Source organism: Elephas maximus, chromosome 17, assembly GCF_024166365.1.
Source record: "Elephas maximus indicus isolate mEleMax1 chromosome 17, mEleMax1 primary haplotype, whole genome shotgun sequence".
NCBI classification, from domain to species: Eukaryota; Metazoa; Chordata; class Mammalia; order Proboscidea; family Elephantidae; genus Elephas; species Elephas maximus.
In genome coordinates this window covers 74,595,968-74,814,393 of record NC_064835.1, presented here as the reverse complement: position 1 = coordinate 74,814,393, position 218,426 = coordinate 74,595,968, and the positions used below count along the sequence as shown (strand labels likewise).

General features: G+C 41.9%; 3 protein-coding genes across 3 annotated transcripts; 1 reads left to right on the top strand and 2 right to left on the bottom strand.

Annotated features, from left to right (window-relative positions):
• Positions 1 to 29,057: 29,057 nt before the first annotated feature.
• Positions 29,058 to 52,992, bottom strand: GRK1 (G protein-coupled receptor kinase 1). The gene is made up of 7 exons (XM_049856238.1): positions 52,294 to 52,992; positions 49,811 to 49,938; positions 47,267 to 47,424; positions 45,968 to 46,051; positions 38,493 to 38,617; positions 34,430 to 34,631; positions 29,058 to 32,602 (listed from the first exon to the last, which is right to left on the bottom strand). Exons 1-7 carry the CDS (start codon positions 52,990 to 52,992, stop codon positions 32,304 to 32,306), a joined length of 1,695 nt encoding a protein of 564 aa, XP_049712195.1. The 3' UTR covers positions 29,058 to 32,303.
• A 14,487-nt stretch (positions 52,993 to 67,479) lies between these two features.
• Positions 67,480 to 84,138, top strand: ATP4B (ATPase H+/K+ transporting subunit beta). Its single transcript, XM_049856253.1, has 8 exons — positions 67,480 to 67,636; positions 74,399 to 74,527; positions 78,391 to 78,504; positions 78,729 to 78,928; positions 81,168 to 81,224; positions 82,417 to 82,515; positions 83,574 to 83,765; positions 83,989 to 84,138. The coding sequence occupies exons 1-7, from the start codon at positions 67,525 to 67,527 to the stop codon at positions 83,733 to 83,735; spliced, it is 873 nt and encodes a 290-aa protein (XP_049712210.1). The 5' UTR covers positions 67,480 to 67,524; the 3' UTR covers positions 83,736 to 83,765; positions 83,989 to 84,138.
• A 6,330-nt stretch (positions 84,139 to 90,468) lies between these two features.
• TFDP1 (transcription factor Dp-1) lies at positions 90,469 to 213,645 on the bottom strand. The gene is made up of 12 exons (XM_049856239.1): positions 213,506 to 213,645; positions 211,278 to 211,353; positions 155,917 to 155,983; positions 114,858 to 114,964; positions 106,304 to 106,425; positions 104,855 to 105,020; positions 102,762 to 102,905; positions 101,438 to 101,506; positions 98,709 to 98,860; positions 97,721 to 97,887; positions 96,113 to 96,191; positions 90,469 to 91,898 (listed from the first exon to the last, which is right to left on the bottom strand). Exons 2-12 carry the CDS (start codon positions 211,287 to 211,289, stop codon positions 91,751 to 91,753), a joined length of 1,233 nt encoding a protein of 410 aa, XP_049712196.1. The 5' UTR covers positions 211,290 to 211,353; positions 213,506 to 213,645; the 3' UTR covers positions 90,469 to 91,750.
• Between the last annotated feature and the right edge of the window lie 4,781 nt (positions 213,646 to 218,426).

Genomic DNA, 218,426 nt, shown 5'->3' with positions numbered 1-218,426 from the left:
AAAGATTACCATGGGGATTATGACATTTCATTTAGAGCTCCCAGAGAGAAAATAGGAATTGCTGTGAAAAGGATGCAGGAAAAAGTGGAAGAAAATCCAGAATCTTCAGAGAGTAGAAAAGAATAATGTATTTTCAATTGTTTGAATTTTCTAAATATACTGCCATGGATATTCATTTGTAAGAAGAAAAAACAGTAGTTTTTAAAGATATGATTTACTGGGGATATAGAAAGAAAAAGAAAGGGAAAAGGGACATCCTTCACTTAGCAAGACAACAAGAGTGCCTCTTGGAACCTGAGATGCGTGTTTCCCTTCCACACGCCTCTGGATGTGGACATTTATCCACATCAGGAGCTCTGCTCCTCCCTGGCACTGGGCTGGCTCACCCAGCATATTCAGTTACTGAAGAAAAACTCAGAACTGAAATTCCAAGGATGTCTGTCTCAGTTCCCACCTGCTGTGAGTGTGGGCATACTCGCCCCTGTGCACGTAGGATAGTTCTGCTCAGGTGCTTTGCAAAATTGGCTGCAATCGGATTCCTACGAGTCTAGAGGATCAAATATACATTGTCAGCAACACTGTCAGGTCTCTGAGAGAGAGCTCTCTCCAGGCATGCACCTCAGCTTCCCTATTTGGGAAGAGTATCTTCTCTGCAATAACAGTCCTTAGGTAGAGGTGGACGAGTTCGCTCAGTCTCTGGAATTGCCAGTTAGTACAAACTCACTAATATCACATGCAAGTAAAATGTTGCTGAAGATAATTCAAAAACAGTTGCAGCAGTACATCGACAGGGAGATGCCAGAAGTTCAGGCTGGATTCAGAACAGGATGTGGGACACGAGATATCGTTGCTGATGACAGATGGACTTTGGCTGAAAGCAGAGAATACCAAAAAGATGTTTACCAGTGCTTTATTGACTATGCAAAGGTATTCAACTATGTGGATCACAAAAAAGTATGGATAACATTGCAAAGGATGGAAATTCCAGAACACTTAATTGTGCTCATGCAGAGCAAGAGGCAGTCATTTGAATAGAACAAGGGGATACTGCATGGTTTAAAATCAGGAAAGGTGTGCGTCAGGGTTGTATCCTTTCACCGCACTTATGTACCATACTTATTCAATCTGTATGCTGAGCAAATACTTCAAGAAGTTGGACTCCATGAAGAAGAATGGGGCATCAGGATTGGTGGAAGACTCATTAACAACCTGCAATATGTAGATGACACAACCTTCCTTGCTGAAAGCAAAGAGGACTTGAAGCACTTACTGATGAAAATCAAAGACTACAGCTTTCCATAAGGATCACCGTTCAACATAAAGAGAACAAAACTCTGCACGACTGGACCAATAAGCAACGTCATGACAAACGGAGAAAAGATTGAAGTTGTCGAGGATTTCATTTTACTTGGATCCGCAATCAATGCCACAGAAGCAGCAGTCAAGAAATCAAATGACATGTTGCATTGGGAAGATCTGTTACAAAAGACCTCTTTAAAGTGTTGAAAAGCAAAGATATAACTTTGAGGACTAAGGAGCACCTTAACCAAGCCATGATATTTTCAATAACCTCATATGCGTGAAAAAGCTGGACAATGAATAAGGAAGGCCAAAGAAGAATTGAAGCATTTGAATTATGGTGTTGGCAAAGAGTATTGAATATACCATGGACTGACAGCAGAACCAATAAATCTGTCTTGGAAGAAGTACAGCCAGAATGTTCCTTAGAAGCGAGGAGGGCAAGACTTCCTCTTACTTGCTTTGGACATGCTATCGGGAGGGACCAGTCCCTGGAGAAGGACATCATGCTAGGTAAAGCAGAGGGTCAGCACAAAAGAGGGAAAACCCTCAACCAGATCATTGACACAGTGGCTGCAACAACGGGCTCAAACATAGCAACAATTGTGAGGATGATGCAGGACCGGGCAGTGTTTCATTCTCTTGTACATAGGGTTGCTATGAGCCGGAAAAAACTCGACGGCCCTAACAACAACACCTCCTGCCACTGACACCATCTTCATAGCCAAGACATAAGGGTTGTAACAAATAAAAATTCTCCTAAATAAACTTCTTTTAAAAAAATGTAAATATAGTGAATTATAAGCATGTTCGGGCTGACTGGTTCTAATTAGTAGCTAAATTACTTCTTATGTCTCAGAAATCCTTTGCTTTCAAACTCCGATGAAATATTTGCTGCTTTAGCCAGAAGCACATATGAGAATTTGTTTCATAAAGTCCTTTGACTGAATAGCAGTCAGCATTAAATCACTACAGAACACTTTAAATGGGTGAATTGTATAGTATGTGAATTACATCTCTACAAACCTAAAATGATCCCTTAAAGAGTCCCCTGTTTCTTCAGTAACTAGCACACCCTGGCACATCAGATCTTGGAGCTGAAAAGCAATGAATTCCCAAAGAATGGGAAGACGAAACAAAACCCCAGCATTATAGACTTTTTTTTCACACTATATCCTGGCAGAGACAGGAAGGAGTGAATGGGGGTTGCATGCAAAGAATCTACAAGATGCACCCAAGGAATCCAGCCAAGCAGATGGGTCGGTATCATCACAATGCGCCACAGTCACTTCCACCCTGCACCTGCCTCTCCCTGAAACACTGCCCCTCTGAAGGCCGGGGACGGAAAGCCTCCCCCATGAAGAGAAAACACTTCCCCCTTTGAGCACAGAAGATAATCTCCATAGAGTGAGGGCAGCATAATTGTGGAAATAGGTAGCAGGGAAACCTGCGGCAGGATGAAGGGAATTTCAGATCTAGACCCAGAGATCTCATGCATATCTCTAAAGTTCACCGTTTGGGGCTAAGCAATATGATGCCTTTATAATGCAAAGGTTATAAATCACTCTGTGCTTGTCCATAAGGACCCTCTTCTCATAGAAGAGCACCCCCTTCTGCATCAGAGAGGAGGCACCACACACACACACACACACACACACACAGAAATTCTTTAGTTTTCTAGTCATAAGCGCTCTCTAACCCGAGGGCTCTGTAAAGAGCAAAATGTAAAATGCTTCTTTCTGGCAATTAGCCCTCAAGAGAAGGCATCTAGACAGTGAAAGATGACTTGGAAAATGGTTTCTGGAAAGAATTTAGTGCCACCAAAAAGCTTCAAACGACAGCCGGGGGCGGGGGGGTGGGGGTAGAATATTGCAAAGAAAAAAAATAGCTCATCCCCAGACTTTGTTCCTTGCCAGTAGTGTGCCACACCTGGTGTTAACGGGCGGGTTATAACATGGTACGGTATGCTTATCATGCTCCCTTCACTGTCCTACCTGCCTGTGACTCTCACTGGACCATAGCCAAAAATAACACAGTTGCCATCAAGTTGATTCCGACTCATGGCCACCCCATGTGTTGCAGAGTAGAACCACACTCCATAGGGTTTTCAAGGCTGTGACCTTTCAGAAGCAAATCTCCAGGCCTTTCTTCTGAGGTCCCTCCAAGCTTTCAGTTAATAGTCAAGCATTTAACTGTTGCACCACCCAAGGACTCCCATTGGATTACAGAACCTTGAAAAAGAGACTGTTTTTATTTAACTTTGTTTTCCAAGTGCCTAATACAGACATGAAGCCCTGGTGGCACAGTGGTTAAGAGCTATGGCTGCAAATCAAAAGGTTGGCAGTTTGAATCCACTAGCTGCTTCTTGGAAACCCTATGGAGGCAGTTCCACTCTGTCCTATAGGGTTGCTAATGAGTCGGAATCAACTCGATAGCAACGGGTTTGGTTTTTTCAATATAGGAAAACACGGCACAAGTCAGAATTTACTTTTGAGAAAATAAAGAGATCCAAAATCAGAAATAGAATCTCTGATTTGTGTTCTTTTAATATTGGAGAAAAGGAAATAGGATGTCTTAATCCTTCAAATCTTCTAAAGCTTCCAAATGGGGGAAAAAAGTATGGATTAAATTTATGGAAGTAGAAAAAAAAGGAAATGGAAAAATTTCCCCATATTAATACTAACATTTGACAAACATTAAGTGCATAATATTCATATGTATAACCTATATACATAAATACATGATTTATTGAGCACTGACATGTATATGAGATATATTGACTACATACACTGTGCCATTGCAAGAATCAGCATCATCTCCAAATAGAATACCAGGCTCTGATTATCCAATACCACTAAACTCAACTGGAGTCTCTTAATAGTTCTCTCATCCACTCCTTTCCATGAAGCAGGAATCCTATTTACATCACCTAGTTTAGATGACAATGTTTTCATCTAGGCTGGTGGTCTCCAAACTCTTTTGCTTATCTCTATATTTATTTATAAGTTATGTATGTATCATAATTCAAACATGTACATTTTAATGCACACACAAAGATGAATTAAAATTTAAAGTTCCAACATTTTTCTTCGTGCGCCTCAGCGGATTGTCTTGTGTGATCTACTTGGGAGATAATTGTCAAAGAAAGGAAGTTACTATAGACATTATCCCTTAGTGCAGATGAAATAGCAGTGCCTTAACCACACCCTGGTGGCATAGTGATTAAGAGTCCGGCTGCTAACCGAAAGGTTGGCAGTTCGAATCTACTAGGTGCTCCTTGGAAACCCCATGGGGCAGTTCTACTCTGTCTTATAGGACCGCTATGAATCGGAATCGACTCGACGGCAGTGGGTTTAGGTTAACCATTCTCTAAGATGGTTAAAAGACAATATAGGAAAAAATCTATATGAGCTCAGAATAGAAAATGATGTTTTAAATAAGACACTAAAAATTAGTTGGTAAATGAAAATTTTCTGCTCATTAGAAGATATCAAAAAGAAAATGAAAATGCCAGCCACAAACTGAGAAAAAAACATATGCAATCCAGATAAATGCAAAAAAAAAAAAAAATGTGTCCAGAACACATTAAAAACAATAAGAATGAATGACCCAATAGAAAAATGGCTAAGAGGCTTGCCAAAGAAGTTTTCCAACTGGCCATTCCCAGTAAGGAATCAGGGAAATTCAAATTAAAACTGTAACGAGATACCACTCCTTATCCACCAAAATGGCCAAAATTAAAACAATGATGACACTGACTGCTGGTGAAGCTACGGAACACTAGAAGGTCTCATATGTTGGTGGAAGGAGCAAAAGTGGTGCAACTACCTTGGAAAACACTACCTACTAAAGGTGAATATATTCACAGTATCTAGCAATTCCTTTTCTAGGTAATTAGCAATTCCATTGAAAATTGCAATTCCATTTCAACAGAAATGCACACACATGCACACCAAGATACCTGCACAAGAATGTTTGTAGCAGAATTATTCACAATCTCCCGAAACAAGAAACTACCAATTGCGACGTAATTCTACAATGTAAATCTACACATTAATTAAAAAAAAAATGAATTATATCTACACACAGCAACATGGATGAATCTCACAAGTATACTACTGAGTAAAAGAAGCCAAGGAAAGTAAAACCTACTGGGCATGATTTATTAATAAAAAGGCAAAACAAAACTATGGCATTTAGGGATGTATGCTTAAGTGGAAAAACTATATTAAAAAAAAAAAGATTGCCTTAAAAGTCTGGCTATAGAAACCTTTGGACAGCAGTAGGGTGACCAGCTGTCCTAGTTTGCCCAGGACTCACAGGGATCCTGGGAAATTGGACTTTGGGTTTTAAACCAGAATAGTCCAGGGCAAATTGGGACAAGATGATTACTCTAGAGGACAGAGAGGGGGCTAGTGTGCAGGAGGGGTTGCAATGCGGGCTTCTGGGGTGCTGGTGGTGTTTTATTTTTTCCTGGGTGTTTGTGTCTTGATCAATCATTGAGATGCACCATTTTTGTTGCACTTTTCCTCCTGAGTGTTTATTTCACATTAAAAATACTTAACCATGTGCTTAAGGAATGGTTGGGCTTGGTCTTTAGTTGAAGGTATACGCAAGTCCATTTGGAAAATGAGCACACTTGAGATATCCCCCTACCACCCAGGTTCTTACCTCCTTGTCCTAGAAAGGCTTAAATAATGTAGCAAGCCCTTGATTTAGTGCCTCTGCTAGATAAAGGGACAGAGATAGAGACAAGAGATAGACACAAGACAAAGGACAGAGGGCAAGACAAGGAGATGTGCCTGCATTATTATTCTAGGGATAAGTAAGAGCAAGTGTGTGGAGAATAATTGCTGGAAGGCTCCAGACAGTTCCAAACTGCTTAATATTTCATGCATTTGTTTTACTCATTGAGCAACAGGTTATGCAAATAAGCATTTGCTGCTGAGACTGTGGGCCAATGGCTAAGGAAAGAGGTTGTGGGTGTCTGACTCCAACAGTTTCTGCATATACCACCCGCCAAGGGTTCTCTCTCTCCAACCTAGAGAAAACGCTCAAGCTCATGGTGGCAGATAAGTTTTCCAAAATTCTTACTGTCACTTGAAAACTCAAATTTTATCATCGGCAACAAATGCTACCAGTTGGTTCCTTGAAGTAACAGGCTCACTTGTTTCATTTTTGAGAAAATGTTTGCCAAGCGCTCAAATCTGAATGACCATAGTTTGTCTGCCCATCGTTTGTTCAAGTTAAATTGGCATTCCATGAAAAAAAGAGGCTAGTTCAACATGAAGTCAAACAATCACACAAGTGCTTTTCCTGAGACAAACATCCTACAACCACATGCCACAGAAGTACTTTATGCCTACGTCCCATTCTGTCTCGATGAACGTGAACAACATGTCTTCTCAAAGGTTGTTGTTCTTGTTTGTTGCAGTCAAGCCATTCCGACTCATGGAGATAGGTTTAATAAAGTCAAGAATTTTTACTGCTTCATCAAGGACATTCTTAAGCAAAACTGACCTTTTCTTTTTTTTTTTTAACTGTGAGTACCTGGCAGTAAAGAATACAACGAGTAATAGTACATCTGGGTGTCATGGCCTTGATTTGTGTTACGGCACTAGCAGTCTTATCCACCACTGCTTTTGCACCACCAGCGAAGTTGTCAACACTGTGAAAAAGGCAAAGAGCATCTTAGTACTACTATGACTCTTTGCTTTGCCCTTGGAATGCCCCTGAAAATATCTCAAGAACCCTCAGATGTCCACACTGACAACCACTGTTTTATAGGACAAAGAACATGGTTAGTTCAATTAAGAAATGGCACGAAAAAAGAGGCATGGGGGGATTATTATAAGCATGCAAATAAAATGTAACACGTGGTCTTATCTGGATCCTATTTCAAACAAGCCAACTTTAAGAAGACATTTGGAGATAATCAGGGAAGTACAAATGTGGAGTGGATTATTAGAAATGACAGCAGACGAGTCTGATCTCTCCTGGGGCTACTGGTCTCCCCACCTCCACTCTGCTGCCCCTCCGTCCATCTCAGAGTTCATGGGAGCCTCTAGAGGGCACTTCTAAGCCCCTGCCTCAGGCAAAGAGAGGTTTTGTTTTGGCTTGGTTTTTTAGTGCTTTAGGTGATTTTTTTTTTTTTTAGGTGAAAGTTTACAGCTCAAGTTAATTTCTCATTCAAAAATTTATGCACGTATTTTTTTGTGACATTGGTTGCAATCCCCACAATGTGACAGCATGCTCCTCCTTTCCGCCCAGGTTCCCTGTGTCCATACATCCAGTTTCTTTTCCTTTTGACTTTTAGGGTTATCTCACGAGGCCAAGCCCAGAGGAGTACAGCCATATTGTACCTCTTTGTGTGTTTGTGTGTCCTCTTGGCACCCATGTTATGCCATGAAGCTGGAGTGGCCCCAGGTGAACAGGGGTGAGGAGTTAGTGCCCAGACTTGGGCTTGAACAACCTGCTTCAAGGGAGGGAGGCACACTCCGGTACACAGGCCCAGCTCCAGTCCCTGAGCTACCTTTGGTTTTATTGTCTAGAGACCCTCAGCCTTTTCCCCCTACAGTTCTGAGTGTCGGAGTGAAGGTCTGTCTTCCCCCGCCAGGAGCTGTATAGCCAATGGGTGGAAGCTCTCTGTGGTGAACAGAATGCTCAACTCCTCGGCATACATTCTACCTATCCCCCATCAAGTAGGAGTAAATTACAGGTAGTCCTGATTTATGACGTGTTTGAGTTACGAGAAAGAGCACTTCCAACCATCTTTTTTTTGTTTTCATATCTTATCGTTTGTAATATGTACCACATACAACGCTGCAGCACATAATTTGCTGATGTTGTTCTCGGACGTTCACTCACAGGTGTTCAATGTTACAATTTATAAAGATACTGATAATAAAGGCAATAATAATGAAAACTAAAAAAAAAAAAAAAATGAGGTATTCCACTTACGTCAGACCCGACTTACCACGGAGCATTCAGAAGGGAACCCCCATACTGTCTGCACCAAAGAGCTCCCTTGACATTTGGCTCCCTCTTGAGTTAGCCCAATGGACGTCACCAATAGGACATTAAAGGGCAGGAGGAGAGTGAGCACCCTTTAACTCCCCAATCCCACTGCAGAAATCTATCCTATAGCCTAGCACCAGTGCAAAAAACAAACAGAACAAAAAGTTCATTGTGGTATTATTGTTTGTAATGGTTAAAAACTAGTAACAACCTGGATGCTTATCAATGCTTATTAATAAATTATGGTAACCAGTGGATCAGTTGCCATCAAACTGATTCCAGTTCACGGCGACCCCATGTGTGTTCGAGCAGAACTGTGCTCCACAGGGATTTCAATGGCTGATTTTTTGGAACTAGATTGCCAGGCCTTTCTTCTGAGGTACCTCTGGGTAGACTCAAACTGTCAACCTTTTCATTAGCAGTCAATCGCATTAAGTATTTGCACCACCCAGGGACTCCTGTAGATTGTGGTACTACCACACTAAATAGCCGTTAAAATGAACGATGTGGAGGCAATTAAAAGAACTCTGAATGGCAGGCAGAGGGCGTGAAGCAGGGGTAAAGGCAGGCTTTTGAATTTTCATTTCAATACCTCTGCACTGTTGGGCTCTTTTAAAACGATCAGGTATTTACATATTACCTTATGTAATAAAAAAGAGAGAAGGGGAGAGGAAAAAAAAAACACATCGAAGTTAAATATATTTCTCCCCTTCAGGACTTTTCATAGTCTTTAATTTGTTCTGAAAACACTAATAGTTTCAGGGAACCCAACTTGATAAACTCCAATTCAGGAAACTGAGAGGAGGTTAAGGTATTGGTTCTGAGTGAGAAACAGCAGATTTGGTGGAGGCTCTGTTTTTTTCTGAGCAGGCCCCAGGAAGAGGGAGCCTGGAGGAAGGGAATGACAACCTGTAAGAACCCTGCGGGCCTCCTCTGCACACACAGGCTCAAGGCAGTACTGCAGATCACAGAGTAAGACTTACGCCAAAGCTGAGCAATAGAGTGCAGTCCCCAGTTTACAGAGATTTGCACTGAAATGGTAGGGGCAAGAGTATTGCAAAGGAAGGCCACCTTCTTGGCAAATCTGTAAACTCAAGCCTGCCACTAAAGGCAGTTATGTAGCTGTTATACACTGGACCTTTTGGGGTTCAAGGGCCCCAAATACAGAGACCTTCAAGCTGGGGGTAGATGAAGACTTCCCAGAGAGTTTCCTGGACTAGCAAGTTTTCAAGGAATCATTTCCAAATGCAGTCTTTCCTGAAGTCCATCAGCCTAAGAAAGGACCTAGGGGCTGATGCACCCCCGTCCCCCTCCCCTGACTTTCACACAAACGCTTCTCCCACTTTACCAGAGAAAGGCCACCTTCTCCCCCAAGTCTCATTATGGTGCAGAGCTCACTATGTGTAAACATTTCTAGGGCTCCAAACACAGAAGCAATGACAGAACACACGGAGCAATGGAAGAGCACCCTAGAAAGAAATGCTGACGGAGACAGCGCAGTATTTCATGCTCCTGCCAATTTGTGGCAAGACTTGATCCCTTTACCATTTTTCATCCAATGTGGATAGAATTAAAATTCAGAAGTGAGGTGATTGTTATGGAGATGCCTACTAACCCATTTATTTGAATCGAAAAATAAAGCAAAACTTATTCTGACAGAAAGCAAGTCTGAACTGGTTGATTGCTTTGAAAATAAAGACTGGCTTTGCCGATTAGGTTACATTCATTTATTTAATAAACTATGTACCAAGTACTGTTCTGAGGGCCTCATTCAAACTCCTTACTCATGTTATCTTCCCAATAACCCTACAACAGGTGCGGTAATTGTTGCCATTTTAGAGATGAGGGAACTAAAGCTCAGGGAGGTTAAGTAGTCCAAGGCCACACAGCTAGTAAGCCATATAGAGTCGGGACAAACTCAGGCAGGCCGGCCCAAGCTTATCTTCACCACCCTGTGTTGCAGGAATGTTCCAGAAACTGAATGAGCTTGCTTAATCTGCAGATCCAAAGTTTTGCTGAAAAAAAAAAAATATGTTATATATATAGTGTATATAAATGTATACTATGAGTCAAAATCAACTCCACGGCAATGGGTCTGGTCAGGTCTGGATATATAACATATATCTATGATTCATATATAATATATATACACATATACATATTTACGTTGTTGTTGTGTGCTATCAAGTCGATTCCAACTCATGGCGACCCTATAAGACAGAACAGAACAGCCTTAGGGTTTCCAAGGCGTTGATCTTTACAGAAGCAGACTGCCACGTTCTAGTACCAGGGAGAGGCTGTGGGTTCAAACCACCAATCTTATGGTTAGCAACTGAGCATTTTAACCACTGTACCACCAAGGCTGCTTTATACATAATATATACACATGTATATATAAAAAATATGTGTATGCATATGCGTGTGTGTGTGTGTGTATAGTCATGCTCCACGTAACATCCATTTGGGCAACATCTGACCACATATGCATCTGTGGTCCAGTAGGGTTACCATAACCAAAACATCAAACCTGTTGCCCTTGAATCGATTCTGACTCCTAGTGACAAGAAGCAGCTGGTGGGTACAAACTGCCAACCTTTTGATTAGCAGCTATAGCTCTTAACCATTGTGCCACCAGGGCTCCTACGCTTATCATAGAGTTCAGAAATTTCGATTGGAGAACTGGACATATTGGATGTAACAGAATGTAGCGAACATGACAGCTTCCCACATGCTACACATATATCTCATGTCTCTTGTATACAAAGCGATTGTACCGCCAGGGGTATAATGGTACAGTACATATATAACCCATAACACATATGTCTTGATAGTCATAATAAACTCCCATGTTACTGGCTTATGTATGTACTGTACTTTTCTACCATTATTTTAATGTGAACTTTCCCTGCTAACAAATAAAAAGTTTACCGTATAGAAATGTGTGCTTTGACTCATAGCAGCAGCATCCAACCTCCTGTATCTGACGTCTCTTGAGCGTTGTAACATTATCTCTGTTTCATTTTCATTCGGAAATATTACCATGGAGTGCATTGTGGCTCCCAAACACAGCAGAGCTGGTGCTGGTGATAGCAGCAGCAAGAGGCAAAGGAAAAGGGTAACAAAAGGTTATTAAATAACACAGAAGTGGAAAATCACTGAACGCTATTGCTCAAGATTTAGGCACGTTGCACTCCATGATCGTGATAATCCTCAAAAACAAAGAAACGATTCTCCACGCTGTGAAAGGATTGGCTCCACTGAAAGCTACAAGGCTCACGAAAATGCGAGAGGGACCTATACCAGAGATGGAGAAACTGCTAATGACCTGGATTGAGGACCAAACACAAAAGCAAATCCGTCTCAGCACGGCGATGATCACTGCTAAGGCATGAAGCTTGTTGGTGATGCTCAAAGAAGAAGCAGGACCAGACTACAATGTCAAGTTCAGTGGTAGCTCTGGATGGTTCAAGTGCTTCAAACAATGTTTCTCGCTGCATGAAGTGAAAGTGAGCAGTGAATCTGCGAGTGCTGATGTGAAGGCAGCAGAAGAATTTGTTGAAACCTTAGATAAACCAAGTGTAGAGGGAGGTTATTTGCCTCAGCAAATTTTTAACATGGAGGAAACCTCCTCGTTCTGGAAGTGAATGCCTGCAAGGACCTTCATCCACAGGAGGCCAAGTCAATGCCAGGCTTAAAGGCTTTTAAAGACAGAGTGGCAGTGTTGTTAGGAAGCAACGTTATATATAATACAGTGTTTGCGCAACGCCCAAATCAGGTAACATCCTGTCTCACAGAACATGTCATGGACGCTAAGCTACGTACGACTGTATATACATACATCGTTGTTGTTGGGTGCCATCATGTCGATTCTGACTCACGGTGGCTCCATGTGACAGAGTAAAACTGCCCCATAGGGTTTCCTAGGCTGTAATCTTTACGGGAGCAGATCACCAGGTCTTTTCTCCCATGGAGCTGCTGGTGGGTTCGAACCAGCAACCTTTCGGTTAGCAGTTGAGCTCTTAACTGTTCGCACTACCCGAGCTCCTTTCTAGCAGAAAGGAGATCTTAACTTTTAACCTTTCCAACTCAGACATTTACCACAAAAAATTTTAGATGCGAACTTGAAATAGACAAGTTTTTGAATATTCTTTCAGGGGTACGTGGAAAAAAAAATGTTGAAGACCACCATTGTAAAGGATCGTGGCAGGCTTTAAGTGGGCCTCAGGAACCGAAAAGGCTACCCTTCATATACATAAACTCATGTAGTCCTCATAACAATCTTAGCATTATGCCTGTTTTTACAGAAGAGGAAACTGAGGTTCCAGGAGGCTCACTGATGTGCCCAATATCGCACAGCTATTAAATGGCAGGTTCAGAATTCCTCCAAAGCCTGTGTCCTTATGTACAGCAAAAAGACCTGTAAAACCTGTTGCGGTCGAGTCGATTCTGACTCACAGCGAGCCTATAGGACAGGGTGGAACTGCCCTATAGGGTTTCCCAGGAGCGCCTGGCGGATTGCAACTGCAGGCCCTTTGGTTATCAGCCATAGCACTTAATCACTGCACCACCAGGGTTTCCAGTGAAAGGACAGTGGTTGGAAACCATTCATTAGAATCCCCTTTCCTACTTCTGGGAGTCTAAGCTAGTTTAACCTCCAAGTTGTGTGCATAACGTGCCCTTGATTCTTCCCTTAGACTCCTTGGCAACTGGTGCTTCTCTTTCGTTCACAGCACAGGAAGCCTATAGCAAGCCACCTATTAAACCAAACTCTACCGGGAGCAATAGTCTGGGATCAAGGGTATTTTTAAAGTGTAATTTAATTTAGTTCTTCCAAAAGGTAATTATGAGACAATAAGGAGATCTGTCTACTACAGGTCTGAAAGATAATGGGGTGGGGGAGAACTAGACAAATTATTATTGACATTAAAAAGTATTTATTAAAACTGCTCTGATAAATGCATACTGTCCTCTCTAACGCCACATTCCTTCCTGCTTAGAGTCTAATGTTTGCAATATCATAAGATTTCTCTACCTTAACTCCCTTTACATGAACCTAGACCCCAACATTGCTCCAGAAACAAGTGAGTTTCCTAAAAGTTTCTTACACCCACAAGTCCCAGAGTCAATCTGTAGTCATACCTCCAGATGCTGTTTGATGAGCCAACAGGGTGGGGTGGGAAGCCTAATATTACTTGAACACCTACTATGTGCTTCGCGTTGTGATGCGTAAGTCTCGCCTTATTTAATCCTTACACAGTTATACTCATTTTACAAATGTAGAAACTGAGGCATAAAGAATTCAAATAATTTAAAAGGGCTTCCAAAATCAAATAGCTCGTTAATGGCAGAAACAAGATAGAAACCAGAGGGTTAGTCTGATTCAAAACATAACTACATCTTCTAAATGGTAAAGCATGCATTTACCTAATTGCAGAAATTCCATTTGATCTTTTATTTATGCAATCAACAAATATTCATTAAATCTTTTCTATGAGCTGCAGAGATGAATCAAACATAAGACCTGCCTTTATGAATTTTACAGTTAAAAGTGAGAAGAGAGGCATGCTATTATAACATAAAAAATTATAACATAAAGCTGAAGGTAATAATAATAAAAAAAAAAAAACCCATTGTCATTGAGTCAATTCTGACTGCTAGCAATCCTATAAGACAAAGTAGAACTACCCCTTAGGGTTTCCAAGGAGTGGTTGGTGGATTCAAACTGCCGACATTTTGGTTAGCAGCCAAGCTCTTAACCACTGTGCCACCAGGACTCCGAAACCAAATCCATTGTTGTCAAGTTGACTCTGATTCATAGCAACCCTATAGGACAGAGTAGAACTGCCCCATAGGGTTTCCAAGGAGCAGCTGGTGCATTCGAACTGCTCATTAATCCAATTACTGTAGGAGTATTAACATTGAACCCAACAGACATGGCGTTGGCCCTTGAGAAGATAAAGATCTAGCTGACTGATCAGCACTTTAAGCCCAGAGTTTTTAACATTAGAATCACCCGGGAGGTTTTTATTTTGTGTGTGTCTCAACCCACCTGGAGCAAACAAAAATGAAGAACACCAAAGACACTAGGTAATTATGAGCCCAAGAGACAGAAAGGGCCACATGAACCAGAGACTACATCAGCCTGAGACCAGAAGAGTTAGATGGTGCCGGCTACAACTGATGACTGTCCTGACAGGGAACACAACAGAGAATCCCTGATGGAGCAGGGGAGAAGTAGAATGCATACCTCAAATTCTCATAAAAAGACCAGACTTAATGGTCTGACTGAGACTAGAAGGACCCCAGAGGTCATGGTCCCCAGACCTTCTGTTAGCCCAAGCCTGGAACCATTCATTCTGTTAGCCCAAGACTGGAACTCTTCACACAGGGATTGGACTGGAATATAAGACAGAAAATGATACTGGTGAGGAGTGAGCTTCTTGGCTCAAGCAGACACATGAGACTACGTGGGCAGCTCCTGTCTAGAAGGGACATGAGAAGGCAGAGCGAGACAGAAGCTGGTTGAATGGACATGGGGAATACAGGGTGGAGAGAAAGAGTGTGGTGTCTCGTTAGAGAGAGAGCAGCTAGGAGTACATAGCAAGGTGTGTATAAATTTTTGTATGAGAGCCTGACTTGATTTGTAAGCTTTCACCTAAAGCACAATAAAAATAAATACAAAAAAAAAAAAAAAATTCTATTGCCCAGGCCACAACCCAGACCAATTAAGTCAGAATCTCTGAAGGTGGAACCCTATGTTTAAATGAGCAGCCGAAAGACTTAGAACCATTGTTTTAAGAGAAATACAGTTAAGGTCCTAAGGGAGAGAAGCAGAAGGATAAATTAATTCCAGCTGGGGGATCAGGAGAGGGTTCATGGAGACAGTTTTGTTTCTGTTAGGTCTTAAAAGATGGAGTGGAGACAGAGTTCTAGAGAGGCACCATTATGTTGTTGTTGTTGTTGTTGTGTGCCGTCAAGTTGGCTCCAACTCGTAAACAACCCTATAGGACAGAATAGAACTGCTTCATAGGGTTTCCTAGGCTATAATCTTTACGAGAGCAGATTACCAGGTCTTTTCTCTCATGGAGCCACTGATGGGTTCGAACTGCCAACCTTTCGGTCAGTACCCGAGCCCTTAACCATCACGCCACCATGGCTCAGAGGGACACCATAGCGTAGCTAACTTATGGAGGTAGAAAATCATAAGCCTTTAGAGAGTTTCCTGTGCTGCACTGTGGCAATCACTTCCCAGCATTCTTGCTGCCCTGCGGTAGACTATTCCAAACAACAAGGGCCAGAGTGAACCTAGTCAAGAGTTCTGGAGACCTGTCGAATATAGTGGTGCTGACAGAAGGGGGGTGGCTTACGGGTGCAGGAAATATTCTTTCCACTATCACCTTTAAGACGCTAATTTCTGACTCTGAGTTCCTAGGAAATCTGTCATTTTTGTGGGTTATACATGTGCAACACACATATCCTGAGTTTGCTCTGTAGTTGCAGGACTTATGCCATGGTAACAGGTGAGGAAAACGGGTGCAGCGGGGGGATACATCTGTTCATCGGGTATTAGTCCACATAGATGACCACAATGATGTCTACCACCTGGGCTCACATGGTCTTTTGTGGCCAGTGTCCCCCTGCTTCCTTCATGCCATGGTTAAGAGGATGGGAACTCTTGTGGTGGTGACTGATTGTGGTCCCCTCTGCCAAGGGATCCCACCTCACCAGTCCTCCCTGGGTCTTGCTTCACTGGCATTATAGCTGGGAAGCAGGGCAATGTTCCCTCTGTTCCAGGCACTGACAGCCCTCTGTTTCTCCCTCCTCTTTCCCCCGCCCAGGGGAAGCCCTTTCTTATCTGGAGAGAGCCCTTCTGGTTTTTGAAAATACTCTGTCTTTGCCTGTTAGCCCCCTTCTTCCTTCTTTTTACTATCTCTCAGTTCTCCTAGGAGTTTAGGCTTTGGAGAAACGAAAGATAGAAAGACTTGATGGAAATTCCTGTCTGTCAACTCTGCCACACGCTTCCCTCTCTGAAGCCATAAATTTCACAGGCTACCTCCTTGAGCAGGGGTAGGGGAAAATAGAGGACGATTTTAAAATTTAGTATCTTAAATTATGATCAGGCTGATTGAAAAAAAATATATGACTGGGTCATCCAAGTATGGAATTAATCTTTGATTTCTATATCATTAAAGAGGGAAATCCTCTCCTAGTTGAACCCAGTCATTGGTGATACAGAATATGGCTGGAACAGTTTGTGATGGGAAAGACAGTGGTTCACAGCCTCACTAATGGAACAGACATTCCCTGTGGAGTTCTAATAATTAAAACTTTTACCATTTTGGATAAAAGTATGGTATGAGGGAGTGGTGGGAAGGGATTATCACAACACATATTCAATTTCATTACTAAAATTCATTGAAGGCAGGAATTTTTGCCATACTTGTTCCCTGCTTAGAAAGATACCTAGCTTATGGTAAAATAAATAAATAAATAAATAAATAAATAAATGTTAACTAGATTTAATTGAGTAAACATTTATTTAGCACCTATTATTTGCCAGGTCATCATATCTCTTCTTCTTTCATGGCTACATTTTTAAGTATTCCAATTGACATGAAAACTTGTTGGATGACTCATCGCATCGGCCTGACAAGATGAGGATACCAGTTTATTTGACCAAATAGGTATTAGTAAGGCTCTGAAAGATATAGGTCTACTGGTTCTAAAAAGATACTAGTTAAAGGAACCATAAAATGTGGAAAGGGGGTCAACTTTTTCAACCACATGCATAGTTTGATTCCCCCTATTACAGAACCATGGGCCTTTTAGTCATTACGCAGGTAAGAGAATCATTGTAGACATAGATGTGTACCCTGCCTGGCTCCCAGCTCGCAAGGATTAGTGGAGTGTTGTTGATAAAACATGACTCCCATCCTGTAACCAAATAGCCCATGAAATAAAGAACAGAAAATAAATTATGTAAATCAGGGCAATTAAGGAAATGGATGGTGGCCACTCTGCCTGTCTGTGTATATGAGCATGAGCAGGTGAGGAAGCAGGGGGGATACAAGAGATACTCTCAGATACATTAATTTTTTAAAATTAAAAACACTTTCAGAGCTTTGCTAGAAGGCCTTGTAATCATGATCTACCATATCTCTCTAAGTGGAAAGGTACGATTATGTCCCGGACATCTCGCATTTCAAGATTCTTTTGATCGCATACCCCAGGTGATGTGTGAAACCAAAAATGAGTCTTCCCCAGCCCATCCACTCCTAAGAGCAAGAACACCATTCCTGGCCTTAAATTTGGCAACTACATTCTTGTCAAATGTTTCCTGTTTCGGCCAAATAATCTACATATATAGTAACACATCACAACAGCCTCACCATTGCCTAGTTGAAAGGAGGGAGTTATGGCTCTTTACAGGCTAGGAAATGAGACCTAACTTACCATTCTGACTCAGGGTCCACGGTGCGTATTAAATATTGACGTGCCAGAGAAAGGCCAGCTTCGATGCTTCCCTGGAACCACAATGACAGAGACAAAGAACTACAACAATGGAGCCACCCCCACCTCCAAAACCCGAGCAGGCAGAATGTCAAGTGGTATTCTCTATACATGCTAGTTTTAATTAACCCCTATCATAACTCACTGGCCCTTGTTAACATTTATTCCATTGGCCCATTTATCTTGGAAATTAAGGTTAAACTTAAAGAAAAAATTATTTTTTCTGTAATTGGGAGATTGAGGTTTAATGTTTAAAAATCGAATCAAGCCTCTTTATATTCATTTTAAATTGTCTACACAGCATATGAGAGCCTATCTTATATTTGTTTTTAATTTCATGTTTTTAATTGAGGTTTTCCTTTAGAAAATGTTCTTCCATCAATTGGCATATGCCTGTAATCTATATGTTTTATTTTTATTTAAGGCCTACTTACATGTTTAAATGCTCACAGGAAGGGATAGCCTCATCCATTATAAAATAAAATGAAGTTGGCAACAGCCAAAGATAATGTACAATATTTCTAAAATTCATTTTTACTAAGCTGAAATAAAGGTAATTATCTATCTAGAAAATCTAAAAAAAAACCACAGACAAGGAAAAAAAAAAACACAAAAACCCAGTGGGCTATGACAATATAAGGACTAAAGTAATAAATGCTGAGTTAATAACTCAAGTTTGAGCTATCATACTAGACCCCATATCTCCTGTGACTATAGTCTCATGAACACCAACAATCTCTCTTAACCCTGGCAAGTGGGCCCTTTGAGTAGTACATTGGCTGGCCCCCACATGGGTGCTGTGCCATTACCCAGGCATCCCTTCTTCCCCACAGCCTCTCCCTGGGGGAAGGCCTGGGTTTCTTCTGACCAGCCAACACGAGAAAAGCTCCTTTAAGACTTTGCCACTCATTTTTCTCCTAATTATTTTAGTCTAAACAATCCCTTTTATCCCAGCCACTCTATTTAACTGGTTCTGGAGAAACTATGGGCAGATATTGTAAACAGCCTCCCCAGGTCTTATAGCCCCATCACCACCCCAGGGTCTTTTGTTCAAGGTGTGGCTAGTTGGGGGGTAAAGGGTTGAGGGGTAGGAAAAAGGCTGGGATATGACAATTGCAGCTTCATACTGTAACCCCGAACCTCTAACTTCCTGTATACCTAATAATTCTGTATATGTGCAGCTGATGTGCACTTTTAATAGCACTCAAGCCAGCTGCAGGTTAACTTCCCCAACATTATGTACATCTTCTGTAACTTAAAGCATTATTACAGTATTGAAATACCTGCAAAGAAAAATTGCACCTTGCTTCCATTATTATAAGACATTTTAACTCCAAGAGGGATAAGTTCAAAGACATCTACACCTAGATTCATTATAGCTGAACTGTTTAACAACAAAGACAAAGAGAAAAACAACTCATCAAGTACAGGGAAACAATAATAAGATTAATGGTCAACTTTTCATCAGGAACAATGAATACTAGAAAGCAGTGGAATGACATCTTCAAAGTGCTGAAATTGAAAAAGCTGTCAAGCAAGAGTTCTAAACCCAGCAAATCTAGAGTCTTAGGCTGGGTTCTCTACAGAAGCAAAATCAGTGAAATGTGTATATCCCAGAAGAGATTTATCTCAAGGAAATGCCTCACATGATTGTGGAGGCTGACAAGCCCCAAATGCATGAGTCAGGCATCAGGCTGGAGGCTTCTCCCGACTTATGCAGTTAAAGGGGCTGATGAACCCAGATCGGCAGGGCAGATGACAAGCTGCTGGCCTACAGGGCTGCGGAAGCTAGCAAATCAGGTCAGATGGGAGGCTGCTGGTTCAAGTCCCAAGAACCAAAAGTCAGGTGATGACAAGCCAGATGCAGGATCCAGAGCAAGCAAAAGCTTTGCCAGAGCATTCATATATATTAGACGCAGGTCACACTCTCAGGGAACCTCCCCTGACTTAAGCCAGGTAGTGACTTGAGTAAGGACGTAACTTAAGTAAGGGTGTGACCTGAGTCAGGCTGGGACTCAAGATATAACCTACACTAATCCTTCCTCATTAACATATAGGGGTGTAAGATTTACAACATTTAATCACATAATACCACAAAATAGAGGACAATTACATCAGATCACAAAATGGAGGACAATTATACAATACGGGATTCATGGCCTTAAGGCAGAGGTCCCCAGGCTGTGGAAAATTCCACTGCCTTAAGCAGCTTGCTCGGCCTGCCCCATAACTTTACATTAGAATCCTAGTTCCTTTGCTTGGCTGGCCCATAGAAATCCTGGCAATGCATGAAGTTACATGTAAACCCCATTGCACCTGTGTAGTATGATTAAAAATGTTGCTGACGTAACTTGTATAAACTCCCTATTTATAAACCCCTTAAAAATAACCTTTTGTCTCACTCTCACGGAACAGTCTTGGTGGTAGCAGCCCCGACTGTTTGTTTTCTTGTGCAACAAAGTAAAGGTACTTTTTCACTCTCCCACCTCAGTCTCTGGTTTATTAGCCGATGCGAGTCACACTGAGCAGAACCTGGGGTTTCCACCCAGTAAGAGCATAACCAAGTTGACACATAACATTAACCATCCCAACTACCCTTAAGAAAAAAAAGAAGACAAACTAAAGAAACTCCCAAAATGAATAAAAACTGAGAGGATTGATTGCTAGAAGACCTGCCTTATAAGAAATACTAAAGGAAATTCTTCCGGTGGAAAGTTTTCAGGCTAGGATGAGACAAGAAAGACACGTTGGGTGCAGAGTTGAAGGACACAGTCACCCTCAGGCTCATGTAAGTGCAGTGTTCACTTTCATAAACCTAAGGGTAAGTGTCTCCTTAAATGTTGTGCCTTTCACACCTTGCTTGTCTCACTCTAGTCCCAGCCTTGCCAGATGGTAACTTGGATTCACAGAAAGAAATGAAGAACATTGAAAATGGTAAATTTGTGGGTAAATATAAAATAATGTATATATAATTGCTTCTTTTTTCTTTCTTCTCTTAACTTATTTATAAGACAGAAGATTGCATAAATCAATAATGTCAGCACTGAATTTAAGGCACATATAGAAGTAACATGTAAGACAATAATAGCACAATAGAGGGAAAAGGGAATAGAGAGTTATAATGAAGCAAACTTTCTGTATTTTACTAGGATTAAGTTAGAATTGATCTAACGTGGATTGTGATGTAGTGCCTGGAGTAACACTAAGAAATAACTCAAAAAACAAAGGAATTAAACAATGCATTAAATGCTAATTGCCTCCCATCCTTTTTACTTCCTGGTGGAACATGCAGTCAGGCCCTTCTCTCAAGGTGTTTCCAAAGAACTGAAGCTGTTGGAGGCCAGAAACGACAGCCCTGGTGGCTTCAGCCGCCTCAGGCCCCACCAGATGCCATGAACTGAAAGAATGAATGTCTCAAACGCATCCAACTCATGTATGGAGCCAGGTTGGGAAATTCAGCTCTACCTAATACAGTGCTTTTCAAAGTGTGCTGCACCTTGGAATCATCTGCAGATTCTTCTAAAATTATTGGTGCCCAACCCCTATCCAAGACTAATTAAATCAGAGTTTCTGGGATCAAGACCCACCTACCAGTATTTTTAAAACTACACGGGAGATTCAAATGCGCAGTTAATTTGAGATCCCATACTTTAATCAACCTCACCTCTTTCAGGTCTTGGCTCAAATTTCACTTTCTCAACAAGAGTCTTCTACCCTGACCACCCTATTACAATTGTGATCCTATCCTCCACCCCAGCACCCAGCACTCCAAACCTTCCTTGCTTGCTCTATTTTCTCCATAGCACTTATAACCAGCTGATAGGCTATAGAATGTATTTATTTACTTGCTTAATGTCTCTCTCCATACTACAAAAATGTAAGCTACATGAAGACACAAATTTTTGTCTCTTTTGTTCGTGCTATACCCCCAGGACCTATAACATTGCCTGACATCTAGGAAGATATTCAATAAACATCTGTTGAGTGAAGGAATAGTGATTCACTACAGGCAGCCCCCCGGTTACAAATAAGTCCCATTCCCAAGTCTGTCTTTAAGTCAAATTTGTATGTAAGTCAGAACAGCTAGGTATGGTTCATATCTAACATCCGTTAGTCAAATGTTTGTCTTAGTATATAGTATATAGTGTACCTTTCTATGCATAAAAACATTAAAAGAAATACTTCCAGATACCCTAGAACATCTTTAACATAATAATACAATAATAATAATAATATGTCGATGCATATTGCAAAGTAGTGCCCATTTGTGACTACACGCCATTGTATGTACCTTCTCCACAGTTAAAGAGATACCTATAGGTCAAGCGTTACCCAAAATACTCGGAAGACTCAGTTTTAGAAAATCTTTGAGACCAATTAAGTAGCTTTATTGTAGACTCTGAACTAAAAAGTCTATCTTGTACCACCGGGCCACATTTCTGCTGGATTTTGTACCTGCCTCAAAAGAAAAAAAAAAAAATGTTTTTTTTCGGCAGAGCCAGGGAGGGTTGGGGGTGTGGGTAGGATGGTGCTGGGGCCAGATGGATCATTCCCCCATCACCTCCTCACCAGACCTGTCAACCCCAAGCACCATCTATGAGGCCCCTGCCTTGGGATGCAAGGGAGAAAGTGTCACTCAGGATGTGCTAAGAGCAAGCCCAGGCCTCAAGGTTTGGGAAGAGGATGCTCAGGAAAACTCAAATCCAGAGTTCTCCGTGACCCCTGGAAACCATACGGACATACGGAGGTCAGGAATCTAAGACTGCCCCCCCTCCCACCTTCCAGTCACCAAGAGGCCAACAGTGAAATCCCACATGCGTAAGGTAGGAGAAACAAGCTCAGAGAGGCGCTGTGATAGCCCTTGGGCTGCACAGCAGGTAGGGCCAACTGAGGTGGGTGGGGTGGAGCTGGATAAGGAGCCCCCACGGAGGCCCAGCTTTGTGCCCAGCACAGCACACTGACTGGCTGTACTCCTGGTTGTACTCCAAGAACATGTAGATTACAGCACGTATCTGGTCGCAGGTGCCACCACTTCTGGGCTCCAAGGGAGGTGGGTGCATGTGGGCTCTCCGCTGGCTGCGGCAGGCCGGCTGGGTGCACCATGTTACAGGAGACCACCAACTGCCAGTGGCCACCCAAGGGCCCGCTGCTGCACCTGTGCACACGCAGGAGAAGCACAGCCCGTTGTGGCAGCTTGGAGGTGGGGACAGAACACCGACTCAGTTTTTTCCTGACACGTTTTAGGGTGGTTGGTTGGTAACTTTGGGTTGGACTCCCTGTACTCATATTTACTTTAACCAGATGAAATTACCCCAAGTACAATGAGTTAAGCAAAATCTGTTTTTCTGCTTTGTCCCTCATCCATGTATACACCCCAGTTTCTGAACTTCTCTCATGATCTTCCTCGGATACATTCTATAATTCCCTGTCTTTAACACTGTTCTGGATGAGCAACTAATTCTGCTAAATGCATAAATTCCAACAGTAGCTTGTAAACCAGTGTTTCTATGCTTTGGCTCCAAGAAGCTGATAGAAGAAATGATGATCACCCACAGACTCCAGATACAGCAGTCTACTTGAGGGCCAAGCAATAAAAAGACAATGCAGACATCTGGGAAGAGAATTAAATACGTTCACCTAACATTTCTTGCCAATGTCATTCCAGACAGCCTTGGACCCTGGACTTTTATATGACCTGTGATGACATAGTGCACACATTCATATTGTTTTATTTCTTTGGTGAAACTTCCTGTTTCTTTGCTCAGATTTTCTGTTTTAATTTGTTTCAAGTGTATTTACAATTGCTTGTTGAAGCATTTTTATGATGACCATTTTAAAATCCTTGTCAGATAATTCTAACATCTCTGTCATCTTGGTGTTGACACCTGTTGACTGTATTTTATCATTCAAGTTGAGATTTTTCTGGTTCTTTGGATGACAAGTAATTTTCAGTTGTATCCTGGACATTTTGGATATTATATTATGGGACTCTGAATCTTAGTTAAGTCATCTGTTTTAGCAGGCCTCCTCTGACAGTGTGGTGGGGAAGGGGGAATTGCCTCATTACTGTCAGATGGGGGTAGAAGTCTAGATTTCCCACTTTGCCTCTGTTGACATCTGGTGGGAAGGGAATTCTCATTACTGCTGTATGGGGCTGGGAGTTCAAGTTCCCTCTTAGACCTCTGCTGATACCACCTTGACTGGGGAGGGGTAGGACATCTCATTACTGTTCCTTACATGGCCTCCACTGACATCAAGGGGAGTGGAAACATGGAGAGAACTTGTTACAGCTGGGTGCTGGTGAAAGTCCCAGCTTCCCACTTAGCCTCCTCTGAGACCGCCCCACAGGAAAGGGGAGGGGTGTCTCTCTATTGCTGGATGGAAGTGAAAATCCAGGTTCCGCATGGCCTCCGTTGACACCCTTGGGGTGGAGACTCTTCATTACCACTGGGCAGTGGTGAAAGTCTTGAATTTCCACTAAGTCCTCTCTGATACCATCCCAGTAAAGGGGATGGAGCGCCTTGTTGCAGCCAGGCAAGGGTGGAAGTCTAGGCTCCCCACTCAGCTTTGCTGGTGGGGGGTGGGGGTGAGGTCATCTTTTTTCCACAGTGTTTGATTAAAACCAAAACCAAACCTTTCGTTGTTGATTCCAATTCATAGTGACCCCTACAGGACAGAGTAGAACTGCCCCCTAGGGTTTCCAAGGAGTGGCTGGTGGATTCAAATTGCTGACCTCTTGGTTAGCTCTTTAACCACTTTTCTACCAGGGCTCCATTGTTTGATTAGAGTAAGGCAATTATTGTCCAGGACTTTCTGTCTTGCTAAGCTGATCCTTTCCTGTTCTTTTGGCCACAGAGAGCTGGCTTTTCTGTGTGCACCCACTGGTGGCTTCTACAGCACCAGACCAGGATATAGGAGGCAGAAAGAAAACCCAGGAAAGTCATTGCGATATTATTCCTTGGATCCTGAGGTCCCTAGCTTTCTTCTATCCATCTTTCAGAATCTTCTTATGTTGTTTTTTTTTTATATATATAATATCCAGTGTTTTTAGCTGTACATAGTGGGCGGAATTTAGAGAAGTATGTCTATTCCATCTTGTATGGAACTGGGAATCTACTTCACATTGTTTTAAAATAAAAAAGGAGACAAGTTCTTAGCCTCCCAGACAAAATATGATACTGATTTGTGCTGAGCTTCCTCATAATAATGTTTCATGGGGTTTGGAAAGAATTACAAGGCTCGTCAGAGAATATCATTACATTTGTAATTACAGGAATAAAGACCAAAACCAATCTGAGCACGGTGCTGCAAGGAATCCAGCATAATGGCCCATAATTCTTTATCCTGCATTGATGTTCCTTATGCTAGAGATTGTCGTCAACACCAACTGGCCTTCTTATCTAATCTAAAAAACCAAAAACCAAACCCGTTGCCGTCGAGTTGATGCTGACTCATAGCAACCCTATAGGACACAGTAGAGCTGCCCCATAGTGTTTCCAAGGAGTGCCTGATGGATTTGAACCACCGACCTTTCGGTTAGCAGCCATAGTTCTTAGCCACTATGCCACCAGAGTTTCCTATCTAAAGACCTACTTATTCGAGGATCTATACAGGTCTTAATAGGTCTTAGCACTTGTATAAATGGGTGGGCTTGGGCAGGGGAATTTAAAAGTGTCAATTATGATAAAGGCTAGGTCACTCAAGACTTAAGCCTTTGAGGGAATATTTACTCCCTCAATAGGGCAAGCATTTATTGATCACCTAGCATAGAGCTAGGCACCATGGAGGATATGAGAGAAATGTGAGAGATGATTTTCTCACCTCAAGTTGCTTGTAGTCTAATTGAGAAGGTGAGAAACAAATAGGAAACAGTCAAACATCACGTGGGGCAATACTTTTTCTTTTTTCCCTTGTGTTTCATCACAGCATCTGGTATAACGCTTTGTATGCAAAAGATTTTCAATTGTTGTACATTAACTAAATAACATTTCGTGTGTTTATGTGTGTGTGTTCTGTTTGTTGCTAGTTATTGTGTCAATCAGTATTGCCACACATTGTGCTTGGTTCACCTCAGTAAATCCCCTGTGTTCTGCCAAGTGGAGGTGTGCTAACCTCCTGCTGCCTCTATCTAATGGGGTTCTGGTCTTCCCACAGGTCGTAATGCCATTCAAATAAGCAAAAAATCTGAAACAAGCATATGACATAGGTTTGGAATAAAGGGGACCCTAGGTGCCACAAGCGGTTTGCACTTGACTGCTCACCTAATAGTTAGCAGTTCGAACCCACCCAGCGGTACCACAAAAGGAAAGGCCTGGCAATCTCCTTCCATTAAGATTAACTCTGTTGCTGTCGAGTTGATTCTGACTGATAGCAACCCTGTAGGACAGAGTAGAACTGGCCCATAGAGTTGCCAAGGAGTGGCGGGTGGATTCGAACTGCCAAATCTGCTTAGCAGCCAAATGCTTAACCACTGTGCTACAGGGTAGAATGCTGTTCCACTCTGTAACACAGGGGTCGCCATGAGTCAGAATCGACTCAACAGCAACCAACAACACCACGGCATAAATATAATAAAGTAGAGATTTACTAGCCAATTCGAATAGCTGCACAAAGCTACATAAAACAATTTCTAGGGCAGGAAATAAAGTAGAAGTGTGCCAGCGAGGGTGTCCAGGGCCATGTGCGACCCAGGGTAGATTAAAATGGATTTAGAATGATCAGGAATGGGACGTTCCTTTCAGCAGAATGTAAAAAAAAGTAAAATTTATAGCCCTAATGTAATCAATATATACAGTTCTAGAAGATATAAAGGGAAGGGCTAGGAAACGGGCACAGCACTTCGTCCTGTCAACAGCGCTCATCAACCACTAGAATCTCTCATCCTGGGCCAGTCTTAGGCCTGACTCAGGTAAGATGTGCCAGGATGGGTAGATCATGTTGACCCCCAACTCATAAACTTTCCAGGCCTCTCCATTATCTCCAGGACAAAGTTTTAAACTCCTTGTTAATCAAGCAATGATTAGATAGATAGATAGGTAGGTAGGTAGGTAGGCAGACAGACAGACAGACAGGTAGACAGGTAGATAGATAGCAAGAGAGAGCTGCCCTTGAGTTGGCTCTGATTCATGGTGGCCTTATGTATAAAAGAATAAAACACTGCCCAGTCCATCATCCTCACAATCGCCATCATTTTCGAGCCCATTGTTGCAGTTATTGTGCCAATCCATCTCATCAAGGGTCTCCTTCATCCTTACTATCCCTCCTTTTCACCAAATGTAATGCTGTCCCCCAGCAATTGATTCTTCCTGATGACATGTCCAAAGCAAGCGAGTCGAACAATGTCCTGCTGTGATCCATAGGGTTTTCACTGGCTAATTTTCAGAAGTAGAAAGGCCTTTCTTTCTAGTCTGCCTTAGTCTGGAAGCTCAACTGAAACCTGCCCTCCAAGGGTGACCCTGCTGGTATTGAAATACTGGTGGCATAGCTTCCAACGTCACAGCAACACACATCACCACAGTATAAAAAAAGTCCTCCTTAAATCCACATCCACGTTGTCATCATCATGAGTAGAGACCTGGGCTCAGGCTTGTCTCTACTGTTCAACTTGGCCATAATGGCATGGCTGGAGGTTATGCATGGGCTCATCAGCATGGACTTCCCCCCATCAAGGCTGATCAGGCTACCAGCACTGCTAAGGGCACCAGTACTCACTAATCCCCTGCCTGGTATCCCCCAGGGGTACCAGCTGACCCATAGAGGCAGATCGATTGCATTGGATCTCTTCTGTCATGAAAGGCACTGCCTTCAAGGTATGGATTTGCTTTCTTTGCCCACTACCCTTTTGCCAAAATCACCACTTATAAACTTAAAGAATACCTTGTCCATCACCATGGTTTCCCACACAACATTGCCTCCAAACAGGGGTATGTTTTAATGCAAAAAAAAAAAAAAACAAACAATGAGTCCATGTTCGTGAATTTACTAGTCTTATTACATGCTCTAATACCCCAAAAAAGTTGATTTGATAGAACAATGAAATGGTCTTCCAGAGTTTCAGTTGGAATGCTAGAAGACTCCCTGTGAGGTTAGGACTCTGTCCAATAGGATGCTGTAAATGTCTTAAACTATGAGTTAAAGATATGGTTCCCAGACCTGTGCCAAGTTATACTCACACACATATACATACATACATACACACGCTTACATACATACATGGGTTTCAGGAACCAAGGGGGTGGGACATCAGTGGCCCCTCTCATTATTATACCAAATAACTTATTGGAATTTTTTTTTTCTAATCGCCACTAACTTAGGCTTGGTGGGCATGGGAATTCTAGCACCCAAGGAAAGAATGCTTCTGCCAGGGGAGGCAGTCGTATTTCCATTATGTTGGAAGAAGAAACTACCCCTGGACTTTTGGGGCTCCTACCAGACAAGAAAGGGGTTACTTTACTGATCTTGATTAGACAAAGATTTCTCAGATACAATACCAAAAGCACAGCCCATGAAAGGAAATAATGATAAATTGTACTTCATCAAAATTAAGAACTTCAGCTTTTTGAAAGGCACTGTTAAAAGAATGAAAAGGCAAGCCACAGATTGGGAGAAAATATTTGCAAATCACATATTGGATTAAAAAAAAAATTTGTATCCAGAGCATATGAACAACACTCAAGACTCAATAATAAGAAAATAAACAACTCAGTTTTTAAAAATGGGCAAAAAGATTTGACGAGATACTTTACCACATGGAAGTTCCTCAACATCGTTAGTTATTAGGAAAATGCTCATTAAAACACAGTAGATATATACCTATTAACCCAACGCATTTCCCATTTCCCATTGCCCAACCCATTTCCCATTACCCATTTCCCACTGCCGTTAGAATATAGAATAATATACCTATTAGAATGTCTAAAATTAAAAAGGCTGACCATACCAAGCGCTGGCGAGGATTTGGGGTGACCAGAATGCTCATAAACTGCTAACGTTAATGTAAGGTAGTACAACTACTTCGGCAAACAGTTTGGCAGTTTCCTAAAAAGCTAAACATTACACCTGACATATGATCTAGCTATCCTAATCCTAGCTATCTACCCAAGAGAAAAGAAAACGTATCTATATACAAAGACTTTTACGTGAATGTTCATAACAGTTTTATTTGTAATAGTCAAAAACTGGGGGAAACAAACAATTGTCCATTAACTTGTGAATGTATTAAAACATCGTCGTATAGCCATACAGTGAAATACTACTCAGCAATAAAAAGGAATGAACTATTGACACACACACAAAAAAAAAAACTAGTGCCACATTGACACACAAGACATGGATAAATCTCCAAACAATTACACTAAGTGAAAGACACCAGCCCCTCCCTCCAAAAGAGCCCTACAGTATGATTCCATTTATACGAAATTCTAGAAACTAGAGAAATTCTAGAAACTAATCTATAGCAAGAGAAATCGGATCAGTAGTTGCCTGGGGGTGGAGGAGGGGCAAGGAGGAGCAGGAGGAAGGAATTACAAAGGGGCATGAAGAAACTTTTGGGGTGAGTATCTATTGGCTTGATTATGGTGATGCTTTCACAGATGTAAAAATACGTTAAAATCTAACAAATTGTACACCTCAAATATGTGCAGTATTTGTATATCAATTATACTTCAATAAAGCTGTTTAAATATTCAGTGAAGTAAAATCCTACATGAAACTCCAACATATAAAGATGAAATCATAGCTGCTCTGGTTAGAGTAGGGATGGGGTCTCCTCATCCACCTGGCTGCCTACCCCACCAAAGCATCCCCTGAGACATCATAGTCCAAAAACCACTGGGCACCCTACCTCTCTGAGGTCCTTCTAGAGCTAGCATTCTATGATTCTACAGTATCAGACAAACAGAGTCAGAATAGAAAGATAATTCTGGTAAGGTTTATTTCAGCAGCCTGAGGTTGTTTTCCAAGTAAAGTCTTTAAGGCTACTTCAATAGAAGACATTTGAAATGTCTCCACAAAAATTAGTTGACTTGGGGTTTTTATTAAAATACATACTCCTAATAATTTTGTGCCAAGTGACAGCTGCTTAAACGATTGGGTAAACTTTCCTTCACAGGCTTTACAACAAAACAGGAGTTAGTTAGATCCCTGAGAAATAAGTTAGGCCGGAGCCAGAAATCCTCAAAAATTCTCAATGGCCAAGGTTCTCTTCTCTCCTCTTGGGTGGTGAAGGCGCAGATGTCGTGGTGACTGTGCTGTGGGCATGAGTGTTTTCTATAGTCTTTGACTCTTATGAAGCAGCTGCTTATCTGCCAGTGGTTGGCAGTGACCCCCAGCACATGTGCTAAGATCACAGAGGACTCCTATGGAATTCCTCTTTTAGTCCCTGGCCAACATCAGCCCCACCAGATACGGAACTGCCACTTTCTCCTGAAATCACTGGAGTGAGACCATCCTACCTGACTACTGATGCTCAATTACCAAACAGAAGAACGTAGGTCTTGTTTCTACTGCTAGGTCCTCTTTGAGGCTCATGAGGACTTCGCATCTTCCTCTCTCTCTCCCGTGACCAGCAGATGATGCTTCTCATAGCTCCTTCTCTCAGTCGTACACAAGTTGCAGGGACTCATAAGAAGTTCTTCCCTAAGTTCGGAGACTCTTCTGGAAAAGAGCCCGCAGCCTCCCCAAGTCACCACTCCTCCCCTGGGGCTTGGGGCTGCTCCATTTGGGCCCATTTTCCAGCCCTTACTACTACCACCATCTCAATTTAGGAATGAATGTTTTCAGAGGCAGATGCAAAAAAAACCCAGTTCTTCACATCAAAATGCATAAAGCACTTGGGGGAGCCCTTGAGGTTAAAAGTGTAATTAGACATACCAGACACAGAAAACGGTGGTACTCTGGGCTTTATCAGGTAAGAGAGGCTAACATTATGTTATTTCTTAGGTTAGGGTTTAAATGTTTAGTGCTGTTGCTGCTGGAAATATAGAGAGGGAATAGCAGTGAGAACCTGTGCCTCCCCAAACCAAAAAAAATTGAACCCATTGCCGCCGAGTCAGTTCCAAGTCATAGTGATCCTACAGGACAGAGTAGAATAGAGTTTCCAAGAAGCACCTGGTGGATTCAAACTGTAGACCTTTTGGTTAGCGGCAGTAACACTTAACCACTACACCACCAGGGTTTCCAGCCTGTCAGTCAGCAAACCTGCATGTAGCAAGTCCAGGTACTCATGGGAAGATGAGCTCAACCAACCCAGGGGTGTGCAAATATCTTCTGGAAAGGACCAGATAGAAAACAGTGGCCAGGTGGCAGAATAGAGGGTATTACGTAGGTACGCATATGGCAAGAGAGAAAACTCCAGGCCAACACACCTCAATTGGTGGGGGTGGGTCTTCTGGCATGGAGGCCACTTTGCACCCAGTTGTGATCAGCTGGAGACATTTTCGAGATGAAGAGGAGGACCAGAGGGGCATAGGCTTGGCGGGACGGCAGAGGAGGGAGGAGGCGCCGTGATCAGGTTTACTCTGCGCTCTAGAAACAGCCCTTCCCTTCCTTCCTACTGGTGAGAGCCGGCTCAACTTGAGCTGGAGGCGATGTGACCCCAACTGAGATTAGTCCACCCAGTACTCAGCAGTTGCCAACAACAGAGTCCCCAGCACAGACCTTGCCCGGAGGCCAGGTAGTCAGGAGGCAGGAGCTGAGCATGAAGCAGGTAACAGGGGCAGAGTGCTCACAATGCTAGCGATGCCTGTGAGCCTGCAGGCTGTAGTTTGCCAAAGCCTGAACAAACCAAAAGGACAAATCCCACTGAGGATTCAGGCTCCGAGAAATTAACAATACACCAGGAAACCCCAAATAAACTTTAATCTCCTCTGATTAAAACATCCTCCTCCCCATGCCCCATGGCTGTCATCTTTCAGAAGTAGATCACCAGGACTTTTCTTTAGGTGCCTCTGAGTGGATTCAAACAGCCAACCTTTCAGTTAGTAGCCAACTACTTAACCATTTGCACCACCCAGGTCTCCACCAAACCATTCTCCTTTGCCCAAAAATGTTAGGTTGTACATCTGTGCCAAAGGCCCTTTGAGAGTTTATATTATTATTCGTGTATTCCATCCAGAGAACGCTTTCTGTGTCTTTTTTGTAGTGAAATGGGGGCAAAATAAACGAACTATTTATGGTTTGGAAGCTCAGTACCCCAGGTGAAAAATCTAGCTGTTCTGCCACACACACCTCTTTTCTTTTCATTGTGCTAATGAGGAAACTCAGCCACATGAGAAGTGACCTGGGACAGAAGAATCCTACTTGGTCACTAGCTGATTGCATCTACAACTGAAGACGCGAAGGCATTTTGTCTTTCGATAGATTAACTCATAGCCACACTGAAGTTTCCAGAATTTTTCTTTTCCTCTACACAGACTGGTCGCTAGCCTCTTTTCTCCTTGGCTTCCCTCAGTGAATGCCTCTAGCTTCAGGGAGCTTTCTTAGGAAACCAGACACATTCCTGACTTGGACGAGGGTGCTGGCTCCTGGACACTGATTCCCTTCATGTCGTCTGGCATCTGCCCATCAGAACGCCACACATTCAGCTCCCCAAAAATGCCTGTCTCAATCATCTCCTCCTGCCAGGGGATGGGGCAGTTGCCAGTTGCAAATTCCTGAAAGAATTCTGTATCTGTTTTGTCAAAGACCACGCCTTTGACTGTGGAAAAGGCACCTACGTCCTGAATATTCTTTGCATAGACAGTTCTGGAGTCTGGGATGAAAGGAGGTATCAGCATTCCTGTTAGAAGAAGAAAACAGGAGAGGTGAAACAACATATAATGTAAAGGCAACATCCATTTAACCTAAGAATTCTTTCCTCTGTGGCTCGCATGAAAATGCTGCTCTCATTTAAGAAAGTGTACTAGCAGGTAATAAAGAAAACAAAGCATACTAAAAGGTGCAGACTCCTTGAGGACCGGGATTCCATCTTAGGTTCTCTGGTATCCTCCCACACTGCACATACCAAAAAAAAAAAAAAAACCCATTGCCATCGAGTCAATTCCAACTCATAGCAACCCTATAGGATAGAGTAGAACTGCCCCATACGATCTCCAAGGAGCACCTGGTGGATTTGAACTGCCAACCTTTTGGTTAGCTTTGAACCACTACACCACCAGGGTTCCCACAGTGCACACAGTCTAATTCAGAAGATTATTTTGAAGGAATTTTGGCCCTTGTCTTTGCACCTTCCCAAATCCTCACCATAAAGAACAACGTGTTCTTCCCCGTCCCCTTTGTTGTTGCACTGCTTTTTCCCCGCACATTCGTGCTGTTAGAGATCTCATACCCACATGTTGCTTCACCTACAGCCTCTCTGCAAACTCCCAGATCCCGAGGTCTCATGCCAGTCTTCCAGATGGGCATCTTCATCTGGAGGTCTAAGACCTCGAACTCAACATGTTCAAAATTGAATTCATCATCTTTCTTTCCAAAGCCGGCTTCTCTGTCGAATTTATATTAGTAAACCACAATTCTCCCAGTAACCAGATATAGAATGTTAGTCATTGGTGGTTTCCTCCCCCACAGCTCCCCACCCCACCATGAACACCCCCTGCCCAATCAATCACCTAGTTGTACTGATTCTTTCTTCCTCATGCCTATTGTATTTGTCCCGCCCCACCCCCCCCTTTCAGCTCGCATTGGCACTGTTCTAATTTATCCCAGTATTGGCTTGCAAATACATTATTGTAGTGGCCTCAGGACTTATGTTCAGGGCTCCAGCTTCCCCTTGTTCTAATCTACATTCACCTGGCCACCAGATTATTCCTTCTCAAACACCACTTTGATCTCCACACTTTTAGACTTTACACACTTCAGTAGTCCAACCTTCTATACAGTACTTGGTAGTTAAGACCCTCCTAAACTTGCTTGTAAGCGCTTTCCCACTCACACGTCCCTGAGCTGATACCCTTGGGCTTGCCGTGGACATTCACACCTTCCAGGAGGGGGACTGCCTCCTGGAGCTTTTGTTTTCTAACTTATTGTAGTGATATTTATACATATCCTAACTTTTCTACCTCACTGTAGATGCCTAGAGGGTATATATGCCTTAAACATCTTCTCTCTCTCAGACTCACACATGCACAGCATCTTGCACATGAAACTTGTTAACAAAAACTGGTTGAATGAACAAATTTCTCAAATTCTCCTTTCAGTTTGGATTATGGGCTCCTTTAAATTACAAGAGGGATGGGAATGTAAAACAGTAGGTTTAAACCATTAAAACTCAATGTTAAACCAGCACATATCTCGTACATTCCATCCTCCCTGAAGAATTTCCAAACTTTACAGGACTCAGGTGGGTTTTCCCAGAGAGCCTGGTCAGTTAGGTAACAATCATGAGGCATGTTGGGGAACGAAGAGGTAACTGGCAGAGGCGGGTGCCATTATTTGGGGGGGCAGGAGGATAGCTATAGGAAAGGCCAGCACCAAGTCCTTTCTGCTCTACTGACATATTTCTAAACTTTAGAAAGAGGCCAACTAGATGGGCCAGGCTATGAGTTAAAACATAAGACACACCCTCCCGCAGACACTGGGCCCAAACCTAAAACACAGGTAACAGTACCAGCCTCAAGCTGTCTCCAGTTAATGTCTTTAAAGAGGGCGTTGGCCCGCAGCTCATCACAAGTCCCATTTCTGAACCCGAGACGTTTCTCTGGGTCCTTCTCGAGCAGCGCCTCACAGAAGTCCTTGCTGGTCTTGCTGAACTTCTCCGGGTACTTCACAGCCTCTGAAAGGATCCTCTGCTTGAGCTCCTTGTTCTCCACCTGCACACCAGGGGACACACCACATCAAGTTAAACGTACCACAAACCTGCCAAAGCATTAAAGTTGGTCAAAGGCAAGGTTAAACCAAAAACCAAACCCATTGCTGTTGAGTTGATTCCAACTCATAGCTACTCTATAGGATGGAGTAGAACTGCCCAATAGCGTTTCTAAGGAGCAGCTGGTGGATTTGAACTGCTGACCTTTTGGTTAGCAGCCAAGTTCTTAACCACTGCACCACCAGGGAGGAAGCAGGTAAAGATGATTCAGCTCCAATCAGTGACCTTAGTTTGGCTAGTTGTCCTCTCACAAAACACATCTCAGGAAAAAGTATGAAATTCACTCACCCTGGGGTATAAGTGACTAATAACAATTCCGTGTGCACTCACCCCCAGGTATATTAGCATTTTAAAGACCTCAACATCTCAAGCTAAAGGAATGAGATTCTAAAGGTGAAATTCCCAGGTGCCAGTGAAAGTGGAGATGAAGTGTATTTTTAGGGAAGCCTGGTTGACTTGTTGACATACTGACATAACCGTTACATATACACTTGGGAAAAAAGTAAATAAAAAGAAATTAGAAGTTAACTTTATAGACCCTAGCTGTTGTAGAGGTCTTCTCATTTTTACACTGTCAATATTTAACTGGATAGAAACCTAAGGGTGACTCTCTAGTACCTTATTTTCAATCAACTTTACTGAGGTATAATTTACATATCACAAGGACACCCATTTTAAGTATACAGTTTGTTTGACAATTTTGATAGATCACCCATGTAACCACAGTCAACCACCACAGTCAAGCTACAGACATTTCCATCACTTCCAGAAGTTCCCTTGTGCCCTTTGCAGTCTAATCTCCTCACCCCATGCCTTAGACAAATACTGATGTGTTTTCTGTCCCAATAGATTAGATGTGCCTTTTGTAAGATTTCATATAAATGGAATTGGACAGTATTGCTCTCTGCGTCTGACTTCTTTTATTCAGTGTAATGAGTTTGAGATGCATCCAGGTTGTTATGTGTATCCATGGTTCACTCCCTTTTGTTGCTGAGTAGTATTTCATTGAATGGATGGACCACCATTTGCTTAGTATGGTTCTTTTGGCTGAACTCCTAGAAGGACATCACATAAAACTCATCGTGTTCATTTTATACATGGAAAAACTGGAATTTTGGCTGGGGCTGTGGAATCAGAGTCAACACCGATGTGAGAGCTGAGCAGCCTCAAAATGGGAGTTTCTATTATGAGCCTTGAGGCTGGCCACCTGCAAGAGAATCACATACTGTTTTTTTTTTGTTTTAATATAGATAACACACACACACAAAAACTAAAAACCCTTTGCTGTCAAGTTGATTCCGACTCATAGCAACCCTATAGGACAGGGTAGAACTGCCCCATAAAGTTTCTGGTGGATTCAAACAGCTGATCTTTTGGTTAGCAGCCATAGCTCTTAACCACTGTACCACTCGGGCTCCATAGATAACACACTAAAAACCACAACACAATATATGCTAATTCAACATTTTTTGCATGTACAATTCGGTGAGACAAATTACATTAATCATGTTATGCAACCATCACCAATATCTCTTGCCAAATTGTCCATCACCATAAACAGAAACTCACTGCTTCCCAAGCAATTATTAACCTCTTTTTCCCTCCCTGTTTTGTTCTATTTTGTTTTTCTGAGCTGCTGGAAGTTAGGATCCGGCCTTGTGTTATCAGTAATTCTGCCTAAAGCTTTCGTGGCTACATGAGTTCTTTCCTTGGTCCTTCAGAGGGTAAGAGACCAATCTAGAATCACACTGAGTTGGCTAACCTTCTGCCAGGACTACTGTGAAGGACTGCCTGCACAGGGAGAGGCTGGACATGCCAATTGGAAGGTCCCTTTCCAAGGCTGAGGTAGTGGTGACAGCAGTCCTTAACGCTGTCACCCCCCAGGAGATGCTGCTTCCTCTGCTTCCTGAAAAGCCTCCCTTTTTTCTGCAGACAGGCTCTTTCCCTTCTGGGTCTCACCACATGGTGTAGAGAAAACATGGGTCTTTCAGTCATAGGCCCTGAGACTCAGAATCAACAAATATTCCTAAGGCAAAGGGCCTGAAGCTGCACCCAGTGTTGCCTCAAGCAATCACATGGTTCTTTTGTGAATGGCCTACCCCAACAACAGGGGAAAACAAGTCATAAGACCAGGACCAGCTTAAGCAGCAATCCGATCAATCTATTGGTCTCTGTTTCAAGGTTGGTGATAGCAACTGTACTGCGGGAACTTCCTCCTCCTCTTTCCACTCTTCCTGCTCCAACTCTGTCATCAAAGCCCAGATCATCTTCTCTCACCGGTGAAGCCTTCCCCAGACAAGTTAGGCACTATATAAAACTTGGGGGAAGGGTTTAATATGGTCACAATATCATTTGATGGTTTGAGATGTAATAAAGTTGAGTAGCTAAATGCAATCTTGATATCAAAGTAGCAGGAAATATTCGATGTGGCTGGAGCATTGTTGATTTCAAGTTTGGGGGAGAGAATTAATTATTAGAGTTCAAGGTAAAGTTATAGAGACATTGAGTGTCTATAGATATGTTATAATCATCTGAAGTCTCTTTCGCTATTGGAAGATTTCGGATGTAATTGGTTCCAAAATGTATTCTATGGGAGGGCAAGTGTGGAAGCCTGATAGGGGTGGGCACAGACCGGTAGATCCAGGAAGAAGGAAATGATGGGCTTGACCTCCAGACATAGTCAAGAAAGTGGTTAGCTTGGGCAAGAAATGTGGTTGCATCTAAAGACGCAACAACTGTGTGAAAGCGCTGCACGTCAGGCTCATGAATGGACAGAGACTTGGCCTTCTCGTTTCTGGTTGACAATCACTTTCTTGATCATATAATAGACAGTCATATTCCTGAGCTGTCTGAGACAACACCTGCTCAAAGGGAAGAAGCCAGTTTTGCTCCATTTGTTCTGAAGAGGTGTTTGGGCATCTCCAATTATTATCTTTATCTGTGGCCTTTTGGCCTAGAGAGCCAGGGACCATTCCTAGGGCCTAGGAGATGATCAGGAGAAGAATGAACCACAAAAGAAACAACAAAAAAGTATGTAACCAGAGAGTCAGGGACACAGCTATATTAAATGTCCATTTTCCTCCAGGACATTCAGTGGTTTTACTTCAGAAAAGTTGTGTGCCTAGGAGTATGGCACGTGTTACCACAGTCAGACTTTGAGAGAAGAAGAGCTTATTGATCTGAAATAATGAGCAATAAAGCCATTCAAAGAAGGTAAGTCAATACATTCATATTCTCCCAGAGAGCACTAGCCTAGACTGCACCACAGGAAGCTAAGAATTTGCTCCTGTGTGCAAGTTTGAGCCAATCCAGGCAGCTCTTGTACTGAAATGCTCCTTATTGTCCTGGAGTTACAACGAGATGAAGTCATCACATCTCCTCTCCCTCTGCCAGGGAAGGGTCTACCGTAAGGAAACCAATGCTCAAGAGTTGAATGGCATGTTGATGGAGACATCTGCTCTGCCACCTGCCTGCGTTAGGACAAAAGAATGGATTTCAAATCCCTCAGCAACTCTACTGGCAGGTCTTAGGATCCCCATCCCCTTCAGTCTCTTTGCATAGGTTCTTTGGCACTCCTGGACACTAGCCCCAGCTGGACCTGGAGAAGTCACCCCACTGACAGAAAACTACACTCAAAAGCAAGACCCCTGAATTTGAGTCTGTGTACCTAACATGGTCCTGTAGAACAACACCCAAGGCTCAGTTCTGCCTCAGTAATAGGCTCTATAATTACTCCCAACCCCAAACAAAGAAAATTCAATACCAGGGAAGCTATAGATTTCTGCTAGGGGAAAAGATTTCCTACCTTTTCTCCTCTGGCTCGAAAGGGTCCTCTGGCTGCAATCATCTCATACAATGTAACCCCCAAGGCAAAGTAATCCACAGAAAAATCATACTCCTCACTCCGCAATAGCTCGGGAGCCATGAAACCTGTCAAGGCACAAGAACAAGCACAATGCCAAATTCTTTGTTGTGGGGGCTGACCTGCGCGTTGTAGGATGTTTAGCAGCATCCTTGGCCTCTACGCACTAGATGCCAGTAGCAATCCCTTCTCCCCCAGTTGTGACAACCAAAAATGCCTCCAGACATTGTCAAATGTCCCCTTGAGGGCAAAATCACCCACAGTTGAGAACCACTGATCTACACATGTGGTGTGAATTCTCATTTCCCCTTCTGGTACCTCAACCTCAGAGATGATGGCAATATTACCCTATGACCAAACTGAAGAGCAATTGTCCTTCCTTGCCTCTCAAGCTACAAAAGTGTGAGTGTGACTTGTGGGTTTAATAGGTATGTTTGGTCTATGACTGGTTGCAGACACAGGCACTACAAATTGCTTCTTGATCCACCTTCTTCCTGAATTGTCCACAAAAGAACACTTTCAAGCCAAGACATATCAAAGATACAAAGAGTTGGAGTAATGTCCCAGGTGCCACACTTTGGTGCTAAAGCTTAAGAAAAGCTTGCCAAGGTCAGAACTTTGTGGCATTCACCTCACAACCTTATTCTAGACTGACATAGATCCATTATCAGCGCCCTTTAATAATACTTATTATAGCCAACATGTATGTATTTAGTACTTGCTATTTGCTAATTCACATGTGATTTTTTTCTTATTTAATCCTCACACTACCAAGAAGTAAGTGTTATTATTCTTCCCATATTCCAGATAGGGAAGTAGAGGCTTAGCAAGCTTAAGTAACTTGCTCAAGATAACACAGACAGTAGGTGTAACAGCGTAGGGATTCAAATCCAGGACTACAGCACTAACATCTGAACTCCCAGCCACTACATTGTTCTTTAGACATGATAGTCAAACCCATTACTTATCTACCTAATTGTGCTTTTATAACTTAGTTTTTATTTTTATCAAAGTTATTCATGTGCATAAAGAATCAGATAGTTCTAAAAGGCTTGTTTCTAAAAGACAGTAGTCCCCTAACCCCTTCTCCTCTACTTCATTCTCATTTTTCAGAACATTTTTGGCTGATTGTTTTGCAATTTGTATCCACATCTCTAATTAACATGTTTATATTGCTACTTTTGAATCTTTCTGTTTGGGGCCCCACCAGTTGACTTCCCATTCTGGAAGTTGAGGATCTAGCTCTCATCCATTCACCACTCATGCCTCGTCCATACTTCTCACCTCTCCCACTCTCCTAATGCATCATTGTGGTTGATCAGCATTCAACTCGTTGATCAACTATTCCCAGCTGAGTCAAAAATTAAACCTCAATTATGTTACTTTTCTTCTGCTCTTTGGTTTTCACAGATTATATTGTCTTGTTTTTCATTTGCTTAGTTTTCTGTGTATTTATCACCAGTTTAACCCAAAATTGTCTAACAATTCTTTAATTCCCTATCATGTTTTGATACATCAAATATTTTACTGATTTCTTCTTCATGAGAGTCTTGTGGAAACTTCTTACTTCCTAAAACCTGAGTTCTGGTGTGCAACTAGCAGCCTAGAATCTCCCTGTCATCCTGACGCCCTTTCTCACTCTCTCTCCTAACTTGCAGATATTCCATTTTTTTGTTTGTTTGTTTGTTTTTTTACTCCTTTGTTTTGGTCAAGTAGCTTCCTAAGGAAGAGTGCTGAGGAAGTAAATATTTAAGAACTTCCACATCTAAAAATGCCTTTATTTCACCAATATTTAATTGATAATTTGGCAGGGTATAAAATTCTAGGCATTTTTCCCTCTGAATTTTTTTAAACTTTTTTCCATTGTCTACTCACATATAGTATTACTTTTATGAAAATCCCTGATGCTTTGTATGAGACTTATTTTTTACTCCCTAGAAGCTTGCAGTGTCCTATTTGTCCTAAAATTTCACAATAGTGTGCTTTTGTGAAGGTCTATTTTCATCCATTGTGCCGGGCATTTTCAGTTTTGAAACTCATGTCCTTCAATTCTGGAAAGTTTTACTGAAATATTTCATTGATACCTCTTCCCCTTCAAGTATTCTGTTCCCTTTTTGGAATGCCTATTATTCACTCTCACTTCCAGAGGTACATGATGCTTCCAATTTCTGTGCTGTTTGGGGGTTCTCTTACTACTTTAGGATTTAATTGTCTCAAGTCTGTAAGTTAGTTACCATTCATCCATCTATTTTTTAGTTTCAAAGTGTTGCTGTCGTATCCTCTTCTGTTCTCCTTTGTCCATGTGCGTGTTAGTAAAATCCCTTTACTACCAGTATTCTGGGATTTCAGTAGGAAAAACAAACAAATCTGTTTATGCAGGTGTTAACTTTCTCCATGAGAATACCCTGAGAGATCACTTCCAAATACTTTACTTAATTCAAAATATACTTTCCACTTCATTTCCTTGATATATTGGTCATGTCAGCCTGACAAAGGAATAATTGAGTCTGGTTATGTCTTGTTTATATGTCTGTAGTTGTTTGTGTCTTGTTAACATCAATGCTGAGTTCTGTGATCACCATGACTTCTCCAATAATCAGAAAATCCCTTTGATAACTTATTCTTGATTGTTGCCTGGAAGCAAAGTCAAGGTCACACTTATCTAATTTGTTGAAATTAATTTCTCCGAAATTCAGAAAACTATCTATATTGTCTTTACCCCACTCCCGATTCCCACTATTTCTCAACAACCACTAGCAGTGGTTCTGTAATCTCACCTGCAAGTTCTCTGCACCCCGACATGGGAATTGACCCTCCCCTGGTGGCATGAACCATTTTAAAGCAGTTAAATGCCTCCTGAAATCCTTTTGCCCGTAGTAGATTCACATCCTGTCTTTCTTACTATTACTTACTCCTTCTCTAAGACAGAATTAAAAACAGGAGCTGCTTTCTCTAGATCATCCATCAATATTGAACAGGGGTAAAAGCAGCAGACCTCTCTTTATTCCTTGACCACGTTCTTGCATTCAAATTGTCCGCATTGTTGTTTACCAGTCACAATTACCTGTTGCACCTAAAAAGCTTCCTATGTTCAGCCCCTGCTCCCAGTCATCACAGACATTAAGACTTAGTTGTTTACTCGCAAGCACATCTGTCTGTGCCATCTACTTCCACAAACTCCTACCTATAAATCCACACACATTTCTCTGGGGTTCACCAGTAGCAACAGCAGCACACTCTTACACATCTGGCCTGTGTTCCAGGCCTGTCCTTAGTGCTCAATGTACATTAATCCATTTAAAGCTACATGCCCAGCCAATGATGTAATTATGACTGTTTACAAATGAAGAACTGTAAGTAACTTGCCCAAGGTCACTCAGATGTAGAAAGTCATGGGGCTGGAAACAAACCCAAGCAGTCTGGTGTCAGAGTCCATTTTCTTAACTGTTATGCTATCCTGACTCCTGTATGCTTGTAACCACTGTGCTTTATTCCTTCTACCTTCTAGATAAAAAACTTTGAGGGTACATATCAGATGTCTGTTTCTAGTCAAGTAAGACTTCCATGAGAAGTTCAGACACCCATCATTGCTCTATCTTGCCTCATGCCAGTTCTGTGTATATATCAGGGGTCAGGACAATATGCCTTACTCCACATATTGAAAGTTAACATACCCCTGGAGTAAACTTCCAGACCCCTCATTCCCTAGTTGCCACCTGTGTAAGGCCTCAGTCCAGTGCATGGGAAGGATGAAAAGGCTGGCTTCTTCTTTACCATCAAATATGATCCATGACTCCTACTTCCCTGGGACTAAAAACAGGTGTTATAGACTGGGGCATGGAAACTGGCTTCTGGTGATCAGATAGTTTAGAAATTCTGAGTTAAGCACAGCTAATTGTCTCTATTTATTTTAGGTTCTCTCTGATCCGTTAACGTGATAACTGTATGATAACTTATCCAAGAAAGAGATGTACCTTGCCACATTTGCCAAAATGATTTGACCACTGAATCGTTTTTCCCCAAAATGGTTACAGAAATCAAATTCCACAGAACCTCAGGGAACATGGCCCTAAATATATCTTTCTATAGTCTGCTTGTTCAGAGAATTACATCATTATCCAGACTTTTGGTCAGACTATGTGAGAAAGAACGAGCCCTGGTGGTGCAGTGGTTAAAGCGCTCAGCCGCTAACCAAAAGTCAGTAGTTCAAACCCACCAGCTACGCTGTGAGAAAAAGATGTGGCAGTCTGCATCCATAAAAATTTACAGCTTTAGAAACCTTATGGGGCAGTTCTACTCTGTCCTGTAGGGTCTCTACGAGTCGGAATCGACTCACCAGCAACGGGTTTTATGTGAGAAAGAATGTTCGAGTGACCACAATGTCTAGATTAAACTAAGAGTCCAAGAGAAAGGCCCAACCAAATCATGGGTAACTTGAAGCCCAGCCATAAATCTTCCTGGAGCAAATTATTCAGGGTACTTCTAGTCTTTTCCATACAATTCACCCCAAATTATATATATATATATTTGTGTCCCCAGGGGCTTGCAGAGTGCCTGGAACAAAGTCAGTGACCATAAGGATTTGATGAATGAATGAATGAATGAATACTATCTTAATCTACTTACTAATTCTTTTGCATATTAACTCATCTTCCCCATCTGACTGAAAACCTTTTGAGGACAGAGAATGTGTCCTGTATTTCTGTTGTGTGTCCCACCATGCTAACACGGGACTAGCAAAATGAGTTGCCTGATAGGTTCCTGTTTATCGGTTGACTGTTATCGGTTGACTGATTCACTGATTGACTGAGGAGACAACCACCTGTGAAAGCTGCAGGGTGCCAACTACAGGTGGAGCTGCTGTTTGCGAAATTCCTATCACAGGCTTCAGCTGGAAGGGTACACTCGAGGAACCCGGATCCAGAGGGGGGCTCCTTTGGCTTTGCTTGGTGCCCCTGCCTTTTAACTTGCACTCTAATATCAGCATCTATTAACTGTTTTAGGGTCACACCCTGAGCCTAATAGTAAATGTAAAGGGTGATTTTTGCACATGCCACACACCCCTGCTAATAGAGAAATGCCTTCTAGAAAGTTTTATATCCACCTAGCGTTCAGTGGGAAAACAAAGTGATTCTCCCCATAGCAATGACAATGGAGCCCTCTGGTGGCCACTTGGACCCTCGCACTAAGCATGTAAAGCAACAATCTTAACCAAAAAAAAAAAAAAAAACAGTTTATATAAACACAACTACTGTACATCCAATCCTGACTTTGTTAGGAAACCTGGACACATTTGGGTGTAGAGAAGTTCTTTGTAGTTTTCTCCCAACGATCTGAATCTCCCTGAAAGGTGCACGTAAAGAGCTTCTGGGGAGGAAAAATGCCCTGGAGTAGAACTTTGTGGGTTCAGGTTGAGGATTAGGAAAACTCAGGTAACACAGAAGACGGCACGGTGTCCTCCCCGTCCATTTCGGCCACAGACACAGAATGGGGCTTCTTTATTACATGGAAAGCAAAGGTCAGCCCCAAGGCTTTGCTCTGCCGTAGGACCGCTTTACGGACAGGCTGCTTTCCAAAAAGATCTCTCCGCAACTGGGGATGCCTCAAATGGAGCTCAAAGCCTTTTAGCACCTCCTACATTCTGCTCCAGACAAACATGACACAGACGCAAGGTGTGTTGGGGTAGAAAGTCTCTTGCCAGCATTGTCCTTCCTCACCAATAAGGGAGAAAAGCAGGTCTTATCCTTCTTCCAGGTATAACTTTTCCCCTTAATATTACTGCAGATGTGGAAATCTGCAGTACCTGGTGACAGGTACAAACACAAAAGGTGCTCAAAGCAGGAGGGTCCAGTGATATAAAACAGGATCTGAATTGTCACTCTGTACAACACCGCTATTTCAGGTGACAGTGCTTTCTCCCTAAGGCCATGACAAACCAGGAAGAAAAAAAAAAAGATATTTGCTAAGAAATTTTATCCAAAATAAGCCTGGAAACATTGAACCATCAAGAATGTGAAAGAAAAATAAGAATTACAATTGGTTGACTACTACGTATAAGGTGCTTTTGACAATATCATTATATTTAATTCTCACAAGCCTTGTGTGGTAAATATTATCACCTCCATTTTGCAGATGAAGAGCCGAAGGCTCAGAGAGGGTAAGTAAATTATCCAGGGTCACACAGCTAAGAGGGAATGTACCTAGAATATGAAGCCAGCTCTACCTGACTCTGAAGCCTCTCCTCTCTCCTCTGCTCTGTTCTGCTCCCCCTTCTTGCCTGGAAGGAAGGCTGAGGGAAGATAGAGATTTGATGGAGGAGGCAGCAGGGCCTCAGGGAGCACTCCTGACGCACACACACAGGTCTATTCTGACTTTGTTGTTTGCACAAGAGCAGCAACTTCTTCAGGGTCTCTATCTCTCATCTGCACATAGTCTACACTTTTTTTTTTTTTTTCAGTTGCAGACAAGTGGACTCTGACTCATGGCGACTCCACGTGTGTCAGAATAGAACTGTGCTCCATAGGGTTTTCAATAGCTGATTTGTCCAGAGGTAGATCCCCAGGCCTTTCTTCTGAGAAACTTCTGGGTGGACTCAAACCTCCATCCTTTCAATTAGCAGCCAAACATGTTAGCCATTACCCATCTAGGGACTCCATACTGTATGCTAGACTTTCCTTAGGCAGCAAAGGCCTTGACCGTGCTGAGGTCTAGGGCAAGTTAACCTCTCTTGACTTTCATTCTAGTCTGATCACGCTGTATGTGGGTATATGCCCACGAAGTGCTCACACAGGTTTTATTAAAGCTAGCAAGTGTTAAAGACTGTAAACAAAGGGCTAACGAAAGTTGAGTTCCTGAACCTATCACTCTGTGATGTGATCCATCTAGAGCAGGCCCACGGAGCTTCAGCCTGCTTCACGGTCGGAGCCTCTGGACAAACACATGATGCTGATGCCAAGAAAGCCCTCAATGTCCATTCTGGGGTCCTGTCTGCTCTCTGGAATCTCCTGGGGGGCGTGGCCCATCAAGACACCAAAAGGAGAAAGTTTTTATCATAGAGGCCACTGTGTGTCAAAATCAATTGTTTTTTTTTAAGGTGGTGGGCGGGGGGTCGGATTATTTCTGCAGTGAATGACAAACTTTTGGGACAGCTCCAGGTTAAGACATCTGTGCATGTCCGTTGGCAAACTCCCATAGTTTTTTTTTTGATATTTGCTCCGAGGGATGAGAAAATCTCTCTCCCCACACCAGCCTGAACCTGCTGCCTGTCCCACCCTTCACCATGCCTCACACCCCACCCCCAGTGCTTGGAGACCCAAAGGTCCTCGTTTCTTGCTCCCTCCTCGTGGACAGGGGCTCACCTGCTTACTCTTCCCCAGGCAGCAGGAGAAGCTGCCCCCCGTCCCTTTTGCCCGTTTTACCTGGAGTCCCTGCATAGCCTTTGGTCTTGGTCTGCCCGTCCTTCAGTTCCACTGCCAGCCCAAGGTCAGAGATTCGGATATTGCCTGAAAAGCAAACAACTAAGGTCACACGTGGCTCCACAGAACAAAGAGTCTGGCGTGCCCAGAGCCTCGCGGGAGCCAAGCACCACCCTCTGCACACACCTGGGCAGCCACGTGGGCAGCAAGGTCACAGCAGCCCAGGTACTTGTGGGAACTGTCCCCCCTCCTTCCCTGGCCAGACTGCAGAGAGGCACAGAGGGGGTTGGGGGCTGAGTGCCATCAGTACCTCCACCGGGAATTCAGGGCATAATCAACCCAAAATTCAGTTTCTTCATCTGCTTTCTCATCCCCAATCTTGGCTGCAACAGCTTTGGTGAATACCTACATATTTCCTTGACTTACTGATATGAATGGAGGACAATCTAAAGACTGTTTTGGATGTCTACATCTCTATGTTTATTTTCTGATAAGAATCCCAATTTGATTTCACATATAAGTGAGAGAGAAAAAAAAAGACACAATACGGATCTGGCCATAAATCGTTAGCTGTTTACTAATAGATCTAATAACAATCGATATCTTTGGATGAACCAAATTTCACCAAAGTCCATTAAAAATCATGATGCCCATTTGAAGATTCTGCCAGCTACCTTCCTGCTTCAGGACCGTTGAATGAGAAATAATGGAATTAAAATGTGCCCTTTAAAGCTATAGTGCTTGCTTAGCTATTTTGTTATCACTTTGCTTGCCATCCAGTTGATTCCAACTCATAGCAACTCCATGTGACAGCAGACAACTGTCCCATAGGGATTCCCAGGCTGTAATCTTGACAGGAGCAGTTTCCCAGGTCCTCCTCCCACGGGGCCACTTGGTGGGTTCGAACTACCAACCTTTCGGTTAGCAGCCAGACTCTTAACCATTTGCACCACCAGGCCTCCTATTTATAGCTATATATGATGCTTTTAAATGAACCTTGAAGCATTTGGCTGCCATCCAAACGGTCAGCAGTTCGAATCCACCAGCCACTCCTTGGAAACCCCATGGGGCAGTTCCACTCTGTCTTATAGGATTGCTGTCAGTTAGAATCAACTGGATGACAATGGGTCTGGTTTGATTTTTTAAATGTATAGCAAAATGTATCAAAATCTGTTCACTCCTCTTAAAGGTAACCGCCTGGACCATAGAGACAAGCTGGGAGAGAGCAGCCTGGCTGGACTGATTCCCATAATCCCCCCAAGATCAGGAGGGAACCCCATGTGGGGAGAGGCTGCCCCTCACCATCGTTGTCCAAGAGGACATTCTCGGGCTTGAGGTCCCGGTAGACGATCCTCCTTTGGTGCAGGTGCTCCAGCCCACTGATGATCTGGGCTGTGTAGAAGACGGCGCGTGGCTCCTCGAAGCCAGGGTTGTCCTCACTGACATTATAGATGTGATACCTGGGGGCAGACCACCGTGAGAGAGGCGGGTACTTGTCTAGGCCCAGCTCCAAGCAGTGTGCCCACAGTGTTAATGGGAAGAAAAATCACTGAAAAACAGAACGAAAGCTTCAGAGGCATATGTTGTTTTAGAGGAATATCTGGCCGCAGGGACGTTTGTCTTGCCTCAGCATCATGTCAAAAGAAGGAACCAGAGGCAGTAGCAAGACTTGTTTTAGCTGGTGGTTTTAACGTCCTCGCGAACACTTAACCACAGCTGTTAAAGAGGAGGAACGGAGATGACTCACATTCATCTTGTCTCCCTTTCCTTTCCCCATTCTGGCCGCGGACTCTAGAAAACAGGCCTCAAAGCCATTGCACTCTTGTGAACGGAATGAATAAAGGGGCAGAGGAAGGGGACAGCAATCTGGATAAGGAATCCAGGTTATTTCAAAATATAAATAATTCATTTAGAGTCTACATAAACACATAAGCTATTACATTCAACCTTAAGAATCAGAGTCCTTGATGGATTGTGGAGTGGTATATATATCTCTTCTTATTTTTTCCACTATTATATTTTACAGAAAAATGAAACCTAATGAATTAAAAGGGAGCCCTGGTGGTAGCACTGTGGCTAAGTGCTCGGCTGCTAACCTAAAAGTTGTCGGTTCAAACCCACCAGCCGCTCTGTGGGAGAAAAGACCTGGCAATCTGCTTCTGTAAAGATTACAGCCTTGGAAACCATATGGGGCAGTTCTACTCTCCTTTAGGGTTGCTATGAGTCAGAACTGACTCAGCGGCAACAGGTTTGGGTTTGGGTTGTGGTTAATGAATAAAATGAAATAAACTATTTAAAACTAGATAAACAACCAGGGAGAGTAGAGATGAAACAGGATTCCTAAGGAAATCCTTCAGATGAGAGCTGGACACAAGACAGCTAGAATAATAAAAATTAATAATAATAATAATAGAAAATACATTTATAAGTAAACATAAATAATATAATTTAAAAGGCCATTATCATTTCCACTGTCTTGAAGGTATTTTATCTGTACTTCCTAACACACTGTTCCTCCTCTTTCTTGTGACCTTGAATGGGTTATTTAAATTACACCTCAGATTCTTCATCTGTAAAATGGGGTAATCAAACTTACCTCATGAAGTTTCAATGGAGATAAAGCCAGATGAGAGAATGGAAGTGCAGGGCCTTGCAAATAACAATAGCAGCATCCCACTTTTATTTAACCCTTATATGCCAGCCACTCTTCCAAGTGTTCCACATGTATTACTCCACTTTATCCTCACAACAACCTTTGAACATAACCTGTTCCTGTTGAGTTGATTCCAACTCGTAGCCACCCTATAGGACTGAGTAGAAATGCCCAATAGGTTTCCAAGAAGTGGCTGCTGGATTTGAACTGCTGACCTTTTGGTTAGCAGTTGAGCTCTTAACCACTGTGCCACCAGGGCTCTCGACATAGGTATTATTACTTATCCCCCATTTTATAGATCAGGACACTGAGGCAAAGAGAGATTAGGTCGGCCAGCTAGAAAATCAGTTAATTTTCCTTCTCTTCACCCAAAAATAAAATTCAGATGACTGAGCTCAAACCCAATCAGGGTTTTATATGATCCAAGTCTCCCAAAGAGTCTAGTGGCCCTTTCCCCTGAGAGTCAATGATCTGGCTTGACCTCAGGAGCCCAGGGCCTGGCTCTCAGATCTAGGGCAAATCAAGGCACAGGGCAAACACTGAGACACAGCCTCATCCTCTCTGCAGGTGATGGGAAAACCATGGTATCCTCAACTGGCTACATTCTGTTCCTAGCTCTACTGATATTCCCTAAGAGCAGCCCTTCACAAAATGGGGCCCTTCACAAAATGGGGAAGTTGATGACGTCTGTCCTCATTTACTATCCCTCTTAATGGAGAGCCCTCAACTCCTCTCTAGGACCCCCACCTCCACCCCATTATTCATCCATCCAAATAGCACATACTGGTTGATCACTCTACCTGTAGTACCATATGCCTGCTGTCTACACCCCTCAGCCCCACCTCCCCAATGTCCAACCAAACCCAGCTTAGGAAAGGAAGTGACATCCTGATTCACAGAGATGTTTGAATGGCCTACTTCCCTCAGGGGTGCCTGCCTTTCATAGGAGACTGAGGGCGTGGCATTTCAGGTGTCAGCAGTGAAAACTAGGAAGAAGAGGATTTTGATCGGGGCACAGGGCTTTCCCACTGCCCCTTAAACAGCATTCATGAGTAGCCGCAGGTTCTGCCCACATGGGAAGCATCCTTGATCAGGTCCCAGAGATCCTCTCACTAAGCTCGGACCATCAGGCCATCTCTATCCCAGATCACAGCCAGGTCACCCTCTCCCACATTTGAAGAAGATTCATTTACCTTATGTCACCTCCATTCATGATGGTCATCACCAGACAGAGGTCGGCTTTGGTTTCAAACGCGTAGGCCAGAGAGACTATAAACCTGCTATGTACTTTTGCTAGAATCTTCTTCTCTACCATAGCACCCTGAAAAGCAAGATGTTGAGTAAGTACCCAGGTTTGGTCAGGAAAGCACCGTCACCATAAAATTCCAAGTTCCACAAGAAGGAAAACCTCATTAAGATCATCAGCTACAGTGTTGCCTACTGTTTAAGGTACACACGGAAAAATAGAAACATAGTTGCCACTATCTTTTTAAAATAGTACGTGAAAAGCAATTGCAATTAACTTATAAACAGGTGTCACTCTACCCATTTCATAGAGAGAAAACCTGATGTGGCAAATTCATTAATGCACAGAGGACTAGGCAGGCTGCTGGATCAGCCTCCAGGCATGTGATGCTCAAACCAACCAGTGTTTTAAAAATATCAGAATAAGATTCCACCTTCTCCTGACAACCTGTTTAGTGTTTACTTTCCCTTAGTGCTTTCCTTTATGTCTAACCAACTCATCTTTCCCCTTTTCTCTGGTTCAGGCTTCTGAAAGACAGAGAACATTCGGTCAGCACCCTCCCAAACCACCTCACACCTCTATTTCATTTTTTTATCTCTGTTTTAAAACCTCGTGCTGTTCCATTTAAACATGTTGTTAAAAGCTGTGTTTCGATAGGCAAAGATGAACCCTTTTTTGAGGAAGGAATTCTTGGTGGTGGAGAAGGCCCTTTCTATCCATACCTGGATGGAAATATTTTAAGTTGATTTTAAGCGGAGAAGAGACTATCGTACTCTAACAGCAGAATTAAAGTTACAGTTATACAACCATAAGGGGTAATTACTTCCACCCCAAAGTCTCACAGTGAGATCGCTGTGAATTTTCCTGGATCCCTTCACTCAACTGGTTGCTATAAGCGTCTGATATTTAACCTTTCAGTGAGATAGATTTGCACAATAGCTGCAATGATGGACTTGAACGTGTTGGCAGTCACCAGGATGATACAGGCCCAGGCAACGTTTCGTTCTGTTGTACATACGGTCACCATGAGCCTGCGCCAACTCAACAGCAGCTAGCTATCTACCTATCTAACCTTTAGCTAATGGACCTAAATGACACGTATGCCTGGCCCGTTGTCAAGGAAACGCCCAGCTGGGAGATGCTTTGTGGTGGTTGCTGTTTAACCCCAAACACTTTGTCTGCTCTTAACACTATCTGTGCTGTGCCACTTGAGGGCAAAAGAGAACCGTATGTGGCAGAACGTGCAGCTGGAGAGGCTGCTTTAAATGTGTTCCTAAGACATTTTAAGCAGCTTTCACTGATCCTGTCCTAAAAGGGCAATCTGGTGCCAGTTAGGTGGAGAGGATGAAACTTAGAGCAACCTTTATATGCCTTCCATTCACTCACATTCCCTGGAAAATAGCTCCGTTCAGGGGCAAAAACATTCAGCATCCCAGCATTACAGAGGGTTTCTGTCTCATATAAACATGTCAATCAAAGTGATATTTGACTGCAGGTAGGAAACCATTGTAAGGATGGCTCAGGACCAGGCAGTGTTTTGTTCTGTTGTGCATAGGGTCACTATGAGTCAGAACTGACTTGACGGCACCTAACAACAATGACAACAACAACAGGAAAGAAGGGGTATATGAGAACTCACTGTAGTTTCTGTACAATTTCTCTATAAGCCTAAAACTGTTCTAAAAAAATAGCCTATTTTTTTAAAAAAGTGATATTTGAATGAACACAAGTCCTGCCACAATTTTTTGTGCATTTTCCGTCATAATATAATCTAAGGGTTTGGGAAAAGGCTTTCAGAAGGAGTAAGAATCTAGAAGAATAAGCAGCTTTCCCCTATAAGGCACTCTTCCCCTTAAACTTGCTCCAGCATTTCAGTGGTGTTAGCAAAAAAAGAAAGATGACCAAACGTGGACTATCACCCACATCAAGAAGCAAACACTAAGGTGGGTCTCTGAGGAGGGAAGTCTGCAAACCTCCTGTCCATAGGAACAGCAGCAGGACAAACTGAACTACAGACCTGAAGAGGAATTTAGAGGTCATACACCTCATCCTGCTAGCTCCGCACTGTGGTCAGAAAACAGCAAGAGCTGAGATACAGTGCCACAAAAATAAGAAAGAAAAAAAAGGGCTAATTTTGATGTGCGATTTTAAACATGATGCACAAGAAAATGCTCTAGAAAAAAGAGCCAATAATTGCACACATGAAGTAGGTTTGGGTGGCCAAGGGCAAGGTTAACATCTTATCCAAGGCAATGCTGTCTTCTACGTCCAGTACGCAAACCAGCTAAGGGGGCCCATTGGGACGCTGACTAATCCTCTATGTTCTAATTTACATTCTCTGATACTCACCCACCCACCCCGCCCCACCTCACCCTGGGAATCTAAAAACTATTTACTTTGCACTTGCTGTGAACTACTGCAGCTGCTTACTTGGTACCCCTTCCTTTTCTTCAGCCTCTTCTTGTTCAGTTTTTTACAGGCATACATCTTGCCAGTTGCCTTCATCTGGCAGGCTGACACCTCCCCAAAGCCCCCTTTCCCCAGGATCCTGAAGTCCAGAAACCAGTCTTCCCCCATGGGCTGGGCCTCCAGCCACTTCCACTGGAGGAATCTCAGGAAGTAGAGGCTCGTCAGGTACTCCTGGAAGGGGGCCTGGCTCAGGTGTGCCATGGTGGCCTGCAGGATGGGTTGGAAGAGTCCGTCCTCAACAGCGGCATGCACCTCCTTCACCTTTGCCATCACCCCCTCGTCCAGAAAGCCGCAGAAGAGCTTGGCTTGGGGGTCCAAGTACTCAGCCACGATGGCCTGGGCCTTCTGCAACCGGAAATTGGTATCTGCTGTGTCATAGTCCTCGATGTCCTTCCAGAGCTCAAGGGCCGGCACATACCTCTCGTCTGTTTTCAGGAACTGCTGGAAGAGGCGCTTGCCGATGGGCTGTTCTGAACATACACTTTCAAACTCGAGGTTGAGACTCTCGCGAAGGGACTCGCATTTGGAGAGGGGGGGCAGCTTGAGCTTTGCAAGGTACTTCTTGTCCCGGGAACACTGGGTGCTGCTCGCATCAAAACTGGCCCGGGCGGCGATGAAGGCAGAATTGGCCACCACTGTCTCCAAGGCCCCAAAATCCATTCTGGTGCTGGTCCCTGGTCTGCTTCAGGCATGAAAAGCCATAGGTCAACGCTGGGTCCACAGAGGCTTCGTCTAGATGAGGGTTGACCTGTTGCCCTTGGCCGGTGCCACCTGTCCTGCCTTCACAGGGACACGGAAGATGTCCTGGACAGTGCAACGGACTGGGACTGGGAAAGTCCCAGGAACCTCAGGGGCTGAAGATACATCAAGTTAAATCCCAGGCTCCTGAGGGTTAGAAAGGGTGAGTTAGAGGTGACTAACAAGTGCCAGAAAAAGACAATCCCCTAAGCCATCTCCTAAATGGATTAGACAGATAATTCAACCCCAGCTCTCTTCTTTCTGGGCGACGGTGTTTATTTTCCTGTCAGAAAGAACAAACACCAGTATTCCCTGGGTGTGCAGCACTGAAGCGTTCAGCTACAAATTCGTTCTAAGTTGCCCTTCAATTCGATCCTCTGGCTTAACGCAGTGTGCTGGAATGCCTTTTTGTTTCCTGGTCAGAGGAATGTTGGACTGGAAGGTCTCTGCGTGGAGACTTGAACCCTGCAGAGGAGAGGTGCCAAGAGAGCCCAAATACGAAAGGCGGGGAGGGGGGTCAAGGAGAAACCTTAATTTATTAAAGATGCCTGGGTGTTTTTTCCCTGATTCACTTCATTTTTATCTTTAAAAACAATGTGAAGAAAATAAGCTGCTAGTAGTTTAGAAAGACAAACTAATAATAACAATAAAACAATGAAAAGCTTCCTAGGTTTATTCTTGGGTGAAACCACCGACTTGATTAATCTACACTTTGTTCTCTACAAGGGCAGGCACCTTGTCTGTCTGTTTCACCACTGTATCCGTAGCACCTAGCACATTAAAAAAAAAAAAAAAAAAACCTGTTGCCGTGAAGTTGATTCCAACCCCTAGTGACCCTATACGACAGAGCAGACCTGCCCCATGGGGTTTTTAAGAAGCACCTGATGGACTCAAACTGCCAACCTTTTTGTTAGCAGCCATAGCTCTTAACCACAACGCCACCGGGGTTCCAAAAAACAAACAAACAAAAAAGCTAGTTGCCATCCAGTCAATCCCGACTCATGGAGACCCCATGGGTGTCAGGGTAGAACTGTGCTCCGTAGGGTTTCGGTGGCTAATTGTTTAAGAAGTAGACCTTTCTTCTGAGGCACCTCTGGGGGGACTTGAATTGCTAACCTTTCAGTTAATAGCCGAGTGTTTAACCATTTGTACCACCCTGGGACTCCTTAGTACATAGTAGGTTCTCAACAATGTTTGTGGAAGAATGACAAGGACATGACTAGCTGAAAGAGGAGAGGTAGTTGGAGAGTCACAGAAACAAGGAATGTCTGAGCTAGAAGAGGTCCTGGAGACAATCCAGCCCACCCCACCTCACATCACAGTCAGAGTGGAGGAGTAACAAGGTGGGCAATGAGCTCTGCAAGCAGGTCCGGGGAAGAGGGGTGGGGTCCTCTCTAGCCATCGAGAAAATGGACCTGAGAACATGCTGTGCTGAGAAGTCATGGTCTTCACAGTCTCCTAACAAGCAAAGCTTAAGGCAGGTTGGCTGAGTAAGTATTTGAGGTGAATATTACAAGAAAAATTAAAGTAGCTAATATTACATTATCCTCCCAGGAGAACTTCGCTAGTCCCAGCCCTGGCACTTAATAGCAGGTGACCTTGAGCCGATCACTTTAACCTCCAAGCCTCTGGTTCCCCCTAAAACAACTTCTTGCCTGTCCCTCAGAATTCCATATAACAATGGTTTTCATGTTGCTGCGTAAAATACACCTTATTCCAGTGTTTCTTGAAGTGTGTCCTGAGTCAGGGCTTCTCAAACTTCAATATGCAAATGAATCTCCTGGAGATCTTGTTAAAATGAAAATTCTGCTTTAGTGGGTCTGGGGTGTCTAAGGTGTCTAACAAGTCCCAGGTGATGCTGAAGCTCCTGGTGCAAGACCACACTGTGAGGAACAGGGGTGTAAGGAATACAAACCCCTGTTGGATTAACATCAAGCTGTATCCTGGGGGATGGGGGCAGTTCCGTGCTCAAATACAATGGGAAACATTAAGCTCAACAAAGTTAAATACGTTTCCTTATTTAAAGTGCCCGACTGCTAACCCAAGGGTGGGTGGTTCGAAACCACCAGCCACTCCGAGGGAGAAAGATGTGGCAGTGTGCTTCCGTAAAGATTGATAGCCTTGGAAACCATATGGGGTCACTATGAGTCAGAATCGACTCAATGGCAGTGGGTTTGTTGGGGTTTTCTTGTTTGTTTGTTTCCTTATTGCAAGATTTATTCAGAGATTTTAGAATGAACTTGTCTTCCTGCGGGGGGAGGAGGGTAAAGAATGCAGTGTTTCCCAAACCCTTTTGGCTCTGGAACCCCTTTGTTTAAGTTAAACTTTTTATTTTGAAATGGCTGTAGCTTCACCTGCAGTTGTAAGGAATAATTCGGAGAGACGACCTGTACCCTTTCCCTAGTTTCTCCTGATACTGACATCTTGCCAACTGTAATACAATATTACTCCCAAGATACTGATATGGACACAGTAACAATACAGAACATTTCATCACCGTAAGGAGCCCTCAGGTTGCCCTTTTACAATCACACCTACTTCTCTTCTACCAGATCTGTTCTCCATTTCCATAACTCTGTCATTGTAAGAATTATTATGCAACTGGAATCTACAGTACTTAGCCTTCTGGAGTGGGCTTTTTCCACTCAGCATAATTCCCTGCTGAGTCGTCCAGGTTGTTACAAGTATCAATAGTTCGTTCTTTTTTATGGGTAAGTGCTATAGGGTCGCTATGAGTCGGAATCGACTCGACGACACTAGGTGTAGTATTGCATGGTATAGGTATACATGCCATAGTATTTTTTTTTTTTTTTTTCGGTTTGGTTGTTTGTTTTGTTTTGTTTTGTTTTAACCATTCACTCATTCAAACATCTGGGTTGTTTTCGGTTTGGGGCTGTTATAAAGAAAGCTGCTATAAACTTTCATGGACAGGTTTCTGTGTGAAAAGCGGCAAGGTTGCTGGGTAGTGTGATAGTTGCATGTTTAGGTGTCTTTTTTATTATTGTGGTAAAAAAGTATATAACAAAATTTTAATCATTCTTAAGTGTACAAGTCAGTGGCATTACTTATATTCACAGTGTTGTGCAACCATCACAAAACCCTTTCATCACCCCAGGAGCCCTCGTGGCACAGTGGGTAAGCGCTCAGCCTCTAACAGAAAGGTTGGCAGTTGAAACCCACCAGCCACTCCAAGGGAGAAAGATGTGGCAGTCTACCTCCATAAAGATTTACAGCGTTGGAAACCCTATGGAGCAGTTCTACTCTGTTCTGTAAGGCCACTGAGTCGGAATTGACATGTTGGCAATTGGTTTCATCACCAAGCACACCAAGCAGAAACTCTGTCCCCATTAAGCAATAACTCCCCATTTTCACTTCCTCCCTTGCCCCTGGGAAGAAATGATGACATAAAAGAACTGAACAGAAGAAGCAGAGAATACCAGAAGGATGTTTACCTGCCTTTTATTGACTGTGCAAAGGCATTCAACTCTGTGGATCATAACAAATTATGGATAACATTGCAAAGAACGGGAATTCCAGAACACTTAATTGTGCTCTTGAGGAACCTATACATAGATCAAGAGGCAGTTGGTTGGACAGAACAAGGCGATACGGCAGGGTTTAAAGTGCAGGAAAGAGGTGCGTTAGGGTTGTATCCTTTCACCATACCTATTCTATCTGTGGAAACCCTGGTGGCATAGTGGTTAAGTGCTATGGCTGCTAAAAAAAGGTTGACAGTTCAAATCCATCAGGCGCTCCTTGGAAACCCTATGGGGCAGCTCTACTCTGTCCTGTAGGGTCACTATGAGTCAGACTTGACTTGGTAACAATGGTTTTTGTTTTTTTTTTTTTAATTCGATCTGTATGCTGAGGAAATAATCTGAGAAGCTGGGACTGTATGAAGAATAACAAGGCACCAGGATTGGAGAAAGACTCATTTACAACCTGGGTTATCCAGATGACATAACCTTACTTGCCAAAAGTGAAGAGGATGTGAACCACTTACTAATGAAGATCAAAGACCACAACTTTCAGTATGGATTATACCTCAACAAAAAGAAAACAAAAATTCTCACAACTGGACATATAAGCAACATCAGGATAAAAGGAAAAAAGATTGAAGTTGTCAAGGATTTCATTTTACTTGGATTGCCAATCAACACCCATGAAAGCAGCATTCGAAAGTTTAAAAGACTCATTTCATTGGGCAAATCTGCTGCAAAGGGCCTCTTTAAAGTGTTAAAAAGCAACGATGTCACCTTGAGGGCTAAGGTGCACCTGACCCAAGTCATGGTATTTTCAATTGCCTCATTTGTATGTGATAGCTGGACGATGAATAAGGAAGACCAAAGAATAATTGACGCCTTTGAATTGTGGTGTTGGAGAAGAATATTGAATACACATTGCACTGCCAAAAGAATGAACAAATCTGTCTTGGAAGAAGTACAACCAGAATGCTCCTTAGAGGCAAGGATGGCGAGACTACATCTTACAACATACTTTGGACATGTTGTCAGGAGGGATCATTCTCTGGAGAAGGACATCATGCTTGGTAAAGTACAGGGTCAGCGGAAAAGAGGAAGACCCTCAGCAAGATGGACTGACACAGTGACTGCAACAATGGGCTCAAGCATAACAATGATTGTGAGCATGGCACAGGACCAAGCAATGTTTCATTCTGTGGTACATAAGGTCGCTATGAGTCAGAACCAACCCCACAGTACCTAACAGCAACAACGACCCCAGCCCCTGGTAGCCTCTATTCTACTGTCTCCAGGCGTTTGCCTAGTCTAAATATTTCATATAAATTGAATCATACAATATTTGTCCTTTTGTGTCTGGCTTATTTCACTTAGCATGTTTTCAAAGTTCATCCATGTCGTAACATGTATTCTTCATTCCTTTTTATAGCTGAATACGTATATAACGAATGGGCACTACTTGACGGTGTGCATCAAAACATTGTTGTTATTAGTACTATATTATGTTAAAGGTATTTTAGGGTATCTGGAAGTGTTTAATTTTGTTATGCATAGAAAGGCACACTATATACTATACACTAAGACAACATTTGGAAACCCTGGTGGCATAGTGGTTAAGTGCTATGGCTGCTAACCAAAAGGTTGGCTGGCAGTTCGAATCCGCCAGGTGCTCCTTGGAAACCCTATGGGGCAGTTCTACTCTGTCCTATAGGGTCACTATGAGTCAGAATTGACTCAACAGCAATCGGTTTAAGACAAACATTTAGTTAACTCACCTTAGATACAAACAGTACCTAACGTTCCGATTTATGTACAAATTTGACTTAAAGACAGGCTTAGGAACGGAACTTGTTTGTGATCTGGGACTGCCTGTATATACCTAGGAGTGGAGTTGCTGGGTCATACTGTAATTCTGTGTGACTTTTTGAGGACCTGCCAAATTATTTTCCACAGTGGCTGCACTGTTCTATATTCCCACAAGCAGTAAACAAGGGTTCTTTTTTCTCCACATTCTCACCAATATGTGTTATTTTTTCTTTTTATTTTTTTATAATAGTCACCCCATGTTTAGTTTTTTTATGAAGCTGCCAAACTGGTTTCTAGAGGAGCTAAACCATTTTACGTTCTCACCAGCAATGCATGAGTGATCCAGATTCTCTTTGTCTTCCCCAGGGTTTGATGTTGTCACTATTTGTTATTTTAGCTATTCTGACAGGTCTGTAGTGATATCTGGTTGTGGTTCTAATTTGCACTTCCTTTTTTTTTTTTTTTTTAAGTGTAGTGAACATCTTTCCACGTGTTTATTTGCCATCTGAGTATTATCTTTGATTAAATTTTTTTTCATGTCTTTTGCCCATGTCCTAACTGGATTGTAAGTTTTTTTTTTTTTTTACTGTTTTGAGAGTTCTTTATATATTCGAGATACTACTCCTTTGTTGGTTATGAGGCTTGTAAATATTTTCTCCCACTCTGTAGCTTGTCCTTTTATCCTCTTTATATGGGCTTTCACAGAGCAAACACTTTGATTTTGTTGAAAGTCCAATTTATCAATTTTTTGCACTTATGAATCATGCTTTTGGTGTCAAGATGAACTCTTTGCCTAGCCCCAGATCCCAAAATCTTCTATTTTTTTCCTACAAGTTTTATAGTTTTACAATTTACATTTAAGTCTGTGACCCATTTTGAGTTAATTTTTGTATAAGGCGTGATACTTAGACTGAGTTGTTTTTTTGTTTTGTTTTGTTTTTTGCCCTTTGGATGTCCAGTCCCTCCAGCACCATTTGTTGAAAAGGTTATTTTTCCTTTATTGAATTCCTTTTGTACTTTTGTCAAAAATCAGTGTGGGTATATTTCTGAGTTCTTTGTTCTATTTCACTATTTGTCTACCCCTCTATCAATAACACACAGTCTTGATTACCATAACCATACAATAAGTCTTGAAATTGGGTAGACTAACTCATCTTACTTTCAAAAATATTTTTAGAAACAACCTAGGTGCCCATCAACAGATGAATGGATAAACAAACTATGGTACACACACAATGGAATACTGTGCAACGATAAAGAACAGAGGTCAATCTATGAAGCATCTCACAACATGGATGAATCTGGAGGGCATTATGCTAAGTGAAATAAGGAAACCACAAAAGGACAAATATTGTATAAGACCACTACTATAAAAAATCATGAAAAAGTTTAGACACAAAAAGAAACAATCTTAAATGATTACGAAGGAGGAAAAGAGCAGGGAGCGAAAAACACTAGACAATAGATAAGTGGTAACGTTAGTGCAGGGTAAGAGAGTACACCATACTGGGGAAACCAGCAAAACTTGTCCAAGGCAAGGTCATGGAAACTCCATAGACACAGCCAAACTCCCTGAGGGACTGAATTACTGGGCTCAGGGCTGTAGGGACCACGGTCTTGGGGAACATCTAGCTCAACCAGCATAACATAGTTTTTTAAAGAAAATGTTCTACATTCTACTTTGGTGAGTAGCGTCTGGGGTCTTAAAAAGCTTGTGAGTGACTATCCACTGGTCTTACCCCATCTGGAACAAGGGAGAATGAAGAAAACCAAAGATGCAAGGGAAAGATTAGTCCAGAGGATTAATGGACCACAACTACCACAGCCTCCACCAGAATGACTCTAGCACAACTAGATGGTGCCTGGCTACCACCACTGACTGCTCTGACAGGGATCACAATAGAGGGTTCCAGACAGAGTTGGAGAAAAATGAAGAATAAAATTGTAACTCACACATACACACACACAGAAAAAGACCAGAACTACAGGTTTGACAGAGACTGGAGAAACCGGGAGAGTATGGCACGCAGACACACTTATAGCTCAGTAACGAAGTCACTCCTGAGGTTAACCCTTCAGCCAAAGATTAGACAGGCCCATAAAACAAAACTAAATGGGCACACCAGCCCAGGGGCAGGGACAAGAAGGCAGGAGGAACAGGAAAGCCGGTAAAGGGGAACTCAAGGTTGAGAAGGAGTATTGACATGTTGTGGGGTTGGCAACCAATGTCACAAAACAGTATGTGTATTAATTGTTTAAAGAGAAATGAGTTTGTTCTGTAAACCTTCATCTAAAGTACAAAATTTTTTTTAATATTTAAAAAAAGTTCAAAAATACATATTCAAAATATAGAAGAAAATATTTACCTATTCTAGCTCCTTTTTATCTCTCTCCATTTATTCTTCTCTTCTTTCTTCAGCATAGTATAGTTTTCAGTGTACAATCCTGTACCTAACATGTAATTCTCTCTCTCTCACTCTCTCTCTCTTTTTTTAAGTATCCACAGGTTCATTGCTAGTAATAGAAATATAATTGATTTCTGGATATTTATCTTGTATCCTGCAGACTTTCTAAGCTCATTACTAATTGTAGGAGTTTCTTTTCTAGATTCCTTAGGATTTTCTACATATACAATCATGTCATCTGCAAATAAGGACAAATTTTACTTCTTTCTTTCTGATCTGTATGCATTTTTGTTTCCTCTTCTTACTTATTGCACTGGCTAGATCTTCCAAAGTTATGTTGAATAAGAATGGTGAGAGGAGACACCCTTGCCTGTTTTTGATCTGATGGGAGGAGAGTTGTCTTTCACCATTGGATATAATGTTAGCTGCAGGATTTTGTAAATCAATGTTTTTAGTTCAGCTGAGGAAGTTGCACCTCTATTCCTATTGTTTTTGAACATTTTGATCATGAGTGGGTGTTGAACTTTGTCAAATGCTTCTTCCGCACTGATTGACATGATCATATGATTTTTTGTCTTTAGCCTGCATTACATTGATTGATTTTAAAATATTGAATTAGTCTTATATCCCTGGAATAAATTGCAATTGGTCATGGTGTGTAATTATTTTTTATACATTGTTGGATTTAATCGACCCATATTTTGTTAAATTTTATTTTGCATCTATATTCATGAGAGATGTTGGTTGATAGTTCTCTCTTTTTTATACACTCGGTATAAGGATATCAGGATAAGACTACCTTTATAAAATGAATTGAGAATTGTTCCTTCTATTTTTTTGGAAGAGATTGGGTCAAATCAATGTTAATTCCTCAATAAACATTTGGTAGAATTCTCCAGTGAAACTATCTGGGCCTGGAGGCTCCTTTGGGGGAGTTTTTAAAATTCCTTAATAGCTTTGGAAACCTTGGTGGCGTAGTGGTTAAGAGCTACAGCTGCTAACCAAAATGTCAACAGTTTGGATCCACCAGGCACCCCTTGGAAACCATATGGGGCAGTTCTACTCTGTCCTATAGGGTCGCTATGAGTCGGAATCGACTTGATGGCGACGGGGTTTTTTTTTTTTTTAATAGGTATAACCCGTTGCCATCAAGTTGATTCCGACTCTTAGTGACCCTATGGGACAGAGTAGAACTGCCCCATAGTTTCCAAGGAGCACCTGATGGATTCAAACTGCCGACTCTTTGGTTAGTGGACATAGCTCTTAACCACTATGCCACCAGGGTTTCCTTAATAGCTATCCACCCCCAGTGCCGTTGAGTCGATTCCGACTCATAGCCACCCTATAGGACAGAGTAGAACTGCCCCATAGCGTTTCCAAGGAGCGCCTGGCAGATTTGAACTGCTGACCCTTGAGTTAGCAGACTTAGCACTTAACCACTACACCACCAGGGTTTCCTTAGTAGCTATAATAAAAAAAATAGGGCCCTTCAAATTATCTATTTCAAATTGAGCGAGTTTTGGTAGTTCGTGTTTTTTGAGGAAATGGTCCGTTTTGTCTAAGTTGTCAAATTTATGCATGTACAGTTGTTTGTAGTATTCCTTTATTTCTTTTTGAGGTCTATAGCCTCTGTAGTGATTCTCCCTCCTTCACTCTTGATGTTGGTAATTTTTGTCTTCTCTCTTTTTTGATTTTGTCTTATTGATCTTTTCAATGAATCAAGCTTTTTGTTTCATTAGTTTTTTCCTATTCTTTTACTGTTTTTAATTTCATTGATTTATGCTCTTTATAATTTCCTTCATTTCACTTGCTTTGATTTTATTTTGCTTTTTCTAGGTTCTTGAGATGAGAGCTTTATTGATTTGACACTCTTTTTTAATGTATGCGTTTAGTTCTATAAATTTCCCCTTAGCACTGTGTCCCACAAATTTTGATATATTTTCATTTTCCTTCAGTTCCATGTATTTTTTTTTAATTCCCTTGAGTCTTCCTGTTTGCCCCATGAATTATTTAGATGTATATTGTTTAGTTCTCAAGTATCTAGAGATTTTCCTGTTATCTTTCTGATACTAATTTCTAGTTTGATTCCATTGTGGTTGGAAAGCACATTTTGTACCATTTGAATTCTTTTAAATTTCTTAAAGTTTATTTATTTTATAGCCCAGGATATGGTCTCTCTTGGTGTATGTGCCAAGGACACTTGAACAGAATGTGTATTCTTTGTTGTCAAATGGATTGTTTTATGGATGTCAACTAGATCCTACTGGTTGATGATGTTGTTGAGTTTTTCTATACCCATACTGATTTTCTATTTAGCTGTTCTATCAATTGCTGAGAGAGGAGTTTTGAAGTCTCCATCTATAATTGTGGCTTTATCTACTTCTCCTTTCAGTTCTATCAGTTTTGCTTCACATATTTGGTAGCTCTATTATTTGCTGCATTCACATTTAGAATTACTATAATTTCTTGGTGAATTGACCCTCTTATCATTATATAATGTCCCTCTCTGCTCTGAAGTCTATTTTATCTGCATTAACATAGCCACTTCCGATTCATTTGGTTAATGTTTGCATCTTTTTCCATTCAACCTGCCTTTATTTGAAGTGAGTTTTTTAAAGACTTTTAATTGGTATATTTAAATAATTTGCATTTAATGCAATTGTTAATATGTTAGGGTTTATGTCTGCCATTTTATTTTGTTTTCTGTTTGTTCTCTGTTTTTCATTCCTTTGTATCTTTTTCCTGTTTCCTGTGTGTTACTTGAACATTTTTAAAAATTCCACTTTGATTTACCTATGGTGTTTCTGAATGTAATCTTTTTGTATAGCTTTTAGTGGTTTCTCTAGGCATACTATTATACATATATAACTCACCATAGTCTACTGGTGGTGTCATTTTACCATTTCGAGTGAAGTATAGAAACATCACCTCCTTTTACAATCCCACCTTTATAATACAAATACAGTATTATTTCCTCTGCATACACTTAGAACCACATCAGGCAGTGTTATAATTTTTACTGCAACCATCAAACATAATTTAGAAAGTTCAAGAGGCCAAATAAAGCCTATTGTACTTACCCATATATATATATATATATATATATATATATATATATATATATATATATATATATATATATTTAACCATATTCTCCTTTCCTGATGTTCCACAATTCTTTCATTTCTTATTTTCCATTTAGAGAAATTTAGCTATTGTTTTAGGGTAGGTCTGCTGGTAACAAATTCTTCATTTTTCTCCATTTGAGGATTTCTGGGTTTCCCCTTCATTCTGGAAGGATATTTTTGCTAGATATAGAATTAGGTCAACAAGTCTTTTCTTTCAACACTTGAAAAATATTGTGTCATTTTCTTCTAGCCTCCATGGTTTTTGATGATATATCTGTTGTTATTCTACTTGTTTTTTCCATATAGATAAAGGGTTGTTTTTCTTCAGTTACTTTCAAGACTTTTTTCTTTGTCTTTAGTTTTCAGAAATTTAATTATGATGCATTTTGGTGTGGATTTTTTTTGAGGGGCCTATCTCATTTAGGTTTTGCTCATCTTCTTGAATCTGAATTTACTTTCTTGCCAAATTTGGGAAGATTTCAGCCCTGAGTACTTTCTCAGCCTGCTCTCCTTCTTCTCTCCTTCCAGGGCTCCAATAACACAAATGTTAACTTTTTTTGTTATGGTTCCATGCGTGCCTGAGGCCCTGCTCATTTTTTTTTTTTTAGTCTTTTTTCTTTCTGTTGTTCCGATTGGGTGATTTCTATTGTTTTATCTTCAAGTTCTGTGATTCTTTCCTCTGTTAACCTCCATTCTGATGTTGAGACTATCTATTGAACTTTTTATTTCAGTTATTGTATTTTTCAGTTCTAACATTTCCAGTTGGTTCTTCCTTACATTTTTTATCTCTATGCTGAGACTTTCTGTATCTTTGGTGAGGCTTTCTATCTTTTCATTTCTTTCAAGCATGTTCATTATTGCTCATTGAGACATTTTATCATGGTTTTATCATTTTAAAATCTTTCTCAGATTACTCTAAGATTTATGTCATCTGTTGATTGTCTCTTTTTTTATGAACTTTGAGATCTTCTTGGTTCTTGGTATGAGTGATTATCAATTGACTCCTGAACATTATTGTATCCTGTTACGTGACTCTGAGTCTTATTTAACCCTTCTGTTTTAGCTACTTTCTTTTTTTACACCAACTCTTTATTGCCAGGTAGAAGTACAAGTCTAGGTTCTCTACTTAGCCTCCATTGACATGTATTGGAGGGAGGGGCTTCTCATAATTGCCGTGTGGGGGTAGGAGTTTTGGCTTTCCATGTGGTCTCCACTTAAACTACAGCGGGGGTGTCTTGTGACTGCTGGGTAATTGTGAAAGTCCTTGCTCTCCCTTAGGCCTCCTTGGACACTACCCAGGCGGTGATGGGAAGGTAATATTGTTACTGCCAGGTGTGTATGAAAGTCCAGGCTTCCCATATTATCTGAAGCCCATTTTTTTTATTGTGCTTTAAGTGAAAGTTTACAAATCTAGTCAGTCTCTCATACAAAAATTTACGTATACCTTGCTTTGCAGCCCTAATTGCTCTCCCTCTGATGAGATAGCACAGTACTTCCCTCCCCCCTCTCTCCTTGTGTACATTTGGGTAGTTTCTGGACACCTCTGCTCTCTTATCTCGTCTCCTGACAGGAGATGCCAACATAGTCTTATGTGTCAACTTGATCCAAGAAGCTTGTTCTTCACCAGTCTCATTTTTCTGGAACCTATTTTTTATGAAGCACCCAATCCTACCTTTCAAAGCATGCTTTGAGGGAAACTGTTCTCTACCAATGTCACTCTCCCTGCCTTTCCATCCCACAAGCACCTGCCTGGCAGCAGGTCATTTTGATAACGTGTGTACAATTCAATACATATTGTGCACGCTTCTGGGAATTCAGAAACAAAGTTAGGAAGACTAAATTCAAAGACTTTCAGAAGGAATTCTTATTTTCTTAATTTCAAGAGCATCTCGGTACTTTACAAAATAGAGTAAGGCATTTATTCTGCAGACAATGCTTGCTGCACAAAGGTTTACTGCACTCTGGTGTCCCAGGCCCACATGCTGTGAACAGCTAAGCTCTATGCTACCACCAAACTCTATGTTTTTATTGTCCTAAAATTCCAGAGTTGTGAATGGGAACATTGTTAAGGAGAAATGGGTAGGATTGGTCCATTAAGAAATTATAACAGTCTAAGTTAAACCATTAAAAAAAAAAAAAAAAAAACAGCCTGTTGCTGTTCGGTTGATTTCAACTCAAAGCAACCTTAGAGGATAGAGTAGAACTGCCCCATAGGGCTTCCAAGGAGCAGCTGGTAGATTCAAACTGTTGACATTTTGGTTAGCACCAAGATCTTAACCACTGCGCCACCAGGCTCCATCACTGGCCCAGACCTCTACTATTCAGTTGTGATCCTCCAACTACCAAGCATGGGCACTACCTGAGAGCTTGTTGGAAATGCAGTCTCAGGCCCCATCCAGACTCAGTGGATCAGAACCTGCATTTTAATAAGGTCCCCAGGTGATTTAAGTGCACACTAAATTTTGAGAAACACCTCTAGATTTTCTGGCTGTGAATTCCACCAGAGAAACAAAAAGGTCCTAAAGGGGCTTCATCTCCCTCCACCCTAACAATGAATCTAAGAAGACATTATCATCACAGTGAAATTGAGCATCTAAAGAGCAGGGAGGTGAAGAAAAACCCTCTGGGAACTCAGAATGCTGTCATCTCGGAATAGCATTTTCTAGCTGTCATTGATATAGTGTTTAAATATCTACTGCAGGCTGCACCTGTTTTCACACCTTGACTTTGCTGTGATTCAGCTCTACCTGCTGTCAGAGATTACCCTTTCCAGTGAGTTATCACTGGAATAATATGAATGACAATAACTGTGAGGCTCATTTATGGAGTACCATTAAGTATATGCATTATCTTATTTAACCTTCTTAACAACTCTGTGGAGCCCTGGTGATGCAGTGGTTAAGAGCTGGGTGCTAACCAAAAGTTTGGGGGTTCGAATCTACCAGCTGCTCCTTGGAAACCCTATAGGGCAGTTCTACTCTGACCTATAGGGTCACTATGAGTCATAATCGACTCAACAGCAAGAGGTTTTTTTTTTTTTTTTTTTGGTTTGAACAACTATGTGAGGTAGATATTGCTACAACTGAAGGAAGTAAGTCTCATGTCAATAGCTAGCTCAAGGTTGCAAACCTAGTGGGTGGCAGTACAAGACTCAAATTTAAGTCTGTTCTATCTCTGGTGTGCTTTTTATATTTTCTTCCAGAACGAAGAAATTGAATGGGGTAAAACTTGATGAGTGGCTGTACATTTCAGCTAAGAAAGTGTTTCTCCTTAGTCATTATCAGAACAGATAGTTACCAGTCAAGGGCACCCCAAGAGGTAGGGGAGTGGTAAGAAATGTGCGGTCACTGGCCCGGGTTTGCCCTGGGAGAGAAAGTGGAAGGGCACCTGATAACAAGAGAACCTTCCAGTGCTCACCAGGGCCTGCACACGATCCCTGATGTTTGGAAAGGGTGATAGCTGAGGGCTGGATGATAACACCTCCTAGGTACTTTCCTTGGACTAATTACCCACAATTCCTTTGACCTCTAAAAGAGACTATAAAAATCCAAAGAAAGGGATTTTCTTTTCTCAATCTGAGTTACAAGTAGACTCTCCCATTCTTCAGGAGGAGAGAAGCTTCTGAAATAAGGGATAATGGCAGCTTTACAAGAAAAAAAGACTTGCAGCCAGAGGATGGAAGAATTCCGGCACTACTGCTGGAACCCGGACACCGGGCAGATGCTAGGACGGACTCTATCTAGGTGGGGTACGTGCTGATGGCCGGGATGGTGTTGGTGGGGGTGGTGCTAAACTGTCAAGTCAGTGAGCTCCAGGCCTGAGCACTGTGGGTGTGATGGCTAGAAAGGGAGGAGGGATAGGGACTGTGCTGAGACTGAGTCCGATGAAGGCTTGTAACAAAGGAAAGCAGGAGTGAGAGGACTATTAGGCAAAGTTTGGAGCCTGGGTGTGTACAGGGCACACCAGCCCCAGGGCTCGGCCACCAGCTGTGTGTGACTTCAGGCAAGAGACTTTCCCTCCTGGCCTTCACTTTCCTCAAGAGAGGGAAAACGAGGGGTTTAATCAGAGGATCTCAAAGGTCCATTTCAGCCCTGAGATTCTCTCATTCTACAATGCCCACAATGTGTGAAAATTCTGAGAATTGGCCTCTGCCCTTAAATTTTCATTAGCATTTCTAAAGCTACATTCCAAACTGATAATAATTTTTAAACAGAATTTTAAAAGGGGTGGTGGTGGTTCTTTGGTTAAATAGATTTGGGAAACAGGGATTTATTTAATTAAGTTAAAAAAGTTGCTTTCTTTCCAGACTTCTCCAAGCCCTTGACATGCGAATGAGTAGTGGAAGGCATTGCATGTGAATTTCCAAAACTTACTTGGCATGGGATCCCTTTCTTTCAAGGATTATTGTTGGGTGCCAGTGAGTTGATTTTGGCTCATAGTGACCCATGTGACAGAACAGAGCTGTCCCCATAGGGTTTTCTAGGCTGTAATCTTTATGGAAGCAGATTGCCAGGTCTTTCTCCTGCAGAGCCTCTGAGTGGGTTCAAACCACCAACCTTTCACTTAGCAACCAAGCGCTTAAACATTCCACCACCAGGGCTCCTTCTTTCAAGGGCGTACTTCTTAAATATGTCCTAGAACTAGTGTTCTGCCGGCCACTTAGAAGGTAAAGGCCCTTGCTGACTGGCAGGAGCTGGCCTCGCTCCCTTATCCTTGTACAAAGAGGTGTAAAGTCACTTAGGTCCCTTCTTTCCCTGGTTGAAAGCAAAAGCAAAGACCTGTCTGACTGAAGATTTTGTGAGAAGGGATGGGCATGGCTTTTTCTGTTACTGTGGGGGTGGAAATTTCCTTATTAAGGCAAGTCTCTAAAGGACAAAAAGTACCTCTGAACCCCAATACAACCATATTTCACCCCCCCCAAAAAAAAAATCCCTCATACAAGTCCATTCCAAGTCCTAACAAAGGGATGTAATGTCTATCACAATTGGCCTTAGGAATGGTGTTTCTAAGACAAAATTCCCCCAGACACTCTTTGGCTTAGGTCTGGAAACTCAGGAAGACTATAATTTCTGCTCCTCTTAGCTGGGAAGGAGTTTCCCCTTAAGGAAAGATGATTTAAAGATGACTTCCTTCTCCCTCACATCCTAGAGAAGTCCCTGGGAGGCGCAAACGGTTCGTGCTTGGCTGCTAACCTAAACATCAGCGGTTCGAATCTACCCAGTGTCACCACAAAATAAAGCCCTGGTGATCTGCTTCAGTAAAGATTACAGCCAAGAAAACCCCATGGCGCAGTTCTACTCTGTAACACATGGGGTCGCCATGAGTCAGAACGGACTTGATGGCAAGTATTTGGTTTTTTGCGGAGGAGGTTCGCCTCTTAGAACATGCCAGGTTCCCCTGGCCCGGCGTTCTCCTTTGATCCCTGCCCTTTCTCCCTTCCTGTGAGTCCTTGCTACTCACAGTGCGGGTCTGGAGTAGCAACATGGGCCTCACGTGGGCAAATGTTGGAAATACAGAATCTCAGGCCTCACCTCAGACCTTCTGAGGCATAATCTACATTTCACAAGCTGCCCTGGCTATTCTTGTGCACATCATAGTTTGAGAAGCACTGCTCCAGGGCACCATTCCTGTCTACCTAGTTTGAAGAGAGAAAGGAAGAAAAGCATCTTTATTTCAATGAGACCACATTTTAGACAAAATTGCATTGATTTCATAGAGCTTGCTGCCATTTGAAGAATACCTCCTGGGGCAATTTAACTGATTCCATTGCCACAGCCATTTATTGAATATTTATTGTGTACAAAGAGTCCCTAGGTGGTGCAGTTAAGTGCTTGGCTGCTAACCAAAAGTTTGGCGGTTCGAGTCCACCCAGAGGCACCTCCAAAGAAAGGCCTGGTGATCTGATTCTGAAAAAAATCAACCACTAAAATATCCTACAGAGCACAGTTCTACTCTGGCACACGTGGACTCAACATGAGTCGGAATCAACTCCATGGCAATTAGTCTTTTGTGTGTGCGTGTGTGTACAAAGCACAAAATATTTGTGCTAAAAGAGATATAATGATAGAGTTTATATAGCCCCCTCCTTAAGGCTATATGATCTGGTAAGAGACACAAAGCATACACCTGAACAACTAGTGCAACTTAAAATATAATAAATACTATATGAAAAAAAAAATGCTAAAGATAGGAGAGATTACTTACGGGGGAGGCAGCTGGTAAAACCGCCAGGACAACTTGCTGGAGTAAATGGCATTGAGCCCAGGCCTGAAGGAGGGGAAAGCATTTCCGCAGGCAGAGGGAGATAGGAAGGGAAGACCGCCCGTGCAAGGACACTGGGACAGCAGGGCCTGGGGGAAACCCAGGGGACACAGCAGCTTCCCTGGTGTGTGGGTCAGCTTGGTAAGGGACAGTGGATAGGGCATCTGAGGGATAAGCTGGGCTCAGGGGTGGCCCCTCAGCCCCCTGCCCTTCCCTCGGTAGCCCAGTCCTCTGAGCTATTCTGGCTGAGCAGCCGCAGCCTCACAGAACATGCTGGCCCCAGTGTTTGGTGGTGAAAGGGTCTCAGGAGCCATGGAAAGCACAAGTCAATAAAAACGATAAACACCAAAGGAAAAGGATGCCATATTCTTCTTTAGAAAGGGTGGGGTGGAGAAGGACCTTTTTAGTAAAGCAGTAGAAACAGTATGTGGCGGTGCTTTAAATATTGCAGTTAATTATTGTTAAAGTCATTATGATTTGGGGGCACAGTTCCTTGCCATCTGGAGTTTATTTAACCTTTTATACAATTTGATTTTTTTTTTCTTTTTTGGCAACAAAGAGCTGTATGATAATAGTTATAATCGCTGATACACACATGTGCTTAGTACATGCCAACCCCCGTTCTAATGGCTTTACCTATAGTAGCTCATTTAACTCCTCATAATAACCCTACGAGTTAGGAACTATTTTCATCCCCATTTTTCAAATGGGGAAGCTGAGGTGCAGAAGCATTAAGTAACTTGCCTAAGGTCACACAAGGGGCCAAACTAGGACAGGAGCCCAGGCAGCCTGGCTTCAAAGCCACCCTCCAAGCTGCTGTATTGTACAGCCGCCACACCAATATTGATTCCGATTCTTACTTCTTTTCACAACTTCCATTTACATGCTAACTAAAACATGCCCAGGCTACCACTGGGTACTCACCAAGTGGAAACCTGCAGAAAAGATGGTCAGTTGACAAGTGCTGTGCACAGCAATTCGGGAGATAAACTGCCTGGGCAAGTTTTAACGGAAGCCTTTTTAACCTGTTTCTTAATCTGTAAAATGGGGTGAAGAGCCTATCTCGCGCAGAGCTATAAGGATTAAACGCGATGACCTGTGTAAAGCACAGGGTGAAAGTTGTTACACATCCTCTCTGCCTCCTTTGTTATTATGAGCTGGTGAAGCTTACCATGCTCATACCTTCTTTCAATAATTATTAAGCATCTACTATATGCCAGGCATTGTTTTCAATATTAAGGATAAAGCAGTAAACAGGACACACAACAATGCCTGCCTTCACAAAGCAGACATTCTAGTTGGGAAAAAGAGACAAGTTAAATAAGACATGTCAGATGGGGAAAACCAAAGCAGAGGGTAAGAGAAGAATCAATAGTCTGGGAAGGCCCTGGTGACAAGAGGACCTTTAGCAGAGAGCTGAGGAGGCAGAGAGAGTCATACAGATCTGGGGTAAGAACATTTCCAGTGGAGGAAACAGGGGCCAAGCCCTGCAGTGAGACTGTGCCTGGTGCAGTCAGCTTCTCCTCTTGCTGGTTCCTGGTTGCTGCAAAACTAAAGCAAGTCTAAAACCAAGTTAATGAATGAATATCATCATAATCTAGCTTATAAATAAACACATGCTTGAGCATAGCAACCCCACCCAAACATCAGCAACACAGATTCCCAGATCGGGGAGAAAGAGCAAAGACAGGAAATGTTGTCACTTGGCTTTTCTACAGCAAGATGATTTAGTAAAGGATTTACTGATGGGTGACCTTAATAAGTTATCTTCATCGGCCTCCACCTGACTGAGTCCAGTACAACGAGATGGTGCCCAGCTACCACCACTGACTGCTCTGACAGGGATCACAATAGAAGGTCCCAGACAGAGCTGGAGAAAAATGTTGAACAAAATTCTAACTCAAAAAGAAAGACCAGACTTGCTGGCCTGACAGAGACTGGAGAAACCCTGAGAGAATGGCCCCTGGACACCCTTTCAGCTCAGCAGTAGTGAGGTCACCTCTGAGGTTCACCTTCTAGGCAAAGATTGAACAGGCCCATGGAACAAGACAAGACTAAATGGGTGTACCAGTCCTGGGGCAGGGACTGGAAGGCAGGAGGGAACAGGAAAGCTGCTAATAGGGAACCCAGGGTTGAGAAGGGAGAGTGTTGACATGTCGTGGGGTTGTTAACCAATGTCATAGAACAATGTATGTACTAACTGATGAGAAACTAGTTTGTTCTGTAAACCTTCATCTAAAGTACAATTAAAAAAAAAATTAACATTGCGACTTTTGAGACAGGTCAGCATTTGGCAAGGCCCAGAGAGACACACTAGTATTACCAAGTTAGTCAGGGAAGCCCCACAGGAATGAGAGAATACGACATCCATTAAACATGGTATTTCAGATCATTACTCATTGCCTCAAGCCACATGGCCTCCCATTCCCACTGTTTCTTACTGATTTGGCTCCTGTCCTTTAATTATATTCAGGGTCATTGGAGAATGAGTCATTAAAAAGAACCTACACCCAAATCATGAGGAAAGAAAAGAACGGGCCCACTTTATTACAGACTTTTCCAGAAAGACCAAAGCCATAAGAAGCATAAAAGCATCCTCTACCTGGTATTTTGTTCCTTTAAAACATCTGCTTTGATCAACGCGAGTTAATTTAAAAATGGAAAGATCAAATCTATCCAGCTAACTCAATGTCCAGGAGTCACACATTACAAAAGGGGACGTTTTCTCCATTTGGTTCTGACTGTGAACGGAGAAAAATATCGGTGTGTTTTAGAATCAAACAAAATCGAGTCCCCTTTGTATTTATCTGAACAGTTAGCATTCCTAGGGAAAATGTCTATTTCTGGGAAGAGTGTTCATTTTTTTTTTTTTAATTTTTATTGTGCTTTAAGTGAAAGTTTACAAATCAAGTCCATCTCTCACACAAAAACTTATATACACCTTACTACATACTCCCAATTGCCCTCCCCCTAATGAGACAGCCGGCTCCCTCCCTCCACTCTCTCTTTTTGTGTCCATTCCGCCAGTTTCTAACCCCCTCTACCCTCTCATTTCCCCTCCAGGCAGGAGATGCCAACATAGTCTCAAGTGTCCGCCTGATCCAAGAAGCTCACTCCTTGCCAGCGTCCCTCTCCAACCCATTGTCCAGTCCAATCCCTGTCTGAGTAGTTGGCTTTGGGAATGGTTCCTGTCCTGGGCCAACGGAAGGTCTGGGGGCCATGACCACCGGGGTCCTTCTAGTCTCAGTCAGACCATTAAGTCTGGTCTTTTTATGAGAATTTGGGGTCTGGATCGCACTGAAAAGCGTTAATTTTTAAGTGTCTCCATTTCTCTCCTCTTTCTTACATTAATACTTTAAGCAAGGTTGATCGCGTGCCTCAAGCTCAATAGGAATTCCTGATCATGTCTGCTAAAAAGCACCTGCTAAACCAGCATCTCATTGCTGCTCCTTTTCTCTCCTGTAGAAGAGGACGGAGTTGGCCCGCTGGCCATGAGCCATAATACCTGACTGGCGTCTATAACAGAGAACCCTTGAGATATTTCTAGGAGCATTCACCATACATGGGGTTATTTTCTTTTCGGTAGGAGGTAAAAAGACAGAAACAAGGAAGCTCTGCAAAGACAGGAGCTACATGTTCAGAGCTCCAAGCTCTCAGACCCGTATTTAAATCCCAGCTCCTTCACTTACTAGCTGTGACCTTCCGCGAGCAACCTACTTTACCTCTTTGACCCCAGTTTCCTTTCCTAAATAAAATGCAGGTAACAATAACTTCTGCCTCAGAGAGTTAAGATTGGCTGGCTCAGTGTCTGTGAAGTGCCTGACACATAGGAAGAGCTCAGTTAGCGTTAGTTGTTGTTGTTACAGTTACTACTCCAACCAAATGCATCTAAGATTGCACTTAAAATGTCCGCTGAAGTGAAAGAAGCCAGACACAAAAGGTCACATGCCGTACGACTCCATTTATGTGAAATATCTAGGACAGGCAAATCCGCAGAGACAGAGAGCAGACTAGTGGTTGCCAGGGGTTTGGGGTGGAGGTTGGGCGGGTGGGAGGGTAACTGCTTAATGGGTACAGGGGTTCCTTTTGGGGTGACTGAAACGTTCTGGAATGAGATAGTAGTGATGGTTGCACAACACCGGGAAGGCACTAAATGTCACTGAATACGCTCTAAAATGGTGAATTTTATGCTATCTGATTTTACTGCAATTAAATGTTGGCAGCTTCTTATACTGCTTCCTCTTTACAGTGTGGATCAGCCTCTATTACGTGGGTTTCTACGTGGTGATGACAGGGCTCTTTGCGCTGTGCATTTATACGTTGATGCGGACCATCGACCCGTACACACCAGACTACCAGGATCAATTAAAATCACCAGGTAAATACGAGAGTTGAACTGTTTAGCCCAGTGATCAACTATGCCCAGGGAACAGACTCCCTAGACATTGACATTCATAGCAAAGCTGCAGAAGTAGTAATATGCAGTCCTGGATACACTCAGCCAGACATAGAAAATCCTCTCCCCCTGGAATGACACCCAGAGAAGCAAGCACTTGCCTGGGCTCCCAGGGCTGCTCTGGGTAACGCTGGATGGCAATAAAAGGGGCCTCTGTGCTCACGTCTGCGATGACCTCTGAAGGCAGCCACCTCAGCTGCCTAACTGGCTTTGGAAAACATCCCAAGTGCATAGATGGCCACTCAGTTTCTTTCCATGAGGAAGACGACCCCCAACTATAAAGTCTGACTTTGGCTTTAGTTTTAATTATTAAAACAGAAGGTTTTTTTTTTTTTTTTTTTATTACAGAAGGGAAAAACAGGATTTATATTCACTTACTTTATATGCTTATACATGCACAGAGAACATTTCTGGAAGGATAGACAAGAATCTTAACTGAGAGTAGGCCTAGCAGATTAGTAATGAAGGAATTGGAGGAGGGAAAGAGTTTCTGCTTTCCATTTTATGTCCTTCAGTATTGGATGCATCTCTTCTGTGGGAATATATTACTCTCATAATAATAAATCAAAACTCAGAATATTAAATTTTCTTTATGTACCAAGCACTGCCCTATACAATGACAAAGGAGCTAAAATAAGTTAAAGGCTCGAGCCAGAGGTTCAAGGTGGCGGACTGAGCATACATTCTCTTCTCATTAAGACAGTACTGGAATGATAGAATGTAATTAATAACAAAACCGTAACACATCAGAAATGCTCAGAAAAGTTTAGAAGATAACAGCAAATAGGATCAGATTGACCGAGAATACCAAAAGCAAGAAAGAAATCCAAGAACAGAGAAAAACCCCAACCAAAACATCAACAGTACAAGCTGTGTTTCCCAGTGGAGCCCAGAGAAGCCCCAGGCTGGAGTCCATAGACAAGTGGAGGGTGTGAACCATGAAGGCCACCAGCAGGACACTGCAAAAAGCTGGGTCTCTCCCCAGTCCCCAAGGATGCAAACAGCTTTCACAGCGCAGGTAACAGATTGGATGTTGGGGCTCAGGGGAGAAGCAGAGAGAGTTTGGAGTGAGTCTAGACCTCTACCTTGGAGTCAAAGAATTGAGGAGGGGTCAGAGGGAAGACAAAGAAAACGCTAAGCAGGAATTTAATAAACTGCTCTATTCTCAGATTAAAGTCTTTCTGACTTTGGCAGTTGTGGGGCTGCCCAGCCTACCTGCCAGCTCTCCCCACTCACCCAGAGCCCACAACAGACCTCCTTCAGAGCCTCTGGAGCTACAGACCCACACAACCACAGGACACGTGTGCCATCTCCCTTGACCAAATCCACCCAGTTCTTCGTTCACAAATATAAACTCATGACTAAGGATTCTCAGATAACTTGGGGTTGGGACAGAGCAAGAAAGAGAAGAGCAAAGAAGAAAAGCAGAACTGAACCTGGAAGAAGTAGCGATAAATCCAAGATCGCGTGAGAACTTAAATACATCTTTACTAGCACCCTCAGAGAGATCAGAGATATTGGCAGCCTTTGAACAAGAACAGGCTATAAGAAAGGAACAGTCAAAGAAAAAACTTCTGGAAATTAAAAATATGAGTGCCAAAACAAAAAATATCATGGAAAGAATTGATGGTAGACTGGACATGGCCCAAGCCAAGCTGGTGGTCTGGAGGCTGAAGTGAGCAGATGTTTCAGGACAGGGAGACAGAGAGCTAAAAGACAGCACATGTGAGAGAAAAGTTAAAGCCCTTGCTTAAAAATATAAAGAAGAGTGATCCCAGACAGAGCTGGAGAAAAATGGGGAACAAAATTCTAACTCACTCTATGTTGGCATCTCCTGCCTGGAGGGGAGATGAGAGGGTAGAGGGGGTTAGAAGCTGGTGAAATGGACATGAAGAGAGTGGAGGGAGGGAGCAGGTTGTCTCATTAGGGGGAGAGTAATTGGGAGTATGTAGCAAGGTATATATAAGTTTTTGTGTGAGAGACAGACTTGATTTCATAAACTTTCACTTAAAGCACAATAAAAATTATAAAAAAAAATTTTTTAACTCACAAAAACAGACCAGACTTACTGGTCAGACAGAGACTGGAGAAACCCCAAGAGTATGGCCCCGAGACACCCTTTTAACTCAGTACTGAAGTTACTCCTGAGGTTCACCCTTCCGCCAAAGATTACACAGGTCCATAAAACAAAACCAGACTAAATGGGCACACCAACCCAGGGGCAAGGATGAGAAGGCAAAAGGGGACAGGAAAACTGGACGAATGGAAATAGAGAACCCAAGGTCAAGAAGGGGAGAGTGTTGACATATCATGGGGTTGACAACCAATGTCCCAAAACAATGTGTATTAATTGTTTAATAAGAAACTAATTTACTCTGTAAACCTTCACCTAAAGCACAGTAATAAATAAATAGATAAAAACGTAAAGAGTGACTCTCGACAGCAGGAGATTGGTTAAATACAATGGTAGATGGCTCGCACAACGGAATATTAGACGCAGTTGGTCAAAACAATGTCACAAGCTGATATGAAATGACTTGGAAAGATGCTTACAACTGGCATCGGAAAATGAAAAAAAGGTATAATATGGATATCATGAGCCCATTTATGTAACAAAAAAATACATATACATATGACACACACATGCACATTTCTACATTTCTGCATTTACAGAGAAAACCGTTTTAAAACAATGCACACTCAACTGTTGAGATTGGGGGGAAAACATGACTTTTGCTCTTAATTTCCCACACTTCTGCATTTTGACTTTTTTAAAATTCACAATTAACCTGTTGCTAGGTTGCTTTTGTACGTAACCAAAACCAGTGAGGACTTTTCAAAATGTGCGTCAAAATACAATTTCATTCAGGAGCTCAAGTTTAGATTCTGGATCAGTCATCACCATTAACAGCAGTGAAAAAAGGGCCACCGCAGCAGACGTGCGTGCTTACTCAGGCAAAGCACAAAGGAAGAGAACTTCTTGGCTTGCAGCTGAAAGCTGCTCATCATGAGGTGGGTTTCAAGAACTGGTAACTGGCGTGTAGCACTGCACTGAGGGAGGGCTGTGCAAGTTCAAGTCAGAATTGAGACGGTCAAGAGTCTACTGTGCACACGAGTCAGAGAAAACACGCACATGGTGCTCCTGTGAATAACGTGTCGAATACACAGTTTCCTAAGGGTCAGCAGGACCCCCAATCTCTCTCTGGCTAGTGGACATGAAGCCCACACATCATCAGTGAATTCCCAGGAGCCTTGGATTCTTTGGTGACACAAATGTCTAATGTCCTCAGCTGCTAACCGAAAGGCTGGAGGTTTGAGTTCACCCAGAAATGCCACACAAGAAAGGCCTGGTGATCTACTTGTGAAAAAAAAAACAGCCATTGAAAACCCTATGGAGCGCCATTCTACTCTGATAAACATGGGGTCACCACGAGTCAGAGTCGGCCCGTCAGCAACTGGTTGGTTGTTGCTGGTTTTTAATTCCTTACTGGATGTGGCTTTTTCTCATCATGTTGCTGTCAAGTTTAAATCAATTCTAAATAAACCGAGAAGAATGGTTTGCAGGTTACTTTGCACATGGAGTTTCCTTCCTCAAATCCTGAAGAGCTTTAGAAGAGTTTCCACACATACTATATAACTTTGACCCAAATTATCCAAAACCTTGGCCTACAATCCTGTAAAAGTGGGGCAGTTCTGCATTCTACTCATGGATTTCATAGCTAACGACTTGGATAGGAGTGAACATTTGGACAAACGAAATAAAATCTATGATGTTCTCTTTCCAGGGGTAACCTTAAGGCCAGATGTTTATGGAGAGAAAGGTCTGCAAATTTTCTACAACGTTTCTGATAATAAAACCTGGACAGACCTAACAAATATGCTTCACAAGTTCCTGGCAGGTAAGCTAACAAAAAAAAAAAAAAAAAATTCTTAGGGTTTTGTTTTCATTTTCTAAATTTCACTCAGGAACTCGCGGCCAAGTCAACACTTTTATACAACCTAAGGTTGGTCTGGTTGGAAATCTGCTAACCACACTGTTGTGGAATGATAGCAGGCAAGGATGCTGGCAGCAGACACACCAGGTCAGCTTACTTACTCGTTTGTACCTTTGTGATCTGCACAGCCTATTCTCCAGCAGCTCAGAAGGCCAATATAAACTGCCCTTTGGAGAGGTACTATTTCCAGGAAAGTTTCGACGCTCCTAACCACACCAAGTACTCCTGCAAGTTCCCGGTAGATACACTGCAAAACTGCTCCGGCCTGATAGATCCTAACTTTGGATTTGAAGAAGGAAAGCCCTGTTTTATTATTAAAATGAACAGGGTGAGTATCAAGAATTCCAAGATCAGAGATCAAATGTGAAAACTTCTAGAGCCAGACACTGAAACCGTGGGGGTCACGTTTAACTGTCACGCACTACAACACAGAGATGGAGGAATAAACAGAATCCTAGCCAGGGCTTCCACTGAAGCGGTGGGGCTGGAATTGGAGCCTCCACCCTTTCTGTGTGCACAGGTTCAACACCTGTCCCTCCCATTTGGCACATCAGCTTACTTTCTCCAAGGTACAAATATAAAGCCCTCCATTCAGACACAGGTGTTTATTCAGCAGTATAGGGCATTTGGATCTTGTCAGGCAGAATACAGAGCTATTTAGGATTAGCCCCCACCTTCAGGGCTAACTGGAGAAAGATGTGTACACATAACTGCAAGGCCAAAAAAAACCCAAACCCGTTGCGGTTGAGCCGATTCCGACTCACAGCGACCCTATAAGACAGAGAACTGTCCCACAGGCAGCTTCTGGTTAGCAGCCAAGCACTTAACCAGGGCTCTGTAAAGAAGCCAGGGCAGTATATACGGCATAAATCTGGTTTCAGGCTGGAAGAGAATTTGGATACCACCTAGTGCAATGGTTTCCAAAGCAGATCATAGATTCATTTATGCATTTGATATTTACTAAGTTATGCATGTGATATTTACTAAGCACTTTAGGGTCAGGCACGGGCGGTGCTGGGGCGTCAACAGTGCCCAAGGCAAACCTGGTCTCCCCACGGCCATAAAAAGAACAAATAATGAGAAGGGCATAAGGGTAGCACTAATCTAGCCATGGGGGCATGGCACTGTTTATTTTCCATTTTAAAAACCCTAAAGCCATGCTCTTACCCACTGGCACAGACATAAAGTATTCTTGCTTTGAGATGGAATTTCATCAGTGCTGACTGGTTGTTAAGACTGGTTATCCTGGACTCCCCAGCAGACCTCTGGTTGGCAGGTGTGTATGTCTAATGCAGAGCCTGGGTGGTGCACATGGCTAAGTGCTCAGCTGCTAACCAAAAGGTTTGCGGTTCAAGGCTACCCAGAAGCACCTCTGAAGAAAGACCTGGCTATCTTGTTTGTGAAAAACCAGCCATTGAAAACTCTGTGGAGTACAGATCTACTCTGATACACATGGGGTTCTCATGAGTCGGAGTCGACTTGAACGGCACCTGGTTTTAACACTCCTGGAGCACAGGAAGACGGCTCCAGAGCCTTAGAGGAGGGAAAATCTATGGCTGGAGAAATTCAAATATTTACGGGAAAGGCAGGTCCTGTACTGAGTCTTTGGCACAAACAGGTGGAAACGAAGGGCTAGGGTTTCAGATGGGAGGGTGAGTAAAGGCATGGGTTTATACTGCAAGCTGGCCAGATGGGCAGAATGTTTGCCCAGAGCTCACAATGAGGTCAGAAAACTAAACTATGCAGGAAGGGAAAGAAGGGGAAGGACATTTGTTGGTGCCTATTTTTTTTTTTTTTTATTACTAACTAGGAAACCCTGGTGGTGCAGTGGTTAAGAGCTGTGGCTGCTAACCAGAAGGCCACCAGTTCAAATCCACCAGGCGCTCCTTGGAAACCATATGGGGCAGTTCCGTCCTATAGGGTTGCTATGAGTTGGAATCAACTCGATGGCAATGGGTTTGGTTTTTTGGTTTATTATTGACTAGCGGAGCCCTGGTGGAGCAGTGGTTGAGAGCTCGGCTGCTAACCAAAAGGTCGGGAGTTCAAATCCTCTATGGGGCAGTTCTACCCTGTGCAATAGGGCTGCTATGAGTCAACTCAACAGCAACTGTTTTACTACTGACTAGACACTACGCTGTTTTTTAGTACATGGAGGGCCAAGCTTGGAAGCCAAGTTAAGAAATCTATAGAGTGATGGTAAAGACCACGCTGTATGGACCAGGCAGACCTAGGTTCTGTTCCAGCTCTGCCGCTCAGCAGCTGGGTGAGCCAGGGCAAAGACCCTTATATCCCAGGCCAAGAGGAGCTCCGGAGGGGTTGGTTGTCTCAAAACATGAGTCACTTAGATTCATTAGGGGTTTATTAGAATAGGAACCACCAGTCAGATCAAAGGTGATGTTCTCATTCCCCAACTGGACAGGTCCTTTGAATGTCCCACCCGAGGCCCTGATAGGGAGCTAGCTTGGCTTTCTGTCCCATTCACAGACAGGGACCACTGCAGAACATCCACATTAGTAAGGGCTCCGGGTCCAGTGTGATTGTGAGTACAAATGCTCTTCCCTTTCCAGATTGTCAACTTCCTCCCCAGCAACAGCACTGCTCCCAGAGTGGACTGCACGTTCCCGGTGAGTGCGAATCTTTTCTTGGCCAGTTTCTGCAATGCATTGGGGCTTTAGCTCTTTCTCTAAGGCTGTTTCGGAAAAAGAGTGGGTGAAAGTGAGTTTTGTTTACAGTTACCCTATAAAATGTATGTATGGGAACAACTTTACAAGTTTTCTCTAAGATCTCCAATTCTTAGCCTAATAAATCAGTTGTACAAATCGCATGTGCCATCACTGAAAAGGTTCGTTACAGGGGACAAAAACCCAGTAAGAAGAAACTGTTTTCTCTTGTTTTGCTTCAAAAAGCCCCTGGCATTGTTTATTACTAACATAGTTCAGAATGTTTGGTGGTGATATGGGGAAACTAAGGTACTTCTAGAACATGGTTTTGTTCTTTTATTTGCAAAAAATATGTCCAGATTACCAATAGCTTTAGTTGTTAAACAGTGTATGGTATATGGGCTACTCAGAGTTGCCACTAATCTCAGGTTTATTCCAGTTATTTCCAAAACTAGGTTTAAAGTACAGCATTAAAAATACCAAATTTGCTTTCCTAAAATATTTTCTGAAGTTTCTTTTGTCCATTGTATTAGAAACCAAAATTTCAGTCATTATTAACAATTTAACAATATAAATTTACAATGCAATACTTGGGGATTCCATAGAAAGATCGCATCCCTTTAAAGCCTTCATTCTCTTCTGGTTACAGTTGTTTCTGTGTTTCTTTTTTAACCACACATGTGTACACTGACTTGAGATTTCCACAGACATGAAAGTATTTGTCATCCAGTCTTTAAGCTTAAACTATATAAAAAAAAAATTGGACAATTTGCTAATTCTGCTAATGAAAGGAAATAAATCTCAGAAAAACATGTTTATTAACTCCCAGAAAGTCACTCAAACTTTTAAACCAGTTTTGGCAACCAGTGCGTACCAGCTATAACGGCTTTCATTTCCATGTGCAGATAAGCTAGCGAGTGCTCAACTTTATCACATACCTGTATTTTCTGAGTAAGACCTCAAAACGGTACAAATAGAACTGTTGATAAGTTACCAGGTGCTCTGCATATTAACAAATTACCTTCCTAATAGGGCCTCAGTGCTGATTATAAAGATTAGATCATCTGCAACTACTATGCAATAAGGTGTCTGTCATCACCTGCACAGCGCACACACAGACAACACTCTAATTACACATTGGTTTCTCCTCCCTCAGGAGGACCACAAGGACACCCCACCCCTGGAGGTTGAGTACTACCCACCCAACGGCACCTTCAGCCTACACTACTTCCCTTACTATGGGAAAAAAGCTCAGGTATGTTTGCTTTGCTTTTCCCTGACCACAGCCACTTCCCCCGAATCATCTCACACTTAGCAATGCTTAACAAAAAGAAAGGAATACATGTTCTTTATTTATAAAAATGAAATAAAGGCATTACTTAATGCCAGCTCTCACCACTTAATGGTTTGATGTTCCTCAAACCCACTTTTCCTAATGACCTGAAAACATATTCCTCCCATGAAATAAATATCAAATCTAATTCTTTTACTTTCTGAGAGCCTCCCAAATCCTTTAGGACAACTGCCTATCTATTTTAAAGCACTTCTTCCATTACCTCATGCTTTTTGCTCTTCATTTTATTTTTATATTAATTTTCACCAAATATGTTATGAAGTTTAATTGGCAATTGTTATTGTCTGTCTCCTCCAGACCAATTCTAAGGGGGGAAACATTTTTATCCTAATAAATTCTAGAGGAAGTATCAAAGCTGATGCCAATCTAGTAAATAGGAAACCAAAAACCAGTTGAGTCGATTCTGACTCATAGCGACTCTACAGGACAGAATAGAACCGCCCCATAGGGTTTCAAGGAGCAGCTGGTGGATTCTAACTCCCGACCTTTTGGTTAGCAGCCAAGCTCTTAGCCACTGTGTCACTGGGGCTCCGTTAAATAGGGAAGGTGAACTGAAAGTTTAATGATCATTCTAGGTCTGATTCAGAGATCGGACATACATAAGAAACACCTCTTTGTTAAATTTTCTGCTCCTGCTACCAATATAACTAGATGTTCATACCACGCTTGTTTAAAAAGGAACCCTCAGGGCACAATGGCTAAGCGCTGGGCTGCTAACTGAAAGGTTGGTGATTCGAACCCAGCATCAGCTCATCAGAATAAAAACCTGGTCATCTTCTCCCATAAAGATGACAGCCTAGAAAACGCTATGGGGGCAGTTCTACTGTCATATGGGGTTGATATGAGTTGGAATTGACTTGACAGGACACAACAATAACCCTTGTTTATACAATTTTTTTTCCTGAATGTCAAGAGTTTTTTTTTTTAAACATCTAAGTTTTTTTGTATTTCTATCTCAGCCCCAATATAGAAACCCTCTGGTTGCAGCAAAATTTCTCAACATCCCCAAGAACACAGAAGTTGTCATCGTGTGCAAAATCATCGCAGAATACGTTACCTTCGACAATCCCCATGACCCGTATGAAGGAAAAGTGGAATTCAAACTTAAAATTCAGAAGTAAACTAGGAAGAGTAGGCATACTATAATTCCGGTAAGACTCAAGAAGACGGGTCATACCCTGCAGCCTAACTTACAAACCATCACCTTCTTGGTTGATCTTAATGTACCTGGTTCCTTACCAAATCACCTGGAAAAAATTTTAGAATGCCAATCCTAAAGTCAATTTGGTAGCTCCAGAGAGGCTTTTAGGTGTAAAGTACTTAAACGGTTAGTATCGGCTGTTTCTCATTAAATCTTTATTCTTATTTCTTTAGATAGAATTTGCAGCTACAATAAAAATGCTGGGCTAACGTGGTGACTATAAGGCAGAAACTATCCAGTTAATGGGCTATGAAGCTGATTCATCTCTATTTAGAAGTCACTTTTCTTACTACCATTTATTTTTTTCTATATTGTACTGTGAACCACTGTCATATTCATATGAAAACTACTAATACACTATGTAAAACCTGACTTATGATCATGTATATTCTGAATCCTTGCTTTGAAGAATGCAGTTCCTAAATTGTAAAAACATTAAAATTACTCTTATTCTACACACACACAAAAAGTCATGTCTTTTCTGATATGGAGACAGAACTAACTAGAAATTAAACACTTCCCTTAAAAAGCTTCTTTTTAAAGTTTCCGTCACAGGACAGGAAAATCACCACAAAAATGTCGGCGTGGGAGTTGTCAAATAAGAACATTTACTTATACCGACAAGTACCAAAATAATAATAATAGCCCAAGCCCATTGCCATCGAGTTGATTCAGACTCACAGTGACTCTACAGCACAGGGCAGGGTTTCCAAGAAGTGGCTGGTGGATTCCAACTGCTGACCTTTTGGTCAGCAGCTGAGCTCTTAACCACTGTGCCACCAGGGCCCCACTGACAAGTACAGCGAAGAATGATTTCAGGAGAAAATTAAGTATGATATGAAGATATCATCAACTTGACAGAATTTAAAAAATCAAATATAATGAAAATTACTAGTTCATCCTTCCTTTCACTAAGCACAAGCTTAAACCCCAACTCTCTCCTCTGACATTAAAGGTGTGGAAGCCTGCAATTCCATTCTGTCCAAACAAACCTGTTCTCACCAAACATCACTTGCTTTTTACCCAAACAACTGGGTGAGGCCCACATGTTCTCCTAAATCTCATACAACTGTCAAGTTCAATGTTACTCCAACAAAGCCACATACAAACTTACATACAATTGATTGGCATATGAAAACCCATCAACCTATAATACACCAAGCAGGTGGTGGCAAACTAGCTCAGAAGCCTATTAACAGAGAAATCTGATTAAAAGCAAAGTATCTGGAGAAATGAAAAAAAAAAAAAAAACCCTCAAATATTTTGTAAGGTTAACTGAATTAATTTATTGGACAACTGTACTATGGATATGACGACTGACTCAAACGCAGGATTGTGAGGATGGCTCAGGAGGGACAGCACCTAACAACATACTATGTGAAGCATTGTAGCAAGCATTTTTCATCGCTTTCCCCTGTAAATAAAGAAATGTTGAGGCAACACAGCAACGTGCATGTTTGTTTTTATTATACAGCTACATTATTATGCTAACATATTTGGTACTTTATAAAACACACCAAAAGCATTTTTAAAAGAGATATAAATTGAAAGTCTCACATTTTTCTCCAGGCCCCAGTGGTTTGTTCTGGTGCAGCGCCTTCAGAGACCACTCCTGTATACCAAACAAAACCAAACCCACTGCTGTCGAGTCGACTCATAGCGACCTTATAGGGCAGAGTTGAACTGCCCCATAGAGTTTCCAAGCAGTGCCTGGTGGATCTGAACTGCTGACCTTTTTGGTTAGCAGCCGTAGCACTTAACCACTACGCCACCAGGGTCTACCGTATGCAGTAAAGGGAAAAAGACAATTGAGAATAGTTTCCAGCACACACAGGAATTTGGAATAAGGCAGGGAAGAACATAATAACCCTATGACTAGCTGTCTGACAATATCAGCAATAACTGACAAGCACCAAATTAGTACTATGCACAATAATTACCACGGCGATCACAACTCCTCAGAGCAGTGCACTTCACATTTCAATGTGCACGCGAAGCCCCTGGCGATCTTGTTAAATGCAGGTTCCGATTAGGCAGGCCTAAGTGGGGGCCCGATTCTGCATTTCCAATAAACTTCCAGGTAACCGCATTGCTTTGGCCAGTTAAGGTTTTAAAGGACAGGTAGCTGTTTGGAGATAGTCACTGTCGTGGATTGAATTGTTTTCCCCCAAAATACGTGTACACTTGGTTAGGCAGGATTCCCAGTATTGTGTGACTGCCCTCCATTATGTGATTTTCCTATGTGTTATAAGTCATCATCTCTGCTGTGGTTAAAGACGAAACCCTGGTGGCGTAGTGGTTAAGTGCTACGGCTGCTAACCAAGAGGTCGGCAGTTTAAATCCACCAGGTGCTCCTTGGAAACTCTATGGGGCAGTTCTACCCTGTCCTATAGGGTTGCTATAGCAGCAGGTTTGGTTTTTTGTTTCGTGGTTAAAGAGGATTAGGGTGGGACATAACACCCTTACTCAGGTCACATCCCTGACCCAATGTGAAGGGAGTTTCCCTGGGGTGTGGCTTGCACCACCTTTTATCTTACAAGAGATAAAAGAAAAAGGAAGCAAGCAGAGAGTGGGGGACCTCATACCAACAAGAAAGCAGTGCCAAGAGCAAAGCGTGTCCTTTAGACCCGAGGACCCTGTGCGGAGAAGCTCCTAGTCTGGGGGAAAATTGATGAGAAGGCCGACAGGGACAGAAAGCCTTCCCCTGGAGCTGATGCCCTGAATTTGGACTTTCAGCCTACTTTACTGTGAAAGAAATTTCTCTTTGTTAAAGCCATCCACTTGTGGTATTTCTGTTATAGCAGCACTAGATGACTAAGACAGTCACTGAAGACTCTCCTTTTGGCAAGCCCAGAAACAGAATAAAAGTTATTTTCAAATTCGTCTGAAAGTGGTGTGCAAGATGAAATGAAAGGAAATTGTTACCAGAAACCAGGAGGAAAGAGGTTCAGGCTGACCCAGGGTAGTGGCTCCATGAGCAAGGAGCGACCGTCTGAATTTGCTGGCTCGGTGAAGTTGGAGAATAAGGACAGGAGAGAAACTAAACAAGGAAAGAAAGTTTTGACTCAGAAGAAGAAGAAAAGAGTTGCATTGTAAACAGGAATAAGAAACTCAGTTATAAAAACTGAGAGGACAACAGAACGCTCAAATGGATGCATCCTCCAACAGGATGAAATGTGGGACTGGAAGCAGTAGAGCGAATAGGGCTGGACATGTCACCTCAGAAATGATAGCCCAAGCCATGAGGATTAATGGGAGCTCCAGGGAGAACTCAGAGATGGGGGCTGGGTGGGTGGGGGGTAGGACAATAATAGCTAACCTGGTACTAAGCACCTTGCATAGATTGTCCCCTTTAGTCCTCACTACCCTAGGACGTAGGTACTATTATACTCATTTCACAGATAAGGAAACTGAGACTCAGAAAGGCTAAAAACTCAGGCTCTTTAACAGACTGTCCTTTCTTGGAAAAGAAAGATTAAATGAAATTATGTTAACAGTGGATGGTAGCTGATCTCTTTAAAAAAACAAAAAAAATCTTAGTTACAACAAAGTTTGTAAGGCTGTTGGTTCCACCTTTGCCCATCCCTTCCCTCCCCACATGCCTGAGGGCACTGCAACACAAAATCATTAAACTTGCCCTGAAAGAAATTCTGCAACTACAAATTCTTGAAAATCTGGGGTAATTTGAGAATACATCTTAGAAAGGGATCAATCCAAACCTCTTTGGGAGGTGGTACAAGAGCACGATTTTTCAAGTCCGAGTCCTGGGTTCAAGTCTTGCTCTTCTTCCCAGCTAAGTGATTTATCTCTGAGCCTCTGCTTCTTCGCTTGTACCTAATTTTTAGGGTGCTGTAAGATTAAATTATGCATATATATATATATATATATATATATATATATATATATATAAATTACTAAGCACAGTGCCAGGCACAAAGCAGGTACTCAAATAAATGTCATCTATTAATTGTTGGAAACCTTGGTGGCATAGAGGATAAGAGCTACAGCTGCTATGCTAACCAAAAAGTTGGCAGTTCACATTCACCAGGCCCTCCTTGGAAACTCTATGGAGGAATTCTACTCTGTCCTATAGGGTCGCTATGAGTCAGAATCGACTCGACCGCAACGGGTTTGTTTTATTATTGTTATTGTAGTATTAACGCAACACAAAATCAACACTCTGATCCAAATATATCCAAAAGCTTTCATGTTTTTAGAAGTATTCACTTATCTTTAATACTTTAACCCTTATAAAGCTAAGCCTTTCAAAACATACATCTCACCCTTAGGTTACAGACTACTCAGACCGGTTTTTCAAAAGATCGCCATTAGATGAGCACTAATAAGGACAGGGACCAGGGAATAGGTGTGGATGCCGGCCCAGAAGGGCAGTCTTGCTGAGGAGAGCGGTCGGGCCCGCTCTTAGCCCCCAGTCTCCTGGGATGCCCAGGCTTCACCCGCCACACTGTGAAGGCTTTTCAAGTGCATGTGAGGAGGTGGTGGTGGGGTACAGAGGCACACCGATGTTCCAAAGTCCTCCCCCACCACACGACATTTCAAAACCAAATAAATGAAATTGTCACATTTTCTTTTTTCCCATTTTCCCCTTTCTCCTGCGTGTTATGTGTGTGGAAAGTTGTTTCTTAAACAGTTCCTGAACTGCTGTTACTTCTGATACGACCTCAGTATAAACCAGATTTCTGAATAGTTGGTGCCGCCATATAATTTCATTAAGCATACACACAGATGTGTGAAGCATGAAAACCCAGGAAGATATCAGTGATCAGAAGCTAGCCGCCAACAGCACCTGCAGTTATCAACTGGGAAAAGCAGGTGGGATAAGATGGACAACTCCCAAGTATTCTGCCAGTTATTAACTAGTACCAATATTAATAAACTTGAAATCTGCTTTCCTGTCTACTTCTCATTCCCGGGAGATTCCCTCCTCCTACTTCCCAGAGGAAATAAAAATGAACTCTTTCCTTTTCTTTACCCCTCCTATCTCTTGGAAGATCTGGCCCTGCAGTTGGGGATCCTCCCTCCCCGTGTCCCAGATTCTTTCCATCTCTGCCCTCCCACTGTCTCCTTCCCCAGAGCTGGAAAACGCCTCGTAAACACACAAAGTCCCCCCAGGCCTGAGTCCCTGCTTCCTCTGGACTTTCAAAGCTAAGCTTTCTCAAAGTAGTCTGTGCATTATCTCACTTTCCAGTGATTTCTCAACCCACCAAAACTGGCTTCGCCCACCACTCACCACAGAAACTGTTACGGTGGCCGACAAGGTCCTAACCTGAGGATCTCAGGAGGGGTCTACGGCCCTGTCTAAGCTCTCTGGGGGACCTGACACTCACACCCTTCCCACACAGCCTCTTCTTCCCAGGCCTTCCCTGACCCCATGGGCTTTGCTCCCCACCTCTGTCTTTGTGTTCCCGTCTCCTCCACCAGCATCCCGCCCTTCTCTCCCCACAGCAAACACATTGTCTCCCAACAACCTAACCACCACTTCTCACCCCTGAATAGGTATCTCTGCCAGGCCTCTCCTCCGGGTTCCAGACATGCAGGCCACCTCCACCAAGACCTCCCACCAGACCCACAAACTCAGCATTGCACACCCAACACTTAACACACTGCGACAAAGTGCTCCACCAAAGCCAAAATAACAATGTTTATCCCATAACCAGAGGCTAGCATGTTGCTATGGTGCCAAACAGGTTTCAGTGGCACTTCCAGACTAAGACGGGCCAGGAAGGAAGGCCTGGCAGTCTACTTCTGAAAAATCAGCCAATGAAACCTTACGGATTCTAATGGTCTGATTCCGTTGTGCAGGGGGTTGCTGTGAGTCAGGGCCCGATTCCATGGCAGCTAGCAACAGCAACCTGTAACCCAGCTGCTAACTGAAAGGTCAGCAGTTCAGACCTACCAGCAGCTCCATGGGGAGAAAGACCTGGCGATCTGCCCCTGTAAAAATTACAGCCTAGAAAACCCAATGGGGCAGCTCTACAGGGCTGCTATGAGTTGGAGTCGACTCACGGCACACACCAACCACCACCACCCTCCAGGTATTTAAAGTAACTCAAGATTAGGGGAAAAAAAAATTAAGGACTAGTTTCCACTTCCTTCTTCTAAACAACCGACTCTTTTATGAAGCCTGTGCAATCTTTCCTTTAAACATTCAGTGATTTATTTACCCAACTCAAATAAAATGCTGAATTCTCCCTCCACACTTTCCAATCCTGTTCTTTTTCTGAAAGTCAAAATACAAACTGTCTCAACTTTTAGAGTTCAGGAAAAAGTCAAGGGACAAACTTCTCCTCCCTGAAAAGGAAGCGTCCCTTTGCCCTGTACATGCCACAATCTTCTTCTCCCCTCAGCTTTCCACAGGCTGGAGAGGGTACCCTGGTTCTCCCGTCTCTGCACCAACGCTCAGGAGAACTCCAGAACAAGCAATCAGAGTCCCACTGGCCAGGAGGAGAGCACCTCTTCAAGGGGACTTGGGACAGTAGAAGAAATTATACGCCAACGAAATGAATAACCAGCACACAACTGGCCCTGACAACCTACTATTTCACTCAACTGTAAAGCAAGGCTAAAAATACAAGAATTTCTAGATAATAATCCTGAATTAGAGAAACACAGAACTTGTTTAAAATGCCCATGCGCGTTTTATTAATAAAAACTAACAGTGCCAAGTTAAACAAGTCAAACAATTAAAGTCTCTTTATATTCCATAAAATATTACAGAAAAGTTTATTTGTGTTTCAATAGAAAGACTATCGCTTGAGAACAGGCAGCTAACAGCAACTGTGCAGTTAATGGTATCGTGAATAGATTTTAAAAGAGACTACTGCCTGTTCCGAAATTCCTTTTTCTTTTTATAAAAAAAGAACTATTAAAAATGATTGACAAATTTTGAGTTAAAAAACTGTTAAAACATTCTCTATATTTAATTTCAACTTTATAATAGATTACAGGAAGATGCTTTTGAAACAAATCCAACATTTGTTTCAGTACATGTCTTTAAATGATAGACTTATAAGTATGTAAACAACTATATAATAAAAAGTTTCCAAACTCTGCCTGTAAGAAATCAGGCAAATTTCACCATCAACAATAAACCATTCCAAGCCTTCAAGATAGTTTACACAGCTGCACCAGCATGGCAGTAAACTTTTACCAAACAAAACAAAAAACAACAACAACAAAAGACTTTGTAATTTGAATGCTGCAACACAGAGCCCAAAAAAAGGGGGTCGGGGGGGAAATATACAAACTCAATGGAATCACAAGTCAATATAATTTAAGGGAAAATAAAGTCATAATAAAATTTATGGCGCTTAATATTATTTCTTTTTAAAAAGTAGAGCTTTGCTATTCTGCTTGGCTCTTCTTTGAACACTGCATGATTTAACAAAATAAAAACTCATGACGTAATCTTGCTATCCGTCAGTTAGTGGCACCATTCAAAACACACTGCAAATAAACGGCTATTCAGTGTACCATTTTCCACAAAAGGACAGCATTTTATTTTCATTGATGTGGACGAAGTACAATTTCTTCAGCAAACTCAGCAAGAATTGTCAAGGGGCCAAAAAAAGAGTAACCAAAAACAAAAAACAACTCTGAATTAAAAAAAAAAAAGAAAACAAAAACGCAAAATCCTAGGGAGTAAATAAAGATTCTCCGTCAGCACACTGGTATCGAAACACACATCCACACCACATTGAAAAAAATCCTACTAAAAACAATCCTTGCTTGCTTATTGGAGGTGCGTATCTAAATTCAATAGCTTACCAATATCTTCTTGGGGGAAGGCCAAAAAGAAACAGAAAAACCCACATTTAAAAAAAAAAACAAAAAAAAACGTTTCTCTTCCCTAAACATTTTTTTTTCCTGAAGCTGAACCTGAAGGGGAGAAGGGAAATCTACGACCCATGAAGATCAGTCTTCATCGTCATTTTCATTAAAGTCATCGTCGTCGTCGTCGTCTTCCCCAACGTAAGACACAGGCGTCTCCACCCTGGAGCCACTGTACTGAGAGCCATTGGAGCTCGTGGCCAACATCCCATCCGCTCCATTGGTCAAGTCACTGCAAGAAGAAGACGTGGTCAGTGAAGGGCCGCGGTCTACTTCTTCCTCCCTTACCTAAGGCCTCACTTCGAATGAGGTTTGTTTTTTGCCCTCCAATTACATAAATACAAATGGAAAATTTTTAAAGTACGTACAACACAGAATCTCAACACTTTATTATTAGTTTTCATTCTTTTTTTTTTTCCCTTTTCTTGAATACCTAACAACTAAAATAATGATAATGGTCACAATCCCCCCCTCCCCCATTTATTATTACATCAGAAACAAAACCCGAAAGTGCACAAGCTTAAGAAAACATGAGATCCTTCTTCCTAGACTTGCAGTTATAAGCTGTTGAATCTTTGGGACCCACTGTCGTCGAGTCGATTCCAACTCATAGTGACCCTACAGGCAGAGTAGAACTACCCCATAGGGTTTCCATGGCTGTAATCTTTCAGAAGCAGACTGTCACATCTTTCTCCCTGCAGAGTAGCTGGTGAGTTCGAACCCCCAAGCTTTCGGTTAGCAGCCGAGCGCTTAACCACTGCACCACCAGGGCTCTCTGCAGAAAAGGATGACTGACTGGCTGCGGGAGCAGTAGGGAGACTGTGACATGCCCTACAGTACTACTTCCCAGACTGTAGGGTGTGGAAAAGCTGCCCGGGGCTCTTATTTATGTGTTTGTTTAAATGCTGGTTCCCAGGCCCTGCCCTCCAAGTTCTTTTGGTGTATCTGGTGCAGAACCCAGACCCTGCAGCTTTAACAGGCCCTCGGGTGATTCTTAGATCCAAGTATTCTGTAGTCTGCACTTTGAGAAACAGCTCAAAGGACCCAAGAGCTTTGTATTTGTGAAAGTGTTTGCTGAAAATCAGTGTAGCTGGCCTTTGACAGGGAGAAAGGGGCAGGAGGTGCCCCCACAGAAGTGCTGGTGGGGGCATGCAGAAAGGCAGATGCAGAATGAACCCTGTCCACCAACCAGGCCCTCCCAGTCAACTGGTCCTTGGGTAGGGTTTCTAGAACCTACCTAAGCTTTTAATATGCTTCTGTTGAGTCTTAGCCTAAAACAGTACTTCTCAACCCCAGGGGATATCTGGCAGTGTCTGGAGACATTTTTGGTTGTCACAACTGGGGATGGTGGATGCTACTGGCATCGGAAGAAAAGGATACTGCTAAACATCCCATAAGGCATTGGATGGCTCCCAATAACAAAGATATATCCAGCCCCAATGTCAACAGTGTCAACATTGAGAAATCCTGGTAAAAGACCGTTGATTTATCCATCACAACAGCGGGGACTACCAAGGTGACTTGGGTACCTGTGAAGTTTCATTATTATCTCATAGAATCAACAAGTGATCACTGATAGTAATAATGGAAGGGGGAATGGGACAGACACCATTTCCACTATGAATTATAATTTGCTTAGGTTATCATCAAAAGCAATTCGGATTTTCTTAGCATTTGAGTCGAAGAGCAAGAAAAGGCATTCCAAGAAATGCCACGCACTGAGGGCATGTCCACTTGGAATTTAAACTTAGACACAGATCATTGAAACAGATTATTGACAGCTGAAGAAAACACATACTGAAATTAAACAAAAATGCTAAGATATTTACCCCCAAGAGAAGTCTCGAATACAGTCTACCTCATCCTCTGCAGTTCCAACTTGTGTGCCTTTAACTATTTTTCACAAAATGAGCAAGACTGGTCTCTAAACACCTAAACTCTTTCCAATCTACCAGCACAGGAAAGCATCAGCACTGTATTGGGAATGCGGCCACTAAACTATCTGAGAAAGAGTGAGTTTTAAAAGGCATGGAATGATTAAGTCAACAGAGTTGCTTTAACTAGGCAATACATCCCAGGAACCCTAAAGGGCTGACTGCACCACAAAGCTTCGCACAGGCCGGAGATTGACAATGTATTCTAACGTCAAAAATTCTTCTATGAACATAAAGCCATATGCCTATGTTTTAATACATTTTACTTGGTATTTATTCATACTGTGCAATAAAAACTATGAAATGTTACGCATTTTGACAGAGTAATTCAACATCTGGGAAATCTAGCCCAGCAAAACAAATCAAAAACGGTAAAAAAAATTTAGCCAAAAGCTACTTGTGGCGACTTTTCCTGTAACTGGAAACCACCTAAATGTCCAATGCAAACGGGAACACTTAAGTAAATTGTCGTGCCTTCATGAGATATAATCTCATGTTATTAAAACTGGTTTTTCTCTGAAGTGGTAATGGCTATCCTGTGTTCCTCATTATAAAACTGACATGTGGTCACTCTGAAAAATTGAATACGAAGAATTATATGAATATGGAAGTTTAAAAAAAAAAAAACCTAAATTCTCTCTCTTGGGATAAGCAGTGTTAAACATTTTATAGGCTAACTTCTATACATACATATATAGTTATCTATAATTAAAAACAAAGACAGCTGATGGTCATCAAAAGCTTACTATATGCAAGCCACTGTACCAGCCATGTTATTCACATACCATCTCATCGATTCTTATAACAAATCTGTGAAGCATGAGTCCCATTTTTTAGGGGTGAGAACTGTAGCTTGAAGAGCCTGGCTTCCCAACCAGAGCTGACTCCAAAACCCACATGCTCACCACTCTGCTATACTACCTGTATTTACTTTTATATGAATCACATTTCACCTGTTTGATTCACATGGTAATATCCTGCAGCCTCTGTCTATGCCAAATATAAATCCAAAGCATCGTCTTCAATGGCTGCAGAGTATGCCGTTTTAGGTATGTACATATTATAATTTATTAAATCAATCCCTATTCTGTTAGACTTATAGATTGCTCCTAATATATCTTAAGAAATTAAGTTTAATATTTTAATATTTAAGATGAACATAAAGTAACATTATACAATGTAATATAAAAGTTAATAAAGTATTGTTCTGTTAATATTTAGGAAATTAAAATTACTTTATATTTATCTTCAAAACACTAAGACAAATACCTAGCTATGACATCATTCTGCTCTTATATGAAATGTCTTCTTAGGGGGAACTGCCAAAAGTGGAATTGCTAGACCAAGCATTAAATATACTTTCATTTAAATAATAAAACCCCTTTAATTACAGAAAAATATATATGATAAAAATTTAAAATTTTTAAAAAAGTAGGCAAAAAGGTAATACACATTGTGATCTCAACTAACGTTTTAAAAAAAAACACTGGAAAGAAATATTCCATTATGTCATTTACAGCTATCCCTAAATAGTGGGATTTGGAGTAATGTTTGCCCCTACTTTAAGAGCCCTGGTGGTGCAGTGGTTAATTGCTTGGCTGCTAACCAGAAGGCTGGTGGTTTGAACCTACCAGCTGCCCCATGGGAGAAAGACGCGGCAGTCTGCTTCTGTAAAGATGTACAGCCTTGGCAACCCTATGGGGCAGTTTCACTCTGTCTTACACCGTTGTTATGAGTCAGAATCGACACAATGGCAATGGGGATTTTTTGTATGTTTTTGTTTTGCCTGTATTTTACTGTGTGCTTGTTGTTGTCACGTTGATTCCAACTCATGGCAAATCCACGTGTGCAGAGTAGAACTGCTCCACAGGGTTTTCGAGGCTGTGACGTTTAGAAGCAGATCGTCAGACCTGTCTTTCAAGGCACCTGTGGGGGGGTTCAAACTGCCTATCTTTCGGCAAGTGGTCGAGGTCTTAGCCGTTTGTGCCACCCAGAGATGGCTTACTGTGTGCTAACTCTTTAAATACACAGATATTATAATTTATAGGGGGAAGAAACTAACCGACAAAGAAAAAAAGAAAGCTACTTTGCACACAGGAAGACAAGCTACCGGTGTAATGTCTCAAATTCTGCATTTTCTGAAGTAATCTCTGAATTTGGGGGAAGAGAGGAAAATTAAGAAACCACTTACTGAAAAGTGTTGAGAATTTACAGCATGAATCAATTTCTAAATAGCTAAGAAATTTAGGCTATTATATAATTTGGGGAATTCATCAAGGGAACTTTCAGACTGTAAAGTGAGACATTCGCACTGCCTCGGTAGACACGCTAACCGCAGAGGTTAAAAACAGAATCGCTGGCAACCAACAGCCTGCCCTAACTAGCCACCCGTGTCCACCACGCCAGCCCTGCACTCCGGCCCTCGGGGTACTACTCTGAGCTGCAGCCCCAACACGCGGTAGAGCTCAGGTTCCGTTACCCACTCTTACATAAAACCATAAATTGCTGCTACCTGGCAGAAAGCCTTGTGCCATTTGAAGTTGAACCCGATGATGTGACAAATACACCGCTGATTGATCCCTGAGCCATTTCTGAAAAGAGAGACAAAATAAAGCATACTCCACACAATGTAAAAATATCACAAGGCGCGCAGGCAATCTCAGGAGGCTGAAGTTACGGATACTGAAACAACATGGCAATGGGGAAACTTAGGAAGACTCTGAACACACGAGGAACGAGTCAGAGGATTCACTCAGGCGATGTTCTCTGAACGTGTACTGTGTACCAGGCTGTGCAAAGCCAAGGAAAGCAGACCCGGTCCCTGCCCTCATGGAGCTTACAGTCCCCATCTAGTGTGGTAGTCTCCAGTCCTTTTTTTTTTTTTAATCACAATCTCCTACCAGTCTTTTTCTAAAAAGACACGGAAATCTTTAATATGTATGGCATTTATTTACACTGTATGCCTGTGCTACTGTACGAATATTACCACATACATTATAAAACAAAACACAGAAATCAAAGGATGTGGTAAAAATAATACACGTACAAGTTATCTTTCCCCCTGCTTCCCAAGAATCATCCCACATACCCTCTTAGGTACCTGTACTCTACTTTGGAGACCATGGGTCTAGCAGACTGTGGGTTAATTCCCACCAAGGACAGGACAAAAGGCAGTGGGTATAAATTGTACCATGAAGAAGTCAGATCACTGAGGGTTGCCAGATACTGAAAAATGGAGAAGGAACTAGTTTTCGTTGGATGGTATTAAAATTCAGGACAGGTTTTCATGTGTTCCAGGGAGGTTTAGAAAAGCTCCAATTACAAAGGCAAATTGTCTGACGTGTGCCAGTGCAATGATTCTCCAGGAATAATGCAAACCACAAACTTAGGGCAACAGGAGAAACGTGAGAAAAGAGACAGCACGTTTCTCATAAAGACACTCTCCTTTGAGCCTGCGGCCAGCACCTTGACAGCTCAGCTAAGGAAGCTCCCAGGATGAAAGCCCAGGACCAAAAGAAAAGCTCCTAGAAAGAAACGCCTCCCACTTTTACGTTAGCATGCGTACTCCAAAGCAGGAAATCACTTACAGGAGCAGAATATTTCATAACCTTTAAAGGCTTTTTTTTTTTGGTTGCTTTGCTATGGTGACCAACTGACTACCTGGAGGAGGGGGAATCACCATGCCTGTTACACTCCTCAAAGAACTTCAATTTTGTCCCCAGTTGAAGAAAATCTGGAAGATAAAATCTGAACTTTTCTTAACACCTTCATCATAGAAACTACATGGGGAAATCCACAAAATACTGCTTTGAACTCTCAAACCACAATAAACCCCAGCAGGTAATGCCACCAAAGAGGACTGCTGCGTATTCCACTTTAAGACCACTGACATGTCTACAGAGCCCACTGCCATCTACTCTTCCGTCACCCCCACATCCCTTTTGTCAGTCTAGCCCTTCCCTCCTTTCTCTCCTTTTTGTCATATTTGCTCTGGTACCTAAGTGTGTGGAGTCAAGCTCAGCAACGAGGAGCTATGCATTCTATAACTCTAGGAGGAAAACCCAGGAATAAGCATCCAGCCAAAAAATACACTGTAGCCATCGGGGTGGCTTTCACTGACCTGTCACATAAGGTTCCAGAGCTTTAGGTACCAAACTTCTTGCCATTTTAAGGTCTTCAGCTGAACAGCTTCCTGATTCTAGGCCACAAGCCATTCCCATTCGCTTTAATACTTCTATGTCATCATGGATTTCAAACGTGTTGTCAAAATTAAACAGATACTCAAATCTGAAAGGGAAAAGCTCACAGTTAGAACAGCACAATCGTCAAGACTTCTGAGGCTGAACAACAGCACACGCTTGGTGTAGGGGGCCTGAAGCAGAGTCTGCTCACTCACCCTGAACATACCCAGCCCTTCTGGTTCCCTTTTACCTGGTGCCTCTTTACGAAATTTCTTCAACTACAGGAAATGAATAACCACAGAAATAAAAGACATGACAGATCCCAGCAGTATCATAAGTTGCTGTCTAGCAAACTATAGGCATGAAAACTAGGAAACTACCTGGCCCCGCCGGGTATATGGAATATTCTAATGAAGGCTCTGGGGCTGCCTGTCACCACTCCATCACAGATACTAAATAACTATCTGGCTATTCATGCATTATTAAGAAAATTGTCCAACTAATAATCCTAATAAGTTTTGTTTTCCTTAAAAAAGAGATGGGTAACCGTGGAAATAAGAAATAAACCTGAAAGTTAATTATATACTAAAAAAAACCAAAACTTGTTGCCATCGAGTCAATTCCAACTCATAGCGACCCTGTAAGAGCAGAACTGCCCCACTGGGTTTTCAAGGAGCGGTGGTGGATTCCAGCTGCTGACCTTTTGGTTAGCAGCCGAGCTCTTAACCACTGCGTCACCACGGCTCCAAATTGTACTAAAAGACTGCATTTAATAATTATAAGTTAGGTATTTATAATTAAATTAACCAGAGGTGCTATTGTCTTTCTGACAAGACTGACTACGGCACTTCTTCACTTTTGACACGACACTCACAGCTGAAACGACAGGGCGGATGGAAAGCCTCTCTCTTTCCATGAACCACCTACTTGTCATTAGAAATACTGCAGTCGATCACGGTCTTCTTGCTGGTGTTCACGATGATAAACGGTAGGTGGATGACGGAGTTGGACGGAGGTGGCCGGTTGGCTTGCTGCTCTGCCTGGCGGTTTCTCTGCACCAGATTCTTGAAGGCAATTTGCTAAAACGAGATGAACCAATTTACATACTAATCATATCAGTCACCCCTGGTAGGAACAATGATATGATGCATTTATGTAGCAATATAATACCTTTTCTCCGAGGAGTTCTTTATAATCCTCCCCACAGCCCCACAAGATAGACAACAGGGAGTTATCCGAACTCTCCTTTAGAGATCCTAGTGAACATTTCGGAGGCTGCAGACACCTGGTTAATTCATGTGACCTCTTTAGTATTAGGAAGACTTAGTAGCCTGGGTAGACAAATCCATTCGGAAAAATCAAATACTCAGAGGAGAATTTAGAACGTGGGATAGGCAAGCACTCACACCGTTTAAATAAAAACATACTTCAAGAAAAGGAATTAAAAGAAAAGTTAAATTCCTTGCCTGGCTTGTCCTCCCTCGTTCCTCCTCTGTCCCCTGCCCCTCCATGAGGTTTCCCAGCTTACTGTACCTACAGACACATAGACTTGTAAACTTGCACTTATCTTGGAGGTCATTTATTTCAGACTTTTGAGAAGAGGGCAGGGAGAGTCCTACGGGCCTAAATCTAGAAAGGTAAGGCTTCAATGCCCTAAAATGGATGCTTTTACAATGAACATAACTTTCTTGCTGTTAATTTCAGGCCAGAAAATTTGCCTTCACTCACTCCCTCGCCCGCTCCTCCTGCACCTACTGTCTGTGGGCCAGGCCCCAAGAAGCTGCTGCTGATAGTCACAGGATCTGCCCCACAGGAGCTTATGGCTTGTAGGACAGAGGCATCAATTGTTCAGATTTTTTAAAAAAAAATAGCTACAATATGCTACGGAAACAAAGAAAAAGAGAAGAATTCATTTTAATGGGGAGCAACCAAGTAGAAGAAAACTGAGAGTCCCAAACCAAACCAAACCCACTGCCATCAAGTCGATTCTGACTCATCGCGACCCTACAGGACAGAGTAGAGCTGCCCCATAGAGTTTCCAAGGAGCGCCTGGTGGATGTGTACTGCTGACCTTTTTGTTAGCAGCCATAGTACTTAACTACTATGCCACCAGGTTCTCCCCCTGGGAGTCCAGGAGGTGACAACTGCCCAACCCATTCCTACCCTCCCCCCTGCTGGTCTGGAGGGCCAGGAAATCTATGCCTGTCTGCTCTTCTGCCCATCCTCTCCCCCTGTTATCAACTCCACACAACCTCCCTCCAGCCCACCAGAGCTTCCCCTTGGAAGCATCCCAGCAGGCTATGCTGACACAAAGCTGTGAGTGACTGCGCACCCAACATTTCCCAGGATATTTGAAGCCTGGGTGATCCTTCTAAATGAATCTTTAATTTGCAAATTAGAGTAATCAATGTTTTGAATAAGCCACCTCCTTATGCAAATAAGCAGACTCCTCCCTTAACTATAAGCCCCTTTGCCTGGGAGTAAAATCAAGTCAACAGTGGTTTACAGCCTGAGTGCCCTGGTCCCCACCTAAAGCAGCCATCTGCTGCAGGAGACAGCGAGAGCTGAGAGCCGGCCCAAATGTCCCACCTGTCTACACACATTCTTTTTGGCCTTTCTTCAGGTGTGCATCCAACGGCCTTCTATGCCCCCCTTCCTTGAAATCTCTTATCCCTTAGCTTTTCCGCCTGAGTATAGACCCTGGTCTTAGCTCCCTTCTCTCTGTGTGCTTCCTCCTGATTCCACTCACTCCCACGGTGGCTAATATCTCTTTTGTGTAGGTGACTCACTCAAGCAGGTACCTCAGCCTGCTGCCAGACCGCTCCCAGCAACTTCTGCCCCTTCGCTGCTCCCGTCACCAAGCCTAAAGTGCCTGCTCCTACTGACCCTCTAGTCTGCTAACTGGGCCCACCCTTCCCCCAGAAACCCAGGATCAGACCTCAGTTGCTTTTGATGCTGCCTCTCTCTAATCTCTAATTGCTATGCTCTGTTTCCACAAGGCCTCCATCACCACACCGTAGATCTCCTCTATAGGCCTAGCACACATTCACTCTCTAACGGAGCATCCTGCTTGTTTCTCAACCAGTGTTAATCAAGTCTTATTTGGTTTACTGTCCGTCTCACTCACTTGAATGTAGGCTCCGAAAGGACAAGACCCATTTCTATTATGCTCATGACTTCATCCCAAACACTTAGTCCAGTGCCTGGTACTCAGTACATACTTAATACATATCAGAGTAAATTTTTAAGAATGCTACCTTTTTCATGAAGTCATTCCTTCTACCAGTTAGACACTTTGTGGTCAGTAACATTAAGACACACACACATACTCACACTCACACACAAAATTCTCTCTCTCGCTTGCTCTCTCTGGGAACAAGGCCCATGTCTTGTGAGCCTCTGTCCCTGACAACACTTACACAGGGGCCTTGTGTCCCTGACAACACGTGCACAGGGGCCTTGTGTCCCTCACAACACCTGCGTATAAGGTGCTCCACGAATACTTACGAAATTCACACTCAAAATCTCAAAGTAGAGGTTTTATTTACCGTGTAGGAGTATAAGCTCCAACTATAAGATATTACTGCTGGAGGAGCTAGCTGTTAGTAAAAGAAAAAAAAAGGAAATTACTTGCTTCCAAAGATAAAATTTATTACCTGTAGAATAAGTTCTTGAAGTTGAGATTGTTTCTGTTTTATTCTTTCAAGTCTTCTCTGTCTCTCTACCTTCAAAAGTAAACCAATACAAGAAATCATCACAATTTGCTTAATATAGCATATTTAAAAACCCCTATATCAGGACTAATGGACACAACTACCACGGCCTCCACCAGACTGAGTTCAGCACAACTAAGATGGTACCCAGCTACCACCACTGACTGCTCTGACAGGGATCACAGTAGAGGGTCCTGGACAGAGCTGGAGGAAAGTGTAGAACATAGTTTTAACTCGAAAAAAAGGCCAGTCTTGCTGGCCTGACAGAGACTGGAAAAACCCTGAGAGTATGGTCCCTGGACACTCTTTCTGCTCAGTGGTGAAGTCACTCCTGAGGTTCACCTTTCAGCCAAGGATTAGACAGGCCCATAAAACAAAACGATACTAACAAGGCACACCAGCCCAGCAGCAAGGACTAGAAAGCAGGAGGGGACAGGAAAGCTGGTAATAGGGAACCCAAGGTTGAGAAACGAGAGTGTTGACACGTTGTGGGGTTGGTAACCAATGTCACAAAACAAAACGTGTACTAATTGTTTAATGAGAAACTAGTTTGTTCTGTAAACTTCATCTAAAGTACAATAAAAAAAAAAAAAAACCCATCTATCAACATGATATCACTTCAGTAGGTTCTTGCCAAAAAACATTTGTCCTGGATCTAACTGTGGAGAAATGGACAAATCTAGAATGTAGGTTCTACGGGAAACAGGTAAGTTTTGTTTTTTTTTAATTGTGGTAAATATATATTGACATAAAATAAAACATTCACAGGTGAGTTTTCATTCGATTTCAAAACCATCCCTTCTATTCCCTTTCTTCCTACTCCATGGATATGGCTATTAAAAAAAAAAAAAAATCCCACAAAAGAGGATGTCAACTTTGCCTACACTAGCATTTAATAATAAACCAAATCTGGGCGCCACAGCCCCCTCACCCACTACCCACAGCGGAGGGCTTGCAGAGTTAGCTCAGTCAGCCTGGGTGTGCTTTCCCAACGTTAAAGGGGAAGGAAAGAAAGTGGTAGGAATGTTTCTCACTTTTTGCCTAGGATCAGGACTGAGAAACATGGGGAAACAACTCTACAAGAGGAATCTGGATCCATCTGTTTACCCGGTCTGAGCTAGGCACAGATGGCCTGAGACCATGTAGCAAAACAGCCTTAAAAAATTTAGCAATGGTGTAGACAGCCAAAACAGCCCAGTTTTAAACGGAATTGGTTTTGGTGGGTGTTTACATGGACATGACTAAAACGGAATGGTTACAAGCATACCTCTAAATTCTGACATTCCTGAGCCGAGTTAGTAGGCAAACCAATCCATTTGATTTCTTTCTTCTCCTTAGAGATGATGTTCATGGCCATTAAGACATTTAAGGCATCGTAGACTCGTCGTCTTATGTTCTTCTGGTCATAAGCCTGGCAAAGACAGTGCATTAATCTTCTAAAAAGATCCCACACAGCTTGGAGGTTAACATTTCAAGTTTTAGACCAGGCAAACAGGCTTAGCAATTCATTTTATGTGGTATAAACCTATCACTGCAGCTTCTAACATTACAGGCTAGATGGGGCTGAGCAAGGCAGATGTCAGTCCCAGGGTGGGTGCCTGGGGGAGCCACAGAGGCCCAGAGCAGGTGTTGAACCCTGGCACATGGTGTCAGAGGCCAAGGAGACCCTAAGGAGGACACCTGTGCAGAAGGCCCTATAGCGACCCTATGGGACAGGGTAGAACTGCCCCATAGGATTTCCACAGTGGCTGGTAGATTTGAACTGCTGACCTTTAACCACTGTGCCACCGGGGCTCTGATCCATCAAATAAGTACATATATTTAAGATAACGGGAGTCAAGTTTCTCATTGCCACAGAGGGAATTATAAATAGGGAAAGGGAGAAAACTAGAAAGAGTCCTGAGGTGTTGGTTTGGAATTTTAGCCACTAGTGTGAGCTCATGGTTTTCAATGTATGTAGATAAGCCAGATTAAACGGGCTCCCACTGGCCAAATTTGTACTGGTTTTGAGCATCGAGACAAAAAATGTGAGAAACACATTCGAAGCCACTGAAAAAAATGCTGCTGTTATTAAGTGCTGTCGAGTTGATTTCGGCTCACAGCAACCACACAGGGCTTTCTTGGCTATAATCTTTACGGAAACAGATTGCCAGGTCTTTCCCCCATGGAGCCGCTGGGTGGGTTCAAACAACCGTTTCGGTTAGCAGAATATAATAGGAAGCTGTACATTCATAGTGATATAAATGAATGGGAAACCCTGGTGGCATAGTGGTTAAGTGCTACGCCTGCTAACCAAAGGGTCAGCAGTTGAAATCCGCCAGGCGCTCCTTGGAAACCCTATGGGGCAGTTCTACTCTGTCCTATAGGTTCGCTTTGAGTCGAAATCGACTCGACGGCACTGGGTACTTGGTATAAATGAATGAATGAACGCAAAGTAGGATAAGGGTCAGAATATGTAGAGTCTCAAAGTAATCCCCATACATTCTTATTAGTTACGAAGTGGAAAGGAGACACCTGACAGTGCAGAAGGCTGGCAGACACCACCTTAATCAAGACCATGCACACCTGGTGGGATGCACCGAGGACATCTGCCCCCTTCCCTGACGTTCCTGCCAAAGATGCTCAAGCTGAGTCTCACCATAAGGAGACATGAGACATACCCAAACTGAGGGACACTCTACAAAACCAACGGTCCCACGACCTTCAAAAGTGTCCCGGTCATACAAGTCAAGGCAAGACTGAGAAGTATCCCAGATCGGAGGGGACAGAAAAGACACGACAATTAATTGCAACATGTGATTCTAAACTGGAACTTTCCGCTATAGAGAAGATTTAGTGGGACCATTGGTAAAAGAAATGGAAGAGTTTAAGGATCAGACTGTAGTAATGTTTCAATAGTAATTTCCTACTTTTAGTGGTTATATTGTGGTTATGCAGGAGAATGTCCTTGTCTGAAGGAAAGACAAACCGGTTGCCACTGAGTTGATTCTAACTCATGGCGACCCCATGTGTTTCGAGCAGAGCTACACACCATAGGGTTTTCATGGTTGTGACCTTTCGGGAGCACGCTGCCCGGCTTTTCTTCCAAGGCACCTTTGGGTGGATCTGAACGGCCAACCTGTCGCTTAGCAGCCAAGCACTTAACCATTTGTACCACCCAGGTACACACTAAAACATTTGGGACTGATGGAACATCCTACCAACAATGTACTCTCAGATGGTTCAGGAAGGAAGAGCTCTATGTATTTGGAATTTTTCTGTACGTTTGAAACAAACAAACAAAAAAAGAGTGAGCTATGAAACGCGGGTGAGTTCTGCTATGCCTGGTCTCTGACATGAGCCCACCCAGCATATACTTACTGATTCATTTGGTAAAATATGGTTATCAGCAGCACTGAACTCGGCGACCAACTCATCTGCCACTTCGTTATATGAAGTGGTTCCTTTCCTCTGAACCTTCTCACAAACCTTCATTGAAAAATGCCTCAGACCCTTGCCATTCTTCTCTCCTTTTCTGTTGCGTTTCCTTCAAAAATACAAAGGAAAACATAAACAGCCATGAGCATTCTTCAGCGCCAACCTAGAATTAAGACACACTTTTACCTAAAAGATGTACTAGGCTACCCCCAAAAGGGCCCAAGTCCAACTGGAGCAACAGATCTCATAGGATCAGGCCAAGATTTCCTCATTATTCCAAGTCATAGGACAATTAGCTACCTTCAAGGAGATAGTACATTGTTAGTGTGGGTGTTTAACGTTTTGTTTTTTCCCTTCAAGGTCAGAAAAATGAGCATTTAAGAGGCCACATCTCACACCTGCATCGTCACATGTCAAAGATATGGGGATCGGTTATACTATATCTGTGATGCACAGAGATCAATACACTACACGCTACATCTTTAAGATGTCCACCGGCATCAGGAATTCTGGGAAGTTTTGGCGTAAACTCAGGAATTCGTTGTGGCAATTTCCCCAGGCTATTAGACAAGGCTGTGAAGACCCACGTGAGAATGGGTGCCAAAACTGTAAGAACATTATGAGTGTTTCGGGACTGAGAGGGTAAACCCAAATTTCTGAACTTCTTGAGTCAGCACCTCAACGAAAAACAATGCTCTCCGTTTCTAATTGGCTAAATTTCCTAAATGAGACTGGCCATTTTTTTGCTTTATAACCAACAGAGACATGGTCTGATTGTTTTGTTTCTGTTTACTTGTTTCTAAGGAAAGATATTCGGCTGACCAAGTAAAATAAAAGTGTTCACATCAGACTCTGCTTTAGAGGAAGAAACGATCTGAGTAACAATTCTGGTGGGGCCATGAGGGGTGGTATGAATGGGCTGTAACCCCTAACATCTTGAAAGTTAAATTTACAGTTATGGATGAAGATGCCCTAAGAGTGATCACGTTCATACTTATTTCCTAAACTGCTACGTTCCAGGGCAGACAAGGCAAAGTTTTAAAGTTACCACTGAGTGGATGAAGCCAGCTTCTTCCTCCTCTTCTGCCAAGAACTGATCAACCTTTCAAGTGTAACAATTGCACCGAAACGCTACTGAAGGAGAACGGTTTTCCCAGCCATCCTGACTTCTCATTTACTGAGGTGAGAGTGTAGCTGTGTCTACTCTGGACATGAATGGCACATTTGTCCAATTACAAACAGACCGATTTTATTAAGAGCTCTGAAAAATAAGTCTACACAGGGGACCTACGGCATGATCATACAACATATTTGGCCACAAGGAAGAACTTTTAGGATTAAAACTCTAAGCAATTCTGTTAATTCTAATAGTTTGAGAGGAGTATTGCTCACCCAGCAGACCAAGGTGAGGAGTCTGAAGCCTGGTTCTGTGATACAAAATGTGTGTTAGGGGTGTGTGGACTTCCTACCACGATAGTATTTGGCGCTGCAGGTCTCTGAGGTGTACCAATTACCTACAGTTAAAAAAGACAATTCAGAACACAATCAGAAATCTCCCATATTATGATGCTGCCATTTTTATTATTCGTTCATTATCTACAGCCACTTCTGAATTTTATTAACCACAAAGAATTAGAGAGAACAATGATAACATAAGTACCCAAGGGCTGACACTTTGGAAATAGTGACCGATAGGATCACGTCTGCTCTGATCACGTCTTTGATTCCCCTTCACCAACCTTTCCATCTTCTCGAATTAAGCAAAACCATCAAGAAACTCCCAATGGCCCAAACAAGCCAGGCAGAAAACAATGCACACCTCCAGTGGCAGATGGATGAGTATTAGACCGCAAGGGAGAGGCAGTAAAGTTCAAGTTTAATGATTTTCTGGGGGAGTGGGAAGGATACCATAGAAGGAAAAAAAAGTATCCCAATATAGAATTCGGTATAAGGAACGTCACCAATGTTTCCATTTTTCCTCTCACCCTCTTTTAGTTCCGTTCTATAATGAGGACACGATAAGATTGTATCCTTCAGTGGTACTAAAAACTGGCCAGCTATAAAAACGAAGAACAGCTCTCAAAACAAAGGCATACACAGAATTAGAGACACAGCCAAAGTCCATTCATCAGCTCAGGCAGTATAACCATCGACAAGTTGATAACCAATGCTTAGGTTTAAGACTATTACACTGGGGTATCTCATCCCAATGGCACCTTCTTTGGAAACCGGAGCACACCAAACACTGTCAGGGAGGGGTGGGCAATTAACACTGGGAGCCAAAACCCACTAGTTTTCATACATCTGGCGACCACTACGACGCTCAGTGGTCAAGCAAATCCTCTGAAAGCTGCACCAACTGACATTCACCAGTCAGCTTCACACACATGCAAAGCCCCAATACCATCCGTTCTGTAGTGTCTGAGGCGTTCAATAACTGTGTCTTCATTAAAGAAAGTGAGCAAGGGGTTTGTCTTTTGACAATAAGGACTTTAGTTCCACCCATGTTTAAATATTAACGTTTAGGAATAAATAGACATTGCCTAGGGCAATCAATTAAAATGTTAACCTTTCTAAGATCTTGTTGCACAATCCTTATACCTAAATCAATGCACCGATGATTCAGTAAAATTATTCAGAAACACTGTTTCTCAGTAAATGTTAAAGAGATTCAATTTACTCCAAAGCGAAATGCCTCCATAATTCAAACTGCTTGTGTGGATATTAAGTTCAGTTAAATGCATTAAAGCCAGACATCTGAATGTTAGGGGAGAGAAGAGAATCTACCTCTGAAAAGACTGGCTGTGTCTCCTGTCCCTGGGTTATTTCAGCTGGCTGCTCCCCTTCACTTCCCCTTCTTAGCGAGATAAACACATTACCTGCCCACGGCCCTGTGAACAGCTGACAGAGGGACTTTTTAAAATTATCTGTCTCTAAGCCCAGATCACCTCACTCAATGTTAATGGTCCACACACAAGTTACAGCCCATGAAGAGAAGAAGTTAACTGCATTTTCATCCTTTTTGTTTCCATTTAAATGTAAATGCTGAGTTTACATTTCTAACATAAAAGATTTACCAGAGCTGTCCTCCAAACTGTGGGTCGCCCCTCACTAGTAGGTCATGAAATCCAGTTAGTACATTTTCTGAAAAATGAAAACGAATTGAAAAGAGAACAAATCTCCCATAGGTGAGTCCTACTGTATGAAACTTTGGTCTCTTTGACACGTATGTGCGCATTCATTCACAGAGCTGTTCTGTGTTACAACACGAAATGCATTTCTTTTGTGGCCAAAACCGTTTGAAAAACACGAAGACCTGCTACTCAAAGCAATTGGTATTCCCAAGAAAGTAAATGGAAGACCCTGGTTTGCTAACCTCTCTGAACTTGTGAAGTCCTTGCCTGAACATGCAAGCACACCCAATGCAAAGAGGTAGTGAAGTCCTTTCAAATTCAATTTTTAAATGACCTTACATATGTAATTTTTCTCCCTGAGAAAAGGGCTTAATCAAATGCAATCTCATGACTCCATGAGCCACTCTACCTTGACCCTAAAACAAAAGGATCTTCTAATTGGTCTTCTCTTTAGAACTATTTTCATTAGTTCTATCTGAACCTCCAGACGGGGACATCTCATTATTCTGCAATGAGAACAGAAAGCCAGAGGACAGGTACACAGTATACGGTAGATCCTCAATAACTGCTTATTAAAATCAACTCGGTTGTAGTGGTGGGGGATGAACAGGTGAAGCACAGGGCATTTTTAGGACAGTTATGTAGTGGTGGATACATGGCGTTATGCATTTTCTAAAATCCACAGAATCGTACGACAGGAAGAATGAACCCTAATGTAAACTGTGGACTTTAATGATAACGTATCAGTAGGTTCGTCAATTTTAACACATGCACCACAGCAATGCAAGATATTAATAATAGGGAAAATAGGAGTCCTGGTGGCACTGTGGTTAAGCGCCTAGCTGCTAACCAAAAGGCTGGCAGTTCCAATCCACCAGGCGCTCCCAGGAAACTTTATGGGTCAGTTCTACTCTGTCCTAGAGTCGCTATGAGTTGGAATTGACTTGACAGCAATGGGTTTGGGTTTGGTTTTTTGGGGGCAGAGGGTGAGGCCAGTATGTAAGAATGCCGTAGTTTCTGTTCACATTTTCTGTAAACTTAAAACTGCTCTAAAAAATCATCCACTTAAGAGTGAAAGAACAAAGAAACTTTTCCTGGGCAACAGGAACTCAACTGTCAAGCGTTGGGAAAACCTTGCTGAAACGTGCTTAAGCCTGAACTCTCCTGTTACTCTCCTTTCCTCAGCTTCCACTATCAGTTTAAAAAAAAAAAAAAAAAAAAAATTTTTTTAAAAACACCTGAGTTTACTATAGTTGTAGTATACTTGGCCTTGGGAGCAAAAAGGTGAAGACACACAGACTCTCAACCATCAGTGCGTTTTAGCCAAAAGAACACAGCAGACTAGTCTTAGGACATACACACTGGCTGTGTGTTCACAAGGTGGAGGGGATAAGTCATCCGAGAAAGCCAAGTTTAGCAGGAAACTGAGCATACTCTCTTCGATTTTATACTTTAGCTATTTTACACGGATCTCTTCATTAAATGCTTTGTTCTCCCTGTGGGAAGCTTCCTTGTGCGTACCTCACCTCCCTGGAAACCCCAGGGAAGGGAGCCCATTGCGTGGACGCCGGCGCTGCTTGCTGAACAGCACTGTACCATGACACACCTTCCGTTCCAGTTACTTGGGAACCTGGGTTTCTGCTCTGCTGCAAGACTCGTCCAAACTGCTGGAGTTTTTCAGCATCCACGTCTCCTTTTTGTACCTTTTGGCCTGTGCCCTCAGCTGGGCATCTCCTGGCTCTGGGGGTGCCCTCCTGTACTGGCCTTTATACTTGTCCCTCTGTCCCTGCAATGGGCCATTCTTAATCAATTATGGACTTGAACATCAGACAGACAAGCAAGCAAGTAGGCTGCAGACAAAGAACTTGTTAGCACTGTGAGTAAGGTAAGAGTTAACCTCTCCCAAGAATACAGCACATGTGCTTCACTGTCTAGAGTTTCTGACATCTACTTGGCTCAGGTCATTTTACTTTTTCCTTCTTTCTAGATCTCGGTGACAGAAGACTAGGCTGAATACAGATATGGTGTACATATTGCAGAAGAATGTTTTCGTGGTTCTCATGCAAACACGCACCTCTATCAACACAAATACATAGGTTACTACTGAGCATTATTTCATTTCGACGGTATAAACTACAAACATTATGGGTCAACAGAAAAAGAGGATCAACTGAGAGCATGGGAGGACGTGCAGGGCAAGAACTAAGGATGGGAAAATGGGCAACAGAGGAAGGGAGAGTCCGGAGCGAGGGGAGAGAAAGTAAGAGAAGAAGTTAACTGGGGGTGGGGAGATGAGCTATATGAGAAGAGAATGGATAGAACTGAGAAAGGAGGAAAAGGGAACAAGATTTCCAAACAGCAGCCACACTATTTCGGCTGGGAGTGGCCGGGGCGTAAGACCACGCCAGGACATGAACAGAAGCTGCAGCATCTGAGCAGATGGCTGGTCCCACACTTAGCGCTGGGTTTCCATCTGCATCCAGAAACCAAAGAGCCACCTGGGGAGCAGTTATATTCCGTGAGGCTTGTAAGGTCAGTAGCTCAGGGATCTGAGAAGAAAAGAGTCTGTGTACGTCGGGAGTGTTTCAGAAACTCCCTGACAACATTTGTCTCCACTTATATAACGATTATTTCTTCAAGGGGATGGAAGTTTCATCTCCATGCCTCACAACTTCCATGAAGGAACACGAGAGTGTCCACACGAGACCTCTCTCCTGTGTTGGGCACTGTGAAGGAGGAAGAGTGAAGGGGGTGACCAGGCACTGCACCACCGGAGTTCATTTAGATGTAGTTACTTTTTAAATCACTTCAACAATCCTGGAAAACTGGTACTGTTATTACTGTTCAGGAGCCCTGGTGGTGCAATGGTTAAGAGCTTGACTGCTAACCAAAGGGTTGGCTGCTCAAATCCACCAGCTGATCCTTGGAAACCCTATGAAGCAGTTCTACTGTCCTGTAGGGTTGCTATGAGTCAGAATCGACTCGACAGCGACTGAGTTTGGTTTTGGATTACTGTTCAGATGTGAACTGAGGTTCACAGAAGGTAAATTAACGTGGCTTAAGATCACACAGTTGGTAAGTGGTAGTAGAGACTGAATTCAAACTCGGGTCTTTTGACTCCCAAGCTCCTGCAATTCCAACTACACCAACTGCGTAAAGAGAGTCAGTGAAGACCTGACACCCTAAAAAAACAGAAGTGTGTACTGTGAGCATCTGATCTCAGAGAAGCCTGGTGAAAACCAGCCTGGCCAATCTTACCTGGGATGCTCTGCTACCCGCCTCCTCCCCAGCAAGCCAGTCTTACTGCCTCCAAAGTGAACTCTTGTGTTGTAAAGTCTAGCCCTCCTGTAATCTGGTCTAGGGAAAAGAGAACCACCACCGAGACAGGGTGTGGTAGCTGCACCTTAATTTTGTGTGCTCTGAAAACTGAAAATGGAATCATCTCAGTGCATGTTCTGTAGGATTCCACTTATTTAAAGAATCCAAAAATAGACAAAACTAAGATGCATAGAGAGGTATGGTCAGGTGGTAACAATGATAAAGAAAAGGTGGTTTTTCCATAAAAATCTGGTTTGTGGTAACCTTTTGTAGGAGAAAAGAGCTGTGGTTGGAACAGGCATAAGGAGGAACCTGGGGTGTTACCCATATGCTATTTCTTAGCTGGGTGGTGGTTATAAAGGTATTTGCTTCAGTGAGTTACATGTACTGCTTTGTGCATTTTTTTTTCTTATGTTATATTTTGCAACATGAGGTTTACAAAAAAAGATCTCAGTACTTCAGAAGTAAGGCTCTTGTAAAAGATGACATAAACCCAAAAAAACCCACTGCCGTCGAGTCAATTCCGACTCATAGCGACCCTACAGGACAGAGTAGAACTGCCCCACAGAGTTTCCAAGGAGCGCCTGGTGGATTTGAAATGCAAGATGACATAGGAGGCCCAGATGGTTAAGTGGCACAAATGGTTAAATGCTCAACTACTAGCCGAAAGGCTGGCAGTTTGAACCCACCCGGAGGTGTCCCAGAAGACAAGCTTGGTAATCTGCTTCCGAAAGGTCACACAGCCTTGAAAACCCTGTGGGGCAGCTCTACTTTACACACACGGGGCCGCTGTGAGTCAGAATCGACTCGACAGTAACTAAATGACAGTAACAAGGCGATACGGATGGCAATTTCAGAATTTGATGAACATAACCGCAGTCTGGGCTGTGTACTGAAGGCACTCAGGCACACTGATTAAATGAACGCTGAAAATCTTAAGGACCATTCCTCGCCCCAGGTTACATTTTCACTCACACGAGGTTAGACCTCATCTCTGATGTCACAATCAGCCAGTCCCTCTTTTTATTAACTTTTGGTTTATAAAAAGGTTTAAGAAATATTTGTTACTTCTAAGTTTTCATTGTGTGGGGTTTTGTGAGGTATAAAAATAGCCATTTTATTCTCAACTCAAATCCACTTAATTCAAATCATTTATTTAACTTGCAGCTTGATAAATTAAACAGAACTGTTGGTATAATTAATCAGGTTTATTCCCCAAGCTAAACTCTGCTATAATATAGTACGCAGTGGCTATAAAAATCAAACTATATGCCCTCATAAAGGAAAACATAAAATGGGATTTGCAGCTTAAAGCAAAATGACACTTACTGAAAACCTGTAAGCTGCTGATTACGGTGCTAGGAATTCCACGTACTATGGCTTTTGATAACTCACAATAATTTTACAAAGCAAAATTTTATCACATTTTACTGTGGAGGGCCTGGGTCACTGGGGTCGTAGGACCATTTGTGAGTAGGAAAGCCGAGATATGAACACCATTGTCTTCTTGCTAGGCCACACTACCTCTGGCACAGCGTGTAACTATAAACTCAAACTAAGAAAAAGTCACTTTGGAGAGTAAGATGTGCTGATGATCACCAGCCGTGGATGGAAGCAGCCCAGGGGCCGAACACTAGAGATCAGGGTGCTAACTGTGTACTGGAAAGCTGATGGAAGCACAAGGAGCTTGCTCTGAAAACTAAATCAATACTAGAATCCATGAAAAGGATCTTGAAAAATTCAAGTGCACTTAAACAAAATGGAAATAGTGGAAAAGAATTTAAAATAAAGGCCCAAATTTGGAAATGACCAAAATATCGGTGGTATGCAGTAATTGTTCCCCTAAAGAAAAAAAAAAAAATTATTACGCAGAAAGGATACACCCCAAACTGAGCTTACAGAAGAACCAGTAAACTGGACAGAGTAACAAACAATCCCAGAGCATCTGGTGCAAAGCTACTGCTGCTGGGCTGCAGAGGACCCGGTTCTGCCTCTCCCTCCAAACAAAGGTTCTCTTCCCGCCAAAAGGTGACATCACACCACATGTGTTTGAGAAGAGAGCGCAGCATCCTGAGCAGGCGTGGGCGGTGTGGAGACACCACAGCAGCACCTTCCAGAGCAGAGTGGAGGGAGGCAGAAGGACGCAGCTGGGGCTGCTAGAAGAGCATTCGTTCCCACCACGAAGGCCTGGACCTGGCAGGAAGCGCCCCTCTGAAGCTAGAAACACACAGCCCAGCACAGACTAGAGCATCAGGGACCAGAGCAGCAAGAATCCACACCCAAGACTAGACACTGCACCCTTAGCCACTAGCAGAGGAAGGACTGCAAACCCCTAATATCCTTTGTTGATGTTTATGCACGTATAGCCCTCGTTAAATATTCTAGTTATACACAGGATCTGCACTGGGTAAACCCTACCTACCTATTAGGGGTCCTGATTCTGACTCCTAGAGGTGTAAACCCACCCATCCCACCCTGCTTGCAGAATTCTGTTTGGGATATTTCTTGTCTTTGATAGGCCGATGTCTAGAAGCCATCAGAGAAGAAAAAGGAGCAAAGGGTACAAAGAAAGCCAACAACATCATTAAGACAGTGTTAATAACATTCAGCAGAAACTGCAAACGTCTAAGTTTGCCGAGACATCACAGCCTGCCGTTTCCTGTGTGAGCAGACCTACAAGAGAAAAAGCTTCCCTTCTTCTATTCTGATGGCAGCCTTCCATCGCCTTCCTTAACAACCCTGGTACCAGGACCAGGATGCCCTGTGAGGGCGTGACCTGAGAAAGGTAAAAGCAGATGCCGTGCCAGTTCTCCACTGGCAGCACCATCCCTTTTTACTCCAAAGCTAACTGTTTTAACACATTAAAAAAAAAAAAATTGTTAACTAAAAGTTTAGGACTATTACATAAACAACGGATAAGAACACAGCTGAGCACAAGGAAAAGAGTACGTTATGTGTGCAGCAGGAGGGGGCGGTGTAAAAACACGGGAGAAGGAAGCAGAAGCCCTGATTCTGGTTTTCACTTGGGTACTCACTCCCTGCGTGTCTCCTCCATGGGCAGCTCTCTTGAAATTCTGGCTGTTCTCTTAGTTTTTCATGGTTTGTCTTAGGCTCCTCTCAAATACCCACCTTATCAACTGCACAGTTACGAGAAGAAGCAAACGAGATAAAATGTACATAAGCACCTCGAGAACATAGGCCTCCACAAACCTAACGCAGCATCACTACCACTGTAACAGTAACCCCTTAAATCACGGGAAAAAGTAAAGAAAAATCCAGCACTCTCAACCATCTAGCAGGAAGCAAGCACTGAAAATCCTTGTGGGAAGGGAAGACCTCCAACAGTACAACTTTTGAACCAAAACCTAAGCACCACTGTGAACATCAAGGGCAATTCACCGCACACCAACTAATCCTACTCCTGATTTACCCGTTAAGATCCCAATCCATATTCCAGAATATCCACAGCCCATCCTTGTCAAATGGCTCCTTACCACTTGCTGTGCAATGTTGACATTGGACTGTCCAAAGGTTTTTGGCAGGAGTTGTTTTCCAAGTGTATTTACTGTGGAAGGATGAACAGCTACTAAAGATACCACACCTACAACGTAAAGAAACACAAGAGGTTATTAAGCAGCACATTTCTCTTCTAAATCCAGGAAGACGATACTTCTGGTTAAAAATTCTCACTTTCCTCACTTTTGGCACGTCAGATCTATGGGTCAAGTGCAAATACCTCCCTCTACTGGGCTTAATTCTGTTTTAAAAGGAAGAGGGTTGAGTGTGGGCAGAATTGTGAATATGGTGAGATATCACCCCTGTGATTTCTGTTACATTTATGGTAAAAGAAATCCTGCAGATGTAATTAAGGTCCCTAATCAGTTGACTCTGAGTTAATCAAAAGGGAGATTATCCTGGGTGGGGCTGACTTAATCAAGTGAGCCCTTAAAAGACACAAGGACCAGCACCAGACTCTGTTTCCCTTGGTTTTGAAAAGTATACTGCCATGTTGTGGACAGGGCCACATGACAAGAACCTGAGGGCAGTCTCTAGGAGCTGAGAGTGACTACTGGTCAATGCCAGCAAGAAATTGGGGACCTCTGGGAATTGTAACCAATGTCACAGGACAATCTGCATATGAATTGTCAAATGGGAGTCTAATTTACTACGTAAATTTTCACCTAAACCACAATAAAATATTTTTAAAATCTATAAGCAAAAATAAAATGTATTTCTATATCCTAGCATCACAGAGCTAGGAAAGGTAATTTTAAAAAGATTCAGTTTACAATAGCAACAAAAATAAGGAAGGATAAGAGGCTGCCTATACCCTTTTCCAGGGTCCTGGTTTACTCCAATCTGTGAAATGGAGAGTAGGGCTTTGAAGATACCTAGGAGTTCGCCAAGACAGAGCATGGAAGGGTAGAGGGAACAGCTATGCAGAATCATCCGTGCACACACAAATACCCACATTCTGCTATACTGAGAGGCTGGCAGATAATAGAGCCCATGAGATCTCAGCTGCTGAAAATAAACCAAAACCGGCTGCTGCTGAGCTGGCTGCAACTCATGGAGAACGCCTATATGTCAGAGTAGAACTGGTTTTCAACTGCTTGTTTTCAGAAGTAGGCTGCCAGGCCTTTCTTCTAAAGAGCCTCTGGGTGGATCTGAACTTCCAACCTTTCAGTTAGCAGTTGAGCACATTAACTGCTTGCACCCCTCAGGAAGTCCATATACCTATGGTGGAATATTATTCAGCCATAAAGAGAAATAAAGTTTTAGCCCGTGCTACAACATGGATGCAACCTTGAAAACACTAAGCTGAGTAAAATAAGTCAGAGAAGGACAAATATTGTACAATTTCACTTACACGACATATCTAGAATAGGCAAATGGACAGAGCCAGAAGTTTACTAGTGGTTACCGGGGGCTAAGGGGAGAGGGGGATGGGGAGTTATTGCTTAAGGGATACCGAGTTTCTGTTTGCGATGATGAAAAACTTTTGGAAACACAGAGTGGCGATGGTTGCGCAACATGGTGACCGTAATTAATGTCACTGAACTGTACACTTAAAGATGGTTAAAATGGCGAAGTTTTTTGTTATATATATTTTACCACAATAAAAAATTTTGAACGCAAAACGGAAGGGAGGGATGGAAGAAAGGAAGGAAGGAAGAAAGAGAATGGGGACCTCAGTCTTAAAATCGCAAGGAGATGAACTGTGCCAACCACCAGTAAATTTGGAAGAGGACCCCAAGCCTCCGATGAGACTGTAACCTTAACTAACACCACGATTTCAGCTTGGGAGACTCTGAACAGAGGACCCAACTAAGCCATGCTCAGAGTCCTGACCCACAGAACTACAAGATGATAAATGGATGTTGTTTTAGCTACCAAAAATAAGGGAGGGGAATTAATACACCTGCTCTTTCCCGACGCACCGCGCTGGGCAAATCTGCTGCAAAAGGCCTCTTTAAAGTGTTGAAATGCAAAGACGTCACCTTGAAGGCTAAGGTGTGCCTGACCCAAGCCATGGTGTTTTCAATCGCCTCATATGTATGCAAAAGCTGGACAAGGAATAAGGAACACCAAAGAAGAACTGATGCCTTTGAATTTTGGTGCTGGCAAAGAATACTGAACATACCACGGACTGCCAAAAGAACGAACAGATCTGTTTTGGAAGAAGTACAGCCAGAACGCTTCTTAGAGACAAGGATGGCAAGACTACGTCTCACGTACTTTGGACATGTTATCAGGAGGGACCAGTCCCTGGAGGAGGACATCATGCTTGATAAAGTAGAGGGTCAGCAGAAAAGAGAATGACTCTCAATGAGATGGACTGACACAGTGGCTGCAACAATGGGCTCAAGCATAATAATTGTGAGGATGGTGCAGGACTGGGCAATGCTTTGTTCTGTTGTTCATAGGGTTGCTATGAATAGGCACCAACTCAACGGCACCTAACAACAACAACGATTCACCTTCTGTTCACCTTCTAACCCAGTTAGCTCTGCCCATCTCTCAGGTGCTCCTGGGCATACCATTTAACATCTCTGAGTCTCTTTGAAGCAGTCTACTCATTTATAAAAGTGTGTTGGTTGGACTAATTAGGAAACAACAGATTTTATAAGTCTATGCTTCTATAACAACCATAGAAGAAAACTGAAGATTAGAACAAACAATTTTTATTCCAACATTTCCCTATATAGTTGCAAAACTAGTTCAGAAATCTGTGAGGGCTCTCAGGTGAAGCAGGTCATTCCAAATCTAGGAAAGGAAAAACTGTTATCTACATAAATGTTTCCTTAAGAACATCCAGTTTAACTTCTTTCCATCACCTTGTCTCTTCCACAAATACCAAAACAAAACAAAAGCAAGCCCACTGCCGTCGAGTAGGTTCCAACCCACAGCAACCGTACAGGACAGGGTGTAACTGCCCCATAGGGTTTCTTAGGCTGTAAATCTTTACCAAAGCAGATGGCCAGGTCTTTTTCTCCCACAGAGCCACTGGTGGGTTCAAACTCCCAACCCTTCAATTAGTAGCTGAGCACTTAACAGTTGCGCCACCAGGGCTAACAAAGACTAGCCTCTTATAAGCATTGCCAACCAGTGTGTAATGAACTGGCCCATGACACAGCATCAGGTAATCCCCCAGGCTTCTGTTCCTCTCAGCTGGTTTTTTGTTGTTTTTGTGGGGGTTTTGTTTTAGTGGAAGAGGGAGGAAGGGTCCTCACACAAAGGTTAAAACCTGGATCAAGTTTTTCCCTTTGTTTCCAGGTTCAGCATCGTTCCAAATACCCACGGTAATCGAATGATAACCTCTGACTAGCCAGTAAGGCTTTCAAATGCAAAGCCTTAAATTTAGATGGGTCTGAAGTTTCATTTTTGAACCCTTTGCAATTCATGCACTTTAAAGAAGCAGGAGACTTCTCCATAATCCATTTTAAAAACAGGTTTGTTGTTATATATAACAATATTGAATAACTTATGTTAATAATCTAACTTGACCAAGACAGATAATTTTTGAAATTAGCTGGGATGATATTAATTCTTCAAGTGGCCAAACACTGGTATTTCTGCCAACAACACCAATGAATACTTAATTGAATTTCAATTATTTTCTGTAACTGAAATAAGTTCATCTTTCCCCCTCTTTCTGCCCTTCCCCCCAAAAAAGGTTATCTGCTTTGGGGTTTTTTCCCCTCACCAAAAATAGAGATTTGTACCTTAAAAAAGGCAAATATTTACTTTTTAGTTGTTTTAGATATGTGAGAGGCATTTGCATTTAAGAAACAAAGTTATTCTAGTTTGCAGTGAAAATTTTTAAATACATAACTAGCCAATTAGACATATGGCCTCCTCAGATTCACATACAGATGAGTAAATAGTAAATTTCCAGGAATGCTGAATTGATTCATAAAAAAGAAAGATCATATTCTGTTTCTTCCCATTTGCAAGTAATTCCTTAATTTTCAAAAATGTCTAAAGAAAGAAAATAGACTTTCTGTTTTACAGAGTCATCATAGTCACCATTCCAGATGGCAGTTCGGACAGCTATCTCTCTTGTGAACACTGTTATTTCAAAATTTAATTTGCAAATCCAACACATGAAAGTCAGAACACATCTATCAATAGAAACAAAGTAGCAATCTGCAGGTCCATTCAGAAAAACCTACCCAATACACAGTATAATACAAATACCACCCCAGCCCCACAGATAAGCACGCTCCTATAAAACAATGCTTTCGGAGTTCCAACTGTGATTCCCATTTTCTGTAGCAGTGGTGGGAACAAGGCCTCCTCTGGCAGGGGATTCAGGCTGAGGGGCGACAGGGCAGAGCAGTGACACAGAAGTGAGTGCCGGGAGCCAAGGGGCCGGGCTCCCGGGAGTCACTGTGAGCCCCCTGACCACAGCCCCCTTTCTTTCCATCTGCTTTGCCCAGAAGTGGGCCAGCTGGCCTGCCTACCACCATCTGTTGTTTCAACCAGGGTCTCACTCCCTCCTGGTCAATGGGCGCCTTTCACTACCCCTGATGCCAACACAATAAAGCCCTGGGGTGGGTTTCTAAGGCTTTTTCCACCTAGGAAAGATGGAGAAACAACCAGCTAGTGAAAAAGTTCCCTTCCTGTGCTTCGAAGGGGAATGAATACACCTACACGGACCCTCCGGGTTCCCTAAGCTTACCCACCTGCCACCAAGGTCCCCATCTAGAGCCACAGCCCATCACCAGCCAGTAGGCCAGGGGTTTCTAAGCCACTAAGTGACAGGCGCTGCACTGGCCTCTGGAAATAAAGCTGCTCTTCAGGTTTGAACAAGACCTCCAAAAACCAAACCGAGTGCCAAAAACCAGTTGAGCACATCAAGTCCTCCTTTGCTTCTCTGTGTCTATCTAGAGCTCCATCTCCCAGCCTCCAGAGTCCCATAAGACGGTGCGGTGCGAGAGGCATCAGCAGGAGGATGTCAGGATAAAGCCAGAAGCGAACGGAGGAAAAAGGTGAGATGTCAGGATAAAGCCAGAAGCGAACGGAGGAAAAAGGTGACAGAAATCCAAAACGAAAAGACACCCCAAGTGTCTCCGAGGTCCACATTTTGAAAAGCCTGTATTTCAGAAAGGCCTTCACTGAGAAGGTGGAGGCCGGAACGGGACTGCCCACCCACACAGCACGGTAACTCCTCTCCGTTCCTTTCAAGCACACTCGGTCCCTGGAGCTACCCTACCCTATTATCTTGGACTGAGAAGATGAAGACTCAGGAGCCTGGAAATAAGGGGTTGCAAGGGACTAGAAGCCCTGAAGCCTGAGGGGTTATTGGCACTCTGGGTTACTGGGGTGGGTTTTTTGCTTTGATTTAGTGAGAAACCTTTTAAATGCTTTAAAATACAAAGAATTACAGTACAAACAGCTTATTCCAATATACCTACAACGAAGTAATACCATTTTATCATGTTTGCTCTAAGTTTCTTAAAGAAAGAAAGAACAGACTTAAGCAGTAGAGATGAAATTACAGTCCCCAGGATGCTAGGCCCTAGCTCCATCCCCTTCCCTCCCACTCAGCCCCTGCCTTCAACCATCATGGGCTTGAGGTGATGCTCAGTCTATTTTACATACATACACATCCACACACCTATATGAATCTATGAATAACGTAATACTGCTTTTCTGTGCCTCTAAAATTCAGAAATGGTGTATGTCGTACACATTCTGCAGCTTTAACATTGTTTTTGAGATTTACCCATAAAGAGATCTAGCTGATTTCCTTTAATACTATGTATATACCACTCCATTATAAGACAGTGATTATACATGCACAAAATTACATGAAAACGTACCATGAACGTCCTTGACCATGCCTCCTGATGCACACGTTTGGGCGTCTCTAGGGCGTTTATTGCTAAGAGGAATGGCTGGACCACAGGTGCATTTTTCACTGGTACCTGCTATTGCCAAAGTGCCCTTCAAAGCGGTCATTTCATCCACACCCCCATCAGCAAAATGAGCGCTCTCCCTTCCCCCTTTGTTTTTGCCAACGGCTGACTCAGTAAGACTTGTCACTTTTTGTCAATATCAAGGATGGAAATGGCACTTCATTTTTTGTTTAATGTGCCAATATAAATTAAAAAAAAAATTGCTACTATCTTTTTATGGAGAGGAGGGCTAAGTCAACATTTCAGCTACAAGACGGATTATATTATGGCATGATTTGGGGGTCCTGGTGGCACAGTGGTTAAGAGCTATGGCTGCTAACCAAAAGGCTGGCGGTTCGAATCCACCCGTTGCTCCTTGGAAACCCTAAGGAGAAGTTTTACTCTGTCCTATAGGGTTGCTATGAGTTGGAATCGACTTGACGGCAATGAGTTTTTTATATGAAAAATATTTTCAAGTATGGTAAGACCTGTGGAAGTCAGAACTTGTGTAAGGCAGAAATCTGTCAGAGAAGGAAAACTCAAATATTTTCCACTAAAACAAGGGTAGGGCTGCACCCCGTCAAAGGTGGAAAACTTTCGAGACCTGGAAAAACAAGGCAGTCCTGTCGCATTCTGGCTCTCACAGGTTGTATAGCTTGTTATGAAATGGGGAATTCCTTTCCTGGCAAAAAAATGAGTCAGAAAAAAAAAAATATATATATGGTTTGAACTGTTACAACCCATTAACCAAAAAAAAAATCGTAAAAGTATTACATAAACATACTTTCATAATTATTAACTATATTCCATTAATACCTATAGGCTTTCTATAGGCTTTGTGATTTCTTAAATTATGAAAGCATAAGGCCTAGTGTTTTCCCAAAAATAATCTTAACCAAACATTTTAAAACTTTCAAAACCTAACGTTCTACGTTATTCTGCCCACCATGCTAGAAACATTTTGTTTTCTAATATGTCCAAAAGGATCATTGAAATGTAGCCACTTTTTTACTCTTGCATCTTATATGTAAGTGAAAACGTCCATAATGATCTCTAAACCCAGGGTTATGGTCCTGCAGCAGGAAGGAGACGCCTTCTCTGCAAGCAGTGCTAAAACGAAACCTGACCCGATGCCGTCGAGTCAATTCTTACTCTCAGCGACCCTCTAGGACAGAGTGGAACGCCCCATGGGGTTTCCAAGGAGTCGCTGGTGGATTCCAACTGCCAGCCTTTTGGTTAACAGTCATAGCTCTCAACCACTGAGCCACCATTGCTAGCAGTTCTTAAAAACAGCTAAAATACAATTTTCTTCTCAAGAAACAGGCTTATTTCTTAAGCACTAAAGGCGAATGCCCGTCCTAAACTATCAGAGTAAAGGACACCTCATCCTCCGTATACAAACTCCTGGACACCACACCAGATTCAAATGAGCTTTCACAGACTCCATTAACGAACCAATGCAAAACGACTTCAGGAGCAAGTCCGTATACACTTAGGAAAACATGTATTTTGTAGGTCATTCATACCTCAAGTTCAAGGTGAGGTGTATCACAACACAACAGCTGCCTCTAATAATATCAAGGATTCACTACCTGTACCTTCCTTTGTCCTGAACTACACACCCACTTGCCTGGATGCAGAGCAGAGTCTCCTTAAGCAATGACTTCTCATTTGCAGAAAGGCTACTGTACTTGCACCACCTACTGGTATCACACATTCCTGAAATTTTCCAAAGTATGCCCAAACTCTGAGAATCCACATAGGCTCTGATTTCAATTCAAAGTGGATTCCAGATCACTGTTCCCACAGAATTTCTTCCAGGTAAACTATGCAGAGCTCTGAAAAGCCGACCTTTACTTTTTCTGACCAACGTTTAATTGGAAAGCCATACTCTCATTCCTGAAAACTAAGTTTACGGGTGCAGACGTCTTCACTACAGTATTAAAAATGGACACTGAGTTTTTAAATGTTCTTTAAGTTTAAAAAGGTCACTGGGTGGCAAAAGTGGCTTGCAACCGACTACTAACCTAAAGGTCGGCAGTTCAAACCCACCCAGCAGAACTGCAGAAGGCCTGACGATCCGCTTCCGTAGAAATTACAGCCAAGAAAACACTATGGAGCAGTTCTACTCTGTAATACATGGGGTCACCATAAGTCAGAACCAACTCAATGGCAATGGGCTTGGGTTTTGGTTTTCAGTTAAAAGGTGAGGGGTAGGAATAGAGAAAATTGTGATGAATTCTGCTGAAAGTTTTGTAGAAGGTTAGCCACTTGGAGCGGCTAACCAATGATTAAAGGAGCCCCAGTAGTGCACTGGTTAAGAGCTTGACTGCTAACCGAAAGATTGACAGTTTGAACCCACCCAGCTGCTCCACAGGAGAGAGACCTGGCAGTCTACTCCCATAAAGATTACAGCCTAGAAAACCATTTGGGACAGTTCTACTTTGTCACGTGGGGTCGCTACAAGTTGAAAATCAACTCGAAGGCACCTAACGACAACCACCACCAATGATTATGCCCCTTCCTCCTAAAACAGGACTCCTATCACTCTGTTACCAGACAGACCAGTTGAACTCACGTACTATGTGTGATTATGAGTTTGTATGTGTTTGGAAGGGGGTATGGTTCATAGGGAACAGTTACCAAGTTTAAAGAATTACATAAGCAACACTAAATTTTAAACTATAAATCCTTGCTTAATTTCATTTCTCATCCCTTGGAATTCTCTTCTAAAGCTGAAAGGCACAATATTGAAGCAGAAGAGGAACCAAGACGTAACACAAGAGGATACTCTTTCATTCACTAGAAGACACAGGAAGTGATAACTCTGGGTTAAATCAATAGTGCACGGAGAAAAAGCAACCAATCAAAAATACTTAGTAGGTAACCATGTATGCAGGGTTAAAAAAGAAAAAAAAAAGTTGTCGTGGAGTCGATTTTGACTCATGGAGACCCCACGTGTGTCAGAGTAGAACTGTGCTCCACAGAGCTTTCAATGGCTGATTTTTTGGAGGTAGACTGCCAGGCCTTTCATCCAAGGACGGCCTTGAACCTCCAGCCTTTTACTTAGCAGTCGAGCGTGTTCACCCTTTGCACCACCCAGTGACTCCGAAACGCAGGGTGCTCTGCTAAAATAAGCAAAGAACCACACGACCCGGGGTCCTGCCCTCCAGGAGCTTCAAGGTAAATGTGGCAAAATATGCCCGTGAAAGGACCGTGTAACAAACACAGCGTTACATAAACAGTACATGGTTTAGGTGTCTTATATCTTTTCTGGAAAAAATACAGGATGCATATTAATAATCAAGAGATACTAGAGCCCAAAAGATAAAAAGATGTCAAATAACAAAAGGTTAACAACAGGCAGCCACTAAACTTATCACGTGAATGGCCCTAACTATTGAGAAAAACTGGAGTTACAAAACAGTATGCAAAGAATTATCCCATGTTTCAAAAGTATTATATATATATGTACACAAGGTGCTGGAAAAGCATTCGCCAAAATATTCATATAGTTATTTCTGGTAGTCAGAATTCCACGTAGCTTTTACATTTTCATTTGTACTGTTAGGTACAGTTTTTTTGTTTTTTTTTTACATTGAGCATGTATTATTTTTATAATAAATAAAGACCTGTCATTAAAAAAAAAAAAGGTAGCAAATAAGTATGATTAAGTACAGAGTAAAACGAGGTCAGAAGAAGAAAGCACTTCAAACCGTCATCACCAGGGATGGTGTCGCTGAGAATTTCGGACTGAGTCAAGGTCTATCGTAAAGGATGAACAGGACTCAGGTGAATCAGAAAAGAGTGGAAAGAATTCTTGCCCTAAGTGGGAAATATACCCTCATGTTCAGAGAACAGTAGGTATCACAGTGTAGAGGGAAGAGAGGGCAGGGCCTAGGTAGAGAAATCAGGAGAAACAAAGCCAAGAACACAGACTGGGATCATGAAGTCATGTTACGATGAGGGTACAAAGGTGAAGTTGGCAGGAACTTCTACGACAACTAAAGTCACCCGGACATAATCCTATCGGCGGTACAAGTCACAAAAGCATTACCGGCAAGATGATAAAATTAAAGCATATAAAGTTTAAAAGGAGCGCTGGTGGTGCAGTGGTTAAGAACTTGGCTGCTAACCAAAAGGTCGGCAGTTTGAATCCACCAGCTACTCCTCAGAAACCCTATGGGGCAGTTCTGCTCTGTCCTAGGGTTGCGATGAGTCAGAATCACCTCAATGGCAATGGGTTTAAATTTGAAAACACTGTTAATACCAAACATTGCTAAAAATATAGAAAGGGAACTCTCAAACGATGGCAGTAACTCGTAAAGGTAAACACATATTTACCACACAACGACCCACCAACTTTGGTATTTACCCAAAGAAATGAAAACATACGTCCACATAAAAACAGGCAAGTCGATAATTCATATCAGTATTATTCATATTAGCCAAAAAAAAAAAAAAGGCAATTCAAATGACTATCACAACTAAAATCACACATAACATTCATTTCCTAAAATTTGACAGAGGAATCAGTTAATCTTGAAAATATTTAAGTCTGAAATCTATGACCTGAGAATACGAAACTTGATAGAAATAGCCAGGCTGAAACAAACACCACAGCTGCACAGAAGGTATTATTATTCAAAACGACATTAAGAAAAATCATCTTACACACACACACACACACCAAAAATTAATAAAACCAAGAAGCTATTATTGATAATTTATGATACGAAGAAATTCATATTCTAGCTATAAAATTTATGTAGAAAATAGATCCTAATAAAAGTCCCACATCTCTACTTGTAACTGTAATGGGATCTGAAACATAAGAAACAGAAGTCCTGATCTTTCCCCCAAAATCAACACCTGCCCCACGTTTCCCCATCCCATCCAAGGACAACTCCACTCCCACTTGTCAACAAAGCCAAAAATTCCTTTCTTCTCTAATTCTTTTGCAAATCTTGTTGAGCTCTTTACCTCTTGGACATACCCGTGAGCACTTCATCACTGCCACCCCCTTCCCAGCATCATCATCTCTCAACTAGACAAGAGCTATTTAAAGACAACAGTAGGGCCAGGTCTGTCTTCCTGCCTTAAAAAAATAAAATAAAAAACAGGAGAACAACAACAAAAAAGTTTTCAAATGTTGGAAAAAAGGAATTAGAAATTATTTAGAACCAAAAATAAAAACAACTTATCAAAATATGAGGAAAACATGGCACACACAAAAAAAAGCCTATATTAGAAAAGAAGAAAAATTACAAATAATGATCCAAGCTTCCACTTTAAGAAACCAGAAAAAGCAAATTAAACTCCAAGAGAAAACTACTAAAGAGTACAAGTCAATGAAATAAAGAGAAAAATCAATGAAACCAAAAGCTGATTGTGTGAAAAATAAAGCCACAAAATAGATAAATCTCTAACCAGACAGATCAAGAAAAAAAGGAGAAAAAAGATAAATTACAAATATCAGGATGAAAGGCGGCACATAGTTAAATGACGTTGAACTTGTACATCACACCATACTGAAAATTAATTTAAAATGGATCTGAGACTTAAATGTAAAAGATTAAACTAAAATTTTTAGAAGGAAATATAGGAAAAGCCTTCATAACCTTGGATCTGGCAACACGTGACACCAAAAGCCTAAGCAACAAAACATCACAAAAAATTATAAAAGAGTATTTGTAAAAACACTCAACAAAGGAGAAACTTCTTCAAAGGGGTTCATGAAAAACCCAGAGCTTCTCGGATTATTTGCTCAGCATACAGATTGAATAGGTATGGGGAAAAGATACAACCCTGATGCACACCTTTCCTGACTTTAAACCACGCAATATCCCCTTGTTCTGTTTGAACAATTGCCTCTTGATCCATGTACAGATTCCTTATGAGCACAATTAAGTGTTCTGGAATTCCCATTCTCTGAAATGTTACCCATAATTTGTTATGACCCACACAGTCAAATGCCTTTGCATAGTTAATAAAACACAGGTAAACATCTTCCTGGTATTCTCTGCTTTCAGCCAGGATCCGTCCGACATTAGCAGTGATATCCCTGGTTCCTTTTCTAAGTTCGGCTTGAATTTCTGGCAGTGCCATGTGAAGGTACTGCTGCAGCCACTTTTGAATGATTTTCAGCAACATTTTGCTTGCGTGTGATATTAATGACATTGTTCAATAATTTCTGCATTTGGTTGGATCACTTTTCTTGGGAAGAGGCATATAGATCTCTTCCAGCCAGTTGGCCAGGAAGCTGTCTTCCATATTTCTTGGCATAGACAACTGAGCACTTCCAGCACTGCATCCATTTGTTGAAACATCTCAATTGATATTTCATCAATTCCTGGAGCTTTGTTTTATGCCAACACCTTAGGTGCAGCTTGGACTTCTTCCTTTAGTACCATTGGTTCCTGATCATAAAAATAATATACATACCTTAATTCAAAAATACTTCATTACTAAAAAATGCTAACCAACATATGAGCCTTCAGTGAGTCATAATCTTTTTGCTGATGGAGGGTCTTGCCTTGATGTTGATGGCTGCTGACTAGTCAGGGTGGTGGCCGCTGAAGGCTGGGGTAGCTGTGGCAATTTCTTAAAATACAACATTGAAGTTTGCTGTGATTGACTCTTCCTTTCACAAAAGATTTCTCAGTAGCAAGCGATGCTGTTTGATACCATTTTACCCACAGTAGAGCTTCTTTCAAAATTGGAGTCAATTCTCTCAAACCCTGCCGCTGCTCTATTAGAAACCACTTTCTTTGCTCATCCCATAAGAAGCAACTCTTCATTTGTTCAAGTTTTATCATGAGATTGCAGCAATTCAGTCAATCTTCAGACTCTACTTCTAGTTCTCTTGATATTTGTACCACATCTGCAATTACCTCCTTCACTGAAGTCTTGAACCCCTCAAAGTCACCCATGAGGGTTGGAATCGACTTCTCCCATACTCCTGTTAATGTTGATATTTTGACCTCCTCCCATGAATCACGAATGTTAACGGCATCCTGAATGGTGAATCATTTCCAGAAGGTTTTCAATTTACTTTGCCCAGATCCATCAGAGGAATCACTATCTATGGCAGCTGCAGCCTTACAATAATGAGAATTGAAAAAGTCAAAATTACTCCTTGATCCATGAGCTGCAGAATGGATGTTGTGTTAGCAAATATGAAAACGACATTAATCTCCTCATACATCTCCATCAGACTTCTTGGGTGACCAGGTGCACTGCCAATGGGCAGTAACATTTTGAAAGGAGTTTTCTGAGCAGTAGGACTCAACAGTGGGCTTAAAATATTCAGTGAACCAGGCTTTGGTGTTCCATCTATAGAGCACAGGGAGGGTAGATTTAGCGTAATTCTTAAGGGCCCCAGAATTTTCAGAATGGTAAATGAGCGCTGGCTTCAACTTAAAGTCACCAGCTGCATTAGCTTCTAACAAGAGGTCAGCCTGTTTCTCCTCCCTAGCTATGGAAGTCCTAGATGGCATCTTCTTCCAGTATAAGGCTGTTTCGTTCACACTGGAAATCTGTTGTTTAGTATATCCACCTTCGTCAATCATCTTAACAGGTCGTCTCGATAACCTGCTGTAGCCTCTCCATCAGCACTTGCGGCTTCACCTTGTACTTTATGCTATGGAGATGGCTTCTTTCCTTAAACCTCATGAACTAAACTCTGCTAGCTTCAAACTCTTCTTCTGCAGCTTCTTCACCTCTCTTGGCCTTCACAGAATTGAAGAGAGTTAGCATCTTGTTCTGGATTAGGCTTTGGTTTCAGGGAATGTTGTGGCTGGTTTGATCTTCTATGCAGAGTAGCAAAACTTCTTCATATCAGCAAAAAGGCTGTTTCACTTTCTTATCATTTGTGTGTTCACTGGAGTAGCATTTTTAATTTCCTTCAAGAACTTTTCCTTTGCATTCACAACTTGGCTAACAGTTTGGCCCAAGAGGCCTAGCCTTTGGCCTATCTCAGCTTTCTGCATGCCTTCCTCGCTGAGCTTAATCATTTCTAACTTTTGATTTAAAGTGAAAGACATGCAACTCTTCCTTTCAGTTGAATGCTTAGAGCCCACTGTAGGGTTATTAATTGGCCTAATTTCAATACTCTCATGTCTCAGGAAATAGGGAGGCCCAGGAGAGAGAGAGACGGGGGAAACGGGACAGTCAGTGGAGCAGTCAGAACACACATCTATCGATTCAGTTCGCTGTCTTATATGCGCATGGCTTGTGGTGCTACAAAACAATTACAATAGTAACATCAAAGATAGCTGATCACAGATCACCACACAGATGGAAACTTTTAAATATGGTGAGAATTACCAAAATGTGACACAGCGACGCCAAGTGAGCACACGCCGTTGGAAAAATGATAGACTTGCTCGACACAGGGCTGCCACAAACCCCCAATTTGTAAAAAATGCAGTATCTTCAAAGCACAATAAAACGAGGCATGCTTGTATATGAATGGCAAATAAGCCAGTGAAAAGACACTCAACACCATTCATTAGAGAAGTGTGAATTAAAACAATAACACGATACCACTACACACCTATTAAAATGATTAAAATCCAAAACACTGACAATGCCAAATGCTGGTGAGGTTGCAGATCAATACAAATGCTCATTCATTGCTGGTGGGAATACAAAGTGGTACAAACACTTTGAAAGATAGTTTGGCAGTTTCTTAAAAAGCTAAACATAGACTCACTATATAATCCAGCAATTGTGGTCCCAAGTATTTATCCAATTGAGTTGAAAACTTACGGCCATACAAAAACCTGCACATGAACGTTTATAGCAGCTTTGTTTATCATCATCAAAAACTGGAAACAATTAAAGTTGTCTTTCAATACGTAAAAAGATATACGAATAGGGGTACACCCGTGCAACGGAATATTATTCCAAGATGAAAAGAAATGAGCTATCAAATCACAAAAAGACATGGAGGACCTAAAATACATATTGCTAAGTAAAAAAAGCCATTCTGAAAAAGGATATATACAGTTAAGATTCCAAGTATACAACATTTTGGAACAGGCAAAACTAAAGAAACAGTAAAAGGGTAGGGAGGAGAGACATGAGTAGGTGAAGGCTAGGGAATTTTTAGGGTAGTGAAACTATTCTGTATAAAACTGTAATGGTGGATACGTGCCATTGTGCATTTGTTGAAACCCACAGAACCATAAAACACACGAACCACAAAAAAACCAAACTCACTGTTGTCCAGTCGATTCCGACTCATAGCGACCCTATAGGACAGAGTAGACCTGCCCCATAGGGTTTCCAAGGAGTGCCTGGTAGATCTGAACTGCCTACCTTTTACTCAGCAGCCAAACTCTTAATCACTAAAACACACAGAGTGACCTTTAATGTAAACTATGGACTGTAGTTAATAATAATGTATCAAAACTGGTTAACCAATTTTTTAAAAGTTAAACACAGAATTACTATATGATCCATCAATTCCACTCCTAGGTATATGCCCATGAGAACTGAAAACAAGTATTCAAACCAATATTGTACATAAATGTTCACAGTAGTACTATTTCTATAGCTAAAGGTAGAAACAACTTAAATGTCCATCAACAAATGAATGGATAAACAAAATGTGGTATATCCAAACGATGGATTATTATTTAAAAAAAAAATGAAGTAATGACACATCCATACGCCTACAAGGAAGACCAGTTAATACGACTATTATTCAAATTTACGCTCAACCACTAGGGCCAAAGATGAAGAAACAGAAGATTTTTATCAGCTGCTGCAGTCTGAAATTGAAAGAACATGCAATCAAGATGCATTGATAATTACTGGTGATTGGAATGCAAAAGTTGGAAACAAAGAAGAAGGCTCAGTAGTTGGAAAATACGGCCTTGGTGATAGAAACAATGCTGGAGATCGAATGATAGAATTTTGCAAGATCAACGACTTCTTCATTGCAAATACCTTCTTTCACCAACATAACCGGTGACTATACACATGGACCTCGTCAGATGGAACACACAGAAATCAAACTGACTACATCTGTGGAAAGAGACGATAGAAAAGCTCAATATCATCAGTCAGAACAAGGCCGGGGCCAACTACAGAATAGACCATCAATTGCTCATACGCAAGTTCAAGCTGAAACTGAAGAAAATCAGAGAAAGTCCATGACAGCCAAAATATGACCTTGAGTATATCCCACCTGAATTTAGAGACCATCTCAAAAACAGATTTGATGCATTGAACACTAGTGACCGAAGACCAGACGAGTTGTGGAATGACATCACATCATTCATGAAGAAAGCAAGAGGTCATTGAAAAGACAGGAAAGAAAGAAAAGACCAAGATGGATGTTGGAGGAGACTCTGACACTTGCTCTCGAATGTCAAGCAGCTAAAGCAAAAGGAAGAATTGATGAAGTAAAAGAAATGAACAGAATATTTCAACGGGCGGCTCGAAAAGACAAAGTAAAGTGTTATAATGACATGTGCAAATAGCTGGAGATGGAAAACCAAAAGGGAAGAACATGCTCAGCGTTTCTCAAGCTGAAAGAACTGAAGAAAAACTTCAAGCCTCGAGTTGCGATAGTGAAGGATTCCATGGGGAAAATATTAAGCGACGCAGGAAGCATCAAAAGAAGATGGAACGAATACATAGTCATTATATCAAAAAGAACTAGGCCAATACTCAGCCATTTCAAGAGGTGGCATATGATCAGGAACCGATGATACTGAAGGAAGAAGTCCAAGCTGCTCTGAAGGCATTGGCGAAAAACAAGGCTCCAGGAATTGATGGAATATCAGTTGAGATGTTTCAATAAACAGATGCAGCGCTGGAAGTGCTCAGTCGTCTATGCCAAGAAATACAGAAGACAGTTTCCTGGCCAACTGAAAAGAAAGAAGATCTCTTCTCTCTGGAAGAGATCCATATTTATGCTTACTCCCAAAAAAGGTGATCCAACCGAATGTGGAAATTATAGCGCAATATCATTAATATCACATGCAAGCAAAATTTTGCTGAAAGTCATTCAAAAACAGCTGCAGCAATATATCAACACGGAACTGCCAGAAATGCAGGCCTGTTTCAGAAGAGGATGTGAAACCAGGGATATCATTGCTGATGTCAGATGGATCCTGGCTGAAAGCAGAGAATACCAGAAGGATGTTTACCTGTGTTTTATTGACTACGCAAAGGCATTCACCTGTGTGGATCATAACAAACTATGGATAACACTGGGAAGAATGGGAATTCCAGAACACTTAATTTTGCTCATGAGGAACCTTTACACAGATCAAGAGGCAGTTGTTCTCACAGAACAAGGGGATACTGATTTGTTTAAAGTCAGGAAAGGTGTGCATCAGAGTTGTATTCTTTCACCATACCTATTTAATCTGTATGCTGAACAAATAATACGAGAAACTGGACTATGTGAAGAAGAATGGGGCATCAGGATTGGAGGAAGACTCATTAACAACCTGCGTTATGCAGATGACACAACCTTGCTTCCTGAAAGTGAAGAGGACATGAAGCACTTACTAATGAAGATCAAAGACCACAGTCTTCAGTATGGATTGCACTTCAACATAAAGAAAGCAAAAATCCTCACAACTGGACCAATGAGCAACATCATGATAAATGGAGAAAAGATTGAAGTTGTCAAGGATTTCATTTGACTTGGATCCACAATCAACAGCCATGGAAGCACCAGTCAAGAAATCAAAAGACACATTGCATTGGGCACATCTGCTGCAAAGGACCTCTTCAAAGTGTTGAAGACCAAAGATCTCACCCTGAAGACTAAGGCGCGCCTGACCCAACCCATGGTATTTTCAATCGCATCATATGCATGTGAAAGCTGGACAATGAAAAAGGAAGACCTTTGAATTGTGGTGTTGGCGAAGAATATTGAATATACCATGGACTGCCAAAAGAACGAGCAAATATGTCTTGGAAGAAGTGTGGCCAGAATGCCCCATAGAGGCAAGGATGGCGAGAATGCGTCTTACATACTTTGGACATGTTGTCAGGAGGGATCAGTCCCTGGAGAAGGACATCATGCCTGGCAGAGTACGGGGTCAGCGGAAAAGAGGAAGACCCTCAACGAGGTGGACTGACACAGTGGCTGCAACAATGAGCTCAAGCATAACAACGATTGTAAGGATGGCACAGGACCAGGCAATGTTTCGTTCTGTTTTGCATAGGGTCGCTATGAGTCAGAACCGACTCGATGGCACCTAACAACAACAACAACACAATGTGGATAGACCTTGAAAACATTATACTAAGTGAAAGAAGCCGTAAATGAAAGGTCACATATAGTAGGATTCCATTTGTATGAAATACCCAGAACAGGTAAATCCAAAGAGACACAAAGTAGATTAGTGTTTGCCAGGAACTGCAGTGGGGTAGAGGGGGGTGACTTCTTAATGGGCGTGTGTTCCTTTTGGGGTGATGAAGATACACTGGAACTCCACAGAGGTGGTGGCTGCACAACACTATGAACATACTAGATGCTAGTGAGTTTTACACTTTAAAAAATGGTTAACGGCATGTGATTTTCACCTCAATACTATTTTTTTTAAATAAAAAAAATTAAGAATATTTCAACTTTATGGCAAAAATTAAGCAACTTAAAACAAATTACTTGAGAGGCACAGAATAATGAAAGCGCATCCAAGACGACACAGGTACCTAGAAATAGATCCAGACATCTACGTCAATTGATTTTCAACACGTGAGCTAAATCCACTCAACGAGGAAGGAATGAATAGTCTGTTCAAGAAATGGCGCTGACAATACTGAATTTCCATATGCAGAAAAATGAGGCAAGATCCACACCCCACACAAAAACTAATTCAAAATGGATCAAGGATTTACATGTTAAATCTCAAGGAGCAAAGCTATGGGACCTAAATTTTTTCAATGATACATTATCGAACACAACAATGAATACATGAGCAGCAGAAAACAAAATAGGTTACTGGGACCTCATAAAAATTAAATGCTTATATTCATCAAGGCTTTATCAAATGAATAAAAAAATAATCTACAGACTGAGGAAAAATCTTTGGGAATAATACAACCGAGAAGGGCTTAATATCTAAAAGTACGTATAAAACTTCTGTAGCTTAACAACAAAAAGACAAATAGGTCAATCAAAAAATGGGCAAAGCACCTGGATCAAAGGAGAATGAAGAACATCAAGGTCACACGATAACTATGAGCCCAAGAGACAGAAAGGGCCACATGAACCAGAGACCTACATCATCCTCAGACCAGAAGAACTAGTTGGTGCCAGGCCACAACTGATGACTGCCCTGACAGGGAGCACAACAGAGAACCCCTGAGGGAGCAGGAGATCAGTGGGATGCAGACCCCAAATTCTCATAAAAAGACCATACTTAATGGTCTGGCTGAGACTAGAGGAATCCCGGCGGTCACGGTCCCCAAACCTTCTGTTGGCACAGGACAGGAACCATTCCCGAAGACAACTCATCAGACATGGAAGGGACTGGACAGTGGGTAGGAGAGAGATGCTGATGAAGAGTGAGCTATTTGTATCAGGTGGACACTTGAGACTGGGTTGGCATCTGTCTGGAGGGGGGATGGGAGGATAGAGAGAGTTGGAAGCTGGCAAAATTGTCACGAAAGGAGAGACTGGACGGGCTGACTCATTAGGGGGAGAGCAAGTGGGAGTACGGAGTAAGGTGTATACAAACTTACATTTGACAGTCTGGCTTGATTTGTAAACGTTCACTTGAAGCTCAATAAAAGTTAAAAAAAAAAAAAAAATGGGCAAAGGACATGAACAGTCACCTTACCAGTGAGGACAGACATTCGAATGATCGATGAACACATGAAAAGACGCTCAATGTCATCAGCCATCAAAGAAATGCAAATCAAAACTACAATGAGATACCATTTCACTCCCACTGAGATGGCTAAGATAAAAAAACAGAAAATAACAAATATTGACGAAGATGTGGAGAACTGGAACCCTTATCCTTTGCTGGTAGGACTGTAAAATGGTACAGCTGTTGTGGAAAACAGTCTGGCAAAAAAACTGAAAGATGGAACTACCACCCTGTTCCTGTTGCTGTCAAGTCTATTCCAACTCATAGCGACCCTACAGGACAGAGGAGAACTGCCCCATAGGGTTTCCAAGGCTGTAATGTTTACGGAAGTAGACTGCCACACCTAAGTATATACCATAGGGATTTAACAGAAGTGACACAAACAGACATGCACACCTATGTTCATTACAGCACTATTCACAGTAGCAAAAAGATGGAAACAACCTAAGTGCCCATCAGTGAATGAGTGGATAAGCAAAATGTCGTACATACAAACAATGGAATAATACTCAGCCATTTAAAAAAAAAAAAGGGTTCCCGAAACATTTCACAATGTAGGTGAACTTCAAGAACATTACATTGAGTAAAACAATTAATTGCAAAAAGACATATTGCCTGTTCTTGCTTTTATGTAACAACAAGGATAGGTAAATATACAGACACTGATGTTCATTGGTGGTTACCAGAGGTGGGCAGGAGGGCAGACGAGGGGAAAGCATTCCCTAGATAGCAGTCGCATTCTGTTTATGGTGATGGGAAAAGTGGCACCCATTGTCGGTGAAGTTGGAAAGCTTGACTAATGTAACTGATGTCAATAAACTGTATACAAGAAGAATGCATGATTGGCAAATGCTATGTTATACATAATTTTGCAACAACAACAAAGAGGGACTACAGATGCTGATACTAATTAGACATAACCAGTCACCTCACAGGATTAGTTCCCTTGGTTTGAAGGATTAGGGTCATGGTCCTGTAGGATGATCCAGTCAACTGACATTATATAGTTCTTAAAGTTTATGTTCTACCTCCCAGTATGGTGAGTAGTGTTTGGGGTCTTAAAAGCTTATAAGCAGCCATCTAAGATACAACTATTGGTTTCTATTTCTCTGGAACAAAAGAGAAAGAAGGAAACCCAAGAATCAGAGAAGGAACTGGACTTTAAGACTATCTCCATGAACCACTGCCTCCTCTATCTTGATACCAGAGGAACTAGATAGTGTCCAGCTAACACTACTGACACAATAGATGGATCCTGACAGAAAGGGAGAAAAACGTGAACAAGAACTTCAAATTCTTAAAGAATCCAGACTTACTGGACCTACTGAAGCTAGAGGAGTCCTTGAGACTATTGCCCTGAGTTACTCTTCAAAACTTAAAGCTGTCCTCTGAAGTTACCTTTAAACTAAGAGTTCAGCTCAAAAAGTAAAGACTGTCACCCTTGAACATCGTGTTCTTTTAAAAAAATTATATAAGATCAAATGGACAACAGCTATTTTAAAGCACAGGTGAGAAGGTTGCGGGGGGCAGGGAGTTCAAGTCAATGGCAGTGAAACAACTAGAACAGAAAATAATGAGAATGTTGACACAATGTGAAGAATGTAACCAATGTCACTGATGAACATGTAGTAACTGTTGAATGGGAGCAGGTTTTGCTGTGTATTTTTTCACCAGAAATAAAATAAAAATTAATAATAAAAAAAGACATAACGTCATAGATTGAATTGTGTCCTCCAAAAATGTGTGCCAACTTGGCTGGGCCATGATGCCCGTTACTGTGTGATTGTCCATTTTTTCACTGGATGTGATGTTCCAATATGTTGTAAATCCTATCTCTATGATGTTAATGAGATTGGTTTAGCAGCAGTTATGGTAATGAGGCAGGACTCAATCTATAAGATTAGGTTGTGTCTTCAGCCAATCTCTTTTAGGATATAAAGAGAGAAGAAGCAGAGTGACAGGGGGACCTCATGACACCTAGAAACAAGTGCCGGGAGAATAGTGCATCCTTTGGACCCAGGGTCCCTGCACTGAGAAGCTCCTCGACTGGGAAGATTGATGACAAGGACCTTCTTCCAAAGCCAACAGAGACAGAAAGCCTTCCCCTAGAGCTGGCACCGTGAATTTGGACCTCTAGCCTCCTAAAGTGTGAGAGAACAAACTTCTGTTTGTTAAATCCATCTACTTGTGATATTCCTGTTACAGCAGCACTAGTTGACTAAGCCACATGGATAAGTGAAGAATCCTACACCTATTAAAGAAACTGAAACTGAATTTGTTATATTCTATATCTTGATTGTGGGGACGGCTGCTTATGTGTTTGTCAAAACTCATAGAACTTTATAGCTTAAAATCGTGAATTTTATTGCATGTAAATTATAACTCAATAAACCTGACCTCAATTTAATAGGGAAAAAAGTAAGAAATTAGAGAATTGGTCCAAGAGGTTCAACTAGCTAGAGTTCTAAACCATGAGAACTTCAAAAAAATGGCGGGGTAGGGTGAGGGGGTCGGGGTGAAACAACAAAATCATTCAAGGAGATTTCCCAGAACCAAAGTACGTGAGTTTCCAGAATGAAATGGATCCACTACATTCCCAGCATAATAGACCCATACACACCAGAGCAATTTATCCAAAAAAGTCTCTTACACAGGACACAAACGGAAGATATTACAATGGATGATTTTTTTTTATAAAACAGGTCACATACAAAGGATGAGGAATGAGAATAACCATGGGTTTCTCAGTAGCCAACACTGCAAGGCAGAATTCAACATAGCAAGGCCTTTACAATTTTGAGAGAAAGTGACCTCCAACCTCGAATTCTATACCTAGCTAATTTATCAATTAGGATTGAGGGGGAAATGAAGACATTTTCAAATACACCAGGTCTCAAAATATTTTCCTTCCAAATTCTTTTTCTCAACAGGCTACTGGAAAAGCTCCTCTACCAAAATAAGGAAATAAACCAAGAAAAAAGGAAGCCATGTATACAGAAAACAAAAAAAAAAAACAACTGAAAGGAGAGCTCGAGATAACATAAAAAACATGGATAGCAACCAACACATACTGGAGCAATGTACATTAAGTGGCAATCATTGTGGCTGTGTTTCAACCTGAACACTTTCAGAGAAGAAATTTCATCAAAACAAACAAGTAACCCAAGAAAAAGGAAGATGTAAGATTCAGCAATCCAACTCAACAGAATGGCAAAAAGGACTTCCTAGGATGAAAACAATGGGAAGACCCAGGGAGACGACTGTGCAGCCATCCTAGAGAGCAACCAGTGAAAACAGAAAAATGTAATTCTCTAGGAAGAATACCTCTAGGGGAAAAAAATGAGATTGAATTTACCTGAGGTAAATGACCTTTGAAATGTTACTGAAAGTTCTGGGAATAATCAACAATAGATCAAATATTAAAAATAAATATGTGAATGAATGAATAACCCCCCCCCCCAAAAAAAAAACCAAGCTTGTTGCCATCAAGTCAATTCTGACTCATAGGGACCCTATAGGACACGGTAGAACTGTCCCATAGGGTTTCCAAAGAGCAGCTAGTGGATGTGAACTGCTACTCTTCTGGTTAGCAGCCAAGCAGCTTAACCACTATGAACAAGACCTCTTTAAAAGCACTGGAGGCTACCAAGGCAGGGAGAAGTTAAAGGGCCAAAATCCAGGGAGGAGGGAAGCCCAGAGACATGAGATTTTTGGCCACAGTTTTCCTGTCAACATATCTGCTAACTAGAAAATGGCTTCCGGGAAAAGGTGAATAGCCAGGGCAGGAGGTGTTAAGAGACAGTATTCCAGTCAAAGGCGTTTGCAAGCACGAAGCAGAGGGAAGGAAAACTGCTCAGAGGATATGGAGGAACTAACTCAAGCAATTCAGGATTGCTAGTACATCAAGGATAAGGGAGAAGTGGCTGTGGTGACCCTGAATAGAGTTTAGAATAGGGAACCCACATTAAGAGGACGTCCCTTGTTTTGGAAAACTGGACCTGAGGGTCAGCATATTTAAAAGGTAAAGTGTAGAGGCATAAATACCCAGAGATGAAAGATGTAACTGTGAGGGTAGATGAAATCTCAGAGGGCAAGGGAGGAACACAAGGGCAAGAACTGAACATTAGTGAAGGGGAAAAAAGGGAGTAGAAAAACAATCAGCAACAAAGCCACCTGGCCAACATCTGCCATGAGGAACGTCAGGCACCTAGAAATTCCGGCCACTACAGGTAGTTCCAGGGTAAGACCACACCTCCACATGCCAACCAAAAGCAGTGGCTTCCTGGATCTTTTGGTTTGGCCAATGAAACTCAGACGTATCACCTTCACTACTGACCCCCTTCTTCACAGCTGAAGGCTGATGCAGCTGCCCAGCACTGGGGGTACAATCTTATCCAGGCAGGGTGAGAGGAGAAGGGGACCACAATGCCAGGGAGCCACAGGACTGTCTGCTGTCCAGGTTTCCTTCCAGAGGCTGCTGCTACCACTCCAACAAGACCCTTTTCCTGGGAACTTGGCTAAACTATCACCTCTTTTATAACCAGTTTTCTTCTCTTTCTTTTAGTTAACATTCGTGCTTTTTTTCTTCTAAAGAATTCTCTCTTGTCCTTTTTATCTTCTTACACTTTCATCTTAACACAAGAAACAGAAAGCTAATTATTCATTATATTTTTGACATTTATGAAATTTTACATCACATGCACCTCAGCCTAAACTTCAATTCCATTTACTTCTATGCTTTTATCTGGTTAGCTTTCAGCACTTTAATTTACATTAAGTCTAATCTACTTTAACCTTTTTTTTTAACCTCTTAACCATTTCTTTACCATAATTTTACCCATCTTAAAATTTCTTAGTTTTCTTTGGTGTTGATTTCTTGGTTTTAGTTTTTCCATAGGTCTTGTTTTAAATATCATGTTTGGAATTTCCAGTCTGAGAAGATGAAGTAATTGGGACCAGATTTATTCTCTAGCCTCCAACAAACTAAAGAACAAAATATGTGAAACAAAACACTGAAGACAAGAGACATCAAGCAATGAAGTACAGTGGTCTCAATGAAGGCAAACAAATGAGGTGAGCCCTACTACTGCCCCAGCTTAGAATCTAGAGAAAGCTTCTGGGCTTCCACACAGGGAAGAGTCCCAGCTGATCTGGGAGGCCTCCCTGAGTTGAGGAAATGAAACTGAAAGTCCAGGGAAACCAAGGTGGCTAGAGTTTGCAGAGTAGAGTATAGAAGAGAATAAACAGAAGAAAACTGCACAAAGAAAAGAGCCCTGGAGATATGCAGATCTCAAAGCTTTCGGCTCAGTAATGGTTGCCACATGACGATACAATAGATACCGAAAGCTAAGGAAAGAGGCACTGAAAGGATTAGAGGGAACAGCGCCCCGAGTGTACACAGGGCCAGAAATAGTGCATGTTCCCCAGAGCCAGAGTGGAAACTCCATTTATCATGGAGCATCGACCAGAATGCTAAGAAAGGTCTTGCCTCAGTAGTGAGGAAAATCAATCACAGATTAACACCGGTACCACCAGCTAACAAAGCTTACGAAGCAAGACCCAAAAGGATAAAGCTGGAAAAGTAACTTAACTTTATCCCAGAACAAAATTCAAGAATATTTACAGTAATGCAAAATATCCATCAGCCAACAGGCAAATTCAAAATGTCTGGCGTTCCGTAAAAAATCACCAGGCATTCAAAGACACAGAAAAATATAATCAATAATGAAGAGAAAATTCAACCAAGTGAAACTGACCCAAAACTGATAGATATGTTAGAAATAGCAGAGGGCACTGAAACAATAATAATTGCACTCCATATGTTCAAAAAATAAGTAAGGACATGGAAGATTTAAGACTCAAATCAAACTTCCAAGTGAAAACTGCACCATCTGAAGGGGAAAAAACTCCATTGGATAAGATAATAGCAGATTAGATATTCCAGAAAAAAGAACCAGTGAAATTGGAAAATATAGCAATAGAAATTATCCAAAATGAAACAGATATTAAACAAAGAAAGAATAACGAACAGAGCATCAGTGGAGTGAGAGACAACTTCTAATGACCATTTGATTGGAGTCACCTGAAGAGGGGAACAAGACAGAAAAAATATCTGAAGAAATAATGGCTGGGGGTTTTCCAAATGTGATTTACAATTTACAAACCCACAGAATTCAAGAACTCAATGAAGAAAGGTACACCAAAGCACATCAAAATCAAATTGCTTAAAATTAGCCATAAAAGAGAAAATCTCAAGAATAGCCAGAGGAAAAAATAAAAGTACATTACACATAGAAGAACAAAGATAAGGAGCAGACTTCTCATTCATGACATATTTTCTTTGGCTGCTTTCATACTTCAATGCAAAGTAGAGTAGCTGCAACAAAGACCATCTGGCCCTCAGAGCGTGAAAGATCTACTACTATCTGACCCTGTACAAAAAGTGTGCCAACTCCTGGATAATGCCCCAATTAAAATATATTATCCCACTGGATAAAAAAGCGGGACCCAGCTTTATGCTGCCTATAAGAATCACATTTTCAATGTCAATGCACAAATAGGTTAAAAATAAAAGCAAAGAAAAGAAATATTCCATGCTAACACTAATCAAAAGAAAACTTTAGTGGCTATATTAATATCAAAGTAGATTTCACAGCCAACGGTATCAGAGAATCTTGATTAGAGAATCACTTTCTTAACGATAAAGGAGTAATACATCAAAATGATATGACAATCCTCAGTGTTCATGGGTCTACAGCAGAGCTTGAAAACCCATGAAGGAAAAACTGACAGGTCTGCAAGAAGAAACAGACAAATCCGCAACTCTGGCCAGAGATTTCCATACGCCTCTTTCAATAATGGGTAAAACAAGTAGGCATACAATCACTAAGCAGATAAAAGAGCCTGAACACTACTGACCAACCTAACTGACATTTACAGATGACCCAACACCAGAATACACATTCTTTTCAAGTACACGCGGAAGATTTACCAAGACGGACCATGTTCCAGGTTATAAAACAAGTCTCAATAAAGAAACTGAAGTCACACAAAGTACGTTTTCTGACTACAATAGAAGCCAGAAAAAAAAATGTTCAAGACCTGAACACTGAAAACCACAAAACACTCCTGGAGAGAAATTAAAGATGATATAAAGAAATGGAGAGACACACTGTGATCATGGATCATAAGATTCAATATTGTTAAGATGTCAATTCTTCCCCAATTGATCTATACATTCAGTGCAATCCCAATCAAAATCCCAGCAAACTTTTTTGTAGAAACTGACAAGCCAATTCAAAAATTCATATGAAAATGCCCAGAACTTAGGCTAGCCAAGCTTTGAAAAAGAACAAAGTTGTGAGATTTAAACTACCTGACTTCAAGACTGATAATAAACCTACACTAATCAAGGCCAAGACTTACCATAAATCGACATTCATCAAGGCAGTGTGGTACTGTGTTAGACAGGCAAATGGACCATAATGGAAAGTCCAGAAATGGATCCCTTTTGACAAAGGCACAAAGACAATTCAGTTAAGAAAGGACAGTCTTTTCAACAAGTGGGTCTAGAATAACTGGACACCCATATGCCAATAAAATGAACTTCATACCACACACTATATACAAAAATTAACTCAAAATGAATCATGGACCTAAATATAAAACTGAAAACGTTTCAAAAGTTCTAGAAGGAAGAATAAGAGAAAATTTTGTGATCTTAGGTTAGGCAAAGGTTTCTTAGATAAAATATCTGAAGCATGATCCATAAATGAAAAAATAAACTTCACCAAAATTAAAAGAACGAATAGACAAGCGGAAGACTGGGAGAATATTTGCAAGTCACATATCTGACAAGTATTCAAAATAAGAATTCTCCAAACTCAATGAAGAAAACAAACAATCCAATAAAATATGAGCAAAATACCTGAACAGATTTTAAAAGATAATACGGATAACAAATAAGTAATAAAATAGATACTCAACATCATTAATCATTAGAAAAGTGTAAATTAATTAATGTAGTCCCCAACCAAATTTCTTCTTGAGAGAAATGGAAAAGCCAATTTTCAAATTTATATGAAAGGGCAAGGGATCCCAAATAGCTAAAAACAATTCTAAAGAAGAAGAATAAAAGTAGCGGGACTCACACTTTCTGACTTCAAAGCATACTGCAAAGTTATAGTAATTAAAACAGTCTGGCATTTGTATAATAATAAATATAATAATATATAATAATAAATAAATAGACCAAGGGACTAGAATTGGGAGCCCAGACATAAATCTGTACCTCCATGAGCAACTGCTTTTCAACAAGGGTGCTAAGTACAGCCAGTGAAGAAGGAAGAGGCTCTTCAATACATGGTGCAGGGAAAACTGTATATCCACATGCAGAATTCAACTCTTACATCATACACAAAAATCAATTCAAAATGGATCAAGTACCTTAATCTGAAAACTAAAACCATAAAATTCATAGAAGGAAATGTAGGGAGGATGCTGTGGGATCTAGCATTTTGTGATAAACTATCTGAAACAACAACAAAAGCACGAGCAGCAAAAAACAAGAGATAAATGGGACCTCATAACAATTAAATGTGTCTGTTTATCAAAAGACTTTATTAAAAAAAAAAAACTGAAAAGACAGCCTACAGAGTGGGAGAAACTTTTTGGGAATCATATATCCAATGAATGTCTAATACTCAAAATTTTAAGAACACTTCTACAACTTAACAACAAAGAGACAAAAAACCCAATCAAAAAATGGGCAAAGGACTTGAATAGGCATTTAACCAACAATGACATTCAAATAGCCAACAAGCACATGAAACGATGCTCAAAGTCATTAGCTATTAAAAAACCAGTTACCATCGAGTCGATTCTGACTCAAAGTGACCCTATATGACAGAGTAGGGCTGCCCCATGGGGTTTCCAAAGAGCAGCTGGTGGATTCGAACTGTCAACCTTTTGGTTAGCGGCTATGCCTTTGAACCACTGAGCCATCAGGGTTCCAGAGTGAACTAAGTCAGACACAAAAGGACAAATACTGTATGTTATCACTTATATGAAATAATTATATAGAAACCATAAGTAATTGGTGGTTACCAGGGTCGGGAGGGAGGGGGAAAGTGGGGATTTGTCTGCTTAGAACGCTCCAAATGTTTGTTAACGGTGGTGGTATAATTTGGAAAATGACAGCAAGCATGGCTGCACAACTGGAAGACTGTAACCAATGTCACTGAAGTGTACATGTAGAAATTGATGAAATATTGTATGTTTTCTTATATGCATATTGCTATAATAAAAAAATGAAGTGCAAATTAAGACACAATGAGATACCCACACAAGTCTTAGAATATCTGAATTAAAAAGAATGATTAAAAAATGATCATAGCAAGGGCTGGTGAAGATGTTGAGCAACCAGAAGTATCATACGCTGGTGGTGAAAATACAAATTAGTACAAATATTTTGGAAAAAAGTTTCTCAAAAAGTTAAACATACACCTACTGTATGATCCAGCTATTTACCCAAGAAAAGTGAGAGTGTATGACCATACAAAGACTTGTAAATGAACGTCATAATAACAAAAACAAAAAGCCCACTGCCGTCAAGTCCATCTGGACTCCCAGGAACCATACTGGACAGAGTAGAAATGCCCCATAGAGTTTACGAGGCTGTAATCTTTACAGAAGCAGGCTGCCACATCTTTGTCTCACGGAACTGCTGGTGGGTTCGAAGTGTGGATCTTCCAGTTAGCAGCCGAGCACTTAACCACTGCGTTGCATTTCTTAGAAGCCAGAAGCAGAAAAGGGAACTATTAATCTGGTCAAAATCTACCCATCAAAAATTACGAACGGGTTTTTCAAAGAACAGATAGAGGTTGATCGCAAAATTTATATGGCAAAGCAAAATGCCAGGAACAGTCAGGACATTCTTGAAGAAGTGGTGGGAGGCTTGCCCTATGAGATATAAAGACTTATAACAGTAATTACGGAACTGACAGAATGCTGATTAAGATGTCTCAACAAGTGGATGCAACGCTGGAAGCGCTCACTTGTCTATGCCAAGAAATTTGGAAGACAGCTACCTGGCCAACCGCCTGGAAGAGATCCATATTGGTGCCCATTCCAAAGGTGATCCAACAGAATGAGCAAATTATCAAACAGTATCATTAATATTTTATCATTAATATCACACAAGTAAAATATTGCTGAAGATCATTCAAAAGCAGCTGCAGCAGTATATCAACAGGGAACTGCCAGAAACTCAGGCTGGATTTAGAAGGGGACGTGGAACAAGGGATATCATTACTGATGTCAGATGCATTATGGCTGAAAGCAGAGAATACCAGAAAGATGTTTACCTGTGCTTTACTGACTATGCAAAGGCATTCGACAGTGTGAATCATAACAAATTATGGATAACATTTTGAAGAATGAGAATTCCAGAACACTTAATAGGGTTCATGAGGAACCTATACATAGATTTAGAGGCAGCTGTTTGAACAGAACGAGGGTATACTGAGTGGTTTAAAATCAGGAAAGGTGTGTGTCAGGGTTGTATCCTTTCAGCACACTTAATCTGTACGCTGTGCAAATAATCCGAGAAGCTGAACTATATGAAGAAGAATGGGGTCTCAAGATTGAAGGAAGACTCATCAACAACTTGCGATATGCAGATGACACAACCTTGCTTGCTGAAAGTGAAGAGGACTTGAAGCGCTCACTAACGAAGATCAAAGACCACAGCCTTCAGTATGGATTACACCTCAACATAAAGAAAACAAAAATCCTCACAACTGAACCAATAAGCAACATCATGATAAATGAAGAAAAGACTGAAGTTGTTAAGAATTTCATTTTACTTGGATCCACAATCGACGCCCACAGAATTCAGCAATCAAGAAATCAAACGGCACACTGCACAGGGCAAACCTGCCGCAAAATACTTCTTTGAAGTGTTAAAAAGCAAACATGTCACTTTAAGGTGTGCCTGACCCAAGCCATGGTGTTTTCAACTGCTTCAGATGCATGCAAAAGCTGGACAATGAATAAGGAAGGTCAAAGAATTCTGAATTTGAATTATGGTGTTGGCAAAGAATACTTAATATACCCTGGACTGCCAGAAGAACAAGCAAATCTGTCCTGGAAGAAGTACAGCCAGAATGCTCCCCAGACACACGAATGGCGAGGCTTCATCACACATACTTTGGACATATCAGGAGAGACCAGTCACTGGAGAAGGACATCATGCTTGGTAAAGTAGGTCAGCGAAAAAGAGGAAGATCCTCAGCGGGATGGACTGACATAGTGACTGCAACAATGGGTTCAAGTGTAACAACAATAGTGAGGATGGTGCAGGACCAGTCAGTGTTTTGCTCTGTTGTACACAGGGTCACTATGAGTCAGAACTGACTCAACAGCACCTAACAACAACAACAATAACAGTATTTAAGACAGTGGGATAATACTGTTGGGACAGACTGAGAAAAGAGGAGAGAGTGAACCCAGAGCTGGTCCCGCGGACAGATGGAAGCTTGATATAGGACAGCTGGTATTGCAAATCATTGAGGGAAAGCGCTATTTAGTACGCAACCGAGGCAACCGGTTATCCGTAAGGAAAACAAAACAGATTCTACCTCTCACTGTATAAGCTATAGTAAGATCCAGAAGGACTAAAGACATAACATCAAAGCCTGCTTGGTTTTGTTCAGGAAGAATCATGAGTCATAACACAGGCCACAAGAAGGCAATTCTATTGAATCCTCTTAAAATAATGTGAAAAAATATGTAAATCAGAGAAGACAAAAAGACTACAATGAATACCCACGTGCTCTGCACCCACTGCCAAAACCGCCTTGGAAACCACTCCCCTGCTACCTCTTCTTACTCCTTCCCCGCTAAGTACCTGGAACATCTGAACTGGCATTCTAATTCCTATGCCTTTCTATCGAATGTATATTAAATCTACTTTCATTAAATATTTAAGAATCAACAAGCAATATGCAGTAGTACTGAGCATGTTTTTAAACTTCACATGGTGTCATACTATACACACGCTTCTAAAACTTGCTTTTTTTGCTGAACGCTGTATTACTGAGATTTAATCATGTGTGAAGGTAAGTCATTCGTTTTCATTGCTTTATATTACTTGCCTATATGAATATATCATAATTTATGAATACAGTCTTTTCATGGATATTTAAGTAGCTTCTAGTATGATCCTGGATAAAAAATTAAACCCTTGGCTGGAGCAAAGAAGAATAAAGAAAACCAAAGACACAAGGGAAAGATTAGTCCAAAAGACTAATGGATCACAACTACCATAACCTCCACCAGAATGAGGCCAAAACAACTTGAAGCAAAGACAAGACGGCAGGAAGGGACAGGAAAATGGGACAAGTGGAAACAGGGAACCCGGCGTGGAAAAGGGGAGAGCTGTTGACACGTCATGTGGCTGGCAAACCTATGTCACAATACAATTTGCGTATTAATTGTTTAATGAGAAACTAATTTGTTCTGTAAGATTTTACCTAAATCACAATTAAAAAAAAAAAAAAAAAAAGCCCTATCTCTACAGAGGTTAGCACTAGAAGTTATAGTATTGGTGCCTCTTTGTTTGCTATCGTCCTTAGAAGGCAAATTCTGGATCCTATACAAAGCACTTGCTTTAATCCTTTGTGAGAGATACATTTTAAATTCTATTACCAACTTGTTAGTAGATGATCATTTAAAACTCAGCCAACCCACAAACTGAACTGACTGTCATCAAGTCCATTCTGGCTCATAGTGACCCCACAGGGTTTCCAAGCCTGTAAATCTCTACAGAAGCAGACTGCCATATCTTTCTCCTGCAGAGCTGCTGGTAGTTTCGAACCGTGGACCTTTCGGTTAGCAGTCGATCGCTTTAACCACTACGCCATCATGGCTCCTTAAAACTCAGCCAAGGGTGCCTTAAATTAAACTTTCCCCTCTTATCGCTCACCTGCAGACACTCTGAAATTGGTTCTATCTGCTCTGTGTCCCTGCACGCTTATTCTCCTGGTTCCTGATTCAAGAACTTCTAGCCACTCAGTGTTCCTGGGTGGCATGAAAGGTTAAGTGCTCAACTGCTAACCTGAAGGCTGGTGATTTGAACGCACTCAGGGATACCTTGGAAGAAAGGCATGGCAATCTGCTTCGCAAAGGTCACAACCTTGAAAACTCTGTGGAGTTCTACTCTGTAACACATGGGGTCACCACGAGTAGGAATCAACTCAACGGCAACTGTTTTTTTCAGCCACTTAGCGAAAGGGCGTGTAAAAAAAAAAGGCACTAAGAAGAGGCCACTTGGGAGCTTATCAAATTTAAAACACTTGCCCTTTAAAAATTAAAAACAACTGATTCTTGTGAAAAACTCAAGTCTGGCAATCACATCCAAAACTAAGGGCAAATTCCTGGCTGCTGTTACCAGACATAAGACCTTGGGAATGAGGGAGCCAAGGTCCACATTTGGAAAGACACCTAAGTGTTTTACTTTTCCAGGCTTTATAAACTGAGGTCTAAGTGCTGTGGCTCCCGGATGTCCTCTGACTGAGTCCTGGGAATGGCCTCTAATGGTGTGAAGAAACCATGTTTACAAAGAACTATCCAAAGGATGTACAGTCTACACAGTCTTCTAGATCAGAAGTTCTTGCCCTACGGAGCTGCAGGTACAAAATGCTGTGAGTTGGGTGCATTTTTCTGGGAGGAACAGAGCATTTTGAATCTCAATGAGAAATCTGGAAAAGGACAACATGAGGAAACAAAAAAAATTGTGATACAAGTGGTCAGGAGCTAACTATGGTACGGGTTTTTTAAAAAATTATTATTGTACTTTAGATGAAGGTTTAAAGAAACTAGCTTCTATTAAACAATTGGTATATTGTTTTGTGACATTGGTTACCAAGCCCACGACATGTCAACACTCTCCCTTCTTGGCCTTGGGTTTCCAATCACCAGCAAGCTGTCCTCTCCTGCCCTCTAGTCCTTGCCGAAGGGCTGGTGTGCCCCTTTAGTCCCATTCTGTTTTACGGGTTGTCTAATCTTTGGCTGAAGGGTGAACCTCAGGAGTGACTTCATTACTGAGTGGCACTGTGATTTTGAATAGACTTAGAACCAGGATTCCAACAGGGCTAACCAGCATACCAGCAAGAATACAGCAGGCTCCCAGTTTCAGAGGAACTGAAACACAAGGCAGGAACTCCAGGAAGAGCAAAAGGGCGACAGGAACTCAATTCCTGGGTCTGGGGCTAAGTCTCAGGAGCAAAACAAAAAGCCAGGTACCAAGGACTGAGGGCAGCAGAGTTAACCTGATGACACTTTACTCAAGTACTAAACTAGTGTCCCTTGAATCCCCCTGATTGATCAGAGAACACATCTGTCCTGAGTGCTTAAGGGAACTGGTTAACTGGCCTCCAGTACAGGAGCTGAAAGGCCACTGGGTGGCACAAATCGTTGGCTCTAAACTAGTAACCAGAAGATTGGTGGTTCAAGCCCAACCAGCAGCACCAGGGAAGAAAGATCGGACAATCCACTTCCTTAAAGATTACAGCCAAAAAAAAAACTCCATGGAACTCAGTTCTACTCTGTAACACGTGGGGTCGCCATGAGTCAGAGTCAGCTTGAAGGCAATGAGAGTTACAGGGCCTGAAGGGATGGAGGAATAGAAAGGAAGGCAATTCCTTCTATTCAATGCCTACAGTCACCATCCTGAACCAGGCCTGTCCACTCTGTCCCTAAAGACTAGCAGCCTCTGGGCAGTCTTCATAACTTTTCCAATTCTTATTCTACTCTGTCTCCAGAAGAACATTTCTTACCTCAGAGCAATGCTGACCACTTCCTAGTACGAGAACACGCTTGTTTAGAGGAGGGTCTGTGTCTTACTCACTATGTGCCCCAGCATCTGGCAAAGTACGCCACAGTAAGTACTACGAGTGGGATTACATGTCAATGGTGATGGCTGACAGGAAGCTCATGGGGCTCTTCAAATCTAATGAAATACTAATAACCCAAAGTGAACAGCTCAAATTAGCTAGAACACTGTCTAAAATTAGCCTTAAAATTCACGAACGAGATAGCGAAAGGAAACTCCTAATGCAAACAGCCCCGTGTGACAGATAGACAGCAAAGAAAGAGTGTTTACACTGATAAGGTGTGCTGCCATGCTGAGTCAAGTTAGCCGAGTCATTTCAAGTCCAGTGCCCTCAGCTTCCCTACAGAAGGCAACACAGCCAGTGCGTGTTGCACATAGGGAAAAGGGGGAATCTGAGGCATGGAGAGTGTAAAGCCAAAACAACAGGTGCCATTCAGTTGACTCCAGTTCGTGGAGACCTTGTGTGTGTTGCAGTGGAACTGTGCTCCATTGGCTGATTTTTCACAAGTAGATTGCCAGGTCTTCCTTCCAAGATGCCTCCGGGAGGACTCAAACCTTTTGGTTAAGCGGTTGAGCACATTAACCATTTATACCACCCAGGGACTCCCTGGGCAGTATTCATGATTATAAAAGGAATCTCAGGAGCTAGGGTGGAGGAGTAAGGACTACAACAGTGATCCCTATACACCGGCTCTCTCTCATGTCAAAAAAAATACATGAGGAAGGCTCTAATTTCTATATTAGAAGGTACGTCCACACCTCACACCATGGCCTTGTAGGTAACAGTGACTGCCCGTGTCACTGTGGAGGGACATCTTGTGTGGACTACTGGCTACATCGACTTGGTCGTGTTCAAACAATGTCTTACATGAACACTTTATACACTGAACAACTTTAAAATGAAATGGAAAAGAAAGCAAAAGATGCTATAAAGCCAGACACCACAGAGGCCATCAGGTATACTACAGAATAAACAGGGAACAGTAGAGAACATACGCAAGAATTCAGGAAAAAAATAATTAAAAGGCAATCTGGAAGCCACAACTATGTAACAGAGACTACAATGTAAATTTGAGGTTTTAATGCAAGGGAATAAATACAATTTTACCTGCATCATCGAATATGTAGTTCAGAGTTTCATGACCTTACATATAGCACTTCTGAATTTACAAGAGTTTTTATACCCATTACATCATTTCATCTATACAACCACCCTCTGAGGTGAGCGACGAAGTTCTGAGGAAACCAGGGCTCAGGCGTTACATGAGGTCAGAAAGCTAACGAGCTAGAGCTGGGACTCCACCCAGGTTTCCTGACTCCAAGCCCAGCACTTAACCGTAAGATAAAAAGGTAATTAAGTTAGAAAAGGAAATCAGAGTAACAATTAACATGGAGAAATTCAAACTCAAGGAAAAAATTGATATTATCTCAGGGATATACAGATTATCCACCCAAACAGATGAAAATAATTCTGCAAGTGGAACTCAAATTTGCTTGGGAGATGATGATGATTTTCAACTCCTCATCTTTTCAGTTAAAAGCACAATTCAGAGCTATCTTTGGCTTACTGAAAAACTGTACCTCTTGGAAGCCAGAAGCAGAAAAGAAAGGAACTGCCATTCTGGACTGGTAGGTGTAAATGTAATCATGGCACTCTCTTATTTAAAATCCCTCCATGGGGCCCATTTGCCTTCAGAATCAAGTCTATGTTCTCTAGTTTTGCCTAAGAGGCACACCCTCCTGGCCCAGGCACAGCGAATACCCACATGCTTACCTTTTCTGCCTCCTCCTACTTCCACACAAACAGCAGAACAATGAAACCAGGTCCTGGCACAGTCCCACTACCAGGCAGGGCCCCTAAATCCTCCTCAAAAGTGCTCAAGGCAGACACCCCCAAATTATTTTAAGACACCAGAGGCAGCAGAGATAAAACATATACACCATCCCTGATCTAGCCACACTTACCTCACTCGCTTCATTTCTTACCACCACCCCCATCCTCTGCCCTGGCCATACTGACCACTTTCGAGTTCTCTATGTAGGCAATGGAGCCCTGGTGATGCAGTGGTTAAGAGCTTGGCTGCTAACCAGAAGGTCAGCAGTTCAAATCTACCAGTTGGTCTTTGGAAACCCTATGGGGCAGCTCTACGCTGTCCTATAGGGCCGCTATGAGTTGGGATTGACTCGACAGCAACAGGTATATAGACTATGGTCTATCTGCTGTCACAGCACACAGTGCTTTCCCTGCCAAAACACCTACTACTTGCCTGCCTAATTTCCCCTCACCTTCAAGAGCTCATGGGGCCTCGCCTCTAGGGAATCCCCCTGACCAGGATCTTCCACCCTCTCACACAGGTTGGGACCATCTCTAGGGTTTGCCACAGCATCCAGTACTGACATTATTACAGCATCTATCATGCTTAATGGTAATCATCTGGCTACCTGTCTGCCTCCTCCCTGGGTCTGGAGCTCCTTCAAACTGGAACCCTCTCTTTGAGGCCGAAGTCCCCACTGCCTAGAATAGCATCTGTCAGGGTAAGTAGTGAATGTGTGTTCAACCAATGAACAAGCAAGATCTATTTGTTTATTTAAAAAATTCTCTGGAGGGGAACACAAGAAACTAAATAGCAGATATCACCTGTTTTGGCAGAGGGAGACAGCTAGGGAATGGGGTCAAGAAGAGGTTTCACTATACACCTTTTTAAACTTAACAATTTTAAAGCAATATGAATGTATCACCTATTCAAAAGCCAAATTTTAAAAAATAACTGCTTGTGGGGTGGAAGTGACACAAACCTTAGGAGAGAGAATGCAACAGTGTTCATGTGGCAGAATGTAAGAAAAGCCAGGTGTGCTCAAGTAGGCCAGGACATGACTTAGACAGATGAGGGGCAACTCAAAAGTCCAATCCTGGTCATGTTAAAGCTCACAAATTAACCTGCTAGCACAATCTCCTCCCATAAAGGTTACAGCCCAGAGAACCCTATGGGACAGCTCTACTGTCATGTGGGGTCACTATGAATCAAAAATTGACTTGATGGCACCACCACCAATGGGCCTGGAATGTGGGGTACTACGCTGAGATGCAGGGAGTCCTCCAGTGTTCAAATATCACAACCAACGGCAGTAATATGACACAGGATGTGACTGAGGGCTGGGGAAATACGCTAAGGATAACAATATTTTGCTACAAACGCACTTAAGGAAAACAGTGAAGAATGTACCAGACCGTTCAAAAGAGACCAAGTATCTAAAACAAATGGTAACAAATTGTTATTTCCCCAAAAAACCGTATAGCCATATTCAATCAACACCAAAATATTTTTAAAAAGTTAAGTGTGTTAGTCATCTAGTGCTGCTATAGCAGAAATACCACAAGTAGATGGCTTTAACACAGAGAAATTTATTTTCTCACAGTAAAAGTCCAAATTCAGGGCACCAGCTCCAGGGGAAGGCTTTCTCTCTCTGTTGGCTCTAAGAGGAAGGGCCTTCTCATCAATCTTCCCCCGGACTAGGGGCTTCGCCACACAGGAACCCCGGGTCCAAAGGATGCACTCTGCTCCCGATGCTTCTTTCTTGGTGGTATGAGGTCCCCACTTTCTGCTTGCTTCCTTTTTCTTTTATCTCTTGTAAGATAAAAGGTGGTGCTGGCCACACTCCAGGGAAACTTCCTTTACACTGGATCAGGGATGTGACCTTAGTAAGGGTGTTACAATCCCACCCTAATCCTCTTTAAAATAAAATTACAATCACAAAATGGAGGACAACCACACAATACTGGGAATCATGGTCTAATCAAATTGACACATATTTTGGGGGGACACGATTCAATCCATGACATCAAGAAAATATTATTATCCAATCCTTCCAATTCAACACTTCAGCTCATAAGCAAACACTGTATAAATCAAATTTAAGTATAGGTTTTGCTAGTAAGAACGGAAGAGAAGGTAACAACCAACATGCGAAGTAAGCTTATTTGGGGGCATTCAAACAATAGAAGAATTAAAAATAAACGCCATATGAAAGACGTCAAAATTTCCAAGGAAGAAAGTTTGTAGATTTTTTAAAGTTATTATTTCTGCTTATCGTATCAGTAGAAAATGTCTTGCCCGAAATTTCTGAAATTTTTCAATGTTCAGTTAGTTTCACCGACGCAATATTTCACTCAAGCAATCTGTGAATGCAGGGAAAAACGTCTGTAAATACTTATAATCCCTAAGTGGGCTCCATAAGCTTTATTTGCATTCTTGGAAAACTATAAGAGGAAGGCTGGGCATCTGCAGAGAAAAATTCTGCATTCCCAACTTCCACATGGGAACCTGAGCTTCTCCAACGCGTGGTTAACACTTGCTCCGCACCTACGATGTACTACCAGTACAGACATAAGGTGAGCAAGAGTGGGTCCCCACGGGCTGGGAGCTCACGGTCTAGGAGGGAACCACCATCAGTGTGACAGGCGCTGTGAGACTGGCAAGAGCAAGGGGCTGTGCGAGCACACAGGAGAGAAGTTTCCATCCTGTCACTTGGAAGGGCACACCATGTGCAGCTGTGCCCTGTCTACACACAACCGGCCAAGGGGCCAGGGAGGCTACTGTCCCACCTGGGTGCCACTGGCTGTGTGTGCAAGGCTTCCCAGAGCAGGAGAACCTTTATTTACATCTTGAAGGTGACGTTCCCTATGCAACAAAGAAGGGGAAAGGAGGTAGTGAACCTAGCAGTTCCCAGGCACAAAACAGTGGGGCTTACTTAGGAAACTGGAAGTCAAGTTGCTCTCAGTCCCTGTGCCCTGTCAGATGGGGGAAGAGACCCAAGCAAGAAAGAGACAATGAGGAGCAACTTCACAGGAGCATGTGAATGTCATGTGGAAGAGTCTGGGCCTGATTCTACAGGCAATGGGATGGTGTTGGTAGGGAAGCGGAGTGGAGGACCTTAGGAGATCGGCAGGAGACGGTGAGGTTTCCATTTTAGCACCCTGCCAAAATGAATGAATATGAGGGCAGTGAGACAGGGAGAAAGGCCAGCAATGGACCTGGCCACCAGTTTCAAACATTTCCAAAGTTATCAAAGACATCAAGAGATCGTTTATTGTGGCCTTCATCATTAGACTGAAAAAAGTTAATTTCATGTATGTGAATAATTAGAAAAATCAGAAATAATCTTTCAACAGAACCTAAAAAATCAGTGCCATCAGGGTTAACTTTAAAGCAGCTTCTAGTCTGGCTGGCACAAGCATCAGTACTCACTATCGCTCAGACCATACTCTGAGTAACCGCATCTAAACTTTTGCAAACAAAATTGTTATGAAGACAAAGCAGGCTTTTCCTAAAGCTTTTCTTTTAAAAATATAGAACAAACTGTGCTAAAATTACCTCCTATAAACTATCAAAGTCCTACAATCACTGTAGCCTTACATGTAATCTGGTACTTCACATCAACATTTTAAATACACATGTACCTTTTTTTACCTAGCAAGTCTGCACCTAAGAATTTATTCTAAGGAAATAACCAGACATGTCCTCAAATATATATATGCTCAAGGATGTTCATCACTATGTCACTTTTGTGAGAACTGAATACTATGAAATACTATACCCATTGCCACTGAGTCGATTCCGACTCATAGCAACCCTACAGGACAGAGTAGAACTGCCCCATAGAGTTTCTAAGAAGCACCTGGTGGATTTGAACTGCTGAACTGCTGACCTTTTTAGTTAGCAGCCATAGCTCTTAACCACTACACCACCAGGGTTTCCACGAAATACTAGAGTTGGAATAGATCATACTATACCAACCAGTAGAACACAAAGCAATCATTAAAAAAGATGTGGCTTTAATCTCTCCATCTGTACTCCCTCTGCCTGACCATGGGGCACAAAAGCCCTGGCTCTGAGATGACATAAAAAATATAAATTACTCAAGAGTATTTAAATATAAGACATGGCTTTATTACTTGACATGGTAAGGCGTTCAGTTCATATGTGAGGTGTATAGTAACATGATCCTATTTTCAATTGGTGTTTTTTTTTTTTTTTTAATGGCATTGTAGATGTCTACATAGAAAAAAAAAAATCTGGAGGGACTCACACCAAATTTCTTAAGTGTTCATTATCTTTGGGTAGAGGGAATATAAGTAATCTTTGCTTCTTTATACTTTCCCAATGTTCTAAATTTTTGCAAATAGTTTATATTACTTATAAATCAAATACAGTCACTGAATATGTGTGTGCATGTAGTGTGTCTATGTGTGTGCGTGTGTTTAATTTTAGAATTAAAATGCTATGAAATCATAAGTTAGATTCTTAGAATAGGAAAATTTCTAAACAGTAACATTAAAGGAATTCACTAATATTAAAGGAATTCATAAATTTATAATCTTAATAAATTTCAAAATAGGCTTCCTTACCTTTTCCAGGACTAAGATTCTGGTCTATAAAGACCTTTAGTTCTCCATTGGCTTCAATTAGACCGGCCTGCAAAAAATAAATACTAGTTTATAGATACGGTATCTAAAAGAGCTACAAACTAAAGGTTGTTTATAAACCATCCTGGTCAAAGGGTTGAGGTAAAACAAGTTTTTAAAAAGGAAAAAAGGTCACCATCATGCAACTCCTTCAAAATGCAAATGTATTTCCCTTACAAAAAGGAACTTCTGAGAATCCCCTGATTTGAAGTATGAAGCCAAGGATAAATTAACGAGTACCACGAAGAGCCTGGCACGGTGTCAGCAGACTCTGTTGCTACGCTCAGTTTGGTAAATTATTTGGCTGACTATTATCAGTATGGAGCCCTGGTGGCGCAGTGGTTATGAGTTCAGCTGCTAACCAAAAAGGTCAGCAATTCAAATCCACCAGCCACTCCTCGGAAACCCTGTGGGGCAGTTCTACTCTGTTCTATAATGTGGCTATGAGTAGGAATCCACTCAACGGCAAAAATGCTTTTTCTCCCACCTCTATCACTCCTAGATGTTCGTTCTTTCTAGGGGCCAGGGGCAAGCAAAACACTACAGACCGAAGGTGCTTGACCTGGCATGAGCCCTTCAAGAACATTCCAGGAGGCAAAGTGAGCACTGCCACCTTCCATGTGTCCACAAGATCAAAGCTTTGAGAGTTAAAATGAAAGCATACCAAGCCAAATTGCTGATTACTGGAGTTTCTTCCTAAGAATGTGTGACCTAAACGTCAAACACGTTAAGAACGAATCTTTGCCAAATTTCGAAAACAGTCTCGTTTATCACAAAAATTCTGTTTCTTTTTCAAAACTTTTACTCTCTTGCTATTCTTCAGGAAAATATAAGTTCCCAGGGGACACTGATCGAAAGCCAGAGCCCGCCCACGTTCTGGGATGTAGCCTCAAATGTGTGGCCTCTGGGGGCTAAGTCCAAAGAGAACACACAGACGCAGTGGTTCACTTCAAGAATCACGTAGGGGTTGGGCGAGAAAGAGCACTTGTGAGTGATCTAATACATTCAAAAGCGCAGTGCCCAAACAATCCCTATTCTGAAACTCCCTCCGTGGCAGGCACTTCCCTTGGTAAGTCCTCCTGATAAGATTTTTAAGTGGGGAGCAAAATAAGCTTTCCAATAAGCATCTGGGGACACGTGATCAGGCAGGCACTAGCAAGGAAACTTGCATGTTACAATCTTTTGGTGCTCAGCCCAGACCCCCTGCCAGGATGCCTGGGCCTGGTAGGATGGATCAGAGACCCAGGCATGCGTAACAGGGAGCTCAAACAGGGCATCCAGTTTCCAAACGTGGGTCTTCAGAAACCATGTTCAGTTACCCAGATGAAGGCCTCCCATCACACTGGCCTCTGTAATGTTACGATCCAACGGGCTCTGGAATACCCAGAAACTAGAAGACACCTACGACTCACGTTAAGGGTAATTATGCAGCGGCCGCAAACCTTGGCCTAGAAGACTCCTCCAAATATCACTGCAGCACAGAGCTCAGCACATAGAGCACTCAGGCAGCATGTGCTTTGACAGCAAAGAGAAGGGTGATGGGGAACCTACATGGCTAGTCACTGTACATTGATGCCACGGATGGGGTCTCTGGATCGGTTAGTGCGCTCCGGTTATAATGCGAACTCTGCAGTTACTGGTCACGCAGGCACAGAGCTGGGTGGTTAAGGATGGGGCCAGGTCCAGGTCAAGTCTGAGTCCCAGCTTTAGCAATTACAGTTGTCCCTCAGTATCCATGGGGATTGGTTCCAGGACCCCTCGCAGGTACCAAAATCTACGTAATATCTGCATATAACCTAGGTAAATCCTCCCATATGCTGTATCTCTAGATTACTTATAATACCCAATACAATGGAAACACTACATAATTAGTCGTTATACTGTATTGCTTAGGGAATAATGACAAGGAAAAAAAAGGCTTTTTTGTTCCAAATATTTCTGATCCATGGTTGGCTGAATCCGCGGATGCAGAACCCGTGGATAAGGAGGGTCAACTGTACCAGCTGTGAGACCATAACCTCTCTAAGCCTCTTCCTAAACTGTAAACAGGGATTCTAATAGCACCCACCTCATCAGGTCTTTATGAGAATAACATCAAACAATACATGTAAAGCCTAGTACATAGTAAAGGATCAATAAACACTAGCTATTTAATTTTAACATTTGTGTCACTGTCATGGAGCCCTGGCGGGCAGTGGTTAAGAGCTCAGCTGCTAACCAAAAGGTCGGCAGTTCAAATCCACCAGCTGCTCCTTGGAAACCCTATGGGGCAGTTCTACTCTGTCCTATAGGGTCGCTATGAGTTGGAATTGACTTGATGGCAATGGGTTTGGCTTTTGGTTGCTGTCATCATCATCTAATCAAATACATTTTTACAAACTCACCATCACGACAGGAAAGACAGTTCAAATGGGTTAGTATCTGTCAGGTCCATCATCATCTCATCTGCTCAAGGTCAACTCCATGCAGGGGCCACAACGAAAACCCTACAGACAATCGATTGTTCCTAGTTACTCCCTATCACAGACCCAGTTTTGTTAACTCCATAGAAGTATCACCCTCTGAAATTATTTGTTTATTGATTTCTTTGTTTATTATCTGTATTTGCCACCACAGCGAACAAATGAATGGATGTAAAATCTGCATAGCTAGGGACTGGAGGTAGAAAAATGGCTTTTCACTAGTTGGTGCAACTGGAGCAAGTACTGGCTCCTCTCCCCCGGCAGCAGAAATGTGCTATTTTTAATGTGTGTAGAAGACACCGTAAGAATAGTATCTGTTTACTATATTAAGCCACTATCTCAATCAAACTAAGGACAAGCCTGGCCTTCTGGGGCCCTCTACTCCCCACCTCCCATCAAAACGAGGGAGAAAGAGGCAGGGGAATGCACTACAGTACAAATAAAACTCCACCTCAAGGGGCCCACTGCGATCCTGACTGCACTTTGAATGGTGTTCCACTGTGCGTAATTACCATTACGTTACTGCTCACAGTGATCAGTTTTTAATACATGTCAACGTAGACACTTCCCAGAATAATGTAAATCACCTCGTGTCAAAATGGCAATCTCCTGGTAGTGGGACAGAAGGCTTGGGCTTCTTCTACAAGTCCAGTGCTTACATACAGTATTTAGCTGTGTAATAGATTCCCATTTCTAAAGGTAAACAGCTAATTCACAAAGTGGCAATGGAGCTGCTGGAATGACTGGCTTTACTTTGAAGTTTCTCAATCTTGCTTGCTCCCATTATTTCTGCAGCCAATATTTGCAGTGGTAATGAAAATCAGCAATCACGATGAAATTCCAAGACCCAGGAAATCCAAAGTACCAGAGTATACACTCAAAAAAATCATTCTGGGAGTGGAATACTTTAATAAGAGCTTTATGGGAAGACATATGTTCAGCTTAGGAAAATATTAATAAAATTAATTTGTGATCTCCAAGGCTGCATCAGATCCTAGGGGGAGTGCTGCAGACCCTGGCTTTGGCTGCCTGGTACATCCCCACTCCTTCTGGGAAGTGCTTCTCCCCTCCCTCCATTTCAGCCACCTGGTTCTTGCAGTAGCTGCCAACTTAGTTAATTGGCCCTGAAGTGGGCCAGAACACAGCCCTTCATGACAAATTCTGAAATTGGGATGAAGAGCCCAGTCTTTCTTTTCAAGCCTCAATTTTTTATATAAAGCTCAGGAGTAATTAGAAAACATATGGAACAGGAAATAAAAGAAGCCAGTTGGTAAAGAGAGAAAAAGAATGACGCAAAACTGCATACAAGTACCCTAACTAGAGGTAGAACATCTATGGTTCCAGTTATAACCGAAAACATGCATCATTTTTGTCCCTGGATTCCAGGAATATCCTTAAAATAAACCCCTCTTACTTATTCTGGTTAGAATTATGTTTCTATGCTTTGTAGTCAAAAAAAACCTAACAGGAAAGCTGGCCTGGAATTTCAAAATCTGCAACCATAGTCTACTAATTCCATGAACCACATGGTTATCAAGTCAAGGCTTGATCCCTAATAACCACCTATAGTTCATGTTTCTCATTCATGTTTCTGTGTTCTCCAGGGAGAACCCATTAATGCACGGGTAGCCATGACATAAGGTAAAAATGACATTTTCAAAGCAGAGTTTCTTGACAGTGGCACTATTGACATTAAAAAGGGTAATTCTTTGTTGTGAGGAGCTGTCCTTCATTATAGCATGTTTAGCAGCATCCCTGGCCTCTACTCACTACATTCCAGTATGATACCCCCTTCCCAGTTATAACCAAAAATATCTCCAGACATTTGCCCTAAGAAGGGAAAAAAAAAATCACCCCTGGTTGAGGATCACTAATTTAAATGCATGACTTCTGAGACTATACTGCCTCTAAAAGAAAAAAATCCTTTCTCTAAAGCTTCCTGAATAAGTAAATACACACCCGACAACATTCACTATTCTAATTTTCAGTTAAGAACGTTAGAAGTAGATGGCCAAGATGGCAGCTTAGATACACCACACCGTCCCTCTACAGCAAAAACCCAGTAAACCAACTGAACAGACACAGATGACAATCCTGGAACCCTGAGCATCAAATGGAAGGATAAAGATTAGATTGAACATCAGTTGGAAAAAGAAACCAAACAAAAACAGTGAACAAGGAGAGATACAAATAGGAAGTAGCCTGCAACTCAGCTTGGCATGGCACGGCCATCTTGAGACAAAGCGAACAGTGATCCCAGGTGAGGAGCAACTTCACTGAATCCCCAAGAGGAGACAAACTGTGTAGACATACCCAGAGTGAAGCAAAGTGAACAGAACATGAAATGGATCTAAGGGGGGAAAGTACAGGAAGGAGGATGACAGTTCCAGCATTCTAGCATTCCTGGAGCCTACAGAACAGGGAGGGAGCCAGAATCCAGAAACAGGACTACTCACCAGTGGCAGTCCCTGACCATTAGGGTGGGTGGCACATAGTGTCAGTATGAGATCCCCCACTGGACGCAACACTGAGCAGCTCCCCCTTTTACTTCATCAGGACCAGGCGTCAAATGCTAGCTGTAGCCAACAGAAAGTACCCAGTGATCCAAGCCTGGTGAACAGAGGAGCATAGTCCCTCATCTCCCACCAAACCCTCCTGGTGATTAGCAGTATGAATGCCCCCTATCCTCGTCACCCCACCTGCCAAGACACCATGGTACAAGCTCTCCCCTACCCCCCGCCCACTCAGCAAGGGGCAGTGAGCACTTCTGTGCCACCAGTCACCGATCACACCCCCATCCGCTGCCCAACTCAACCAGCAGTGAACATGCCCAAGCCACCAGTAACCTTCCACACCCACCATTGTGCACTCCCATGCAGGTGAACCAGAGGTAGGTGGTAAGCACTCCCTTGCTGCCAGACAAGCTAAGGAGCAGAGCACATCCACCCCGCTTGCCCGATATACCAAAATAAAATAAAACAGAAATGAGGACAAAACAAACATACAATCAATAAACAAATATATAAATAAATAAAATAATACCTTATTGGCTTGGAGACAACAAAGAATAACAAATCATATTAAAAAAAAAAAAACAACACAGGATAAGATGGCTCAAACAAGTGAGCAAAATAAAGGGAAAGAAATCTTTCCAGAAGAAGAAACATAACAGAACAACCTGAGAAGAAATTTAAAAGATTTATATTTAGGATCCTCAAAGAGATCAAGGAGAACACAGGAAAAAAATCCTAGAAGAATTCAGGAAAACAATACAAGAACAATATGATAGTCTCAAGAGACAATTAGAAACCATGCCAAAACAACTAGAAATTCAGGAGATTAATAAAATATCAGAAATAGATAACTCAATGAAAGGACACAGAAATTGAATTAAATCAACAGAAGAAAGAATCAGCAAAACAGAAAGCAAATCCCTTGATCCTAGTTTGTCTGAGAAACTATCAGAAAAAAGAATGAAGAACATCTAAGCGTTATGTTGGACTCTATCAAGAAGAATAATTTACTCGTAATAGCAATTCTAGAAGAGAAGGGAAAAAAGTACATAGAAAAATTTTGAAGACATATTAGCTGAAAACTTCCCAAGTATCATGAAAGACAAGAAGGTTACCATTCAAGAAGTTCAACAAACTCATACAGGATAAAAAAAAAAACAAAAGCCAAACCCATTGCCGTCAAGTGATTCCAACTCATAGTGACCTTATAGGACAAAGTAGAACTGCTGCATAGGGTTCCCAAGGAGTGGCTGGTTGATTCAAACTGCTGACCTTTTGGTTAGCAGACAGGATCTTAATCAGTATGCCACCAGGGCTCTGCACAAAATAGAACCCCTGCAAAAAAATCACCAAGATATATCATAATTGCCCCCACATGTCTGTCAGTTTGTCGTACTGTGGGGGCTTGCGTGTTGCTGTGATGCTGGAAGCTATGCCACCAGTATTCAGATCCAGCAGGGTCATTCATGGAGGACAGGTTTCAGCTAAGCTTCCAGACTAAGACAACTAAGACTAAACGTGAAGCAACAGAAGACTTTTATCAGCTGCTACAGTCTGAAATCGACCCAACGCACAATCAAGATGTATTGATAATTACTGGCGATTGGAACGTCAAAGTTGGAAACAAGAAGGATCAGTAGTTGGAAAATATGGCCTTGGTGACAGAAACTATGCCGCAGACCAAATGATAGAATTTTGCAAGACCAATGACTTCTCCATTGCAAATACCTTCTTTCACCAACATAAATACCGACTATACACATGGACCTCGCCAGATGGAACACACAGAAATCAAACTGACTACTTCTGTGGAAAGAGACTATAGAAAAGCTCAATATTATCAGTCAAAACAAGGCCAGGGCCCACTGTGGAACAGACCATCAATTGCTCATATGCAAGTTCCAACTGAAACTGAAGAAAATCACAGAAAGTCCATGAGAGCCAAAATATGACCTTGACTACATCCCACTTGAATTTAGAGACCACCTCAAGAATAGATTTGATGCACTGAACACTAGTGACTGCAGACCAGACGAGTTGTGGAATGACATCAAGGACATCATCTATGAAGAAAGCAAGAGGTCACTGAAAAGACAGGAAAGAAAGAAAAGACCAAGATGGATGTTGGAGGAGACTCTGAAACTTGCTCTCAAATGCTGAGCAGCTAAAGCAAAAGGAAGAATTGATGAAGGAAAAGAACTGAACAGAAGATTTCAAAGGGCAGCTTGAAAAGACAAAGTAAAGTGTTATAATGACATGTGCAAAGAGCTGGAGATAGAAAACCAAAAGGGAAGAACACACTCAGTGTTTCTCAAGCTGAAAGAAGTGAAGAAAAAATTCAAGCCTCAAGTTGCAGGAGTGAAGGATTCTATGGGGAAGATATTAAACGACACAGGAAGCATCAAAAGAAGATGGAAGGAATAGAGTCATTATATGAAATATAATTAGTCGATGTTCCACCATTTCAAGAGGTAGCATATGATTGGGAACCAATGGTACTGAAGAAGTCCAAACAGCTCTGAAGGCACTGGTGAAAAACAAGGCTTCAGGAATTGATGGAATATCAATTGAGATATTTAAACAAACAGAAGCAGCACTGGAAGTGCTCACTCATCTATGCCAAGAAACATGGAAGACAGCTTCCTGGCCAACTGACTGGAAGAGATCCATATTTGTGCCTATTCCCAAGAAAGGTGATCCAACTGAATGTGGAAATGATAGAACAATATCATTAATATCACATGCAAGCAAAATTTTGCTGAAGGTCATTCAAAAATGGCTGCAGCAGTATATCAACAGGGAACTGCCAGAAATTCAGGCCAGTTTCAGAAGAGGATGTGGAACCAGGGATATCATTGCTGATGTCAGATGGATCCTGGCTGAAAGCAGAGAATACCAGAAGGATGTTTACGTGTGTTTTATTGACTGTGCAAAGGCATTTGACTGTGTGGATCACAACAAATTATGGATAACATTGCAAAGAACGGGAATTCCAGAACACTTAACTGTGCTCATGAGGAACCTTTACATAGATCAAGAGGCAGTTGTTCCGACAGAACAAGGGGATACTAATTGGTTTAAAGTCAGAAAAGGTGTGGGTCAGGGTTATATCATTTCACCATACCTATTCAATCTTTTTTATTCAATCTGTATGCTGAGGAAATAATACGAGAAGCTGGACTATATGAAGAAGAACGAGGCATCAGGATTGGAGGAAGACTCATTAACAACCTGCGTTATGCAGAAGACACAACCTTGCTTGGTGAAAGTGAAAAGGAATTGAAGCACGTACTGATGAAGATCAAAGACCGTAGCCTTCAGTATGGACTGCACCTCAACATAAAGAAAATAAAAATCCTCACAACTGGACCAATGAGCAACATCATAATAAACGGAGAAAAGATTGAAGTTGTCAAGGATTTCATTTTACTTGGATCCACAATCAACAGCCATGGAAGCAGCAGTCAAGAAATCAAGAGACGCATTCCACTGGGTAAATCTGCTGCTGCTGAAGAGCAAAGATGTCACCTTGAAGACTAAGGTGCCCCTGACCCAAGCCATGGTATTTTCAATCGCGTCATATGCATGTGAAAGCTGGACAATGAATAAGGAAGGCGGAAGAAGAACTGATGCCTTTGAACTGTGGAGCTGGCGAAGAATATTGAATATACCACAGACTGCCAAAAGAACGAACAAATCTGTCTTAGAAGTACCTCCAGAATGTTCCTTAGAAACAAGGATGGCGAGACTGCATCTTACATACTTTGGACATGCTGTCAGGAGGAATCAGTCCCTGGAGAAGGACATCATGCTTGGCAAAGTACAGGGTCAACGAGGTGGACTGACACAGTGGCTGCAATAACGAACTCAAGCGTAACAACGATTGTAAGGATGGCTCAGGACTGGGCAGTGTTTCGTTCTGTTGTGCACAGGGTCGCTATGAGTCGGAACTGACTCGACAGCACCTAACAACAACAATAACAAATCATAATCAAGCTTTCTGAAACCAAAGACAGAATGAATTCTGGAAGTAGCTCATGGAAAATGAAATATCACTTACAAAGATTCACCAATAAGACTAAATGCTGATTTCTCATATGAAACCATGCAGACAAGAAAGCAATAGGATGATGTATATAAAATCCTGAAGGAAAAGAATTGCCAACCAAGAATCACATATCCAGGAAAACTGTCTTTCGAAACAACGGCAAAACTAAGACATTCCTAGATAAACAGAAACTAAGGGAATCTGTGAAACCAGACCAGCCTTATAATAAATATTAAAGGGAGTCCTCTGATAGAGAATCAAGGACATCAGACAACAACCTCCTGAGATAAAGACACACCTAGATACCAATCTAGATAAAGATGTCACAATAGAAAAATAAAGCTAAAACACTGACTACAGGGAACCAGAGGAATTAAGCTGTAAATGACAACTTCGAAATAAAAATGGAGAATAAAAGATGCAGTTTTAGAACTTTCATATGGTGAAGTCAAAACAATTTCAAGGTAAACTTCAGATTAACCACAAAGTAATAAATCTACTCACCAAAAAAACAAGAAATCCAAAAAGACTAACAGAAAAAAAAAAAAAAAAACAGTAGCAACTGACAGGGAAAAAAAATCCATATACAAAAAGAGCCCAGCATAGAAAATTAAGAGGAACACAGAAACCATTAACACCACACACAAAAAAAAAGTATAACAAAACGACAGCAATGAATCCACACCAATCGTCAATCACACTGAATGTAAATAGATTAAATGTACTAGTCAAGAGACAGAGTCGCAAAACATATAAAAAAAAAAAAACATTATCCATCAATATGTTGCCTACAAGTGACACATCTTAGAGACAAAGACATAGACAAGTTAAAACTCAAAGGATGGAAAAAAAAATATCAAACAAACAGTATTCAAAAAAGAGTAGAAGTAGCAATAATAATTTCAGATGAAGTAGAGTTTAAGTCAAAATCCATTGTAAAAGACAAAGAAAGGCATTCTATAATGATTAAAGGGGTCAATCCACCAAGAAGACATAATAATAAATATTATTATTTATTATGTTAAATGACAGAGCTTGAAAACACAAAACAAACTCTAACAGAACTGAAAAAACAAATAGTCCTACAATAATAGTAGGACACTTTAACATACCACTTTCAATGTTGGACAGAACAATGAAAAAGAAACTCAATAAAGATACAGAAGATCTAAATAACACAATCAACCAACTTGACCCCATAGACATGTACAGAACACACCACCCAAGAGCAGCACGGTACACATTCTCCTCCAACACACATGGATCATTCTCCAAAACAGACCATATTCTAGGCCACAGAGCAACTCTCAGTATATTCAAAAACACTGGCATAATTCAAAGCATCTTCTCTGATCATTAATAGTATAAAACTAGAAATCAATACCAGAAAAAGCAAAGGAAAAAAAATTGAATACATAGAAACTGAGTAATACCTTACTTAAAAACTACTGGCTCGTAGAAGAAATTAAAAATTAATTTAAAAATCCTCAGAATCAAAACTGGACAAATGGACATGGGGAACCCAGGGTGGAAAAGGGGAGGTTGCTGACATACTGTGATCAATGTCACAGAACAATGTGTGCATATATTTTTAAATGAGAAACTAATATTTTAAATGAGAAATTAATTTTTACCTAAAGCACATTAAAAAAAAAAAAAAAAACTTCTTAGAATCAAATGAGTATGAAGACACAACATACCAAAACCTCTGGGACACAGCAAAAGCAGTGTTTAGAGGAAAATTTATAGTGATAAATTCATATATCAAAAAAAAAAAGGATCCAAAATCCATAACTTAACCCCAAAACCTGAACAAATAGAAAAGGAACAGCAAAAGAAGTCCAAAGTCAACAGGAGAAAGGAAATACCAAAAATCAAAGCAGAAATAAATGAAATAGAAAAACAATAAAAACAATCAACAAAACTAGAAGTTTGTTCTTTGAAAAGATCAATGAAATTGATAAACTACTGTCCAAATTTACAAAGGAAAAAAATGAGAAGATGCAAATAACCAACATAAGAAATAAGCAATATTACAACAGAACCAAACAAGATAAAGAGAATTATTACAGTATATTATGAAAAACTGCACTCTAACAAAGTTGAAAACCTAGAAGAACTAGACAAAGTTCTAAAAACACACTACCAAAACTATCACAAAGAGGGGGAGAAAACCTAAACAGACAATAACAAAAAAAGAAATTGAAGGTGTTCTTAAAAAAAAAAAACTCCCGTCACAAAAAGGCCCCAGGCCAGATGGGTTCAAGGCAGAGTTCTACCAAATAGAGAAAAGTTGACATCAATTCTACTCAAACTATTTTAGAACACAGAAAAGGAAAGAATCTTCCTTAACTAATTTTATGAAGCCAGCATAACCCTGATACCAAAGCCAGGCAAAGATACAACAAAAAAGGGAAATTACAGGCTAATATTCCTCATGAACACAGATGCAAAAATTTTCAACAAAATTCTTGCCAAATGAATACAACAGCATATCAAAAAAATAATACATCACTATCAGGTGGGATTCATACCAGGGATACAAGGATGGTTCAACATGAGAAAATCAATCCACCACGTAAATAAAACAAACTTGTAAAAAAAGAACCACATGAAATTATCAATCAACGCCAAAAAGGCATTTGACCAAGTCCAACACTCAGTCTTGATAAAAACTCAGCAAAATAGGAATAGAAGTAAAATTCCTTGAAATAATAGAGTGCATTTATACAAAACCAACAGCCAACATCATTCTAAATGGAGAGAGACTGAAAGCCTCCCCCATTTAAACTGGGAACCAGACAAGGATGCCCTTTATCACCACTTATTTCAATATCATGCTGGAAGTCCTAGCTAGAACAACAAGGTAAGAAAAAGATATAAAGGGCATCCAAATTGGTAAAGAAGAGGTAAAACTATGCCTATTTGCAGATGATATGATCTTATACACAGAAAATCCCAAAGTATCCACAAGAAAGCTACTGGAACTAATAGAAGATTTCAGCAAAGCTGCAAGATACAAGATTAACATACGAAAATCAGTTGGATTCCTCTTCACCAAAAAAGAGAACGTTGAAAAGGAAATCACCAGATCAATATCACTCACAATAGTCCACAAGATGATAAAGTACTTAGGAATAAAACTAACCAGGGACATAAAAGACCTTAACAACAACAACAACAACAAAAACTACAAAACACTACTGCAAGAAAAAAAAAAAAAAAAAAAACCACTGCCGTCGAGTCAATTCCGACTCATAGCGACTACTCCACAGAGTTTCCAAGGAGCGCCTGGAAACTTTTTTTTTTTTTGTAGGTCAAAAGAGACCTACAAAAGTGGAAAAACATACCATGTTCATGGATAGAAAGACTCAACATTGTGAAAATGTCAATTCTACCCAAAGCGATCTACAGATACAATGCAATCTTGATCCAATTCCAATGACATTTTTTAATGATATGGAGAAACAAATCATCAACTTTATATGGAAAGGGAAGAGGCCCCAGACAAATAAAGCATTACTGAAGAACAAATTGGGAGGCCTCAAACTACCTGATTTTAGAATCTATAATACAGCCACGATAGCGAAACAGCCTGGTACTGGTACTAGATACATAAACCAATGAAACAGAATTGAGAACCCACATGTAAATCCATTCATCTATGATCAGTTGATATTTGACAAAGGGCCAAAGTCCATTAAATGGGGAAAAGACAGCCTCTTTAACAAATGGTGCTGGCATAATTGGATGTCCATCTGTAAAAAATGAAACAAGAGCCATACCTCGCACCATGCACAAAAGCTAACTCAAAATGGATCAAAGACCTAAATATAAAACCTAAAATGATAAAGACCATGGTGAGAAAAAAAAAGGAACAATACTAGGGGTCCTAATACATAACATAAAAGTATACAAATCATAACTAACAATGCACAAACACCTGAAGAAAACTAGATAACTGCGAGTTCCTAAAAATTAAACACTTACGTTCATCAAGTTCACCAAACGGGTTGAAAAGAGAATCTACAGACAGGGAAAAAATTTTTGGCTACAACATATCCGACATGCATCTAATCTCTAAAAACTATAGAATACTTTAACACTTCAATAGCAAAAAGACAAATAATCCAACTGAAAAATGGGCAAAGGAAATGAACAGACACTTCACCAAAGAAGACATTCAGGCAGCCAATGGACAGATGAGGAAACGCTCACACGATCATTAGCCATTAAACCCGTTGCCGTTGAGTCAATTCCGACTCATAGCGACCCTATGGGACAGAGAAGAAGTGCCCCAGAGAGTTTCCAAGGAGCACCTGGTGGATTCAAACTCCTGACCTTTTGGTTAGCAATTTTAGCTCTTAACCACTTCACCACCAGGGTTTTCATTTAGACAAATGAAAACCGAAACTACAATGAGATACCATCTCATTCTCACAATACTGACACTAATCCAAAACACACAAAATAACAAATTTTGGAGAGCCTGCAGGGAGATTGGGACTCTTACACACTGCCGGTGGGAATGCAAAATGATACAACCATTTAAAATGCTAGAAATAGAAATACCATATGATCCAGCAATCCCACTCCTAGGAATATGCCCTAGAGAAATGAGAGCCATCACACGAATATACATATGCACACCGGAGTTCACTGAGGCACTATTCACAATAGCAAAAAGATAGAAACAATCTAAATGCCATTAACAAATGAATGGATAAACAAATTATGGTACTTATACACAACGAATACTAGGCAACAATACAGAACAATGATGAATCCACAAAACAACTTACAACATGGACGAACCTGGAGGTTATTATGTAAGTAAAATAAGTCAGTCACAAAAGGACAAATATTGTATGAGTCCGCTATTTTAAAAAGTTAAAAAAAAAAAAAAAGATTTACACACAGAAAAAAATATTCTTTGATGGTTACAAGGGTGGGGAGGGGAGAAGGAAGGGAAATCACTAACCAGATAGTACACTAGTGCCAACTTCGGTGAAGGGAAAGACAACATATAATACAGGGAAGACAGAACGACTGAACCAAAGAAGTTTCCTAGACACACCCAAACACCTTGAGGGACCGAGCAGCTGTGGCTGTGGATCACGGTCTCAGGGGACATCAAGGACAATTAGCATAACATAGTTCATAAAAAAAATGTTCTACATTCCACCTTGGTGAGTAGCATCTAGGGTCTTAAAAGCTTGCAAGCAGCCATCTAAGATACATCTATTGGTCCCATCCCATCAGGAGCAAAGGAGAAAGAAGAAAACCAAAGACACAAGGAAAATATTAGCCCAAAGGACTAAAGGTTCACATAAACCTAGACGGCACCCGGCTACCAACACCTACTGCTCTGACACGGATCAGAACAGAGAGTCCCAGACAGAACAGGAGAAAAATGTAGAACAGAATTCAAATTCACAAAAACAAGGCCAGACTTACTGGTCTGACAGAGATGGAGGAACCTCTGAGACTACAGCCCCTGGACACTTGGCTAACTCACAACTGAAACCATTCCCAAAGCCCACTTTCAAACAAAGATTAGGCAGGCCTATAAAACAAAAAATAACACACATGAGAAACATCCTTCTTAGTTCAACCAAGCATATGAGATCAAATGGGCAACTCCTGTTCAAAAGCAAGATGAGAAGGCAGGAAAGGACAGGAACTGGACGAGTGGATGCAGGGAACCCAGGGTAGAAAGAGGGAATATGCTGTCAGATTGTGGAGATTGCAACCAATATCACAAAACAGTATGTGTACAGATTTTTGAATGAGAAATTAACTTGAGCTGTAAACTTTTACCTAAAGCACAATAAAATAAAAAGAATCATACAACCAACTCAATCGATGAAGAAAAGGCATCTGATAAACTCCAACACCCTTCCTGATAAAAACTCTCAGCAAAATAGGAATAGAAGGGAAATTCCTCAACATAATTAAGGGAATATATACAAAATCAACAGCCAACATTACTCTCAACTTGAAGAGAGAGTAAAAGCAAGCATTCCGCTTGACAATAAGACAAGGATGCCCATTATCACCACTCTTACCCAACATTGTACTAGAATTCTAGCCAGAGTGATAAGACAAGAAAGGGAAAAAAGAGCATCCAAATTGGTAAGAAAGAAGTAAAACTATCCCTATTTGCAGATAACATGATTTGATACATAGAAAAGCCCACAGATCTCATAAGAAAGTTACTGGTACTAACAGAAGGGTTCAGCAAAGTGGCAGACTACAAGATCAACATGCAAAAATCAGTTGGATTCCTCTACACTAACAAGGAGAACTCCGGAAAGGATATCAAGAAAACAATACCATTTACAATATCCCACAAAGGATAAAATACCTAGGAATAAGTCTAACCAGAGACCTAAAAGACTTATACAAGAAAACTACAAAATGCTACTGCAAGAAACTAAAAGAGATCTACATAAATGGAACAACATACCATGTGGATGGATCGGAAGACTTAACATTGCAAAAAAGTCAATAACCACCCAAAACGATCTATAAATATAATGCCGTCCTGACCCAAATCGCAACAACCTTCTTAAATGAATTGGAAAAACTAATCTTCAACTTTATATGGAAAGGAAAAAGGTCTCGAAAAACTAAGCATGAAGAAGCACAAAGTAGGATGTCTCACACTTCACAACCTGAGGACTTACTATACAGCCACAGCAGTCAAAACAGCCTGGTACTGGTACAACGACAGACACATAGATCAGTGCAACAGAACTGAGAACCCAGAAATAAGTCTATCCAGCTAGGGACACCTGATCTTCAACAAAGAGTCAAAGATCATTAAGTAGAGAAGAGATAGTCTTTTTAACAAATGGTGCTGGCACAACTGGACACCCATTTGCAGAAAAATGAAACAGGATCTGTATCTCACCCCTACACAAAAACTAACTTGAAATGGATCAAAGACCTAAATGTTAAATCTAAAACAATAACGTTCATGGAAGATAACACAGGGACAAAGCTAGGGGTCCTAATTTATGGCATAAATACACTACCCAACGTAACTAAAAATGAACAAACAACAGAGGATAAACCAAATAACAGGGGCTTTATCAAAAGAGTCAAAAGAGAACCTACAGACTGGGAAAAAAATGTTTGACTACAACATATCCAACAAGGGTCTAATCTCGAAAATACACAGAGAACTTCAAAAACAAAAAGACAAGTAATCCAATCAAAATATGGGCAAAGGACATGAACAGATGCTTCACCAAAAAGGACAATGTTCAGGTGGCCAACACATGAAGAGATGCTCGTGATCATTAGCCATTAAAACTCACTGCCATCGAGTTGAATTCTGACTCATAGTGACTCTATAAGACAGAGAACTTCCCCACAGGGTTTCCAAGGCTGTAATCTTTACAGAAGCAGACTGCCACATCTTTCTCACACGGAGTGGATAGTGGATTTGAACCCGAATCAGTAACCAGCCAAGCACTTAACCACTGTGTCACCAGGGCTCTTCATAAGCCATTAACAGATGCAAATCAAAACTACAGTGAGATACCACCTCGGCCCTGTAAAAACGGCATTGATCAAAAAACAGAAAACAAATGCTGATGAAGTTGTAGGGAGACAGGAGCGCATACATTGCTGGTGGGATTGGAAAATGGTACAACCAGTATGGAAGACTACCGTCTTCCTCAAAAAGCTAGAAATAGAAATACCACATGATCTAGCAATTTCTCTCCTAGGTATATATCCCAGAGAAATAAGAGCAATTACACAAACAGACAAAAGCACAGTCATGTTCATTGCAGCATTATTCAAAAGAGCAAAAAATTGGGAACAACCTAAGTGTCCATCAACAGATGAATGGATAAACAAAATGTGGTACATACATACAATGGATACTATGCAACAATAAAGAATAATGATGAGTCCACAAAACATAACATGGATATATCTGGAGGACACTATGCTGAGTGGAAAGTCAATCACTAAAAGACAAATATTATACGATACCACTGATTAGGTTCACACACAGAAGGCAACATTCTTTTGATGGATACCAAGGATGGGAGGGAGAGGAAGGGAGAATCACCTATTAGATAGTACTACTACTACTATGCATTGCCATTGAGTCGATTCAACTCATAGCGACCCTAGAGGACAGAAAAGAACTGCCTCATAGGGTTTTCAAGGAATGGCTGGTGGATTCGAACTGCTGACCTTTTGGTTAGCAGCCAGAGCAACAGACAAGTGTTAATTCTGGTGAAAGGAAAGACAATACAGAATATGTGCGAAGTCAGCACAATGTGACCAAGGTAAATGAAGACACCGAGAGGTACACAAGAATAAAGTATAAAACTATAGTAAATGTTATATACCACTCTGCAACAACAGTAATAACCACCAAAAATTTGTGAGTAGTTATATAGGTAGATGTGTATGCCATATAGATGTAAGAAGGTATATGGGAGTACATGTGCGTGCACATGTAGGTAGAGCTGTGAGCATCTGTATATGTGTAACTGTACATGCTACATATATATTCATATATACAATAGAGCACATGTGGGCACAGTTATGGAAATTTATTAGACACTTTCAAACACCTTGTGGTACTAACCTACTAGGCTTGAAGGCTAAGGACTATAGTCTTGGGGGACATCTAGGTGAATTGGCATAACAGTTCATAAAGATAATGTTTTATATCCTAGTTTGGTGAGTAGCATCTGGGGTTTTAAAAACTTGCGAGCAGCCACGTAAGACACAACTATTGGTTTTTTCCCATCTGGAGCAAAGGAGAGTGACAGAAACCGAAGACTCAAGGAAGCAATTAGTCCACAGGACAAAAGGCCCACATAAACCATGGCTTCCTCTGAGACCATAAGAACTAGACGGTGCCCAGCTACCACTAACGACTGCTCTAACCAGGGACACAATAGAAGGTCCCAGTTAGAATGGGAGAAAACTGTAAAACAAAACTCAAATTCATTAACAAAAAAAAAAAAAGATCAGACTTACTGGACTGACAAGAGACTGGAGGAACCCCCGAACCTACTGCCCTAAGACACCCTTTCAGCCTGGAACTGAAGCCACTCCTGGAGGTCACCTTTCAGCCAAATAATAGACAGGGCTATAAAATAGTGAAGAATGTGCTCCTTAGAACAGGCAACATTTGCCCAAAAGCAAAGATAAGAAGGCAAGAAGGGGTGGGGCAATTTGAAGAATGGAAACAAGGTACGCAGGGTAGAAATGAGGAGAGTGCTGACACATTGCGGGGATACCAACCAATGTCATGGAACAAATTGTGTAGAAACTGCTGAATGAGAAACTAATTTGCTGTGTAAACTTTCACCTAAAACACAATAAAGTGTTCCAAACACAATAAAGTGTTCCAAAAAGAAAAGAACAAGGCCTAGGAAGACAGGAAATTTGATTTAAAAGAAAATCAAGTAGTAGTTGGTTACTGTGGCTACTTTTTAAAGTCTATCTCCACAAGGTAGGTAGTTACTAGTTCACCCCATAGAGAATTTTATAAGCAGAGAAAAGTGTCTCTATTTCATAACACAATGTGTCAATATCACAAAGGAAATGCAGGCTCTCGTTTCCATAAAGGAAGTTAGAAAATAAAAATACTATCTAGAATCCTTTTGTTCACAGATAAGCTGAAGAATAGCAATGTAAAAATTTTCTACAAACCAATACTGACAAGTAATGATTTTCTCATCAAGACATAACCTTGAAAGGTAGGCTTCTGGTATACCTGAAGTGAAAAAACTGAGACACAGCTTAAGAAGGTATGGTTGAGGTAGCTAACCTCCAAGACAGCTCCCAGTGTTCCTCATCTCCTGAGATTCATGCCCTGGTGTAATGCCCTCCCAACCCGAACAGGGCTGAATTCTGTACTCAGTAAGGAGCCTGGGAGATGATGGAGTGTCCCTTCCAAGGATAGGTCGTTCCTTGTTCTCTTAGATCACTTGCTCTGGAAAAAGCCAGTGGCCATGTCTTGAGGACACTCAAGCAGGCCTATGGAGAGGTTTACGTGGTAAGGAGTTGAGGCCTCCTTACCCACGCAAGTGAGCCATCTTTGAAGTACAGTCCCCAACCCCCATCAAGCCTTCAGATAACTGCAGACCTGACTACACGTTGACTGCAACCTCATGGAAGACCCTGGGACAAAACTACCCAGCTTAGACACTCCCAAATTTCTAACCCACAGAAAAAGTGTGAAATACTAAATATTTATTATCATTTAAAGCCACAAAATTTCACAGCAATAGAAAACTAATACCATGGTTAAAGATTTTTCTCTAGAGCTTAAGAAAGCACACCTTTCAACAACCTGATAAATCAAAAATCAAACTCATTTGCCGCTGAGTCGATTCCAACTCACAGAGACCCTACAGGACAGAGTAGAACTGCCCCATACGGTTTCCCAGGAGCGCTGATGGATTCAAACTGCCGACGACCATTTTGGTTAGCAGCCAACCACTTAACCACTGGGCAACCAGGGCTCCAACAACCTGGTAGTCAGTGAATATATTTTTGAAGCAAACAGTTTCATGCAACTATTGTTCAAATTTCTTGAAGTAATATAACTGACTACAAATTGTCAATGGCAAAGGGTCATGACCAGAATAGTTTATGTAAAAGTTTCCTTATCTTCAAAATAAATGGCAACATTTGTCCTTTTTATAACAAGGAAACCCTGGTGGCATAGTGGTCAAAGAGCTATGGCTGCTAACCAAAGGGTCAGCAGTTCAAATCTACCAGGCACTCCTTGGAAACCATATGGGGCAGTTCTACTGTGTCCTATGGGATTGTTACGAGTCAGAACTGACTCAGCGTCAACAGGTCTGGTTTTGGTTTTATGAGGAGTGAGAACCTTTTGAATATACGTAAGGTAAGGAGCCCTGGTGGCACACAGTTAAAGCACTCTACTGCTAACTGAAAGATCAGCAGTTCGAACCTACCAGCCCCTCCGTGGGAGAAAGATGTGGCAGTTGGCTTCTGTAAAGATTTACAGCCTTCGAAACCCTATAGGGCCAGTTCTACTCTGTTCTATAGAGTCGCTATGAGTCGGAATCAACTCAGTGGCAGTGGGTTTTAGGTTTAGAGCAGCATTTGGTCAGGCAAGTAGAAGCTTCTAAAGGTAAGCAGAATGGTTTTCAACAACTGAACAGTTAAAGACTTCACACAGAGGACAGACCCTCTAGAGGTAAACTAGTTTCCACATGTTAAGACAGGGAACAGAGGGTCCCCCAAAATCTGCAAACAAAGTATAGGAAATGGACCAGGGCACAGGAACAAAGCCATTCTCCAGAACAATGGGGCAGGGTATCAGAAAATAGCCTTCCAACTGCTTTAAAGTTGTCTTACAGAAGCAGCTAGATAAAACCAGCCCCAGGGACATGGGCAGAACATCCACCTGTGACAGCTGTGTGACCTTCCACCAGGGGCGGTGAGGGGCAGCAGTCACAGATGGGGAATCGAACTCCTGGAAAGAGAGACTGCGCAAGTGCGACACCCCATAAGTCCTCCTACGAATCCCAGAAGCCTCTGGGACAGGAGCCACGTGGGCGTGTACCTTAGTTAACCTATCTGCCCAAAATGGGCCACTGGGTGGCGGGGGGCAGGAACCCTGCCTATGCCTGTGAATAAACATGAATCTTTTCCTGCTCAAGAACTTTTAAAAACCCAGGGAAACCTTTTGTTCTGTTAGACGTGGGAGTGGGGTTGGGGGTTGGGAGGGTGGGGGGTGGTGTACGCTTTGTTTAGGCCCTCTTCTTCCTGCTTGCAAGCCTCTTCAATAAAGCTTTGCTCGCGTGGAAGACTCTACGTGCCTTACCTGCTCATTCTTGACCAGTGAAAGGCAAGAACCTTATGCCAGTACCAATACGACTAATCTAAACCAGTCAGATACTTGTTCATCCTACTCTTAAATGTCCAAAGATACTGCATGTTATAGACTGAAATGTGTCCCCTCCAATGGGTTGTAAATCCTAACCCCTACATCTGTGGATGTAATCCACTTGAGATTAGGGTCTTCTGGTAGTTAATGAGGCCTTATCAGTGTAAACTGTGTCTTGAGCCAATCACTTTTGAGTTACAAAAATACCAGGTGAGAAAGAGAGAAGCAAGCAAGAATAGGAGAAAGACAGATGCCACCTAGAGCTCTCCAAGGAATGTCAAGAACTCCAGAGAAACTGACACAAGGATTTTCCCCCAGAGCAGACAGAGAGCCTTCCCCTAGAGCCCGTACCCTGAATTTGGACTTCTAGCCTCCTAAACTGTGAGAAAATAATTTGTTTGTTAAAGCCATCCACTTGTGGTATTTCTGTGACAGCAGCACTAGCTAAGACACTGTACAACAGATTTCCCCAAGTCAAACCTAAATCTAAATTCCTCCTCAGTATATTCTTTCAAATTCTGCTTTCTATAAAGTCAAGCTGGCCAGCAACTGACAGAAATCATTTGTGGGCTTAAAGACAAACCCAGACCCATACAAAGACCATTCTGCCTGCTCTAGGCTAAATATATTGTCAACAAAACCAAAACCAAACCAGCTGCCGAAGAATCAATTCCAGCTCATAGGGATGCAACAGGACAGGGCAGAACTGCCCCACAGGGTTTCCAAGGAGCAGCTGGTGGATTCAAACTGCCAACCTTTTGGTTAGCGGCTGAGCTCTTAACCACTGCACCACCAGGGGTCCCAGCAGTTCTGAAACATTTTTTTGTTTTTATACCTTCCATATGCACAATACATTCTCTTTATAACTTCTGTCATCCTGCACAGTGATTGGGGTGCAGGGAGGGTGGAAAAATGGGGAGTAGGCATTGTATGTTGTTTGGAAAAATCACCCTCACCCCTTTAAGAATCACCATACTACAATTTTACTGAATGATCTGTGGCAAGGAAACCCTGGTGGAATAGTGGTTAAGAGCTACGCCTGCTAACCAAAAAAGGTCGGCAGTTCGAATTCACCAGGTGCACCTTGGAAACTCTATAGGGCAGTTATACTCTATCGTATAAGGTAGAAACCAACTCTGTGGCAATGGGTTTGGTTTTTTTTTTTTTTTTTTGGTATTTGCGGCAAAATGGAATTCAACATAAAAGCTGGTCTGTATCAAACCCTATACAAACTAATTTGGTTATACATGGAAAGGTCATTAGCATCATCACCTCTAAGAAATGGATCCCACCCTCCACCCCTGAACAATGCAGCTTCAGCCTTCTTGATATCACTTGCTTTTCTAAAACTCCACTCCCCTTCCTAGAGGGTGAAAACCCAAGGACAACTGAATGATAAAGACCTGATGGGGAGACAATGGTGAAGTACAGCAACAATCAACTTAGTATACTAGGAAATTATTTTCAGTCTTTCCAGAAAAAACAAATCACTATGTTGCTGTTCATTTTCCCATCTGTAGTCAACAATAATACATCCCACATAAATCCTGTACAACCCCACTTAAATTCAGTCAGCCCCTACACCCATTCCCAATCCAAAATTAACACTTCACTTGTCATTCATTACTCAACATTACCCAACTTTAGAATGATCTTTCCAAAGACTACTAATTTACCAAGATATTTGTTAAACTTCATTTTTAGGAGGGGACTCTTAGCGAGAGCAGTAAATCTGGAGAAGACCTGTTCTATCACGCTCCAGCACTGTAGCCGTTATTGCTGTTGTCAGCTGCCATCAAGTCAGCAGCTCTTGACTCACGGCGATCCCATGGACACAGAAAGAAATGCTGCCAGGCCCTGCACCAACATCAGTTTCAGAAATATACTGCCAGGCCTTTCTTCCTGGTCCATCTTAGTCTGGGAGCTCCACTGAAAGCTGTTCAGCATTGAAGATGAGAATTTTACCTCTGAACCATCAAGCCTAGACAAGATCGAAGGTTACTGGGTTTCCATTCCTATCTGGAAAACGGGAGCAATATCACTGGCCCTACCTCCTCACAGATTCCCCGCAAGAATTATACTGTATAATACGGAAACCTTTTAGAAACTATAAATAGGGTAACCCATCATCCAGGTTTGCCCAGGACTAGGATGGTTCGTAGGATGTAGGACTTTCAGGACTAAAAGTGGAAAGTTCCAGGCAAACCCAGATGAGATGGTCACCCTAACTGTAAAGTGCCAGTTGGTCAAATGTTATTTGTTATTATTAACACAATCAAGTACCTGTCTATTAATGAAAGTATTAATATAAACATTATTCCCCCCCATCCAGAAAGTAACGCAACTTGAGGGGGCCACATACCAGCCTTTTTGGTACAACTTCCTAACAGTTTTCTCACTTTCCTATAGCAAAGCAACTTTGGACATGTTATCAGGAGGGATCAGTCCCTGGAGAAGGACATCATGCTTGGTAAAGTAGAGGGTCCGTGATAAAGAGGAAGACCCCCAATGAGATGGGCTGACACACAGGCTGCAACAATAGGCTCGAACACAGCAACAATTGTGAGAATGACGCAGGACTGGGCAGTGTTTCCTTCTGTTGTACACAGGGTCGCTATGACTCGGAACCAGCTCGACGGCACCTAACAACAATCACAAAATAGCACAAGAGCTCATCATCAAAAGTCACTGCTTTACTATGAATGGAATTGAAAATGACTGGCAAGTTAATTTCTTGAGAAAAATCAACACTCATTTGACCTTGCTAATCTTCTAATTGGAAACCCTGGTGGCGCAGTGGTTAAGTGCTACGGCTGCCAACCAAAGGGTCAGCAGTTCAAATCCGCCAGGCTTCCTTGGCAACTACATGGGGCAGTTCTAACTCTGTCCTGTAAGGTCGCTATGAGTCGGAATCGACTCGATGGCACTGGGTTTGGTTTTTGTTTTTTTTAATCTTCTAATTTCAAAAACAACAAATGATTCCACAGTATACATGTATGTATGACTGATATATGATGCAAGCCTCCTGTTTGACCTCATCCAGCTTTTTGAACTATTCTTTCCCCATTTCCTTCCCTATTTTAGTTTGTGTTTTCAACTTCACTGACACTTTCAATATTATGATAGCCCAAGGTCATGCAACAAACTATATCAATCAACAATACAATCACCAGCTTAAGGATATACTAAAATTTATCAGTTATAGCTTTTTTGTGATTTTTAATATAAAATCATTCTTACATTTATATTCACTAAATATTATGTAACTTCAATTACATAACCACAAATACTTATTTGTAAAATGTATTAGTAACACAATCTACATAAACCTTCTTTATATTTTATAATGATTACAAATATCAAAATGTAATTTTTTAAATATGTATTACCAAAATTGAAAATAAAGATAAGTGGACTGAATGCATTCCCCTACAAAATCTTTATACAACCCTGACCTCCCATTAAGAAAACCCCAAAAGCTAAATACCAAAACCAGTTGCCATCGTCAATTGTGACTCATTGTAACCCCATGTGTTTCAGAGTAGAACTGCACTCCATAGGGTCTTCACCGCTGTGACTTTTCGGGCACAGATCACCAGGCCTTTCTTCCTAGGTGCCTCTGGGTGAGTTTGAACCACCAACCTTTTAGCTAGTAGCCAAGTGCTTAACTGTTTGTACCTTTGAACAGCTAAACAGACATAGTATATTAATATATAACCTAACAGCAAATGTACTCATTTGCTAAAACGACCTGATCTCAATTTTTCTTAGAAAACTATATTCCAGCTTTTTGTATTCTCAATGGAAAGAGAAAAAAGTTGATTACTCTCTTATAACGTACATACGATACCCCATAGGACAGAGTAGAACTGCCCCACAAGGCTTCCAAGGAGTAGTTGGTGGATTCAAACTGCCGACCTGTTGGTTAGCAGCTGTGCTCTTAACCACTGCGCCATCAGGGCTCTGTATAGAAGACACAATTGTACTATTAATAGTAGTCATAACATTAAAACACACGTCCCCAAAATGCATAATGCTGTTAGAAAGTTTAACCAATTAAAAATGAGAACCATAAAATTAAATACTATTATTTCATCTAATTTCCCAAGCCTAACATAGTACTTAATAGGTGCCAGGCACTATTTCGAGTGCTTTACAAACATTAGCTCATTTAATGACTGTAACAGCTTCAAGGAGGGGTACTATTATTATCATTTTACAAATGGCTTAGAGGTGAGGTAACTTGCCCAAGGTCACACAACTAGCAAATGGCAGCATAAGATATTCTCATAAACATCCAAATGGTGACCAAATGCTGCCATTCTACCTCCTAAACACCTCTGAGAACTTCTCCAGTCTCACCAGGGCGCCTGACCTAATACCTTCATCATCGCTTTTACACTCAGAAATCCCTTTCTCACTGGTCTCTAGGCCTACAGGTTTGACTCTTTCCCAAATCATCCTTCAGCTTTTTAAAACGCACATCTGACCATGATTCTCACAACCCTTCAGCTGTTCTCATGACCCACAGGATAAAAGTGCAAACTCTTAATTGAGACAGAGACAGCCCTCCAGGACCAGGCATCTGCCTCCACCTGTAGCCTCGCCCCTCATCCCCATTTCCTTCCCCTTCGCCTCCCCCACACTCCCTCAACCCTCTCTATGCTGAACCACATGCTGTGGCAACATACCCTTTCCCATCTCTGTGTCTGTCCCCCACCATCTACGAGGACTCAGTGCAGACGGCACCTCCTCTGGGCCTCCTCCATCCCACCTAGGTCAATCAACGTGCTTCATCCTCTGTCCATTGATTCACTCAACAACCATCTACTGAGCACTAACTTTGTACCAGGCCCCATGCCAAGTACCAGGAATATAACAGTCAACAGTGAACAACACAGTCTCAGTCCCTGGCCTTTAGAAGCTTATGGTCTAGAGGGGAAAATGAACAAGAAAGAAAAAGACAAAGATGTGGATAATAGCATGTAAGTGCCACAGGAACTGACAAGGAAGAGCAGCCAGTTCAGGTTTCTGAAATAAAGGGAAGCTTTCTGTTTACATGTAAAGAATACCCAAGAGAAAATAATGAGATGTTTAGCATATTACATCAAGTAAGACCAATAAAACCAAAAGATCAAAGGTCACCTTCTCAGTGTGGCCTTTCTAACCTTCCTAAAGTTGCAACCTTCACACTTCCTATCATCCTCCCTTACTTTTCTCTCCACACTAATTTACCACAACATTTACTTATTTCTTTTCATTGTCTATCTCTCCCCACTGGAATATAAGCTCTGCAAGGGCAGGAATTTAGCCTGGCAAGCATTGCTGAGGCAAGGACCATAAAGTCTATGCTGAACAGGTCTACAAGTGCGGCCAAGAGGAAAGGTTCAGAAGAGAATAAAGCAGGGTGTGGGACAAACATTTCCTTAAGGAGTAAACATTTTAGAGTTACAGATGATAAGGTCTCTGTCACAACAAATCAACTCTGCCCTTGTAGCATGAAAGCAGCCATTCCATTACCCATTGCCCTTCAGTCGATTCTGACTCATAACCAACCTACAGGACAGAGCAGAACTGCCCCACATGGTCTCCAAGGAGTGCCTGGTGGATTCAAACTGCCAACCTTTTGGTTAGCAGCCATAGCACTTAACCACTATGCCACCAGGGTTTGCAAAGCAGCCACAGACAATATGTCAACAAATGAGCATGGCTGTGTTCCAATAAAACTTTATTTACACAAAGAGGTGGTGGGCCAGATTTGGCATATGGGCCATGGTTTGCCAACTGATACACAGGCGTAGCTCAAGCCCTGAAGTAAGACAACTCAAAGGTAGGAGGACCAAATAAAAGGATGGAATAGTAGAGGTTTTAAAAAAGTATAGCACAATTAACACTAAAACCAGAAAAAAAAAAAAGATACCACAGAAAAAGAAAACTACAGACCAATCTCAAAAATACTAGTAAATAAAATCTACAGGCACTAAAAGAATCCACATGACCAAGTAGACACAATGCCTCAAGTGTAAATATTAAGAATCTTTGCATATTATTCACGTCGTTCTGCATTAAATAAAGTCAATATCCATTCCTGACTTGTATTATAATGGGCCGCTTACTGAACGTGATTTTACACATGCATACACATACCTCAACTCATTCATCAACATGATGATTAAAGACTAGAAACACTGCATTAAATTCAGGACTGGACAAGAATGCTGAAAAGTATCAATGCTGACTGATGCTACCTGCATCATTAGCCAATATTACAAAATAAGAAATACAAATATTGAAAATGAAATTTATCATTATTTGCTCTCATGAGAAGCATTAGAAAAACTATGATATAGCTTTCCTTTATAGCAACAATAACCTGGTAGAAAAGATAAAAATGAAATCCCTTTCCTAACAGCAATAAAAACAAAAAATGCAGGAACAATCTTAATAAAAAGTACACAGAGCCAAGAATAAAACTACTTCATTTCACTAAGGGATATATATGGTGCTTTGAATAAATGTATGCCACGTTTCTGAGCAAAAGAAGTTAACACCACAAAAGAAACAGTATAATAAATGCAATCTTAACCAATATCACAAGTTTTGGAGGTGATCATGACAAGTAGCTTCCAGTGTTCATATTAGGAACATGGCGGGAAACGACACTTTTAAAGACTGGGGAGGAGGCAAACTTTATAAACAACAAAAGATACAAAGCGATGGGAATTCAGTGTGCAAACAGGCTGTCTCTGCCTATCTGGGACCCATTACCCTTCTTATGTACCATCAGCTAGTCGAATGTTTGTCTTAGTAAATAATACCTACCTTACCTTTCTATGCCTATAAAACGTAGTGGTTAAGTGCTACGGCTGCTAACCAAAAGGCTGGTAGTTCAAATTCACCAGGTGCTCCTTGGAAGCTCTATGGGGCAGTTTTAATCTGTCCTGTAGGGTCGCTATGAGTCGGAATCGACTCAATGGCAACGGGTTTTATTTGGTTTTTGGTATGCCTATAAAACACTTAAGAAACATTCCCAAACCGCACAACATTTTCACGAACATCACAAAGTAGTGCGTACATTCGTTATTACCAACCACTGTATTTAACTCAAATGTTTAATATAACATGCTTTATGGAAGTCTGTTCTTAGGTACGAGTTGTCCGTTAAGTTGGGTGTTCATAACCAGCTCCAAGATTTTCTTCTTGAGAACTACCTTCAACTCACTCAGCCCATGTGGTTCACACATACCTCTCCCCTAAAACACCAGAATGGACAAGGCCCATGGGCAATCTGCACATTCCATGCAACTGGCCATAGTGATTAGTCTAGCAGTGAGCTTTAGACCCAAGTAGGTCCAATGAGACACACCCCTGGGGCTTATTCTCAGGTTGCTGAGCTTGTAGAATTTAAGTCTGGAGTTGCCAGCAGTCATTGAGGTATCGATTGAAAAGAGCATGCCAAGAAATGCATCAATCATAACAGGAAAGGTAGGCTGACTTCAAAGATGGCCCCCAACGAGCCTCACCTCCTGCTATTTACGCGCTTGTATAACCATTGCCTTGAACCTAGTGAGTGGCTACTAACAAAATCAGGTGAAGGTAAGGTTAGGTTTTAAAACACTGTGACTTCTTATCTTGCAGACTCGCTCTTCCCAGAGCTTGTGCTTGCTCTCACTCTCTCTGCCCTGTTTGCTCTGATAAAGCTACCATGTTGTGAGCTGCCCTGTGTTCTTAGGTGCCACTGAGTCAGTTCCAACTCATAGCAACCCTTACGTACAATAGAATGAAACACTGCCTGGGCCTGCACCATCCTCACAATCATTACTATGTTTGAGCCCATTGTTGCAGCCACTGTGTCAATCCATCTCGTTGAGGGTCTTTCTCTTTGTTGTTGACCCTCTATTTTACCAAGCATGTCCTTCTCCAGGGACTGGTCTCTGCTGAGGACATGTCCAAAGTATGTGAGACAAAGTCTCGCCATCCTCGCTTCCAAGAAACATTCTGGCTGTACTTCTTCCAAGACAAATTTGTTCATTCTTCTAGCAGTCCACAGTATATTCAATATTCTTCAGCAGTGCCACAATTCAAAGGTATCAATTCTTGGGTCTTCATTATTTATTGTTCAGCTTTAATGAAGAGGCCCATGTGGAATGGAACTGAGGTCAGTCAACAGCCAGCAAGGAACTGAGGCTCAGCCCAATAACCTGCAAAGAACTAAATCCTGTCAACAATGAGTGAACAACAATGAATCCTATTCACATGAATGAATTTATAAGTGGATCCTGCTCCAATCAAACCTCAAGATGATTAAAGTAACCGGCTGACGCCTTGACTGCTGCCTGGAACAGACCCCGTGCTGGAGGACTCAGCTTACTTCCGGAAACTGTAAGATAATAAATGTTGCTGTTTCAAGTCACTAAGTTTTGGGGTAATTTGTTACACAGCAATAGATAAGAGAATGGATGGTAAAAGATGATGAGTAACCATCCAGTTCTAGTTCCTGGACTTTTCTGTTACATAGAAACCAAAACCAAACCCACTGCTGTTGAGTCAATTCTGGCTCATAGCAACCTCATAGGACAGAGAAGAGCTGCCCCACAAGAGTTTCCAAGGAGTGCCTGGTGGATTCAAACTGCCAACCTTTTGGTTAGCAGCAATAGCTCCTAACCACTATGCCACCAGGGTTTCCTCTGTTACATAAGCCAACACGATTCCTGCTTAATGCATTTGCCTTGGGTTTCTGTCCCTTGCAACTGAAAGAGTACTCCCACTGATATTACAAAGTAATAGGGTAAACTTGTATTACGGAAAAAAAAAAAAACTCGTGTTTGGGGAAGATTTTAGTTAGAATTAAGGTTCATCACACACAAAAAAACAAATTCCAAGTAGATAAAATAAAGTAAAAAAATAAATAACAACAACGTAGGATTGCCATAACTGGCAATGGTGGAATAGGTGGGAACAGGTGGCTTTGGACCAAGCCTCCAGATGGAAACAATTACAAACCACTCCCCCACTAAAAAAAAAAATCTGTTTAATTCTGTATAAAGAAATCAGGGCACTACCATGGCAAGGAGGAATTAAAGGGCCAAGATCTGAATCCAGGGGAGAAAGGAAGCCTAGGGAAATGAGCCAGGCATTTGGGGCTACCTTCCCCCTCGAGGAGCTGACCAACTCAGAAACCAGCAGCTGAGAAGTTCATAAACTGAGCAGGACTTCTTTCTGATAGACTCACAGTGACTGGAAGACAAAATCTAGAGTTGAAGGCCCACCAAGGAGGAGGAGTCTTGGTAAACACCTTAAGAAGAAGAGTAAACTGGAAGCTGGAAACAGGCTGACCCTCACAGACAAGGAAGCCCAGACTCAAATGACTTCAAACCTCGACTGGATTAAAGGGATCTGACTAACTATACATTAGACACAGCTAAAGAAAATAACCAGAGAGACAACAGGATAAAAAAACACAGAAAAGACACAAGTAAATAGAACAACGTAAAAAGGTCTAACAAACGTGCAATCTGGCCTTGAGGGAAAAAGAGAATGGGGCAGAAACAATGTTTAAAGAGAAAACAGCAGAGAATATATCAATTTAAAACTTCTTTCATCAAAAGTTACCATCAAAAAATTGAAAATGCAAGTCACAGACTGGGAAAAGATATTTGCAACATAAAGATATGACAAAAGAATATGTCCAGAATATATGTGTGTGTGTGTGTATATATATATATATATATATATATATATATATATATATATATATAAAGAAGCCCAATTATTTTAGGAGCCAATAAGAAGAGGCCATTCAGGCGGGACCTCCTACCACCAAGAATGAAGAACCAGGAAGAGTGTGTGTCCTTTGGACCTGGGGTCCCTTTGCTGGGAAGCTCCTGAACCAGAGGCAAATTGACAAGGACATTCCCCAGAGCCAACAGAGAGAGAAAGCCTTCCCCTGGAGATGGCACCCCGAATTCATACATCTCCCCTGGAGATGGCACCCTGAATTCAGATGGCACCCTGAATTTAACCTCCTAGACTGTGAGAGAGTAAATTTCTCTTTGTCAAAGCCAAAAAAAAAAAAAGAAGAAGAGTCCATTCAGAAGGCCAATAAGCATATGAAAACATGCTAAACTGTGTTAGTCACCAAGAAATGCAAATTAAAGCTAAAATGCTACACCAATATACACCCACCAAAACAGCTAAAGATAATTTTTACGCAACAATAATTAGCGTTGGCAAGGATGCAGACCAGCTAGAACTCTCACATACTATGGGTGGAAAGGTAAATGGGTACCTTGTTTATCTACATGTACTAAAGCTAGTAGGTACTATGCCCACTCTATGATCCAGCAATTCCACGTTCATACATATACTCAACAGAAATGCATACATGTGTACACTAAAAGACAAGTACAAGATTTGCAAAGCTATTTATAGTCTTAATCGCCAAAAACTGGAAATACTGCAAACACCCATTAATAGGAGAATGGATAAACTGGGGTTATTCATACCATGAACAAACTATTGCTATTAGCAACAACATGGCTGATTACTCACAGGCTTCACGGTCAGCAAAAGAGGCCATTCATAGAAGAGTGAGGGTACCGACTAAGGGGGGTGTAAGGGAGACAGACCTCTGCATGCTTGTCCTGGTTATCGTGAGCTGATTGAAGTTATACAAGCATGCACATTTTTTAAAATATATTGAGCTGGACACTTAAAATATGTCTGTTATCATTAGCTAAAAGTTTTTTTAAAAAGCCGTTAAGAATATTAGGAAAATAGAGATAAAAACCTTTATAAAAACAAGTTAGAAAATACTATGGGAAAAAAAATTTCATCAATGGTAATTTTTAAAAAGAACACATAAAAAGTACGTAGGAATACACTTATATGGAAGATCTATATTTACAAAACTGTAAAACTTTCCTGAAGATCATTTAATAACTAAAAAAAAAATTTATCCAAATGGAGTCAAACCTGGTTCTTGTAAAGAAAAACTCAGTATGTAAAGATACTCAATGTCGTTTCAATCAAAATCCCAATAGGTTTCTTTTGGGGGAAGGAGACTTAACAAAATTATTCTGAAAAAAAAATTAAGATTTTACTTTAATATTTAATTTAATAGACATATTAAACAGACTACTACTACAGAAATTAAAAGTGCGATCCTAACACTGGAATGATCAGATCAACTGAGTAGAGTCCAGGAAAGAACCCAACCATTTACTGAAATTCAGTTGATGGTGATGTTGCTGTTGTTAGCTGCTACCAAGTTAATTCTGTCTCATGGCATCCCTGTGTGTGCACAGCACAACCGCTTCACAGGGTTTTCGACGGCTGTGACCTTTTGAAAGTAGATCACAGGCCTGCCTTCCAAGGCATCTGTGGATGGGTTAGAATCACCAACCTTCTGACTTGTAGTCGAGGACTTAACCATACGCCCCACCCCAGGAACTGATGGTCACCTGAGGAGTTGAGGATAGATTACATTTCAAGAAATCGATTGAAGAAAAGATGCTGGGACAACTGGTTAGTCTTAAAAAACAAAAAACCTGAATTCCTATTTCATCCTACATCAAAAATCAAGTCCAGTACATTAAAGACGTCAGTGTAAAAAGAGAATTACATCTATCGATGCAGAAAAAGCATTTGGCAAAATCCAACACGCTTTCTTTATGAAAACTCTAAAGAAGACTGGAATAGAAGGGAAATTCCTCAATACAATTCAGGGCATGTATGAAAAGCCAACAGCCAACATTATACTTAACAGAGAAAGACTGGAGATAATTTAAAAAAAAATTACCCAAATGGAGTCAAACCTTGTTCTTGTAAAGAAAAATTCAATATTTAAAGATACCAAATAGTCTACAGACTCAATGAGCTTTCCGCTTGAAATCAGAATAAGACAAAAGTGCCAGCTCTCACCACTTTTATTCAATATTGTATCAGAAGTCCTAGCCAGAGCAATAAGACAAGAAAAAGAAATAAAAGGTATCCAGATTAGAAAAGAAGTAAAAGTAACTCTATCTACAAATATGATCTTATAAACAGAAAATCACAAAGACTCCACAAGAAAACTTCTAGAAATAATAGAGGAATTCAGCAAAGTTGCAGAGTACAAGGTCAACAAACAAAAATCAGCTGGGTTTCTACACACCAGCAATAGAAAATCTGAAAGGGAAATTAGGGAAACAATTCCATTTACAACAGCATCTAAAGAGAATAAAACACCTAGTAATAAATCTAACCAGGGATGTGAGGGACTTACACAATGAAAACTATAAAACACTGCTGAAAGAGATTGGAAAGATATTGCACGTTCATGGTTTGGTAGACTTAATGTTATGAAGATGTCAATACTATCCAAAGTGATCTACAGATTCAATGCAATCCCAATCAAAATCCCAACCACTTTCTTTACAGAAATAGAAAACTAAACCTCAACTTTATATGGAATGGCAAGAGGCCCTGAATAGCTAAGACAATGTTGAAAGAAAAGGAGGATATACAGCTACAGTAATCAAAACAGCCTGGTACTGGTATAACAACAGACACATAAACCAATGGAAAAGAACTGCAAGTCCAGGAATAGACCCACATGTCTACGGTCAACCAATTTTTGACAAGGGTGCTAAGTCCACTTGACGGGAAAAAAGAGTCTCTTCGATAAATGGTGCTGGGAAAACTGCATTTCCACATGCAGATAAATGACACATGATCCATGCCTCACACCATACACAAAAACAAACTGAAAATGAATTAACAGCCTAAATGTGCAAGATAAAACCATAAAACTGTTGAAGAACAAGCAGGGGCAACTCTGTCAGGCCTAGCTTGGACAATGGATTGTCTAATACAATAACAAAAGCACAAAGAGCAAAATGCAAAATACATAAATGGGATCTCATAAAAATTAAAAACTTACATTCATCAAAAGACTTTACCCAAAAAATGAAGACAAGCTACCAACCGGGAGAATATCTTCAGAAGCCATATATCCAATAAGACTCTAATAACCAAAATACATATAAAACTTCAACAACTTAACAACAAAAAGACAACCCAATCATAAAATCGGCAAAGGACTTGAATAGACATTTCACCAAAGAGGACAGTAGAATGGCCACCAAACACATGAAAAGATGCTCAGTGTCATTAGCCATCAGAGTGATGCAAATCAAACCACAAGGAGATACCATTTCACTCCCACCTGGATGGATGGCTAAGATTAAATAAATAAATAATGTTGGCAAGGATTTGGGGAAACTGGAACCCTTACCCACTGCTGGTAGGAATGCAAAATGGTACAGCAATGTTGAAAACGGTGTGGAACTACCATATGACCCATACAAACTACCATATGCCCCAGCAATTCCACTCCTAGGTATAAAAAGACTTGAAAGCAAAGACTCAAACAGAGACTTGTACACCAGTGTTCACTGCAGCACTATTTAAATGGCTTATTAGCAGATGTATGGATAAATGAAACGTGGTACATATATACAATGGAATACTTCTCAGCCAGTAGGAGAAATAACGTCTTAATACACGCTACAATATGGATGGAGCTGGAAGACATTATGCTGAGCGAAATAAGTCATTTACAAAAGGACTCATATTGTATGACCCCACTTATATAAAAAGACAAGAAAAGGCAAATGTATAGAGAACAAAGTTTATCTGTAGTTACTAGGGGCAGGAAGGTGGACAGGGGGATTAATGGTGACGGAAATACCATATTGATTAAGGGCAGGGCTGCACAGCCAATTATCGTAATTGTTGTCAGTAAGTTGTAAAAAGTTGATTTACCAAAAGTTGTGATAGATATATTTATAACAATGACAAACAAAAAAGAGTAGCTGCTGAGGCTGTTTCTGTACAACCAAAAATCTTATGGGATTTTGTTCCTTGGTTTGGAGACTTTAGGTCATGGTTCATGGGACATTCCAGTTAATTGGTCTAATAACATGTTTAGTGCTTCTGCTCTACCTCTTAGTTCGCTGGGCAGTGCTTGGGGTCTTAAAAGCTTGCGTGCGTCTATCTAAGGTACAATTGGTCTCTATATACCCGGAGCAACAGAGGAAGAAGGAGTCAGGAGGAGGATATGGAATGTGTGGCTAATTATGAACAACTGCCTCCTTTGCCATGACACCAGAAAAACTGGATGGTGCCTGGCTACCATTACTGAACATTTTGATCAAAGATTCTTTAGATGAATCCTGATCAAAAGGGGGAAAATACAGAAGAGAATTTCAAATTCTCATAGACTCCAGGCTTCCTGGAGCCATGAGGGTCAGATGAACACCTGGAACTATTGCCCTGAGACAATCTTTAAACCTTAAGCCAAAAATATCCCCTGAAATCTCCTTAAAACCAAACAATATTTTAGCTTAAGCAGTAAAAAATGTCTGCTTTGAGCATTATGCTCTTTTAAGAACTATCTAAACGGGATCAAATTGGTAACAGCAACTTGTAAGATTAGATAGGAACTTTAGGGGATAGTAAATTTATATTAATAGAGGAACAACTCAGAAAAGGAGGGTGAGAATGGTTGCACAAAACTGGAAGGATGTAATCAATGTCATTGAATGATACGTGTGTAACTGTTGAACTGGTGTATGTTTTGCTGTGTATATTCTCAACAACAAAATAAAATTCAAAAAATTAAATAAAATGACATTACTATTAACTGGGCTGGACGCATCATAGCACTTGTGATATGAAGAGCCTTCTGAATGTCCCATTACTCAGATACTTTAAGGAAAGATCCCAGTAAGTCTGACTACACAGCAAGAATTTGCCTGAAAAAAAACAGAGCATAAATAAGTCAAGACAAATGACTCTATGATTGGGAAAGAAAGTATACATGATGTAACATACATGACGGAGCTTATAACCCTAACGTACCAAGTGCTCTTATAACGAATTAAAAGGCAAATACTCTAATAGAAAAACACATTAAGACACAGTCAATAAACATAAGAAAATATCTCAATCACATTAATAATGAAAGAAATGCAAAGAAAAACATCCAACTGTTGGACTGGCAGAGGCTTAAACACAAAACACTGCACTGACTAGGATTCTGAGGGGAAGAGGCATCCTGAGTCTCCTGTCAGGAGTATACCCTGGTATACAACAAAACCGTAATTCAACAATTCCTTTGACCCAGCTATTCCACCTCTAAGAGAGCTGACTGCAGGAAGCCAACAGACAGGTATGTTTATCATACTTCTGTTTACTATAAAAGCAAAATATTGGAAACTACCTAAATGTTCATCCATAGGATTAAATAAATTAGAATACATTCAACCAAAATATCATGCAGCTGTTAAAAACGGCCCCTATCCTGAAAGGGCCACAGAAACCAGAGACTCCATCAGCCTGAGACCTGAACAACTAGGTGGTGCCCAGCTACCACCAATGACTGGCCTGACAGGGAGCACAACAGAGTCCCTGACAGAGCAGGAGAAAAGTGGGGTACAGAACTCAAATTCACATAAAAAGACCAGACTTAATGACCTGACTGAGACTGGAGGGATCCACAAAGACATGGCACCCGGACTCTCTGTTAGCCCAAAACTAAAATCATTCCCAAAGCCAACTCTTCAGACAAAGTTTAGACCGGACTATGGAATCGACGCAATGGCAACGGGTTATAAGACATAAAACAATACCTGTGAAGAGTGCGCTTCTTAGCTCAAGCAGATACATGAGACTAAATGGGGGGCTCCTGTCCTGAGGCAGGATGAGAAGGCAGAAAGGTCAAGGTTGAATGGACACAGGAAATATAGGGTGAAAAGGAGGAGTGTGCTGTCACATTACAGGGAGAGCAACTAGGGTCACATAACAATGTGTGTATAAATTTTTGTATGAGAAACTAACTTGAACTGTAAATTTTCACTTAAAGCACTATATATATATACACACATACACACACATATAGATATATAAATGGCCTGTATTCTGATGCAAATAAACTTTTCAAAAACTTTGAGACAACTGGGGAAATCCAAACACTGTTTGATGATAATAATAAATTAATTGCTTTGAGTATTTTTAAAGAGTTCTTCTCTTTGAGAAACACGTACTGAAATATTTTCAGATGAAACATGTTTGTAACTGGCTTCAAAATAATCCCAGATGAGGGGAAGGATCTACAGGGTTATTCCCAAAAATGACCACCAAAAAATTAGTAATAGTGTCACACTGGACTATGTGATTTCAGATGATTTCTTTCTTCCTGATACCTTTCTAAATTTTTAAGTAAGCCCTTTATTTACATAATTGAATAATGCAATGAGGCTCATTTCATTTTTTAGGCAATGAATATACCACCCGAAAGATAACAAGATCTAGGGGTGACCAGAGAGTCACTGGCCAGAGACAAGGATGGAGGCTGAGAGCTGTGGTGTATCAGAGGCCAAGGAACAGTGAGCCAGGGACGCAGATGGGTCACCTAGAGAGAAGTAACCCAAGATGGCAGCAAGAGCTGCAATGGAACCGGAGGCCGAAGTCCAGGGTGAACATGGGCAAGTGTGCAGCAGATGACACTGAACAGACAGACATGAGGTCAGAGGCTGCTGGATCTGAGCCACAGAACCACAGCAGATTGTGTTGGGGAGCAGAAAAGCAAGTCTTGAGAGGAAATGTCAAGGCAAACAGTGCTGATCCCTCCCCTCCACAAGATTTCAATCACAAAGGAAGGGCGGAAAGAGCTGGCTCCTCCTAAGTGGGCTACCAGAAATCCATGTCCTCAAGGGAAAGGTCTAAAATCCCTTAAGGCTAAGGGAAGTTGAAGACATAGGAGTAAATTTACAAAGCAGTGCAAAGTCCAGAGGACTCAAAGGACAGGGAGAGACAAGGCTATTAGAGGTGGGGAGATTTGTTTTCAGATGATTTGGAATCAACTGGAAGGCAACTAACAACAAAGGGAACAGCAGGAACGACCCAGAACGGATTTCTGAAATTCCAATTAAGCAGAGCAGGTTGACCTACATTACAGTAGGCCCATCACGATTAATATGTGAAAACATTTGGTAGAAGGTACTGCAAGGCACATCACCAAAGAAATTACTGTTGCTGCTCTTCTCCAAGAGAATTAAAATTTGCCATTTAAATTGACCACCTAGTCGATATGGGTTTTTTTTTTTCTTTAGCTGGATTTGACAATCTCCAAAGTCTCTTCTAGCTCTGAGATTCTGTGGTTGAAGCTGTCAAGGATTTCATCTTACTTGGATCCAGAATCAACACCCATGGAAGCAGGAATCAAGAAATCAATGACATATTGCACTGGGCCAACCTGCAAAAGGCCTCTTTAAAGTGTTCAAAAGCAAAGATGTCACTTTGAGGACTAAGGTGAGACCGACCCAAGCTATGGTGTTTTCAATCGCGTCACATGCATCTTTGAATTCCGGTGTTGGCGGAGAATACTGAATATACCACCAGCTGCCAGGACAATGAACAAACCTGTCTTGGAAGAAGTATAGCCAGAATGCTCCTTGGAAGCGAGGGCGGAGAGACTTCGTCTCACATACTTTGGGCATGTTATCAGGAGGGACCAGTCTCTGGAAAAGGACATCATGCTTGGTAAAATAGAAAGAAGTTCAGTGAAAAAAGGAAGACCCTCAACAAGATGGACTGACACAGTGACTGCAACAATGGGCTCAAGCATAACAACGACTGTGATGATGGCACAGGACCGGGCAGCGTTTCGTTGTGTTGTACACAGGGTCGCTATGAGTCGGAACCGACTCCACAGCACCTAACGACAACAATGGCAAGCACCTCTGCAGTTAACACTTCCTTTGGCCTCCTAAGTCATCAGGAGCCCACCTTTTCCACATATTCAATTATAAATTAGCATCTTCATCCCATTCCTTTCCACCATGCTGGTCTCCAATGTCAATCAAATGCTGAATCATTTAAACTATTATTCTTCCACCCCCATCCAAAACAGCACATTGCCACAATCACTGTATGTTCATACCAAAAGGTGAGGTTATATAGTTTATGTTAGATTCAATACCTCGTCACTCCCTGGAGTTACAGCTCTTCCTAGGAAGAAGCTAACTGAGCTTACATTATTTGCTCCTCCAATCTATAAATCTGGCTTACTTTCCTTCGGTCATTATTTTAACTCTTGCTTTTCTACCAGGAAAATATCACAACGTGCTTCACTATATTCTAGGACCAGGACAGATGCAAAACCATCTGGAAGAAACCATAAAATATTTCTGAAAAAAAAATTTTTTTTTAATATTTGCTTAGGTTCCACTTCCTGATATTTTCCTGGCAGACTGGCAGCGGATCGGCATTATCTTAGTCTATGGAGCCATAGAGGACTAGTGTCTAACAGGGGCCCCCAGTGAAAAACATAGCCAGGGAAAATACAAAGGGTAGGCTAAAATTTCTATTTATCAACAGGTTGTTCCGCCATAGAGCATGATTTTGCCGCCTTTATAATGAGTAAAATGCTAAATTAGGCCAAGATGGGCTGCACTGTAGTGCTTCACAAACTTTTTTTTTATTCAAACTCATTGTCGTCAAATTGATTCCAACTCACAGCGATCCCAGAGGACAGAGCAGTAACTGCCCCATAGGGTTTCCAAGGAGCAGCTGGTGGATTCAAACTGCTGACCTTTTGGTTAGCAGCCATCGCTCTTAGTCACTGCGCCACCAGGGCTCCTTTTTTATCCAAAGTAATCGTTTAATTGTCACACATCCAATGCCCTTTCTAAAGATCCTGCCCCATCCGCAGGTCCTAGAAGAATTCCCTATGTACCATGGGACTCCATCCCAGCCAACCCCATTCCATCCAGAGTTGGCCAAACAAGGGAAGGACCCTGCCCTCGGGCAATTCCCTGGCTTTCCCTGATCCATTAGATTCTTCTAAACTGTAACCAGGATAGGCCAGTGTTAGGAGGGGCAGAAACCCTGAGTAAGCAGAGAAACCCCTCTGCACAAAGGCTAGAACAGACACACTGAGCAAAGCATAAACAAGAGACTACGTGGCCCCAAAGAGATAAAGCAAGCAGCATCCTTCACCCAGCTCCAGGTCTCCAGCAGCTCTGCTGGACTTTATCCCTGAGAGCTCTGAATCCTTACAATGGCCCTTCCCTTCAGTCATGCTACCTTGAGTGGTAGTTTTTTCTAAGAGTTCTGTTGAGACCAACCACTATTGGCCAAGAAGTGTGTCTCATAAAGGCCTGTGAAAAGCTCCAAATTTCTTTAAAGCCTTGTGTTCTATGTTTTCAAATTCATGAAAATTTGTTCCAGGGACTAGGCTAAGCATTCGTTTCATTGTTTTGCTTCATCTCCACTACCCTGTAAGACAGGGAGTCCTTCCCTGGTGACGCAAACAGTCAAATACTCACTACAAGCTGAAAGGTTGGCTGTTCAAACTCACCCACAGAAAAACAGGGATCTAGTTAAATCCAAGCCTGGTGGCAAGCTGCTTGTGAAAGGTCACAGCCTTGAAAACCCTATGGAGCAGTTCTGCTCTGCACACACAGGGTCACTAAGAGTAGGAGTTGACTCCATGGCAACAAACAACTACACCCTGCAAGGTAGGTGCCTTTGTTATCCTCACTTCACAGGTAAGGAAACTGAGGATCTAGCGGTGAATACTTTGCTTAAGGGTCACACAGGCTAGCTCCTGAGTGGTGGAGCTGGGACTTAAACCCAGCAGTCCAGCTCCACTCTTAATCACTACCCAGGTGCAGCTGCTTACTTCGTAATAAAAACCGGCGCTGTCAGGTCGATTCCAATGTATAGTGACCCTATAGGACAGAGTGCAACTGCCCCATAGGGATTCTAATGAGCAGCTGGTGGACTGGAACCGCCAACCTTTTGGTTGGCAGCCGAGCTCTACGCCACCAGGGCTCCTACTCCATAATAAAGCATTCAGCAAAATGGATGTTTCAGGAAAATATCCATTATACCTTGTGGCATTTCATAACCTCAGGCACATACCAGCCCACCTTAGTCGAAGGGAGACCTCCAACCCAGTGCAGAAATCTAAGCTTACGGCCGTCAGAATCAAATTATTCCCACAGCACTCTCCTCAGAGTACCCACTAAGCCCTGAGAGGGTAGAGATGTTTTCTGTTTATCTTGTGTATTCGCTTTACTATCTAACAATACACTATTCTAACTTCTCTACTGGAAAATTATGACAGGATACTTTTTTTCTTTTTAGAAAGAACCTAAATTTCCATTTTAACATAATCAAGTCATCCATTAGGAACTTTCACAAAAGAGTGACCAACCAATGCTTCTCCAAAGTCCTCAGTGGAGAATCTCCTCAACTCCAGGTGATTTTCAAGGTTGATGTGGGGCAACAATTCTAAACCCAGCGTGAGAGAGCCAGAGCACCAAAGTGGAGGGTTTGGCCACATCAACTGGACCAGGATGCTGGTCCATACTGAGGTCCACTGATGATTCCCTGACTACAGAATCCAAATTGGGCAGAAGCCTGACTATAGGATGTTGTCATCAGTCAAGACAAACAATTCTTGACCCAGAGTGGGGGAAACAATCTATGACATTCTACATGACAAGTCCTTGCCTGATAGAAAGGAAAGCGCAATCTCCTCACAACTGGCACTTTCAGACTGAAGAGTTCATTAAAAAAAAAAAAGTACATTATTTCCTTCCCTGAAGACACCCCATCTCAAAGGAAGGAGTGCTCAAAAGAATACAGACTAAGTTTCCAAGCTCCTATGCTACTATTTATATGAATTTTTAAGTAAAGCTTCTATGATCATATGCTACGCATTATAAATGTCATTCAAACAATGGCACATCAAGTAAGAAAAAGGGGTATTACCATCACCAAATATGTGTTAAGTGGTAACTAAACATGGAAACTGAAGGTCAGAACCCTAAGTAAAACTATTACTCCTTTCACAGGCCCTTTTGGACTGGTCAAGGTCCTTAAAAAAAAAAAAGGTCCTTAGTATACTGTAAAATCATTTGGCACGTCCAAGTAACTAACCTCTGCACTGATTCATTATTCCTTCCTACCTCCATAGAATGAAATTTGCCCTTACAGCTCAAATGTGAGCTACTTTTCAATTCGTTAAAGAAAGAAGAGGTTAAATCCACGGGAAGCAGCTGTTACCCTGGGAGTGTGCTATGCTAATACTTTAGCTTGTAGACCAGAGATTTCAAAGCTCTCTGGAGTTGCAAAACCCCACGAGATTGTTTAATGTTGTCACTTCCCTCCTACCCAAACTACATGTGTGTGTTGGGGGCGGCGGAGGATGGAAGACATCCAAGGTATCGGAAAAGGAATGCTGAAATTATCCCTATAATCCACGGTTAGGCTCCTTTTGCGGACAATATTAAGGCAAATATTTGCCTTTTATGCTGCACAATGTCAAACAACAAAGTGTCTAAATTTAAAAACGATGCTGATTTTAGAAAGAAGCTTGAAAGTAGGAGTCTTCATGATCATATTAAACAAAGATGAACAAATACATACCAATTAACCAAATCAAGGGAAAAGAATTTGAAGTATCTAAAAATTATCTGTATTTAATTTTAGAATTCAAGGGATGAACTGAAGGTATGTTCTCCCTTAGGTTTATGTCAAAGTAAGTTTATTGTATTTCCAACTCTTGCTGAATGGCTAAAGCGAACCGAATGTTGCTATGATACAATGGACATACTATGTCACTGTGACATGATGGACAAAGGTTTAGTATCCTTAACGTATCAGATGCAAAAATCAATAGGAAATAAACGCCTGAACAGAGAAATGAGCACAGGATAGGTTCATCAATTCACAGAGAAATATAATTTTTTACAAGGAAAATAATTTCTAAACCAAAGAAATGCAAACTAAAGCGATACGCAATTTATAACTTCACCTATCAAACTGAGCAAATTTTGTGGGTTTTCAAATTGTTATCGTCAAAAACTCAGTGTTCAGACCAAATCCAAAAACCAAACCCGTGGCTGTCGAGTCAATTCTAACCCATAGCTGCCCTACAGGACAGAGCAGAACTGCCCCACAGGGCATCCAAGACTGTAATCTTTCAGGAATCAGGCTGCCACATCTTTCTCCTGCAGAGCAGCAGGTAGGTTCGAACCCCGGACCTTTCAGTTAGCAGCCGAGCGCTTTAACCACTGTACCACCAGGGCTTCTTCAGAAAGGTACATTAAGATGGGTGCGCCCCTACAATCTGATGGAAATAAGTATAAACTGGTATAATCTTTCTGGAAAGTAACTTGCCAGCATGTCCCAAAGAGTTTACACACACACAATTACACTTCTAGGAATTTACGCCAAGGATATCATCATGGACTTGTACAAATACAAGAAGAATTAACTGGAAACTACCTGAATATCCAACGACAGAGGACTGATTAACTCCTTTCGGCGTATTCACACAATGGAACACTGCAGATGCCCTCTCAACTCCACTAACTGATTGGCCACATGAACTGACGCTCTCCACCCTCCTGTTAAAACCCTAGCCGTGGATAGGATATTCTCAGAGAGCCTGCTCATTCCTAAACATCTGTTTATGCCAGTTGCATTTGTTACTGTAATTACATACCTTTAATTAAAGGCTGATAAAGTGAGTATGAAAAGGAAGACAACTCCTCTGTCTCAAAAGATTTTGTTGAATGCTTCAAAAAGGCTTGATAAAAGCAAACTGCTAAAAAATAAACTCCTGACGAATTTGGTACAGGGAGGGTAACGCTAAAAACCTGCAAAAAAATAAAGTAAAATCTAGGAGGTTGCATTCATTGTCTTCCAATGCGTTTTAAGTTCTCCATCCAACCTACAGAAATCAAAACTGGGTATTACGGGCACGCTTATGCAAGAACCTCAAGTAAGTGGACCCACTCTCAAAGAAAAGGCCTCCTTTACTCGACATGCAAAAGACTGGGAAACGAATGTATATTTGTTTGAGTTTAAGGTGAAATGTTTAGTTATGTGTTATTTTTTATAATTTCCCACTTTAACTCACTTTTCCAATAACTGACCATCTAATTCCCCAACATGTCAAATAAAAGAGCTTGTAAGTTAACATGTTCCTTTTTTTTAATTTTTACTTTATAGCCACTAAAAATAACATGGTAGGAAAAAAATGATTTGACATGGGGAGATACTGACAATATATTAAAGTTAAAAAGCAGGTTAGAAAAGGAATGTAACTTAAATCTTTGTAAAATATGCAGTAATTATACATGACTAAATAAAAATTCTGCAGGAATATACACAATACTGCCAAATGTCAGCAATTCCTCCCAGATGTGGACTGACAGATGACTAATTTTCTCCTTTTTGCTTTCCTATTCATCTTCCAAATTTTCTACAATGTTAATTTTATAATCAGCAAAAACATTACTTGAATTTTTTTTTCAGTAATTCAAACTTTATTCTTGCAGAAATTTCTGCTAAATGGATAATCAAAAAAAGATTGTGGAAAAAAATGATAGTGACAGGTCAGTACGCCAAGGTCATTCAATAAAAACAAAAACTCGTAATTTACGCTGAGAATAGACTGTAATCACACAGAATAAATCTGGAAAGAAATCAATTTCCACTAGAGAATGAAATATGAGGGAAGGATAGAAGCATACCTGGGAGGGAGGGAGGGGGAGAGAGAGAGAGAGACAGACAGCAAGAGACACCCAGAGAGGGAATAAACAGGCCGGGCAGAGTCCAGAGGAAGGCTCTGGAAAAGTCTGACTCTGGATTTACTGTGTTCGGTTTTCTGATTTACAAGCATAATTACCTTCTCACCTATTGTTCATCAAAGCCATTTATACTGCCTCATTTTTTTTAAACTCTACATAATGTGTCGTTATTTAATGGGAGACCAGAATGCACGGTGAAAGTGTGTTAAAAAGACGATGCATATTTTAAATCACTGGGGACGCAGAGTGGTTTTCATTCCATCAGACCAGAATTCCCTTCAAAACTGGACTGTGTAAAAACAGGATTTTGATGAACTGATGACCTGGGTCCTTAGGTCAAATAACAGATTTGACAGGAAGAAGTAGATGCAACTCTTTATATCTCAAAGTTATCTTTACCACCTTGGAATAGGGAGTCCGTGGACTGTGCAACAATTTAAAAGCCACACTCAGCATTCACATACAAACCCTAAAAGAAACGCAGGATTCTATATGAATCTCAAGTCAGTTACCCAGTCAATAAATATTTACTGAAGGCTTACGATTTTCCAGGCCCTGTGCTATGTACCCACCACTCATCTGTCACTTTGTTGTACTGTGGTGGCTTGTGTGTGGCTATGATGCTGGAAGCTATGCCACTGATTTCAGGGGTGCTTCTACACCAAGACGGACTAGGAAGAAAGGCCTGGCAATCTAATTCCAAAAATTAGCCAATGAAAACCCTACGGATCACAGAATATTGTCCAACACTTCAACTCTGTTATACTTTGGACACATCATCAGGAAGGACTGATTGCTGGAAAAGGACATCATGTTTGGTAAAGTGGAGGGCCAGCAAAGGCAAGGGAAACCCAGTGAAATGGACTGACACAACGGCAGCAACGATGGACTCAAACGTAGCAAGGATCATGAAGATGGCACAGGACCAGGCACCATTTCTACACATGGAGTCTATACATCATGAGTCAGAGCCAATTCAATGGCAACTAACAACAATGATGCTACGTACAAAGACAGAATTAGTGCTATTTTATGACAAATACTCTAATAACTATACTTATTTGAGTTAGAAGGTTACTGGGAGGTATAGGGGGATTCATCTAATCCAACCTGTAATTCAGCGAATGCAAACATCCCTTTACCATATCCCAGAGATCTGGCTCTTGTTTACGCCTATTAGTGACCCCCTGTGTCATGGCACGGCCCATCCTCCCCACCGTCCAAGAGCCCCATTTGAAATCTGCTTCTCTGCAGTCCTTTTCTATTGCTGCTAGTTCTTTTCTCTGAGCAGAACTTAGAAATCCAGTCCTTCATGACAAGTAGTATAAAACTACACTGCAAGTGAAGGTATGTATCAATTCCAAAGGCGATTTCCTAGGTGTTCTATAACAAAAGATAATACTTTGTAAATACCAAAAACCAAGAGTTAAAAAAAAAAAGATTATGTGAAAAGTCACCTTAAGATCTCTTAAAAGTTATAATGCCCGTAAAGCTATGTATCAATACAAAAAGGAAATTTTCTAACTGCTTTATAATGAACACTAAATTTTTTTCAAACATCAAAAATACAGAGCTAAAAAAGCGCTGAGTCGATTATGTAAGAAGAAAGTATCGCCTAAAGATGCCCTTTTCATCTTCTGAATTTTATATCAGGTGTTAGTATACCTTTTCAAAAATAAGAATGTTTTAGGGGCAACAATTTTAATTAAGCTCTCATTTTCTACTTTTTGATGCCATCTTAGAGTTCTCCGATTTCATCCCATGTAGGAAAAAATTCATTCTGAAACATGAAAAGCCTATTGGGAAAATACACATTACCATCATAGATTTTTTTATTCAATATTTAAACTTGAGTGGACTAAACTTACTACCCTGTTAATCTCAAATGTAAAGTCATTCATTTATGAGGGTACTCAAAAGGAAATATGGCATTAAATTACTGAGTTAGCATTTGTTCCCAGAACTCATTTCATCAAAGACCAAAGGAAACAGCAGGGTTATTGCTCTATGAGGTTTATTTCTTCAGCCCTGAATTTCATCATCTAGCTCTGTAAAGTGATATTCAGTAAATATATTTTTAGATAAGCCCATTAGTACTACAATTGGTATTACACGAGGCCTTGTTATACCATAACTCGAAAACTTAGTATTATATGATAGATTTTTCTTTGGTCTCCAGTTCTCAATAATACAATTGAGGGATTTTCCCATAAATTCACAGGATACAAACTGGCAGCAGAGAACAGCTTCCAAAACCCAGAGACGTGAACTCTGAACAGTAACTGATGCACGCTATTACCACAATTTCACTTTCTCTACCTGGGAGTAAACTGTTCAAAGTATGTGTCTACTGCACAGTCTGTGAGCCTGTGAGGATTCACTTTATCTTTCTCCCCCATAAACGGTCAGCAGAACTTGGAGGGGGCAGGGCAGGACCACAAGAATATCTACTGTGTTCATGCTAAACTGCACTTCAGCATCACTTGGCAAAAGCCTTTTGCTAATTAACTCTCTACCTCCCTTTTTATTTACAAACCTTCATGATATTTGACAAGTATAAGGATGCAATATACAAACCAAACACCACAAAGCCAATGGGGAACAGAGGAGGAAAAATAAGCTTTTACGATGGGGTCGTGGCATTTCCCTCGATCACACCAAGTTGACACTTCTTTGCCAAGTGATTCGAGAAAGCCTGGCATGGATGGGAAAAACTCTAGATGGAAAGCTAGAGACACAGGTTCTAGTCATGCTCTGTCACTACGTGACCTTGAAAAAGTAATGTAACCTTTCTGGGCCACACACTCTTATGTAATAAGCAGGCATTGCCCAAGGCAGCTCTAATTCTAGAAAACTACAACGGCTATGCAGCTCTTTTATTTTATAACTATACTTTTTCCACATGCAAAATCTGCTAACCGTGGCTACAGGCTGGAAAGAAAAATAACGGGAGGAGAAGGGTGGACAATCCAGGGCAGGAGCGTGCAAGTGAGCGCGCACACACACACGCACGCACGCACACTCTCTCTCTCTCTCTCTAGTCAGGAGTCTTCCATTTTTCATTTCACACAACTGCAATTTTTAACACAATGAGATGTTTTTAATAATTTAATTTCTAAAATTTCTTTAAACTTAATAACTTGAGAGTAGCCTTTCTCAATACTAAAAATGGCCCGTGTCACTATATTCTTAACACGATAAAGCCTTCCCAATCAGATTTACGTCAACGGGATCCATGGTTTGCACAAAAATAAAATTCATTAAATGCCTAGTTTTATAAATCCATAAAATTAATTACATTTTTTACCTATCAAGGTGACAAAAAGTGAAAATGTCTGACAGATGCCACACTGGTGGCGGGGAAACAGACGCCATGCTGGTAGAAGTACCAACCTGTACAACTTCCTTGGAGGACAACTTGGCATTATCAAAACTTGTAAAGCCCAGGCCCTGTGACCTGCTTAGAATAATCCCTACAGGAATACTTAAAAAGTATTCCTAGGTATAAGTCTGAGAAAGGACTTTGCAGCACCATTTGTTACAGCAAAGACACAGGAACAGCCTACACGCCCTTCACCAGAGGAGTCGTTAAATCATGAGACAGTCATGTAATGAGATACTCCCAACTGTTAAAATGGACTAAATCTGTAGGTACTGATGGAAAGAGCTTGCATAGAAAGTTTCAAATGACAGACTTCAGTAGTTCTCTATCAGGGTCTATACTGATGCTTCCCAGAAGGAGTGTTTGCAAACGTAAAGGGCTGGCGGGGGGCGGGGGGGGGGTGGCTGGGGGAAAAGGGTTGGCTTATTTCAGGTTGTCACAATGACTTAGGGTAGAAGGGCATTACTGGCATTCATAGGGTGGACCACTGATGTTAAATGTCTTGCATCATGAGAGACAGTCCCCAAATACCTAGCTCAATTGGCGTAACACATTTTATAAAGAAAATGTTCTACATTCTACTTAGGTGAGTAGTGTCTGGGGTCTTAAAAGCATGTGAGCAACCATCTAAGATACTCCACTGGTCTCATCCCTTAGGGAGCAAGGGAAAGTGAAGAAAACCAAAGACAAAAAGGAAAGGTTAATCCAAAGGACTAATGGACCACAGCCTCCACCAGACTGAGTGCAGTACAACTAGATGGTGCCCAGCTACCATCACTGATTGCTCTGACAGGGATCACAGTAGAGGGTCCCGGAGGGAGCTGGAGAGAAATGTAGAACAAAATTCTAACTCAAAAATCGAGACCAGATTTGCTGGCCTGACAGAGACTGGAGAAACCCTGAGAGTACGGCCCCAGACATGCTTTTAGCTTAGTAATGAAGTCACTCCTGAGGTTCACCCTTCAGCCAAAGATTAGACAGGCCCATAAAACAAAACAAGACTAAAGGGGCACACCAGCCCAGGGGCAAGGACTAGAAGGCTGGAGGGAACAGGAAAGCTGGTAATAGGGAACCCAAGGTTGAAAAGGGAGAGTGTTGACTGACATATCGTAGAGTTGGTAACAAATGTCACAAAACAATACGCATACTCTTTAACGAGATGCTAGTTTGTTCTGTAAACCTTCATCTAAAGTACAATAATTTTAAAAAGAGAGAGAGACAGACCATCCCCACAGCAAAGAAATGTCTTGCCCAAAATGCCAGTATCAGCCCCAGTGAGAAACACTCTATCATAAATTCTGTTCTATTAAATTTCTGGAAGTAACCCAAAAAACTGAGTAGTGGCTACTTTTCAGGAGTGGTCAGGCATGTGTGGGTCCACGTTTACTTTTATACTGTGTGAATCTTTCGTTCTTTGCCCTTCTCTTCCTCCATACGTTGTATGAACAAACAACGGTAATCATTTGAATGTTTTTACCTTCAGCACATGCCCAAACCCACGGCTGTCTAGTCGATTCTGACTCACAGTGACCCTCTAGGACAGAGTAGAGCTACTCAGTGGGGCTTCCAAGGCTGGAACCTTTACAGAAGCAGACTGCCACATCTTTCTCCCGCAAAGCAGATGGTGGGTTCAAACCTCGGACCTTTCGGTTAGCAGCCGAGCGATTAACCACTGTGCCGCCAGAGCTCCTTGTTAAGCACATACGAATTTAATTTATATAATGAATTTTTCAATGTGAAAACAAGGCTCTGCTCTACCTGAAGGCAAAGACACCATCTTTCCCTTCTCTGCTTCCCTAATCAGTCCTGGCTCAAGCGTCACTGAAAATAGGGACTCAAAACACACTGAGAGCAGAACTGAGTATTGTGGACTAACCAAGCAGCCTCAACTTTTACCTACTGCCCAAGATGCATCCTTCTCTTCAGTCTCTGAGGGTGCGAACTAGAAGTACAGTGACTAAAAGAAAGAGGCAGGAAGCAAACAAAATCAGTGACAACTGCCAGCCTTTTGGTTAACAGCTGAGTGCTTAACCACTGTACCACCAGGGCTCCTTATGAACTCCATAGGCAGCCTAGAAATGTATTACCTACTGATGCCTGTTATTCTGCCAGAGTTTTAAATGTACTCAAAAATACAATTACAATCTGAAGAGAAGCATTTTTTGAATAAGATTTCAGCTATAAATTACCAAGGAATTCGGGTTATTCTAATACATGGCTGGAAAATGTGGCCTGTTTGTTTTTTAAACAAAGGAATTACATCATTCTATCTAGGTAGACATGTTTTAAATTAAGATTTGTTAACTTTTTAAATACTTTTTTTCATAAAATATATACAAATAATTTATCATAGAAGCACACCTATTACATTTTGGAAACAGAAAAAAACATATACATAAAACTTAGGATCTACGTCAGAGCTCATACAAACACTAGCCTATAACTTTCAACCTATATTACATTCATGTCCTGCTCCAAGGTCTTCATACACAGACCACCTCTGCTTCATCCCCATATTCAATTACAATGCCACTTCTTCACAAAAGGCCTCTGACTGCTTGGGTTAAGACACCCCCAACCCCCCAACACCTTGTTCTTTCCCACATGGCCCTCAACACATCTGCAGTGATATACTCATTTGGGTGAGAACTTCTCCGCTAGACCACAAGCTTCATGAGGGCAGGGTTAGGCTATATCTTTTCATTCACCACCACTATATACCCCATTTGGCACACAAAACCAAAAACCAAACCAGCTGCCATGGGGTCGCTTCTGACTCATGGCACCCCCATGTATGTCAGACCAGAACTGTGCTCCATAGGTTTTCAGTGGTTGACTGCCAGGCTTTTCTTACAAGATGCCTCTGCCAAGTACTCAATAAATTCTAAATAAAAGCATGTATGAACAAAATACAATGCATGCTGCAGTTCTTTTAAGAGTTTCCATGTTATTAATCCTATCAGAAATAACTGAGATAGACAAGGGCAGAACGTTCATCCTCACATGAAATAAGGATGGAAATAAGCCAACCTGGCTCATGTAATGTCTTAAACTGAAAGGGATCTAAAAAAAGGGTTCACAAAAGGATAAATAAAAAGTTCCGTTTGGGGGGATTTTTTTTTTTTTTTATGTGCGTTGATTTTTTTTTTTTTTTTTTTGTCAGAAGACTACATGATATTATCCCTTACATCAAAAAGACATAGTTATCCAAGAAGTAGCCTAGAAACAGCCCTTTGCTTCGAAAAAGCTTTGAGGAAATAGTCCTAATTTGGTCCAGCCTCCCCTCATCAAAGTAGAATTGCCAAGTTGGCTAGATTTAGCTCCTACTCCCCAGGCGGCACGAAGGGTTTGAGCTTAACAACCAACCTAAAGGTTGGTGGTCTGAAACCATCCAGCAGTACTGCAAAAGAAGGCCTGGCAATCTGCTTCCACTAAGATTACAGCCAAGAAAAGCCTGTGTAGCAGTTGTAGTCTGTAACTCACAGGGTCGCCATGAGTTGGAATCAACTCAATAGCAAAGGGCTTGGTTTTTTGGTTTTCGCTCTCTCTCCTTCTCCAGCCTGTTCTTAAAAGACAGTACTTGTGTACTCATCTTTGCTTCTCCATCAATAAGCCGTCCTCTTCTACTCTGTCCTATAGGGTCGCTATGAGTCGGAATCGAGTCAACGGCAGCTGGTTTGGCTTGGCTTGGCTGTCACTTAAAACTCAGCAACACTCACCACTCCTATTGTCACCTATTCAGTTGAACACCTCACTCATATCAAGCCATTTCCCTGGTCCCTCTTCCAAATCTGCCAGTTTCTTCTGCATCTCCTATCTTGACAATCATAGTTGATGTAGTCATTCAAGCTAGAAAGCTTCCAAGTCATTTTCTTCTCATCCTTCTCACCAAAACCTATCCAGTCAATCTCTCTTAAGTCTCTTAAGTACGTACTCTGCATTCTAACAAACAAAAAAAAAAAAGACAAAACCAGTTGCCGTTGAGTCAATTCCAACTCATGACAACTTCACGTGTTTCAGAGCAGAACTGTGTTCCATAAGGTTTTCAATGGCTGTGGCCTTTCAGAAGTAGGCAGCCAGGACTTTCTTCCAAGACACCTCTGGGGGTGTTAAAACCTCCAACCTTTTGGCTAGTAGCTGAGCACTTAACCATTTGCACCACCCAGGGATCCCATTTTATCCACCTGGGCCTTAACCCCGGCCCTCTCCTGCCTCCATAGGCCTCGCACAGCCTCCTTCTTCTCTCCAGTTACGTTCCATGGACTCCTCATAGCTCTGAAAGGCTGCGGAGGGGAGACACAGTGCTCTAGTCCCTGGCCCCACCCCACGGCAACCAAAGCAACTCTGCTTTCACCTGTATTTATGGACTTTTCTCTTGCACACAAGATTTCACTTTCCACTGCGTAAAACAATTTTAACTACTGCTCTATTTTCCCCTGCAACACTTGCTGCCAAAGTCGTCTCTCCAAAACGCAAATGTCATACCCCCATTTAAAAAGAAAAAAAAAAAAAAGTCTGCTACAGAATAAAGGCCAAATTCCTTTCCTTGGCCACAATCTGCATTTCCAGCCTGACCTGCTACCACTCCCCTCATGAAACCTGGGTCCCGGCCACACTGGACTTCTGCACATGTTTATAAGAGGGGAGGCTACTTCACTTCTCTGCTTCTCCTCATACTATTTCTGTCTGAAATACCCTAGTTATCCTCATCATAACACTCCCCCCTCCAAACCCTCCACTGTACAAGCTACTCATACTGCAACGGATAATCCAAAATGAACTCAAGGCAAGGCCCCCAACCACCCCCAGGCCCTTGGCCATTCCCCACTCTGGCTGACACAGCACTCTGCAGGTGCTCCTTCTCCAGCAGTGATCATATGATGATAATTGGTTTGAGCTTCTCTCCCTACAACTAGAAAGCAAGACGCCTTAACTTACCTATCTTCACATGCCCCAGAGCCTAACACCGTACCAGGCACATGGAAGGTCCAAATTAAAAACATGTAGAATCAAAGATGGCCTCAAAAACGAGCCTCTCCAGCTCCTTCAGTTTTCACCATATGGTCAATTAAATATCTAAGTGTGTTTAATAAAATAAAAATAAACTCTGTTCCCTGAAGCCATAAACACACACAGAAATGTTCACTAACAAAGGTACGAGGGTCCAGCACCAGTGTATTTAAAAACTATTTAATTAATCTAATTGTTTATTGAGTATACACTACATGTCCTGCATTTTTAGGGCACACAAGAATATAGGTCATGGCCATTTACAAGTATACTTAGATGATAAAACTAATGTTGCATAACATACAGATTAGGGCTTGAACTTCAAAAAGCCACCAAGGGTCTAAGTGTACATTTATACATCTTCTCTACCAAATTAAACCAGAAGCACTTAAAGACAGGTATCCTGCCTAATATGCCAGAAAGCAAAACCATACCTGTTGCTGTCAAGTCAATTCCGACTCATAGTGACCCTACAGGACAGAGTAGAACTGCCCCATAGGGTTTCCAAGGAGCGGTTGGTGGATTCGAACTGCCGACCTTTTGGTAGCTCTTAACCACTTCATCACCAGGGCTCCATGAGTAAATACCCAATGGTGGGAGTCTGCAGCATACCGTAGGCATTCAGTATGACTTGAGATTCTTAACAGCCTTTAAACTGATGGAAAGGCATTAAAAAACCCTGTTGCCATAGAGTCAATTCCGACTCATAGTGACCTTACAGGACAGAGCAGAACTGCCTCACTGGGTTTCCAAGGCTGTTATCTTTACAGAAAGAGACTGCCACATCTTTCTCCTGTTTGAACCGACGAACTTGCGGTTAGCAGAGTGCTTAACCACTGCGCCACCAGGGTTCCTTTTATGGAAAGGCCTAACACCCATTATTTGGCTCAAGAGAGATGAATACATTTTTACTACCTATATATAGTTGTGTTTCAAGCAGATGCATTATGTCTTAATTGCACTTCCAAACATCTGATAAATATGTAAATAAATAGCCTCTCCTTACTAACTTATACAGAGAAAAGTGTATACAGAGAAATGCATTCTAAAAAATAGTAAGAGATACAGCTGGTGTTGAAGTAAATTTCACTGATATTACAAAGTGCAGTAAAGAACTACACGACCAATAAAACAGATGTGTTTCGGGCCTAAAAGCTTGCTTCTTAAAACAAGTTACAAAATTTATTCAGAAGGATATCCTATAGTTTTATGACAGATACTAAATAAGCTAATCAGCGTTTTTCAGGACACTTCATTAATCACCAAAGCTCATTTTTTTCTGTGGAAAAAAGTGGCCAAAGCAAGTGTTTAACATTTTATCAAAGTTTTAGTTTCCCACATGTTATTTTATATGTAACAGGTATTGCTGTACACTGCTTACAAGCTAAATTTAAGGTCATTGTGTGTTATGGATTGAATTGTGTTCCCCAGAAATATGTACTGTAATTCCTAACCTCTATGCCTGTGGTTATAATCCCATTTGGGAATGGGCTGTCTTTTTCATGCTGAGGGAGAATTAGTGTAGGGCGTGTCTTGAGTCAATCTCTTTTGAGATATAAAAGAGATTAAACAGCCAAGCAGGAGAAGCAAAGATGTGGGAAGAGAGATGCCAAGACACTGAGAAATCTCCAAGGAACCAGGACACAGAAGCTGAAGAAACAAGGACCTTCCTCCAGGGCTGACAGAGAAAGAAAGTCTTTCCCTAGAGCCAGTACTCTGAATTCGGACTTCTAGCCTCCTAAGCCGTGAGAAAAATAAGTTTCTGTTTGTTAAAGCCACACACTTGTGGTTATTTCTATTATAGCAGCACTAGATAACTAAGAAAGCAAGTAATCTCCAGACCTCCTGTGTGGAAGGTGGTCCTCAGTAGATGGGGCCCTTCTCTGCTGGGCATCAGAAAACGGGTCCAGATCCAGCAACTGCTGAGCCCCACCACACGCTCTGAATGGTGCATTCACAATCTCTTTTAATTATGGAATGGCTTTTAACAAAGCTATTCAAAATCATAAATTTTAAAGGCCCGAAAAGATTAAGTAAAATTGGTACCATTTAAACACCATAAGCATTTATCAACAGGCATCCAAGGTTACAAAAAACACAACGTAGAAAGAGCAAGTCACACATCTCCATGGAGGCTATTAGATTCTTTGATCTTTTTTCACTTTCATCCTGTTTCATGTGCTTTAGAAGCTTAAAAAAATAAACAGTACTATGGTTTATGTGTTGTCATTCCGAAATAAAGTGAGAAAACTGCAAAGAATTCAGTGCTTCGTAATTTCTCGCTATTAAAAGCTAAGGAAAGGTTTGTAACACGAAGCTAATACACTTACATCTTTTGCCATGTTACCAGATCCGTGAAGTCAATTTTATAAACGTTCACCCTCCAGAGAAGAAACAATGATTTTTCTGAAAAGAAGGGAAAAGAAAAAATGAGTAAGAATAAAGAAAGTTAATAATATGTCACATCTTAAGAGAAACGTTCCCCACCCCCCCCCACCACCACCCCAACTGGCCTTCCAGGTAACAAGAACCTTCCTTCCCAAATGTACACACTTACTCAAAAGTGGAACTGGCAAAAACAACTCCTATACTTAGGATTTTAAAATTCATTGCAGCAGGTGAAAATATATTTTAAATTGGCAAACAAGCCCATAAACAACCAAGACATAGGAACTCCATGACCTAAAATCATTGCTACAACACCCCAACTTTCTCCCCAAATCACCCAAAGATAATCCCCTTTACATATCTGCCTGTGCTACCTTTCTGTTTCTAAAGCATAATCCATGGCATAACTACACGAATGGTCCCATTCGGCTCATTCACATCTCTACGGGATCAATATACCACCCCCACAGTGACCCACCCAGGCACACACATACATGCACGACCCCACACATCCATCTAACAGGAGTATAACTCTCCCTTCTGTCCTAGCACAGACATACCGGCGCGCAGGGAAAGCCATCCCAAAAGAACTCTTAGAGGGACTTCCCCCACCCTGGTCAGTTTCCAGCTCGCTGACCCAAGCCAGAGGGTAGACTGGTAACTCTGACAGGTGGGCTTCCAGAGTCACCCCAAGCAGTCCCAGGGTCCAGGGAACTGCTCTCAGTCCCCCATCCCAACCCCCACGCCCCCAGCCCGTCCGGGTCCGGGCTTTCTCTGACCTGTCACTAGGCCTCAGGAGCCACCTCCACCGAGAGGAATCTCCCTTCCCCCGCCCGCCACCGGAACCGGCAGTCCTCGGCTCGGAGCTCCCTAAAGGACCAGGTCGGTGGAAGGGTCAGCCCCTCCCCGTTCCCTCCCGAAGGCGCTCGCTGCAGGCCGGAGCGGATCCGGCCGCCGGGGCCGGGAGCGCGGGCGGCGCGCTCGGGCCCGGGACGGAGCCGGCGGCAGCTGTGCAGCCCTGCCGCCCGCCACCGCCGGGTGCACCGCCCGGCAACAGGCGCCCACCGACCCCCTCCCCGTTGCCCCGCGCCCCCGGGTGGCCGAGGGGCGCGCGACGATGCTTATCCGGGGCCTGGAGGGCCTAGCTCCGGCCCTGCCGCCCCGCCTGCCCCCACCCGGGGACCCCCCTGCACCCGTCCCGAGCCCCCACCTCGCCCGCCCAGACAGCTAGCAGAGTCCCGCAAGAGCCCCACTGCCCGCCCTCCTCGGTCGGGCCCACTCCCGCCCAATCGCGTCCTGCTCCCCACCCGCGCCAACCCCCCATCCCACATCCTACAGCCGAGGTCAAGTCACCTGGAGAGCGCCTTCCTCCCCCGGCCGCCCACCCCCCCCACCCACCGAACGGCGGCGGCCAGCCCCGCAGCCCACCAACTGCAGCGGCTACAATGAGGCGCGGCGGCGGCGTGGGGGGTGCGGGGTGGGGGAAGGTTTACCGACTGCACATGTGCAGCGCACACAGAGCACACCAGGAAAGAGCCCCAAGGAGACACCGAGCAGTGCGCGCGGCGCCCACACGCAGGCGAGGCGGGGGCAGGGCCGAGGGGCCGGACCGCCGGGGACCAGTCCGCCCCGGGCTGCCCCCTCGCCGCCGTTGGCCCGCCCCCCGCGCCCCGTGGCCGGCCCCGACCCCGGCCCGCCCCAGAGCCGCCTCTCGGGCCAGGGGCCCGCGCACCGCCCGGTGCCCCCTCCCTCCAGGACCAGCTGCTCGCCCTGCCCTGGGCCCCATCCCCCAGCTCCATCCTCCCGCGGCGCCGGTGGCTCCGCGCCCTCCCCCATCTCCATCCTCCCGGGGTTCCCGCCCCAGGGCATCCTCTCCCCCTCCCGCAGCCCCGGCCGCCCTCGGCCCGCGCGCACCCGCCCGCCGCCTGCAGCGCCAGGGTGGCCGGCGCCCCGCACCTGGCTCGCCCGGTCCGCGCCCGCGCGCGGGGCTGGGGGCGGAGATGCTGGGCGCCGAGGCTCAGGGCCCCGCCGCCCCAGCCCCGCACTCACGCGAGGATGGCGGGGATGGGAAGGCCCGGCCGCGCTGGCCAGACAGCCCTGCGTCCCCACTCCGCTCCCGCTCCTCCGTGGCCCCCGGAGCGGCGGCACCGGGAAAAAAATTGAAACTTACACTTTGTACCGGGAGCGTCGAGCCGGCGTGACGTGCCGGCAGCGCGGTGACGTGCGGCCACGAGCGGCCCCATAGAGACTGGCCCAAAGTGTCAGTTTCACCCCCGCGCGCTCCGCCTCGGGGAGCGCGGCGCGCCTGCGCGCCGTTTTCGCGCCTTTGGCTCCCTCCCTCCCTCCTTGCCTCCTCCCGCCAGTTCTGCTCCGCCCCCGCCTGGCGCCGGGAGAGGGGCTCAGTGTGTGTGTGCGGAGGAGGGAGGGAGAGAGGGAGGCCCGCGGCGAGCGTGTGTGGCCGCTGGCGGGCAGGCGGGCGCGCGGCGCGGAAGCTGCTGCCTACCCCGGCGTGCGCTCCCGGCTGAGGACGGCACGTCTGGCCCAGCGAGGAGCCGGCAGACACCCGGCTCAGCCACCGCGCCTCTCCACGCCCACGCCCAACCTTCACCCAAATTCCAAGCAATTCCGTGCATCCTCGGTGCCAGCTGGGGAGGTATCCCGGAAGTGAGTTCAGGAGGGAAAACTGGGCAGCCCAGTTTGATCTGACTGCAGGAGCGGCCTCATCACTAGTTTGGCGTGCTGGACCCTTATTCCTGGAGATTTAATCACAACCTCGATCCCACCACTGCTAAAGCAGTGGGTGGATTCAACCACAGACGGCTGTAGAAACGCATCAGAGGGTTGACTGGCGGGCGCATCTAGAGTCTGGAGTCCAAAGTTCAGTGCTGGATTAGGCAGCAATGCCCAAGCCCTACCAGGCCCTCCCTCTCTGCCTCCTAGTGCGATGCATAATTAACGTTTGCAAAGTACTTTGAGGTGCACAGACCAAAGGCCCTCTGTATGTGCAACATATTATTATTACATTACTACTATTACATTACACCCGCACTTAGCATGGTTTCACAATTTAGCCACTTTTATGCTGATTACATCCACTTCTGCTTTTCTAGTAATGCACTGACCCCTTAAATCTCTTTTCACTTAAACTGTTAGCAATTTAATTAACATTGGATTCTCCTGGTGGTGCAGTGGTTAAGACCCAAGGCTTGGAAAAAAGGTCAGTAGTTTGAATCCACCAGTTGCTCCCTTGTAAAGGGGCAGTTCTACTCTGTCCTATAGGGTCGCTATGAGTCGAAATCGACTCGACGACAAGGGTGTTTTGTTTTTTTTTTTCTTCTTTGAAGACAAGCTAATAACGGAATCTTCATATTCTGCTTACAGATGAGCACACAATGAGTATTTAAAGAAACATTGAAGGAGAAGTTGAATAAAAGACTCTAAGAGGGAAAACCAAAAACCCATTGCCGTTGAGTCCATTCTGACTCACCATACTGGACAGATTAGAACTGCCCGATAGAGTTTTGAAGGCTGTAAATCTTCCCAGAAGCGGACTGCCACATCCCCCTCCGGTGGAGTGGAGCTGGTGGATTTTAACTGCCCACCTTTCAGTAGCAGCTGAGCCCTTTTAGCTACTGCACCACCTGGGGCCCTTACTAAGAGGGAAAGTCCTACAAATTACTATCTGGAGAAAGACCTTATTCTTTGCTGTTAAGATTCATACAACTCTTCACCCATTACCAGGTTCCCATGATTTCAGAACCGATATTCCTCCATTATATCCTACAAATAGTCATATTTTCCTAGCTCCATTTCTTGACTTTCACAAAAAAAATATTTTTTACTAAATTTGAATATTCCAGCTTAGTTAGCAGTGGTAAGTCCCCTTTCCCAACCTCTTGGACCCAAGTGTAGCTGTAGCCACCGCACCAGGAAACCTCCCCGGGAGACCTAGGGAGTTGGAATTAAGAAGGAAAAAATGAAACTCATAGTATGGGATCTGAAACCCCTTCCCTACAAATTCGTGATTCAGGTAATTCAACAATGTTTACAGAGGATGGTGGTGGTAGTTGCCATGGAGTCAATTCCAGCACGTGACGACCCCATGTGTGTCAGAGTAGAACTATGCTCCACAGGGTTTTCAAAACCGAAAAAAAAACCCAAATCCGCTGCCACTGAGTCAATTCTGACCCATAGAGACCCTATAGGACAGAGTAGAACTGCCCCATAGGGTTTCCAAAGAGCAGTTGCTGGATTCCAACTGCTAACCTCTTGGTTAGCAGCCGGGCTCTTAACCACTGTGCCACCAGGGCTCCCATAGGATTTTCACTGGGTTATTTTTTGGAACTGACTGTCAAGCCTTTCTTCCAAGATGCCTCTGGGTGAACTAGAACTTTCAACCTTTCTGTTAGAAGTCGAGCACAGTTAACCTTTTGTACCACCCAGGGATCCCACCTCTAATATTACTCGAATTGATTTCTGCACAAAAATCACTGTAGGGAAATATTCTGAACTTGCAGGGGGTACCTACTTGCTGAAAGCTCATTGGGGCTCTGGTTTGTTTGGGGAAAGGGCAAAAAGTTCTTTACCCCACAGAAAGCTCCTATTTCTGTGTTAACAAATGGTAACAGAACTCTAAAATTTTGCATTGAAAATCCAAATTTTTTTAGCCACTGCCTTGGCTTGAAAACTTTGGATCAAATTGCTGAAATGCAATCTTTTTATTAAAGCTCCCCCACCACCAAAAAAAAAAAAAAAGTTGCAGTTGAGTCAACTCCAACTCATGTCAACCCTGTGTGTGCTAGAGCAGAACTGTGCTCCGTAGGGTTTTCAAATGGCTGATTTTTCAGAAGTAGATCGCCAGGCCTTTCTTTCGAGGCATCTCTGGGTGGACTCGAACTTCCAACCTTTCAGTTAGCAGCAGAGCATGTTAACCAGGTGCACCACCCAGGTGCAATAAGCCCATAAAACCCTGGGTTTATCTACTCTAATAAGCCTGTAATGCCCTGTATTTATCTACTACTTCACATTGTTTAGTAAACTTAATTCTTTCTATGATGCCTTCATTCAGTATTGACTTGATGCATAACACAGTAGTTGGTGTTCAGCCCTATATTACTGGGGCCAGATATTGTTTTGTATGTATAAGATTTGTCATTATGAACCAGAATACTACATGGAAACAGTTCTGTTCTGTGTTTTGTTAAAAGAAAGTCATTTGGTTCTTTCCAGGTAAAATCCTCATCTCCCAAAATCTCACACTTTCGTGTCTGAGAGATCTCTACCCTGTTGAATCTTAGGACCTGATGCAAATCCTTCTCTCCTTCCCACACCATTAAACTGCCCTTTAAAGAGAAAGAACATGTTCCAATCCTTTGAAATGTTTTAATTCTAAATTTGCTTGCTAAATACAAAATTTATCTTTGGTTTCCATATTAAATCATGTTGGTCTTTTCTTCAGCCGTTTCCTCAGTTTTTCATCCTTCTTGGATCACCAGAGCAATAGTGATACTGAGGGAAGACAGGGAAGGGGGCAGGAGTTCATGGAGCTTATGAGGAAGGACAGGTGACATTTTCTCATTCTTTGGTAAAATATAAATAAAAGCATCTGTGGTTGTTTAGATGCCTCATAAAATATGATGAATCAGTGTGTTTGCTGAACTTCAAGGTAAATCCCCTAGCCCTTCTCCCCAACCAGATCATCACTTCTAAGCACCACCCCGTCACCTAACATATGAAGACATTTTTATTTTTCTCGCAATCTTTGCTACCTCATTTCCCCTTTTTAAAATTCCCAGTAAAATCCAAAGAACTCCTTCTTGAAAGTTTTAGTCTATCAGTCCTTGACCCTATCACGTGATTATGCTCTTAATAATTCTTGTGTCTTAAAGACTTTTACAGCGATTGACAGCCTGAAGCCACAGTCCTTGGAAAATTGTCACGGACAAATTCTCCAGGATCATAGCATCTAACATATACAAATTTGATTTATCCAAATTTATCTTACCAGTTTTATCTACAACCTAGACGCTTTCCATTCGCTTTGCATCTGAACTTTCCTCTGGCTTTTGCAATACATGAAAGTCCTTTAATTCCTTTGGCATTTAATTCCACAGCTCTTCTAAAGCATTCCTTCTTCGTAACTTGACATTGCTCTGACTAGGATGATATCAAGATTAGTTTCTTCTATGGAGTTCTACAGTTTAAGGTTTAAAGATCCATGTTCTCTTTACATCATTTCCTTCCTCGATAGAACTCATTTACCATCATCAGCCAACAGTGAACCCAGCACCAGGAGCTTTCAGCATAATTTTAAGAAATTTGACTTTATGTGCAATTTAATAACTTTGACCATTTGTCTACTACCTGTCCACTTATCTTACAGATTCATAGGAGCTCAGACAAACGGGATCTTAGAGTTCCCCTGGTACAATGAAGCTGAGCTCAAGGGAAGTCAAGTTACCTTGGATAAGTCATCTTAGCTTCGGGGATGCTTGATTTCCTCTAGCTAAGAAAAAACTAGGTAAAAGCGTAGTTCTTTAACAAAAAGACAAACGACCATTTCATAAGCTTCACCTTTCCTGCCTTCCTCATTTGGCAAGCATATTTTAGCTCCTAATACGTGCCAGACACTACCTTGGGTGCTGATTTTATACAGATCAATAAGTTACAGGATTGCTAGAGGCAAACAGGAGAGACAGATCCACATACAATTAAATGTTATAGAACAAGACAAGCTTATATTCACAACTGGAAAAAAAGCTATGGAAGCACAGAATCCAGAACATTTCTCCCTTCACGTGGTCAGGGAAGGCTTCACAAAAGAGGTAATATTTGAAATGGGCTATGACTCTGTGTGTGTGCATGTTTAGAAAAGAACACATCTTGAAAAAAGCTCATATCAGCTTATGTCCCATTGGCCAGAACTTAGTCCATATTCACACCTGGCAGTCAGTGATGCTTGAAATACAGGCATTATTCTGGGCAGCCAGATACTACCAAAGCTTTGAAGGTCTAGAAAAGAGAAAGGTGAAGAACAGATATTGGGAAACACTTAGCAGCTTCTTCTAATTGATGAAAAGATATTCACGTCT

What these genes read in the sequence shown, in the direction of transcription:
- GRK1 (XM_049856238.1), bottom strand. Translation starts at nt 52,992, where the DNA reads ATGGATTTTGGGGCCTTGGAGACAGTGGTGGCCAATTCTGCCTTCATC. An exon ending in AGAAAAGGAAGGGGTACCAA is followed by an intron (nt 49,939 to 52,293) that starts GTAAGCAGCTGC and finishes CTTGCTTTTCAG; the next exon opens with GGTGCTATGGTAGAGAAGAA. An exon ending in AGGCTATGCAGGGACTCCAG is followed by an intron (nt 38,618 to 45,967) that starts GTAAAACGGGCA and finishes GTGCCTTGACAG; the next exon opens with GTTTCATGGCTCCCGAGCTA.
- ATP4B (XM_049856253.1), top strand. Translation starts at nt 67,525, where the DNA reads ATGGCAGCTTTACAAGAAAAAAAGACTTGCAGCCAGAGGATGGAAGAA. An exon ending in GCTTCACAAGTTCCTGGCAG is followed by an intron (nt 78,505 to 78,728) that starts GTAAGCTAACAA and finishes TGATCTGCACAG; the next exon opens with CCTATTCTCCAGCAGCTCAG. An exon ending in GAGTGGACTGCACGTTCCCG is followed by an intron (nt 81,225 to 82,416) that starts GTGAGTGCGAAT and finishes CTCCTCCCTCAG; the next exon opens with GAGGACCACAAGGACACCCC.
- TFDP1 (XM_049856239.1), bottom strand. An exon ending in GAATCTTAGTCCTGGAAAAG is followed by an intron (nt 114,965 to 155,916) that starts GTAAGGAAGCCT and finishes TTTACGTTGTAG; the next exon opens with GTGTGGTATCTTTAGTAGCT. An exon ending in TTCAAGAACTTATTCTACAG is followed by an intron (nt 98,861 to 101,437) that starts GTAATAAATTTT and finishes ATCTCGTTTTAG; the next exon opens with CAAATTGCCTTCAAGAATCT.